Source organism: Numenius arquata, chromosome 13 (genome assembly GCF_964106895.1).
Source record: "Numenius arquata chromosome 13, bNumArq3.hap1.1, whole genome shotgun sequence".
In the NCBI taxonomy this organism is placed as follows: domain Eukaryota; kingdom Metazoa; phylum Chordata; class Aves; order Charadriiformes; family Scolopacidae; genus Numenius; species Numenius arquata.
Genome location: NC_133588.1, coordinates 14,633,944 through 14,886,030, shown reverse-complemented (window position 1 = coordinate 14,886,030; position 252,087 = coordinate 14,633,944). Strand labels below are relative to the sequence as shown.

The 252,087-nt window shown below is 42.7% G+C and overlaps 3 protein-coding genes across 5 annotated transcripts; all 3 read left to right on the top strand.

Annotated features, from left to right (window-relative positions):
• Nucleotides 1–8,788: 8,788 nt before the first annotated feature.
• Nucleotides 8,789–26,167, top strand: BCO1 (beta-carotene oxygenase 1). Of its 2 annotated transcripts, none has more exons than XM_074157919.1 (11): nucleotides 8,789–8,933; nucleotides 12,625–12,753; nucleotides 14,131–14,260; nucleotides 15,729–15,876; nucleotides 16,745–16,892; nucleotides 17,959–18,179; nucleotides 19,024–19,281; nucleotides 20,464–20,566; nucleotides 21,400–21,494; nucleotides 22,947–23,058; nucleotides 23,714–26,167. In XM_074157919.1, exons 1-11 carry the CDS (start codon nucleotides 8,870–8,872, stop codon nucleotides 23,884–23,886), a joined length of 1,581 nt encoding a protein of 526 aa, XP_074014020.1. In that variant the 5' UTR covers nucleotides 8,789–8,869; the 3' UTR covers nucleotides 23,887–26,167. The 2 variants fall into 2 exon arrangements, with proteins under 2 accessions (XP_074014020.1, XP_074014021.1); XM_074157920.1 differs by having other exon boundaries at nucleotides 8,793–8,926; nucleotides 23,714–26,147.
• Nucleotides 26,168–28,747: 2,580 nt separating this feature from the next.
• On the top strand, nucleotides 28,748–56,226 carry GAN (gigaxonin). Of its 2 annotated transcripts, none has more exons than XM_074158041.1 (11): nucleotides 28,748–28,940; nucleotides 42,512–42,626; nucleotides 43,500–43,850; nucleotides 44,439–44,656; nucleotides 45,596–45,717; nucleotides 46,205–46,317; nucleotides 47,313–47,462; nucleotides 47,764–47,900; nucleotides 48,418–48,546; nucleotides 54,821–54,930; nucleotides 55,696–56,226. In XM_074158041.1, the coding sequence occupies exons 1-11, from the start codon at nucleotides 28,774–28,776 to the stop codon at nucleotides 55,875–55,877; spliced, it is 1,794 nt and encodes a 597-aa protein (XP_074014142.1). In that variant the 5' UTR covers nucleotides 28,748–28,773; the 3' UTR covers nucleotides 55,878–56,226. The 2 variants fall into 2 exon arrangements, with proteins under 2 accessions (XP_074014142.1, XP_074014140.1); XM_074158039.1 differs by having other exon boundaries at nucleotides 28,774–28,940; nucleotides 42,485–42,626.
• A 36,565-nt stretch (nucleotides 56,227–92,791) lies between these two features.
• Nucleotides 92,792–231,059, top strand: CMIP (c-Maf inducing protein). The gene is made up of 21 exons (XM_074157917.1): nucleotides 92,792–93,091; nucleotides 164,391–164,516; nucleotides 175,119–175,169; nucleotides 192,619–192,780; nucleotides 195,780–195,821; nucleotides 198,744–198,806; nucleotides 200,241–200,321; nucleotides 203,705–203,808; nucleotides 204,404–204,508; nucleotides 205,710–206,063; nucleotides 215,133–215,198; nucleotides 216,321–216,347; nucleotides 216,836–216,884; nucleotides 218,385–218,492; nucleotides 221,063–221,179; nucleotides 222,635–222,775; nucleotides 223,730–223,777; nucleotides 224,543–224,689; nucleotides 226,210–226,315; nucleotides 227,473–227,543; nucleotides 230,033–231,059. Exons 1-21 carry the CDS (start codon nucleotides 92,792–92,794, stop codon nucleotides 230,084–230,086), a joined length of 2,322 nt encoding a protein of 773 aa, XP_074014018.1. The 3' UTR covers nucleotides 230,087–231,059.
• The last annotated feature ends 21,028 nt before the right edge of the window (nucleotides 231,060–252,087 follow it).

Sequence of the window (252,087 nt, the reverse complement as noted above, 5' to 3'; positions counted from 1 at the left end):
AGAACCCTTGGAGCAGATCCCACAATTATTTCTGATAGATTGATAGGGAGCAGCTGAGATGTGAATATTCAGACTGGGTTTCCCATCACTGGGGAAGGCCAATCCATATTGTAATTAGCTAATGGATCTGGCCCAGTCAGTGCCCAGTCATCCATCCCCTTCCTGGAAGAGACCATATAACTATGATTATCAGCTGGTTGGGGATGTCTGCAAATTAGGAGTCCCTTTTGGGTTGCATACAAAATTTCATGGCCTTCGGCCTGGGAACCCCCAACCCAACTGCTTGATATTCAAGCTATTGCAAAAGTCAGAGCTGAGGGCAGCTGCTGTTCAGTTAGTTGGCAGCTGTATATTTTCATGACATTTCCTTCAGAGTCCTTCTTCTTGGGCCGTGCTGACTTGCCAGGCTTTGCAGAAGCTGGCAGCCAGCCCTCTCCTTTTGTCCTTTTAGATATGAGAAACACAGCCTGTCTCTGAAAACATGGGTATGATGAAGGAGACTGTACTTCAATGTATCTGAGTCAGGGATACAGACTATGCATTTCCAGTAGGTGCCATTGATTCCCATCTGTGATGAATGAATTCTGTAGCACCATCCAGTTCTTTCTCTGCAACTGGAAGTTTGACTACATGCACATAGTGCTAAAAATGCCAGAGCTGGAGGTGCCACAGGCTATCCTCTGTGAATCTGCTCCAAAGCCATTGAAATTAATGGAAGTCTTGTCTCTGGCTTTGACAGATATTGAAACAGGCCCTAAAAAAGAACAAATAATGTTTGGAAATGTCTACAAATAAAGCCAAGCTCTCCAAGTGAGTCTACTGTTGGCAACTTCTACAGCAGTGTGAATTTTTTTCCTCATCTGTGGTTGCTATAAGTAACTCTTCAACTGCCTGCAGCAGATGGGGAATGGAAGAAAGTTTCCCTCTTTTGCAGTTTGTTGACTTCATATATTTTAGTGCCAGTAGAACAATCTGTCAGTTTATTCTGTTTGCCACAAGAGAAAGAGAAGCATTTACAGAAAAGAAAATACTGCTTTAAAAGCATCAAAATTAGCAACTAGGGTCCTCAGGAAGAAACAAAATTCCTGAAAGGCCTTTTCACTCATAACTGAAAAATGGCCTGATTTCAAATAAACAGTGCTCCTTGAATTTATCATTTTGTAGGAAACATGCTTTTTATATTTTTCCTCAACAGAAAGACATTTTTTAAAAATAGTTCTCTTATGGCAGAAGTCCACATGGAAGCTTCATGGTATAATGATTTACCAATTTTTTTTGCTATTTGCCTTTGTGTAGCTGGCTGAAATGAAATAGTTTATGAAGTTTCTTAAATACTCACAAATGTTAGTGTGGAAGAGACAAAATGGTGCACCTGGCTGTGTAATCTCATCTTGCATGTTTCAATAGGGAGTCGTAGAAAGGCTTAATTAAAGCCTCTCTCGTTGTCTCAAGGGGGTGTCTGGCAATTACAGTAAGTTCCCTGCTGACTGCCCATGGGAGTGTGACTGACCCCTAACAGTTATTGTAAAGCCACGCCAGGATCTGCAGGGAAGTGTCAAGCATAACATCAGATATATAAATTTTGGATACACCAAAGCCATTCACTTGCTGGGTTTTGTTTGCCTTTTGCATAACTCTGAAGAACTGGGGCAGACTCACAAAAGAAAAGACTGTACATAAGCATTGTTTTTAAGGAACTTTGAACCCTTTGCATATAGCCAAGACTTGTTAATCCTTACTCAGTTATAGCTGTGTGCTGGAAAGGCTGATCTAGCAAACACCCCTACAGCAAGTGTTACGGACCAGTGACTAAAACATATTCACCAGCTAAAATAAGGCTTGCAAAGCAATTGTGTTTTGCAAGCTCTGACTAGAAATTAGTGACAAAGCTTTCTCAATATTTTCACACTCTCACTCCAAGCTGCGATAAAGTTATGAATAACTCCTTTGTTTGTGAACCCTCTTGCATCTGTTGGAATAAGTCTTTCGTTTTTCTTAGAAATGTTTAAGGGGCCCTGCAGATCTTTTACAGAGTCCTAACTTGCCCTTATGAGTTACACCAGATGGTGGCCATCAAGAGAAATTTTCTTCGGAAAAACATTGTGCTATATAAAACATCACAAAAGACAATGATGAATGATGTATTCCTGGTTTTCAAATGGATTCTTCAAGGTTTATTAATTTGTTGTTGTTGATGTACATAGAAGCTGTTGAGGTGAAAGAAATCTGAAACATATTTTGTTTATGATGCTGAAAAAGTTAATAGGTGTTTAAAAAAATGATGGCCTACACTGAGATTCTGTAAGGGAACCTCCTAGGTGGTGTTCACCACTCCTAAAAATTGAACCCCTTAAAACCAGCTCAGTTTTGGTAGCCAAATCTCAAAGTACTGATAATTACTAATTAATTTTTTTAAATCCAAGCTTATATATGTAAATTATATGCCATTTGGAAAGTTTAGCTTTATATGCCTAAATTCTTACAGAATGGGCGATGAGCACTCAGTGCTTATCTAACATATATAGGTGTGGTAGCCTTGCCTTGGCACCTTTGCAAATTAGCTTTTCATGCCCCAAATTAGGCACCGAGCACTGGATTGCAATTTTTGAAAAATACAAGCCCACATTCTTGTTCAACATAATCAATAGCTCAATAGCTCAGGGCACCCTGAATCCAACTGCAAATTTCTCCATGACCAACTATTAGGAGAATATGCTCATTCACAAGACTTTTTTATTTCTGAATTTTATTGGCCCAGACTTGGGAAAAATCAGTTCCAGAACTTCACTGGGCTATGGAGAGCTTGGTGCGTAGACAAGGAGGAGAGGTATGGTGCCACCACTGACTTCAGGGTGGTCCTGATTTGTACCCTAACGCAGATGACAACTGCATCATGACAGCCTAAGAACATCCTGTGATTCAAAAGGCCATCGCAGCACAGCAGAATAGCTTGACAATCCTTAATAGAGGCCAGAAAGTACTAGATTTGAAGAGTTAAGGAAGTGAAGAGCTGCCAATGGGAAGGAATAAATCACACCCCTGTTCATTTTGGCTGTTGTTCACTTGCCTTGAGGAAGAGCAAGTAAATTTACTCTATAGGAGGATATTGCCATCTTTACATTCCTGAATATTACTGAATGTAATGTATAGATTTTTATCAGGAATAGAAATATATGTCTGTTCTATGAATTGAATAATCATATAAATGGAAAATTGATTTGTATTACTTTGGTTTTGAGGTAGAAAAAAGATGATTTTCGGGCATCATTAACTTGAGATAAATCATGAGTGGTCTATTTTAGTATGTCACGTGCACTTGCGCTGTGTGCAGAGCTGCCCCTTGAAAAGATCTGTTTCATTTTTACCTGAATAGGTAGGAAGTACTGAGTCCTGCGCAGACTGTCCGGAAAGGGAAGGAGGAAAGCCGCTAGGTACACCTACATCTTCCATCTCTCCGGCTGGCTTCCATCTCTCCATCTGCCAATTAGTTTAAGAAGGTGGGTCACAACCACATTTTCTTCCTTCCCGCTCTCCTGGGCTGCTTGTCCTGATAGTAAGACTCAGTTATTTGCTGACTCAAACCAGTTTGTTTTTACTGTTGCTCTACTGTCTAATTTTCCATGTGGCAACACAGCGAACTTACCAATGCCCAACCCTGCCAAGTTGCAATTTTGATGGTATCTTATTTAGAAAAACGGGAAAAACAATTCTTATCTTTATAGGGTGCAATACTTAATTAGACATTCATTCCTGGCATGATGGGGTCAGGATAAAGATAAATAGGACTACATTCAGGAGTTGCTGGGTTGGACATAATTTCTGTTTATAGGATGTGTATGGCTAACTTCTGGCACAAATGTCGCCTGGATAAGTCCCTGAGGATCTTCTCCTAGGAATTGTCCCTTTGGTAGCATTTAGTATTGCCTTTGGGCTGCCATATAGTTGATGCCTCAATACTTCCCTCTTTCCCAGCTATCTCCTATGGAATTTTTGCCTTCCACAGTAGAACTTTGACTATTGGCTTCCACGACATCTTTGACTATGATGACGATAAGTGTGCCCCGTAAGAACATTAATCAAGCTAGAGTTATTGATTGCTAAGGTTAGCCTTGAATTCACATAGAAAGTAGCAGAACTATCTGAAGCATCTGCTGACACCTCATGTGTTCTTATGATCATGACTGACTAAGTGGCACAATTTAGATGTGCCATTACCTTAATATCTTAATAAGAGAACTGTTCTAAGGATTAAAGGTGCCCTCTTTGGATAAAACATTAACTGGTAGATATAAATGGACTGAACTTTTCCTAGCACGCACACACACGCACAGAGGCAAAAAAAAAATATAATTGCTTGGATCTGAATCTACAGCCATCAGAACTCCACTGGTGTCTCTGCAGTCACTCCAGACTTCCATGAGAGTAAGACTGGCCCAATTTCTAAGGCAGTCCAGCCTCCACCTCATTTGTTTTTATTTAATTATTTCATTACAGATTTTTCTTCTGCTTATTATGAGCTATTTCTGAGCTTATAGGACATGAAAACAGAAAGAAAAAAAAATGTATTACAAGTTGTTTTCATTAATAACGTCTCTCATCAGTAGATATCCAACACCTTACGAAAGAGATCAGCTTCACCCTCCCCACAATGAGAAGACTGGAGGTCCAGCAGTCTCTCTGGTCAGGAACACTGCTCTTGTGTTAAGTGCTTTGCACTCAGATGCCACCTGACTAAAACCAGAAAGCAGTTCTTTTAAGCTTTTCTTTTATATTCTCCTAAAGATGTACAGCAGGCTGAAAGGTAGGACAGTGTGTAGCAGCAGTAACTTCTGTCACTGTAAGTGTCTGTAACTCCATTTCTACACCTTCACTCATGGAAGTGAACGCCAACCTTCCTGTTGTCATTCTGCCCACTTGAAAACACATCACTGAACTGTATAACATATTAAATATTAAAACATGTAAATAATCTTGGGACATTGAAAGGTGCAGATAAGGTTATAGAAGTGTTATGGTGAAGAAGTTTATGTGGGTACTGTAGCTGTTTACTTGTTTTAATGCCTAGGGTTTAAATGTTTGGGCATTTAAATGCTTGGGCATTATGACCACTTAGTCTGGCTAGATACTAGTATGGGTGGGCTAGCAGTTCTGTGCCTCAGCACTTGAAGAGTTTTAATACTAAGTTACATTATATGTTTATTTAAATGAATAAATCAGTATTTCTAGTGATATCTATTAAAATACAACTGTAGTAAAAGAAAACAGTATTTTTGTTCATTATAAAAATACTGAAATATCACAAAAATTAAAATCTCACAAAAATAGTTGATTTGATCCAAATACTGATCAAAACGGTATTTGATCAGAACTGTTTTGATCCAAACCAAACCTTGTCAGAATAATATGTGGAAACTATTGGTATTTAAATTTGAACAAACTGTACTAGTAGTTTGTATTTGCAATTATACTTGGACAGTGCAGGGAAATTATTCCTAGATAAGGCTGGTAGTATTTCTTTTGAAATGAAATTATGTCAATAAAACAGTATTTAACAAAGATTAGAGTTTATCTCTCTGGCACAGTGAGATAGCAATCAGTGTGATTTCAGCAAGAACGACTTTTAAGTTCATATCAGTTTTACTATTGGAGTCTTTATTTGGTAATAATAGATAACAGTTGATAGTTGAAAGTTCTTAGCACAGCTTAAAGTCATATTCAGGTAATTTGACCTTTTTTAGTGGGCTTTAATTAGAACTCAAATTTTATAAGAGGGAGGTTGAGATTAAAGTAAATTAAGTACTTATATATCAATATAGAGATAAGAAGTAATATTGGTCTCTCTCTGATTTATAAGGCAATGATTTACTTGTGTAAGTGAACCAAAAGTACAAAGGTAGACACATGGCAATGACATTATTGTTATACTAGAAATTTAGATAACTGGCTTCTCTTTCTTGGGAAATCTTGTTTTCATTGAGCACAGAGATCGCACCCTCATCGTCATCCTCTCAGCCTTGTATGGCCACAGCCAGACCGATGCTGGGCAGAGTAACGCTTTGCTCCAAAGATGTCTTCATGGTCCTTTTTAAGTGTGTGAGAGAAGCTCAAGACACTCAGGGACTGGAGGGAAGTGAAAGCAAAAAGAACCCAAGTGGAAACAGCTTGTAGCCTTCACCACAACTGTTTAAAGCAGAAAAAAAATACAGTGAAGAAAACCTGCCTGAGTTGGGGAGCTGGTAACAACAAAATGTTGTCATGAGGGGTGAACAGAGAGGAAACTGTGGAGGGAAATGCTGGATTTGGTTGGGGAAAGATTTGTATTTGAAGGATTCTGCAACTGGGTAGTGTTTGTAACTAAGGTCAAACATCAGGAGAGGCTATTCAAACCATGGGGCTGGATCATTTGCATTAGGGCTTATGTTTTCAGTATTCCCTACTGGGAAGAATAAGACAGCACAGTCTCCCTGAATTTATAATGTTTTGGTAAACATTATATACATGAGTGACAATCTGCCTGGTAAACCTAAGATCAAAGAGCCACAGGTATTCTCTCCAGAGATGTATTTCCTCTGTGTTCTTTAGAACATGGAGTTCTATAACCTTCTCCATTCTCTCCCATCAAATGTGTTTTTACAAAGGGAGAAGAAACATAGTGAAATAATAAAATTTGAAGAGCCACCTCATCCACAGCTACCTCTGCTGATAATTACACGTTATAATTATAAATCAATGTGTTGCTGTTTCTCCATTTAAATGTAAAATGGGGGAAATCACACAGTTAGAAAGAAAAAATCATCTCTCCATAGCTTACTAAATGCTTATCTGTCATTAGCATGATGAAAACAAAACAAAACAAGATGTTTTTTACTGCTAAATAAAGTATTTTTCACTGACAAGCAGGAAAAATGACCTTCGGAAGGCCTCCTTATTTAAGTTGTACAAAATATGGGACAAAACTTCCAGGCACAGACACCTGAAAGTAGCTACCAAAACACATTTGGGTTGATTTCAAAAGTTGCTGGATATCTGTAGCTCCTTGTTCTTCCATTCAAGTAACTTTTAACAAGGTTTCCAATGATCTCATCCTGGCTGAATCTTAAACTAGATGAACAGTCATGATGAGGAACAGCAAAACTGGTTCGAATTAATCTTTTTTGTTGCTTGCTTGCTCTATGGAAATCTCCTTAGTGCTGGTACAGATTAGACCACTCACGGGTCAGATAATTAAAACTGCATCATTAAGAGCTGTGGCCACGTAAATGGATGAGGATATGCTGGAGAGAACGTATTAAAGCAAAGTAGAACATCATGAACAGAGAAAATGTCCCCAAGGCTTAGTGGGGGTGGACTGAAATGGCTTTGCTTTTTTGCCAGATCCTTTTCAGTCTTTAACATTGCTGAAAAATCCCTTACGTGGTTTTGTGTATACAAGTAAGTCTACATCTCAATACACACACACGCACACACAGACTCTCTCTCACATATATGCATGTATACATACACATGCATATATAGTATGTGCATATATATCTCTGCATATGTGTATGTATGTAGACTTTGATAGTCTTCATCACCTACAGCCTTCTGGCTCAATCCGGCTGTTTCTGTATTAATACTATTGATTCCAACAAAGCCCATATATTTTCTTTTTCAATCTGGCTTCTTATTTTGTTTTCACTTGTTTCTGTCAGCGCTTTCCAAAACAGAGACAAAGACATGCTGTCCTGACCATCTCCCAAAGTGAAGACAGGCCAGACAACAGACAACAGGTTGGGAAGAGAGGAGCAATGTATGTGTATAACAAGTGTGTCAGAGCAGTCGTGTGTAGCGCAAATTGTGTTTTAAATAAAAGAAAAGAAATAAATATGTATATTTGTAAAAGATCAGTCAGCCTTAAGAAGTGATGTTAAAACATTTTGGGAACAACGGTGATTTAGCTGAAAAGATCGGATTTTATGGTAACCTCATATGAAATTGCATAATATATAATTGTGCAAAGAATCTTTTTATCCTTCATGTTCAATGGAGCCTATGGTTTGCTCTGCAATCACATGCTTTTTATTGAAATAATTCTTTTCCCAGAGGATTTTAAAATTAACAACACTGAACCTAGATAAGTACCTTATCTAGAAACAAAAGCATGAAGTTAAAAATCCATCTTATTTTCAATGATTCCTGCCATACTTTCACAGAGTGGATTCAGGTCACATATGGGAGGATACGTTATGGTGATTATTTGTGAAAAAATATTTAATTTAAAAATGTGCCAGACAGTTCATTCTGGAACAGCTTGTATATAAAGAAATACAGCACATGACTGTTGATGAAATTTTGTTAATTAATAGAATAGCCCAGTTTAAATTTCACAGAATGGAAAGAAAGGAATGACACCCTGCTCCTCCCAGAGCGCCTAATTCAGAATAGTGGGTAGAGATCTCTTTTCCTTTTCTCTCCCTACCTGCCAATGGGCCAAGCACCCTTGCACAGTGCCTAAAATTTTATTGGAAATGCTGCCAGTGATGTTTCGGATTCATTACACCTGACTCACCAGGTGTGCCTGGCCGCTTCCGATAACTTCATATGCTGCAAACAGGCGAGTTATGTTTTTCTTACTTCCCCTTTGAATGAGTGAAGGAGTTAATTTTAATAAGAATGTGTAAGAATTATAGTGTATGTGCTAGGGATTAAAGATCAGCTATTATAAATTGTCAGTCTATGAGCCACCAGCCACTAACTCGCATTGCACTTTGACCTTATCTTTATATGTAACAGGAAAGCGCTGTTCTTAGCCCAGACAGGAGGGGACCACTGCGGCTGCGGGAGCAGCTGAGTAGAGGACACAGAAAGTGTTTATTACAGATAAGCAGAGATGGATACGATATTTGGTAGAAATAAAGAAGAACATCCAGAGCCCATAAAAGCTGAGGTGAGAGGTAAGTGAAAGAAAATCTGTCCTAATACGTGTGGTTACTTTGGTGTTTTGGAATATGTAAACACCGAAACACTTGTTCACCCAAACTAGCACTGAAAAGGGAAACTGAGAAAGCGAGAAGCGTTAAGTGAATTCTGTTTAAAGGACTGAGCTCAGATAATATTTGTGCCCCCACTGTGGGATTTTTCTCACTTTATGGGCATTTCTGTGTACTTTTCCAAAACGTCAGTTTGAACAGGATTCACTAAAGTTGGCGGCGAGGGACAACATCCCGGGATTTAATCTGGTGACACCCCCTCCGCCATGGCTCTCCTCAGGCTTTCGGTTTCTCCTCTCTGTAACCCTTCCCTACCCTCCCTCTGTCTGCTCACACTCTTCCTTCCTGCTTCGACAAGGTCACTAAAATTGGAACTCTTCAATAATAGTGTTTCTAAATAGAAAAGTAGCAGTGATGGATGCCACCCTGTACCGTTAAAAAGAGGATTCAGAAGTTAATCCAGTAAAAACTGCGAGTATCCGTCAGAGAGAGAAAGTGGCTCTCTAGGAACGGGCAATTGATAAATCTATTATTTTTACAGCTTTTTTTACTTTACAGAAGAGTTTTCTGCTACAGCTACAGGAGAGTTTTGTTGCTGAGAACCCCTATTTAGAAAATACATGCTGCATTTTTTGTAACATATAGTCCAAGAAATGGTAAGCATCTAATACCAATTTTAAAATTACTTCCCAAGTATGACACTTAAAAAGATGACAATTAAAACTGTTGAGACTTTGTTGTTATTGTTCAGTTTGGTGGCTGAATTGGAAAAAATGTTGTTTCAAGTCAGACAAAGTCCTTTGTTATAATTTGCAGTGGGTTTATGTCTTTCAGTTTTCTTTTGCTCAAGATAAAAACTTATTATTGAAACGTGAAGTTGTTTGCAAACAAACCATTTATCAGATTTGATCTGCATATTTAAGTAAACAAAATTATGTTATATTCCTTCATTGATAATGATGATTCAGGATGTACCAATTACGAAAACTAAAGAGAACCTCGACCTCTTTAAATATTTTGCTGGCCCTGAGCTCTGCCAGTATTTTGGCTCCCTGTTACTCAATATGTACACTGTAAATATGACCCCATACTTCCAACGTCAACTGTAATTTAACCCATGCTCTCCTAAACACTGTACAGCCATGTGATTGTACAGTTGCTATGATAATAAACTTCCAAATATTTGGAGATTTTACTGTGTCACTATTGTGTCCTCACATGGTACAGAAAAGTGTCATTATTTCCACTTCAGATAAAAGTCTGAAGCAAAAAAGATGCAAGTTCCAGATTTTTAAAGCTATTTAAGCACATTAGGATGCTGATTGGTACCCAGTGTGATTTACAGAAATTCTTAATTCCCACTGAGATGAATTTTCACCTGAAAGCCTCACCAGATGATCATTTGCTCCATGATTTTCATATTGAAATTATGCCAGAAATGACACTGAATTACACCCGAAGTTTCAGAAGCTGCATCAAGTCCACAGTGCCTTAAAAAGAACAACTTTTTTCCCTTTTTATCTCTTCCAGTGAAATTATTTTATTGCCCTGTCCTGTATTTTTAATTTTTGAACAATAGTTTTTGAGCATTGTTAATCTGATATATAGGAATCATTTCTAAACAAAATTTTTAGCCCTAGGAGCTGCAAGATGTTCTCTGAATTGCAGAAATATCTGCTTTTCTTGAATGATGGGTCTCAAAGCAGTTTTACTGGGTCAAAAACCCACAAGACCTCATATGCAGAAGTATTACATTTTCACTGCAGGGAAAGAAGGACTGGCTGCAGCAGAACCACACACAGTCAGCCTCAGCTCACTGGTAGCAAAAGTTTTATTGGGGCATGACCAGCAGCTCATGCTCATTGCACAGGTTTACAATCGTAAATGGCGTTGGCAAGAGAGAAGGAGCACAAAAGGCTACACTTGGTACACTGCAGTTGCCCATAGTAGTCGAAAATAGCAGCAAATAGGAGAAAACTCTGGAAAGGGAAGTGGCAAGAAGAGGAACACTTGTATTTCAGGCATATGAGCAGACTAAACTTGTTCAGCAATTAATATGCAGTAGTCAGCCAAACAAAAATTAGGTATTTATTTTGAATATATACTTTCTTAAGATCAGAATCCTATTCTCTCTGAAGGATACTTTTCTTCTGCTAACTTGTGATTTCCTCACTGTCTTCTCACCAACTATTTTTAGTTACTCAACTTCTGTGCAATTATATGTATTAAAGATTAAACCTTGGTCAGCTTATACAAAAAAAGAACTATAATTATTGCATTGTAACTTCTTGTATTAGAAAGGCAAGTAAGGTTTGCTTTTCAAGGCTCTTCCAGAATATTATAATGATAATAATAATAATAATAATGCCACCATACATTGTGTCATCAATTTTTTATCTTCCTCATATATTCCAGGACTGTAACCCTAATGAAGCTGTGTGAGTATTGTGGCATACAATATTATTTGGTTGTCATGACTGAGAATACGTTTTAGGTAAAGCTGACATTTACCTTTGCATTTGGATGAGTTTTCCTTGTGTCCTTAATGTCATTTGTTTGAAGAAGTGGCAAACGTCCTTGTCTCCTTTACCTAAAAAAGTAAAAATTCAGGAAATATTTTCTTAGGAAGTGGCCAAAGTCCCTTTAGGATCTCAGAAGGTCCTACAGCAAAACAAATTGTTACCTTTGCAACTGACAAAATTGAATATTTCCATGGGAGGACATTTCTATCTGTTGTAAAGGGCGTATTAATAAGAAAGTGTGTCCACATATTCAACATGAGGTCACAAACTAAATGATAAGTAGAATTAAAAGTTCTCAAGTGCTTTTTATGCAGAGACAATCTTCAGTGCAGGAATTGTGTAGAAAAGTGGTATGTGATCTTAAATATTCCCTCAGGAGGCATACACACACAAAGAAGCAAGTGAAGTTTTTAATTTAATATCTGATATGCTTGTGTTCAGCTCTTTAACTCTAGTGACATTCTTTAATTGTTGTTATTCTGTGTGTCAAATGGCAGGTAATGTATTCCTTGCACAGATTTGATGAGGAACATTTAATATTCAAACCTCAATAGTATTTATATATTTTCGGTATAATATTCTTACTGTATTTGTGTTCAAAACACCAACATTCTGACTAGTGTCACAAAAGCATTCCCGAAATGACACTACATTATGTTGTGTAAGTTAATTAATGAAACTTTTACTGGAATTAATTTAGCCTGAAGTTTAAATTATGTACTCAAGGACAATTCAAGTCATATAACCCATAAAATATGTTTATTTCTGATAAGCTCTAGCTTTTCCTGGCATGAGTAAAAGGGTTTAAATGTATCACTTTAAAATGTGAGTGCAGGAAAGAAAGGTCCAACTTCATTTAATTCCTGATACTTAGCAAATTACATTCCACCAATCTCATCTTCTTATAGTAATCTCACATAGCAATAGTCATGCAGAATATTACTAGGGCCACATTTTTAAGCAGGTCATATTTTTATTAACCAAAAACTCTGACATAATTATACACTATTACAAATCTTGACATACACCCATACTCTGTCTGCCTGTATGAAGCCTATGCCCTAAGGAAAATTGTCCTGTAACGTGCCACTCTCCTGAGTGAATGGATCCTGGTATCTCCTTTTTGTTCACAGGTCAGTTGCCCACTTGGTTGCAAGGGATACTGCTCCGAAACGGCCCAGGGATGCACACCATAGGGGACACTAAGTACAACCACTGGTTTGATGGCTTGGCTCTGCTGCACAGCTTTACATTTAAAAATGGTAAGTTGTTGCACGTCAGATTTAAAAAAAAGCTTAACAACTCAAATCTTCATTGCTAATTCTGTTTCAAGATTGATTAGCGTTAGAACGTTGCAGGTTTTGTCTGCAAAGTGGCGTGTGTGGTGAGGTGGTAACTGCTTTGGGGAAAGTCTCTCCAAACATACACTCACACCTCACTCTCCAGAGCAGCAGCAGGAGGATCTCTGCAGGACTGTTAGCAGAGATAGATTTTGTTGTCCTTTTTTTTTTCTGGAGTGCCAAAGTTCAATATTCTCAGCACTGCAGGACAGCCTGCAACCAGCTCTCAGCAGGTCACTGCAGGACAGCTTTTGCCATCCACCCAGAGCAAGAAAACCTCTATTGTTTCAAACTGGATCAACCAAAAGTACTGCAATATCCGGAGGTTTTTCCGTTGTGGATGAACAACCCCATTTGAGGGAAGACTAACATTCCCCTTTTGGGATTTGGTTGCAGCTATAACAGCTGCCAGGAGAGAAACCGGGCCACTGTGCTACTTCATATATCAACCCTCGCTTACATATACTTGACACCCCAACAAGCAGTCCTCCTACTTGTCATCTGTATGGAGGGAAAACAGGCAGTTCCTCTATCCAAAGCAATTCCATTTTTTGTTTTCAGTTAAAGCATTGTTTATCAGTTCAGCTGTTTCACAGTGTGAGGCAGGATGTTTTACACCTAGATTCTTGCTGCAAAAAGTATGTATCTGTTAAAGAACTGGGTTTTACTTCTCTCATCCTCCATTCCTAGTGTTTACTTTGTACTTTCCATTTCTGTGATTCAACTGCAGGATCTCCGTGCCTGCCCTGCTCTACATCCTCAACAAAATAACCTATAAAGAAATGACCAGTGGTTTTTAAGCTGCCAGTGTATTTTACTCACCTAAAGCAAACAGAGCTTAGTTAGTTAGCTTAGTGGTCCATTAAATTGTTTAGGATAGACATTGATTCCTTCAAGCAATTTGTTACTCTCTCGTAATTAAATTTTGCCAGTTAAGGAGATTTATCACCACCCACACATTGATGTATAATTAATCATTTTTACAGAGCTTGTTTTGCTTTACTGGAATAATTTATCCAATTCCCTCCTTTCCTCTCCCCAGTTCTCCAGTATTGTCCAAATGTATTGGGAGTCAAGGAAGCGAGATGAATTGTAACCAATCTCAGCAGCCACAAGAACAGTCCCAGGTTCCTTAGAGAGCTGAAAAACCCTTCAAAAATAGGGATTTAGGGCATTGTGGATTTCATTGCAAGCTTTTCTTAGCTAAAGGACAGCTGCTTGAGAAACTCTTTACCTTACTTTACCTATTCTAAAGGATTCAGTATGAAATGTGATTGAAACCTGTTTGGCCTTCGTCAGGTGAAGTTTACTACAGGAGTAAGTATCTCCGAAGTGACACGTACAACTGCAATATAGAAGCAAACCGAATCGTGGTGTCTGAGTTTGGAACTATGGCTTATCCAGATCCATGCAAAAACATATTTGCCAAGTAAGCAATGCTTTTTCCAGTAAGATTCTTCTATCTCCTTCTCTCTCCAGCACAGGTGTCTTTCCATTTACCCTTGACAGATATTTACAAATAGGAATTTTTTTTTGTAAATTTACAATTTCCAAATACTGACAGGGCCAAGAGATACATCCGGCACCATACACTCTATGGGTTATTTTAAGGCAAATATTTAAAATTAATTTTATTAGCAATATTGGTTCTTTTATTCGCTATTGCAAGTAGATTTTGTTGTAATTTTGAAAAAACAAATATTTTTAAAGTGTTTTGCAGAAATTTATAAAAATTACACTCTGTAATGGGAGAAGCAGCAAGAAAGGAAAAGATTAAGAGATGGGGAATGTCTTTATGAAAAGTTCATTTAATAAAAAGAAGAAAACCATCAATAACTGAAAAAAAAACCAGAAAAACTTCTGGATTGAAGACTATTTTTACCAAAATCAGAAGAAAGCGATGAAAAATTGCAATTTTTTCTTGAGTCATGTGGAGTGCTTTGAAGGACTGCACCCACAGGCCTGAGCTAATCTTACGTTCAAAATCAGAATCACTTGGGATCATTGCAATGAATGCTGTCGTGCTGTTAGAGAGGATGATAAGCTGTATATGAGAGGCAAGGTGTAAGTCATCATATCGTCACCTGTCTTGTAAAATCGGCTGTGGATGTTCCCTGACAAACTTCAAGTAGCTTACTCATCTCTTCTTCCTGTCTGGACTACCTCTAAGGACCTTGAATTTGATGTCTGTAAGAGCACATGCATGGATAGTTATTGCAAAATAGTTGATATGTTGTAAGTTGTTACCCTGAGATAAGATGCTTTTCTTCCCTCTTCCAGCAGTAATTGGGTAACGCTGCCATTTTAAGCGCAAAAGGGATATAAGCAACTTTGTCTCGTTTTCAAGTGAATATGATAAAATTCTGATAAAGAAAACTGTCAAGCCCACATGTGAAGCTGGGTCTTCTTTGAAATCATAATTGTGATACAGGATAACACCGGGAACCAATATATATTCCATCAAGGAGTATATGAATGTATCTATTTTAAGAAGGCATACCCTGAAAAACCTATCAGCTTCTAGGTAGAAACTGTTAAACCAAATTCTCACAAGGTATGCACAGGAGAGAGTATAATTAGCCCCTCCTGATAAAGCAGGGCATACGTTACAGCTGACAGCAGGACTGGACCTGGATGTCCATTCGTGTATGGAAAAACAGTGGCATGCATGTCCTTAACCCTTGCCCAGGCGAAGGGCATTGCAAAAGTCCATCTCCTCTGCTTTTCCACCCGTTCCACCCAGGCAGTATGGGAGCTTCCAGAAGAGGGCACAGCCAGGAAGAGACAGAGCCAGCTCCGTGGCCTGTGCTGCTTGGGTGACTTCTGCTGTGCATGGGTAAAAGCTGGTACAGCTTCTGCTGCTCTAATTAGCCAATATGAAATTTCCCCCTGTACAGGGCATTCTCATATCTGTCTCACACCATTCCTGAGTTCACAGACAACTGCCTGATCAACATTATGAAAACTGGGGATGATTTTTATGCTACCAGTGAGACTAACTTCATCAGGAAAATTAATCCGCAGACTCTGGAGACATTAGAGAAGGTATAAACGACTGTCTGTCATTCTGGTTCCTCATCTGCTAATGAATAATAAAGTTTCAGGCTGACTCATAAGGATCCTTTGACACAAAACTGGAGAGATACTTTTCTACTTCTGCTATTCCCTCAATTTTGAAACCATGATAAAGTGAAGTTGTGAAGATACCAGGTCTTTAAGAACTCATGAGTTCAAAATTAAATTCCAGGTAGTTTGGGAAAAGCTGGGCTTTGGGCAATCTCACTTGTACATAATCTAGCAAGGTTGCAGTAATAATATCACATATGCTTATGATGTGATTGTTTTGGGTGATTTCCATTATTATGCATCTGTAGTTATCGAGTGATTTACATAATTAACAATTCAGTAGGTCAGTTATATGACTACTTTTCAAGTACCTTATGCAAGATATTACTTAATTATTAAAATGAAATCTTCACACATTGAAATTTGCAATGAGGTTTTTCTAGCATGCAGTACAGTTTGAGTACAATTTCCAAGGTTTATATAAAAAATCTTTTTGCCCCAGAAGATTGCTAGACTTGTAGCCCTGTTATTAAATAAACTGCTTTCAGGATGAAATGGGCATTTGCAGAGCAACGTCTTGAGCCAATCCTCCCATTGTGTTATGTGGCTGCAAGGGAGAGGTGAATGTAATTCAGATTCTGTAGCTTGTTTTAGCCTTGATTTAGGAAGTAATTTGGGTACCTACATAAGTCATTTGGCTTAATTGTTTAAATTTCAAGGCCTTTTGAAAATGGGGTACCAATAAAAGGCTGCTCGTGCTAAAAATCTGGTGGATTTGTGGTGTTAGATGAGATCAATTTTAATTCTCTTACATGTCTCTAAAATCTCCTATTGTATCATTTTCCAGGTTGACTACAGCAAATATGTAGCTGTAAATTTGGCAACTTCTCACCCGCACTATGACAGTGCTGGAAATGTTCTCAACATGGGTACTTCAATAGTTGATAAAGGGAAGACAAAATACATTCTATTTAAGATTCCTCCCTCTGTGCCAGGTAACGTATGTCTTTTATCAGTATTTTCTAGAAACTTGTTAGCAATTTGTTTTCTTCTGAGGTTAAGGGGTGGTGACAAAGCTCTTCTAGAAACCGATTGTGTTCATTTTCCTAATTTTAATTTGCTGTGAACTTAATGTTAACTGCTTAGCGTGTCTGGGCATGTGCTATTACAAAGGTTCATCTTGAATACTGTGTAAACAGGGTGTTTCAGTATGGAGAACATTGCTTTTAGAAGAATTGTACTTTGAATATTACTAGAGTGAACTTACTCTTTTAGAAGAATTTGCATTCCCTGTATTGTGATGTATAGCGGGAGGACGAACAGAAACAGTTTTATCTATAGGACAGTATATAAATTTGAAGGTGTAAATTTTAATTTTCTTCATAAATGAAAATGCTCTTAAAATGCTGATACTGTGATTATAGGGAAGCATAATACCAAATAATACCTAATATAGAGTTAATTCCTTTCTAAACTGGACTACACTAGGCCTTACTGAGGTACCGTCCTTTGTTCACAGACCAAATAACTTGCTCTTTTTCCTTCAAGACAATCCTTTTTGTGTGGTGTTCTTTAAAATCAGCTTCTAATGTGATGTCTGTACTCTTGGTAGAACAATCAAGAGGCCTTCCACAGCTGAAAGATAATTTGTAATTTCTAGCTGGGGCTCAAACAAAGTCAGTGTAGATCAAACAGGAACATCTCAGAAGCTCAAACACGTGGCGTCATTTGAACCCCCTTGTAAAACTGCCGATTTAATTGAACACCATTCTCCTCTATGCTGTGACTTCTGAAGACAGTAACTGGTGGAATCAAATACTAAGACGAGGGGGCTCTGTCTAAATGGATCCAGCATTGTGATATTACTGTGTTGCTTCACTCAGATGCAAACTTCCATGTTAATTCTGCAGGAGGAAATGAACCATTTTCTTAACAGGAAAATGCAAATAAAGCTGAGAGGAACCTGTTCTTTCCTACTTCGTACATGGGAGAAATCCAAGCACAAGACTGGATTGGAATTTGTTATAAATATAATTATATTTTTTTATCATTTATGTTCAGAAAAAGAGAAGAAGAAATCTTGTTTTAAAAATCTGGAAGTGGTGTGCTCCATCCCTTCTCGCTCCCTGCTCCACCCAAGCTACTACCATAGCTTTGGAATCACAGAAAATTACATTATCTTCATAGAGCAGCCATTCAAACTGGATATTCTCAAAATGGCAACTGCTTACATCCGAGGTGTGAACTGGGCTTCCTGCCTTGCCTATCATAAGGAAGATAAGGTATTTTTCCTAATGCTGAGTAACCTCTTCCACACTGTTCTGTTTGTCAACTGGTTCATTAATTTCAGTAAGCCCTCATTTTTCCTCAACCTCTGATTTTCATGTTGCACATTTGTTTTAGAAGTTGTATTTTTTTGAACACTGTCTCCCATACCCAGAAATTTCACAAAACAAATATCTGATGCTGAAATGCTTGAAAAAGAAGACAGTTTGGCATTGTTAGAAATATTGTGTGCCAGCAGAGAAATTCAAAACTGGAGTAGCATCCCAGACACATAGAGTTGCTCCTGATCGAAACAAAATACTGTATATTGTGGCTGAGATCTGCTCTAGATCCATTGCATCAGACAGGAGAGGCAGAGTGGTGGAAAAGCCTGCATCCAACAAAAGGAGAGTCTTTCACTGCGGCAACTGAGGAAAAAACCCTCTTTTCTGAGGACCTTATTTCCATGTGCTCTGGCCATCAATAAGTGGGACATGCTGGGGTAGAGGACACCAGCACAGAGCACTACAGAGACTTGGACTCAGGCAGGTTTATTTAACTTAAAAATACAGCAGGGGATTTTCAAGGTTTTACCGGAAAAGTTCAATTCTCAGCCTAGCCCAGATAGTAATTTGAAACAGTAAAGTGAATTTAAAGCACTTCCACACTTGTTTTACTCCTGCATTTTTGGTCTTCAGGTTGGAACCTCTTGTTCTCCTAGCGGTAAATCCTGAATTCTTAATATGCTTCAGTAGAAACAGACAATACATTAGAATGTTGATGGCTACAATTAGAAAACAGTTTCCTAAATAACTATTCGCTGATCATTAACACTTTTAAATAATGTTTCTTATCTTTCAGACTTGGTTTCACTTTGTAGACAAGAAGACTAAAAAAGAAGTATCCACCAAGTTCTATACTGATGCTATGGTGCTTTTTCACCATATAAATGCTTATGAAGAGGATGGCCACATTATTTTCGATATTATTGCTTACACAGACAACAGCTTATATGATATGTTCTATTTAAAAAACCTGACTAAAGACTTTGAAGAGAAAAACAAGCTTACCTCTGTACCAACCTGCAAGCGATTTGTTGTTCCTCTGCAGTATGACAAGGTAGAAAGAAAATGACCTTTTTGATCTTTTCTTTGATCAGTAATTTAAAATACGTCAGTGTGAATAATGAGCGAATTATTCGTTTCCAGCCCTTATGGGCAAATTTCTCATTCTTTAAAAATAACAGATACACAAAGTGGGCAGGATTTTTGTTTTGTATATGTATTGTGAGAAATAGCAATGAGCATGTGGACATACAGTTACATGGATCTAGGTTCTGATACCATCCTTTATGGAGAACAGGGCTGTTGAGCATACAGAATTTCTTTACCAGTGAGATTATTTGTAAGATGCTATCAAATACGAGCAGAAATGTGAACTTGGCTGTTGACTGGAAGGGCATGTATGAGGTTTTGCACAATCTATTTCTTCCATTTCACTGGAAGAGTATATATAATATACGCACGGTCCCAACTGTTGCAATGGTTTTATTAAAATTGGAATATTTCATTTAAGTGTGAGATTTAGCAGGAAGAGGAAAGATTTTATCTCCCAGTTTAATTTAAAACATCATTTTACATCATTGTTTGCAGGGAAGATTTTATACTGCCCAGCAGTATAAAAACTTGGGCAAGTTTGTGCCTGATACATTTGGAATGGGTAATACTTTTTCTTTCTACATCCTAGAATCTTGCTGCTTTGTTCATGTCTCAAAAACAGTTATGCAGCAATGACAAAGGATGTGTTGGAGCACACCATCTATCCAGACTACCCTGCAATCTTAAGAATTCAGCAATAGCCTATTAAAAACAAGAGTACATTACACCTATTTTTGCACCTGATTTATAGCAGGTGCAAAAACCCTAACCTTGGTGACTTTTAGTGGGAATTTGATACCTAATTCCTTGAAACCCATCTTCATTAATTAAATTTGCAAACTGTGTAATCCATTTATTGTGCTTCTGGAACATAGCCATGTCTATGTAAACCTTTCTAAAGGCTCAGTGTGATTCAAAATGATTACTCTCTGATATACTAAAATCCTCTGAGTATAACAAGATTTCTAATGAAAAGGTCAGAATCTAATGTTACAAAAAGGATGATAAAAAGGAATTTCTTCTTGATGCTGGATCATTTGTTTAATCCCCAAATTGTCTATATTAATATCAAACCTGATGAAAGATCTAAATTAGAAGCATGTTCTTAGAGACACATTACTTTTTCAGCGTATGTCTCTTTCAGGATGCTGAAGTAGGTTCTAATTTAGTCACACTTCCATCTACTGCAACTGCTGTAAAAGAGAAAGATGGCAGCATCTATTGCCAGCCTGAAATACTATGTGAAGGTGAGACATATCCATTACACAAATCTCAAATATGTTCTCTTAACACACAGAGGTGCATTCTAATAATGCCTAATAGTGTTCAGATATGTAAGATCTTTATAAAGCTAAGAGACTTTTAATGAATATGTTTAGTGTAGATACTGACAAAATTTTTCTCTTCTTTACTGCCCTCCTCTGGGTCTATCCAGTAATATATGACCCTGAATGTCTCAGATATATATTTATCAAGAGTGAAATACTTCAAATGTCTAAAGTTACATCAGTTTTGTATTCATATAGGATCCCAAGTCTCATCTTTCAACTACTAATATGTTTTGCAAATCTACTTACAGGAGTAACTTTAATTAAATAGGTCTATTATAACTTCAGTTATTGCTGTATTTTATAAAGATTGCCTTTGAAAGTGGACTTCTAACATTTTTTCAGGGCATAATGACAGGAATCTGTAAAGAGTATATATTTACCTAAAGGGAAAGTAATTTTCCAGAATGGTAGCTTCCAATTATATCTCAGATGTTCACATCTCATGTATTTATGAAGAAAAAAAAAACCAACAACAAAAACCTCCCCTAAACCCTCATAAGTTCCAGTATAATGAATCCCTAAAAATGAAAAATTGTCATTTTTGAATTAACAAAGCTGGCTTAATTATATTGTGTTAGTGTCCATCTTTAGCTTTTTAGAAATTAAGACATACAAAATCTTTGCAACACCTGTTTTAAAGACCATCAAGGCTTTTCACAGAGCAAAACTTCCTGAAGACTGGCATGAAAATGTACATTTTAGTTAATTTTCTTCTCTTGTTCCTAATTCTTGAACTTTATTTTACCCAGGGATAGAACTGCCTCGCATCAACTACGACTATAACAGCAAAAAATACAAGTACGTCTTTGCAACACAAGTGCAGTGGAGTCCAGTTCCTACAAAGGTATAATTAACATTTACAGAGTCAGGAACTGTATTTATAGGACACAAATCAAATTTAAGCAGTTGTTAAGTAGACCATATTTTTCTAGTTTGGCCCAAAATATAGCCTAATCTGCATTCATACATGGAAATTCAAAGTGCGTGGTCCTGAGCCCAGAAAGTGGATTATTTTTTTTCAACATCAAGTTAAAGCTTCTAAATGGCGACACTACAGTTGGGTACTATGTTCATAAATATCAGCATTTGAAAGTAGGGAGATGAAAAGTTGAACAGAGTTGGTAAGAGTTGGTAAAAGTTGGTAAGAGTATTGTACAGAGAAACTCGCTCTTTATAATTCTTGTTCTGTGACTATAAGGCAGATCAAATTGAATTCACTGTTGGTTCTTGTATTTAATTACCACAACTGATTACAAAATAAAGCTGGATTTCTGCATGATGCAAGAAACTTTATTGCAGCATATCTGACAGCAGCTCAAACAAATCTGCAAGTTTGTGATTTCCATTGTAGATAATCCTTGCTTGACTTAAATATAATAAAAAATGCTGATAAAAGATTTTTTGTTTCACACCAGTTGCTCTTTAACGAATGCAGGCACAACAGCAACCATATATAATCCTCAGGTAAAGTCTGTCAGCGAAATTGCTGTCATCTTGGTTAGAAGGGAGAATTTTTCCAAATTCTTGCTCCCGTAATCTGAATGCTTTCCTTTTTGTGTAAACATATTTTTTAACTAAAGGTGAAAAGGGAAAAGGATATAATTGTGTCTGTATGGGTAGAGAAAAGGCCTTAATAGAATTGAACTGAAAATGCCAGGCATCCTCACTGGCGATTGTTTTGGTCAGGCACTGGACCCATTAACGAGATGAAAATCTATACTCTCTTCCTTCAGTTAATATCGGTATCTGTGGAATTCTTGACCCATTGGTTTAATCTTTACACATCACTATTAATAGCCTTTGTTCTGGCGTATGTACCCCACTTAATAGTAGAAGACCTTGAGAAATATTGAGGTCACAATAAAAGGAAAATAATTCACAGGATTAGAAAATGGAAGGTTTAACTTGTGTTTCCTGTTTTACTACGGAATCACCCTGATCTGGCGCAAGTTTCTGGGCCTCGGACCCTTCCTCTATCTAATGAGGGCACTATTTATAGTGAGGGTTCTCTCATGATCTGTTAGTATTTGTAAAGTACTTAAAGACCGTAAATGAAAGACACAATTGCTTTCTAATGAAATGAAAGTAGAAGAACATTGTGTGATTATGCTGTCACTAAATGTGACTCCAGAGTTTAACGTTTTCCAGGTGTATCCTCCTTGTGATGACGTGTGACTTGCTGCTCCTTAACTCTTAGCATCTGTCCCCCATGCCAGCAGTCTGTTCTTGTTGTACCTTTGGAATAAGCCACTGTCTGGGTCACTGACATTCTTCTTTTCTGGTCACAACTATTTAGGTTGTAAAATTTAACGTCCAGACAAAGGAAATGCTCCACTGGGGAGAGGACCGCTGCTGGCCATCTGAGCCCATTTTCGTTCCCAGCCCTGATGCAAAAGAAGAGGATGATGGTAAAATAACAACAACAACATTCTGAAATCTGGGGTTACACGAGTTTTGCACTAAATCTTACAAGTTTCTTTGTTCTTAGTCAAGAATGCTGGGTTGATGTTTCTACTGTGAGATTAAAATTAGCACCAGCCATTTTACTTCTGCAGACAAAGAAACCAAAGCAACTATCGACAAAAATCAGCTTGTGTAATGTCCCAGTGTAGCCATAAACAATAAACCCAATGCTTAGGATTTTCCAGAGAGCCACTTGGAGCTGGATTTATCAATAGTCTGGAGCAGCTGAAGCTGTGGGAAGTCAGTGTTGTTACAGATGAGAAGAGGAAGTAGCACTGCAAGTATCCCTGTAATCTCGATCCAGTTCTGTTCTCAGGTGGCTCCTTGCAAAGGCAAATGGCAAATAGCTGAAAGGGTGAGTCCCAAAACTGCCAGGCACACAATTTAGTGTTGGTTTGCTTTTCTCCTTCCCAATGAACTGCAGGCAGATCAGAAAAAAGCACAGAAGAGAAGCATTCGGTAGTTCTTTAGCACTCTCAGTCAAACTTTCAGTTTGTGTCCTGAAATTCTTAGGAAACAAGAATTGTTTCCTGATAGTGTTATCTTTTCTGCTTGGTGTAACTAGCACGTGCTTCTAATTCTTCATTTTATATGTTACAGGCATTGTTTTGACCTGTGTTGTGATGTCTGATCCAAAGGAAGCACCCTTCCTACTGGTCTTGGATGCTAAAACATTCCAAGAATTGGGCCGAGCCATAGTAGATGTAGAAATGCATCTGGACCTGCATGGAATGTTTATACCAGAGAAAGATTTGAAGACTGAGACTGAGTAAAATGTTATTTATCCTATTACACAGACTGAGACAACCTTCTGCTGAATGTGGGATAATACCATTCAGCAACAACCTTATGTTATGACAAGAAATGACTGAATATAATCTCTTTGATAACAATATATAAACTCTTATGAGAGACAGCGATACCTTTTATTATAAATAATTACATGCACAACTGGTACATAACTACTCCAGAACAAGAATGATCAGTATTAAGTGCAAATGTCGTATACAACTTGTGGGGCAGGGAACAGGAGACAAAGGTAACAAGAAATGTTTTATTTGAGTAGAATATAGCTTTCTCAGCAAATAAAGTACTGTATTTATAGGGTGATGTATGGCATGAGTCACATACGTCTGCAGCTCATGTAACTTCCACGGACTGTTTAAAGACTGCAGCTCACAATTAAAGTTGTCTCCTGCCAGACAACCTCACGTTAAACTATTTGCTATGACAATAATAATTCATGGCAATACATTCTCTTGGTGCTTGATTTCTTAAACTCCACTATAACCAAAGTATTACATTGAGGTGCTACAACTTTCTAATTTAGAACCTAAAAAAACCCTGCTTTGCTAATAATTTCATGGTGTATTTTTCCCTTTTCTGTTGACAAACTCAAGTAACTTTAGAAATAGAGTATATGGTTTTATGTAGCATTCAATTATACTTTAGCACTATTCAATCTTAAGCACTTTGTATTTAAATCAGTTTTCCTTGAGGAGAATATCTGACATGACATTTCATGTAATTAGATAATTACATTGTGTAGAAGATAAACAGAAATGTAGTATTTATTAATATTGCTAATAGTCTCTGTCACTAGCAGTATGCATATGAATGAGGGCAGTATATTTCTAGCAGAGCGCAGATACACGTTCAACGAATTGTTTAGGTGACAGAGTGAAAGGCCAAATTTAGACCTTATCTGAACAGTAGCTGAAACTACGAGCTATTGTTGCTATAGCTAAGCATTTGCTTTATTGTCTGCTTAGGGGCATCCATGTCCTGACATGGGTTTGTCATTGCCTGTGACAGATGCTTCCTAGTGAAAGTACACAACTCTCATTTACAGTCACAATTAAAAAGCACGTTTCAACACAGTTCAAATGCCAAGTATACCATGACTGTTTTTTGTTATAGGAATGGCATTTTTTAATCCTGAGTGTATTTCTGTTTTCTGATTTGGGGCATTGATTTTCCTTTAAATAAGAGCTTTTCTTTCTTCTTTTTTTTTAAATGGTATTTTCCTATTGTATATATCTTTAATGTTGGAGACATCTTTACTGATGGGGAAAACTACACATCCATGCATTTTAGGTGTTCGTCTGGTCTGTATATACCACCACACTTCTCGGGTATCTCTCACTTTGATATACGCACTCTCACACTGTCTCTGCTGCTCATGGTGTTTTACAGGTAGCAAACAAAACAAAATAATTGTCATTTACTACCTCCCCATCATGTGAGAATCTGGGCTTTGGTGGCTTGTTCGTGGTTCCGTAAGATGTTTACAGCAGAGCAGGAACTGAACCAACAGCATCCACAGCTCGTTTGCTCTGTAGCAACTATACCTCCCTTTCTCTGCTTAAGTCTTTGTAGTTTGTAAGTATTAAGAGTAGCCAGACTATTTTTAATGTAAAAAAAAAAGTCACTGTGGTCAGATCTAGAGTTAAAATATACAGATTTGGGCATTCAAATGCTTATATATTCCATAAAATGGAAATAAACACTTCAGTAAGGCGTGTCTGCAGAAATAGTCACCTTTGGTGTTTTCAAGGCATATTACCACTACTATTTAAGAGAGCTTTATCTTCTAAAGAAGAAACTGAATTCCATTTTTGTAAGTCATATGGGAGCAGAACTGGAATGGAAGACTGACTTCTGATCTTGGAAAAGGACACCAGCTGTGGGATTGTTTCTTTTAATCTGAAAAAGTTTAGATTTAACAAGTTTCCACAAATATTTCTGGAATTATAAGGTAGTAACGAATCAAAACCCTAACCATTATTATAGATCTTTTTTTTTTAAGAGTTCATCTCCAGAGTTTCTTCTGTAGAATAGTGTTATGTTTTCAGATGATCATGAGTTTAGATACAGGAGTTACTTGACTTCTGAGGAGCTAATTCTCACTGGCAGAGATGACACAATAGGGGAATATCAATCATAAAAACAGATCAGTTTTGTTATCTGCAGTCTAAGAAAGCAAATGTGTTTTCTGTTTGTGTAGAAATACTGCAGAAAATAAATTATAAGAACTTGTATTTGGTATTTTTTAAACAAAGTCTGCTGTGTTCACTTGGTCAGCATTACACAGGATTTGACTAGCATCAAGTGCGTAGTCAACCTGAAGAGAAAAACAGTGATGTAAATCTGGATTTGCCAATCCCGGTATCCTCCTGTGGTGGAGACAATATGGATAAACCCATATGGCTCATCACAAATTTGTTCAAGGATGTTTTGAGCAGTTGCAATAGTAATCTGATGAAACATTTCCCTTGAACACGGTAACACACCGTATCATTGCTAGGCTTTGCCAAGTGGCTGCAAGGCTTGTGGGCTTCTTCTGTTGTGGTAACGCGGCACGCGGTAACGAGTCTGTCATTTGCTTCGCCTCTCTGACATCCTTCGCTATGAATGAAATCTTGAGGGTCAGAAAGGTTTGATTCTTCCTTTGCACCAATTTAAGTCATAAATTAACCCAGTAAAACTGGTGGCGTTATTGTAATGGCATAAAAAAGAATCTAAATTCAGTGACTGCAAACAAAAATAGTAAGGATAGATAGATCCACTAAAGGAAAAAATCCATAGTTGAGCAAGAGAATCAGGCCATGGGTATGCATACATATAATTACTTCAAAGATGTTACAAATGGCCCTCTGGTTGGTAGAGTGGTTTGGTGGTGTTTGTTGTTGGTTGTTTTTGTTTTTTTTATCAACAGGTTTCATTAAATGGAACAAATAACACAGCATAATAATTAATTTGTCCTCTGGCAGTGGATATTATCTGTTACGCCTTATCCCATTGCCCCACATACGCTGGAGGAGGAAGCAGAAATACTGTTTACCAGGACGAGTTAAAAACCAGAAATGCAACTATGTTTTCCTGCATAACAATCTACGCGGGAGGCACAGACACAAACCAGTGTTTTCAAATAACCAGGCCACTCAATGACAGCTTTCGCAATAATTTAAACCACTGTTCCCTTGGGTATGCAATTACCAAAGTATTAATAAGAAGCAAAATACATCTTTCACCAGCAGTGCAAGGTGCAGAGCGCTCTCTGCTTTCATTACCCTCAAAGAGAGCTGGGGACGTGTCCTCTGGATCGCTTCTGCTCTTCCTCATGCTACACTTGACATCCTGGATAATTATACCCACGCCAGAAGTGGCCTTCTAATATTTTTAAATGGGTATGTTATAACAATAAGTGATGCAACGTTGCTGGTGTTTCATGCAGATTAGTATGTTTTTAGGTCTTCCGTCATACCAGGACGTGAAACACATCCTTTGCTTCTTCTAAAGATCTTGTTCAAAGCTGCATCGCAAACGGTGCTCCTCTCTGTGACCCCTCTCCAGCCAGAAAGCTCCCGAGCGAGGGTTCGGCTGTAAATACTGGCTTAAATGGGGCCATTCACACGCTTCACAAGCGGCACTTGGTGCCATGTCTGGAGGCCGGGGTCTGCCTGTGCAGATGTCCCAGCTGAAATCTCCATCTGGAGGACAAACCAGCACTGTGTCCAGCTGGGAAAGGACAAGGCTGCCTTTGTAAAAGTCATTCATTTCTCTTTCCTATGGGGACATTTCCACATACCTTTATTCTTTTTTCCCAGTAGTAAAATGACTTGGAGACATCATCAAACTGGATTAGGATGGATTATAAAATAAAATTTTAAGTTGTCCGCATTTCAAAGAGATGTATTTTTGACATCACCCATTAAAAGAAATGCAAATAACAAAAGCCTGCGACCCACCACAGCTTTACTAGACCAGGCCCTCTGCAAATTCAATTCTCCCGAATGGAGGGGCAGAAAGTGTGATCTTTTGGGCGTTTCACAGCCTCAGAAACCCAAATCTGCTGTTGATGTTGACTCTCGGCGCAGGGACCGGCGAGGGGACCTGCCGTTTGCCCCCTCCTGAAATGACAGTTAAAAGCAGACGACAGTTTTGCAAACACTTCTGCTGGGTGCAAATAAGTTTCTCTCCTCGCATACCGGATGCTGTTAAAGACAGCAGGTGGAATCAACCCATCTCTTAATGTACAATTAAGCACGTTAAATATACGGCCTAAAAACCTTGTGAACAGTCCCGAAGAAAATCTTTTTTTTTTTTTTTTTTTTTTTTTTTTTTAATTTTTGCCTGAAAAGGGCGCATTTCCAGCCGGCAGCTGTGGAAAACAGCACTATGGAAATGAGTCTCGCTGCATTTAATTCTCGTTTCTTTACTTTTCCTCATGCTAATACCTATGATTTTCACCTCCGGGTGAAAGAGAAGGGAAAAAAACATAAAAGTTGCGAAATTACCTTTTTTTTCCCCCCTCCTTCTTGGCCTTAAAATGTGGCTACCGCCACATTTTAAGGCCAAGAAGGAGGGGGGAAAAAAAAGGTAATTTCGCAGGAGATGCTGAGTTGAGCCTCTCGGACCTCTCCTGCCCCGGCCGCCCGCCGTGCCCGGGCGAGGTCCGGCTCCAGCTCCGGCTCCGGGTCCGCCCCCGCTGCCGCCCCGCCGGGGGGAGGCCGTGGGGTGGGCGGACGGGCGGGCGGGGCGGCGCAGGGAGATGATGTCAACGGCGGGCGGGCAGCCATGGTGTGAGGGCAGTGATTGAGGCGGCCGGCCCGGCGCGGCGGGGCTGGGCTGGGCTGGGCTCGGCGGGGCCCGGCAGCATGTCGGGACCTAGCGCCGTGTCGGACCCTCAGCACCCGGCGCGGTTGCTGCGGGCCCTCAGCTCCTTCCGTGAGGAGAGCCGCTTCTGCGACGCGCACCTGGTGCTGGAAGGAGAGGAGATCCCGGTGCAGAAGAACATCCTGGCGGCCGCCAGTCCCTACATCAGGTACGGACGGGGCGGCGGCGCGGGAGGCCGCCGGGGCCGGGAGCGGGCCCGTAACCCACCCCCCACACCCCCCCCCCAGGGTGGCGGCCGGGCGGGAGGCGCGGGCCGTTAGGGTTACGTAAGGAGCGGGCTCGGCTTCTCCTCAGGACGAGAGTCCGGGCCGGGCCTGCCCGCCCCGGGGGGTGCCCGTCCGGCCCCGGGGAGACCCAGGGGAAATAAACTTCTCGGGGTGTGCGGGGAGGCCCTCGGGCCGCGGGCTGAGGCGGGGGCCGGCTGCGGGATCGGGGGGACCGGCTGCGGGATCGGGGGGACCGGCTGCCGGCTCGGGGGGCCGGGCTTTGCCGCCGCCGGCCGCACCGAGACAGCGCTTCAGGGTCATTTTCTGATTTTTCTGAACGTTTTTCAGCGAGCCAGGGCTCCAGGTGGTGGTTAGGGATCCTGAAGTACATCAGCTTTTAAATTGAAAATAATATCTGGTTTGTCTCCCCCGTCTCTTGTCCCTGAAAAATACCGGAGACGCTGCCGGGGTGTCAGGGCCCTGCGGTTGGGTGGTGAGAGCCGGGGAGGACAAGCTGCACTGCCGCTGTCACCGTCCCCGAGGTCCCCAGCGAACAGTGTGTCCTGGAGAGTGTCTCCAGCAAAACCCATTTCGTGGAAGGTCCTGCTGCAGCCGCTGACAGCAGTGTGTACTTGGAATCCATCATAGAATTGTCCAGGTTGGAAGGGACCTTTCAGATCATCGAGTCCAACCATCAACCCAACACTGACAAAACCAGCACTAACCCATGTCCCTCAGCACCACATCTGCCTGTCTTTTCAATGCCTCCAGGGATGGTGATTCCACCACTTCCCTGGGCAGCCTCTTCCAATGCTTGACAACCCTTTTCGTGTAGAAATTTTTCCTAATATCCAAATCTAAACCTCCCCTGGCGCAACTTGAGGCAGTTTCCTCTTGTCCTATTGCCTGTTACTTGGGAGGACAGACCAACCCCCACCTCTCTACACCCTTCTTTTGGGTTCTTTTCCGTCGCACTCAGTGGTGATGAGTCCAGTGACATCAAGTAGAAAGAATATACCCGTCATAGGATTTTTATGGTACAATATCTGCGTGTAAATGAAACGTACAAGTGGTTAATTCCGAAGGGTTTTTATTTTTAAGTCCTATCATTTGCGGGTAATAAGTTCATCTTAGTTCACAAAGTAGGTGCAGACCTTTTAGTATCACTTAAAGGCAGGATTATCCTAAATCTGAGGCAGACTTTTGTGAGGGGTGGGCATTACTTCCAGCTGTAAATTTCTGTGAAGGTGTCATAAGATGTGGGGATGGGGGGTCTGTATGCTGTTCTCCAAAAAAAAATGCAACCTGCTTCAGCGTCGTATTACCATCTGCTTGTAGGCAATATGGTATTGTGGGTGACCCTTGCAGTACAACTTTGACATTCTCAAGTACAAAAGTAAGGTAAACATAAATAGAACGTAAAGTTGGTGAGTAATTTCTAAATAGGTGTTGATGGTGGACAGGCTTAAAGAAACAGTCCTCTGCGTGGGCTGAACTAGAGCTGAGATGTAAAATGAAATAAAATTCACAGAGAAGGAAGATCAGCAAGAATTTGCAAAAAAGACATCCCGGAGCCTATGTACTAATAATTTTTTCACTGCTTGTCTTGAGAAACAGTTTTGGAAGACTGTGGAGAAAGGCAAATCAAGGAATGAAATTGAAACGAGCCATTGATCCGATACTCTTCAAAGTGACTGAATGCTTTTTAGGACGTTGGTCATCATATTTCAGATGACCGTATGCCATATCTGAAATTAAGGATTGCTCTAGGTGGAAAGAGGTCACATTGTTGGAAAAACGGCTGTTCTACTGTAACAGCAAGATGACTTTACAGGAAATGTGCGATTTTGTACTGTGAAAAAAGCTGCGTAATTAAAAAGATACTGTAAATTATTCTCTGGAGAAGTATCTTTTCACAGAATTCCATCTTTAAGTGTAGCACTTTGTTCATCTCTGAAAAATGTACCAGGGAAACGTGAGTTAAGCCCGTATGAGGAGTTAAGAGCGCCAGACATAACTACATTAGCAATAAAACTTGTAGGCATTAGAGTTGTGGTTTTTTTTAAACTCAAAATTGTTCAGGTTCAAATCCCATGAAGGAACTCATTAACTATGTGTGAAAGTAGGTTACATGCATTAATATATAAATATGATTAAGTTCTTTTTTTTGTTTGTTTTTAAGCTTACTCACCTTTTCTCCTCAGGCTTGCACAATGTGAAGAACCAAAAATACATGTACCTATTTCTTGTGGGGCACATTAAGAAACATGTTTGTATTCCGTACCTCTGCAGAGCCCAATTTTTACTTGCTGCCTGTCTCTCTTTTTGTCACTCCAGGATCTCTCTCTTAGTCCAGCTGCTCTTCACAGTGGGTAGAACTGGTCAGGTAGGTTGCCAATGTTGGAGCATTTCATTTCCAGCCAAAAGTAATGTTTCAGTGGCTCTTTCTGGAGATAAAATTGATCTCCAGCCTGTACCTACTCTGTGCAAGTCCCATTTCTTTTGAGTGCTGGATTTTCAAATAAAATGATGGGTTGTAGGTTTTGATGTAAAGAAATACTGTAGGAGAGTCAAGAATTTTATGTTCTTGTTATTCTAAGGGTAGACGATTCCAAAGCATGCTCTGGTATCAGAGGCTGTTACAGTCTCCAAATGCCAATTGATTTGGGTTGCTCTCATTTGAAAAATTCCAATACAAAGCTCAGAAAAATCCATTAACCAATTTCCCAAGTAAAACTTGGAAGAAAAACGAGTAGATATGTGAAACATACTCAGCAGTGAAGCAGTGGAAGTCGGAGTTGGTGTGGTGTTCTCTGTGTCATTATGTGTTGTGGCTGTGGGCATGTTGGTGGGCGAGTTCAGAAGCCAGGTAGGGTTTGCATGAGTGCTTAGTTCAGGGTGTGAGTAGGAAAATAAGTAGGCCTGGACTTTGAGGGGGTGGTTGGGTGTGAGCGGAGTCTGTGCCTGCTGAAGGATTTGTGCAGCCGCAGAGAGAGGAGCGTTACCTGTTTTTTAGTTTTGCATGGGAGCTGTTTGGCTGACTGGGTATGAGTAGGACACTTGTAAATCGCAGTGATGTGGCTTCCCTCTAGGTGTTTGGCAACTGGGTTATCCCTGCAGCTCAAAAGTGGCAGCTTCAGCGGGGAGAGGAGGAAAGATGTGAAGGGGATGCAGAAACGCACAGAAGTGTTACTGGTGTCATGGGTCCCATCTGCCTTTCTTGTCCATAGGCTAACTTCTGCAAGTACAGCAAACGCCCGTTTCATGAATAAATTTTCAGTCTGTGGGACCAGTAAGACTTTTAATTTTTGTGCTAGTTTGATTTTTTTTGAGATCTTGCCTCAGCTGCTCAGTGCCAAGTTGGTTGCGGCTCTCTGAGGGCAGTGAGGTCTGGGGGGGTTGTGTGAATTCCTACAGAATTGCCAGATGTGTACAGGTTTATCTGATCCCTCTGTGTGCCCCTGGAGCAAATCTTGTCATTTACAAACCCCAGAAGTCTTCCTGCATATCTCTAACATCTTGTGGTATGTTCCTGAGCCTGAGAAAAGGAGGATTCCTCGGGAAGAGACTGCCACAGGATAAAGTGTGGTTTGGCTCAAAGTGGTGTGCATCCCAGAGAAGTTAAATTCGAGCCAGGTTAGCTCTTGATTTTCACTTCTGTAACAAATCAGCCAGAAGGCTGCACTCTGATTTTAGGACATTCTGTCCTGGCAATTGCCCTAATGTAGGTACAGTTCTATTGCCCTGGTTTAATTTGTTTAGTTTGTGACCCTGGTGTAAATTATGGTGCCGTAGGAGTGCTTTTACCAGAATAAACCACGCTTGCACTGGTAAGTTAGGTGTAAGTTGTAGCATATATTCACAAACCTTTAATAGGATAGACTTGGTCCAAGTATTCCTGGTATCCTCAGCAGCAGATGTTCTCATCCGCATGGATCTGTCACTGCCTGGCATGAGTCGTTCCTGGCCAGCTGAAACTTGCAGCTCCTAATATTTTGCTGGCTTGCTGTCTGCTTGCCTGTGTCGCAGGGAGCATGTGAGAACTACTTTAACAAAGAGGGTACTTAAGCTCAAATTCTTAGATGATCTTAGTGGTGTTACGCAGGGATTGTGCTGCTGTAGTAGAAGTTAAATTAAGACCTTTCTGTTATCTCGGCAAGTTTTGGGTTTGGTTTTCACACATCTGTGTGAACAGATTACGGATGGGCGTATGTATTCTACATGTTCCCCAAGGCTTTTCTAACTCAGTAATGGACCATCTTTTTCCAGATGAGCATAATATAGCCAAACAAAAACAAAAATGTAGAATTAAGTTCACATTATTTTCCGTTTATATGTAAATAGCTGTACTTCTTGTAAATTGGTTTTGGTCGGAAATAACCTGCCAGCATTTCTATCTTCTCACTTGTGCCGTTCAACCTTCTGACATCCCTAAAACGTTGCAGGCCTTGTAGGACCCTTGCAGAGCCACAAAACCATAACCTCTCTGCCAGTGCCGACATAGACTTCTGTGGAGACGTGGTGGGATGTGTCCCCCGTCACTGAACTCCTGTCCTTTCCTCTGTCTCTGGCACTTGGAGCGTTTTGAGTTGTCGAGGAACGGTGAGAAGGAGGTCTGCTGAGACGCTGTCCGTGTGTAAGTGTGTCTGTGAGCATCCCCAGGTGCCAGTGTGAAAAGTGGGGCAGGACCTCTATTCTGCAGCGCACCGAGAAGGTGCGACTGGGCAGGTTTTGTTGCCCTTGTGAGACAATAAATAGTGTAGAGCAAGTGGAGGTAGAAGCCAATGCGTTTCAGTAGCTTCTGATGCTTATTTCCTAATCCTCGTTTGGTTTTTATTGACGTTCATAGACAGCTTTTATAGCGTTTTAAAACTTTTTCTATTTGTGACTGGTACTGAAATCACGAACACAAGCCACTGCTGAAGCTGGGAGGTGTTTGGTTGTCAGGACCCTGTGGTCTCCGATTCTGGTTGAGCCAAATCGCGCTGTGCTTGTGCCAGGTCTTGCTCCCTCTTCGCTGGGCGCGCAGGGCAGCGTCGTGGTAACTCCTCTGTCAAACAGACATCTAAAGCCATGTCATCTGCAAGGTTTTTTATGAGAAGTTTGTTTCTGGCAGTTTCCTGGGAACTTTACAGGCTGCCCTGGCAGTAGGAAGTCAGGAACAAACCAGGCCAGGATTTGTTTCCAGACTTTTAAAGCTGTTTTTGTGTTTGGATGTGTGTTATGTTTGGATAAGTAGTTGAGGGGCAACAGTGACACAGGTATGTTAAAAGCCGATGGCTTAAAAAGGGATTTAAAAATCGCTATACCAGGCTTGAGTGGGGAGTTGTTAATTATGTTCCTGCTCCAACAAGCCCCTAATGATGGCCTGAAGGGAGGAAGCAATAAGGCTCTTACCCAGCTCAAAATAGTAAGAAAATAAAGTTGGGCCGCTCCTACACGTCAGGCAAGGAGAGAAATGGAAATCAGAGCATCTTGTTTACGCAGGAGAACTTTAGTTGAAACTTCTTGGCCTTTCTTTGTATCTGGAGACGCGCGGTTCGTCTGCGTGCCTGGCGTAAGAGGCGAGTCGGGGTGGAAGGAGGTGTGGCAGGATGGAGCTGCTTGGGATGTCTGGGTAATGTATACTCTGTAGCTTGCCTTTACACCTGCATTAATTGCCTTGTTTGGCAAAACTTTTCTTATTAAAAGAAACCTTTTTTATTAATATTTTCTCTTGAACGCTTTAAAGGGTATTTTGTGGCTGGAACAGGGCTGTTCTGAAGGTGCTGGTGTGTCTGGAGAAAGATCTGGAGTTGATGAGTCTGGACTTCTTGATTTGTGTTTTGGTTTTTGTTTGTTTTTCTTTTTTCTTTGAACCTGCAATTACAAAAGGAACTTCCTCCTCGTGTGGAGTGGCAAATATGAAAAGTAACTCATGGTTTTAAAGAATTTGTTCCGTGACTCTGTTCAGACCTCTTACTTCATACATTGTGCAAAGCTTTCTCTCTGTCCTGGTACTGTGTACCAGCTTAGCGTTACCTATACATAGGGGAGTCTCCAGTCTCCTGTTTGTATCTGGTGTTATATCTATGCCACTGCTTCGTATTTCCAAGAAAACAAAAAGAAATCACTGTTACGGACAGCTCTGAAATTGCCTGTTGCCTATCAAGGAAATATGTTCTTAATACCATGTAGTTAGTGGCTGGTTTATGTCCTCAGGCGCGGTGGTTTACATCTCCTGAGCGACTTTAAGCTGCCTGGTACAGCTCTTGTTATTGTTCAGGGACACGGTTAGTGCTCTCAATTGCAGACTCTTGGCTCTTCCTTCTTGTGCTGGTGAAATCCACGCTCTTGGTTCCTTTTTCCTCCTGGCTGCATCATCACTTGTTGTGACAGTCCTGCAGGCCCCTTGTTTTCCAGTTCCTGGTGTGTCCGGAGTTCTGCTGCCTCCCTCGTTTGGATTCCCAAAGAAACGTAGTGCTTGTCACGTCTCCCAGCTGTCCCACGATAGTACTCATGCACTTGTAATTTTGTTCACCCGACTTCATACTTACCAGTGACTGTGAAAATCTTTCTCGGACTCTGATGCCTTTTTCTCCCATGTGCTATAAGGATAAGTGAGGTATAAAAACCTGATTAATCCAGGTTTTCTCAGCAGATTCACTAGTGTTTTCCAAATACAATTTCAGTAAGTCACAGGGATGTTTGGATTATTAGAGACGCACTACACAGCGTTGCATTTCTTAAATATATTTAATCTTAAGTTTAACAGCATAGGTATGGTACTGTACTTGCTCCTGCTAAAAAAGCATTTTAAACAAGTTTAAAAGCAGAGTTAATTTGAAAGAAGACATATTTTCAAGTAAGATACAATTCATTTCTTGGTTTAACACTGTATTCCAGAAATGTTTTCCTTTGCTTTTCCAAGGAAGTCCTAGTCTCAACTTGCTATCTAGTAGGTGTGACACTGCTGTTTAGTAGAAGGCTAAATTTCCAAATGATGTGGACTGGAAATCTCATGAATCGTCTATTTAGCGAGTGAACCTGGGTGTCATTTGCAGCACAAAAATGGCATAAATATGATACAGATTTAGTTACTTAAGGAAATGCTTTGAGCGTTCCATGCGAGCTAGCCTGCTGCCCACTGAGGAACAGGAATTAGATATTTTTTTCCCCACTTTTTAAAAACAAAGAGAGAAAAAACCCCAAACCCACCTTTCTAAGTCCAGTGGCAGCTATTTCTAATACAGAAAGGTACATAATAGATCTGTGTTCCACGTGAGAAGGGCTGAGCAGCCGCTGCCTGCTGAACCAGGGCTGCTCGCAGAGACGAGGCCGAGCGGAGCTTCGTGCTGCGTAGGAGGTGCACGGCACAAACCATGGGTGCCCAGCGGCCAGCTCTTCGGTGGCGCTTGTAATTTGACTCATCTGTAAGCTCAGTTGGGACAGTCGGTTGGTTGTTTTCCAGCTTGACTAAAATAAAACCAAAGTAAAATGAAATGGCAGGTACTTAACGGCTGCTGAGAAGGTCCCAGAGTCCATTCTCGAGGACTGTGTTCGTCAAGTGTGTGTTCTGTCTACTTAGGGCTAACTCGCATGTTTAGGCAGGACGTGCTGGTTGAGGGTAGATTTCCAATTTAGATTACAATCTAGCTCTGGATGAGCTCAATGTAGTCAGAGTAACTTCAGATTTTCAGGGTAAACAAGCCCTTCATTGAGCAAAGCCAATGAGCCCTGCACGTGTCCCCTGGGCTGCTGCTGAAGGATTGCTTTGCTCTCCTTATGGAGGAGGGAGGAAAACCTTATGGTTTTGCCTGACTTTAACTTTCCAACAGATGAAAAAACTAAGTTTTTCCTACTTGTTGTTTCCCTTAAACCAAGCAGAACAACTCGGGCAGTTTTTTGTGCTGAGCTGTTAGGTGGACTGCTTCGCCCGTAGACCTGAAGTTGCAGTTGCAGATAATCTGAAGAAGAGAGAGGTACGAGAGGCACAGCCAAAATCCTCTGAGAGCTGGCACCCTTCGCAGGGTGTGGTGAAGCCCGTCTTTTATGTGTGCTGCTAAAGGCCAGGGTGCGACCTGAAAGAAAACCTTCTGATTTGGTTGTAAAATATCTTTTTGGAGCATGGCAGTGGGTGGAGTGAACTGCTGCATCATGTTTTTTGTATATGACCTCTTTAATAATGTGATTATTAAGGTGGTTTTTTTTTCACGCAGAAAGACCAGCCTTCATGGGAGAAAATGTTGCAGGGATAAAGGCAGGCAAATGAAAAAACTTCACCGTTAAAACGTTCAATCCTAAGCAGGACTGAATTAGAGTTAACATGGAAAGGTTGTACTTGAAAGACTCAAACCTACACAAGGAAGTCCAGATCAGGAAGAGACTAAATTGGCCTTATGTTTGCATCAAAGGCAGAATTTTTAAGTTTTCTCCTTACTGATGCAAAATCTTAAAGTACTTGCTTGTCATTTTTGGGACTGAGTCATCCTTGTGAGCGTGTTTTAGGTTTGGTGCATGTCTTTGCTGGAAACGTTTGTTGGAGGTATAACTTCATTTTAAAATGCGAATGCTCTCTGGAGAAGGCCAAAACACTGGTGCAGGTAAAGGATATATCAGCTAAACCCGGTTTTATTACTGTTTGATTTGAAGGATGGCTTTGCTGCTCTAATGTTTGCTAGTGTGGCAATATTGGCAAAGCTTGTGTAGAGTAGCCCTTACGGTTGATCTGGGGTAAAATCATTAATTTGGAAAGACTGCTCCTTTCAAAAGACCAGTGTTTCCCTCTTGTCTCCTGTAGCCTTGTTCCTGACACCCTGCTACAGCTGTGTAACTAGGGCAGTGCTCTGAGCTGTTTGTCGTGCAAGGACGTGAGAACAGGTAAAAGTTTTTGTGTTGCAAAGCATCAAAACCAAAGCGTCTGTCTCTTGTTTCCCAGATTTTCCGATTGTTGTTCACAGTAAATATCACAAACCTGCTTGAGGTTAACGTGGTCTACAGCATTCTCATTTACAAAGGCACAGTCTTTGCAGAAAGGTGTTTTCTTTACCTGTTTAGGTACCAATACACCAGCACTCTGAGGATTAAAGGAGATTCCAGGAGTTAGACTGTTGTTCTCTTTGTGTCACTGCTGTAGAAATGCATGGGTTATCTTTTTTTTCATAACAGTTCACAAATAAGGCAGAGGTTTTAAAGATAAAAAATATTCCCACATAATTATGTCTGACTCAGGAAAGCAGGCTTTATATGTGGAGCCTGAATTATTTGTTTTGGGTTTCATTTTGTTTGTTGTTTTGCTTGGTTGGGTTTTCTTAGATTATTTTTCCCCTCTCCTGTAAACTGTCAATGGTAAAACACAGGAAAAACAAGTTTTCAGGCACATGGACCCTTTCCAATGTGCTTCTCGTGCATCTTAACTGTCCCACAACAGTCCTCTCGCAGGGACTTGGCTGTAAGGTTGGAAGTATGAGTATGTATTTTTCTTTGTTTTGTTCTTTGAAAATGAGAGGTAAGTTGGAAGAGCCATCTTAATTTTAACGAGGACTGTGGATAGTCTTAAATTTATCTGTTGGGTTGGGGTTTTTTTTTAATTATTTGAATCTGTTTTGTGCCATTAGCTGTGAACTGTGACTCCTACAATATCAACATTCGTTCTTAAGCCCTTGTTTTCATTTTAATGATTTACCTTGCTTAAATTGTTGCTTAGATATACAGAAGAGGTATTGGAATTTTTTTCTGTCATTCTTCCTTATGTAGTGTCATTTGAGATGACTCATTAGGATTGTATTCCTTAAGTGATGTGGAAGAGCAGATTCTAAATTTGTCACACAGACACACAACATCAAAACACAACATAAACCCGGTTGTTCTTATGCCACTTGCTCAAGGTGTAGTACGTGCCAAGCAGTTTCCCTGACCCGGTACAAGAGGTTGGGATGGATGTTGTGCGTTTATAGAACGTTTTATTCATGTTACCGGAAACAATTTCAACTTACAAGGATGATCTTAATGAAAAAAATGGAAATAACTGTTTTAAAACATATATGGAGTCAAGCTGCTCAAAATTAAATTACTTAAGAAAACAGGACAAAGGAGTTGCCTTGTTTTGTTTCCCCCAGCTCTGTATGCATCCCAGCTGTGCCCTGCTCACAGCTAATGGGTTTTCTGGTTGGCTGTGGGGGTTTTTATTTCCTTCTAAATCTTGATGTTCTGGTCTTTCAGCTGAACTAAGGAAGACTGAGGAAGCCTTCTCTGCTGTGGTTTGGCAGCTTCGAGTGCTTTTAAAGTAATTAGGAATGTTGTCCGGAGCAGGAAGCTCTCACACACGTGTGTTGGAAGCAGCCATGCTGCAGCTGGGCACGTCTCTGCACCTTGGATTGCTGATTGCCACTTCCAGCTTTCTGCCACACAAATCATAGGCTGAATAAATCACCACAAGGATGAGCATGGTGGAGAGAAAGCATCTCCTCCTTCCTGGGATATTGACAGATTGGAAAACCTCTGCTTAAGCATAGCTAGAAACAGGTTTTCTAAAGCGAAATTTGATAGAGGACCAGGGTTAAGTATTTCACCGGGTGTTGTCCGCTCTGTCTTTCTGAAGTGGGAACAAACGTGTTTTGAAACTCTCTCCTCCTGTCTGTTGGCCGTGTTACGACAAGGATGCCCAGACCTCCGTGTGCTGGCGAGGTGTGGGCGCAGGTAACAGCGGATGCTGGGTGAGGCAAGAGGAGCCATGGCTCCTTGCCCTCTGCTTACGTACCTCCTACTTCTTTCTCCTCCTTCAGCTTGCTTTCCACATTAGAATCACAATTTTCTGTCTTTAACTTTTCCAGCCCCAAACCTGGTTATAATATCTGCTAGCGTCAGTTTTTTCCCTCCCAACAGCCAGCAGCCGTCCTGCGGTACCTGACGTGAATGACAAGGAGTACGTCCAGCTGCCATTTGGGAATGGTTCTCGTGTCATGGCTCAGAAATATTTGTACCAAAATAAATACACTAGTAGTTTATTAGCTAACAAATTAAAGTTGCGTGACGAATGCAAGTACTGCTTCTCAGGAGGGATGATAGGAACAAAGCTTACTCTGAACAGGGATACATTTGCATAAGGTGAATATTTGCCCACATACAAATATTTATAACCAACCGATTTGTCCTCAAAGTTATTTTTCGCTTTGAGTGTGTGTTTTGGGTTTGCAGCAGTGGTTGGTTTGTTTCTTTCTGGGTTAGCAACTGTTGATGCCTGAAAAAGCACACGGTAATTAGAACATCTAGCCTGATAAGGCCCAAAAACTCTGAACAACACTTTCTTGTTAGCAGAAGGCGTCAGCCTAAAGTCCACGCAATGAGGTGATTTAGCTTGGGTGTGTACAGGTGATGCTAAGATGAAAGTTAGTGATAAATAGCGCTAGTCCTTTCCCTAATCTCCCCATTAGTGCTGCCTTGCAACATGTTTATTGTATTGCCCTGCATCTTTGTTAAACCCCACTGTGCATTGGATTTACCCAGTCTCTGTATAGATGCCATTTGACCGTACCAGCCACTCACAGGTACCTGATATGTATGAAAAACAGGTACTGTCTGACTGTCTTTTCCTTCTGGTGGAGGAAGCCAGGTGTTGCAAACCTTGACACGTTTTATGTTAAATTAACAGAAAACACAGTTTCAGCCTAGAAAACAAGATGCAGCTTTCACTACAAACCAGGAAACCCAAAACTTGAGTGTAGTCGGCGTAACTGAGATTGAGGTAGTTTGGACAGGCTTGACAATGTGTGTAAAGAAGCCTTGACACTGGGAATGAGTTGAAAACGTGTGCCACTGTGTATGTGCTCTTTCATTTGTTTGGAGTTGTAGGCATGAAAAATGCACGTTCCACATGGGCGAGGATGGCATGAGTTGAGGTGCGCGTTGTACGGGACGGTTTGAGCTAAATACTCGCTTCAAAAGTTTTCAGCAGACGTCGATTTGCGACTTGTCAGCTATTGCAGCACATGCTTTGTTGGACGTTACGTAGACTGTTTAGAGAACAGGCTTAATTTTTCTAATCTCCTACCAAGTGTTAGGAAATAAACAATTTCCTAATCCATGTTATATTGTTGTTTGGATTATAACTTGTGCGAGGTGCTGCACAAACCCAGGGTGAAGCAGCTCAGCTTCAGACCTCCGTACAGCCGTGCCTGTGCTCGGAGAAGCTTTGTCTCCCCGCGTGCTCTGCCCCCCCGGCAATGGGGCTCTTGCCACATAGAAAAGCGATGTGAAAACAAGACCATGAGTTTTGTTAACTTCAGGGCTAAAATTACCATCCTTATTCACACTTAAATATAGCCCCTTATAGACTAGGATTTTATTTGCTGTGAGTTATATCTTATTTTGTGAGAAACAGATTTATTTTGATATGAGTAAGTGAAATAGAATCTGCCCTTAGCTAAGTCCTATTTATGTATTTACTTAGTGTGAGTGTGAATAGCAGAGGACTGCAACACTTTCAGTTTAGCAAAGCCAGAGCTTTTCACATTCAGAAAATAATTCTAGCTAAGAATATATCCAAATGAATATAAAAATGTTTTTAAAGGCTCTTATTTAAATGTGCTGTGGCGTAGGTATCTATATATACACACAGAGAGAGGCAGTGAAACAAGTTTTCTGGTCTTTTGTATAATTTTTTGTTGGTTGCCTAAAGCATGGAAAAAAAGATCAAAATCCTCTTTTATTAGCCCTTGTGGTTGTTTTCACTGGACCGGTGGACGCTGCTCCCTTTTGAACACTTGTTGTCTTTCCTGGTAAAAGTGTTTGTCCTAACAAATCAAACCTGTCTGCTCTATTACGATTATTTCCTCATCTTTTCCCCCCAACCCCCCTCCATTCTTTTCAAGGGCACATGAATCTGTTCCTGGTATTTTTAAAGAAATTGCTCATAAGTGGAGCATCCACTGATGCAGATGAATATTTAAAGCTCTGCTGAGCACCGCATGGGCTGTTTCCTACAATTGTGAGCACACAGTTCCCTTACAGCCAGGCATAGCATTAGGCTGATAACATCGTAAACTACACAAAATGGTAATGCAATCCAAATATTTGTGCTGCCAGTGTATATTCTGATCACATCTGCTTGCTGTAATTATTTTTTTTTCCTCGGTAAAGTTTTTGTTTTGTTTTGGGGTTTTTTCCCACCTTTATCAAAGCAAATTGTTATGCTTCATCTGTCAGCAGAGGTGCTGTTCTGTTTGAAGTTCTGAGTGAAGTTTTTGAACGTTTGTGATGAATGAGCTGGGAAAAAATTACTTCGGCCCTTTGATGCCATGGGTAGTTTGCAAGGCTAACATATTTCTTCAGTTTGGAAATGTGATGAGCAATCCTAGAGACCATACATGTATCCTTTTCATGCTAATTCAAGAGAGAGAATTTTCACGTCGTATTGTTAGGGCTTAACATCTCTGTTACAGCTCAAGTGATCCATAGCCAGCATTTGTTTCTTCAGAAAACTGAGAGCAAGCAACGCCCAAGTTGTGAGCTTTTATTTTCTTCTTTTCTCTCCTAGGACAAAATTGAATTATAATCCCCCAAAGGATGATGGCTCAACGTACAAGATTGAACTTGAAGGGATATCTGTTGATATCATGAAAGAGATACTAGATTACATCTTCAGTGGGCAGGTATGGTATTAAAAAATAAACTAGATGGAAATTGAACTATTTGGCAAAATAACCTGGGTTTTAACACTGTCATCCTGAAAGATAAACCTATCGAGGTTTAAAGCTTTGTGATGAAACTCCCGCGAAGCGATGTCTGGCACTGGGGCTGTGCGCGTGAAGTGGAGGCAATTGGCTCTGCAGGAGTTGTCTCTGCTCTTCTCGTGCAGCCGGGGGGGACCCCGGGAGAGTCAATCTCAAATGCTCCTATTAAAATTTGTGGCTGCCTTCAGTAACCCGCTTTAAAACGCGGCATCTTTGACAGCTGTAAAAGAACTGGTTTGATGGCATAGAGGTTGAGACCCCATCACTGAACATTACTGTGCATCGGGCACCTTCCCTTACCGACCCTCGTGCCCACCTCTCCAGCCTTGTGTTGCTGACAGCGTGGCCCTTCAGACCCTGGGGCCAGTAGCCTTAGCAGGAACTAACGTTGGTGTCTCCGGTTTATCCGGAAGCAGATTGAGACTGCTGAACGAGTTTAACTTTCAGCACAAAAAGAAAAGGCAGATATGGCTTGAAATTCTTTTCTGGGCATGCATTTAAAAAAAACTATTTATTTATTGCAGAAAAATTCATTTTACGTTCCCAGATTACGAGTGATTTTATGGTTACTTCAGGCACAAAATTCTGCTCAACACCTTCTGTCAAGCATATGCCTTTCCATCCCTGTGTTAATTTATAAATGTGTAGTGGTCATATCAATTTCTTGTAATTTTCACACTGGCATTAATACTCCATTTTTCAGCCACTGAGAATAACTGTAATGAATGCGGACATGTCATAAAACAATTAAATGAGTGATAGTAGCTATAACTTGTAAATTAATTCTTGCAGATCAGGCTAAATGAAGAAACTATCCAAGATGTGGTACAGGCAGCTGATCTCCTGCTGCTTACAGACTTAAAAACTCTCTGCTGTGAGTTTTTAGAAGGTTGCATAGCTGCTGAGAACTGTATTGGTATTCGGGACTTTGCACTGCACTATTGTTTGCATCATGTTCACTACCTTGCCTCAGAGTATCTGGAAACTCACTTTCGAGATGTCAGCAGCACAGAGGAATTCTTGGAACTGACTCCTCAAAAACTGAAAGAAGTGCTGTCCATGGAAAAGCTCAATGTCGGAAACGAACGATACGTCTTTGAAGCGGTGATTAGGTGGATCTCTCATGATTCAGAATCGAGAAAGGTCAGGACATCCAAATGTTTATATTTTGAATGCGGTCCAAATCGGTGTGTTTATTCTAATCGGTGGGAACTTAAAATAGATACATTTCCTTCAGGCTAATCTTGCACTTACAGAATTAGTCGAATTTTGCCAAAAATGCAGACAGCGGGATTGCGGTAAAAGGGTGAAAGCTGTGTTGATGATGTATCATCTGCTGTCTTTATTATTTAAGAGGCATTAAATAAAAAAAGTACCTTTTTGGCATTTGGTGATACAGTCTTGTTTTTGTAGAGAGAAAGCAAGTAGCACATTTGTAGTGAAACTTTGAATGCTTGAAGCATTTTCTTAATAACGTTGTGTTGTAGACTTCGTTATTGGTTTCAAATATCATAGAACGGTTCGGGTTGGAAGGGACCTTAAAGATCATCTCGTTGCAACCCCCTGCCACGGGCAGGGACACCTCCCACTAGACCACATTGCTCAAAGCCCCATCCAGCCAAAAACAGTCTTTTAAGGTTTTGATAAATGTAGAAGCACCTGGATGTACGAGTGCCTTAATGCTGTTCTGTGAAGTTTGGGGGATTTTCTGGCATTTATCTCTTTCTGTAGGTTCACATGAAGGATGTCATGTCCGCAGTGTGGGTTTCGGGCTTAGACGCGGCGTATTTACGTGAGCAGATGATGAGCGAACCGCTGGTCCGGGAGATCGTCAAGGAATGCAACAATATCCCCCTCACGCCGCCCCAGCAGGGGGAGGCCATGCTGGCCTCCTTCAAGCCCCGGGGCTACTCAGAGTGTATTGTGACTGTCGGGGGAGAGGAGCGAGTGTAAGTATGAAGTGGCATCGTGGGTCGTCACAGCTGGTGAAAATACAAGCGTCTGGCATTCATGGCACGTCTGAAAACACAGCGTGGGGAGAGTATGTGCGCCTAATGGGCTTATTACTCTGTCGTTTGGGTTTGTTTTTAGGTTGGTCAGACGCACCATAAATGCCTTTGTGAATGATTCAGCAATAAATAGTTATTTTGTGATAACTTTCTGGCATTCAACGTGTACTTTAGACTTACAGTAGGACGTGTTGTTTGTTCAGTAAGTGTTGGCTGTTGTTTTTTAAACTGAATAGACTTTACTCAAAATAAGCACAGAACATTGGAGAAGCACTTTTCTAATGATCTGAAAAACATCTATAATAATTATTAAAAATAATGAACGTGTGCTTTAACTGTTTTGTTTGAAATAGTTGTGATTCCAAAAAAAAAAGTCATTATTGGTGCATCTGAGTTGCCAGGTGAAAATTCCTGTTCCACACAATAACCCCTTTCTTTTCTTGAGTACCCCTTGCAGTAGAGGGGAGGGTTTTGTCCTGTTTCAGTAAGTTTAGCGCTCAGACATTTGCTCTTTATAGAAATGTAATAAAATACTCAAATAACGTGTTGCACGTCAGTTTGTGGATGGCTTTCCTCAGACATTTTTAATATTCTCTATCAGTTCTTTTTAGTTTGTTCAAAGTTCCTTCATAAAAAATGTTACAGGCAGATCCAGTACAAATGGAGCCCATCTGCTTTTTATGTCTCAAGTCTGTACAAAAACAAATTTACACATATTTGGTTTGGGGGCCTTCTCCTTGTCAAGGAAATGCCACATTTTATGAATATATATTAAATTATGAACAAGCAAGTTTTGGACGCAAGGTATTAGCAGTGAACTCGTAAAACTCTTGTCTTGTCTTTCTGTTTTTGTTTGTTCCCTCCCCACCCTGCGTTCAGATCACGGAAACCAACCTCAGTGATGCGGTGTATGTGTCCTCTTTATGACCCCAATAGACAGCTCTGGATTGAACTTGCTCCTATGAGTATTCCAAGGATCAATCATGGAGTATTGTCAGCAGGTAAAGGGGAACTTTGTATTTGTAAAGTCAATATTATGAAAACTTACCAGTGCCTCAAAATCTGAGATACGGTTTATAATAATTTTTTTTTTTCTTAAAGATTGACTGCACTGGGGTTATTTCATGCTTCCCCTTTGTCTGCCCAAAACATTACTTTATTCTGTGAAAATCCCTGTCATCTGAGTGTCTTAAAATCACTATTCCTGCAATATTTTGTGGGAATCTGCTGCATCTGTCTCTCCAGGAGTATTTCATGTTTTAAGTAACTCTAGCTGCTGCATCACTGAATATGTTGAAGACGGTCTACAGTGGTAGACTTGAGTCCAGGTATAAATATGTGCTTTACCTTCTCCAGTCCCAGAGTTTGGCCTCTGACTGGTCTGAATCTTTTAATGAGTTCCAGGATACAGCTCACCGGTCACGGTGTCTTGCTCAGTGTCCAAGTGTGAATCCTCTTTTTAAGATCACGTTACGTTTTGTTTTACAGAAGGATTTTTATTTGTGCTTGGTGGTCAGGATGAAAACAAGGGAACGCTAAGCTCTGGAGAGAAATATGATCCAGATACCAATTCATGGAGTTCCTTACCACCAATGAATGAGGCAAGATCGCTATCTAACTGTTGGGATTTGATTTTTTTACTTTGGCAAAATGTTCCTTCTGTTCTGAATCTCCAGTCACTTGCATCTTAAACATTCAAAATCGTGCTACAGCCTCTCTTCTGTTTATATCCTCTTGTTTTACGTGTGGTCTGATAATGACTTCCGAACCTGGAAAAAAAATTAGTGAAGAGCTAGCTGTAAAGCCAAACTACAAAACTTTGGCAATTCCACATGGAATCATACAATATTACTTAATATTCTGAATATACTGGCCTTCTGAAAACATGTTGTACACAAGAAAATTATTATATGGACAAAGGTGTTGGACTGTGCAGAAAAGATGGACGGAGAACTTGCCAACCTACAGAACTTGGCTTGCAGAGAGATATTTATATTTGTTTGGTTTGAGTTAGTGTTTCCTTCTTCATATTTGCATTCCATCAAAAAGTAACAGTTTATTATTTGTAAACGTATACCCTTAAAACACCTGTGTTTTTATCTTCTTAAATCAACATAGGGTGTTTATTAAGAAATTGCTGTTTGCCACAGGATTAAAGTTTGTGGTTGGCAAAAGCCTGTAGTTTTGGCCACGTTTGCAGTTACAATGCATTAAGTTTCTTGCTTACTGTGAGTAAGACTGAGGGGAGCTGTGCTCCTACACACAAAGGAGAAGAGCTGCCTTTTCACAGATCATGGGCCCATCGAGGAGACCACCGCTGTGCAAACTGATATAGGGCCAAGCTCTCTTCTTAGGTTTCTGTGGGGTCTCTCTTGCTTTTGCCGCTCTCTTTTTTTGAATACCCTTTGTTTTGTTTAGTTGAAGAAATTAATAATATTATTCTGAAGTTTAAGACTTCACCATTCAAAAACAAAACAAAAGCCAGACGTAATACCAATATCACTTTGCAGACAGATATGTTGAAAACCAGATTGTATTGATTTGTTCACAATGGCAGCTCATGTTTTACAGTGTTGACTTTATTGATATTCCTTAGGCACGACATAATTTTGGTGTGGTAGAGATTGATGGAATTCTGTATATTCTGGGCGGTGAGGACGGTGAGAGGGAGCTAATCTCTATGGAGAGCTACGATATTTATAGCCGGACCTGGACCAAGCAGCCAGACTTGACCATGGTTAGAAAGGTAAGAACTACATCCTGTGTTACCGCATTACTTATTGTTTAATACTTAATGCTAATATTTTTTTTTTTCCAACCTCTTGCTTCAAGTAGAAGCTGTAACAAATAGTCTCAAAATGGAATGAGAGAGAGCAGCTCTTTATTTATATGCCAAAACAAAACTGTGGCCGAGAATTTTTATGCGTGGCGTGGTGCAGGCAGCCCAAATGCAATCGTGTGTACATGTGTATATAGTTACCTTTTGAGCTCTCGATACTGTGCATTTGTGTGTAATTTCAGACGTGCTTTTCCTTTTTTCCCACAAGATTGGCTGCTATGCAGCTATGAAGAAGAAAATCTATGCAATGGGTGGTGGCTCCTATGGAAAACTCTTTGAATCTGTGGAGTGTTATGACCCCAGGACTCAGCAGTGGACGGCAATCTGTCCTCTGAAAGAGCGGAGGTGAGTGAAAATGGAAGGGGGCAACTAGATTGCTGTGTGCACCTTTTTTTAACTCCCTGATGAGAGGAAGTTTTCCTTTCTGTGATGGCCATCTTCAGGGATTGTCAGAGGCCCTGTGGATTTCACTATGTCTTTCTGAATCTTGGTGGCCTCTGGTTAACATATGGCTGAGTAAAGATAAGCATCCTAGCAATAAATATTAATTTTGTAGAAATAGACTCCTGATGTTACAAGCAATTTTTCTCCGATGCAAAATGTAAACCAGAAGTTGTAGTTCAATTGGAACTTCCGAATTTTTTTGAGATAAATACTTTGCTGTTTTGTTCTTTTACATGGTCTGAATTAGGTGCTTACAGTTCATATTCATGACTTACCTCATCTTGTTGAGCATATAAGAGGGTGTGTGTGTATATATGAATTTTAAAAATGTAAACAAAATGGAGAAAGTTCAGAAGGATATGTGAAATGGTTTTGATATATTTTAATATTCTTTTTTTTTTCTCATTTGGATTCTCAGATTTGGGGCAGTGGCCTGTGGAGTTGCCTCTGAGCTTTATGTATTTGGCGGGGTCAGGAGTCGTGATGACAGTCAAGCCAGTGAGATGGTGACGTGCAAATCTGAATTCTATCACGATGAGTTTAAAAGGTAACCAGCTGCATCTGTAAATGTTGGGAATTAGTGCCTTACACACTCAACCTGTCTGTTCTCCCCTCCTTGCTCCAGCACTTCAAAGCATAATTATATCTGTGCCATGCATCTCTGTTGCTCATTTTACCTTTTATGATCCAGTATGGCTGTTACCAAAGGTCCATCTGCTTCAGTGCCTGTCCCTCTAAGATGCTAAGGCTAAAGCCTTGGCCACCACGTCAGTCTTTAGTGCCCCTGCGCAGGAGAAACACCTTGGTGACACAGGGAGTTTGCCTGGTTCCTCCCCTGCACCCTGCAATTGCCCGAGGTGCAGGGTACTGCTGCCCCTCACCCCTACCCATGTCCTCGGCTCCTTGTGAGTGCTTGTGGAGGAGTGTAGGTATGTACAGGGATACTTCTCCATCATCTAGTCCTAGTTCCCGGATTTGCAGCATCAGAAATTCCTAAGTTAGAAATAAGAAATTTCATGCGCTTTTTTTCCAGGCATTTATAGCTGATTGCTTTTTGAACCCCTGTAGGCTTTTGCCACAGGAAAGACACTATGGATGCTATACATTCCACAGCCACCTCAGCACACTGTGCATGGCTAATCTTCTGTTTGTTTTGAATCTGCTTCTGATGACTTCGTTTGTTATCTCTTGGCTCTGGTATTGGAATCCACCTTACTGCATGTGGTAACTATTCGAAATGTTAGGTTAGACAGAATTTTTGTGTATAGTCACCTTATTCTCCAGGTATAACCAACAATGGTTCCTCTGGTGTTTTTTTTCCTTGCATATAACTATAAATTGGATGAGTATCTTTTTTTTTTTTTTATAAACTAAATTGAAAGAAGTCACTGTGGTCAGATGTTTCAAGGCTTGTTGACAGTGGAGGAGATTAACACATCTGTATTACAAGATCAGGACTGATTTATGACAGTGGCCTGTAGAAAATCATGCAAAAATAGAATAATAGGTGGAAGTTCGTTATATAATTTTCTTGCAAGATGGGGATGTAAAGAGACTTTAGTTTCAGTACGAAGAGGTCTTCTGTGTTGTTCAAAGTGATGTCTAAACTAGCTAGAATCAAATGAAGCTGGAGAAGAAGCATTCTTTAAGGTGGTTATAGGAAGCAGACAGATACGAAGGGCTATTGCTGCTGATGCTCTCTAACGTTTTCTAGCTCTGTGGGGGTGTGGAGGCATGCTAAAAGCTCATTAACTTATTTCTCAAGAGGCCTTTGAAAGGGAAAGAATTCTGCAAAGAAGTGCTCCCTGATCTCCTACTTGCTATTTTTAGTTGATTTACCTGAAATATTTCTGGGCTGATCCTGTTCTTCAAAAGGTGGTATATAGCAGCTCATCATTCCCCACCAGCGACTGTAAACACGTTTCACTGGTTGATACAGGTTGAGCTTTCCTAAAGTGGAGTTTGAAAAAGCTGGGTGGTTCCAGCATGGGTGCTGCAGGTGAGACCTTGGTGCCACCTGCTGACTGCAGCACAGATGCCTGCCCGGCGATATTCCTAGTGTGTATATTTGTGTCTTCGCTTGGTGGCATCCCAGAGGCGTTTTATAGGTTTCAAGTAAAATGATAATAAAAGTCCAGTTGTTTCTGGTCCTGTTCTAGCCCCCCATATGTTGTGTGTGTGGCAGGAGGGCTCTGCTGGCCCAGAGGAAGATGAGGCAGCAGCCGCTAATCTGAATCTTGAATTGCTGGGGGAGGCACGTGTCGAGGGCCACTGAGATACTCAGACTTTGCCTCTCTGCTCTGCCACGGCACAGAATTTAAGCTTGGTAATTTAACTCTGCATAAACGTGTGCTTGCGCTGTGGGTGGTTCACAGGTTGTGTGTTTTCCTTTGGAGATGGAGGGCAGTGGAGTTGGGGACGATGGCCGCTGCCGCTTTGGCAGCGGGGGCTGCTGGCTGGGGTTTTGGGTCTCTGCTCCCTGGTGTCAGAAGCCCCGGATCCAGCCCCGGGAGGCAGACGGGGTGTTGTGGCCAGAAGAGGGTGCAGTGTCACTGTGTTATGTTCTGGCACTTCGGCCCATGGGGTCCAACAGTTACCCCTGGTTTCGGTACCCTCGGGGTGCTGTGCGGGATGGGTGCCTTTCGGGGGGGCTGTGGCAGTGACTGTGAGACCTGAGCGGTTGTACCCGTGTGGGAAAGGGATAAAATAGCCACAAAGGGACTTCAAAATGCAGTTGGCAAATATTTCTGCCTGCCAAATACTGAGACAAAATACTTTGTTGTCAGGTACTCACTTTGAAGTAAGATTGAATCTGGAAAATTATCATAATTTCATTGTACTATTGTTTCACAAATATCAGATGAATACTGAATGAAGGCGAGTTGACTCTCTGGAAAACCTGCAGGGGTTATTTCCTGGGCTGATTCAGAAATTGCAGAAAACGAATCTAAATCACTTTATTTTCACTGAAGGACAAAAGCTTAAATAATATGCTTCTCTTAAGTCTGTGAAAACCTTATGCTAAATACCGACATGTGTGTTTGATTAGCTAAGGAATTCCACTTGCAGTGGGTACCGTGCTCCGCTGTGCATCGTTACTCAAGAGTAAAGCATCAGTGATGCTACGGATTTTATCACAGGTGGACAATATCCCTCTTTCGGTTCCTTAGTGCATAGTTAATGTGATACATACAAAGATTGATTCTTCATCTTAAACATTGTGCCGTTGCTACAAGGCGATTCATTTATAATTGATAAGCCCGTTGATTTCCTCAGCAATAGTTTCTGAAACAAGTAAAGGTAATTAGTCCTTTTCAAACCAGCAGCTTCAAAAAGTCATCGTGAAGCATAGGATATAAGCACCTTCAGACTCCACAGCGCATATTCTTTTTGTAGTGACAGTGAAAGAATGGTGCCGGAACTGTCAAAGCTGAAATATCACATTGACAGTGTATGTGTATATTATTGACAGAAGTCCAAAAGTGTTGGGATAAGAGAGATCTGTAGGAAGGAGGAATATGTTAGCAAGATCGTTTAGCAGCAGTGGGTCAAAAGCACAGCATATAAATCCTAGCAGTCTCAAACCAAAGTTCATAGTGGTTTTTTTAATGGTTGCATATTGGTATTGCATAATTCCTTCTGAGCTACAGACTTCTCCAGCTGTTTTTAGGTAAGTGCAGAACTCCATCCTGTGCACTTTCTTTTTGAATGGAAAGAATTGTTTGTACTGTGAGTTCAGGCATCAGACATTGTTGGTTTACAGGTACGTGCAGCGATGCACACGTGTGTGACCTGCACAATTGTTCGTGTGCCTCAGCCCTCATTAGCTGGGAATGCGGGATCTACCATCATCCCTGGCATCCAGAGTCCAAGAGGATCCGAGTTACGGGCTTTGCTAAGTGTGTATGTCTAAGTATGTACTTACATCAGCGTATAAACATATTAATTCATATAAACCAGCATAATTTTGGCTTGAATTGGATTAAAGGACTGAAGTTTAACTTGTTTAATATTGCTTACTTTGACAGTAACTTACTCCAGGATAACTCACAGTGCACAGTCTTTCAAAACTGTTATTCTTAACCATGACGCAGACTTTTCTAAAGACCAGGAATATGCTGAGATCCTCACACTAGCCAAAAAATAAACATTGAGAGTCCTGTTAAGCTATACTGTATAAACAAGTAATAAAATAAATGAAGTGAGACAGAATAGTAGCATACACATTAAAGGTGGACAGGTTAATGTAGAAAATAATTCTCATATTTGAAGTACTTCTGTAACTGAGATTTTTTTCAATTGATGAATGTTTTGTCAGCCTGTCTAAATTTAGAGTCATGTACATGAGTAAATTTAAGTGAACCGGGGATAGAAAATACGTGCGTCAGACTGCAGTTTTTTTTCAGGATGTAGATTTTTTTTTTTCTCCCAAAGGCTATAGATTGAGCTTTGTGTGCATGGTATCCTGTTTTTCATAATATCGATCAAGCTAAAAATAGATCTAAAAAAATGTGAGAGTGATGGAGATGTAAGGATATCCTTCACTCAGCGATCGCTTGTTGGTCTACTCCATAAAAAGCAGGAAATCTTAACTACGTATTGAAGACCTTGATGGGTCAGTCCTTCCTTCTGCCAGAGTTTGTAATTTATAATACGCATCACGTAGGAGTGTGGAGAATGGGATGATGTCTGTACGCGCTGGGGTTTTCATTCCTTTTTATTGTGGATATTTGGAAATATTTATTGGAGCACGAATTGGCTTCAGGATACTTGGCAAGAGCTGCCGGTGGAGCTGTGTCCTTGAGTACACCCGCTGCCGCCTTTCCCTGGTGGTCTGTAGCTGGGGTAGGTTTTCCTCCTCCTCTTCACCAGCTCCCCATTCAAACACATTGTCACAATTTGCAGGTATTGAGGGGGACAAAAGTGGGAGATACTTGTTCAGAAGCAAGACTTGGTAAAAACTCCTTAAGAATATTCTTTTTGCTGCTGGAACATCGTAAAAAAAGGGAAATGCTTTCAGCAGCAGGTAAATAGCAAACTAAATGATCTTGTAACCGTGTGTGTGTGATTGGGAAGACTCTCCGTTCGGTGTGTGGGAATTTCATTAAAAGAAAGTGCTTATGCAAATGCAATGAGAAAACTGACTGGCTGACTGATAGCGCTGTCAGATGAGGGATGGGAGGGACACGGAGAAGGTTTTCTTTCAGTTGTAGGCTTCCTTTCACAGCTGGTGTGAGCTTGAGGTGATGCATCTGGAATATGTTGGTTCTGTATCTTGTCTCTGTTTGCCTCCCACTTGGAAATAAAACAGTTAACCATCCTGCTTGTTAATTACAGCAGTGTGGATGAACTTTTTTTTTGTTTATATCTCTTTAAGACTGAAAAAAATGGGGATCCCTTCCGCTTTTTTCAATTTGAGTGGCAACATTTCAGTTTCAGAGCAATTATTTCTATCTATGGTTATAGAGGTTCATGCCTTCTCCCCTGCTACTCGGGTTCGGTTTGAGTGGAGCCGTCCGGGGAAGTACGCAAGAGTTATGTTCCAATTCCTGAAGATTGTGAATTTTTTTTGTCGTGGTGTTTTTTCCATACTGCTCAAACAGCAGGCGCAGCCCACATTAAGCTGGAGCTTAGTCAAACTGTGATGAAACGTGACCCTCTGCCCTTCCTGTCTTTGTTCCTTCCTAGTTTTAACTGCTAAAGCTGCTCGCTGTAAGCGTTCCTGAAAAGTTGTGCTTGTTTTTTAAAGTATATGTGTTGAGAAAGGTTGAGAATGAATTTTTCACAAGCAACTCATAGATACTGTAATACTGTCCTTTCTTGATGTGCGGTAGGAAAATGCTTGGGTCACACGGTGTTGTGGGTTTTTTTGTTTTAAGCCCCCAAACCTTGAATATGTGGTGCAGACAAACCCCTGAAGTTCACGTGTTTTCCCAGCTCAAGACTGAACTCGCCAGACTTCGTTTTTTTCCCTTCTTCAACATGGTCCTGTATTCACTATAAAAAAATAAAAAAAAAAAAAAGAAAGAAATTGCAGTCTTCCTCCTGCATTTCTCTGCCATTTATTCAGTTTTCGTAATTGTAGGTAACTTGGTGCTAAAAAGCCGTGAAAACACTGACTGTGTCCTCTTCCCACAGTAAGGAGAGGAAGCTGATGAAGTACAGTGAAGGGGGTTTTGCTCTGTAACGCAGTTTCTGAATCAGTGTAGAGAACTTCTCCTTTTCTCTGTTCTCAGTTCATCCGTCCTCCTCTGTGACAGCTACAGGCCATTCCCTTCCTTTCTGCAGAATCTTAAGCCTCCACTGTATAGTGCAGACAAAATAACGGGCAGCTAATCCTTTCATTTGGCCTTTAAAAATTGATAATCTCTCTCTCTCCAAGATAATTGATACGTAGCAGCCTCTCCTTCAGTGCCAGAGGAGACGCTTTCTTCTGAATCATGAGTTAAGATAATGCAGAATTTTCAAAGGTCAGCGGTATCCGTGAGGATATTTCCCGACTTTTTTCCCTCAAATTGACCAGGTATGGTCATGAAAATACATGGGATGCTTTTCATCCCAAAAGGTTTTCCAAACTTTTCTGTTCTCTGTGAATTATTCAATAAGAGATCTGGGAGCAGTCACCTAAAACAGCATTGATTTGTATGTCTTCAGGGTCTATAAATAGCAACTGTGACAGCATCCGCTAAAGCGCGGCAGCGTTTTGTAGGAATTTGGTTCAGAACCAGAGAGGATGCTGACACAGATAAATGGGACCTGGAATTATTTAAATTTGCTCAATAAAAGTTGCATATCATGGGCTTTTATTATTATTTTTACAGGTGGATTTATCTAAATGACCAGAACCTATGTATCCCAACTAGTTCTTCCTTCGTGTACGGAGCTGTGCCCATTGGAGCCAGCATATATGTGATTGGGGATCTCGATACAGGTCAGAATCGGAACTAATAACCTCCTGTTGCTTGTCGTCTTCCAGTCTTTTATATATGTGGCACTAACGAGACCAGATTTTTTTTTAGAATAAAAGGCTGGCGCTATGTTCTGTTAAGTTACTGTTGTCTTCAGGGGTATTATTCTGCTTGGACATACAGAAATGTACGGGTTGGGTTTGTACGTCGGAGCTCTTCGGAAACAAATTCAATGCCATAAGCATTTGGTTGATGAGCAGTTTGAGGATCAGGAGAGATCAAGCCTAAGAGTATGTTACTGCATTTGTCTAAATATAAGAAAAAATGGTAGCGCCTGAGGTCGTTCCTCCCACCTTCGCAGCAATAAGCATTTTGGGGACACTGTCCGGTGGTTCCTATGGCTCTAAATCCCGACTGGATAAATGTGTACTAACAAACATATTCTTCAGCATCTGGCCACGTACTGTGAAAAACCCGTGGAAGTCTGCATGGTTTGATGGCCACGTACATCTGGGAGCGTGTAACAGGGCTGTCTACAAAATAGGGAAGAGCAGAATCCCCGATGTGGTGGGTTTCAGTAGATCAGAGACGTCGTAGTAGTTTCATCTTGACAATTTCAACCATACATCCAGAAATTGATCTGTGATTTCGGTGCACGCTCTTGTTCGCGTATTTGCCTTATTAGAGGTTAAATGTGGTGATAGCTACAGTATGTTTTAGGCAATTTATCTTCTCTTTTTCTTTTTTTTCTTTTTTTTTTTTTTTTCTTTGTGCGTGTGTGAATTCAGGTACCAATTACGACTATGTTAGAGAATTTAAAAGGAGCACGGGAACCTGGCAGCGCACCAAACCCCTGTTTCCATCGGACCTTCGCCGTACCGGCTGCGCGGCTTTGCGGATCGCAAACTGCAAGCTCTTTCGACTGCAGCTTCAACAAGGATTATTCCGCATTCGCGTACCTTCTCCGTGACCCGTGTGCTGACAGTGGAGGAGACTGGAAGAATTCTGCGCAGTCCACCATAATCTAGCTCTATATAAAGGAAAAGCTGAGAAATTACAGCTGAAACTTACACTGTATGCTGTGCTTTGGTATGGTAACTGTTTTTGTTTTAAACGCTTAAAAAGCTTGAGTCTCAGTTCTTGTTTCGGGAACAAATAACTTAAGTATACATTAAAAAGAAGAGAGGGGGGAAAATAAAAGGGGGGATCAAGGAAACACCTTCAGTCGTAACCATTTGGAGTTTAAACCCTGTTATCGAAGGAGGTTTTTTGTGTCTGAAAGTGGTGGGAATTGGTATTCCTTTGGCGAAGCTTATTGAAAAGCAAAAAAAAAAAAAAAAAAAAAGATTGAAGACGCGTTTCCCCTGAGGGGAGCTGATGCGAGTAACTGTGCTCTCTGGGACTGTCGTACCCAGAAGCCGTACGATAACCAACCTCCCCGGTGTACTGCAGAGACTGCTGTCGGGCCGCCATGCCGTAGGAGACGTTGGTTGTTGCACCTTTTATTTCTAGTCCTTCCTCAAAAGTTAAGGTCTGTGCCTAAAAAATGGTGGAGGTGTGTACATACGGTTTTTCATTCATTTGCAACGTTTTCATTCCTACAAATATTTTTTATTATATTTAAAATGGACTAACCTGAAACGGATGCAGTATACTCCAGAGAAGTAAACTGTTTTTTCTACGCTCTCATTTGAACCGCCTGACGAACTGGTGTACAGATGGGTGGCGTGTGTTTCTCTGTGGGCTTTGGTGGCTGTTTCCGTGAAGTAAAAAGGGAAACGGTGTTTGGAACGGTTAATGATGATTGCTGCTTTTTGGTAAAAGACAACAAAACTTGACAAATTAAAGAAAATAGGTTGTGTTCCTTTTTTACTTCAGATCGCTTGCAAACTAAGAATGGTTTTTAAGCCTGAGGTTTATAGAAAGGGTGTATTTTATCTCTGCTAGAACAAAGGTGATACGTGACAAGGATATATTTGTTTTGCAGAAAACATGATTTTTAGACTAAGAGTTAAGGAAAATTTGTACAGCGACTTTAAATTGGGATCAAAAGTTGGTTTACTAATGATTTCCGTGCTAAGATACAGTCTGGTTTACTGCTGTCTGACTTTGAAAGCTGGGTGTTACGGTGTGGTTATAGTGAAGAACTTGGTATCTTGCATTTTATTTCTTACTGAGTCTTGTTCACATCAGTAGTGATATTTAATTGACTTTATTTCGTGGTCAAGATCAGCTGGTAGAACACTTTTACCTCAATTTTTGATTTCATTATTGTAATGGGTGGGACGTAAGCTGTATTTATTTAAAAGGAATAAAATGAGAGAGATGGAAATAGAAATAAGACCTCCTGCCCTTCAGAAAAAGAGACTTTGCGTAACCAGTATTAGAACTACACACAACACTTTCCACTCCGCAACTCTCTGGACCTCAGACAAGCCGATCTCTGCCCTCAGTTTTGTCGTGTAAACCTGTGTCGTCGTTACTGAATCATCTTAGGTGTGCTGAAATACAATCCCAAACTAGTACTAAATAGTTATATTTCACTAAATATTCCTTGAAGAGACATCCTGAAACTTCTGCTCAGTCCTTCCATAGCGCTGATGTGTGGTTGGAATTACTCCGATTCTGAGCAAAGGGGTTGGGGGGGGGGGAAAAAGAGGGCAGCAGCCAATCCATTGACCATTATTTATTTATTTTTTTATTTTTTACAATGCTGAAGTGCTGCAAAACTTGAACTATATTCATCAATTTTCTGACCTATATTAGTTGGCATATTAAAAAGTTTATATATTTATGCATTGCAGTAAACTTGGTGTGTGTATATATATATGTCTTTAGATTTTAAATTTATATATAATGCATTACTACAGAAATGTGAACCACTTTTTCCATCCTTGGCTGTCTTGTGAAATAAATCAAGTGCTGTTAGTTTATCTGTAAAACTTCCCTATTTTGAAAATCTTACATTGTTTGATTTATTCTTTTTTTTTTTTAAAAACATTTTTTTTCTTAGACAAAGTGCCAAGATCCCATATTCAAAAGTGATGAATGTTCCTAAGTATCTATTTCACTTTTGAGCTCGGTTTTCTAAGTGGCTTAGAAAACTTCTGAAAATGTTACGCAGAATATTGCAGGCTGCTATCTCTCGAGTCCCTGTGGCTTCCCAGTTACACTTGAGGGCATTCAGCGTCCAGAAAACCTAAGTAGTAAATGCACATGATAAATCCAAATCACATATACTCTAGCAGTGTTTTGCAGTTAAAGTCATTGAACGAAATGTTTACACTTAAAGTAGGATTAACAGTAGGTATGCTTACTTTTTTTTTTTGTTTTAAACATAAAGAAAACAAATCTACTGGTAATTGGAGCGTGTTGCGGGTGCATTCGGTGAGATTCGAGCAAGAAGTTTAAGCCCCTTCACCTGAGACAGTTACAAACTTAGTTTGTTTGCAGGCGTCTTCTCCTGTCGCTTTCTGTGCGGTTGGTGTCCAGGGACCAAGTCTCTAGAGATGTCTCCTGGGCTCTTGGGTGCGGGCTCAAGCTGAAGGTTTAAGCGGTCCCGAGATCTCAAAACTGGCTTCCTTGGCCTTGCTTCAAGGGGGTGGGGGGTCATTCCCCATCTGTGTTGCCTGTGGGGCTGATCCAGGAGATGTTCTAGCCTCTGTGTGCGTGGAGGAGGGAAGGGGTGCGTCTTTCAGGGTCTGACTTGTCTGTCTGTCTGTCCATCCGGTTCTGAGCTGCGAGCCCGGTGACCGGCGCTTCTCTTAGGACGTGCAATAACCAGGGTCGGTTGCCCGGCTTGGGGCAAGGCTCGAAGCCAAGGCTCTCCTTTCTTTGGGGAGCCTGGTTGTACGGGTGGTGGTGTGTGGGAGGGGTAGCTGAGCTCTGACTTCTCCGGCAACAGAGATGGTCGACTTCAGTAGCTCAGGGAGGCTCTGATACCGGCGGTGCTGAGCGGAGGGAGCTCACCAGTTCCCCGAGCGTGCGAACAGCTGCAGATTGAGCTGGTGTCACCGGTACCTGCCACCACCCCAGCTGCCCCTGCTCTCCTGGCAGCCACGTACCCCCTGCGTACGATGGCTGAACCACATGGGAAGCAATTCCTGAATTTTCTGTTTGCAATCCAGGGGATTTAGGTGGTTTGGCGGTTCAGAAACCTGTGTAAGTTGTCCTTGCTTGGCACACTACCCGTAATTCCTTCCGGCTCGTGACTCGGCACTCAAATTCAGGCAGTACCCCGCAGGTGACTCTCTGAATGATTTTCTTAGCCAGTCTGCTGGTGTCCAAGCATCAGGTTTTTAGGCACCTTCCTTACTGATTTACCAACCGGGTGCCTCGCTGGGGTTCTGAGTTTTCTCAGCATTTCAATGCTGATGTTTTGAGACCAACATCTGTACCGCTGAAGAGCGCCGCCGACTTGGTGCCCAGCGCACCTCGGGTCAGGGCTGGGTCCTTGGGTGCAGGTCTCGGGTGGTGACATCTTGAGTGGAGCTCGGCAGGATCCCGAAGGAGGACTGGTTGGGCGATGGTGCAGGCTTGAGTGACTCGGGTTGGGCCTGGGCGTCCTCTCCTTCCCACCGCTGTAGAAGTGGGCAAACCCCAGTCGTTGTAATCAGAAAATGACTAAAATATGGGGTAGGGCTTGTGGAAGATGGGAATAGCCGTGGCTTTTCTCTCCCCTCACTCCACCTCTGACCATAATTCCCCTCCGAAAAAAGGTTTCCTCTTCCTTTTTTCCATATGCCACAGGTTATTTTTGGAAAAACTCTGGAATTGCTAATTTAAGGGTAAAATCTAAAGTTTGAGTGTACAAGTGGGGAAAAGAGAGATAATACCGTAAGCACACAACAGTGTCCTCTGCGCATCTTTTGTGCGTGTAGTCTTGTGGCTGCTCTGTGCAGCAGAATGAGTGGTTATAGAAGCAAAAGTGTAAAGTGCTGTTGCGCTCATAAAATAAATCTCTTGGGTTTCTTAGGGAGGCACACAGCAGGCCTGGGCTCCGTTCCTTACCTGGCCTTGTGAGACGCTCGTGTTCTTGAAGAGTCGGTGTTGGATTTCAAATTCTCATCCTTTCTGTTTTTAAAACCTGAAAAAGAGGCATCCTGAAGAGTCTTCGCAGCAAGGTCTGCCTGTCCTCAAAGATTTTATCAGCTTATTCCTTAAGCTTCGATTATAGTGAAAATGCTGTATCAACTCAGCTGTTCCTGGTGGAGGGACTTCCTGTAGCTTTGAGGGTACCTCATCCTTAAATTGAAGGCAAATTAATACGAGATTACACAAAAGGGTAGCGGTGAATCTGAAAACAAAGGCGAATTTACAAAATCAGCTCCCTGATAACTGCGGGCAGGCTGCGTCCCTTTTGCTTTTGACTGCGCAAAGCTTGCCCGTCTCGCAGCCTGCCTTCTCAAGCAGAGTTCTTGCTGAAAATAGGAGGTTTTTTCATCAAAGCTGCTGAAGCGCCTGACTTGCTTTAGAGGCTCCCCTTCCAGAAAACACCAGGCAGCTCGATTCCTTTTTTGCAGTATTTCTGGTGCCTGCATGACTTGGTAAATGCACAAGTACAGAAGTGAGGGGTTTTTAGGGAGCGTTTTTCCCTGGTTTAACTGCAGTTTCTGTGGTTGGTTCCATAAATGCTGTGGCCGTACAGCCTGCGTGGGTTTCGCAAAGTGCAGGATGCAATAACAAATGCAAGTTGTTACAAGTGCCAAACTTTTGGTTCCCTCTGAATATAACAGTAACTCATCTGTTCTATTAAAATACAGAGATGCTTAAAATTCACTGCGTTCCCAAAAAGAGCAGTGGTTCTTTTTTCTTTTTGGTTTTTGTTTTTTTTTTTTTTTTTTTTAAATGAATGCTATTTAAAACACTGTAAATCTTTACTTTTTTTTTTTAATACTGTTGTGTCAGTTTGTGCTACTCTTCACAGCTGCCTTGAGCCACCGCTTCGTGTGATGCACATGGACACTTTGCTCTTCATCAGAGCACTAGTGCCGTGCGAGCATATAATAAACGGCAGCTGACAACAGGTTTTAGTATTTAAAATTATAAATATTTAGGTAAAGTGCAATTTGTTTGAATTAATCTTATCTGCAGAAGGAAAGCTATGTCTCAGGAAGTGTGGCTGTACCCAGGGACACAGGCACATTGAAGATTGTAACTAAGGTGTGTTTTGGTGCCACTCACAGCGATGCTTTCCAAGGATTTATATTTAATTTTGGGGTATGGATCCTTTCTGCCTCTAACGTCAGCATCCAGGTTTTGGGGGTTGCGTTCTCTTAAATCTTTGGAGTACTTAAACAGCTTCTTAGGTGGGTGGGAGGGGTGTTAATTATATATGTGTTTATTTTGCAGTTAGAAGCTACTGTTTCCATCTTAACTTGGAGTATTTCCTTTTACCCTTAAGGAACGAGTGCAGGCCTGTCATTTCTGTCGTCAGTGCTGTAGCCTTTTGACATTTGCCTTTTTCTGTTGCTCTTCCGTGTTTGTTGTTGGAGTTGAGAGCTGCGTCAGTAGGATCCGTGCTTCCGTTGCATGCTGCTTGTGAAAGAGAAGTGAGGAGACGTGCCTGGTCACTGAGGGCTGGGAAGGTGAGCCAGTAAAAGCTGACTCGGAGATACCGCTGTAGAGCCAGCGAGATTTGGGTGAAGCACCACTCATTTTCGCATCCGTATGCTCTGAAGTTTATTGACAGGTTGGGCACCTGCTCTCCAGCATCCCGATGGATTTTGTTTGGGTTTGTTTTTTCCTGGGAAATTCCTCACTATAGGAAGGATTGCAGCCAGGCTTTGAGGTGATGTCTCTGATCAGCCGTGTCTCTAATCCAGCTGCCGTTGTACTCCAGTAATCAATTCTCTCAAAGGCTTGATTAACAACTAAGCTGAAAGAATAGACTATAACCATGCAATAAACACTAGATCAACACCTGCTAAAAATGGTTAAGGGTAGTAGGAGAATTAACTATAAACAGGTGATTATGGTGTAAATTTGTTGGTGATACAAAATCTGAAAGATATTTTTAAAAGCGGCTTATTCTAGGTAGCTGCTTATTAGTTATAAAAGTAATTAAAGTACGTAAAGGATTTGTTTAAAATAATATTTGAAGGTTATTTGAAATAGTCTAACGAAAATGTTAGAATGTTTCTGTTTTGAATGTTTCTATGTTTCTAATGTTTTGAAAAGTCGGCTGGAAGAGTGGAGCTTTTCAGTGCAAAAGGCTAAATCTTGTTGCCCAGTATTTTCGCAGGGTTTCGTGTGAATAACGAACACCTGCCGGAGCGCATCAGTAAACGAGCGCGCTCAATGCCATTGCCTACCTGTGCCCTTGAATTTTCATAATGAAATGAGACTATACCAAGTCCTTGTAAAAGCTGATGGATCTGATTACAGTAATAGGATAGAAAGAAGCATCCCCAGTGTAAGTAACATTGTTTTCTTCATAAAACATGAACATGTAATTATATTTTTTTTAAATACTAGGTGCTTTTGAATTGCTACCTAATGCCCTTGATTTTTTTTTTAATTTGCCTTTCCTCCTTCCTTTTCAGTTAATGCTAAAACATCCTCTGTTTTTGTCAAGGGCGAGTTTCTTTCATCTGTAGTTCTAAACCCAGCCAGAGCCTGGAAGATGCGGTTTAAGCAGGCTGTCCAGTGGGCTGCTTTGACAGCTATAATTTCTGGGCGTTCCGTTAGCGTGCTGCCACCTCTACTGATTGCAGAATCGAAAAAAAAAAAAAAAAACCTGTGGAAGAACATTGCACCTGATGAAAGCAAGAGCTGTTTTGGAAAGTCTAAATTTCGGTTTGCGCCAGGCAGCGTTTTACCAAGCCTTATCCCTGGCTGCTCTGGGGATTCTCACCTTGGCGATGGCACACGCTGAAGCTGCAGCTGGTTTATGAATTTACACATGATAGCAGGAAAGCATTCTCGTCCTTGTTGCTTCTTTTGCTATTTTTAGGTCTTAAAAAGCGAAGTCTGCTTAGTTATTAGAGTAAGTAAAGCCATACAGCGGGGTGTCTGGCAAGGTGCTCCAATTGAACGGAGCTAATGTTCTTTAAAGCTCTTGTTAAAGCTTCTTTCTGAAGGGAAAGCAAGGAGAACCTTCTTAAAAAATACTTGCAAACTGTTTCAGAACTAGTCTTAAACTAGTCCAAAGGACTCTTCTGGGTTGCTTGGAGAAACTGGGATCTGTTCTAGCTTTTGTTTGCTTTGGGAAACAGCTGCTAAGTCAATTTTAAGCCTTTTTTTTTTTTTTTTTTCTTCCCCCTGACTTCCAAAACCTAATGATTTGCTTCTCATAATCGAAACTTTTTTGTATTTGAGGGTTTGAGCCTGTATTTTGCAGTGTATGCTGCGTATTCTATCGCATCTTAGTTTAGACGCTGTAAGCAGCGAGCTGTGTTCTGGTGGACTCCTAGAAGGCAGCGTTACAGCGTTAAGGGGGGAGGAAAAGTATAGTAAAACAAGATTCTCCTTACACTGCACATGGCCTTGCTGTGTGTATCCGATGGGGCAAGAGGCTGTTGTTGGCACAGAGCTGGTGTAGCTGCCACCCCTTGCTGCCCTCGGTGGCTGGGAACGTGGCTGGGACGTTGCCCAGCTGCGGACACATCGAGTGCTGAGAATTGACCCTCAACGCCCTGTCAAACCAGCAGATGTGGGTTCCTGGGCGTACCCCACGCAAAATGCTGCTTTCTGTTCGCAGTTGTTTTGGTTTTTGCCCTTATTAATAGGATTTTGCTTTCGCTCTTGCCCCAGATTCCCTTCTGAATGCGTTGCTATTGCCGGTGATCACTAGGCAGAGCCCCTGTGGGTCGGAGGACGTCCACACAAACTCCATCTCCCTGTGCACAGCCTTTTTGCACATCTCTCCATCCTTTAACTCCACTCGGTGTACGTGGGGAGAGAGCCCTTAATACGCAATGAGATGGCTTTTCATCAAGCTTGTAAAACTAACGTCAACAGGTTAGAGATCACCAGAGCATCTGTAAGCAATCCTGTAGGTAGAACTTGTGTCTGCCTGTTACTCGTGGCTGGAAGTCCGCTGCCTTCTCCCTGGGGAAAAGCCCCCATTCCCAGCTACCTCATTTTATTTTTTTCTTTGCACTTTGTCAAATTTTTTTTTTTTGTTTTGTTTTAAATTGCATTTTGTCCTTCAATAAAATACTAAAAGCGGACAAGAAGCAGGGCAGAATGATGCCATTGTCCAAGGACAGTTTACTTTGATTTCACTTTAAATGCATGTTTCTGTACAAAAAGACCAAGGTTGACCCGCAGCTGCTGTAAAAAGTAAATAAAAATTATATTACTTGAAAGTAACTATTATACTTGTAAATGAGAGAAGCAATTGAAAGACTGTCCTGACAATTTTTAAATAGGAAAAAATCTGTTTAAAAAATAGAAGTCTCTGCTCTTTTTAAGGACAGATCAGATAGTTTTCTCTCTGCCTCTACTCTGCACTATTTTTCCTGTGAACTTGATCCATCGTCTCAATAGAGAGATTCACTGATTTTTCTGCAATCTCTAATCGGGATGATTTTTTTTTCCCATGGAGTTCCCCATTTACTCACCTACAAAGGAAAAACTGTCCAAATAAATACCCACCTTCTGTACCTGAGATTATGTATTTGCCTATTTCTTTGGGATCTTCAAGTACGCAGGGGTTTGCTCAGCTTGAAGAATTTAAAAAAAAAAAAAAAAAAAAAAAGAAAAAAGGTGTGAGGTTTTTTTCTGCTTCTAAAGGTGCTATTTTGACATATGTTTGAATTCCTTACACTGTGCTTGACTTCTTAAAGTACCAATGTAAGCTGATAATCAGCTCATTTGTTCTCTGGGGTTTGTTGGGTTTATTTTTTTGAATATTCAGTCTTTTTTTAAAAAAAAATCCCTTTTCGTAAAGGTAGCTTCCAAGCTGTCAAAGGCCTTAATAATGCAAAATGTAATGGGAAAATGCCGCCTTTTTTCTTTCTTTGTAACAGCGAACCCAAGAAATGCTTCACAGGGAATGTTTTCCTCTAAAATTTTAAGTAGCAGCTCATACTAACTTTGAATTAAATGTAGCAAATATTTTACTGACCATGCACACATAGTAGGGTAAAACAAGGAGCTATTCGTGTCTCTGCAGGCTGTACCAATTCGCCGCTAATTCCAGAGCCTTGTCTTGGCATCCTGGTGGCTATTCCATAAGTATTAATCTTCTTGGGCTCAGTCCCAGGAGGTGGCTGTGTGTGTCTGGGACACGCTGACCCATGTGGCTTTCGGAGCATCTGGATGTTGGACCAGGTATGGATTTGGCCTTGGACCTCGCCTGTCCCGCCCTTGTTTGAGGCACACACCGGGATGGCAAGGTCTAAACCCGGAGGGTTTGGCCACCCAGGGATCATCAGGAGATAGAGGGAGGGCAGCTACCGACTGCTGCCATCGCTAGAGTGACATCTCAGGAGAAGGCTCTGGTAGATGCAAGCCATGGAGTAGGGAGCTGAATTTTAGTCCCATGTAGGAACTTTGTCGTCATCCTTATTGTGCTGTCTTTATTTTTGTTTAATTCGTATCATCAGTTTGGTTTAGGGGGTTGGTAATTTACCATTGATAAAAGCTTTTCGTTCTGTGGAGGACATTACAAAATCTTACTCCGCCCTGTCTGAAGCAGCAGGAAGGAGCAGGGGGTTTGAACTGGTCCCATCTCCAGACATCAGGTTACTGCCTTTTCCTGGGCTTTCACAGTGGTGCAGCATTTCTCAGTCTTGTTAATCTGAGAGCGCTTCAGCCTTTTGAGAAGGGTCCAGAGACTGCCTTGTCGTTCTCCTGCTTCACACGTTGGGTGCTGCCTTCTGGACCATCCTCACTCATCCAGACTCTCGTTGTCCAGGAACCACAGGCTGGTGGCCTTTGTGAGGTGTATCTGTGTTACCTACAGCACTGTCTGTAAAACAGCCAATAAGTAAGGGACCACAGAGAACCCCTCTGAGCCTGCAAATCCTTGATCCTCTTATTTTAGGGAAGGCTGAGGAGCAGCACCATTTGTTGCCAGGCCCTTGTGTGCAGAGTCCAAGCCTTGCAGCTGCGCCCTGGCACCATGGGTAAGGCTGAGGCCACCCTGTCCCTCTCCTAAGGGTAAAATATAAAGGTTTATGGGCTGAGTGTTACAGGAGATCTTATATTTTGCATTTATTGTATTTAAATCTGAAAATATTGGAGGCTTCGCGGCTATTTCTGCAGGGTGGAACAGCAAGTATCGGCCTAAATAACTGGGGAACTCCAGGCCACCTGGTTTTCCCCTCCACTTTTTTTTTTGAGAAAACAGAAATGTGTAACTGCTTCCCAGTTTGTATGCTTGCTGTTTAATCATCTGAAGTGGGAGCCTGACAAGATGAGAATGTTTTAATTTTGCCTTCAAAAGGAAAAAGCGAAACTTCTTCGCATTAGATGCTCTACCTTCAGAGTTTTCCTTCTGTAAAGCATATTTATTGAACTTCGTAGGATTAGGCTAAAGAATTGAAATGCGTATTATATGAATGATGACTAATACACTTAGTCTGACTTTCGTACTGTACAAATATTCTATTTTAGCGTAAGAGAATGAACTAACAACTACACTGATTAATCCAATTATGATATCTGTATTCCATGAGCCAAGCAATAGGAGGGTGTTGAAACGTAATGCCACATTGCCGCCGCTCTCGCTCAGCGTTCTCTCAAATCAGAGATCTTGATAATTGCCAGGAGATCATCAAAATATGTATTGCCGCTTTTTCTACCAAAAAAAAAAAAAAAAAGTCAGTGCGGTGTGGTAGAAACACTCACCTGGTCCTGTTTACCCTGGCTGGCGTGCAGCTCGGCAGCGAGGCTTATTCCCATCATCCAGCTGTCGTGCTTTGACTTCTGTGTTACAGATGTGTTTACTGTTACAGGCTTTTTATTCCATACGTTGTCTGTGGGTCTTTCTGTGCTTTCTGTGGGAATGGAGTTTTTGCTTTTTATTTGTTTATCCCAAAAAATCTTCCTGTGTTGCTTTAGAAATGAGTCCATGAATCACTTGGGTCCAGGCTTTGGAATGCTCTGACCTGAGCGTGTTGAGTTCTGTTAAAAACAGGGAAAAATAAGACATAAGTGCTCTTTGGCCTCAATCAAACTATGCAATAGAGCGCGCCAGGGAGCTGAATTCCCTGTGATACAGAAGGCACACGGCTCTTGTGTCCTTCCAAATCCAGTCCTTGGTCCAAGGTTAGGAGAACTTGTACTCAATGGCTGCCCAAGAACCTTGCCTCCAAATCGACTCTTGTTAACTGGTTTTTCTCCTTCTACCCCACCTCCTCTGTCGGTTTTTTTAGGTGTTTTGACTCTGAATGACGTGCTGTCAAAGTGTGTCCCACCTGTCAGTCTCATGTGGTTGTCGACTGGAGCTTGTCTTGTAAACCCGCTGGTGTGGCGTTCCCACGGGAGTGAGTCAGGGGCCACTCCACGACGTTTGCATCCCTGGGCTCTAGACCACGTCAGGGACTTTGGGTTTGCTGTGCCCTCCCCCCAGGTAGATGTAGGTCTTGCTGTTACGTTTCTGTGTTGTTGGGTTGTGGGTCTGGTGCTTACAGTAACGAATACCTGTGACCTCTCAAATCCAGTCCAAGTAAGTTTTCATTTCCACTGCTTGTGCGCGTGTGTGTGAGTTTGGTTTTACTGCGTCCGTGGCAGTCCTGGGATAAATGCCCACGTGGTCAGGACTGCTGGAAAAGGTTCTTTGTTCTCCCGTTGCTTCGTTTTTCCAGTGAAGTTTGTTCCTTGTGTTCCTCTTCTCCCCCCTGTGAAACACTACTAAAACCGGTGCACTGTTTTCCCCTGGTTCTACATCCCGTGAGAAGCTCTTCTCTACCAGCGGATCGTGTCTTCTCTCCTTCACGTGTGTTCTTCTGAGCAGTTTGCCTTTATTTGTCATTTATTTAACCCACCTCGTACCTCATCCTGCTTCTCCCTCCGGACTCCGTTTACTATTTTGTCTTTCTTTAATGCAGGTTAACCTTGATTGATTTCTCTGATTTCAAAAGGGGGATTTCGGTGTATAATACGGGAGACCAGACGACAGTCTCCCTGCAGGTGTCTGTGGATATTCATTCCCTCCCCAGCTCACACGGCGCCAGGGGCTCAGCCTCTTCCATCCCCAACCCCAGGTTCTCCCCAGTGCGAGGCAGAACAAAGTCTGAAGGCGTTTCTCATGTCTTTTGGTAACTGAAAATACTGGGAGATTTTCTTCTTCGGAAGTAGCCGCTGCCGAGGAGCAGCTGGCGTGTGAGAGGGTTGTTATGCTTCCATATTCAGTATTTTTAATTGAGGAACAAATAATTTATTTTGGGGAAAAAAAAAATGTAAATTTTTTTGTATTTGTACGTCAAAGTGGCCTTTATAGGAAAAGCACATAAAATATTAAAATTGCTTAGTTGTGTAATTTTAGGGGGGATTTTTGTATTGACAGGGTTTCTATGCATTTTTCAAAATATACTTGCTGTTTTGTGTTAGAATTATTGGAAATATTTTTAAAAACGTGTATTACTGCAATTTCCATGGTTGATCCCTTTACTATCATTCCTTTTGAATACTACAAAGATTTTAATTAGCCCTGTAAATTAATTTTCCCCCACGAAGTATTTGCATTAAGTCAATACAATGAGTTATAGCACGGGTATGTAGCTTTAAGGGAATAAGCCTTGTAGTGTAGCTTAATTATGGAGAGATCTTTTTGGAGAAGGGCAGAACGCAGTGTTTCAATTGCACTAAAAGACTAAATTAGCAAATTAAGCTTTTGCTGTACCTCACCGGGATTTGTTTTAACTGTTTCCATCCTATATTGTTTACACTCGACCGTTATTTAAATGTGGATCATTTCTGCAGTATGCAGTTCTCCTTCATTCCGTTGGGGTAATACTAGTGTCAGCAGATAGGAAAAGCTTTGGGAAGTGGGTGGTATCCTCATGGGTATGACGTGAGTTTGGGATACGGAGGAGAGGAAAGTTAGATCCATTAGTGTATTTTTTTTTCCATTTAATTATGTACACATTTTCACATTAGCTGAGACTAAACTAACTGAACTTACAATTTAATTGGAAGTAAAATTAGTGGTTTAGAGAATGGGGGGGGGAACAAAGAAGGGGTTTCTGCGGGCAAAAATGCCCTTTGGTTGCACTGCAGTGCAGTTGCCCTGCCTGCCTATGCAAAGTAAAACCCGAGTTGGATACATCAAACCCTTCTGTTACTGCTCTGATCTTACTTTCTCTTCTCGAGGTGTTATTTTAAGGCTCGCTAAGTAGAACCTTCCTGGGAATGTTTGTCAACTGATGCTTCACCTTTATCATTTTATGTTTGTATTTTAATTTTTGTTCTTGTTTCTGTTTCGTAAGAGATCCCCACATTGTTCTTAAGTTAGTGTAAGTGTAAGCTTTTTAGGCGTAGTAACAAACGAACATTGCATGCGACCATGTATTCTCATAATTGAAGAAAAATGTGCAATTTTAATGGCACTTTGACCTATTGCTGAAACGCTGGGTTTTGCAATGGAACAAACTCTCAACAATTGAAAACGCTCTGTGTCTACATTAGATGTCTTGAAAGTGAAGAAAAAGGCAGTTGTACCCACAGATAATTTGGTATTGATTTTTTTAAAAATTAGTTTTATGATCTGTTATTAGGAGAACACGTGTTTCTTGGTCTACTTTTGTTGCCGTAAATTTGCCCAGTGCAGAGTCTGGTCCACCTCCATCCATTTATTTTCATGGATCAGTTGCACACAAAGTTGTAAGAGCGGAGCAGGAGAGCTGTTTGGTTACTCACCAGTAGCCTCCCTTGCGGAATTGCTTTGTGGCTCACACACGATACGAAAAGGGACACGAGGATTTTCCTGGATTAAGTAGCACTTGCTTCGTTTACGTGTTCAGTATAATGTTGAGTGACTAAAGGGAGGTTCCCTTTTTAAAGTATTTGACTTGTGCTTTGGGAACTTAGTTGCCACTGTGCAAATTGTGCTGTAATATTGTACCAAGGATCAGTGAAAGTGTTTTATCTTTTTTAATGTCGTTTGTATTTGACCGGGTTTTATAAATGTAAGAAAACAGAGTGTTGTATTTTGATCTGAAATTTGCGTATGGTAAAAGTAACTTTGCTTTATGTATTGGAGGTTTGTTCAGAACTTGAATTATTTTATAGAAGGGTACAGACCAAAATTAATTGTCTTAAAGGTGTTTAATAAACTAACCAAATAAAACATTGATGGTTTGAAAACTTGTTAACTGCTCCTTACGCGTTTTCTTTCTATTTTTAGAAGAAAGGAAGAACGTAGTTCAAGACTTTCTCTCAAGGTCTTACAAAAAATGAAGAAAAAAAAAAATAGTGGATTTTTATAAATATCATCTCCCATGAGTTATCTGTTTTATTATTAAACATTCCTACATGCCAGAAGTTTAATCAAAGGGGAAAACCCAAAGGAAATAAATGGAGGAGGAAAGGCTAAGGAAATGAGGGGAGGCGGGAGCAGTCCCTGTGTGCGGGCAGTGAATGCTTACGTTGGTGATGGCCGCTCCGGGATGAACGGGAGTGGGAAGGAGCTTCTGCTCACCTGTAAAATCTCTCACAGCGGCTGGAAGTTCTCCACTCTCCCCTGCAGTCACCTTCGCTCGTCCTCTTCACAAATACTGCTGCTTTCGTGTGACCTTTTAAAAACAGAAGAGAAAAATATGTGAAGCGTAACTGCTCCCCAGGGCGGGTACAAAGAGCTCATTCCAGGGCTGCCAGATATTTGGCGACCCTCAGTTGCGCCATGGCGTGCGTACGTAACCTCTTCAAGTTCACAGATCTGGACTTTTTTAAGATGCCAAGCAGCTGCAACTCCCGTTAAGCAACAGGCTTCCTTTGTTCTGCACTTATCCCCGTGCTGGCGTACCAGCCATTGCTCCTGCGGGCGCTGCTCCCCTGGGACAGAGGAGCCAGGGCAGGGGCTTTGGGCTGTGAATAGGAGCGAACCTTCGTCTGTGATTACAGGTGGGAGGGCGATGACAGCAATGGACTCAGCCACTGCAGTAGTCCTGGGTCTTTTGATCTTCAGGAAAAGACACGATTTCACCCAGAGCTCTGTCTACCTCTTCTTAAATAAAGGGACGTTGAGGCAAGGCCAAATGTGAGGCAGGAGTTGAGGAAGAGCTGGGGTTTGGGAGAGCTTGGGCAAGGGGAGCAAAGGGGGAAGCAGTGCCACAGCTTCAACTAAGTGCTGTAAACACATATTCTAAAAGAGACGGTGGGTATTGGGACAGAAAGGTGAATATTTGCTCAATAAAAACCTTATTTTGCTTACTTCCACAGCCCTTCCAAGAGAAGCACAGGTCCTGAACCGGCAGCGGGTTTGGAGCAGAGAGCCCGAGGCCTCCTGTGCAAACACGGGCTGACGATAGGGAATCTCGTGTTGATTTACCCTTGTTGCTGGTGTTCCCATGGTTATGGCTGCGCAGATGGGCTCTGCCGTATCTCCCCTGTCGTACTGAGTTTCAGAAACAAAGACAGGAGGGTGAACTTGGATTTAGCATGATTCCACAGCCTGGAATCCTAACAGAAAGGGAAGAGGGCTGCTGCCTGGTCTCCTTTACCTTTTATGCACAGAGGAGGTGTAACTTGAAGTTTCCATTTCTTCCTCTTTTTACTCCCTCAATATTTTCTTTTTTTCTAAAATACCACTGAAGAAATCCAGAAATGGTTCCTTAAACAGGATTTTCAGCTGAGGCTCTGAATGCCTGGGAGCAAGGCCTCCCTGTGCCTCCTGAATTGCAAGGTACTTGCCAAAAAGGCTACGTACTGAGTTTACACAGCAGGACTTGTGACTTTCCTGATGTCTGTGCCACGGGGAATCACAGTTGTCCACAAGCTTCTACCCCAGCCCGAGAGAAGAGTGTCCCACCAGGTTTCTCCTGGCAGGAAGGTGGTGACCCTGCAGGTCGGATCTGCTATGGAGGTGTCTCAGGGTGTGAGCAACCCTGGCTTTGCTGAGCCAGGCTCTTCCCAGGACCTCCTTGGTAAGAGGTGGCACCTGTGTCCGTCTCAAAGCAGGCTGTCACCAGTCTGAGTTTTCCAGCTGAAGAAGAGAAAGGAGGTGACGTGGGAAGGATGAGAAGCTTTGCAGAGCAGGTAAAGCTCCTCGGCCTCCAGAATCTCAAATCAAGCAGCTTTTCACTAAGTTCTGTGTTAATACATGAGCCCTTTGGCACAGTGATCACTGGAAACAAAATTAACTGAAGAATTAATCACTGTTCAGAATTCAGTGCAATTCTTTATTTTTTTCTCTGGAAGCTGCTGTAAAGTCAAAAATTAATGCAGAGTCCACAGGGTCCTGGAAAAGGTGCAGGTCATTTGAGAGGAATGTTGTTGCCACCCCAGAGGCTTTGGCTGCTGCTCCAGGTGAAGCCAATGGCAGCAGCATCAGACCTGTTATTTTTGCTTTTTCTCCAGTGTATTTGGACGCGCACAGGCCAAGCTCTGTCACGTGTGGCCTCTAAGGAATCGTGAACCCCAACACCGTGGGCTGGGCTGAAGGAGTTGGCTAATGGAGAATTTACGGTAAGAGCAAAATATATTTTTAACCACCAGGATATGCTTATCATCAGGAAAGGGCAAGCAGCGCTCCTATCTCTCCAGGGAAGGGGAAGTGTTGAGCGTGACTTTAGTTTTTTCCAACTCCTTTCCAAACTCTGAAAGGCTTTTTTTTTTTTTTTTTATTCTTGCTGGGACATGTAGTCGGATTAAATCTGGGAGTTAAGAAGACATCAATCCTGGGTCACAGGTGAAAAATATTAAATGCCAGGCGTGCAGTGTTTTTCCATTGCATGTGATGTACGTTCAGGAAAGACCTTTGGAAAGAGTGCTTTGAAACGGGTCTGGTTTGCTTTTTTAAATATACTAAGAGCCTGTCCAGAAGCTTTTAATTTTTCTGGGTAACTTTGATGTCTTGTGTTTTGAAGAGGAAAGCAGATTCCCCTCGCAGTCCTCTACCCCACCCTGCTGCCTCTGGAACAAGCAGCACATCAGGTTCCTGCAATCTCAGGCTGCTTTTTGGCTTGGGTGCTTCAATCAGGAAGGGGCTGGATCCCTCCCTTTGCTTTTGACAGTGCCATTTGAACCCCAGCACCCTGGGGGAGCGCCCAGGGATGACCGCCCTCGGCTCCCAAAGCCAGTGCAGGGTTCACCTTACCGGCAGCAGGGCCCTGACATTTTCCACAGCCTGCGCTGCTCTCCCGCTCATTAATCCAGCAAAGCCTTCAAATGAGACACACTGCAATTTGCAGGAGAGACAACAGCGATGTCTTTCGGGGCACCTGGGCAGGAGGTGTTTTGCTGATCCGGTAAATACCTGCTTGCCTGTTGCAGTCAGTGGTAGGAGTCAGAAAACAAAGGCTTTGAAATGCTAAAAGCTGCCTGAGCAAAGAGAACAGGCTGAGGGTGTTGCCGTTGGGCCTCAGACCATTCCCACCTGCAAGCAGCGCTGCTGCCCACCTCCCCAAAACCAGTCTCGCCTGCCTTCCCATGGGCATCCTCATCGGCTGCAAGACCTCCTTCCTGCCCTTCCCTAGTGCCCCTTTCTCTAAGGATGGTCAAGTCCTTCACGCTCCTGCTCAGGCTCTTTTTTGCAGTCTCTGATTTAAAAGCTGTAGCCCCATACACTGAAATAATTGCACCATGCTGGAGCGGCTGAGTGGGTTTGTCCTAGATTCCTTCTCCTTGATATGGTTGTGTCTGAGGCTGAGTCACCCTCTGCGGAGAGGGAGACGCTCCCCCCCCAGGACTCCTGGGTCTGAGATCGGAATCTCTCCTTGGGAAGGGCCTATCTGTTCCCATCAGCTGCCTGGGAAGCTGAGGGCAATGCTCTCCTCTGTGAAGGGCTTGGACATCAGGTGGGGTGCTTCTTTGTTTCTTGCTATCTGTGCTTCAGCAAGTTTCACTGATTTGCAATTAAATCTTCTTTCATGTTGGCTTTAATTGCCCTCTCAGTTCTCCATACTCCAGAGTAATGCCGAAGAATCCATTTTCAGCCTTTCAATTCATCTCCTCCTCATTTCAGCTGCGTCTGTGCTGTTCTCCTTGCCGTCCTAATGTGAAATATTCAGGGAGAAATGTGAAATTCCCTCATCTGAAAGTCACGTACCACATCTTAGAGCTTGCCATGAGGCACGGGAATGTTCCTGGCTCTACCTGCTTTGAAGAGCAAACAAAGGAAAGCTGCAAGCACCACGCTGTCTGGTCTTGGCAGATGCTTTGAAGACCAGCCCATTTTCATGGAAATTAGGTTGTTACTATTAGTTTATTTTTTGTCAGGACCTGAGCGATTCCTCAATCATTTTTCCATTTTCATAAAGCGGTTTGTGAATCACATGCACATAAAATGAAGAAGTTAGCAAATGCTGCTTCCCTTTGTTGTACGGTAATCTACCCTTCTCCTTTTTGTAACTACTCCCTGGAATTTTACATCTTATTAGGAAAATTTCAATGAAAGTTGGAAAAGAACCTCCCCTCCAATACCTTGTACTTGTTTAAAGAGAACAGGAAGGTTGTGCAAGCCAAAATGAAAACAAACCTGGTTTGCAGCTGAAGGATAGGATTGTGTAACCCACGTGTTAAGAAATGAGACGAGGAAAGGGCTGAGGAAGAACATTCTGAAACAAACACTTCAGGTGTGGGGCAGTGGCTGAGGTTAAATAGTCCCTGCTCAGAGAAATGGGCTGGGACTCACTACTTGGTACGGGAATAACATTATGCCATCATAATATTTTCCTAAGTAAGAAAAGTGGCTGTAAACACAGGCACGTTCCATCTGTCTCCACTCAGAGATGTAGTGTCAGCGTCAGAACCAAGTGTGCTGCTACTCAGTTCACTGTTTACAGCGCTGAGACTTTGTTCTCCACGCTGAATGGCATTTTATATCCTCCAGATATTAGTCTGGTGATTGACATAAACCAAAATCTAATAATTTCTTCCTACCTGTTATTAACTGCCCACTTCAGCTTTCTGGGCTCCTTTTTTTCCTTAACCTAACCTGTTCCTTGGAGCTGAGGTAATTAAAATGGCACCACCTTCAGACCCTGCTCTGATATGACAGATGGTCCTCGGGTTTGCTCTTTGTTGTACAAACACTTTGTTATAAAGGTCCTAAATATTAACTTTTTCTTGCCTAAATAGATGCCAAAAATAATTTAGGGGTAGCATAGCTCTTGCCTACTTTCTCCTGGAGTTTGGAAAGCAAGGTATAATATTATTCCAAATTTTTTTGTATCTGTAGAAGAGAATTTGAACTAGACATCTTTTGTGTTTCCATTCTTTCACTGTCACTGGCAGTGTGGTGAAAGAACACCTTCCTACAGGATTTCTCTGAGACGTTCAGTTCTGTGGATGTACATTTGATTTGTGGTGAAATAAATAGAGAAATAGAGTCCTCTCTTTTTTTATGATTGCATTTAACCATTTGGAAAAGACAGTTATCTGAGTTGGAGAAGACTAGAATAATGTAGTTTAATAGAGGAAACAACCACCGTCGCAGCCACAGGCATCTATACCCCTGTGCTGTTTTTAGAGAAATCTGGAAGGAAGGAAGGAATCTTCCAAAAAGCTTCTTGGGCTGAATCGACACCCTGTTTCCAACATGCTCTTGGGGTTGACCCTGAGTTATAAGCAGCATTAAGATCGCAAAGTAAGGCCTCAATCCAACAAATATTTAGAGCTATGCTTAGGTTTTTGCAAAACCTTTGACCTGCCTTTGGGAGGCCCCTGTGAAGGTAGCAGACTGCTAGATGGGGAGGTGTTGCTTGGACCTAGAGTGACAAATGGTTGAAAGCAAAACAGATCGGGAAATCTGAAAATTTGGAGGACCAAGGGAGTGTGTTCTCAGCAGAGCTTCTCTCAGATTCTTTCACCATTCCCCCTCTGTACCAGTTTAATAGAGAGACCTGAAAAAAAACTAGTTCTTGCCAGCCTGGGTGACTCCTATCACAGCTATGACAGGTTTATTCCATTTGCAAGTCAAAACAAGTTTTTCCTCTCTCTTGAAGGTACATAATTATCAAGATCATCCTCATTGCTACACCCGTTACCATTGCCTATAATCTTTGGGTATTTGCACTTTCCTGGCACAGTCCTGATTGGCAAAACAAAGCTTGCATGTGTGATAAGTTTAGCATAAGAGACTCTTCTCATTAGCGCTGGATGCCATGAATCAGAATGATTAAGTGATTTGTCCAAAGCACAAAGTAGGTTTACTGTTTCGGCACTGCAGTCCTGGTAAATCATGAGTGTCACCAAATTCACAAATATTACCTAAAAATATTAAATCCTAATCTCATAAATATGATCTGTTTCTATTTATACTGAGGACCTCAAACCTTAACCATTCATTTTCTTCCTATCAAAAAAAAGCTCCTAGAAGCTTGAAATTATGGTAGTTTAAATTTTCTCCATGCCAAAAAAATGTCACAAATATATTGTTTGGAGCCAGAAAAGCATCTAAGATTTTATCTGCTTCCCTCAGTTAATTGTTGTTCTTGCTTTGGCCAACTGCAAGTAACCTACTCTCTGATTATCAGCGAGTGAACTGCAGGTAGGAGTTAGGAGCGATAATCCCGGTGAGCTATTATGAGAAACTCTGCAAAGATGAAGACAAGTGGTCTAGCAATGATGACAGAGAATTGGTCCCTGGTGGCCTCAGTTCTGGTCCTTGCCCTTCTTTGCACCATCTGTGTGACTGGCAGGCTAAAGAGAGGCAGATCTTTGCATATGCCAGAAAGTCGATCAAGGTCATCCTCTGATCTCTCGACTTCAAAGTCAGCTCATACCTTGGAGCAGATGCTTCTGTCTTGTTCCTTGGTTTTAGGCAGGAGAAAACAGAACTGACTGGTCTGTGGTGCTAATCCATGATGACCGAGAGGCTCTCCCCGCTCCTTAACAGGGGCTGTTCAAGTAGCTGAAGTAGCTCCAGGAGTTATCTGGGGAGCAGAGCCACCACGACAGGATGTAGACTGGTGGAAGGGAGGAAGGGCTGCCCATACCGGTGGCTGATACCATCACTATTGGAAGGACTTTGCTTAGAGCTTCTGACACACAGAAAAGCCTGCTGTCAGCTGACGACTTCTGTGAGATAAGCGTAGTTTTTTGCACTACTCCTGCTCTGAAACTCTCCCACAGCTGTAGGGGCAGACGGATATCTCCTTTTGCCATAGGGCCCAGCAAGATGCAAAGAGATCTCACCTTTAATGCTCCAGTGCACAGCGATGCTGCTGGAAGGAGGAAGTATGAACAAGATGAAACTGCTCCAGCACCTTTAGCCCTCCCTGCTCACTCTCTTTGCTTTTCCGGTCATCTTAATCCTCTCCTGCTGCTCAGCAGAAATGTTATGCAATATTCTCCAGGGAGATGAACCCTTGAGTGAATGGCTCTGTGCTTCTGAGGGCTAGAAGGAAGGCTGAGTCCCTTCCCTTAGAAATTTAAACAAGCCTCTTCAGTAGGTTCGCACGTTTCAATTTGCTTTCACAAGGGTAGTTGGTGACAAGTGACACCATAACCTCCTCTGAGACTTTTATGCAAATTTTATGTAAACTTAGTCTCACCATGCCAGATAAATCATGCCTGAATACCATTTTTGTTGATGGATGTCCTGTGGCTCAAAGTGCCATGTCCTACCAGGGGTCCCCTGAGGTATGAACCAAACCTGGAGCATCCTCAAAGGGTGGAGAATTTCAGAGCGCTGGTAGCTCACAAAACTCCCTGGGCCCAAGCTTACGTTCTGAAAGCCCTCCTGCTGCAGCATCCAGCTCTCCCATGTGGCAGCAGCGTTGTTCTGCCACATCAGCATCATCATGGCTCCGTCCGGAAAAGAGCCGCCTTCACCCAGGCCACAGGGAAACCCACAGCAGCTGCTCAACTGGGAAAAATTGCGTATGTGGCCACTGTCATAGGCAGATGGTCTCGCCCCCAAAAGAGGGGACGGAGAGCTGCCTGGGTGGGCAGTGCAGGATGGCCCCACGCATCCTTTCTTGGTGGTGCTGGCCAAGCCCCAGCCTGCACGCCAGCGCTGACACAGACAGGGCCAGAGGTTCTTGGGGACGCCATGGTGTTGCAAACACATGTGGCCTTGGTCATGTACTACGGACCGAGCACATCCAGCTCCCCACCGCTTGCACTCGGTGCCAAATCCCACTTCCTCTGATGCTCTTTCAGTATTAGCACACCGGGCCACATGTCTGGTGGGTGCAGGGACAGGGAAGTCTGATCACAGCCTTTAGCTTTGTGTGTATCTGGCTGGGGTCTGCTCTCTTTCCGTTGCTCCTCCTGGGCCCTATTCTAGTCTTTTCTTCCTTTCTTTTTTTTTTTTTTTTTTTCTTCCTTAAAAAGGGCTCAGCAAAGCTGTACCTACAAATCACCATCAATAAGCACCCCCTGGGACTGCCTCTCTCTTTGCTCTTCCCCTAAGACCATCGCTGTTTGGGTTGCCATGCTGGAGAAGGAGACTACAGTGTCAGCCGGACTTGTGACTTCTGGGAATAAAGAGTGGTTAGTTGTGATTTTTAGCCTGAGCCCTACATAGTAGGACCTGAATCCATGCTTCATTGGTGCCAGTTCACAGCCTGGTGGCTTACACTGAGAGTTATGTGCAGGCTACCTTTGTCTTGCTTTTTTCTTCCCAAATTTGGTGTAGCTTTCTTGTCACTTCACATAATCATGCCAGCAGAGAAAGGCTGGAGGGCTTGAAGAGCTGAGGAAGGTTTGCTTCCCCAGTTCCTGTTACGGAGGCAGTAACTTCTGCACAGGAAACCTCTACAGTCACTGCTCAAGCCAAGGTGTCAGGCCATGGGCAGACGTAGGAAGCGGCTGTGCCAGCTCCCCAGCTATTGGGGACCTCTGCTCTCATACAGCCAGAAAAGCCACAGGCCATTCCCATCCACTGCTCTGAGAACAACTGGACTCCTTACACCACCTTTGTCTGGAGTGGATTCACATACCGCCCATTCAAACCTTGGTTTACTTTGTACTAACCTCTCTGTGCAGGCAATCCCTAAGTAACCATCTTGCCCAAAGTGACTTGCCCACTTGAATTTGGATAAGTACCTGCTTTCCCAGATGGTTCATTGCTCTGCTGCTAAATAGTGCTCAGTTATCCCAGTCAAGCCAAGCCTGATTTTCATCTGTGGATTCTGCAAGGCAAGCTGTGGAATGCAAATTATTCCAGTGTATTTGCAGGTCTGTGCTGAGGAGGAGATCCCTGGAGCTTGATCCTTCTGTTTCCCAATGACTCATTATTGTTATGTAGGTTGTATTGCCCCACCACTTCGAGATATGAAATACTGGGGTTTTGCGGGTCACTTTTCTTTTGTAAAAAGAACACAGGGTCACAGAATCCGTGTGTATGTGTCTAGCAGGAAACTGGCATTCCAGTGCTGATCACATGCTACTTGTATGCAAGCCTTTCTTCCAAAATCGCACCCAAAAATCTGTCTTTAGGCAAAGGCGGTGTCCCCTCAAGCCTTTACAGTGCTCAAGTGCTTAGAGAAGGAACTCTGACTGCAGACAGCAACTGTTAGCATAGCAAAGGCTAACGTCAGGCAGGCTGCTTTCTGCAGGCTCTTTTATCTCAGGTGAGCAGTATAATCCTTTGCTTTCACTTAATAAACCCAACAACCAAGCAGAGGTGGGGGAATCATTTGATAATTATGTGTTCATTTCATAGAATGCACGTAAATGACTGCAAGTGCTTGCAAATTTTAATAACTCTTGAAGTTACATTCCAGTTGCTCTGGTTAGATGTCCTTTCTGCTCTGCTGCTGAACAAACGAGGCAATTTTATCAGCTGCCTCAGTGAGAGAGATTTTGCAGCTTCTTCACACGGAACACAGCAAGAATAGGTTAAAAAAATCTCTCCCCCTCCCATGGTTGCTCCCTCCCAAAGAGCAGCTATCTCTGCAGTCAGGCTGGGTGGATTAGCTGCTGTGCCAGGAAAGAATGATGATCCTCCTGCAGCACCCACTCCTCTCGCCCCGTGGGGAGGGCTGACCCAGAAGGGAGCCATGAAGAGGGCAGGGAGCGCTCAGTGAGAGGAGGCGCTTTTGCCTTGTGAGGGAATTAAAGCGCGTTTGCTCACTGGATGGACCTAGGGCATCCCCACAAAGCTCAGCCTACATGTGAAGTCTGATGGATTAAACGAGCACCTGGATCCAGGGATCTGTGTGCTTATTGCTGCCTGGTCCTTGCTTTGAGTTTCCTCCTAGCTAACACACACAGCCACACTGACATCTAGGGCAGCTTTGCCACAGGCTTGGGTTTTTGCAAGGAAACTCACCTCCCAGCTTCCTCTGCTTGCCCATATTTCATCCCACCTAGCCTAGCCATAGCTGCTGCGGTGGAGACTGATGTCCAGGCTTGGCCATGGTGGGGTACAGAAAGACGCGTATGGTGCCACAGAGGGGGTGATCCGGCAGGACAAGGGACGCAGGATTTATGTTTGCTCCTAACAGTCCTATGTGCAGTGCGACAGGTTTTCAGACCGTTTTGGAGAGCTGAGCAAGACGGTTTGGGTGATTTCAGGAGAACGCAGACCGGGATTTGACTGTAGGTACCTTTCCTTGCATTCACAACTAGTTGAAAAAACACGCTGGCAATAAACAGCAAAATGTTGCTCCCTTTAGCAAATGCAAGATCCATTTTGAATACATGCTCTCTCTTCTATTTTCTCTATTTTTGTGCTCTATTTGACAGTGGTTTGACTGACTTCCAGCAAGGCAATAGTCAACCTGACTAGTATTTGTCACCTCCTATGAGCTAAATATAATTTGGATTTTATTTACCTCATAGTATTTCTTTAACAAGCTCTCTGATGTGAGTTCTTCCTGGAAAAAAGAATTCCCCACATTGCTGTCCTTACGCAAAATAAATAAAATCTTTCTGTCTTCTTGCCACATTTAGATCTATATATATCCCTGGTACACAGAGGAGATATCAGCTTGGGAATTGGCACACTGAGGGCAAATAAATGAATTTACAGTAAAGTCTGGTTATTGTTTTTAAAGACCTATTGAAAGGAGAAGACTGTTCTTAATTTTCTCTCGTAATCTCATTTCAAGATGTTTAGCTCGTAAAGGTCTGTCAGAACATGGGGCCTGGACTTTTATCTTTGCTCTCCAGTTGAAAACCTGGAGGACGTTCTGGTTTTTCACTCCTGGCTGTGGTCACGAGGAGAAGCCATAGCCAATGTGGGCCGGGATCCTGTGGGCCGCTGCCATACCCATTCCTTGTCCAGAAGTGAAAAGAGCTGTTAATCCTGCCTTGTTTGCTTTGCACACCACACCCCTGCTTATTGCCCACAATCTAAATTACAGAGGCGGCCAAACTTGCTTCCTGTTAAAAACAATAGCCCTGGCTGACACATCGCCTGGCAATGCAGGGAGCGAAGGGCTGGGGAACGGCCTGGTGGGTTTTAGGGGCAGATGGCCCCCTAAAAGATGGGCTGGGGCTGGAGGCGCTAGTGGTCCCTGCAGATGGGTCACCCCCTGTACCCCCAGACAGGCGGACGGCTGTGGGAAAATGTAGGGGCTGCAAATAATGTGCTGTGGAAAGAAATGACTTTATGGAGGGTGTTAATTAGGGGAAACGTACCTGGGAACATGAGGAAAACTTCCTGAAAAGAACAAGCGTGAACAGGATCATGAAAGGCTTATGAATTTAGTGGGAATTTTTATAGGGAAGTTTGTTTCTAAGTGTCCAGATGTCTCAAAATCTGAGTCATGTTTTTCTCTGCAAGAAGGAAGATATTATTTTGTTGCAGACAAAATTTTCATTAGGTAATTTTCATTTGAAGGATCATACGTGGGGATATAAGACCCAATTTCCTCAGTTTGTTTTACCTCTTCTAGGAAATGCATGCAACAATCAGAGCTGCTGTTATTTGTGTCTAATAGCACTATTGGGAAGAGTCGTGCTGCGTAGGACTCCCTCTGCAAACAGAGGATATAGAGAAATTTTCCCAGGTACTTCTCAGGAACTCTACTGTATGGCAGCCAAAATGTCATGAAGGATGTGGGTAACATACCCAGCACTTCCATGTGCAAATATATTTATGTTCACAGTGTGTGGCAAACAAAGGCCAGTACGAGCTTGGTGTGAGCAATTTGCTGTCCTTTGAACACCTGGCCACCACTGATGAAAATTTCTCAGTCTGGTTTCTTGAGACATGTCCACTGACTGTATCTGTGGTCTTGGGACGTGAACCAGCTTCAGAAACAGGAATTGCCTTTCTCTTGTTAGAAATGGAGAACGTCGCTGCCTTGTACACAGGGCCACGGCTGCTTCCCGGTATTTGCCATGGTGAGGTGCCACTGGGCTCAGTTGTTTACGCTGCTGTTGAACTGGCTGAAGAGTGGAGCGAAGGGACGGTGAGTCAGGCCCAGGATTGTTCAAGTGCAGGAAAACAGGCTGTGTGTGCGAAGTGATCTGGGCACCGGAGCTGGAAAATCCGTCCGAACGCTTTTGCTGTTGGTTTGAGGAGACTCGTGTTATGAAAGTGTTCCTGGGCCATTATTAAGGCTTATTTTTCAAGGGATGCTGGCATGTTGGGGAACTTTGCACCTATTTCAATTTTAATGTTCTTTTGTTCTGCATTCTGACTCAGAATAATACCTTTCCCTGTGAGCCAGAATTACAGCTGGAACCAGGTTACGGGTTCAAAATTAATCCTGTATCCCAGAGATATACCTCACCGACAGGGATTAGAAATCATTTCCCTATCTCTGCCTACAGTTTCTAAGAGAATCCTGGGTGTACCTTGGGAAGGTTCTCTCTCCCTGTTTTTATCCTTGCTTTGGAATCAGATGACATCTGGCTCCACCGCTTTGTCAGCCTCTAGGTAATTTACCGTTTCCATCTCTCTTCCAGCATGATCTATACAATACTCCCCTGAGACATTTTAATGTCTGCAATGAACTCCCCCATCTTCTCCAGTGAACACTGAGGCAGATGATTAACTGTAGCCAAATCTACCCCTTTTTCTCTGTAAATTATCCCTTACTGTCTCCTCCTTCCTTTCCTTGGTTTTAACTAACAACCTCATGAAACGTCTGACTCCTTGGTTTTTCTAGGGAAAAATTTTAAACAAAACCACATTCAGACACACAGACGTACACACACAAAACGGGAACAATGAACGCTCAGAGACAACCAACAGCACACTCACAGAGGCGTGCTTATATAGAGATACAATGACGTAAATCAACACCCAGAAGCATTTATTAAATTACCCAGATATATACACAGAGGGACAGGCAGATGTGTAAGGCTGTGTTTTTACTGGTGGATAAGTGAAAACATCACTTTAATGCCCACAGGAGAGTATTTTGGAAAAGCGGTGGCAGTAGCAGCACCAGATATTAAAGGTGATAATATCTCTTTATTCACTCTTTCGGACTAATTGGCTTATCCCAGGAAATGGCAACTGCTGCATAGCAAGTGTGAACCCATACACTTTCGTAATCGAAATCAGTGTGAAAACAGCATAGCAGTCTTTCCTGAAACCATCCCCTGTTCCCAGGCAAGGAATGATTCCTGGAACTTGCATCCCTAAACTCCTTCTTTTGATTGCTCTGGGCAGCCCCGTCTTTCTTTTTTCTTTCTAAAAGATAGGAAAGCAAACTGAATTCCCTACATACAATCACGGGAAGAATTATTCCCAGAACCCACCTACACAGCTCCTAATGTATTAAATGGACTTTTTCTTGAATGCCCATTGTCCTCAGAGCATGGGGATATTAGGAAATACTGTAGTCTATTAAAGGCTGGTACTTGGTTACCCCCACACCCATTTAAGGAGGTATTTTACCCACAGATACAAGTCAACTGAATCAGCTGCATGAAGTAAACTGGCTGAATGTCGTTCTTTCCTGGCCCACATGCAGGTTTTTCTCATTAAAAACTACTGCTAAGCTAACTGTAATCTCCTTAGGTGTCCTTGAACCATGGGATCCACCTGTATCTTCAATATGCTTATACTGGGTTATAAGTTGTACGGTATGAGGCCTCTAAACGTGTTAACCCAGCCCCATGGTCCCTGCTTGCACCTTTCTACCCAGAGCACCAGTCCTGCCAACTTCACCCAACGTTTTCTGTATTTCTTGTTTCACTGTTAAAATTTGGATGGTGTTTAGAACTGTTCTGTCTTCTTTGCAGGACAAACAAGAGGCCAAACCCCGGCTGTCTGTACTCACAAACAAGACCTGGTACACACAGAATGCCTTTATTCTGCTGCTGGTGATAATGAGAACCCAGCCCAACTCCAGGCGGCCCATGTTACATCCACTAACTCCTGGGGTTCCTCCCTTTGCTCCCATCACCTGTGTGGATGTGGTAAACAAATAGAAATTAAGATCTACACTGGTGCAATTTGCTGATGGAGTTAACCAATTCACAAGTTGTTTTTCACTACCAGCTATACCATCCCTAATACTCTCAAGGTCTTACTAAAGGCTTCAAGAGCTGGTGCTAGATAGATGGTTCTTTCCTATCATGTCTTGTATCTTAACGCTTCCCATAGCATCAAAGAAAAGCTCCATCAAGATGTACCCTTACCCTTTTTAGTTCTTTTTCATATTATGGTAAAATAGTCTTATATATTGAAAGCTAAATTTATATGGCAAAGAAAATGCCTCTATTTTGCAATATTGTGGTAGCTCAGAAACTCTGAATTCTGTGGTCAGCTGCAGCCTTGGGCACTGTCAAAGCTATACGCATGATTTTTTTCCTTTTTTTTTTTTTCCCTGGTTATGATGTGTGATGCATTTCTTCTAAGTATATGGTACAGTTTGTCCATGTGGGTGAAATCTACCATCACTGATCATCTGTTCTTTTCAGAGAATTCTCTTGGATTTGTCATCATCTTGCTCTGTTGCATGTCAGCCGGGGACTGTCCTAAGTGAGTTCCTGCCATTCTTTAACTTTCTGTTTCCCCTTGGTTTGTAAAAACCTCCAAGGACGTTATACTTTCAAGAAATCAGCTCTGCCCAGCTGATGGACAGGTAAAAATTACAAGGTGCATAACTACTAGAGCATACCCAAGCAGCTGATTTCTTTAGTTGTGTCTGGGAATCTATACATCATGAAAGATAACTATGTTAAAGCGATGCTTTTCTCTGTCCTTTGTATTTGTTTCCTTAGAATGCTTAGGCCGAGGACTGTGTTAGGTATCTTTCAAGGTGCTTAGCACAACAAAGCTGCAAGCACTGGATGACGGGCACTATCATCGGATAGGAATTTATACTTCTGATACAACTTCAGTTTATACCCTGCTGATACTAAGGTAAGGAAAGGACTGAGGACCAGTGGGAGAGTTTTAGCTGCCTTTTGTGTAATGCTGTTTTGAAATGATTGTAACACAAGGGTTTAATAATAAAAAACAATAATTAAGGATGTTATTTTATCTTCTCTTGCTTCCTCTATGACACTCCTTCACCATAGAATCTGTGGATACTAATCCCTCTAATACTTAATGCCTTTTCCCATTCTGCTTTTTTTTCTTCCCCTGGTCTTTCAAAAAATAATCCAAGTCTTGCAGCATTTCATCCACTTCTAATTTCACTTCCCCAGTGTGTTGGCTCAGTGAGTGAAGATACACTTCCCTAATCTGTGGACTACCTTTTTCTTTCTTACTTGTTCTTCCTCTGTTCTGGGGAAACTTCACCTTGCTATGACACACTGACAGCTCTGCATCACATTCCGTTTCCCTTTGACTTTTAATACTTATTTGTGTTATGGTGATGTTTTATACGTGTTATACGGGCTGACGAGCACTCACAGCTTGGAATGACTGGTAGGATGTGACCTATTGATGAAATAGGAAATATTAGCTGGGGGTGGGAACAATAATGCAGACAGTCTAACGGAAATGGTGACTTTTCACTACATCCTGCCAAATGACAGTTTTTTACATACATCTCGATGGCAGTAAGCACTAAAGGAAAAAGAGATGGCAGTCTGGTGAATTTTGTTGGGAGCTCTTCTTTTTCCCGGGCTTTTTCCATTCCTGGGTGTGTGGGTGGCCCTGGAAGAAGGTGGAGGCTCGTAGGGAAGAAGTTTACCACTTAGGGCTGCTGTCACTGAGAAGGATGAGTGCGGGGAAGGACAGATGATACTTTGGCTGCGCTATCTGATCGGGTGCAGCAAAGCAGAAAAGACATTTCAGGTTCTTCCCTCTCTTCTTTCTGTCTTCTGCTTATTTCCTTCCTATCTACTCGTTTGTTTATTTTAGTTGCCTCTTTGTTTCTGTTTGTCTAATTTGGATTTAGACCTGAGATTATAGACTTGAGACTTCCTCTTTCCACTGAAATACATTCCTTCACCGCAGCAAGCCTGTTAATGCTGCTTCTGTTCAGATATATTTTTACCTCCTTTGTGTAGTGCTCCATCCTACTAATACCCGATCAGGTAAAAGCCAGACTGGAGTGCTGTTCAGATCAGCAGATGGCAGACTCCTTCAAGCAATCAATGCCATCAGCTTCATCCTACATCCCCCTCCATTAGAACATCTGATGATGACAGGCAGAAAAAAGTATGATTTCTGCATCATGCACTCAAGTGTGCATTATGTCAGTGAGGAATCAAAGATATATTTGTCACCAGAGTCTGCGTGGCATGCAGCTAGCCCTGTAGTGTAATGTGCATCAGCTGGGAAAACAAGACCACAGAGACTGAGTAAACTGGAGAACGGCAGAAATCTGAATGTCAGAGATGTCAGAGAATTACAAGTTGACATCAGAGCCTGATTTCCCTCTTACTACTCCACCTGTGAGGTGCCCTCAAAAGTGGATGTTAGGCTCAGGAAGTGAGTGATGAGAAATTTGGGAAAAGAAAGAGATGCTTGCAAGTGCAATCTTAATATCGTGCATCTGTGCCCTAATCAAGCCCTTCCTTCCCTTAGGGGCAACTACAGAACTGCTCCTTGCAGGGTGGGTTTCTTTAATATTTATCTAGTTAGGTTTTAAGTGCCCATCACTCCTTTTGGGAAACAACTCTGTTTTCCAAAGCTTTATGACTTGCCAAATCCTCTTAACATCACCGTGCTGATTAATTTAAACAAACTTCAAATGCAGGACTCATAGCATTACTGATACAGCATCTCTTTTATGTTTTCTATGTTTGCTTGAATGTGTTGTATTCCCCAGTTTCACTAAAGAATGGTTTTAAAGTATTTTTTAACAATACAGCATTGTTATGAAAATGAGCTGACTAGTGAGTCTGATAGCAGGAATTTGCTCTGAGTCAACAGTGGCAATTTACAAGCATTGACTAATGAATTCCATAATCCACGCAGCACCTCTGTGAATAAGGGAAGAAAGCTCCATTATCTCTAATATGCATCGAGGATTCAAAGCTGAGAGGGACAGCTGCTGTGTAAGAGTCTAAACGGGTATTGAATACAAGTTGGGAATTCCTGGTGCTTGCTTCTCTGCTTGGAAAAACTGTATCTGGCATCTCTGCATGGACAACTCTCAGGGACATGTTGTCACGTCCCCTTCAAACTGGGACACACGTTGAGAAGACGAGAGCAGTGGATTTGTTTTTTTTTTTTTTTATGAAAAGCATGAATGTGGGAATCCTTTACAGCCTCTGACAGAAATTTTCAGCGAGAGACAATAAAAGGAGATTTTGTTTCTTCCTTCTTTGATCAACTGGGAAAAGTTTGCCAAAACATCTGTTAATACTGCAACAGATTCTGTAAAATAAATTAGGAATAATTCAAGGGCTTATTTTATTCCTTTTTCTTGTTTTCCCTTTGAAAGTGTACTACAAATCCAGCAAAGCCCCTTTGGGGACAGTGCTCTCTCCCCTGCTAGGAGCATCCCTTGTTGAGGCATCTCAACATTTACATCTGGCCCTTGCCACAGCTGCTTCGTTATTCTCTCATAGAGCTTTTCAGATAATGCCACTGCATGGATTTACTCTCAAGAAAGGTGCCTTTAGGCAGTATTTTTTTCCTGCATAGGTTTTGGCATCTCAAGTGTTTTCTCATGGGCTTTCCGAGCCCCCCACTGTTATGCAACCTGTGTTCTTGGCACTCAGCGCTACTCGCAAATTGCCATTTTCTTTGCCTTTAGAATATCACATTGTTTTTGTTTAAACACATGGTTATAAGTGGGTGTTACCAAGCTTAAGAAAGTATGTCAGGACAGCGCTTCTGTTTTGGCACCCAGGAATGACCTCTGCAGAACACCTGCTCGACTTGAGCAGGCAAGAGACTAAATGTTGGAAATGCATAAAAAGTGTTCTTTCTTAAGATTGGAGTCCCAGCTGGAATTTGCAAATGATCATTTTTATGGGCCTTCCTGGTTTAATGGACATATAACTGAGCAGATGAATATTCTGAATAAAGCAGATCACAACTGAATTAGTTTTGAGGAGGGGGAAAACAAAAGTCCAAACGTATTCCTCTGTTGCTAACCAAGAAGTCTATCCGTCTTAAACTGCGTGGTGGGGATACCTCAGTTTTCCAGGCTACAATGTCTTTCCGTTAAGTGATGCTTCGGCTTACAAAACCTACTATGAAACGGTGGTGAATAATAAAAAAGAGCAAGATACAAAGAAATGCAAACGAAAGGGCAGAGCTCAGGAGCTGGGCACAGGACCCGCAGGTGGATCTGAATTGTCCTCTTGCCACTGACCTCTCTTCTGGGGGAAACATCTTAACATCTATTTGCTTCCCTGCCAGACCCACTCTCGTTTTGGTCCAATTGCACTGATATTTCTGCAGAATAGGACAAGGCACTCTCTCTCTTTCACCCTTCAAATTTGACCTGTACCTACCGGCCCTGACTTAAAAGGGCTTCTACTTGGTAGTAATATCAATGATAATAAATAAAATACTCAGTTTTCATTTCCAAACCCTGCATTTCTGTTCTAGAGCAGAAATTAAGTATTTCACAGAAAGCCTCACAAATTCTTGAATTATTCAAAACTGGTAGCATGCCCATAAGCACCTTGTGAGTAGCTAGAGGTGCATTTTCGCTGCTGTGCTATTTATTATGAATTATTTGCTCAGTGTTTATTATGTGAATGAATGATTATGTCCCACTTCCACCATAAACTTCTGTTCAGATTTGCTCATAAAATTAGATTATAGAGAGAAAAACAAAACATACAGCAATCCCCAAACACCACCTTGAAATACTGCCAAGTATGTATACCTGAGATGTCTATTGGTCTGCGTGGAGCCAGAAGAGGAAGTCTGGAAAAACACAAAGCCGGGAATTCAATTCATCCAACTTCTGCTCGGTATAATTTATAAAGGAGATGAGAAGGGGTGTTAGTTTTAATGTGTTCAGCCTTGGCTCACATACCAGCCATTTACTGCAGGTTGGATGGCTAACGGGTGTTTCGGCAAGCTGTGCAGCAAGCAGTGTGTTTCAATTTCACTTGTCCAGACAGAGTTTTCGGTTGCCCCGTTCTGGCAGGCAATGTGAGATTTCATACCTTGATCTTATCATTCTGTGCTGAGTTTACTTCAGAGGGAACACCTGCAGCCTGAGAGCGTGGATTCTCAGTGGGAGCTGCAAATGCAGGGCACCTCTGAGGATTTGGAGCTCTGTCTTTGACAGGGGTTGCTAGCAGCGGTGCTGCCTGATGCGCTGTGCTTTTGCAATGTCTCAATGGATTTCAACACTTTGGAATGGTGGATTCCCAGTGGAGGCTTGGATCCTTTCTGGTAACTCGTGGGTTGACCACGATAGACCAGCCTTGCTTTTTTTGCTCTCTTCTGTGGAACACGAATGGAAAATATCTGCTCTGATTTGCCAGGAAATTCGCTAAGAACACCAGACTCTTTACACGTCGTCCTCCCATTGGCGAGCAGCTCCCGGAGATGACAATTACGGTAGATTTAAAGCAGTGGTTTGAGCAGGTGGCTACTTTGCACAAACTTTCACCAAAATAGTCATACTGGTTGCAGTTCTCGCTGAGTGAAGTGTTGGTGCAGGTGAGTGGATGCAAATAGTCCTACTATTGACACTGTTATTGTTTGTACCAGAACAGTGCCTCGGGTCAAACAAGAGCAGGTCTCCCTTGTACTAGGCACCTAGGAACTCCTAGAAACAGACAGTTCCTGCAGTGAGAAGCTTTCATCTAAACAAAGCTGTCCTTTCAAAATTTGATTTGCAAGTCTTTTTTTTTTAATTTTGTTATTATTTTTATTGTAGATCCACACATATTTACAGGTATGAGTAGATCTGGTTTTATGTCAGTGTAAACACGTGCGTCATTCGTCCTTAGCAATATATGGTGTACAAAGCTCTGTGGGAACTGCCTATAGTGTTTAGTGCACGATGACCAGTCAGTTTGTTTAAGTTCAGGAGGTAAGTAATTGCCAGGGCTATGTGAAACTGACAATTTCAAGCCCTATAAAAGAGGTTTTTGTCTTCATGTTGGTTGTATTATTCATGTCATTAAATGAGTGTCTGCCTTCTTACCTTTACCAAATTGCATAATTCTGTGCATTGTCCTATCAGCTGGTACTTAGGAGTACTCCAGAGACTTCCTAGCTTTTTATAAATAATTTTTGATGCTCACATGCAACAAAAGTATCCCTTGAATTTGCCAGTAATTGAGAGGTTACAAAAACCTCCCCTCCTGAAAGTGTTTAAACAGCAATTCCCCTGTCGAATGCAAGCCCATTTCAACACAACAGCTCTATAATAACACACGTGATGGACATGCTTGCAGTGACTGTGGTCCAGCCAGTCACGTATTGTCTTTGACAGTAGCTACTACAAAAGGCTTTATGGCAAAGGCTCCCAAACCCTTCCCGTTGCAGCTCACCTCTCCAACAGATAACCAGTGCGACTTGTGATGGGAAGGTATCAGTTGAGACAGTTTTCTCTTGGGCGTGCTGACGACTGCGCTCGTAACGTCCAGCACCTCCCTTGCCATCGTCACCTCTCATTGAGAACTGTTGCACCAGGAGATGCCGCCAGAAACCCAGCCGCAGGGACACGCGGCGAAATAACCAGCTCCTCACAAAGCACATGGTCATGTCTCCAACTGCGCTCAGTTAGAGACCAGTTTGAACTTTTAAGTATGAAGGTTTATGCTTTCTCCAAATATTTTGCTAGCATCAACTAAAGCAGCCCTCTAAATTCCTTCTAAATTCTGGACCTTGGCAATACCCACTACGATGAGTCCCACAGTTTAATGGTGTGTGCACACATTGTATGAAATGTCATTTTTTTGTTGTTGCTGTTGGTCCTATCCTGGTTGTTCAAGTGAGGAAACTGGAAACGAGATCTGAGATTTGTTGCTGCCTTTTAAATTGCTGAGGAGAAAAAGTAAGTACAAATGGTACCATTTCTCTTTGACACAGCATCCATATTGCACGCAGCATTACTGAGCTGTTAAGCGGTTTAGAGATCTTGGAAGGGAGGCTTCTTTTTTTTTGTTGTTGGTAAACAATTGTTCTGCTTCGTGGGCGATGGGAGGATGCTCAACAACCCTCTCGGCGTGGTATTAGCGAGGTGCCACTCTTCCTTGGCTTCCATTCCTGGGCTGGCCCAGTCCCCCATCCCTTCAACGAAGCGTGAAGAGGAAGGGAACACCAGTGGGACCCACCGGTGAGGTGACAGCGACCAGGTGTGGGGCTTCCCTCGCCGCTCTTCCCTGCTGGTTGCCCAAGACGTGAAGATGCTCAACGAGTTGTAAGCCCATCTCCTCAGGGGAGAGGCGGCCACCAGCGCGGGGGATGAAAGAAAGGGCCATTTACCGCGCTAACCCCTCATGGAATCGCAGGTATGCCCTTCTCGGGCAGCGCTGCCCCCGTCCCCCCTTCAGCCTCGTCCCTCGGCGGGCTCCCGAGGGACGAGGCTGGAGGGGGGACGGGGGCGAGGCGTCCCCCGTGAGGTGAAGGAGCGGGAAGAGGGGCCGGGGGCGCGACGGCCCCTCTGAGGCGAAGAGGCGGGAAGGGGAGGGGCGCAACGGCCGCACTGCCGCGCGCCTCCCGCCGCTGCCCTCAGCGGCTGGGCCGCCATTGACGTCAGCGGGGAGGGCGGCACATGACACTCCCCCTCCTCCCTCCTCCCTCCTCCCTCCTCCCCCCCCCCCCCCCCCCGGCTTCCCATCGGGGGCTCTCAACCAATCGGCCGCTGCGGCGAGAGCAGCGATCGCTCCTCTCGCGGCGGCGGCGGCGCGCGTGGACACACACGCAACGCTCACTTCCCCCCCACCCTCCTCTTTCCCCCTCGCTCGCACACACCCCACCCCCCCCCTTCCCTCCCCTTCCCCACGCACACCCACGGACGCGCACACGCACCCACCTACCTACATGCACGCGCGCGCGCCCGCCGCCGCCGCACGCTCTCGCGCACACGCCCCGGGGGGAAGGAAGGAGCCGCGGCCGGACGCCCCGCCGCCCTCAGGAGCCCCCGTTGCTGCTGCTGCTGCCGCCGCCGCTACCGCCGCCGGCTTTTGTCTGCCGCCCCCCCGCCGGCAGCTCAACCTCCTCCGCTCGGCCGGCCCGCCCGCCCGGCAGCATGGACCCGGTGCTCTGAGGGGGAACCCGCCGGGGGCGGATTTGGAAGTTTGAATAAGGATTTTGATCGCTTCCCTTCTCTCCCCCCCTTCCCCCCTTTCCCCCTTCCCCCTTCTCCCCCCGCCGGTGCCGTTCAGTCCCTTCCCCCATCTTCCCTGACAGGTTTTTTTTTTTTCCCCCCTCTTTCAGCGTTTTTTTTTGGTTTTTAAGGGGTTGGATTTATTTTTTTTTTTTTTTGAAATTACTGTCATTTTGTTTTATTTCATTTGGTCTACCCGTCTCTACCGCCCCTAGAGACCGGTCTCCCCGGGCGGCCAACCCCCGGGACCCGCGGGGCTGCCATGGATCGCACCGGCGGCTCCGGCGGGGGCAGCGACCGCCGGCAGACGGAGGAGAGCAAGCCGCTGCTGGGCGGCGAGATGTCCGCTCCCGAGGGGAATAAAATGGGTGCCGCGCCGTGCCGGAGAGCCCTGCTCCACTGCAACGGCATGAGGTACAAGCTGCTGCAGGAGGGGGACATCCAGGTGTGTGTCATCCGGCACCCCCGGACGTTTCTCAGCAAGATCCTCACCTCCAAGTTCCTGCGGCGCTGGGAGCCCCACCACTTGACCCTGGCGGACAACAGCCTCGCCTCGGCCACGGTAAGAGCCCGGCCGGGCCCGCCGGCACCGCCGCGGGGAGCCCCCGCCGCCTTTCTCCCCCCCCCCCCCGCCCCGCCGGGCATCTGCGGGGATGGAGCCGCCGCTGCGGGGATGCGGGGGACGGGGAGGGGGGGACACACGCGGGACCTGCGCCGCGCTGACGGCCCCAGCGGGGTCGGTACCCCTCGCACCGCCGAGGGGGTCGGTGAGGGAGCTCGGGGCGGGGGGGGGGGGGGCTCTCGTCTGGAGCGGGTCCCGGAATGCCTGCGGGGAATTTTTTTTCCCCGTCTTTGTAATCCTAGGGATATTTAATTTTGCAGTTTCGATGTTTTTTTTGAGTAAGCCTAGTTTTTTTCTATTATTACTATTATTCCTTTTTTTTTTTTCCTATTTTTTTGCCTTTTTTATTTTCTTTAATTCCTCCTATCTCAACACAACACCGACATGAAATCGCCACCCTGAGCCGTTTCTATCCGAAACCCAAGCCGGCAGATATCTGCTGGCACGTTGGCCAAGTTGGAGGTGAGGGAGGTAGAAGATGCTTTTAATGCGAGAGCGAAGGCTTGGGAAGGGGGGGGTTGCACCGTCTTTGCTCTGCTTTGTTTCAGGCCCGGTTTCGGGGCTCGGGTTTGGCGGTCACATCCCCTGCCCAGACACTGGTGATGTGATCGTAAAATATGGAGATTCCTCCAGGGTTTTTCTTCCTAATGGAAAACGATGCAAGAGAAAAATGTGAGGTGGTGATATCGGCAGGACAAACGTTGTACAACAGATGGATACAGTCTTTAAGAACATGATTTATATTTACACGTACAACTTAAAAATTTCATAGCCGGTGTTATTTGGGCAGTTGTATAGTATGTGATGTGACTACACCCAAATTTTGTCTAATAGCGAATAACACAGCTCACAAAACATGCTTTACACTGATTTTTAATCATTCGGTACTTTGATCCTGTCCTTTTTTGATTTATATGTAAACGTCTCATTTTTCTCAATGGCTTCATTCTGGCCTTCCTATAGGACACTCTGAGAGGAGAGAGTGGATTGGCTTTTGTGTAGATTTCTGTTAATGGTGTGTTTAACTGGGTTTCACCCAGGCTGTGCTGTGCTGGGAGGTTGGATTTTTTCACACTGGTACGCAGACTCATAGTGTGTGTGTGTGTGTAAATGTCTCTCCTGCATCACACTCCGCTGTGGAGTATTCAGAGCAGGTTTTCAGTGGGAGCTGCTTTAACCTTCAGGTAGGCCAGCTGCCCGTTCTCACGGAGCTCTCTTTCTGTGCCACAATGACATCTCTGCTCACCCTTTCCACCGGGCTGTTGAGGATGTTTCCAAGGGAATATTTGTCTTTTTTTGATAGAACTACCGTGTAAAGGGAGAAGGGAGACTGGGTCGATCCTTGCTGGAGAAAAGCCCCAAAAGACCCGAGCAGAAGGAGTTTTTTTTGCAGTTCTTCATTTCATTAAGATACCATCAGCATAGAAGGGGAAGTTGGATACCGGTGGACATGAGGCATTTTCCTGGCAGTATCCACCGCTGATTATTTCAGGGCAGAGGAGAAGGATGCCGGCAGAGAGGGGCAGGATCGTGCCTCAGACGTTAATCTCTGCAGTGTGGCAGTACTAGGCATGAAGTTGTATTTGTACAGGAGACGTCAAACTCTGCTCGCTGGCAAAGCGGTCGCCAAAGATAACCATCTCTGAAAAAAATTTCTGAAGTCCTGTGGGGTCGTGCTTTAATTAACGTTGAGGTGTTCTCATTCCTAATTATTTGATGTATATAAATAGCAAGAAGATACTAAAACGGCGTACGTACCATTGCAGGCTCCATTTTGTTAAGCAGGGCTCTTCGTGCTTGGTCTTGCGCCTTATCATTTTTTTCCAGCGCTAACTCACCAAGTAAATACCGTTGTTCGCAGAAATATCCGTGCTTTATTATTTCAAGTAGTGTCTTTGGTTTCCAGGGAGTAATTAGGGCACTGGGATAAGATCCACGTTCACTTGTTGCCTGAATGTACATTTAGCGGGTATCGTGCAGACATTGGTTCTATGATATCCAGATTTTACCCTTTTTCTTTTTTTTTTTTTTTTTTTTAGCTGAAAAGATGTAATTTAAGCAAAATATGTGGTAGTGCAGCCCCTACCCCCTATGGAAGTGGGTTACAGGCACGAGGCCAAAACCTCCTGAAACTGTAGGTAGATCTTTAAATGCGACTCATTTGTTTTTCAAGAGCCGTAGAAAAACGTCCGTAGCGTCCATTGAAAGTGAGCATTGGGAGCACTCAGCAACTTCGATAACAAGGTCATTTTTACACATAGGGCTTTCCACAGGCAGGGTGCTTTATGAGCAGCCACTAATTAATCTTCACATCATCCCTTTGCAAATCCTCTGGCGTGACGAGTTTTACTGCATTCTATGTAACGTGAATGAAATTGACCAGGAAAATAACATCACTTTATTTTGCATTTGAAAGCAAAAGTTGTAATGACAGCTAAATCCAGATCTGCCAAATTATATCCCTGAGTGCAGTGGGTAACTTGTTGATTCTAGGCACTTTCTATCTTTTTTATTGTCACTTGAGACTTATATTTGAATTAAAGTCTTCTCCCCACAAGCTCTTGCTTGTCAGTGCCTGGGCTGCATTATACGAGTTAGCGTTAGTTTGTGTAAGGATTATTCATCTGCAGTTTTTTCCACAGGTAGGCCCTGTACGTGCCCACATATAAGTCTGAATAATGAGACCCTACCTACAGGTTTTTTGCACGAAGTAACTACTTCCGTTGTTTAATTAGGCAGTTACGTGTTCTGCGCTGACAAGATAGCTTTCTGCTACAGAAAGCTATGCAAGAATGCAGTGGAACAAGTGTTTGGCCATCCGATTTTAACAAAACTTAGGGAGGAAAAAAGTAATGTTCTCTATAGAGGACTTTTTCTGACATTATCAGAAGTGACTGTTTCAATTAAAATAAGTGCATGTTCATAAAAAATAATAACAACAACAGTATTCTGAATTGGTGTATGCGCTCAGTTAACAAGTGAAAAGGTATTACCTTGCAGAGTGGAGAGACCCATAACTGTAGGTGTTGGGACTTTATTATCTGATTTATATGTTGTTTCCATTGTTTGCTTCACGTTTCTTATTTCTCAAAGAATGGGTTCCATGATGACACTTTCACTCGCATCTTGTCCAGGCTTTCATTCTAGTTAAGGCTTTTTTGGTGAAAGTAAATATGGATCTGTAACTTTTTTTTTCTTTTTTAAATGTAATTGTTAAAGTCCCAGTAGGAAGTTTTGATACTTACAAACTTTGTTTGCCAGACAACAGCTTGCCTGGGGATGAATCTGATTTTCTCCCCCATGAGAGGAATAATGTTTATTTTATAAACACCTACCAAACTCAAATGTAGCTCCCTGACTAACTTTTTTTTCCAGTGAGATCTGTCCTTGCACAGCTTGAAGGGCAGTGATAGTAAAAACAAAGACGGAAATAAAATCTAATTTAATATTCCTCGTGTGATTTTTTTTTTTTTTTTTTTTTTTTTTTGGTGTGTGTGTGAGAAGAGTAAACCTATGGCTATCTTCAGCAGAAATGTTAAAATTTAGTTTTCAGTAGTTTAAAGATAGCTGTCATAACAAAACTTCCATGTGTTTAGTATCCTTCTGTCTTGTCCCTTTCATGTCTCTGCCCTGCTTTTCTCTTTCGTTCTTTTTCTTGCAGCAGTTGGGAGTAGATGTTTATGACAGTGAATTTTAAAGCACTGGGTTGCAAGAAAGACTTGTGATACATACGTATGTGCAGCAGATGAGGAAGGAATAAATAAGTGATTCATTTTTTCTGGCTAGGGATGACCTCTCTAATTCCCATCTGGGAAGATAAGATATAATTGAAACCATGAAGTTACTCATTAATATCCCTCAAGGAGATGGAAACTTTGGCTTTTCATGCCCTTTTCACATTTCTTGGTTTTGCCTTGGCAGGTAAGTTGAGTGTAATGTAATGTTACATTCAAAGCTGGTGTTTTTTAAACTTTTTTCTGTACAAAGGTGAGGTATGAGGACAATAGTTTATTGACAAGCTAGCTAATCATAAATATATTTGAAATAAGAATGTAAGTGGATTAGGGAACTGCCTTTATATTTTCTTCTAGAGACAAGAACATACCAAATTAATATTAAATGAGGCACGGCAGGATGATCTGTTTCAAATAGAAGTGGAGTAGAAAATTGTCTTCTAATTGTTTTTTTAAATTCAACAATCCTGGTACTGCGTGTGTTTCAGCATGCTATTACATGTCTTTCCTTCCTTCTTTTGGTAAAGATAGAGCAAAAATTCCTATCAAGCCGGACTCGTTGTTTACGTTAGCACAGGTTCCCATTAGTTAGAAAAACACACTTTTAAAAATTAAATTTCCCTTGAAAAACAATTAGCTCAAGTGGGAAGTATTATACAGTGCTCAGAAGTTTCAAAACAATCTTATAAGAAGAATTTTTTGAAAGCTTTCCTGGAAAAGGAATATTATAGTATTATTCAGATTCCAAATGGAATGATTATGAATTAGCTATAATAATAAAAAGTAAAATAAACAGTCTGTTCAGTAAACCAAGTGCTCTCCTTAAGTCTTGTGCTGTTGATGGGGCTCTACAAATGTGACTTAAAACTAGCTTGATGGGCCTACCATCATTACCTGTACAAATAAGGGTGAATGCATAAATAACAAAGCAATTTAACATAATATCTTGGATCCGTTATAACAATGGAATGCTAAATTACTATTTAAAAATAATATTTCTCATTGTTTACTATTGCAAAGGGTTGTTTTCATTTGACAAAAAGTGGTACCTATGGGTTTTGGGTGTACATATTTTTGCTGATTCTGAGTTACTCTGTGGCTATCTATCAGGTATTTTCTTCAGGCACATTAGAAGGAGCATTGAATGTCATAATTTGCATACAACCCATGATAATTTAGAATTCTCTGCAAATGGAGAACAAATTGCTCCATGTTATCTATACTGTTGAAATTGAGATTCTGTTTCAGAAGTGAAGGCAGGCATGTTGCCTGCATTAACGAACCCCAAATTTTTCTGAAGACTGGATGATTTAATGGAATATTACCCTGTTGTGACAAACTTATTTTATTGCTATATTAGTTTGTAGCTCGGCATAGGAAAAACCTGAAATGGTATTTCTTTAAAGTTGTTTAATGCCTATCAAACATACCTTTGAATATATAGTTCCTGCAGTGGTTAAAAAGCATATTTATAACTCAGTAGTGTTAAGGTATGTGTTTATATGTCACAGAGTTTATATAAAATATGAAAACAGAAGCTATATTCATTGATAGAGTGAGAGCTCTTAAGGCTATTAGTGTTAACACCCAGCCAGTAAATTTTACGTGTTTAGGAGCATAAATAAGAAGGATACTCAGAAATACTTTCACCTCATTTTTCGTTTTGGCTGGGGACTAAAGATGTGGTGCTAGCCACTACCTGGTGGTAATAGTCCCCTGGAGGAAGCTTGTAAATTGCCTCTGGTCCTCAGCGGGGACCTGATCCTGCATCAGAGCAGGGACTGGAGGAGCTCAGCATCATCCCTCACGGGACTGAGCCTTTGTGGAGCTGTGAGATCATCCTTATTTTTTTGGTAGTGGAACATCCGAACTAGCGTAACTAGTGATGGGAAGAGTGCATGATCATTGAAGTTGGGGGGTTGTCCTTCTAGGAAAGGATGCGCTGCCCAGAGAAGTTGTGGATGCTCCATTATTGGAAGTGTTTGAGGTCAGGTTGGATGGGACTTTGGGCAACCTTACCTAGTGGAAGGTGGGTTGAACTAGATGATCCTTAAAGGTGCCTTCTGACCCAAACCAATTTACGATTCTGTGAAACACGAAAAGCATGCTTATTTTTTCAGTTATGAAGTGCTAGGTTGAGAGTCCCATCTGCATCGCCATTCCAGTTTGCAAGCTTAGGTTTGTGGTGTGGTGTGGGAGAACAGAGACTCAAGCCTTGGTCCCACCAAAATCATTGGCAGAGCTATGTACACTGAGGCACCTTTATGGAGGAAAATTGTGGTAGGTTAGTACATAGAGAAGAGTGATTTTTTTGTAACTGTTTAATTTATTGCAGATAATTTGTTCATACTTTTGAAGTTCCTAAATAACAGGTGAGTTTTAACGTGATACAATAAAATGGCCTCTCTTGTTTCCTTCTGTGTTAGTGAGCGTGGCTGGGCCAATAGGGTTTTGCTTATCTCCCCACATAGGGTTTATGAAAGAAGAGACCTACCTCAAATAGTTCAAGCCTTTTGGAATCTTTAGAAGTAATTAGATTGTGGGTTGCATGGGTAGATTGTGGCTTCTTTATTAGTGTTTTGAGCAGTGCTGGTTGCATCAGTTCTGTTTTGTGTCTGCACATGTTTATAGAAATGTAGCATTTAATTCCATAAACAATTGTGTGTTTGAAGATGATTGATACTTTAGCATGTATAACCCATATAGACCACCTGTGCATGTATGTGCTGTCAATAAAATCACTTTTTTTGCACAGTGTGATGGTGAGGTGTTACTGGCAGTAATGCTGTCTAAGGTAGTCCTGGCGGGTGCCATTCATTTCTGCATCTGTGCCATACCACGCCAATCTGGTTTTTGTACGTGCTTAACAGTTTGCAGGGTCAAGTTGAGAAAAATCTGCGTGAACTGGCTGGTGAACACAGTTTCTCTGTTTGAACCTTTTGCAGATTTCTTGTCTTTTAACTGGTTCAGGGAACAGATCTGTTTCAGCGTATAGTCCGCCAGGCTGTTGAGGAAGAAGAGAGAGGGAAACATGGTAGGCTGGAATTGCTGCCAAAAACAATGTATTATTAAATCATTGCGTAAAATTTTCCTGTTTTGCACAATATTTAAGAATACAGGGGCAATACCAGGAAAGGGAAAAGACAATTGAAAAGCATACATTATAACTGAACACGTCAATGGTGAGTGAAGTTTTAGCTCTTGTGGTTGTGGAGGAAAACATGAAGGAGTCAGAACCAGATGCTAAATTTAAAAGGCCTTCACTTCATAGGCTTGAAAATTAGGATAATTTAATAATACTCTCTAGGTTTTGGAGGGAGGGGGTCTTGTTTCAGGGTTTGTGGACATTTGATGTAACCAGTACTGGCACTTCAGTCCTTAAAGTGATTTCTTGACTTTGCCTCTTGGGCTGTCCCATGACTGATGGGACAGGGTCAATAGGGTGGGAAATACAAAAGCAGGTAATATGCCAGACTGTGGTGTCCAGGGCATGAGTTTATGGTGAAGGCTTTTTCCTTCTACTTTAATCTGAGTTTTCCGTAGGGTTTTAAGTAACCTGTGTTTTTCGGGATTTGAGCATGCTGGATGGGTGCCTGCTACTAATTGAGCCCGAGAAACTCGTTGCAGTGACTAAAATCTGAACTGGAAGTACACTCGGTCACGTACATTCTTGGTCTCGCTCTGTTGAAATCGGTAGGGTAATTTGAGGAGGGGGATTACCATTCATTGCTTGGAACGTGAATGGCAGGATGTGCTGTTCAGAAAGCCAGAAAGGTTCAGCGAAAGATCACCCTGCAGCTTTCAGGTTGGCTGCTGGTTGTGGGGGGAGATGGCCGACCCTACCGTTGGGCTTCTATAGCTCTCTACAAAATAGAACCCCGCTTGTTGTCTTGGATTGGCAGATCTTGAGATGTTGAGCGGGAGGAGTGGCTCTTTTATGGGTGAGAGGCTTGCTGGAAATGTCCCTGTTAGACAGAACCAGTGTAGAGGCTGTTGCTATTTCGCCCATTTTATGCCGGCATTTAGACAGCGCTGTCCTGGTGGAAAATTAGTTTGTGACGTTACTATCTTCTATGGGGAAAACCATAGAAGTACAGAGAAACTACAGAAACCAGCGAGGACTGCTAAGCACAGTCTGAAAGCCCTGGCAAGGACAGCAGTGAACATCTTCAAGATGTGACGGACCATGGAACCAAGTGCTTCTTCTGCACCTTCATGTCCTGCAAAGCTGGGGAAAATGCATGCGATCTGCTGCAGTGTATTAATGTTTAGTTATTCGGTAGAGTTGTGGTGAATGTGTGGGGTTTTGTTGTTTTTTTTCTGTTTGTTTGTTTGTTTTAAACAAATGTGAATTTTTAAATTCACATCCCCATGGCTGAAAAGTCAAGGTACCATGGGAGGAGAGCGAGCTGATGTCAGTGGTGCAGGGAAACACAATGTAGCTTGCTGAGCGGCCCTGGTTCAAGGCTGCACTGGGGTTGATGCTCTTCTCATTCAGGATTCCTGGAAAGGTCCTGCCAGCCACTGCCGCTCCTCCGTGGGGCATGCGCCAGCTCCCTCCTGCCTCTCTTCCCCAAACAATAGATGTTTATTAAGAAAAAAATGCCACTCACTGCAAATTGATCGCTTTCCCTCATTTGGTCTTGAAATTTGCTGGGATGCTGCTGTGGTGCCTGGTCCTGGCTGAAACTTGCAGGAGGGTGAATCCTCTACAGGGGCAGCTGCCCCCAGTTTCTTGGAGGCACAGGAAGACAGCGCTGCTGCTTCTGCTGTTGTCTTGCTTGGTATTTGCATCTGTAGCCATGTTTGCTTTGGAGGCAGTGGGGAAAGTATGAGGTTTAAAAAGGGATAAGCCTGAAGTGACTCTCTCCCTTGTCTGCTAGAATTACCACTTGTTTCGGGGGTAAGAGCTCTTGCACTTTTCAAAGTGTGCTGCAGTTTCCCTGAAGTTCTTGTTCCTGTGACCAAGAGATTGCATGATTTTCTCATTGGATGAAAAATTTAAAAGGACAAATCTCTTTCACTCTCATTGAGGAGAAGAGTCATAACCAGGGCTTCAAAAAAGATGAATAAAAAATGAACATCCAATGCTTCTCAAACTCCAGATTTCTAATTTAATGTTACTAAGAATGGGGATGTTGAATGCTTGGAACTATCACTAAATGGCTTTTGCTTCTTGGATTTCCATTGCTTAAAGAAGTGCTGAACAAAATAAAAACTTTTTCTCCTTTTGAAAAATTTATCTTAAAGTGCACACAGAAATGGATTGAGGCTTTGTAAGATTTTGTTTACAAAGATGCCACATGGGGTACAATAAATGTTGCCTGAAGAAAACTGAGATTAAGCTAAATCAGAGGGTTTTTTTGAAAGTACATAATTGTATTCCCAAATATAATTATTTTATATTTGATATAATATTTTTCTTAGGTCTAAGTGGTGTTTGCAAGTGATAATCAGAAATAATATTTTTTCTCTTATTTATAAGTTGTAAATATTTGTGTACAGAAGTCTATCCGTATTTTATGGGTGAGATTTCTGGTGGTGTTAACCCAAAGGTAAGGCAAGAATTTTGTAAACAAAAAAATCACCTCATTCTTTATTTGTGTATAGACATATTAACATCTAGCTGAGCAAAATTGGTAATTGCATGTGAAAGTAGACAGTTTGGATAAGTTTTAAAAGACAACTAATTTTTTCCCCTCTTAAACCTCCTGCAGATACCCATGGTGTGTTCCCAACAGTACGTATCAAATGGTACAGAGCAAATATTTCTCAACAATAAAGCTGTGATACTGCTGTTTTTTACATGGCAGTGGTCCCGTTCTCCCAGTCTTTGTCTGTTTTGACTATTTGAATATAAGCTTTTGGGATCGGCAGGTGTCTCTTAGCATGTCTGGTTCCTCTTGGGGTTCTGTTGTACCACAGAGTTTTGTGTTTGTTACTGTAATACAATTAGTGCGTATTGTGATCAGGCGATGGTTTTGCTTTATCTGTGCAAGCACCTAAAATAAGACTGAATGACTTTGTTATCCGTTTTCAGGGATGGGCATTATTAATAGTAAAGTAGGCACTGCTTTTTAAAAAAAGTTTCTGAAACTTACGAAGTGGAATCGAACTTTTAATCAAAATACTAAGGGTGTGTATGTTTTTTCCATAAATATGAATGTCTGACCTTCTGTGAATAAAAAAAAAAAAAAAAGAGGGATTATTTTTGGCCTTTGAAACAATCAGAAAAAAGGATTTTTGGATGACCATATGTATAATGACTTCATTCTACAAGTGCTTGGGTTTCAACTTCACTGTGCTTCAGCTGTCTCAGAGTGCTTTATGTTTTTATACATAGGGAAAACAAAGAGACGAGTAAGTGTAGGTCAGATATTTCAGACATGGCTGCTACTGTTGGTTTGTGCTTAATTTGCAGTTCCTTCTCAGCTGGTGTATGCATCTATGGTTCATTCTGGACCGTCTTAGGTTGGACACCAAGAATTAGTTGCATGTCCTGATAGTAATAACTGAAGTGCCTTGCCCTAATGTTCACGATAAATCACTGGTAGGAGTTGGAGCAGAAATGAATTCTCTTTGCTTTGGCCGCCAGGCTGCATCTTTCCTCCTGATTTTGATGGCTATTCGTTTTCTTAATGGGTGTAAGTCTCATTAAAAATCGGTGAAAGTGTGGGAGAGTGACTGACAGCAGAACGTGGCGCAGTGTGTTGTGCTCTTCTTATTACCCTTCAGTCTTCCTGCAAAGAAAGTATCTGTCGGGGAACCAGGTGCCAATCAGTTCAAGTCTCTTGCTTTCTGTGGCGTGTGTGGCTTTGTATGTTCTCCTAATAGTCCCTTCTGACAACCTACAACTTTGCTTTTGCTTTAGAGGCTGTTAAGATTGATTTCAGAAGTAGAGAGTAAGTTTGGGGAAACCTAGACTGCACTGAAATGTTCAGGATGAGAGTGATCTTGCAAAATTACTATAGAAGCAGGGGATTGCGATTTGTTTTTGAAAAAAGATCAGCAGTTCTCTCCCTTCTCATGCCTTGGATTTAACATACAACCTTTTTGATGTTGAGCTCTTAAACTTAGGAATAACTTGAGAAGAACATGATTGCAGAGGCACCTCAAAACGTCCCATTTCTCTCTAGTACAATGTAAGCTGGAAGAAGATAGGAAACTGAAAGTAGAAAGTTATGTGGACTCTTAAATAGTGGACTCTTAAATAGTGGAGCCATTGGTGTAAGCTGCTGCAGTTCTGCAGATATTTTTCTGGGATATGCAGTTATTCTAGTTGGGGATCTGAGTGCTGAGTTGTTCCTGGCAGCTGGAGAGGTAGCTGCACAACGAGCCATGTCTTTGCCCTGGCTGTTAGAATGCTAGGCAGGGCTCTGGATCTCAGCGATGAAGAGTTGTGAGAGTGTGCCTGCCTTGGATGCTCTGGCTCCACAATACTCTTGACTACCACTGTGGTGTCCTGTCATCTGAACAGTTCGCTTTGTATCTTGGATCTGAGGGAGAAGGTGGGAGGAGGGGACCAAAACTGTGAAAGGCCCAGAGCTTCTTTGAAGAACAGCATTTATTTACTTTTGCAGCAGAGATTTCCATCTACTTTGATGGACTGTGCTGAATAAGATCCATCTGTGTCCTTGTCTTACTGCTCAGTAGTGAAATGCCCATAGTTTGAGTACCTGCTGGTTCCTTGTGGAAGATGAATCATATTCGATGAAGCAATTGTGTTCCTTATCCAACAGTAACGTAGAACTGAGAGGTTTATGTGGATGTCTGGAGAAAGAGAAAACAACGTCACGTTATAGGTGTTGTTCAGGCATTGTTTAAATCGGAAGAAAATCTATATAATTGCTGTAAACTTCTACCTTTAGTAAATAGGTTATAGTAGCACAATTATGGAATTGGAAAAGGAGCTTCAGCTTATTCTTTCAGTGCAGGAATACTGATACTTCTTCACATATTCATTACAAAAGGAATAGCAACTCCAGCTGTATAGGAAGGGCTCAAAGTAGTATTCCCGATTGCATTGATGAAAGATGATGCAAGTGCAAATTATTAGTCATTACTTTGTTTAGTTTTTCTTTCAACTCTTCATGGTTCTTTCAGATCCTTTGGTGTTGGGTGGGTTGGTTTGTTTTTTTTTTTGTCACTGCTATTATGGTGACTTTTGGGGAAAGTTTTTAAATTTTTCACTAAAAAGTAGCCTGACATCCAGAGGCACAGAACAGGCTCTTTCTCCTCTCCCAGAGGAGCAAGCGGCTTGAGTGGAGTCCTGGCACTGAAAATCCCATCTACTTTGCAAGCAAATAATGTAGACACTGAAGAAAACATAAAACTTGTGCTGGCACAGAACTTTGCTGCTGAAGGTGAAAGTACGGACACGGTCAACATGTCTCGTCTGACTGAAAACACGTTTTCTAAGGTTAGATAATTCATCTTTTGTGATTGCTGTGAATGAAACAGGAAATAAAACTGGGAAAGCTTGAAATTGAATGAAATGTGCAGGACCAGACATGTACTTTGGTATTAAATATTGACATATCCCTTCTAGGTAACCACTTTGCCTTTGGAGCCCAGCATTTGCCTGAAGACTAATGTCTTCTTGCTCTTGTGTTTATGGTGAAAAAATTACTGCCATTGAGAAATATTGCTAATTGCTTTTCCCTTAACACTAACTTATGTTTCTTTTGGTGCTACGTCACTGCCTCCCTTGAAATTAGTCTTCTCTGATTTATTGTAAGTTATTTCAAATGTCCCCAGTGACTTGGATTGACTAATGTACTTTAAATCTGGTGAAATCAATCTGTCGTGGGAGTTGACCATGTATAAAGCTGCTCCCTCGTGGAGACAGACGACATGGGAAAGTCCTGAGCCCTCCTTGATGCTTGCCCAAATACAGGACCCGTCTTCTGTTGTGTTAAATCTGTGGACTGGTGTGTGGGTTGGTTGGTTTTAAACCTGGGGTGAATCGGGATTGAGGCAGCGCTGACTATATGCATTATCTGTAAGTTGTGCAGGCTGCATGCATTTATGGTACTATAGCATGGCCCGAAGGGGGAAGGGAAAGAAAGGAAGTGATGATATGAAAAAATTAAACAAAGCAGCTTCAAGTTAGAGGTTGGATCTGTGTGCTCCATCTGAAAAGGGAAGTCTCTGAGTTAGTGACTGCAGTGTGCTTGTGATGGGAGCTTTTTGACTCATTTTGAAGGGGTGTAGTCCACAATGCAGCTTCTTAATACGGGGTGAAGATGGCCTTCTGGGGCAGCCCACAGCACGCGAGACCTATGTCATTGTATCTTCCCTTTTGAATGCAGTTTAAAAATAATGGAAATGTTTAAATATGGTGGATTAGATGTTTCCTAATGCCTTTTCATTTATCATACCTGCTTCAACTGAGATAAAGATGCAGTGCTGTGTTACACTATCTAGCTTTAATGTCAAGGGTTTGGGAAGTTGTGTTTCTGTACTTGTCAGATTTTCTGAGCAGAAATAGGAGGAAAAAATCCCTACCCTGTGCATCTTCTTGCCTGTACAGTCTGTACCTGGAGATCTTTTGAGAGCTGCTGTCTTGAGACCCTTGTGTCTGATCCAAGACTCTTGCTGTGCTTGGATTTCGCATTACCCAATTTTTTTTTCCTTTTGCATTTGTAAGAAAAGCCTGTACAAACAATGCTCTGCTGTTTCCAAACACTGTGAAGTTTTCCCCTTTGCTTCCTGTTTTTGTAGCCTGTTTGTGAAAAGACCTTGTCTTCTTTGCACTGGAGTTAGTGTTAATGTAAATGCATTCAGCATTAGCTACTGTGTTTTCCAGCACATAGGGACCCGAGTTTCTCTTCGGCAAGGGTTATTCCTCTTTATTTACGGTAAGACTAGATTAAAAAAGACTTGTGCATGTAGAAGTGAAAGCACAGGCAGTGTTAAATTATGCAGTCGTGAGCTTGTCATTTCCCTTCCCCCAAGTATGTAAGCCAGTTTAGTAACCTAGTGATCTATACATGAGGCTTTAATTGGATATATGCCCAGAGTGCAGATTAATATGGAAAAACTATAAAGGCATGGGTTCACAAACTTTATTTGACCACACAAGGACCGTCTGCATGATCCCATGTGGAATGCGTGAGGGATTCTCAAAACAAAGAAATACCTTCATGTATTTGGGCAGATCTGCATGTAAACCACAGGATGCAGAGGTGATGTCTCTGTGTTAAAGTCAATAGGCTGTTGATTAAATAGGACTTCCTCAGCTTAGTGTTCACTTCATGTTTCTTAGGAATGCTTTAGGTGGGGCAGAGGTGCATCTGTGGCCTCTCTGTAATTTACCCGACTTCTTAAGTTTTAGTTTTGAAACTGTTGAAGTCTTTTTACGATTTGATATAATCTTGGCTGCCTTTGGGAGGTAAGGGGGGGGCGGCAAATCTCCCTGTAGTGAAATGAAAGCAAGCAGATGTCTTGACTGCAGCTGGCTAGAGATGAATCATTTTGTATAAACTTGCCTGGAGAAGATGATCTTATTCCTCTCTAAACCTATACTCCAGAGGGAAGGGAGAATCCCCATTAGTCAATGACACCCTCCTGGCCTAAAATTCCAGTGTTTCTAGTTTGCAAATCACATGAAGCACATACAGAGTGCTTGCTCTATTCAGCAAAGGCTTTCTCAAGTCTGTAAACACTTGAAACATAGATTTTTTTTTTTTTTTTTGGTCTCTTCTGGAATATTTTTTTCTAAATTAAAATTACAGTAATCCTAAATGTGTAAAAACAGCCAGTCACACCCCAATGTCCTTCAAATCAGTTTAATAGTGATAAAATCTCTTTTAAATTGGCATAGTATTGCAATAAAGAGTTTGGTGGCTTAGGAGAGCCCTGTTGCAGGCATAGCTGACCTTCCTGCCCCTTCATATGATGGAGAGCAGTAAGGCATGCCGCCTGTCTCAAAACTCTCTTCTTCCCCCTTCCGCTTCCCCATGACTTTCTGGAAAGGGCTGACTTCTTCAGAAATGAGTGGTGGCCCTGGATCTCACTGTGGAATGGTGCTGAGCTTGGTCATACATCTGGGCTCCACTGTGATCTACTGATGTTGGCTTCTTCAGCCTTTGCTGTCCTATTTCCTCTCACAACTTAGGGTCCTGTGCCGGCACAGCTTTGCAGTTGATTTGTAATATAGCTCAGCACTGAGGATGTGCTGCTTGCAAGCCTTCCGCAGTTCAGGCTGTCTTGGTACTGTGTCTTATTTTCTTTGCCATGCTCTGCATGGTTGTGTGACACACTCTTCGTTTGTTCCCTGAAGGTGGTGGGATGGAAATGTTATCTCGCATAGCATAAGTCCTAACCAACACGAAGAGTGGAGAGCTGATGGTGACTATGCTTGAATAGTTGCAGAAAATAAGGTAACCCTAATTGGAGTTTTGTGCAAGTAGTTTCAGCGTTTGATTCCAACCATTTGCCTGACTAACGAAGACAGGGAATAGTCCTTAGCTCTCTGCCTGCAGCAAGAATATGGGAATTGAAGTGACTCATTCTCAGGGACATGGCAGTGGGAATGAGGCACTGCTGTGGTTGCAGATAATTCCCTGGAAGTCTCCGTTGTGCAGAATGCATTAATTGAAGAGATTCATGAGCTGCTTAATGTCACATCACTTCATTTCCTCATCAGGGAACTGGAAGTTTCATCTGTATAGCAAATAACAGGAGCTTTCTGGTTTTGAGTAAATCTTAACCCTTGCAGAAAGAGGTTGTATGTGTTTCCCAGCATGTTGTCCTGTATTAAATCTGATGCCATATAGCTTGAATTTTTTTTTGCCATCCAAACAGCTATGGGGAAAGGGACAGCAGTGTAAAGATGTGCATTTCTGAGTGCACAGAAGTGAGCAGTGGAGGCGAGGAGGGAACTGTTTGCTGCCCGTTTCTTTGGTGGAGTGCAGCAGAAGGATGGATGCTTCCTGTTTGTAACTGATCACCATCTGCGATGACTGCATCGGTCTCAGAAGAAGTGGCATATCTTTATATTCGAGAGACAGGACGTGGCATAGGATACCCCTGCAGAGAGCTAGAAATACGACGTGATACTGTGTGGTCTTTGCCTGTTCCGGTGTGGATGGGAGCTTATGTGTCTCTGGGGAACATACTCCTGCAGAGAGTAGCATGTTCCTAGTAGGCAGATCTGATGCATTGTGTAGGCAGCAGAAAATAAACAGTGCAGCCCACCTTTTGCAGATTTAAACTGGAGAAGGGAATGTGCTGCACTTATGGAAATCAGCCTTGCTGTGTGTGATATCTCAGTTTTCAGAATCAGATGTACCCTAACTCTGGTTTTCCCCAAGTGCCTGTATTTCTGACTGCCTTGACTGCTGCAGATCCAGATGAGAGCTAGTACAGAATGAACCCTGGGGCACTTCCCATGGTTTATCACACGGGTTCTGAAGACAATGCTTTTTTAATCCCTGTATTAATTTTATGACATAGGAAACATTGCACAGAAAAAGACAGTTTAACACTTAAATAGCTACTTGTTTAAAAAAAAGAATGTGTGTGCACTTCTTTTTTTTTTTTTTGACTAGAATTTAGTCAAAATCAAGATTCCTGCATCTTGATTGAATTTCGAAGTGTAAAGTGTTTCTGAAGGAGATTGTATCTTAGAGCTTTTGATCTGATCCTTGCCCAAGGAGAGCTGGTCAGTGGGAGGAGATGCGCTTTCCTATGGCTTTATGTGCCACTGCTATCCTGAGTTTTGGGAGAATCAATGAGACTGTAGGGCTGGACTTGGACACCTTTTTTCTTTCTAGCATCTAATTCCACCAGGAGGTCACAGTTGTTTCAGTTGCATGACTCAAGCTCATATCTACCACGAACAGCCCTAATGCGCTAGCTACGCTCTTTGTCTGTGGCAAGCTGGTTAAGTAATAAGAAGTACCTTTTAGATCCACTAATAACTGAGTTTTCCTTCATCTATGCCTTTGGGAACATTTCAGTACTTTGCCTGGCAGTGTATCACTGCTCTGAATTGTGTGTGGAAAAATGTCTGAAGCAAATTAAACAAAATGACTTGTGAGTAAAAAGATCAAGTCAAAACACTGTCGAGATGAAAATCATTGAGTTGATGGGTGCAGTCTATATGTGACTGGGAAACCTTTAATGATGCCAGGAGCAAAAATTGACCATAGTAGACAAAGTTGCACTTGAGGTTTCTGTGACTTAAAAAAATAATCTCTTTATTCCTGTGATTTGTTATTTCTGTGGTCACATGGCACGAGCTGCTGCAAACACAAGGAGTCTTGGTGGAAGATCCAACAGGTTGCCTGTTACATCAGAGTTTGGCTTGAGACTAAATATCAAAAAATGAAGGTGGAAAGAGTGGGAGTGAAAAAAATAAAATTATTCTTCTGGTATTATATTTGTGGCTTGGCACGTCTAGATCCTGGGAGTCCATTCCATTGTTTTTACTCATAGCATCTTTCTCTCTTGTTGGGAATCACTAAGAGTGATTTGGCATCTGTACCATACTAGTAAAAACAATCTTAACTACTTATAATTAATGCATTGTGTAAGCTGGCAGTCACTGATTTGAGGGGATGGAATAACAAACATAAGGACAATGTGAATTCTGCATTGACTGGCAGCGTATGTCAGAGAAAGAGCTGCTTTATTTATCTGGTGCTGAATTGCTTGAGAGTGTGGGCTTTTAAATAAGCAGTGCTTTAAGAAAGCATGTCGGTTGCTTAAACTGAGGCCTATGTCTTGGCTGAAAAAAATGGCATGATTGTATATCATCGTGTGCATCGTGACATGAAATTCTTATGAAGAGAAAATTCTGTCATATTTTCTCTGTTGTATCTATCTGGTTTTACTAGGTGGGAAAATAAACCATTGACCTGAACTGGTCACACTGAAATAACCTTCCTGTGCCCTGTTGCCTCTTTTTTTTTTTTTTTTTTTTTTTTTTAATTAGGATGGCTTAGTGTAAAACTAAAAAAGCCAGATTGAGATCCAGCAAGTGAAAGAACAATGGTTTTCAAATGGTGACACTTGTTTTTGAGTTTTGTTCATTTCTTATTAAGAATTAATCCACAGCAAGATATTTAAACAAAACAAGCTACTTGGACTCATTTTTAAAGAGGGGATTTTTTTGGGAACGCTTTATTGGTTCAGACTTCTATGGTCCCTCTTTGGGCTGTTTCTTTAGATTGTATATGTATGTCTAATTCAGTTGAGAACCAGATAGCACAGTACTCCATTTGCTTTGATTCTTTTATTTTTTGAGCATTCCTTCCCACATTGAAATCTTACAAAATGCCTCTGTTTCCCTATGGAAAGAGGACCATTTTAGGGAGAGTTGATGTTCTGGGCAGTATATCTGAGATAACTATAGATGCTAGAGGAAGAGAAAGCAGCCTCAGGAACAATGGGGAGACTTTAAAAAGCTGTTTAATTTGTGCCAAGCTGCTACATTAATTTTTTTTTTTTTTGGTTGTCATAGAAATGTGCCAGTCCGTGTCTCTCACAGATGAGCTCACTAAATGAATGGCTGTGCAGGATGAGTCTGGTTTCAATGAATATGTTTATACTTGAAGAACACAGATGGACTTAAACCACAGCCCAGAATCTAAACACCCCTGAGCTCCTGGGGGAGGGGAGTGATAGGAAATGAAATCTGGATTTTATAGCTCAGGCCCGCATCTGTCCTCCTTGATTTGGCTTTCGGAGTTATTATGGGAAAGTAGGAAGGGAATATTATCTGCAGCAAAGAGGGTTTGTTTGTTGTTGGACTTTGCGGGGGAGGATGATTTTATATTTGGCCCAGCTCCATTGGGTTGGAAGAACTTTCCTGCCTAGATGTCTTTGCAGGACCATCACGGCTGAGGTTAATTGGTTGCAGAGATTTTATGCTAATGTGCAGTCTTTAGCAGGTAATTATTCTGTCATTTCTGTACTTCTGTTACTCTGTCTTTTGAAATAAAATATTTTGAGTGAGAGCTGACAACCTTATCTCCTGCGCTGCATGTAAAATGCTGTGATATAGGTTTGGTAGAAGTTTACACTTAAATTTTGCTGGTGCGAGTGACTGCAGATGGTAGAAGCAGCCTCAGGCCTATGAAATACTGAAGAATTTGCAGACGACACAACTAATAATCTTCAATGAGGTGTGTCATTGAGCATTGAACAAATGTAGTGCTGTCAACAAACACAGTGTGCTATGTTCAATGGGGTGGTGTTCGGTGCCGGCAAAAATGCCCTTTGCAGGATTTAGTCTCTGGATTGTTTGCTTAGGAGCATAATTATGTGAATTTTTTTTTACTTCCAAGAAGCCCATTAATTCCTTATTTTCATCTATGTTTGGCGCTGTCAGGATGCCTCAAAGGAGCTTAGGTGTAAAATGACAATAGCTACAGTATCTCCTGGGTTTTCAGGTATCCGAATGATTTGTTTATCTGGCTGTCTTGGTTTCCTTGGTTTTCTATTCCTGGAGCTGGACTGGCGGAAATGATGCATGTTGCTGAATGCAGAATAGTCCTTGCTGTGCCAAGGCATGTACTTGGAAGAATGCAATGCTCTGTCCTATTAATTGGTATAAATAATCAAGAATATGGAATAAATGGAATAGACTGGCTGGATTTGTGTTTGGTGGTTTGTTTTCAAATTGTTTTGTTTTATTTTTTATTACGTATTCCCAACAAGTGGAAGGATGGAAGGTAGCATCTTTTAAAATGAAATCCAGCCTTGCCAGAAGTTTTCACTGTTGGAGAATACTTTAAGGACTTTCCACTCAAACCTGTTTGAGTATGTTTGAGCCTCGACTTCGGCCATAACGTTGAATTCAGCTGTGCAGACTCTTCTCTTTATAGTCTGTTTTCGCATGTTATTCACTCTTAAGTGTCCTGCTTGAACTTGTATTGGTAGACAGGTTGGGCTAGAATTGCCTTGCCTTTTAATGAAAAATATTTATTTTAAGGTAAGATGGATTCTTCACATTCAACAAGCTCTGGGAAACTCAGTTTCTATGCAGAGAAATTCATCTTCTGCTAACCTGAGCTGTGTTTTGTGGAATCTTAAAAAGTCCCAGCGCTGTTAAAGACCTTGCTCCTTCAACTGACTGCTTCCTCAGAAGGGGAAGAGGGAGTCATTCGTTACAGTTAATCGAGGTGCAGTCTCAGGCAGGTGGGGACACTACCTGTGTGTGTGGTGGATCTCAGCACTTTCCTGTGGTGTGAAAGAAGTAAAAAGGCAGAGTTAGGGTGTCCGTTTCCTGCTTCTCACCAAGGGGATGGTCAGCTTGGCAGGGACTGGGACCAGGAGCTCCTGTGCTCCTCCAGCTCTGCCACTGACCAAGCCCTGCCTGCTTTCCCACTCCAGAGATGGCGTTAATTGGCTTTCTTACTTAAGTATTCATTTTAACGGTTAATCAATCAGGCATCATCAATTGGAATTTTTGAGACAAGTTCATTTCTAAATCTACCCGGTTTTTCTGCTAGAGGTCTCTGAATAATTTGTCCTGTATTTCTTCTAGTTTTGTAATACATAACAAAAATTGACAATAGCTTTTTCTTTTCCCAAATCCATCTCCTTCATTCATTTTTGTAAGGGCCTTACCGGAAAGGGAGCGCACAACTGATTACATTGTATTTAAGGAGCTATAAAGTGATCGGAGTGACTGCTGCCAAATGCGTGGAATTAAGATGGAAACAATTAAATGACCATTTTAAAATTTTTTTTTTTTTTTTTTTTCAGTTATATCCTAGAACCCAGGCCACGATATTTTAGACAGAAGGAAGTTTTTTTGGGTAATGCCACTGTTTTCAGTATGTCCTGGATAGGTTGTGACAGCGTGTCAAAGCAGGAATACTAAATGATCAGAGGGGCCATGTTTTTATAGGACACGTTTGCTGTCCTGCTTGTGTGAGAAGTTTGCAGTGATGCAATAATATTGAAATTACCACTTTCACTGTAGGAGCATTGATGCAGTGCTATTAGAAGTTACCACTTTCACTGTAGGAGTGTTCACTTTTCATCTGAGGTCATTGAAATCATCTTGTTTTTACTTTTGTAATTGGCGTAGGCTGCCCTTCTTGGGGGAGAGGAGGCTTTGGGTTTTTGTTGGTTTTGTTTTTTTTTTACTTTTAATTTGAAACACAGTTTTAACATTTGGGTTGTTTGAAACAAAAACAAGAGAAATCCCAACATGAGCAGAGAATATTTTTAAAGGACTTTATGGCTCTAAGTTCCTAACACAGTCCAGATGTCTCCTATCTCTGCTCCTTCTGTAGCATTTTCTGGCGCAGTGTCGTTGGATTTTGAACTTGGTCCAAGTTGTGTGCCAAGTCCTGAAATAAAGTAAATCAGTGAGTTGTTCTTGGACGTTTCTCCTTAATCCAAACCAACCCAAATCAAACTTTAGCTCTGACCTCAGGACTGCACATTCAAATATTTTCCTTTGCCTCCTCAGTTTCAAAGTAGCAAAAGCAGGAGATTACCACTTTGCAGTATTTAAACAGAGGCTTGTGCGACAGAGGCATGCAGCTGAAGCAACTGCGTTACTTGGGACTCGGTGCCTGTTAAAACACCAGCGATGTTTGACAGCGCGGTGATTCCTCATCGTGATTCCTATTGTTGGGACCACACTGGAAAAAGATTTATTTGGAGGCGTGCATCGTGTCAACGATTAGATAGCAACCAAAGGAAATATTCTGTAGTGCTCTTTTGCAAATGTTTCTGCCTAGACGTCTTCTAAATTATCGACAGAAAAAAACCAGTAACCCCCAAAACATCAGAACTAAGTTCTAGGATAAACTGACTGTACTTTATCTTTCCTTAAGCAAGCACTTGTCTCCATTGTATTTAAGCACTTCCTTCAAGATGGCCTAGCATGCAAATAAACTGTGACTGAGTGGGCCACCTTTTTTTGTTTAACATTCTAGTGACAGCACAGCAGCTAATGTGGGGAAAAAGTATTGGGAAGGTAGTGTTATTTTTAACAACAGTTTATTTGTTGGACCGAAGGAGACTTAACAGTGTGTGACACAAATCCTCCGCAGAATATCAGCAGGTTTGAGACCTAGTTTAATTCTTAGCTTTTATCTCCTGATTGACCAGCTTCACATAAGTTTAACTAAACCGTGTTTGTTGTCCAACCCTTTGTTAGACCCAGCTTCCACTGAAATTGGTGTGAAGCTTTCCTTTGGCTTAGTGGGCTTTGCACCGAGTCCTCAAATGTGTATGATCTACCGGGTGTTTTGGTGTAGCTGATCGTCCTTGGTAGAGATAGCGATCAAAACAGGTAGGATGCAGGAGTCTGGACGCATTTCCGACAGTGCTGTCCTGCAGTGGGGAACAAAAGTCTTCATCACGCTTTGTATTGACCTCAGTTCATGTTTTTGGGATTCCTACTACAATTGTGTATGCTTATTTGGCCGCTCAGGGTATATTAATATAAAGCTTTTCTGTAGAGTAAAAGAAAGCTCCTTTTTTAATAAAGGAGTAGCAATGACCCTATTTGGTAGAAACCCAGCTAGGAAGGTTTACTTGCCTGACTGTATTACGTATTAGCTGGACCAGTAGGATTACTTTAATTTTTATTAATCAGTTTTGTTCCCTCTGGTCTTCAAGCCAGCATGTGTCTTTCTGACTGGATTCTGTATAAACATGATATGGGTAACTAATAGATCCTGCCTTGGGGCCAGAGAGCACAAAATTTACCTTTCAGAAGCAACCAGAACAGACGTGTGCAAAAAAAAAAAAAAAAAAAAAAAGAAGGAAAACATTTTCATGGTGAATTCTCTAACTTGAGCTAAGTGTTCACCAGCGCGTTCTCATGCTACGTGGTAGCAGTTGGACATGCGATTATGAAGTCGTTACGCAACAATTAATACCAGGGACAGCAGTAACTGAGTCCTTTTACAGAGAAATGCTATAAAAAAGAAAGATTTCAGCCCTGGTGTGTCCTGTAATTCTTTCATCACTTAGCAGAGCTTTTGTATACGCATGAGTTTGTTTCCTGTGAGATGCCGTGTTTGGTGCTCATCTCCAGGTCACTCAGGACTGTTTTGCTTTCGATGTGGAACATCAGGAATGGACTGACCAGTCATCCTGAGCTTCCCTTGCTTCTGCACTCCACAGGGATTTTTCCCCCGAGCACGGACCTCATCTGAACTCTGTGTCAGAGCCTCTCTGCTCTGTCTGTTGGCTCCTTGCACAGGGGCTGGACCTGGTTGTTTTGAAGAGTGACCTTTCCATCAGGGCTGACCCGCTGAGCTTGCTGGCATGGGATCAGGAAACTGATTCCTGACTCAGTTGGGTCTTCTCCTGCTGGTAAGCTGTTGTAGCACCCTCAGCCTAAACACTGTGATCTGCATGATTTACCCCACATCAGAAATTACCCGGGTATGTGAAACTAGGTTCCTGTCTTTGTCACATCAGGAAGGATGTAAAGGTAAAGGTGGATTTTGTGCTGTGCCCTGGAGGAACTGGGAATCAGCCTGCCAGAGCAGGAGGTACATATTAGAGTCACAGCAGGTTTTCTGTCTGCTGCTTGGAGCTTCTGGCTGGAAACAACTTAGCAGAGATGCTGGGGGAAAGGCTGCAGCGGGCACAACCTTCATATGTGTGTTTGCAGAAAGATTAAAAACTGCTCAGGAGATCTTATGGCCTTCGAAAAAGGGATGGTTGGAGATAAAGCTGTGTCAGGGGACAATGATAAAAGAACTGAGGCTGAAAATGAAAGAGCTGCTGGGTGATAAGAGGAAGCTCCTGTGTTTTGAGAGCTGGACTTCAGCTAGATAAAAATCTTAAAAGCCCTGTGCAGATCAGCAGAATAATGGCCTTGCCTGGGTTTCGCTTAATTTTCCTTCTGCCACCCAGGCTGTAGGAAGCAGTTTTCATGCTTCCCTGGCAGCAAGATTTTTGAATGTGGGAAACCTGATAGTGTGTCTGCTTAACTACCAGACTTTGGCCTGGTGCCCTTTCTGGTTTCCTTATGGAGTAAGTGCAGTGATGGGAAGAATGTGCTTCTTACACATGTAGTCATCTTGGTGATAGTAAACTGTAACACTGATACCCTGTTTAGCCTACCTCTGCCTGCAGAGCCATTGCCACTGTACGAGGGGGTCACCGACAGGGTAACAACAAGTCTGCTTTAGGTTTTGAATGCAAAAGAGAAACTACAAGTGATATTAATTTCTTTTTTGGTCTGATTTTTTTTTTGAGAAACTGTAGATGTTTGTTTTAATCTGTCAACCTAGTAAACGTTAATCTAATTTACTCTGTTGAGACTTGCAGCGACTGTTAACGTGCAAACAGAAAGTCCTCACTATATGCTAGCAGCAGTTTTCACAAATCAGTCCATTTTAACTGCGCTTAATGTGGCCAGTTTGCCTACAAAATACAAAGAGGATTTGCTTGGGTGTTTAAAAAGCTCTGCTACAACCATTTGGATGACTTGCATTAGTTGTATTTGAAAAAAACCCCATGAATTTTGGAGGGTTCCCCTTGCAATTTTCACTTGTAAAATTGCTTTAGTATCATTTTGCATGATGTTCAGGTCAATGGAAGGGAATTTAAATAACGCAAGTAAAGATAGCTACTCACTAGGAAGCCCTGGTCTGTATATGCGACTGATGGCTTACTGGATTTAATCTGTAAAGCCTGCCAAACAAAAGCAAAATGTTTTGAGTTATAGAAATGTAAACTGAAAATATTAAGACAATGAGTTTGTAATGGAGACAAAATACTCTCTGCAATGAAGAGAGAATGTTTTTATTTTATTTGAATTTTAATGTTTGTATTGTATTTGTTTTCATTTGGGATATGTGTTTAGGAAATCAGCTTGCTGGACATGTGTGCTCAGCAGTCCCAAGTGGAAATGAAACTGTAGGTGTCAAGCACGCTAAAAATGATTTTAAGATCCTGAGGAATCAACAGCTAGGAGTCGTAGGTCTTGATACTGCAAAATACTGCGTACTCTGAAGTCCTGTTGGAAATGGAGTGCTCTGCAATGTGCAGAATTGGAGCCAAGAAGCTATCAAGCCAGGTAGATGTGCACTAGGAAGTGACTTGGCAAACATTTATTTCATCATGACAGAGCTATTTGTGATGGTAAATGCTCACAGGATCCTTATGCGTTGGTCCTGAGCTACCGCCACACACAACTGCAGTGTAGAAGCCTGATGCAAAACCTGATTAAATTGGGAGATGTTTGAATTGGCTACTCTGGCTTTTGGATTAGATCTTGAGACTTGAGTTCTGAAGAAGACTTTTACTTAGTGTGTAAGTAACATAGACACTAAAGAGCATGATTTCTAACAATTGTTATTATTGGAGAGTGCTTTTTTTTTTTCTGCTGGGAAGTGTAATTTACAAGGAAGACTATTTCTAAAATATTTTAGAAGTTTTGTATATAGCACATGTCAAGTGGCAAACTGCTTATTGGTGTGGTGTAATACAAAGGGGCATTCATTGGCACTCATTGTCTGGTGTAGTTCTGCCACTTCTTAAGATACCCATTGTGGACTGTTACCCCAGTGGATCTGATAAATCACGATGTGGTTTCTCATGATACACTTTATAATTGGGCAGTATTACCTGCCTTTTTTTTGGTGGGGAAGTGGAGCCATATACTCTTGTCCAAAAACAAATCCAAAGACTGTAGCAGAGCAAGAAGTGGAAGAAAAGCTTCAGAAGTCCGAGCTAAACAGTGGAACTGAATGAATATTGGGAAAAAAAAAAAAAGATTGTCATGTATACAGGCATTTCTAACCCTGAAACAACCTTCTCTTAACATAGCAAGCCACTTGCTGTTACAGACCCCTTTGATGATTAAGGTTTTTCAAGTCAAATTGTGTTCAAGTTGTACAAAGATAATAATTATTAAAAAAAAGCTGATGAGCTGTTCTTAAAAGAATATTCCCTTCTGGAAATGCTTAAGAAATTTTACAGAATTGTTCCAACCCACCCTCCTTCCACCCCCATTGTGAAGATTTTTTGAGAAATTATGTTTCTAATACTTGGTGACAGGTTTATATATTCAAATCCTTGTACAAATATGAAATAAAGCATTTAACTATGTGCTACCAGAAAATAAGGTTCAATGTTCAACAGTAGTGCCTCGTTCAGCCTTTTCTCTTTCCAGTTTCATTCATCAAAGAATTTCTAATAAAAGGATATTTCTTAGTCACGAGTGACTTGTTCTGTGGTGGTGAAGGTGTTTTCTGATCCTCTGTCTGTGTCTTATGTGGCATTATTAATGTGTTTTCCCAGTCATATGTATGAATATATAATAAAGGCCAGGAAAATAGGCCAGCATCAATCGGTATCTCTATCTCCAATACTGCTAAAACCCCTCACTTGTCAGTTCCTACATTTCATAACTTTCTTGTTGCAGCTTGTTCATTGTTTCTTTATCTCTGGAGGTCAAAGATGAATTTTAGAAAGCAGGTTTTCAGCTTGCCTGATGAATGTGTTATTATTAATTTCCATATGGTACCAGCCAAGCATTTCTTCCATTTCATTAGAACTGTTGCTGACTGTTTGCTAAAGAGTTGTACTGGTAAATCTGTTTCTGTCCCTCGGGGAATGAATTGGAAACCCCCTAGCAACAGCTAAGGGGAAATTAATGGTATACCTTCCCAAGGTTGAAGGGAGGGTAAGAAAGTGTTGCAGATTTACCTGAAATTGCCTAGTTAGGAGCGACAGCTGCAAGGAATGAAAACAGGGAGAGTAATTCTGGCTGGAAAAGTTGCTTTAACTCATAGGATGAACGTGATGTCAGGCGTGATGTTTTCTCCATTTCAGTGAGTCAGATTTTTGTTCTGTTTGTCTGGGTCTCAAACGGCAGCGGAGGAATGATAAACACTGAGACTGGAACCTTCTGAAAACTAAGCCATTTTTTCCCTTAGGAAGAGTTTTACTGCATGTGGAAACTTGCTCTGACCAGAATTGTGGACATTCAACAGCACTGTATCATTTAAAGAATTGAGGGCATTCATTCTCTTCCACCCTGAACAGGGTTTTGCTGTACTTGAGGTCATCCTGAGCAAATCCTTGTGTCTTTATTTGTGTGTTTTTGACTGCATTAGGCCAGTAGCATTCAATAAACAATGTTAACTTTATGTACTGTTAAATACACTGACCTTTAGTATCGGTTTGCACAAGCCATGCACAATGTGAGCACCACTGAAATACCATGGCTGATTTAAGCAAGTTGCTGTGCTGCAATCAAAATATGACATTTATTTCTATTACCGAACAGATGCTTCATCAGCGAGAGCAACACTATTTCCCAGAACTAGTTCTCTCTTTCTGTTTTTTTCTATGCTTTGGTGTGGTACCGTTTCTCTTTTGGTCTCGGTTTCCACACCTGAAAAATAGAAATAAAAAAAATCTGTGTCCTCAGGAATAAGCAGGTTAATATTTGCTGAGTGCTTTGAAGCTGTATGGTCCCATGATACGCTGTACGGGGTCAATGTGACTATTGCTAAATCACACTCTAGTCAGAATTACAGTCATTAATAGCTCTGAGTCTGGGGAAAGAGTCACTGCAAATACTGTAACAGCTACTTTAACTGTTTCCTTTTGAGCAAACAAAACCTCTTGACGTTTCTGCTGAGCAAGTTATAATGGCTTAACTTATTAAAATGCTGCAGAGTGTGTTGTTCCTTACTGGCCACAGTAGTCTTTTTTCTTTTTGTTGAACCAACTGATTAGTGAAATTCCACCAAAAATGATGGCAGTTCTTCAGCTCAGTGGATTTGGAGAATGATTTTCTTGCTGTTACTCAAGTTTGTGCCCTGAGAACACACAGGCTACAGTAATTCAGCAACAGGAGAAAAGGGGAACCTAGAATCAGTGACGCACATTCAGTAATTCTACTTCCCATTCCCAGTGTCTTGGCTTTGGGTTTTCAGCACATTAATCAGCTTTATGGAGGGGAATGCCCTCTTTTAACAAAAGTTAACTCTGTATTTCCCAGTGGGTTGATGCTACTGTCCCAGGTATCCTGGAGAGATCAGGAACAGGGAGAGACTGATTTCTGGTGGGATACATTCGAACAGCTTCATTTCACTATGAGAAATACTGTAGAAGAGGTATTTTTGACTTTAGGGCCTTCCTGTGCAATATACGTTGTTTCTCCTTGAGGTGAGTGAGACTGCATGTGCATTAACATTCTGCAGGGTGAATGGGAAAAACTGAAAAATTCTCATTTAGTTAAAATCTGTCTGAAAGTGTGGGATTATGTTCTCCTCCGTGGACAACTAAGAAAACAGGACTGGTTGCCAGTTGAACATATGTTTGTTTGGATAAGCGTATGCTTGCAAGTGAGAGATGTCAGGAGAGGAAGTGGGTAAGTCCTTTCATATAATTCTCATTTTTTTATGTCTCAGCTTTCTGCTTTGTGAACTGTTGTGAGAGATGTGCAAGGTGAAAGGTTTATTAGTCAAAAGATTCAGGAAGTAGATTCAAATTGAGAGACTAACTCTAACCTTACTCACAGCTGTCTCTTTTTTTCCAGACTTAAAAAAAAAAGAAAAAAAAAAAAATAACCCCAATAACCAAACGCCCTCCTTAGTCTTAGCTAGAATGAACTGCAGTTGGCTGCTTTATTTTGTTTTGCTTTTTCTCTCAACTGGAGCTCTGATGTTGCTCAGGTCTTTAATTAGGAGGACTCCTCCTCCCGGATTCACATTGGGACTATGATGAGCTTGGAGATAGAGGGGTGAATTTTACCTCATTTATTTGTTTCAGTAGCTGGTCATAACCAGGCCCAAATACATTGTTTCTAGGATCAGTGCTGCTTTTTTCTTCTTCAATCCTTTTCTATCTTAGTTTGTCCTGTTGTGATGATTCTGATTGAACAGGCAAATAGAAATAAGTGCTGAGCTGAACCTTTACAGCTAAGGCTCCTGTCGATGCTGGGTTTCTCTCACACATTGTCTGAGCTTGAGAACGATGAAAGTTCCGAAGGATGCTGTTTCATGGTTTGATTTAAGCCTGACTTAATCCGTACTGGAAACAACAGGTTTTATCTCCCCAGAACTGCTACCAGTCTCATCCCTTTTACACCTGTTCGACTTGTGCAGCTGCATAGTTAGATTAAGGGTCAACCTGTAGATTTTTTTATTACTTTATTTATTGTAGGGTTAATTTTTAGCCCTCAGTTCTCAGTTAAAACTGCAAAATTTATGTCTTTCAAATTCTTTTGTGAGTGGGTAGGAGTTGAGGGTACTCTGCCCTTACGGGAAGCCCTCAGTGTTTTGCAGGATTAGACCACAAAGTGCTGTGGTGATTTGCACAGTGTATATTTAGATCAGCCTGAGATATTTTGAGTAGAAGATTATTTGGGGAAAAGTGGGGGAGTTCCTGCTTTTCTGGTACAGAAAGAATTCAAGTAATTTCTCATAACTTCAGGCTGTGAAGGTTTTGTTTTAGCAGTTTGCATGTGATGGGCGTATCCTGTGAGGAAAGAAATGGTGTTTATCTAAGATGCCCAGCAATGAATGACAGGACAAAGGTTAGGTGTGTGTTGAAAAGGCTGGGCATTGATTTCCTAAAGGTGTTTTTTGAAAGCTATAGCTATCAGGGAGCGGAGACCTCCCTCTACTCGACTAGGCATGTTTTGATCAAAAGTCGCTGAAAAAGATATGTCAGTCTCACTCTTACTCTCTTGCTCAGAGATGATAATACTGTCAGCTTTACTGAAATAAAGTGTTAACGTTAAAGTCTGGCTCAGTGATTTTGCATGGACTTTACCCCATATTTAAGATAATCGCTGCAATACATTTCTGCCTGAGAATAAATTGATTTCTGAATGGCATAATTATTTCTTCCCTGCTTATCGAACTGGTCTCTCCAAGCAGTTTGTTTAAAGATCAGATCCTTTATGCTCATGGGGGCACTGTGGGAAGGTTTGTTGATGGATTGATAAACAATTAAAAAAGCCAAAATCAGAAAACACTAGGCTTCATGAAATAGAGCCTGATAGGTATTTATTTTGACTGCCAGGTTTCTGGCAATTTTTAAGAATAATGCATGGTCTTAAGTGGTAACTTAAGAGCATTTAACATACTTTCAGCAGTTCTGTCCTCGGCACCTGCATGAGTGAGTCACTACTCACTGTGGCAAAAACCTGATGCTTCGTTCCTGCTAAAAAGCCCCAGTGTATCCCTCTGCTTTCGTTCCTGGCTTACTGAGCTGCTTTGGATAAAAACAAAAGCAAGGGAGAAGCAAGAAGTGGATCTGTTGACAGTTATGACAGAGATCAAATTCCAAGCCAGGCCATGGGATTCCTGAGAAGGGGCTACTTAAACAGGACTCTCCTTTGATTAATTGGAGATAGGGTGACACCTTGGACGTCAGAACTGTATTTGAGCTTGGAATCAGATGGAGAGGGTCAAAGAGATGAGATGCTTAAGGGCTGAAATGTGATCGCTGCTGCTTCCCTCCCTCCTTCCCTTCTCCCCTTTCTGGCTGCTGTAGAGACCTGCAGGTCCTGCTCATGTGGCTTCATTTTACCTTCAGCACTAGCTCTGCTAATCATAACTTCAGAAACTTGCAGCAGAATTGGTTCCTTTTCTGCACTACCCGGTATTTTCTGGCATTGCCACCCTAGAAATCAAACTGCTTTACAGCCTTGCAGCCCCCGTGGTTCAGGCTTTGGAAACTTCCACCCATTGCCCAATTAGCCTTTGAAGACTTGCTTATTTTGCCCCAAGCAAGTTTCTCATCAAGGACAATGTTTTCTGAGTGGTTAATCACTTTTGCTTATCTTCCTTGATAGCAACTCTTGTACGTGTTTTGTTGGTTTTTTGTGGTTTTTTTGTTTTTTGTTTTTTTTTTCAAGTGCAAACTGCCAGTATTATAAAAAAGAAAGGGAGGTCTGTGGAAATTGAAGATTTACTACCTTCAGTGCCTGGTTAGCAAATGCTGTGGAGAAATGCAAGGAAATAGCCTACAGTGTAAATGTAAACTTAGTTTAAAAAGTAAAAATCTCTGTGTTTTCTTGGTGTCTCCGCTAGAAGAATATTTGGTCTCTTCTCCTTCCCTTCACTCTTTTCTTGGGCTGTGGACAGGTTTACTTTAGCCAGACCACTGACCCAAGATGAAAGACCCTGGATGGAATTCAGTTTACTTGGCTTTAACATTATAAAGCTTGTTGTAAAGGCGCCTAATTAAACCAGCCTGCAAAAATCCTTTTGTTGTCGGCTGAATTCAGTGGCTGCTGAGAGTAATTCATACTCCGCAGGTTTAATCATTTAGTGTCCAAAGGGCAGTCATGTAGTCGGGACTTAAGTCAGGTGTTCGTGGAGCATGGATACTCTCGGCAACGCAGGTCACAGCGAGACTACCTTTCTGTAGCCGTTGTGTAGGGTCTTGGTCATTGTCCTGAGTGTGTGTCACCTATAGATTTAGATACTACGGGGCTTTTTTAATTGGACCTGCATGTTGAGTTCTCTTTGTCCCCAGTGCAGGCACATCAGGTGTGTGGTTACAGGTTGGAAATCACTTGAGTGTCTATAAATATGGAGGGGCAGCAGGCAGCATCTTCAGCTGGTTTGCTCGGTGGTTGCTTGCATCCCACACTGAACTCCAAGCATCTCAGGGAAACCATCTGACAGAACTAAGGTTTTTAAGATATGCAGGGCCATTCTTTGTAAGGCAAGTATACTTTAAAAGTATTTAAAGAGGCAGTTTGAAACTGTATGAAAACCTCCAGAGATGAGGAAATCACTAATTAACAGCGCTTTTAAACTGTATCCCATTTTGAGTCTGGCCTACTTTGGTAGTGACCAGAAGCTTTCAGTATGTGAAGACTTTTCAGCTCTTGCCAACACTGTTGTTGGCAAGTGTTTTTTACGATTTTTGGTATTTTAATTATAGAGATGTCCTAAAAGTATTGCCTTTCACTGGGCATCTCAGCAGGCTGGTAGCTAGCCCGATGAATTTTCTCGTGGGCAGATCTAAGAAATATTAGCAGGGACACTGTGAGATGATGACAGTCCTTTGGCAGGTGTTTCTCCCCGTAAGCTGCTGGTTGGACTCCTTTTTGAGTGTTGTTTTTCTGAGTTCAAATTAATAACTAAAACATCCTATAGAATTTCTCTTAAGCAAACTCTTGAAGGCTAACTGTTGGGGGCATGATAAATTATTACGTGTTGCTGTTTTGGAGCAGTGTCTTGGGAGTCTTGGCTATGTTTTTGTTAACAGAATAATTATATATCCAGTTCTACTCTAAACTTAGTCAAAAGGTTGGGAGGTGATTTAGTATAGTGAATAGTGCTGCTCCCTTAACTTAGTGTCATTAAATGAGGGGGTGCTTCCAGTAAATTCGACTGACCTTGGCTTTAAAGAATACTTCTTAATTGAGGTGATCCTGCATTGAAAACTGTCACAGACAAAACACCTCTTTGGAAAAAATGAGGCAAGCAGTGTTTGTGTTACAGCCAGAAGGGCTCTCTGTGGTAGTGTAGTCTTTACAAAAGAAATAATTACGCAAAAACACATGCTAAGAACAACATGGTTGAGGAATTTGACTCATTACCTGAGCATAATGACCAAAGTTTGAACCCAACATGCAACCAAGAAGCTATTTAAAACAATTATGTATTTTAAATGGAGAGACATAAAAGAGCAGCAGAAGCGTAACTTTCCTTGTAGTTTACCTACGGCCAAAGGTGTTTTCACCTTTCTAAGTGCCATAAATGAGGTATCGTGGAGACTGTGCAGGGTTCTCCCAGTTGCTACCAATCTTTAAAAGCTCATTTTAAACCCCCAGAATTTATCAGGTGGTTTACAGCCTTCGTTAAGGGTAGGATTTGAATCTGACCAGCGAAGGGATGAGGTCCTGCCTGTTCTGTGAGATGACTCTGCTCTTCTTGGATGTATGGCAGATGACCAAGGACCTTGGCAGGAGGCTGTAGTTGTGTGTATTGACCACGGGAAGAGCTTATCAACTCCGTAAGCTTGTTTGTTCTGATTTGAAGGATCCTTGCAGTTTTCACTGATGCTGAACAATATAAAGTTGTCTGGTTCTGGATTTTTGTTTTCTTTCTTTTTTTCCTTTCTTTTCCTTCATGGCTTTTGAGACTGGCCCTAGAATAAGCCTCAAGTGGCTGCTCTTTTTGTGGCTGGATCATTATTTGTAAAAATGAGCAGTTCTGCAGAGTTACCATGGAAGCCATGCAAATGGGATTGCTGGAGCACAAGTTGCAATGACAGCAAGACAGGACTTTTTAAAATAAAAAGCTCTTTTTAGCTGCTCTTCCTTGTTTGTAAATGACACATTTTTGTTCACATAAATGATCTACATGTACAATCCATTTATGTGTGTTCTGTACATTGAGCAATCTGTTTTACAGTTAGATTTTTAACTTACTTATTAAATGTTTTTTTTTGGACTATAGGGAAGATCTCAAAACTGGAGTTGTTTCATAATCCCTCAGCCTCCCACAAAATTATTTTGCTAAAACTTTGGCTTTCTCTAATGTATGGTTTCCAGGTTTGGCAGCACAGTTAGTGCTTTTGTTGTTCAACTTGTACAACAATAGATTGATGCGAGGCAGACCTGCGTGGTAGAAATAACTAAGTTAGTTGTCTCTGGAACCTTTGAGATTTTCATATGCTTCTGAGATAGGGTCACTTGTCTCCAGTGTAAATTACAGTCTCTACTGTAAATGAGACTGTTCCATCAGTTTCTATCTGTATTCTCTATATCCCAGTGTGTCTGTGAGCCCCGGGCTTGGGGCTGGATGCTGATGGCATCTGCAGGGCAGAGGGACAGCCTCTGTCAGGAGCCTTGCGGTCAGAGGGGTAAGTGATACCTTGGTCACTTCAGGCCAAGGGTCACAGGGAGGTTTTTTGCCTAATCCCTTGTAGTGGATCAGTCTGATACAATGGCCTTATAGTAGTTTCACTGTTATTTTAGTCTTCTCCTTCTCACAACACTTTGTGACGCCACTGAATACAGCTTTTCTTCAGCTGCTCACACTCACTTCCAGGGTCTAGTCTGAATTCTCAGCATTTGTTTCAGGTGTTATATTTATGGTAAGACATGAAAATACCTCGAAGATGGTAGTGCTGTTGGAAGAATATGCTTGCCCTTTTCTTCCCTTCATCTTGGAACAGCAATAGACCTTGGGTAGGCGTCTTCCCATTTTTAGGTGAGGTATTGTGGTAATTACACAATTTAGGTGTATCCTAGATGAAAATAATGTCTTACCTAATATAGAACATTTCAGGAAACAGCATGATGCTGACATTGCATTTTTTCCACTTGTGTTTTGAGGTTGAATGTTTCCTTCTAGAAGAATACGTGTCCTTGGATAAGGTTGTTTGTGCCACATAAATAACCAAGCGTTTCAACTTTCTGGGTAATTCTCTGATCAGAACAGAAGATAGTCCAGATTATTCCTATTTTACTGGAAAAGCCACACTAACTTACATCACTGTAGGATGCAGTTATAGTTAGTAAACCAGCCTGTGAAATGAAAACAGTAATTTTTCTGCATGAGGAGTAAACACGATTGCCTAATCTTTTCAGGCATACCATATTCCTGTATTGTATTGATTACTAGCCAGCTTTTACCTGACGTCTCAGAATGTGATTCATAGATATTGACCTGCACGGGAACTTGGCAGGCAGTTGAAAAACAAACAAATAACATTTCCTGGGCCCCCACCCTCTATCCTCTCACATTTGTCCCTCCACCGTCCAAACCCTGATTTTTTGGGGCTGGTGCTCACTGAGCAGCATGGTCTCCTCTTAAATTGGCCTTCTGTACAAGCGATGCTCACACAGAGCAGAATTGGGTCCCAGAAAGCTCCAACCTTGGTGATTGCCTTTAACTCTAGCTCATACTCTTCAGGAGCTGAATGGTATATAACAGACGCACATGTTTGTTATTTCCTGTTTGATTTAACGTTAGATGAATCAGAAATGGGGTATGATTTCAATGAAAAACAAGGCCAGAGGGGTGAAGAAAGAGTTGTTGAGATGCATAATGAAAAACAATGTTATATCAAGTCCTCTATACATAAAAAGAATTAGTCATGGTTCCTTGAAAATAGGCAGTGACTCCTTTCACCTTTCTAATCAATCTATTTTAGGTTAATCAGTTATTAATTCTGCTTTAACATGAAACCTTTGAGTGGGTGTTTTCTTTTGGTCACTTGCAGTTGATCTCTTAGGACATAAGTAACATTTGCATATCTTAGCTGAACACACAAAGTTATTTATGAGTGATGCACTAGGAATTTTTGATTTGCAGCTGACCCCATATATAGTCTTCAGAATGGTATTTATTTTCTCTTTCCACCTTAGTTTCTTGCCCTGTAAAACAGTATTAATCTTTAACTCTTTGCACAATAATAGATTGTAAAAGTATTAATCATCCAATGTTCTTGCAGTGGGCTTGTCTTCGGTGCAACAGTCACTGAAATATGTACACTGATGTCGTAGCTCTGGGATGGAGAGAAGAGTGACTGCAGTGTGAGACATCGGGAGCCGTGCGAGGGAGCTGGCCCAGCAGAGAGGCTGGCTCAGCAGGAAGTGGTTGATGAGTTACTGGCATTACGGGGTGAAGATGAAACTTGAGTTGCAGTTTGAGCTTGTGAATGTGATAAAGAAAAGTCTTTACAGGTGGAACTGTAAAATTATTTATTTTTACTCCACAGAACTTGGCTTGTCCCTGTTTTCAAAACCAGAGTCCTAACCTGAAATGTGATTATGCAGTAAGCTCTTCCTAAGTCAATTTCAAGAAGGAAAAGGCAATTGAAGAAAAAAACAAACAAACAAAAAACCAAACAGCAATTAATAATAATTTGTATTAAAAACAGCTTCCCTGGTCAATGTTGACATATCCATTTGAAACCTGCCACTCCAAACAAGAAGCCCCATGCTGGGAGTAGAAATACAAAAGCAAACTGGTCACTTTCCATTTGCTGTCTAAACTCTTCCAATAGCTGTGGCCTGGTCCTTTGACTGCATGGTACACAACTTCCAGGCTGTCCCAGGGTTATTGTAGTTCTGTCCTTGAAGATGGTTTTACTGCGGGAGGAGGAATAAGGACCTTAAAACTGGAGAATGATAAAAGTCTCTTCAAACCTGAAAGCTTACTTTTTGGGGATCTTGATTTTTATTCCCTACTTTTTTTTTTTTTTAAATATTTTTATTTTAATGTAGTTTAAGGCATTTCATAGGAACTGCTCTATGTAGTGTTTCTTTTTCTCCAGAGGAGCCATGAGTTGCTGGAGGCTGGAAAAGTATTACAGGGGAAATCACTGTTTCCCTATTTTTAGATTCTCCAGTAGAGGTACATTGATGGACAGCGTTGGAGGAAGATGACAAGATGGATGTTTGAGTTCATCAGTAGGGCTTTCTGATGTTCCCTCTCTGCCAGAGAGTAAGGGGGGGCAATTCTAGCAGTGCATGCTGGGGAATATATAATCTGAAAAAGAGCATTTAATTTGGTCAGGGTATTCTCGTGGACTGAGGGAGACGGGTTTGGAGTCTCTGCTCTGAGAACATTTCTACGTAGATAAGTTATTGCAAGGTAAGCAGCAGTGAGAAAGTACAGTTAATTAGCTCCTCCTGCATGATCTCATTTATGCCCTAATAAGAACTTTATAAAAGGCAGGAAATTGGACAGAACAAAGCTCGTACCTGAATCTCCATGTTTTCACTTGAAAAGCCTGTCTTTACAGCTCAGTGGGGCTTGCCCCTGTTCTTTTTGTTAGTGTCTGAGAGAGGGAAACCTAGATTGCATGTTTGTTCGCTCTTCCTTTTATCTTATTTTATTTATATTTGTTGGGAACACAAAAAGGTTGCCACAGAGTAGTTTGCAAATGAAAAGTGGGATTGTTTGCGGTGAAAATAATACTGCTTGTACCTCTGAATGAAAATTTCTTGGGTGAATCAAAATTCTGCTGCAGGATAAGAAGAAGAAACAACAACAAAAAATCCTTAGATGAGCGCTGTGGTTCTACAGGGAGGAGAAAGGAGAATTACAGGGAGGTACTGGCTCCTAACTCAAAATTCAGTTTTAACTTGGAGATCGTTCTGCTAGTAGAACAGTCGCCAAACTTTTGATCCAGATGGAGTCCTGACAGTAATTGCTTGTACGTATGGTACAATCATTGCTACTACTCTCACAGCTATTCTTGAAGAGAGTTGGGTGGTTTTGTGTTAGATATCTATTACTGCTCCCTCTGCTTTCTAGGCATAGCATAACACTATTTTGTGGGAGTATTGATCTCTACTGGCATTGATTCTGCCTGTCTGGCTTCTACTGCATCTCAGGATCCAGCAAAGTTGGTTGTTATTTTTGACAACTGAATTACAGCTTTTGGATTTTTTTTCTTTTTATTTATACTCTCTCCGTGTAACTACCCAGAAGATGTTAAGGCATCAAGGGTGTAAGTGAATTAACTGATTTCACAGGAGAACTACTAGCATGTTCTTGCATCTGTGCATCTCAGGTGACATCTGATGCAGGTTTTGTTCTCTCTAGGAATACGTCTTCTGCACACAGGTGCCTTTTGGCAAGAGGTGACTGTGCTATGACCAGGCAATCAAGTCCTGGATTGGTGCTGTGTGCATTATGTGTCCCTTTGTGAATCTGTCCCCAAGTATTTGTGCCATCTGAAAATTCAAACAACTCATCAGATAACCGTGGCTCCACAGCAACTATCAATATTCTTGTTGGAGGACTTAGGTCAGAGGCCAAAGAGCAAACTAGCAATGGAGGTTCAAATATCACTGCTTCTTGGGTGCAAGACTCAGTCCAGACATGCCTGAAGGATGTGAGCGGGTATTGGTGTGTGTGTAGGGGCTGCTCTGTGGTGAAATGGGGTGGTGACCTCATCATGACGCCTTTCACCTGCTCGTATCTGTTGTTCAAGTTCACCTTTGAAACCAAGTCACTCGTCTAAATTCTGTTGTGACAACTGGAGTGCAAACAGGGTTTGTTAATCTGTCTTCAGTGGGGATGCTGGGATGGCTCTTTGATGTCCATAGTGACTGTTTAACAGCTTCTCTCTTACTTTTCCAAAGTGTGGCACAAGTCAAATGCAGCAGAGTTCATAGGTAGTTCAGCAGCTGAGGAGGCCGGAGGAAGAGCTTACGTGACAAGTGTTTTAGGTGCCATCCCTGTCCAGTGGTACTGTTGGAGTTTGTCCCATAGAGACAGTACTAACATTTTGCCTTGGACTGCATGGGTGACCAGTTGGGCCAAGAGCTGCTAATGCTCTGGGACTGTGTCTAGAAGATGGGGATGCAGTAGTGGAAGCCAAAGAAAGTGAATAAAAACAGTAGTTAGGAAAATAAATATCCCAGAAACTGAGACAAGAGCTCGTTCCTTTCCTCCCCCTTCCCTGCCCTTGCAGAAGAAGCGTTGAAGAAGGGGTTTATACAACTTCAGGGCAAAATAGTTGCATGAAAAGATAGTTTAAAAAACCCTGTCAGTAATTTTAAACTTATTTAATTAGATGCTGTGCTGAGTAATGCGCTAAAATTGAGACATTTTGAGCAGAAACACAGAATACCACAATCATACCTGGACCTCTAAAAAGCTGGTTGTGTTGTAGATATTCAGGTGCCGCCAGTCAGGTGGGGCAGTCTGTCACTTGTACCTGCCATTGAAATTGGTTGCAAAAGTTCTTTTAAATTTCATTGAACGTCCCAGGACATAAAGTTTTATGAGGATTGAGCTATCAGAACTGTTACACCCCATGCTGTTACCCATATTCTGCTTGTTAAGTTCCGCCTTCCGGTAGCTTACCCTGGCAGCTTGTGGGCTATAAGGTCTTTTACCACCTTCAACTGAAAACATTATATTTGAGCTAATTTTACAGCTTGGGCTAAAATACACAGAACTCTGCATCCACTGCCAGTTTATCTTGATGATCATAAACAGTAAAATGTGTGTTTGTGCGTCTAAGTGCTGCCACTGAGGTCAAGAAGAACATCTTTTTTAATAACTTGGGTCTTTATTTCTTCGGGTTGATTTGCCCAGCATGACCACTGGAAAGTTTTATTTTTTAGTTTCTTTATATTGTAGGCTTGCAGTGTATATCAGATTTCTGATATTTGAGTATCATTGTGGAGATATAGTTTTCTTCTATTACCACGTATTTAATCTTCTGTTGTTTGATATAAAAATGCAAAACTGATGATTGCAGTAGCAATTGATCTTATAGTTCAGATTTAAAATGACAGATCTTAAAATACTGCTAATCTCCCCTCCGCCCCCATTTATCTTTCTTTTGCAAAAATACTTCTTAGTATCTGATTTATGCAGTGGAGAGGTTACTTGTTTTAAATCCAAACACTAAAATGAGTTTATAGAGTTATGCGCCAGCAGAAATTGAAAGACTGATTTGCTGCTGGTGTGGTATTTGCAACTAATTGAATTGTGGATATTAAGAAATGAGTAGCTCAGCTTGAGTTCTTGGCACTGCAGAATTTTTACCCTGGTTAGTAATTTTGAAGACTTGCTTGCAAACAATGGTTCAATGGGCGCACTCACAAAATTGTGTGGGTAGTGATGTCAGAAAAATTTACCAGCTGTGTGTTACCCAGAAGCCTAAATCTTCTGCCTCAGAAATGTAAGGAGAATGGGAATGAGAACTGAAGTGATCTATGGGCTTTGTAAGAATGCCAGTTAGGAGAAACTGAAGGAGATACTGATTTGATTTTTTGTTAACAGAAAGCTAATGGTAGAAAATGGAGTGATCGGATGTATTTTTAATAGTTCTCTAAATCTTAACCAGTACATTATATTCTGTGAAGGGGACATTTGAAATGATTTGGCTTGCTGTTATGTTCTATAAATTTGAGTAAGTACACTAGCAGTTAGCTAACACAAATAAAATAGATAGTACAGGAGTATAGGCTAATAAAAGCATTGCCAAATTAAAAAAAGAAGAAAAAGGAAGAACTGGAAGTAAATATCTTTAAAGGGAGGTATTATCTTCAAACCTCATTAACTGCTTTCCTTTTCCCCCTGTTTAGAAGTGTCTTACCTCAAAGGTAATTTGTTTCATGCTCATCCAACATTTATGGTATTCATTTTTAATTAATTTAACAGTAGCATTGTCCATCTGTCAGTGCAAACCTAATCTGTTAAACAGATAAAATCAACATGTCTACAAGTTCATTGTGGGTCGGCAGGCAACAGTTGTGTATGTGCATTCAGGGTTCTCTATTAAATAATGCAGAGACTTTTATACAAATACACAAGTGCAGAGACTTTAGTAACCAAATGTGCCTCAATGTGCTGATACAGAAAGGCAGATGAAGTGTCCCAGCTCATGGTTTGAGCATACCTAAAGCTGGTAATGTCCTTGGCCAAAATCTGAAGTCAATTTCTTATACAAATGCCTGGTTTTTCAGTGGAGTGGAGCTCTTTCGAGATGCTGATGAGGAACACTACAGAATGCTCAGTATTTGTCAAATTTGGCCTCTACTTGAATATCCTTATTTGGAAGCCTCATCTCCTCCATGTGCCCCCCCGCCTCCCCCCCCCCCTCCCCCCAAGTTTGGATCACAAAAGGCATTTTGAATGGAAACAATTGCTGGATGTGCTTTGCTTTTGCACTTTAGAAAGTTGGCTGTGTCCTTGTGAATAGAGGAGCACGTATATGTATCTGCGAGAACATTCAGCTTTTAATTAAAACGTTACTTGTGCTATTAGAGGTTGGGAACTGCTCTCTGCTGAAATAGTTCGAAGTAGGACAAGTGTTTTAAAACTATTCCAGTTTCCTGTTTGGGTGCTGAAATGTGCTTTTGAGCAACAGTTAAATTTAACACTGTGTTTTTGGTTTGGACAGAGATAAGCATCGGCAGCATAAGGAGAGCAGTTTCCTTTGCTACACTTGGAACAGCATCTAAATGGGCATTATGAAATACCAGGTAGTGTGTCTGTTTTGTACACAGGTACCTGACTGGTGGGAGCCAGAGCAGCGCCGTCCCTCAACAGTGGGCAGATATGGGCTTAGATTCCTCAGGAAGTTTTACTTTTGCAATAATGTGCTCCAACAGCAGTTCAAAGCGGGCTCTTGCATCTCACCACAGTGCTCCAGGTTTGAACTGTGTTGACTAACCCAGTGGTACTTGGGTAGAGAGTTTACTTGTCTTTATCCCTTGAGTAGCACAGGTCCTGTGTTCTCAGCTGTTGTTGGGCTTGGAAAGGATAAAACACTGAAGTAGGTCATTGCTGCTTGAAATTCTTTGACAGTCAGGGCTGACTGTAGAGGAAAATAACTGCTTTTCCACATTTTGTATGGAGTCTGTGCTCTGTTTTCAGCTTTGACTTGCTTTTCGTCATTTACCTAAGGAAAGCTCCTCGCAGCTGTGAGAAGTAGCAGGCTCCCAGCGCTGAATGGCCTGGGACACCCTGATGCTAATTCCTGTCCCTGCTTCGGCGTGAAGCTGAGCTTGGCGTGTTTGCATTTCTTCCCAGTCTTTGAATTGAGATTCTTCAAAAAAGGCAAAATACGGTAGAATTGGGGAGTTATTAAATATTTTGAGTAGTGTGAATGTGAAGCTGAAATTACTCATTGACCTCACTGCATTGGATTGTTCAGTTTGGGTAAGCCGTGAAAAATTTTAGTTAACTTTCAGCCGGCTTTCAATGGAAGCTGTAAAATACGAATTTAGTTGTAATAAACGTTGCCCAAAATACTTGTTTTAATTTGTGTCTTATCAGAGTTGCTGAACAATTAGTGGAAACCATTGCATGCATCTATCTGAACTAGGTGGCTGCCTCTTCAGTAGGGTCTGCAATATTGCCAGTAGCATTGTTGCCATCGGGAGCTGGTACCCACTCAGCAGTTTCGATTATCTGGTCCTGCACATGTAGAAATCCAGCATATATGTATTTTACTGTTCATTCTTCTCTACATCTGTGCTCAGGGGAAAATACCCCTGGTCATTCTTATCACAGTGTAAGGATGGGTGCTGCAGGTCCCAGCCCTTTCTTGGCTAACCAGTTGGGTATGTCTTGTGAAGCCAAATCAAATGCTTAAAAATCAAGTGCTTTATAAAAGAATACTAGACTATAAATAGAAACAAATCCTCTATAGTATAAATCTGTGCAAAGAAATGAGATTGAGTTTAAAAGCAAAGCAGAATCAAGTGTTGGAAAAGGAAATGTGTGTATCTAGGGGGTCTCCTCGTCTCTAGAGGAGGGCACTGTGATAGGAATGAGGTGTGTTTGAGCTGGTGGAAAAGGCCATCGCTGCACTGACAAAAGCTGTCAGCTGAAAAGTTGTCTCTGGGTAAGTGCTGGCTGAAGCTCCTCAGGCCTCCTGTCCGGCCATTCCCGCCCCCACGCCATCCTTTGCTTGGGTGGTCCAGCTGTTTACAGGCAGCCTGGTGAGTGAGGTCAAGAAATTCATCAGCGCTGAAAAAAAGGAGGAGAGGGGGATTATTTTGGGCCTGGATCAGTTCCCTGGTCCCATTTACCTTCCAGGCCTGTAAATTGTTGAACTAGCCCAGCTGAGAGGGCAATGGTAAAGCAGAAATGAGATGCAGAAGGAGGGAAAGGGCTAGATCACGAGTCTGTCCGAGAGAAACAGTCCATTTTCATTGACTGTAGGTTAAATAAAGAACTTCAAGATTGGCTTCTCAGCCAGAGATTTATTTTATGTTGTGCTGGTTCATGTAAGCTGTGGAAGTGGCTCCATCACATTCATTTCCCAAGCACCAAATTCTCTTTGAAAATAAAACCAATTTGATCAGCCCAATGAATTTCAGTGCTAAGCTTTTAGGCAGGGGTAGGGCTTTGGCTACCTAGCATTGATTCAGTTCTGGCTGCGTTAGGACAAATTCAACCTTATGAACTTCAGTATAGGTATATGTTCTTGCCACGCTGTTCCTGTAAAGATTATAGATTAACCAGAGGTATGTGATAACTGCAGTTTTATTATTGGGAATTTTCAGAATTAAAACTTTGCTTGAATTCTCCCTTTAAAAAAAAAAACCAAACAAAAAAACCACAAGTCTAACCAGGGATGACTGAAGACTGAAGCAGGAGGTTTCTGCTCCTTGCTCTGTCACTTCTTCAGCCTTTTGCTATTGGGACCCAGGTAACGATGAAAGAGGTGGAACTGGCAAGGCACCTACCAGTCTGCTCCAGAAAGGCATGACTCTTCAATTGCATGCTGAAACACCAGGTAGATTAAAATGCATGTCTCCTCCCAGCACCATACTGCTGGGAAAGGTGTGGTGCAATCTGTGTGCGTGTGAGAAGGGCTTTTTTTTTTTTCTCTCTTCATCAGGTAATATATTAAATTTTGGAGGCAACGCTGCAATTAGAGAGGATTAGCTTGTTGATGTCAGATCAGCATTCAGGGTTGCTGTTCTGTCAAGCCTTGAGTTATGAAAGTAAAATGTAAAGGTGGGTCGATGACCTTGTATCCCAGGGAACATCTCCGTGAGCTCATGTCAGGCTAAGGATTCCTCTCCGGACTGCAGAGGAGCAAAGCAGATTCTACCGGCCTCTGTAGCTATAAATCGTAGTGTCAGTTGTAGATTCATCCTGAAATACCCTACACAATACCCGAGGCCAGCTGGCATGTTGTGCTAGCCTTTTAGCTAAAAAGCTAAAATTTTAATTTTAAAATCTTAGATTTTTCTTAACAAGGGCATTGCCAGACACTGCTAACTAGCTCTACTTCTTTTTCAAAAGAAGAATGTACTTCCAGTTTCTGGAGTGGTGCTATCTGTTCTAGAACTAACTTCATCGGGAGGAGTTGCTTTCCACCGTTCATTGTTTGGAAACGGATTGCTCGTTGTTGCAAACTCCACTGAGGTTACCTACACTGACACCAGCAAAGTTTCACTAGTATGCAGGTCTGACACAAAGACTATCATATTTGAGCTCAGTGACTTGCTAACATGGATGCTGTGTTGCCTTTCTAAGCCTGGTGCCATGTATCACACAACGGTTTGGAAGTTTTCACCATAAACAAGTAAATAGTTGGCCAATAACAGCACGTTGAGAAGGGAGTTTTTTCTTGTTGCCTTTCCCCAACTGGCTGTTCTGAGCCAGTTAGGAAGGATCTGCAGATATTTATGAGTTTGGGCCCCAAACTGACTGATTTTACTTACTTTTTAAAAGTGCTCTGCTAAGGTGAAGTGGTTTGCCTGGTGGCAGTAGACCTGTGGTGGGAAGAAACCTCACATGGGAACCTTCAGAGAAAGACAGCTCAATTTATCTGGCTTTACTCTCACCGTCTTTCGCTGAGCTGAGAAATTGGCATCTGTATTTTTTGCTTTCAGTGCCAGCACTGGCTGCCAGGAACTGCTGCCTTGCTGGGTAGGGCTCACTGATGAGTGGAAAACCAAAGGAGCACAGAAGAGCTGTTAATTACTGCAGATAGACAAATCGGCTTCTGAAGGACCACCCATGGCCTAAGCACGCTAGTAAAGATATGCTTGGGCAGGGACTATTTTACTGTGTCTTTGACCCTATCTAAGCACGTGAGCAAATTTTTCAGGCTTTTTTGACACACCAACACATATGTCTGATTCATCTCCTGGGAACTCTGGAGAACCTTTCTCTTGAAATATGAACGGAAAATTTGTTTTCCGTATTCCAGTATCTGCTGGACTATAGATGTGTTCACAATCTTTTCAGCACTATATGAAGCTTTCGGTTTTCAAGAGAGGCAAAGGGAACGGACTTGATGTGAATGCTGCAATGTGGCATGGCATTCTGACATTCTCATAAAATGGCTTTTGATAAAAGTCTGGGCTGATGAAGGTCACAACCTGCGTAATAGATCTCCCAGCAAACTCATGTACCGGGACTATTAAACTCCATCAGCTACGTTCAGAATATCACTGCATCGCTTTCAATCCCATCCCTTCCTCCTCCTCTGCTTTCTTCATGTCACCCACCGTTAACCAGTTGAGGGCAGGTGGAGATGAAGATGAATTCAGCCATTGCACTGTGGGTCTGTCCATGTTTGGGGAAGGTTCTTGGATTTGCACAAAGATTGCACAGGAGCAACAAGTTACACTTTTTTTCCAGGAACGGTACTTCTGTTTTAGCGTATGGAGTGTGTTCAACTCCAGCTAATATTAATGTGAACAATCTGCAAAGTACAAAGCGAAGAGTAGAGAAGATTGAAAGGCACGAACAGAAATGCATGATGTTCTCTGTGGTTGCCGAAGTCATCATTTGCTCAAGTTTGTCAGGAAATTTGGTGATTGTCATTTTTTGTTGGTCGTTAAAAGAAAGTGTTAGTGTTTCAGAAGTAGGAGTGTTTTCCAGCAAATACGAGAGTAAAGTACATTTACTGTGGGAGAAAAAAGTACATTTATGTTAGTTGGGAACATACTGAATTCAGTCCTTTGAAGTACAACAAATTGTCATGAGGTGTGTTTTACAAAATTGAACCTATTTAATATTTTATTTTCATATAACTGTCCAGTGGTGATTTTTTGTAAATTTTACTTCTGATTCAAAAGAACGTCCGTACCTTTAATCTGGTTCCAATAACTGGATGAAGTACATTAGAAATAAATTTGGGAAGAATTATCCACCATTTCACACACGCCTGGGGGTGTGTGGCCTTTATTATGATGTGTGTTACCAACACAGGAGTTGGGTGGAGACTATCATCATTTAATGTTTAGTGTATAAATACCAATTACAAATAGAACTTCAACATCTAGCAATTTCTAACAGTATTTGACGAAGGGTGCTTTCATGACTGTAGAGATACAAATTGGGCTGAAGATCCTCTCTTCTTCCGGAATCCTTTGGGCATACGTGTCTCTATATATGTGCATGAGTACTTGGCCTGTGTAAGTAGGAGAGAAAATTGCTTGCAGAGACCTAATCTTATATTCTTGGTGTAAATATTCTTGTACTCTGGCTTTCTTCATTGTTTTGCTAACAGCTGCCATCCTCTGAAAAGGGAGCACTGGAGCATGAAGGGAGATGGGAGGAGGGGGAATCTCCCATGCTGTGTGCAAATGTACCATAATTATCTACGTTCGTTTTTGGTTCGGTTGTGAGTGCAAATCTTGTAACTCTTCACATCTGTTTTGGGCATTTTCATCCAAGGATGTGACAAAACTTTAATGAATAGCTCCTTTTACAGTTAAGTTTTAATAGCCTGGTTTAATTGAGGGGAAACTGATAGGCTGGAAGATAAGCTCTGAAAGCGACTGGCTGGTTGGGTGACTCCGGTTCTGGGTGACGGGGTTAAGATACTTACGAGCCATTTTCAGAGGAGCTACATAAGCCTGATTGCGATGGGGATTTCAGGAGTCTGTTGGCTGAAATGAGCACAAATGTGTCTAGGCACCAAGAATTAATGGGAAATTCCAAAAATACTTGAATGTAAGGAACTTGGTCATATCTCAAGTGTTTGATAGATCAGAGAGTGGAACGCAGCTCTGTGCGTTAAATACAAATGAGTCTTTCTGCTTTCTGTTTGAGGTTTTCAATCTTTGTTTTAGAAGATTGAATGAATGAGGTAATCTATTTAACTAGCTGTTTACCCTAAGGTATTTACTTTATTCTTCGTATGCATACACGCTCTACTTCCCTTTTATCCCCCTTTTCTTCTTTTTATCCCCTTTTCTTCTTTTACAGGCTAACGGTATTATTTCTGACCAGAGTTAATTTAGGAGTTGTGATGAGGTTTTGGTTAATTGCAGGTCTAGAAATTTGATGTCCTGAGATGTCTAATCTGTCTGTCGCACTTGTTGCTTATTTGATTGTTCTCCGTCAATGCCTTGCAGTTCCTACTGGGATTTTTGACATGTGGAATTTGAACTCGTTTATCTTTTCACGCAGAAAACTTAGTTAACGTTTTGCTGGAGGCTGACAGCAAGGACAACAACAAAAATAATCTCCAATCAACAACTTTTACAAGGAGTTGGACAGGAAGAAACACTCACGCTGTCTGTTTACCGGCTAGCCCTTAGAGCAGGCATCCAGCCGCTTCCAATCACCCAGCAATCGATTTTTGTTAGAGGCAGCAGCTATGTACAGGTGGGAACCCTGGTATGTGTCTCTTCCTCTGTTTACTTATGGGCAGTGCTGACCTTCAGATAATTTCTGTCCTCTTGACGCTGACCTCTTAGGACGACAGCAATTTATAATACAAGCATCCCAAAAATGTACAGCTAGATGTACAAGCGTATCACCCATCTTTCAGGTGTGAATCTTTTCTGGGGGGAAGGGGTCATTTCTTAGGATGATCAGTGGGATTCGACTGTTGACCTCTGCTCTGTGCACACCGTGGTGCCCGTGTTTATAGATGAGGTGGTGAGGACTCCTCCTTGGCTAGTCTTTCTTTATGTTTCTGTGTATTTATTTAATGTATCTTCACTGTGGTGCTCCTGCCTGTGGGTACTTTGTACTTTTAAAAACCGAAGCAAACACATCGTGTTAGCTACAGTAGATAAAGCAACTGTGCAAATACACAGTGACCACACTTTTGAGGCCTTTTGTTGGAACAGCCGCGTTTATGAATGATTCCCGTGTTCCTCAGCAACCAGCCCAGGCGTGGGAGGGTCCTCCTTTCGGTTCTGCTTGCAGGCCCAGCTCTGCCTTTCTGGCTCAGGCTTCCTGGCCATGGGTAGAGGAGGAGAGGTCTCTGCCCTCTGGTTTTTTTAACTCCTCTCCTTTCTCAGATAAAAAGATTTCCCTGGGATACCCTATTGCTGGCTGATCTTTGTAGGTCAGAATTGGTGTGAACCATGGAATCTGCTAGTTCAGGTGTGCATGAAGATGGTCCGAGTTGGTTCCTCAGTGTAGCTGTAGGCTCGGATGCTGGGCCTTCCCAGTTTTGTAGTTTTGCTTTTCAGACTTGTCTTTCTGGCAGAGAAGTAAAAGGTCTAGCAGAGACAGGAGGCCTGGGTGTAGGCTCTGCTGTGAGGATTTGCATGAATGCAAGAAGCCATTTTTGATGTACCCTTTTCCTTCAATTAAAATCAATGTTCATGACATCAGGTAGCTTCCTTAAGTAATTAATCAGGGTGTGACCGCAATCTTCCTGCAAACTTCCCAGATGGTGTGCTGTGCCTCTGTCTGGGCCAGCCGGTCACTGGTGAAAATGGCAGCAGGTCAATGTGTCCCTTGCCTCATCCTGCCCTGAGTCAGGAGGAGACATTAAGAGCAAGCACTCCTTTGGCTGCCAAGGAAGCAGAACACCACCTCCATAGCCTGCTGACTCCTGGGACCAAGCCACAGCGGGCTGCACCGCAGGCTCCAGCACACAGAGGGCAGCTGCTGAGCTCCCGTGGGACAGTGGAGACTCCTTGATGTTTGAGCTCTTTGGAGCATCTGTTCTTGCGTGGTGCTTTCGGATTGCAGCGTGGTGCCTTTTCATCTCCTCTGCAAGGAATGTGTAAGTGTACCACAGTCACACACAGGATAATGTGTTGGTTACCCATGTTTGCAAGAGCTGCAAGTTTTTTGTTGTTGTTTCTTGTATAAATACTAGCAGATGTAACCAGTGGACTCCATGAAAGATCCATGAGGAAGGGAGCATTTGCATTTAAAACCTATCTAAATATATCAATACAAATAAACATTTTAACAAGAGGCAGGCCGTAAACAGTGTTGGGAGAATGCTCCATCCTTTAAAGACTCTGCTTTTTTATTTTCCCTATTTTGTTCTCTGACAGATGCCAAATGTACAAAAGGAGGATTTCAATGGTGGTTTGCGCAGCTGTTGTCTACAACTGCATCTCCAACAGGTTATTTTTCATTTCCCCAGTGCCAGCCCTTTGAGGAAAGTCTTGTTCTGTCACCTTCATTTTAGTTTAATGTTCTTTAGAGTTTAATGGTGTTGAAACAGGGAGGAGGAAAGAGGGAGTGCAGGCTTGCACAGTTATACAACTTCTTGTGGAACAGTAGTTACAAAGGATGTGATTCAGTTACCTGTACATAAGAGCCAGGGGCCATTTATATCCTTAAAGATATCTAGGGCATACACAGGCTGGCAGATGCGACAACCTGCAGTAGACCTGAGCCCTTCTGCAGAGGCAGCTGGATCCTGCTGTGTCCCAAATGGCACTAGACATCCGGGCTGTTGGGGAAAAAAGATTGAGGAAAAGTTCTTGGAGCATCTCGGGCACCTGTGGGCAAGGCATCCTTATGACTTCCTTATTCATTTGCTGTATAAGAAGAGACGACTGTTTTGAGCCTTAGTTTTCCTGTCAAAAAAGCAGGAGTGATACCATAACTCATCAGAGTTGCTACCAGGAAAGTTCATGAGGATCAGAAGTGAGACAGACCTTTTTCTGTTTGTTCTGGATTTATATACTCTCTGTCCTTCCAGTGAGGGGAAATTAGGTTTGCTCTGATTGTTTAAAGTGGTTGGCAGGATTTGCACCTCGTTGCAAATCATAAAATAAATTCCCTTGTGGTTATGTTGCTGCTTTTTACTTAAATGGTCTTCTGCTGCCATTTAACCAATAAATTCCGGTAACAGCTGACATATTTGAGATAGAGGAGAAAAAAACCCTTGACATTTAGGGCTTCAACAGAGACTTCTTTTCATTTTAAGTATATCATCTTGATGCCAATTGGAGATCATCCAGACTAGCTTTAACCCTTTGGGTAGTAGGAAAGATTAGGCAATTGTCTGTGTCCATTTTTCTATATTTTCACCATATTGCTAGCCTGTAAAATGTCCTTTAATATGGTTTTGTCTGTATAACACACAAGAAAAAGAGCTCTGGGTGAGCGCTGCTTCACAGTTTGGTGTGTCCCCCCCCTAAGTAAATTCAGCCCACTGAAACTAATAACCTTTGGGAGGATTCACTGGGATTTACTTTATTTCTTTGTGTTTTAAATTGTTGTCTAGAAACGTAGTTTGTACCATTCCTCCAGTGCTAAGGCCACCTTTAAAAAAAGAAAGATAGTAACATCAGTCTCTGCTCCAGTTTTTGTGCCTCGTCTTTCTGCCGTTTGGGGAGCTGGGGGAGGAAGAGATGGGGGTGACCATCTCTTCTGCAGAAGTGTGGGTGAAGCCACAGTTGCCTCTGCGAGCGGCTACCTTTCTTGGTCACCTCCTGAGCAGAAGCTGCCAGTCCTCATCCCACCTCCAGCGAGCAGCCAGAGCCCATTGTAAACACACCGGCTCCCTCCGCACAAAGGTATGCGGGCAGAGGAGACCCAGCAATGAGGGGAATGAGACATCAGTCCTGCCCGGTCACGCACTGCTTCCCTCGATCCTGTCCCCCCTTCCAGGAAACCAAGGCTGCCTCTGTTTATCCGCACCCTCCTCGCACAGTGAAAAAGCCCTGGGCTTCAGTTTCCACTTCAAAGGCGGTGTTGGCTGCCGCCTTGGAGATGGAGCCTGATAATTTTGGTTATGAGTGGCTGGTATGTTCCTACGGCTGGAATTCCTGCTGGTGGAGGCAGCCGTGCCAGGTGAGGTCATCTGCGTGTAGTGAGGGCAGAGGGCTGGGAAAAAAAAAAGCTTTCCTTGCAGAGCTCTGCCCTTGTGGCGAGACCACCTCTAAGAGATCCCGTGCCAGTCACTGCTGGGCTTCTCCACAGATGCTCTTTGAAAAGGTGCCAGCTGCTCCCAACTGCGATGGTGGTTTTTGCACTGTGTCTACTTGTAATGGAAATCAGGGAAACCTGTGGGATTTGGTTCTATAAGAAGAGAAAGGAAGAAATGTGTATGGTACATTATCGCTGCATGCCACTGTAAAGCCAATAGCTTGCATATGTCTTTCAAGAGAAACCATTTGGCCCAGTCTAACTGGAATGTGCAGCCATATTTTTAGATTTACGGTGAGGTAGCGCTGGAAGAAACCGACAACTCGGGATTTGGGTTTTGGGTGTTGTATGCAGCGGCTTGTGCAATAGTACAGCTACTCAGAGGATGGCTTGAAGTGTAACTGTGCTTGCTCATTCAGTGGTTAGAGTACAGGAAGTTTGTGTCGGTGTGTGTGGGGTGTATTTTTTTATTTTTTTTTAAAAGGTTTTGGTAAAGTAATAGATAGGTCATAGGAAATGATGCATCTGCTAGCTAATCCCTAGATTTGTCCTCTGCTTTCTTCTAAACTGCAGCATTTACTTAAAAAAGTTATTATGCAACTATACAAACCAAAGTGCAAATGTATGTCTTACATTCTGGAATCAAAACCACCCTGCCTTATTTTGAACCTTTGAGAAAAGTGATCTAGAGTTTTAATTACACTTTCCAGCCATGTAAATTGCAGAGATAATTGTATACATCAGCGTTGTCTGACCTAGTTCTGCTGCCTTGCCTTTCATCTGTGGATCTCCAAGTGCCTTACAAAGAAAATTCCTTCATATTAGAAGATGGGGAAACCTGGGGCACGGAGAAGCAAAGCAAATATCCAGCCTGACAGTGACTGAACCCCAAGGGGAAGCAAGGTCTTCTGAGTCCCAGAGGACTAAGTGGCACTTATCCTTTGCACAAGTGCCCGCTGTTACTGACTACTTACCCTCCCACAGCTCCACGCTGTGTAATTGCACACCCATCTTTTTCTAGATTTGTCTTGTGTTTCTTCTCCTAACTGAATGAAGGCCATATGTAATTTCATTCTAAGCCTCTCAGATTTTGCTGTACTTCATGGTTCTGGAGATCGCTGTTGCATGTAAGTTAGGTGTGTATTTTCTGTTGGGTTTTGTATCTCCTTTGATACCTCCCGTTTTCTTAAGAGCTGGCAGTAGGATAGTAGCGGAGCAAAGAGCCGTGTTGCATTTAATTTTCTGACGCCTTTTTTTCAGAAAGCAGTTGGTGAAATAGTGGTTTCACTGACATACAGATATGTGACGTAGGTAAATAATCCCACATATGGTTAGCCAAGGCTTTGCTTGTCTTAAGTGGAGAGTAGTTTTTAGCTGCAATGCTGTTTTACAGCATGTAGGCTGATCTTTTTGTGAAATTGAAATCAAAAGGGGAGACTTTCTGATAGGGATCAGTGGCAGTTGCACAGTGCTCTGAAATGTATCTGTTTTAGTCCTGATGAAAGATGTTTGTTTATCTGTTTCCAGAATCAAATCTTTCTGTTTATCTACAGAACTGGAGTATCAACAGTGCAGTCTCCCGCTACTACGCATGTACACGTCCCATCCCCTGCTCGCTGGGGACAGCCTTGCGAGGTCAGAGGTGCTTCAACACTTCTGACCCAGATTTTCCTTTGGCCCTTGCTTTGACTTTGCTTGTCACCGATGGTCCAAGCACGGTCGTGGTGGATAGTGGTTATTGCCAGTCTCTTTCCTACGGAGGCAAATGTGTGATGGTTTTGCGTTTGCTGTGTTCCAAGATTTTAGCACAAAGAAATTAAGTGGGATAGACAAAGAGATTTCGAGTCTGAATGACGTTGCCTTCCTTCTGTTCGTTGATAGCCAGCTGTCACTTTGCAAAGCCCCAGTGTTGTGTTCGTAACAGGAGCTTTCAGATCAAGAGCAGGAATGCAAATGCTGTCCCCTGTCCTAGGGAGTGTGTTTCTCCCTTAATTTCTCCACCACTTTATGTAATTCACAGTTAAACATCCTTCGTGCTCTTGGTGTGTGAAGCACCCACGGTCAGTACTGCTGTGCGCATGTTGGTGGTTGGGATGTGCATCTCCTAGGGTCCAAGGATGCAGGAGCCTGTGCTTCATCAAAAGCTGGCACCAGTGCAATTTATGGACTGATTGCTGTTGAATTAAATGAACTATTAACATTGTTTGAACTCATTTGCACTTAAGTCTATTGACTATTTGGTCAAAACAAGAGGTTCTGTTTGCTGGCATAAGGTTGTAAGCGACCTACAGGAGTATTAGTAGTGGCACATGTGTGGGGGATGAGTTGGGTGCCCTAAGTTCAGGATATTGCTGGTGTCTGAACTTTAATACCCTGACTGTGCTCTGACAGTGTGCCACTTTCTTATGGAGAGCTGATCCCAGCAGCCCTTGTGATTTTTTTAAGGAAATGTTCCCTTTGCTGTTGAGTGGACAATGTTAGTCGACGATCTTGGGTTTAGCTATGCCTGTAAGGACGTGGAACTTGCAGGCTGGACGGCTGTTTTGTAAAAATAGCACGTGGTGTAAGGTTGTACCATACCACGTTATGAGTGGTGCTGTCCTCACTTTTGCCAAGTTAATTTACACAGTTTAAGAAAACAAACGGAGTTCAGCTGTTGAGTGCTACTTTGTGATAAGGCATCTTATGTGCGAAACGGTTTTATTTTGACACATTCTTCAAGTTTGGGGCTATGCCTCTTTATTTTATACAAAAGAAAGACAAAAGTGGCTATCTCTCTGTGACAGCAAATGGGTTTGGGTAGTTAATTTTTTTGTATATTTGACATACTCTGTTTCCTTTGCCGAGAATACAAGTAACTCTGAAGAGAGAAGACAGATTCTGTGTCTGAGACATTTCAAAATGAGCTGAGCAAGAAAGTCTGCGGTAACTGGTGATACAGTCTAAGGCATGGCCTAAAGGAGGGCGTATGAAACCTAGAAACCCTCAAGAGCCCTAAAGGTCAAAGCAACCTGTTAAAATCAGCAGCATGGATTGCTGGAGGCCAAGGCAAAGCTGCCAGAAATGCAGTAACATGCTGGTCAAACTTAGCAGCCAGCCGGCTCCTCTCCCTCGTCGTGCAATTAAAAGGCTTCTGATTTTTCAGGTTTGGTTGTTTGAAAGGTCTACCTCTCCCCCCGGGACGTGTTTAGCTGCAGATGTTCGTGAGATTACAGCAGCAGCCTGGGTACATTCCCTGACATTGCGCTTGCTGGAGTAACCCTTGCCGAGCCCCGGTCAGGCAGCACGGCTTGCTGCAGGCAAGGTCAGCCTTTATCTTATTTGCGTGGCTGGCCAAAGATCATGCTGCTTTTAACACCAAACCTGAAATCGGGGGCTTGCTCTCAGCAGATTTTTCTCCGCTTTCTCAGGGAACGAGGAGCGGAGAGTCCAGTTGCTGACGTCTTTCAGCTTCTGCTGAAGCAATTAGGGAGTGCTCGCTGCAGGGTTCAGCTCTCCCTTCGCCGGTCCTGGAAGGCTGTGTGAGGGAGGGAGGAAGGGAGGGAGGAAGCTCTTGGGTTGGAAGTGGTTTCATAATCTTCGGTGGGAAGGCAGACCACGTCACTGCAGAGAAACGTCTTCAGAAGTCGCGCATCGCAACGCTGATACGGAGCAATAAAGTCTCCCTCCACCCTTGGCTGCTTTGGTGGTGGAGGAGCTGATACTGCTGGAATGTGGAGACTCGGTGGGTGTGTGAAACCTAGGGGACTTCTCCTTGGAGGAGGACTTGCCTCTGGAGCCAGGCACTGGATGGAGTCCTCTGCATGTCACCGAGGCTGGTGGTACCTGGTGGCTGGGGGCTCGCTGGCGCCTGAGCTTGCCAAGAAAGTCAAAAGCTGAATGCCCAGAGCCAGCTGCTGTTAACAACCCAAAGGAGGCACAAGGGGTCTCTTGGCCCAAACCAGATTGTCAACCATACAGACTTCATCTGACATTAAGTGGATAATGAAAAAAATCCCCCATGCCTTCAGGAGGAGATGGATTGCAGCCACACGTAGAAATTATCTGACTTCTTTTTTTTTTTTCCCCTCAACACAAGCATTTGTGAAAAAGTGGTTCTTTTTGTGTTACATATTCTTAACCTAAGCTTTTTTCTTTGCAGTTCAAAGTCTCAAAAACAAAATATATGTGTCATCAGAGCTTACTGTCTAAAAATCAACATTATGCTACCTGCTGTCATTGCTTTTGTGGAACAGAGCACAAAAAGTTGAGGAATAGCATGAATGAGAAGTAGTGAATCAAAGTGATGAAGACAAAATACTACTCCTGAGAATGATTGGTGTCAGTTGTAAAAGACACATTTTCCCCTCATGTTGAAAAAGAGAAATAGATGTCAGAATTCAGAAAAAAAGTGCTTTTATTTAACAAAAATAAAGCTACTGTTTAAGTGTTAGTTTTAAATGGGAAGCAAAGCATGAAACCACAGGCCGTTTGTGTGTGCGCGGTGTTGCAAGAGACACAACAGTGACTGCCAAGCACAGCAAACCCGAGCTTAAGAAGCGAGCATTCAGGAAGACCGTCCAAAAATGTACGCTGAAATCTAAAAAGCATGCTGTGCTCTCTTCCCCTATTCTTTTTCAGCATGTAGAGAGTGGACGTTAAACTCCGCTCGTGTATATTTAAGGTCACTCTCTGAAACTCACACCCTTGTGGATCGGCACATTTTGGTTAGAGGTGGAAGCGTTTACTGGAATACCTTCAGAGAGCCCAGATCCTGACCGGGTGTTGCTGAAATTTTCCTTGCTGATTTTTAAACAGTTGATCATCTTCACAAATTAGGTTCTGTAGTTACTTGTCTTTTGACATTGTAGACATCAAACTTCAAAGGCTTGCTTGACTGCCAGATAAAATATTGGCATCCTTTTATTTCTAATAGTCCCTAAAATGAAAGAGTGGTACAGGTTCTGAGCTGGAAGGGGTAAGTCTTGATCATGTTGGAATACAACTGGAATGAGATATCTCATTTGCTCTTTGAGAATAATTTATAAAGAAGTTGAGTGGAGCAGGAAAGATGACTCCGACTTTCTGTTTTGCAGTATTGAAATAATTAGCTCATAATTGAAAAGGGAGCCTGATTCTGCAGACACATAATTTGTTATTTAGCATAATACAAACACGGGAGTTTTAACAGAAGAGGATTAAAACATCTAGCAAGGGACTATTTTCAGTTCTGCTCCTTGTCACCATATGGTTTTACTCTTTAGTTTTCTCTGAATATGGGAGATGTGCGGGTATTGAAGTGTGCTGTTGTAAAACGAGAGCACAAAAGACCTGCCATTACGTTTGCCAGATCAGTGGTTTCAGTTTTTCAGTGTTCTTGCCCTGTTTGGGAATTTAAGGCTTATATTTGAACAGTGGCCGTAGAAAGTTGTCCTAGATTACCTTCTTCTGATAGAAGAGAAGGCATAATTTCTGATCAGTCCCACTGGATTTGCAAATCTACTGTTCCATTTGTTGGAGATGTATGTTGCTAGAAGAAAAGAACAACTTGGCAATTTTTTTACTTGATTGGGGTTTTTTCACTTTTTTCAGTCTCTGCTTTTACCGTTTCTGATGGCTGGTGCTAAACTCATCTCTAAATATTGTTTCAGATAAATGTAGTGAAAGAAGAGACTTGTAAAAGCTGACAAGTTCGCTTGGGAAGGTTTTGTATGTTGTGAACTGCAGAATCTTGGTTAGAGCAGCAGAGTGACTGCAGGTTGAAGGGTCTGAAAGGTCTGTGTGTCCTCAGCTGTGATTGCCGTTAGCTTTGGGTCTCCAGTGTGTTACACAGCATGAATTAATGTTAAAAAACAAACCAAAAGAAACACAAAAAAAAACCTCGTAAGAAAAAACCTGCAATATTTCATAGGGTATTTCTAAGAATTTTATAAAGTATAGACTTCTTTAGCATGGAGTTAATTTTGTCTCAAACATTCCAGTGACTCTGAGTTCTAGGGAGAGGGCAGGACTCCTGTTAATGCTGTGAGAGATGACGGCTTCTACTATTGCTGCTCTTTAGCAATTCTGTAAACCCCAGTTTAAATTCTGCTAAAACCATCAAAACTTTGCAATCCTACATTCTATAAGATTTTTCTGTTAGGATCAAAGCATGAGCACAGAGGAATTTGTCCCTGGGTAGCACTGGATGTCAGCAGGATGTGCACGAGCCTGGCCAGCTGAGCAAGTTAGATCAGAAGTGCAGCTTTTGCCACATGAATGTCTGTTTTCTGGGCAGTGATCTGGCTGGGCTTGGTTCTGGCGACACAGTGCAATGCCAGGACTGGAACACAGTACGGAAACCAGGGCACCTGATTCACTGAGGGCTGGATTTTCCTGGCCTTGGTTCGATTGCTCATGGGAATTGGGGAAACAAAGAGATGATTCGTGTCATCTTACTAAATTCTCAGGTTTCGTGTATGGTTTAAGTGATATCCCCAGAGCATTTTGGGGCCATTCAGGAGAAGAAGGAAGATGCAGGAGAGCGTACTTCTTATTTTCCATAATGCAGTTGCAGGTGGCTATAGTAGATTTACTTTTGTATTTACACAACTCGAAGTGATGTCTTTTAGCCTCTTGAATTCTGTCTGTGGTTTGAATTCACACCTTTGATGCTTTCCTTTGTGGAAAACATTAGACTCGGTTACAGCTCAAGACAAAAGTGTCAGCCTCTGATTAGTCACATAGAGCATCACCTGAGTCATTTCCATCCTCAGCCTGGTTCAGTCTCAGCCTTCTCAAACCTGTGCTAATGGTTGAAGTGCTGTTTTCTGTCTCCAATTAATGTAGGTGCATATTATCAAATGTCATTAATTGATTAAAATGGTTCACGAGACAACTAAGATCTCAAGTCCAAACTTCAAGTATAATGGCATAGAAACTGCTGATCATGTCTGTCTGACTTGGGTAGTGGCTGGAGTCATCTCTGGGAACGGTCTGGTAACTTGTGTTCAGGATTCCTGTAGAATTGCCATTTCAAAGGCATTTTAATTAGGTTTTGTGGAGAGCAATTGTGTGATGTAGATTATTAGGGGAAAACATTGCCATAAAGCTTCAGTCACTGTGGATTTTCTTTTTTCCCCCTAGACCTTCAGCAACTGGGAACTGCATCAGGAGACTCAGAACAGATTTGAACCAACAAAGTCAAGGGTAGCATTCATCCTGCAGAGACTAGTGAAATGTATGGGGTTTTTTGTGTGCGTATGCCATAAACACTGGGTTTTGGCAGTAAAAGTGTCATCTTCAGCTCTTCTCTTCCAACATTTTAATGGTCTGACATGGTTATTTATCCTTTTGTGTCCAGTAAGGCTGATGGACAGTTCTCATAACGTGCCTTGTCAATAGCTCTGTGTATTTGTCGTGGCAGTGCTGAGAGCCTGTGGTGCTTAGTTCTCAGGAAGGACAATGCAGTTGCCATTCTTCTTTGTTCTGGTATGATTTTTTCCTGCTAGGAAAACAGAATGGGCACAGCATTAGTCAAGCACCGTAGTTTTTAACGCCTGAGAAGAAACGTTGTGATTGTTGAGTCTGACGTCTTTAAAACCTCATCCAGTGAGTTTTGCATTGACTTGTAATTTGCAGTTCACTCACTTTTCATTCTGTTTATGAAAGTGTGAGGGAATGGATGACAAGTTTAGGGGCTGAATCTCGGTTCTTGACTCATGTGATGAAGGTTGTTGGAACCACTGGTTGCTTGTCTCAAAATGTATCTGCAGGATCTGGACTTCTAAACGAAGTGCACTGACAATTTTCCTAATGACTTGTGCAAGCTGTTCTTAGTTACTGAAGAAGAGAGTTATGTCTCGCTTTCTTCACATGAGTAAAGTTTAGTGCGGCCACTGAAATAACCGATTTGGTGCTTCGTGATGCAGCCTTTGTTCTTGAAAGCACCAAGGCTTGTCTTCATCCTCAAGACACTACTCTCTACACAATGTCGTTGAATCTTGTGCGTGTCTGCAGCTGTATATTTAGAGTCAGATATAATACTAATAAACTGCCAACAATATATTTAATCTAAGGCTAGATTACTACCAGGATTACACGTGCGGGCCGTGTTTTAAGAAGCGCTGTTAGAACTCAGTGACATCTACAAGTACATCTGCTGCCATCGAGGCATTACTGCTGCATCGCTGCCTCTCGGAGGGGCTGCAGCAGCAGGCTGCAACTCTGGGTTTCCAGCTCTGTGTAATAACCTCCTGAATGAATGATATACTGGAAAGTAACTGAAAATATTGATGAAAATATTAATAAAAATAAAAAAATAGAGGGGCTGATGACTTCCTTGTAACTGGGCATGTAGAGACAGTGTCTTAGATGAGATAAAAAAGAAAATGGGAGGCAAGGCAAGAATTTCAGAGGTGTGGTTTGTCTGGCACTGGTGTGTTTGGCTGAGCTCGTGATGCTCTGATATGCCCAAGATACACTTATAGGCAGTTGCACCTTTGAAAATATGACGCTCTTTCTTCATGCCTAATCCTTGCATCACAGGAATGGCTGTGAATGTACAGCAAAGCCTTTGATCTGCGCTTTGAGAGATTGGCAGAAAATTATTAAGATTGGCTGCGGAGGTGTTAGGATGTGGGTCTAACTGAAACTTTATATCGGTGCTTTGGATCTGAGTCTGACTTTTATTTTGCAAAGAACAGGATTTGAGGTTAAGGTTCTGAACTTAAATCTGAAGCAGAGAAACACATTCCTTGGTTGTTCTCTAGACTTTTGAGTTGGGTTTAGTGATCCAAAATCTTGCAATATGTTGGAATATTTGGAAATAATCTGCTGTAGTGCTTACAGCATTGAATTTGGTTTTGGTTTCTGTTTATTCATTTCCAGTAAGAGCTGGTAATTTGTTGCAAAGGTGCAAGAACAGAGCCTGACTTGGAATTCAAAGATACATATTTTTGAATTAGGTATTTTTCAGAAACAGTAAAAAGGTCTTTCTCAGCAGGATGCAGGCTAGAGAAAAAGGCAGAGGTTACTTTATTATGCAAGCTTTATATTTCCTTTCCAATAATAATACTTCCCTAAAATGCCTTGATAACGCCTAGTTGAAGCTTGCTGATCACTTGGGCCTTTTTCAGAGGTTAACATGGATGCTGTGCCTTATTTTAAGATGCATCATATTTAACCTGTTTCTTTGTCTCTTGGTAAAAGATAGATAAACAATCTCTATAATAAGCGTTCTTCTGTAAATGTTATCTGGGAGGATGTAGGTAGGAAAATGAAGCTGTTATATACTTGAAGCTCAATCCTTCCTACTAATTCTGTTCTGGTTGTTTTTCTGATAAGCCAGATTTTTCTCTGTAGTTCCGAACAGAACAGTGCCATGAGATTCTGTTAATGCCGTAGTAACACGTAGCCAAAGCAATTAGAAGGAAGAAAGCTGATATTAACAATAAGTTCATATATACCTTTTGTTCAGCCATGTTTAGGGACAGTTGAGTTTATCAAATAAAATGTGAGGAAACTCAAAAACGAGAAACAAATCCGTGCACAGGTCAGCACGAGTGGCTGGCTGTACTTCAGGGGTGGCCCGTTTTGTCACTTGTCCCCTGCTGTCAGGGGAGGCAGGATGGGGGTATGTGCAAGACAGAGCTGGAGGGAGCGGGACTGTTCCTCTGTCACCGTTACAACTGTGTGCTGTGCAGCAGGGGTGTCATACAGTGACGTGGTGGCATTTGTGGATTTTAATTACAGAGGAGGGCAGAAACGCTGATCCTTTCTTCCATTCCTGGCTTGGATAAAGCTGATGCAAGCAGAAGTGGGCAAAACCCATGGTGTTTGCTCAGGTATATAATTCAAACATACCTCTAATTTGGGAGCTTTTGTATTCTGCTAAAACCAAAATGCCATAGAGGGGAAGCGACTCACGTTTTCATCAGTGTTTGGAGTCCACATCGTAACACTCGGTGGTAGTTGTAAGTCCACGGTGGTTTGGATTCAGATTTACCATTAAATGTTAATGTACTTTGGTAGTATTGGCTTTCTGATAGCTTTCTGTTGGAAAATCTTTGGCTAGCTTAACTTTGGGCAAATAGTTCACTGAAGACCATTCAGATTTCCTTGGTAAAAATTTCTTGGATTAATAGTAATAACCATTTGGTTGTTGATGTCAAAGCTCTGAAATGGTATACTTCTCTTGCCCTTTCCTCCATGAGTGGAAAACTCAGTCTATAAAGCTGTGTTTGCAATACTTAAGGTTTATAGGAACAACCTATTTCCTTTAGAGATAGTAAATAAATTAATAAAATAATCTTGACAGAGGGCAAGGCTGTTGCTGCAGAATTTTGCACAGGAAAGCTGACTTGACAGTGTAATTGAGCTTGAAAACCAAAGCGTGGTTGCCAGGGGTGGGAGTGAAACCTGCAGCCGTTGTGCTGACACAACCTGAAGGTCCAGCTTGTCTAAAAGGCTGGAATTATTTTAAAGCAGGTTTTGATATGAAACTGATGGGGAACGGGGGAGCCAATGTAGTCTAGTATGCAAAGCTGCTTTGTTGGGAGGGAGGTTTTTCACTGAATGTATAACTCTCAAGTGATACTGTATAAGCCATCTTTATGTTGATAGGTAGCATGCTACATAAATTTCCCTTTGAGCAGTAGGATTTTGGCCATCTTTATGGTTTGAGAATATGAATAAGGCCAAGTAAATAGGCAAAGGAAATCTGTAAAGCTGTCTGATTTCTCCCACGGCCAGGGAAGCACTTTTATTGCTTCTCACCTTCAGATGTGCATCACTAGGTGCTGGCTGGGTAAGTAGCTGGGTTTTTTTCCCAAATTACATCACCTAGAGACACATCTGAATGGTCTGGTGTGTTGTGTTGTGGGAGCCTCTGCCTGGTCTCTTGAAATGATAGCAGAGAGGGCAGGTACTTCTGTTTCTTTGCCCATGTGTGAGCCCTGTACCAGAGGATACAGAGGAAATAACTGAGTGCGTCTTGTTGGGGCCTGAATCATCCACTTGGATCAGAAAATACTATTGGAGGACTAAGATAGTTTAGTTTTCAAAAAAGCAGTGTAAGAGAGAAGAGCAGTGGGTAATGTATTAGCGTCTGATAAACAAGGCTTCTCTGGAAATGCATCTCTTTGGAGCCGCATGCATCGCAATCCCTGGGGGGACTATTGCAGTTCCTTGGAATTCTTCTCCAGCCTTTCAGGAGCCGCCCAGATAAAAGGGTTTGCCAGTTTCACTGCACCTGATTGAAGAGTTGCTCTTTGTTCTGCTTTTCAAAGTGTGCCTGTTGAGAAGATGATAAGGACACCTTTCATAAGCAGGTGCCCATGCTTCACTTCAGGCACTCTTTATTTAGTTATCTTGAAAAATAACTTGCTAGGCTAATAAATGTTGTATTGAAACAAAAAGTTTGCTGGTTGTGTATGTCAGTTTCATACCACTTCATTCACCGTGAGCACGACGCCTTTATGATTTTAGCTATTTAATTTTTTTAAAACTGAAGAGAAAGCGTCATTTTAAATATCTCATTGTATCTTTTTGCATAGTAAGGGAGCTTATGAAGGTAATTTAGGTTCTGACTGGTGCTCTGCGTCCTCTCCATTATGCATTTACCAGTCAACTAGCACTTTTCTCAAATATTTACTCTGATATTTCACTGCAGTTGCCCTCTCCTGCTCCATTCCCTCACCATCTCTCTTCCATGGAGGTATGGCACATACTTTGGTTACCCTCTATTTAAATAGCAACACTCCCTTTCAGTACAAACACTCAGTCAGTTGTTAAACAATGAGGAAGACCAACAGTGGAGGAGGTTATGGGTGGGTCCAGGAGTGCGCAAGCACAATTTTGCAGAAGGCTTCCTGCTGAAGAGAAGAAAAAGAAGCTTTCTGTTAGTGTCAGGGTGTGATTCTGTAGGGCTGAGAGAGGCACAAAATGAACAGGAAATCACTGCTGCCCACACAAGAGCTGGGTCTCAGTTAAAATTGTGTAGAGCCGTCCAAATTATTGTTGAAGGTAAGACACGAGAAACAAAACACTGGCACTTTAAATGAGTTTTCCCACTTCCTCCTGTAGCAGAAGGTGATTCCAAGGGGCTGTGACTCATCCTCAGGAGGTCCCTGTTTTTTTCGCCTGACATCAGCAAGAGTTCAGTGAGACTGTCCTTAACAGAGTATCTGTAGCTTTTTTGAAGGCTCTGCTACATGTCCTTCTCTTATGTAATGTACAGCAGAGGGCTGTACTAATACTTGGCTGGGAACTCAAGACCTGATCATTTTTTCTCCAAAAAGATCAGAAAAGGACATTCCCCTGTTGGGAATTGAGAAGTGCAGTCCCTGTCCTGTACTTGTTCATCAGATTGAGATTGGATGTGACATCCTGGGAACTGGAGGGTTAAAAGTGCATTTTTATTTATTTTTTTTTTAAAAATTGTTAATGGAAACAATTTGACTACTACAGTGTCTAAATGTTTCATGGCTCTAAAGGTAAAAGGCATGGACATGATAAGCAGTGTTGGAGGATGCTTGTTTAAATGAAGAACAAGAACTTATATATTAGCATATTTATGCCATGTTTAGTTTTGCAACAATTTAATTTCTAATTCTTGTAAGTAAAATGTAATAAGAAATGAGCTGGGATGTGCATTAAGAAGTTGGTGAGAACTGTTAGGGTTGGGGAGTCCACGAGTCAAATTCTACGCTTCTGATGGGACATGGGATCCTGGATAGCTCAGCTTCTTACCCATTTGGTATTTTATACTTGGGTCAACTCTCAGTTAAACTTCACGCGTGCAGGTAATAGAGGGGAATGTATTTCTTCCCTTGCAGCTGCCTTCAGCCTTTTCAGTTTGTAAAACCCTAAAATTTTCCATGGGAGGTGCAGATCCTTGCACAGCGGATGTGACCCTACTGATAACAAATGCGGTTTCCTTCTTCACCTTTTGTTGACCTACTAGAGATAATGAACCACAGGGCTCTGGAGATCTGTAAACCAGAAGTAAAAACCACTGTTAAGTGCAAGGACAACGTGCAATAGAAACATGCTATTGCCATTACCTAAACCAGTTCTGAAAAACACAACTGAGCAGAGATCTAATGTGTGTAGTACATGTTAGTCTGTCCACATTTGTTTCCAGTTACTTAATAGACTGATTATTTTCCAGGTGCCAACTTTGTATTTGAAATCAGCTGATGATCTTTAATTTCCAGCTCTCAGGGCTGCCCCTGGTTAAAGCAGTCATAGAATCATGGAATGGTTTGGGTTGAAAGGGACCTTAAAGACCATCCAGTTCCAACCCCCCTGCCATGGGCAGGGACACCTCCCACTAGACCAGGTTGCTCAAAGCCCCATCCAGCCTGGCCCTGAACACCTCGAGGGATGTGACATCCACAACTTGCCAGGCAATTAACTTTCCTAGTCATTAAAGGGTGGCATTTTAGTTTAGCATACATTGCGTCTGGCTTGGTCAGAAATCTGTGCACCCAACCCTTCCTCCTCTCTCTGGTTTATCAGCATTTGATACATTTCATGGCATGTGACACAGCTGATTTATTGAAAGAAAATTGAAAATAGAGAGCAGCCTTGACTCAAGAACGGTTTGGGGATGCAGTTTTGTTTTGTGTCACACCATTGTTGCTATGGTGACTTAGCAAAGATCTGTTTAGCAGTCACTAGATGTTTCATATTCTGGGCAAAAGTTAGGGATTTTCCGATATACCTCCAACAGTTGTTTTACAGAAGTATGTGTGTGTATAGTCTTCTGCAACAAGTTGCTGCTACTCTTGCTGCTTCTGTTGAGAAGGTGTGTACCTGCTGTATTTTAGCTTGTGGTGTCCCTCCCTTCCTGAAGTAATTTCAAGGAAGGCGGTTAAACCATCTACCTGTCTCGTCAAGGCTATCAACTATTTCTTCCCCAGGAGGGATGTCATAGAGTGCAGTGATGAATGCAAAGGGATGGAGAACATGAACCCTGCTAGGGAATGGTCCTTCTTATGAATCAGTTATGCAGTTTTGGAGGAGGAGAAACATGTGTTTGGAGCTGATTCACGTGGTTGGAGTCAGTAAGTCTGAGATCTTTTCCCACATCTCTCAGGCTTCTCGTGTCACCAAAGGTGTGATCAAAAGCATGATGCAGCTACCACCTTAACTGAGATTTTCTTCTTTGAGGTTGGTAAGTGGGAGATGGTGATTCTTCTGTTCAGGTTCCTTGTGTTCATTGGGTGGGGTTGAAGGCTGCAGCGCAGGCTTGGAGAATTGCTGCTTCAAGCAGAGGTGCTTGTTCCACCCGGCAGGCGAGTTGGGCCAGCGTCTGTGAGTCTCGCTGCATCAAACACCGTTCCTTCCCTTTCCAGCCTCCCGTCTCTGGCAGGGGAGCAGCCTTCCTGCCCCTGGGCGGTGATCTGGTGTGGTCTGTCTCAAGCTTGGCAGTGGGGTGGGTAGGTGCACCTTGCAGCATGTTCTCATCCCTGTTAGCGGAGGTTTGAAATCAGGAGACAAGGTTTCTTATATAGACGTGACCTCAGAGAGTGCTTTTTGGACACCAGCACCACAACTGATTAAGCGTTCAGTGCTACTTGAAGTCCCAGTGGAGTTCTCTTTGCCATGCTATGGTAGCCAGAGAGAAAGGGTTGATTTCTTATGGGCTGTTTAGACAGGGTCACCTTGGTGATGGGCTTCTTCAGAAAGTCTTTTAGATATGTCTTATCTTACTCCCAGAAATTCAAATAGTTCTGTTGGTAAAATAAACTGAACACTCATAAGTGATCCTTCAGCTGGGTTTCACAGTAAAAGAGAAAGATCTAATTTAAAAATAAAATCTGTATGCTTTTCATCTGACATAATTAATACATTTTTCTTGCTTATTTGACTCTCCTGTCATGGTGCACATCACATACTATGACCTTATTTTCCCTTCTTGATAATGGACTCCTATTCTGTGCTTTAAACTTATATCAGATCTGAATTAATTTGGAGTTCTTCGCTGGTGTTTGCTGCACCGATTATGCAGATTTTGTAGCTCATATGTCTTAATGTTGAGACCAGCTTTTTCTTGCTGGCTCTTTGAACAGTCTTGGCCTGTCTGTTTCCTGTAGCTCCGCAGAAGTGATACCTCAGCCCTGCTGCAGGTCGGAAGGCTTTTTTTCCTGCACGGTCTGGGGTAATCTGTTTCTTACTGGCAGCTCTTATATTTTTATCAGTTTTATAAGGTTAATTAATGCAATAGCCCCCAGTCCCAGTTGTCTTAAATATTTAGAGGAGAGGAAGAGATTTATGCACTTTTTTTTTTTTTTTTTTTTTTTGCGGCAAAGCTAGTTTCAGTTGAATTTCTATTGAATTTCTGAATTAGATTCCCAGCTGGTGTAAATCCATGAAGTTCCACTGAAGTCTTTTGGATCAGCTCAACTGAGGATCTGGCCCTTTTAATTAAATCGTGTCGCTTACTGAAGTTGAGCTACTTTGCGCGGAGCATATGACAGTTAATGCTGAATTTTTGTGTAGACAAGTACGGGATAGCAGAAATATATCTCTTTGTGTAGCTGTAAAGACAGACAGGTGGGTGTGTGTACATTTATACACACACACACGAATGTTTATACACACAGTCACCCCCACACAAATAAATGTAGGAAAACCCTTCCCTTTTTTCCTATCGTTAATTATGCACTAATACACTCTAGGCTTCAGCTGATGTGGATGGGTAGAGCCTCGCTGAACATTTGGGCCACTGTGTCCGAATTTGTTTCCATGTACCCAAAACCAACCAACCAAAACACTACTGAGTATGCTACCAAACTTGGAGACCCTTGGAAACAAAGCAGCTCCAAGGAGAATTAATTTAGATTCTCCCCACTGAGAGGTCCCTTCCCCACAGGTCCCTGTATTAAACACCCTTTTCACCCGTGTGGTCCTTCTTCTATTGCACAGAGCAGGTGACATCTCTTCTTATGGCCCAGCACATGAAACCACCTACTTCCTGGGAAGAGTGTTAAGGGAATGGTGATGATGAGGACACTGGAGGTCTGGGAAGCGTGATGGATTAGATGAGAATGTTGTTCCAAGGATGCTCAGAAATTCCTTTGTGCAGCTTTGGGGCAGAGTTGGGTGTCTCCCCGCTGTTAGTCTTTCTGTCTGTTTTCTTATCACGTTAATCTCTGTCAGATTAACATTGACTTTAAACTCTTTCAAGTCGTTATGACAAGTGAGCATGGCAGTAAATTCTTCCATATCAAGAGTGAGACAAATTGTACTGCGCTGCATATTATGGCGTAGTACTACTAATTGCTTAACTTGATAAATGTCTTCTGATAGGTTATATACTTAATGAACAAAGATGTTAATTGCTCTTATCTGAAATAGCTACATTTGCAGGGGCGTTCTCTGGAGCCATGGATGTCTCCTAAGAGAGATTTATTTCAAATCATCCATTGTTTTCAGCAGTTTCAGAGTCCATTACCCTTCAGTGTGACGACTGAATAGTCTCCACCCCCATCAAAGTTTCGAGAGCAATCAACTCTTCCTACGTGTTATTCAGCAGCACCAAAACTTATTTGGGTATGGAAAACTTTATATATATTACAGTACGCTCATCATCCTGGGCTATGGCAACACGGCTTATTCTTAAGAGCAGCCAAGAGAGAAATATGCACCTGACAGTGGAAGAGCAAGGGTCTGGAATAGCCCCGTTTCTCCCCACCATCTGGAGTATTTAATTGGGAAAATCATTCTTCATTGTTGTTGTGTTGGTTGGAGTTGTCGATCTAAATATGTTTTAATGCAAATAACTGTCTCTATTTGTAGAATTCATCTTTTCTAGATGCTTTCTTTGGAAAATACACAGCTGAAGATTTAGTACATTGTTATATGAGTAAGTGCATACAAGCCTCATATTAACAATGGACGTCATGTTTATTCTCTGCCTTTTAGAATTTCCCATGGAAACAAGTGGGCAGATTTTTGCATTATTGAGTAGTCTGCTGCTGCCGACTTTTCCCAGAAACACTACATGAGCCTACATGTTCTTCCAGTTTTGGGAGCACCGGATTCCCCTAAGATTTGATTTGTAGTAGGTTTTGGTGTGTGGCTATTCTGGTACAAAGTTATTTCAAAGTTGTATGATTAATAAATCTTTATGGAACTGAAAAAAGACACAGTTCTCACTGAGGTTAAAACATACCTGATTTCCCAATGGAGAAATTGCATGTTTCATTAGGAGGCTAAAGGCTAACGTGAAGAGAAAGATGTTTCCTTGACTTAGGGTATTTGGTTTTTGTAATAGATTTAATTTTCATTTATGAGACTCTTACAGTTTTTCAGAGCATGTTCAACAGCAAACAGCCAGAAGTTAAAAATGTAACTGTAAATCTATAAGCTGACATATGTAGATTCTCTGGCCAAAGTTTCCTAAGTCAGGATTAATTTTGTAGAGCGAATGAGAAAAGTGCATTATCTTGCTTTGTTTGATAGATTTCAGACTTTGCCAAGAAATATAAATCTCCTTTCAAAAGCGACAGCTATAAAAATAAGAATTATTATTTCCTTAAATAAAGGCATTTTCAACTGAACTTGATCTATTGCTGCTCAAAGATGCTGTGGCTTTAGACTGCCTCATACCAATCGTTAGACTGAAATATTCAGGTCCTCACTGCTCATTCCCTTCCCCATGACATGCTGCCCCCTAAGTTATGTTAACGTACTGGTTTCTGTTTCATGTTGGAAGTGGGGCCGAAGGAGCTAAAAAGTAATCTGGCAAAAAGCTGGACAGGTTCCCTGACCTGCCTGGTGCCACAGCCGGGCAAATATTTGTATGGGCAGAGGCAAAGTGGGTGGGTGGAGGTGGGAATGCTCCTTAAGACTAGTACTGATGCCAGATGCTTCGTGGTGACCCACTGAGGATTGCTGCTGTTTTAGGTATTTTCAAATCTCTGAATCCACGTTTCTGGTCTTGCCTGTTGTTCTAATTTGAATTTCCCATGGAGTGACCTGGGGGTGAGGATGGAGCTTCTGGGGGGTGTGTGTGTGTGTACAAGCAGGACCAGCTGGAACATGAGAACGCGCAACGCTTGCACTGCTTATTTATCGACCACAATGATTCACCGTGATCGACGTTCGCATACCTGAATGTCAAAATAGCCTGTGTTTTAAGAGGAACCAGTGACTCAGGCTGTGGTTTTACCTCAGGCCATTTCCTGATAAACGGCTGAACTATGCTCGGTCTTGTGAAAACACAACCGGGGAACACCACTCTGTCCTCCCATCTGTGTGTGCGCAGGGATTAGGGAAAGGACACCTTTGTGTGGGGCTGACCTTCACCTCGTCAGTGCCGTGGTCTCTCTGTGAGGAGCACCGTAGCCTTCTGAGGTCCAGGAAGGCTCGGGTCTGAGAAGAGCCCTGTTTCAGTGCTTCTTCAGAGCATTTCTGCACAGCCCTTTTGTGGGAGTGTGGTCTTTGGTGTTTGACAGCATCTAGAAGCACAATTTCAGGGAGCTCTGCACAGCGATAAATCACTTTGCTTTAGACTCTTTCAATTGCAAAACAGAGGCGAAGCTGCCTATAGCTGGCATTTTCAGAACTGGAAATATTTCACTTCTACAACGTGGTGGTTTTAATGAAAAGAGAAACAATGCATATAATGTTGCTTATAGGGATCAAAGTAGATTTGGGCTATTTGTTTTTTGAGTAAGGTGGCGCTGTAATAAAGGTACAGTGTGAGAGTTATGGCTGGATAGAAGGTATGGAAGTGGGATCATATGAGTGCTATATAAAGTACTTCATTGGCATAATGCTTTCATTTGGAGAGATTAACCATCTGTGTAATTCCATGCTATGGTTTGGGTAGTCTTCCCACCCTTTGCAGACTGCAGAACTCTGTGTTCCTCTGTTCTCCTTAACGAAAAGAGAAGGAATTCTGTCCTATGAGAAGAAGTTATGCCTGAGATGAAATCACTTGTGTATGGCTGCAGAGCTGTGATTGAACTGCATCAGTTACCTTTAATGCTGTTTAAATGGGCAGTTTAAGGTATAGAAGAGGCTTCTCTTGGGAACAGATTCTGTGAGAATTCTTCAAATCCTCTTTGAAGTTAATGGAGGGTATTAAGGGCAGTCAGCACCTTCTTAAGAGAGAAATTTAAATTGCTTTGATTCATTTCATTTTATATTTGCGTCGACTGGTTCTGCATTTCTCCCTTCTCCCGTCTTTCAGAGCATGTTTTTGATAACTTTGCCTCCTGAGCATACTAGATTTTATGCTGGCTGTTTTCATATTTTTTCCCTGAGTGTTGTAATGCTGATTACCGAAGGATCTTGGGCCTTTGACTTCCTGTGAGAACGAGATAATTATTCTCCAGTAGGCAACGCATGACGTACAGTATCAGCGTTAAGCCACTGGGATTCCAGTCACTAGTGTAGAACAATATTGTGGGTAAATGAATAAGCAGAAGTTTATCATACTTCCTGCATAACAAGGTTTTCGTTAAAGAGACAGCGAAAATTGTTTTCGGCGAGGGCCAGTGTAAACTGAACGCTGCTGCAACAAAAGTTACTGAAAAAAATATTAAAGTTCAATTCCCTGACTTGCTGGGCTTTTCTTGCTGAAAAGGCAACCGAGTTTTTGTAGCAGCAAGGGTGGATGACAGGGCCGTCATTGCATTTTGGCAGATGACGTTTATGGCCTTATGAACATGTATGAAGTGTATAACTTCAAAGAACGATTTCCAGATGCACCACCTACTTAACTTATGGAAGAAAGTTGTACCAATAAGAAGTAGAGATGTTCCAAATGCAATTTGCTTATTTCACACTCGCCCCCAGGAATCCTGTGTTGTGATTTTAAGAGCTGGCCCCGTTTGACCCTGAAATAGATGTGGTTTCTCCCTTGCCTTCTTTATTTCAAGACTGTCAGTTAAAAATAACTTATGTATTGTCACAGTGGGAGTAAGTTTGAGAAGTTTAAGTTTTATGTAAACCAGCAATAGTGAGAAAATAATTCATAAATGTAATGAGCTCTATTCTCTTGCAAGACATGGCTAACCCAGGGGCTTACCCACACGGTGGGATTAATCAGCATTTTTGTATGAAAATAGTTTCTCTGCCACAGCAATACTGATCAGTTTGCTTATGCTATAGCGAAGCCAAATAAATGACATCTTTGAGGATCTGTTAAGTACTCAAATTACTTTAACAACATGAAGACTTGCATAAAATATGGTGTATGTACGTATACTTGATAGGTACACAGCTATATCTCTGTGTTTACTTACATTTAGCACATAATTTTATGTGTGCTTGCGTATATACCTTTATATTTCAGCTTGTCTCAGAGGTAATTGTACTTCTGTAATGCCTAAGAATTATGGGGACACTAATAAGGAGTTCCATGTTTTATGTTTGTTTCTTTGCTGCTATCAATTTATGTTGTACATGTAATTGCAAAGCACAGTTACTTATTTATGTTTTAATTGTGACTTTTACTTTAAACTGGGCATCAGCAGTCTGTGCAGGAAACCAGTACTTATGTATAGGCTGAGATGTGTAGGTTGGTTGCTCTGCTTTTGCTTGAGTCTAAAAACTGAGGGCTGAATCTTTGGATTCAGTAGCAGTCTAGATTCTGATGATGGGCTGATTCTGATGGTGGGCTTGATCAACCTTGCAGCCAGGGAGAAGAATGTGTGGAATAAAACTACCTTAATACAGTACATTGCTGTTCTGTCTGTGCGATTGAGATGCTTCTTTATACATTGACAGCATGTGCATTGCCAGACCCCTTGAGAGCTCAGTTCAACTTGAAATAAGGTTCCATTGATTTTGGGTCCAGAACAAATGTAGTTTGACATTTTTGTATTTAAGGCTCCTAGGTCTGGCCTGGTTTTGTTTTTATGTAAGTCATCTTAACATTGAACAAGTTGGATGAAGGGGCCGGATGGATCTTTCTGTTGAATGGCCTGTATAGGAATTTTGCTTTCCGGTTAGATATTTTGCAGGTATTTTCAACGCAAAGAGTAATATTGATAGTGCTGTTCTTACTTTGAAATTGTGAAACTTCTGATGACTAAGTAAACATTTTTTTTCCTCTCCTTTGTTTTCTTGCAGCCAACTGGGTACATGGAAAACTCCATTTCCTACAGTGCTATTGAAGACGTTCAACTGCTCTCCTGGGAGAATGCCCCTAAGTACTGTTTACAGCTCACAATCCCAGGGGGTACTGTCTTACTGCAGGTACAGTAAACACAGAAGTACAACTTTCTTTCTCTCTTACTATGAATCTCCTTTGACTTCTGTTTGCTATGCATGAAATCTTAATTAGACGGACTCAGAAGAGGCTGAGAACACAGTGCTGTCAAATTATCTAACCACCAGAAAATTTGCTCAGGGTGATAGCTCTGAAATTCTTCATGTTGTTGACAGTCAAAATGGAAATTTTGGGCCACAGTGATTAAATCTTTTTGCTGATTTTGTGCATCAAAATAGTGATCTGTGGAAAGGCGTATTGATGCAGGCCTGGCATAATTGTATTTTTAGATAGTCCTATTCCTGCATGAAACAAGTGAAAAATTTCACCCTTTAACTCAGATAAGAAACCCATAACTTGCACTGGATCTGAGATACACCTTTTTTTTTTTTTTAGAAGGTATTTGATCTTCACTGAAAAATTTCAATATATTTTTGTGGATATCTACATATGCTAGTTCTCTAAATGTTGTTTTCAAACAGGAGACACTGTGTTTATGTTATTCCGCATTTCTTCATCCACTTGTGACGCTTTGTAGGACTCCTGAGGTCATTCTAAGTTTTAGTGGCAGAAAAGCACTCCACAGCACTGAGCTTTGGAACTACTTTAGAAAAGCAGCTGAACACCCAGCTGCTTGGCCCCAAAAGAACTGTGAACAGTCATAACTTGAAAAAGACTGAATTGACTCCAACTTAACTCTTACCATAGTTCTCAGTATTGTTTCAAAGGCAATTTGTTACTTGTTACCTTTTGGGGATTAATTTTGTAGGTGAATATACAGCCATGACTATTGTGTATATGCATTTCATGCAGGTAGGACTGTAAACAGACTGAGTGAGCAATTTCTGCAGAAAATGTGAAGAAAAGATCAGTTTAAACTGTGGATAACTCATGAAAAATTAAGAGGGATATCTTGCCTTGAAAAAGTATGAACAACTAAAAAGAATTGATCACAACAGAGCTTGTGTGTTTGGGTGTACGCACACATACACTTCAACTGTACCGCTTTTGCACAAAATGTAGTCCAATAGATAAGAAGGTGGGAACATACTGAACAATACACTAATGACTGTGATGATGATGTCTGCTGGATCATTTGTCCATGAGAATCATGGTATGCAGTGCACTGATCCGTGGTGCACAGTTCAGTATTTAGAGTAGAATAGACTGTTTCAGTTGGAAGGGACCTGCAGTGATTACCTAGTCCAACCGCCTGACCCATTCAGGGCTGACCAAAAGTTAACGTGTGTTGTTAAAGGCATGTTAAAGGCATTGTCCAAATGCCTTTTAAACACAGACAGGCTTGGGGCATCGACCACCTCTCTAGGAAGCCTGTTCCAGTGTTTGACTACCCTCTCGGTAAAGAAATGCTTCCTAATGTCCAATCTAAACCCCTTCTGGTGCAGCTTTGAACCATTCCCAGGCATCCTGTCACTGGATACCAGGGAGAAGAGTTCAGCACCTCCCTCTCCACCTCCCCTCCTCAGGAAGCTGTAGAGAGCATTGAGGTCGCCCCCCAGCCGCCTTTTCTCCAAACTAGACAAACCCAAAGTCCCCAGCTGTTCCTCATGGTACGTTCCTTCCAGAAGGAATTTTGTTTTTTCTTGGCAGTGAATTGTTTGGTGAAGCCCCTGTAGTTCCACAAAGTATGTGTCGCCATCTATCCAGGGTGGGTTTAGTCAAAGCTCTTCTGAAACAGCTCTACCTGCAGATCATGAGAAAAATAACCCAGGTGCTACCCAAGGCTAGGTGCCGAGCTGGCCTATATTTTCCATACTATAGACTTCTGTAGAGATGTGGAACAGCAAAGTTGACTCTGAGTTGGGAAGCCAATATGACTAACACTGGTATTGCTAATATCTCCATCTTGGTCCAGCCCTCCTTTGCCTTCATTTCATACAGGCTGACGGGTCTGTCCGTGCGCAGAGTTGTTTACCAGCAGCCCAGAGAACACAGTACTTGACTTCAGCCCTTCGTGTGGTTCCTGTGCCTTGGGTTTGGGATGGTTTTGGAACGTCAAAAAAATATAATGAGCTTTTGATGATTTTCAGCATAGCAAATGCACTTTCACTCTGAAATGGGTAGAGGTGTATATGGAAACATTCATGGCCGCATCCTTTGTGGAGTTTATTTCTGGAGCTCCTTTCCATTTACTTCACTGGTGTAATTCTGGGGGTTTGCAGCTCTGTAAGAGGGGGCTGCAGCTGTTCCCCCGTTTTAATCTGAAAATGGTGCAGTTAAGGAAGTTTGGGATGACCTGAGAACATATAACTCTGTGGACTCTCCTGGTGCATGGGTGGCATTTATGTGTCTTTGAAACACAGGCCTGTGTCCCATGGCACATGGAGCAGACGTACGTGCTTGTGCTTGGTGCCTAGTGAATTTATGTGGCTCAAATTGACTTACTGATTTTAGGCGTTACCGGGGAGCGTAGGGAGTCTGAATTTCAGACAGGCTGCTGCAAGTCCACCTAAGTCCTCATTCTGTGGTTTGAAAAGCCTCTACTGTGCGTGACACTGAGGAAGGCAGGAGGATGAGCCATGGTATCCCAACAGCTAGATAAGGGTCCTCATTATTGATGAAATCTTCCTTGCCTAATCCATTAATTGAATTATTGAGAAAAAAGCTGATTTGTCAAGTTGGATGATTTTGATTTTTTTCTTGTGATAATTGTCATTGGCCTTTCTTCCATACATTTCCTTAGTAGTGCTAGCATTTATATCTGTTTCAAAAGCTAGAATAGTTGCATCTGCCTTTCCAAATTCTGTTTCTAAGTCTTTAGTCTATATTTTATGGTTGCTGCTGCTTAATAGGAAACAAGACAAAGTTTGAACCCACAGCTGCCTGCTGAGCTTAAAGGAAATTGGTGGGGTGTGCAGACTTTAATCTGGAGCAGCCTGCCATTTGTTTCTTTAAAAAAAAAAACCAACACACCAAACCAAACACACAAATAATTACGTTTGTGAGAAAGTAACACCTTAGTGTAGATGCTTTGGTATTTTCTTCAAAATGATTGGTGTCTTTATGTGTAACCTCATAGGAACTGATAAAGAAGTGGAGGGAGCTGGGCTTCTGTTATGTTTATTGCTGACTGGTTGAGCAGAGGGGATCAGATTACATTATAACTCTATGGGAATGTCAACATCATTGAAAATACAAACTTTAAAAATGTTTTTAGTATGACTTGGTCCTTGGTAGTGTCTCGATTCATCAAATGTGGCCAGATCAGAGGGAGTATAAAAATAGATTTCCCTTATACAGCTGTAATGTGTATTCACAAATCCAAAACAGTACTAAAAGCTGTTTAGTATATTTAAGAAAGCAAGATGAAAAACTGGATTTATCTAGTAGTCAAGTTCAGCAGAAATTCTCTGGTATACGTGACAAAGAGTCTAAGAATCCAAAAGACGTATTCACTGAGGTGCTGGGAAAGGGAGATGCTGAGAAATTAGCCCTTGCATACTTCAGTTATTTCCAGATTTCTGAGACACTTCAATACATTTATGGGAAATTGGGACTTAACAATCTTTTACAAAATCATTCTGTCCTGCTGGTCTGAGCAGCAGCATGCTCTGATGGAATGTCCAGCTCTATCAGGAAGCGTATGATAGTGGAACAAGTAAAACTAGTCCAAAACATGTTCCCAGTGCACTTTTGGTGAAATCTGGTTTTGTTTTTGTTTGTGTTTTTTTTTTTTTTTCCAAAGGCTTGATCTAACTGAAGTTTATATATAGAAAATTTTAAAAATGAACTGCTTTGACTACGCCCCTTATTTTACTTAATATATGATTAATTTCAATTTTATATTTTTATGTGTTTTTGCACACGCTGTATTGTATGTGATGCTATTGACGTGGTTTGATATAAAATGAAGCATTTTTGTAGTTGTCAATCACAAGCTTTCCTGATTTTTCATTTTGCAGAAATATTTTAGATTCCAATTTCTGCTTCACTGATTTGAAGCAGAAGCAAATTTTGGACAACTGGCACTTCCCTCAGATGGAAACTAATTTCCAGCAGTCCTTGTGGGAGGATGTCAGCATGGGGCGTTAGGGCGTCCTTCATGTATTTGTCTGTGTTAGGCATGACAAATGCCACAAGAGAATCCAAGTCCATGCACAAGTTCTCAGCCCCCCTGTCTGCTGTCACCAAGGTCTATTTCTGGCTTATTACTGCACGGTAATGAGTCAGAGAAGGAAGAGTGCCATTACCTTTCCTTACATCATCCTGATGTCCTCCCATAGCAATACTGACCCATCCCAACCTATTTTAACACATGAAATCTGACAAGCAGCGCCGGAGGTGATGCAGCTCCTCTTAGGAAACCGGATCAGGATAACAGGATGTGTCTACCTGGGTTTCAGAGAAGGATTTGGTTCTCAGGCAGCGAACGGCTTAATCTGGGCTGGGATCGTATCGAAGAGTCGTCTTCGTGCGTGTGCTTCCCACTCAGTGTTTGTTGTATAAGCACAACTGTCTGAGCACAGGCGTGTTTCCCCGCCCGGCGTTTGGGGATTCTCATCGTCCCTTCTGGGAGCCACAGGCAGTTGGCTTCCTAGACATGCTGGGGGCTTGTGTTTTCTTTCCACCTGCCAAATGATGTGGTCCCTCAGGTTTTTTTGGTTTTTTGTGTTGGGTTTTTTTTTTTCTTTTTTTTTTTTTTTTTCTTTCCTACAGTTGGGATAGCAGGTGTGAAAGAAGGTGTTGCTGAAGCAGGTTCATAGGTCACAAGCTCTTTAGGCCAGGAAATAGGGGCTAAATTTAGCCTTTGAAGAAGTGTGAGCTCTTTAGTGTCAGCAATAGCTGGGCGTCCTCGCGCTGGGCTAAGCTTCTGCTCTTCTGCTTTCCCCTTGTAAAGCACAATGTGCTATTATGGTATTGTCTGGATGATTATGAAGAGGATGCTGCTATTGATAGTGAAATAACTGGAATAACCTTCTGGAAGAGATTGAAAAAAAATTAATTTCACAAGCTGCTTAGCACCAAATGTAGGAAGAGTCCTGGGAAAAAGGCTTTGGTATTTCAGTCATGACGTTACGGCCTGCTTTCTTGTGGTGTCCTTTCTTTTGGATGGGTCCTAAATGCCTTAAAGCCGCCACTTCCATCCCTATCGCTAGTGGTGTTTTATTCATTTCTTGGCAATCAAGTGTAGTCAGAAGGAAAAACAAACAGAACAGGAAGCCTTGACAAGCACAAGAGTCACACGTTCAGCTTGGGGCTCGAGCACGCTGTTTGTGCCAGGGAGTCCCCACGGTAAATATTTCCACTGGTTTTTTTAGTAACATTTTCTTTTAGATTCCTTGGAGAACCTGGCTTTTGTTTTAGGTACGAATCCAGCCGATGTTGCTGGTGTGGAGAGGTCACACAAGGACCAGAATCCAGCAGAGACGGGGAATATTTTTGGGAGGAAAACGGCATTTCTAGCAATTACCAGCAACTCAGTACCTTGACTTGAGCCAGAAGAGTTGAGCCAGATTTCACTTGCAGGCCTGCCCGTGCCACGGAGGTGCGATGCTGGGATGTGCATCAGCAGTGTCAAGGCTTTGTACGGGCTGTGCGAGGCAGCAGGGTGCATGCGGTGGGGGTTCGGCTTCTGCAGCCCTGAGCTGCTCTGCTCCGCTGCTCCTGGGGCTGACGATAAATTGGTGCAGAGAAGCCCGCAATATCTTTCAAGTCCCAGTAATGAGGATCAGCTGGAGGAAAGCATAACAAAACCCCATCCTGCTGACCAGAGAGCAAGAAAGGGAGAGAAAGAGAAATGTAGAATAAAACCAGGAAAAGTTAAAAACCGAGTCTGGGTCGTCAAATTCCACTTATTGGCACGTTTTTGCAGACGGCAAAATCCCCTTAGCGGAGGGTATGTGTGAAGGACACTTGTAAGGAAAAATCTGGGAACTTTTTGCTGTGTGGACAAGCCTGTTCTTGTATTCTTCTGAGTAAGGCACATGCCAGTAAAAAGGGATGTCATAGTGCTAACTTACCGTTAAAGGCATGTGTGGTGTGGTGGAAATGACAAATTTTCTGCCGATGCTTGTTGCTGTAGACATATTGGTATCAGTGGAGCTGTGAGTCTTTATATTGGCCAAAGGTCTTCACCATCATTTCTGGAGTGGTCGGTTTCTGGCGGAGTTTCAGGTGTTCTGTTTCTCAGCAGCATGCAGGTTCCTATTTTGTCTCCTCCTTGCCTGGGTGGAAATGACTGCAGAGACTGTAACGCTGGCATGAAACAAGTGTTCAGTTTTCCTATTTTTGTGAGCAAAAAGAAAATCTGCTTTTAAAAAGTTCACTGCTTTTTAATGAAAAAGTGTATTCCTACTTGTTGACTAAGAAATGAAGTAGTTTGTGTGCAGACAAAAACAATTCCCTTTTTGAGCAAAGATGTAAATTTACCCATGTTGACCAAAGCTCTGTATGTGCAGGTTTTTAATCTCTTGTGCAGTTTTCCTCCTGTGAGCAGTCTTTTTGAAGCTGATGAAATTAATCCTGTGAGTAAATTTGGTACTGGAGTTGATCCCAGGTGGCTTTTCCTCTCTGATTGAACATTTGCACCCCCAAAATTAGAATATAAAATCCTTCAGAACACAGTTTCAGCATGAACTCATCTTAAAAAAAAAAGTACTACCTACAGTAGGCATTCTTAAAGTAGATATTCTTCCTCCTCATTGGAATAATAATAAATAAGCTGCAATTAATTTGAATCTTCTTGCACCTTTTAAGAGTTTTACTGCCACATTTTCTTGTTTTCTAAAGTACTTTTCTACTATGTTGTGGTTATTCAAAAACGACGGGAGGCCTTGATTGTGCAAGAAGCCCCAGTCAGTTGGACCATGTGCCACCCACAACCCTGCTAAAGCCATTGCATTTGAGAACAAATTCTTAGCATAACCGGGGCCTAAACATACCAGACACACAGGGGGGCCCAAACTATTGCTTAACACAGATAGGTTATAAAATCTTCATTATACTTCATTGACTATTTGTAACAATATGAGGCAAAACATTTCCAGGTTGAATCTTTTTTTTTTTTTTTTAAGCTGGAAAGAAGAACCAGGCCCATTGTGTGGGCAAAGGCTGAGAGTAAGACAAACTTTGGCTGTGAGGTCAGAGTGCCTAAGGAAAGCCTGTTTTAAAGTCTTTTGTGTCTCATTTTCTCCTCTTTATTGTACCCTGGAGCTGAATAAATATAGTAGGTTATGCCCCCAGCTGCAGCCAAAAAATGTAGGTGTCAATTCCCAGGAAGTGATGACTTCAGTGCAGAAGTGCTGGGCTCCAGGAATGCACATCAGATGAAACTGCAAATGTGTGTGTGCAGCCCCAGTAAGTGAATTGGAGTTCCCTCCACTGCTTTACGCTTTGGTGCTTATGGCTCCAAACTTCAGAAATTTTATGCGTGATAACCTGTATGCTTGAGTAAGTCAGTGTGTGCAGAGGTGGCCGTCGGCTGGAGAGCTGTCAGGATGAGCACCGACAAGAGCCTGATGGCTCTGCTCTCATCCTGGCATGCTATGAAGCTCACAGGTTTTTTTTTTTTGGTGAGAAAAGAAATATTGCCTGTAGTCCCTTTCTCGGTGTAAGCCTGAAAAAGAGAAGGGAGGAACAAGGGATGCTGTGCAAGAGCAAGCCCTTCGTTGTCCTCTTCGAAAGATCCAGCGTTTCCTGCATGTGGCTGTGGTTTTGCAGCTTGCTGGGGTCGGGCAGGCGGAAGGGTGCACTGGGAGGATTAGTCTCTGCTGTCTGGGAGAAGTGGGGAACGCTGGTGTCAGGCAGCTCCATCCAGATAACAGTGGTTGGGTTAAATGCGTTCGGTCTGTCAGTGCTGGACACTGTGGAAAGAGCGCTGGTGAAATGACTGTTGTCTTTCCAAGTTCCTCTTACTGCGGAGTCCTGATCATCAATAGAAGCGTGAGGAATCCCTAAAGGTTTGGTTTTCCACTTCTGCGTTCACTTTGTCTTCTTTGTCTTCAGTTTCCTTGGAAGTGGTCTTGAACGACAGCCCAAGCTCTGAGGGTTTCTAGTTTTAGGGTGGTTCTTACTCCTAACCTAGATCCAGATGCAAGTTTTCTTGGTCACTCCTCCTCTACAATAGCTAACACTGCTTGGTCCCACACTTGGAACCTGGTCACTGCTGATTTTACTTTTTAAATGCTTTTTGTATGTTGCTGCTGTCAAGTTAAACAAGTCTTTCCTCTGCTGGTTTTGGTTTTGCCTTTTATAGCATTCTTTCTTTGTTTTCTTCTCCGGAATTTGCAGTCCTTGTGTCTCTACCCCTGCCTGGTGCTGCTGCCCTCATTAGCAGGGTCTGTCACCCAGTTGCTGTAAGGCTCCAGTTGCACAGTCTATCTACACCTAGTATTTGCTAATTCTTTGTAGTGGTCTTACGATCTGTAGCTGCTGACACCCCAAAAGTGGGAGAATAATGAACAGTTCTCAACAGTCCCCATTTAGGGCTGTGGCATTTGCTCTTACTTCAGACTACAGTGCGTTTTTGGTTCAAGTCATGAGATGGTCAGACCAGGGTCTAAATCAGGTTGATGTTTTGCCTGTTTGAGAGTGGTACTTCATCTGCCTAGAATATTTTGGATTTTATCAATTTAAATAACAGTATCTTAGTTTGCATAGCTCCTATATACTTAATCTGCATATGTTTTGGGTTTTTTTTAAGGAAGTAATGGGTATGTAACTTGCAATATTATTGGTGCTACACGTGCTCAAGCCTACAAAAACTTTCAATTTTACTTATTCTTTAAAGGGCTTTGATGCTAGCATCTGAAATGAAGGGGACTTTTGTTCCCCTCCATGAAATAGTTTTTTTCCTTTAAAATAAAAGAAAAAAGGTTCAATTTGAAATTGAATCTTTCAAAGAAATCTGGCCAGTTTTTAAAGCATTTTGTCTGAACAACAAGAAATATCTTAAGTATATTTATTTAATGTCTTTTAAAATATGTTTAAAATGTTTTTCAGGCTTTTTGTGGCAAATTATTTTTGACCTTTTTATTATGTTCAAATTTAGTATAAAGTATACTGAAATGAAATTCAATTCTCTAACATATATAGTGAAAGGTCTATCTTATAATATGTTATAATGCACATGTATACATAAAATACTTTGTAAATAACAGAAAAAAGAAAAGGAAGTGATGCTTTTTGTTACCATTTGCAGCAAATTCATATTCTGATCTGTCAGCATTCTTCATGAAATGGCAAGTTTGAGAAACTCGGTGGTCAGCCAAAATTATTTATGATATTTTATTCTAGTTTATTGCCTAGAGATCTACTGGAGGAGTAGTTGATTCTCATTAATAGATAAATAATATGTAATACATATATGAAAGATGATTACTCCATTTAATTCAGAGAAATCGGTCCAAATTTGTGTCACTAAGACATCAGCATCTTGAGATTAAACATGGTTTTGGTAACCGTGCAACATTTTTACTTCTAGTATTCTCGCCATTATCAGTGAACTGAACCAATTTTAGGAAGTTAAATTCATTCTGTGGTGTAGGTTTTGAATACTTACCTGAAAAGGTGTCGGGGAGTGAAATTTGTTGAATGATGCTTTAATTTGCAAGAAGTACGTGGTTTTTAGCGGGTGAAGAACTTTGCCTTTTTTTTTTTTTTTTTTTTTTTTGTAACATGGATTTACAGGCTGTCCTGTAATTTTCACTAATTGTGTAAAACATTCTGAATCGTAAGTAAAAATTACCCACTGGCAGCGATGAGATAGAGCTGGAAAAGCCAAAGGGCATCTCTACCCTCTCAAATATTTCAATCTTATGTCACCTTGTTAAGGCATGCATATTTACGTCACTGTAGACGCTTTTATATTTTTTGATACCGAGCCTTTTGACCTTTGGGAGCGTTGAACTATTCCTCCATTGGCTACGAACCTGGCTTCGCACTGAGAATTTCTGGCAGCCGTGCTTAATACGGACAAAAACGGGTGATCACTGGGAGTGATTATTGCAACATTTACGCCGTTGCTGCAAACAGTCTGTGCAGGTATCTGCACGTCTGTGGGTGTTATGCTTTTCACTCTTTTTTAATATCGCTGAAAGAGCTAAGATGTTATTTGAATTGCTTTCGGGCCAGCTGAGGAACAGGACAAGAAGGGAAACTAGAGTATGGAAAAAAAATCCACCCCTCCTAGTAAAATGTCAACCCGTCTTCTTACTCTGCTCTCGATGATTAATAGCAAAGGCAAATGTCCTACAGACGTGAAATATCTGACCAAAACCTGGTTGAAATCAGGGAGATTTTTCACAGTCTTTGGGTTGGACACCGTTTCACATGAGGTTAATGTTCTGTAAGGTTTTGGCTCAGTCTTTCGCATTTGCAGCAAGGTCTTCGTGTCACTGCTTTCTGTGGAAATAAACTGGTTACAGTGTAAAGCTGCACTTTGAGCAAAGAGTTTCCCTCGCTCTGAGGCTGGGGGTGAAGTTAGCCAGGGTCATAAAGTTCAGAAGAATATAGTGAATGCCGCCTTACTGGTTTTAGGGCACACATGGGTGATTTGCTTAGTTTTGGCTGGGTGATCTGAAACAGTGGTAGAAACTAATGATTCTGTTTGTAACTTTTATTTATTGCAGGCTGCAAACAGTTACCTGAGGGATCAGTGGTTCCATTCTTTGCAGTGGAAGGTAAGTTCTGCACTTCACTGTCTTCCTTGTCTGCCTCTAAAAATACTTTTCAGCATTTCCTGTTCCTTCATTGTAAGAGCCCTGAATGGATAAAGTCCATCTCTTACAGAAACCCTAAATCAGAACATGTATGCAGTGTCAGCTTGTTCATGTCATGAATGAAGTGGTCAAATTAACTTGTTACATAGGCCAGTTCTATCAACATGTGTGATTGGCTTCAAAAGGTAGATAGCCAGTAAATTCACACTTAAACAGTATAGAGACTGGATGGTTTTGGTTTTGCACTATGAAGTGTAATAGGTTTCAGAATGACTAATCATAATTATGACTAATTACAGCCTAATCATATGCTCTGGACTCTTGGAATACTTGGGTTTTCTGTTTGTTTTTTTTCTTGTCCTGAGAAACTAGGGAGAAAAGGTGTCTTTTAGAACTGCTTATTGTAAGCAGCATCAGTCTGTTACACGTCAGTCTGTGTTCAGGCTTTAGGATGATTTGGATTTAAAGGCAGTTTCCATTTCAGAGGTCTCGAGCCCTTTCTCATTTTCGGTGGGAGCAATGGACTGATTGCCCCGAGTAGGGGAAGCCGATCACAGTGACAACATTGTCTCTCAAAAGCAGCACATTCCTCATTGAAAACTGTAACTGCTGACCTTTAGATGGAATCTGTACGGATATTTGGTGCAGCTGGAAACAAGTCTTTGCCAGATGCTGAACATGGTTGTCCTCTCTTGTCTTGCGGTGGGAAACACAAAGCGGTAGGTTTTCAGCTCAGGACTTGCCGTTCGGCAGGGTTTCAGTGAAGTCAGCCAGGTTGGCTGTGCAGCTTATCAAGATTTCAGCCTGCTGACAGCAACCACATGTGAAAACATAAGGAAGTCCCTCCCACCAAACTGGTTTTGTTGTAGGTGTGTTTGATAGTTACAGAACAGTTGTGTGGCAGAACTGCAGTGTTGGTGTGCTTTGTGTAGCCGTCAGCATCTGGCAGAATCATATTCTGAGCGGATCCAGGTTCTTATCAGTAAGAGCCAAAGTGTCGAGATCTCCTTTTCCAGACCACTGGCATATTCTCCAGCCTGTTACCCTGATTGCCTAAATAAGCGTGGGACAGTAGCTGATAGCAGAAGGCTGGGCTGTGGTGTGGCACTTTATTTTGGCCTCCTGACAGTATCATTAACACAATGCCTAGCCAGTCTTGCTTTCTTTGCAACTCCTGAGGATAACAGAGAGCTTAAAGCCTGCAGAGACAGTATCTCCATGTGGCCGTTATTTTCCCTCCTGCCAGGGATGATCAGAGAAAGCACGGACAGAAACGATGATGGAATTTCCTTTTCTTCCTCACCCCCAACCAGGATGGGATGGTACTAATGTGCTGGTTGTATATGCCCACTTTGCTCCTGCAGGGAGGGGAAAATCGGGGACAGAGATGCAACTCTGGAAAAAAAAGTAAGCAGTGGTAAAGATGCAACCTGGCCCCACCACTGCTCACCCCATCAATTAAATTATATATATAAAAAAAAAAAAAAAAAGCCTAGACAGAATGACCTGGCTTGCTCACATGCGTTTCGGTCACAGAGAGCGAGCTTTGCTCTGTGGGAGTTGTTTTTAAAGGAGTTATTTCTTAAACTTTCCAATGCTTCTGACCAAGCCTCTCATTTTGGGAAACTGAGTAATTTAACTTGTTGCACAGTAGAATTTATTTTTGCTTTCTTGCTTTCCTCCCCACCCCCAATAAGTTTGTCTCTGAAAAACAAGTGAAACATTATCTTGATTTGAAAGACCTTTACCAAGAATAGCAAGTAGCTTTTTTCCCATAAGAACGGTGACAGGGTTTAGTCACTGCCCAGGTACTTTACACTGACAAATTCCTCTTTGCTAAAATTGAGATAGTTTTGATGGGTTTTCCTGCTTAATTGTTCAGAGGAAGAACACCTGTTAACTTTCTGCTCTTTACTTTGGCCTGTTTAAGTGAGATGTCAACAGAACTAAGAGGCAAGACAAGTGATGTATCTAGAAGGAGAGTGCAGGAGGGCAGTTTATGTGGTCTACCTTGGTGAAGTTTATCACTTCACTAGCACCATAGCTGATGACTTTAAGAGCCAGGTGCCAAGATTCATCTCACTCCATAATTTGCATGGTTTGATGATTAAGCAGGTACTGAGGGAACCGACAAAAAAACAGGAAGCCTATTCTTCTGGAATGGGTCATTTACACAAAGCACCAGCTGGCAGCGAGATCGCCGCAGCTGTATTATAATTGGGTGGTTGTGCTGATGAATGATATATTTGTCCAGTGGTCTTACAAATAATAGGTCAAAACATTTCTGTGGGTATGTAGAACACAGATGCAAACTGGTGCAGATAGCTGAAGGAGTTATTTGGGGGAAAACATTCAACAGAGATGAGCTTCCTATTGTTCATACTTGTGTGGTGGAAGTGTTTAGGGGGATCCAGCTGAACCCAGAGCCCCACTGTACTAGGCACTACATGTAGGTGGAGCAGAAGACCTTCACTTCCCCTGCCCTGCCCCAACAAGGCTGGAGGAACCCCTTTTACAGATGGCAAACTGAGAGCTTCCAGCAGTGGGGATTGCCCTCTTTGATCATAAAACAGGAATACTTAAATTACAATTTCGGGAGCAGGTTCACATTCTGTCAGTGTCCTTCTGGCTCCTTTTCCTGTGCTTCAAGCCTTGGGAGTCAGATGCTGCATGTGGTCTGAGCTACCTGGAAAATGGCTGGGGCCAGTGAATAGCTGTAGTGTTAAATATTTAGGGAAGCTCTTTAGGATCAGGCATGTACTGGTTATTCTTTGGCCTTGTATGAGGGTGCTAAGGTCTGTGAGAGCTTTTATGTGGTGCAGTTTTAAGGATTAATACGCTGTGGGAATTCAATTTGCCAGCCAGCACCCTGGAAATAATTTTTGTTCTCGAGAAAAACATTGAAATAAAAATCAAGAATAATTTCTTTCTGCAGCCCAGAGAATAATAAAAGAGATGCTACAGATAAACAGAAATAAAAGAAAACCCAACACATAATTATCCATGTTTTAGATCCAGCTCCAAGAGGTTTTATGTGTCATCCAACTAACTAGCTGTCAAGATGCTTACACAGCTTTTTAGATGCAACTTTCTCCTTGAATACAGTGCTTATTGAAGAGGGCATGGATGTAGGGACAGACTGTTCCTAATGTAGTCATTTTCTCTTTGGGTTTTCCATTTCAAACCCTCCCACTAAGGGTTGGATGCTCTCCCACTAAGGTTGCTCATAATTCTTCATTTAATCTAGGTATCAGCGTATATCACAACTCCTAAAGGATTATTGGCCACCTCAGCCTATTTTTAGAAATCCTAATTTCCTTTGGGTTATAGCTAAGCCAAACTGTCTTTGTCCAGAGAATAAACAGAACATGTTAACAACTGTCCAGATCCTCAAACGTAAACAAATCATTAATCCATTGTGTAAGAAACGTTCCTTTCAACCAGGGAGGCTGGATTGAAACCATGATATGTAATCTTTGGTATTTGGAAGCTGATAAGTCTTAACAGTGTATCAATAAAGATAACAACACTTTCCGTGAATATACAAGAGAATAACACATGCAGTTCGTTGCCCTTTCTGAATCTAGGCTAGATACAGCGGTAACCAGCCCCTTCTGTAGGGGATGAACACAGCTAAGCCTGGCTTTGACTAGTCATTTTGGGACACACAAATAAGCAAATATGTACCCTTGGCATTTTCCCAGACAGTATCCATCTTCTGTGTTGCTTGTTTATATCTTGCCATCTTTGGGCTGAGGACTTTCTGTGTATTTTTGTAGTGCCTAGCACATAGAGGTACCATCCTCTGTAGGAACCCCACCGCACCACATGCTTAAAGTATTAGTCATTAAAAGACCTGCTCGACTAGTTCAGTACCATGTTGCACTTGAATTAAAAAAGACATAAATGAGGGCTTCTCTTGTGATGTGGAGTACAGGTATAGATTTACATTTGGTGGGGGGAGTACAGCTAAAGGTTGCACAGGGCATGTTGCATTTTTCACCGTGCTCGACAGTAAACTCTGAGCACCCTCCTCGTTGTGGGATGTGGGTTGCTCGTGTTTTCTAGTTAGCTGAATGATGCAGCAATGAAACATGTCAGTTGATGGCCTTTGGGGGAATGTCCTGAATTGACACAATACAGAAAGAACAGACCTAGGGCTGCAGTAAAGCGTGAGACACGACTCAGGCTGAGCTTTGTGCACCTCTGACCTGGATCTCCCAGAAAGGCTTCCCTGTACCTGGTCTTTCCTGCTGATGCTATTAACCAGCCCTCCACTGCCCCCTAAGGAGTAGTGCTGCTTGGTTAGGGGTCCTACCCATCTGTTAGCATGGACAGTGCATGGATGTGTTAATTGTGGAGTTGTTTAAGTTGGAAGGGACCTTTGAACATCATCTGGTCCTCTCCCCACCCACGCCGCCCTTTTGCTCACTCAATGCAGGCTGTACTTTGAAGTCGTGCGAGGCTGCTGAGAGGCTGTACGGCCGAGCTGTGAAGCCCCTAAACCAGGCAGAGTGTTCCCTTGTGGTCTCACAAGTGCTGAGCGGAGGGGAGCCGTCACCTTCCTCACCCTCCTGTCAGTGGTCGGGCAGCCCAGCCTCCGTACCCACCCCGACTTGGGATCGGCAATCCCCTTACCTTTGTTTTAAAATTCATTTTCTACGCAGGCACCATGTTTTGATTCCCATGAATTGGGAAACTGAAACAATGTTGTCATTTGGGATTTGAAAACATTTTGCATTAAATGCTAAAACAAGCAGTGTTGGCCTTCATTCAAAAACTTTAATTTTGGATTAATACTTCCCTGGTTCTCATAGGGAATATTGTATCGATGTCTTCAGGAAATAGATACTTCCATGCACAGGCAGCCCTATTAACTGCAAAGCGATTCACTGTCATATAATGTCGTACTTGATTTGAATGACAATCCCCTTTCTGGTCTTTACTGTGTCCGGGTTATGAATTGCTTATCCATTAGTACCAAATATTTTTTATACAATAGCTGTGGGTGAGTATCAGGTTTTGTATCTAATGCTGAAAGTTCAGAGGGAGTTATTTTTCTGTGCTTTAAAACTGCAAAAATTAAAGTTGAGAGAAACTGTTCTCAAAAGTATGGTAAAGCCTTCCTTGTGTAAAGCACCTTTACGGTTTTGTCACCATGGTAATGATTAAAAATAGTGCTGATACAGGAGTAGGGTTTTTAGAGAATTTAAATGATGATATTAAAGAAATATATAGCCTTAAATCCCAGTAAATCATGCCTTAAAACTGTGAGATCAGGAAAAAATCACATTGGTTGTGGTTAAAAAGCCCCGTGTCTGTCATTTGTATTTGGTCACCTGATTTATGATGTGAGAGAGGAAGCTTTGATACCCTGTGACAATTCAATAGTCCTGTGCTGTGCTGCATAGTGAAAATATTATTCAAAGACCTCAGCAGTTCTTTGGAGTGGTGGTTCCTGGATTTCAGACCCCGTCTTTGGTGCTTACACAGCATAGGCAACTGTAATCGTCTTGGCCGTTTCTTTGCTTTCTTTAGCTGAAAATCTGAGGTATTTTCGCAGAACACAAAAGTTCCCATTTTCTGTTATTTTTGGGTGAAACAATAAATAATGATCATACAATTAAGCCAGCAATGTGTTTTTTTGTTTTTTTTTTTTTTTGCATTTGTTCTTTTTCTTTTTGTGTCTGTCTACAAGTCAATAATACATCGATGGGGACCTAAGCTGTGGAATTAAGTTTTGCCTTTCAAAGCCCGAGGGCTTTGAAATCGTTTTGGGCTTTGATGACACACGAGTTTTGGAGGAGCAAGTTTCTTGCTTCCACAGATAAAAGGCAGGCAGGTTTTTGGCTGGTGGTTTTAGTCATCTTGTGGAATGCATGGGTACCAGTTGTGGGAGACAACGAACAGGTTTTTAAGACAGCCAGAGCTTTGCCCCTGCAGGACTCTGAGCAGCATCCCGATGGAGTTTCAGACTGGAGTTTATACTCCGTAGGTATATACTCCAAGCGGTGTGTTAATGGATTTGTGTTGCCAAGAAGAAAAGCTGGTACCAGTTTGAGCTTTCTGGTGAACATAGTGGGACTAAAAATATACGTTGGGGCATTTTTCAGATCCTGATGTCCCTTCTCATGGTTAGACTGGTGTTTACTGCCAAGATCTGTTCTTTTGTGTTTGAAAGGTTACCTGAAATGCAGTGGTGCCTGCGTGGGGCCCTGCAGGGACATCCCCTTGCTCTCCACGTGGTGATTGATAATACTGCCTGGTCTTTAGACCTCATTGCAAATTCAGGAGCTATATCATGGAAATCTTGTCATACTTACAGACTTCTATTTCAGTAATGTTTATTTTTTGTAGTTAAGTATTCTCCCCTGCAACCTTTTTTTTTTTTTCTTAAGACATGTTCATGAGCACGTGAAGTCCATTGCCTCCCTCATTTTCCCGTGCGAGTTTGGCAGTCTTAGGCCATCTGTTATCAGAAGTCACTTGAAAAATCTTGGCCTTGTTTTCTGTTTCTGAGATGTCATTTTGCTAGAGGTAACTGTGCTGTCACAGCAGAAAGGCACTGATCTCACTTTGGGAAGTGGAAATGAATAGATGAAAAACAGACAAGATGTTGACAGAACGGGATCTAGACAGAAAGTTTTTTTTCTTTTATTTTTTTATGAATCACTGGTGATGTTTTAAGAGGTTCCTCCCATAAGCTACATCTGCAATGGCTGGTCACTGCCTGTGCTCTGCGTTGGCTTAACGTGAATCAGTTTAAATCTGGGAGCTGCATGTCTGTGTCAGCACAGCACTTTGTCCAACCAAAAGAGGCTCTCGGCAACACGCTGAGATGCCAGCCTGCATCTGAGCTGCTGCTCTGCCTTCATCCAGCCATGCACACGCATGGTTTGTATACTCATAGTGCCTCCTGCATTGCCAAAACAGGCTTTTTTAAGGAGACAGAACTCAAGCCAATTAATGGCCTAGTGGTGAAATCTGAGTAGAAACTAGATAGTTATTTTCTATCTTGCTTTAGCTAAGTCAGGACCAGCTCTAAATTTTCCCCTCTAGACTTGGATGCTATCCTATTCAAACTAATATTAGGTCTGAAGATAGAGGGGTGTCAAAAACAGCTGAATAAACAGGTCAGCTTGTTATTGTGTACTTAGGTCTCGGCTCTGAAGAGGAGTAAATGTAATTGCTGGAATATGTTGCTTCTCAGGAATGCTGAGCTGCTGGCCAAGAGGAATCCTTGCTTTTTGTCCTGGTGAATTGCTTCTCCGCATTATTCCAGGGCTGACCTTATGAGTAATTCTTTGCAATTCAGGACTTCCAGGTCATGGTGGCCACTAGTTTCACCAAATTACAAGTTCTCCTCTATAGCTGTCATAATATAGACCTGCACCAAAATTAGTCTCTCATTCGGTTCCTAGCTGCAGAGAAAACTGTTTTTAGGAGATCTCTTACGAAGACAGGACAGGACTGATAGTCTTTCCCAGGACTGTAATTATCTTCCTCGCACGATGCGTTCGTTGGGTGTGAAAGCCTAACTCTAGGAGCTGACACATACTAAGTGCCTTGTTAAACTGCTATCTTGGGGCCCAATTCTGCGTTATGGATGTTACGGGGACCCTCTGTGTTGGGACTACCTACATGAGCCTGAAGGAGCAAAGGGGAATCTAGGTGGTATTTTAAATTTCTCTTTCCCTTCTTACACAGATTTGTCCTTATGTTTATTTCTTCCAATGTAATTAGTGTGTTGAGTGCATCATAGTATACATAATGTGTTAGAGGATTGTAAAACTGCTGCTAATATCCACAAAACCCCCCAAAACAATATGTTGCAAGAGTCACAGCTGGTATCATCTGCCCTAACTCTTGCTGTAAGTCACATGTTGAGCTTGTCTGTCACACCTCTGTCTTTTTTTTTTTTTTTCCAGAACAGTGATTATTTCAAAATTAGAAAAAAAGTATCAGAAAACAATGCTAGTAAAAGTATGCCCTTTGTTCCCCTGTCTTCATTCAGAAGCCATTGCATCACAGCTATCCTGGTCTCTGGTGCTCTTTACAGTAGTATTTAAGATGGGAATACTAGATAAGGCTGTGTGACCAGAGGCAAGAACCATCGAGGACAAGGGGGTGGTTGTGAGTGACTTATCTGTATCAGCCCATCTCTGAACGTGGGGCAGACAGTGGTTTTGGCAGCACCCTGGCGATCTCTGATCCTCGGCGAGGAAGCTAGCCTAGATCAGAAAACTGAACGCTGCGAGACTTGATTCAGTCTTGCACGTCACACAGCATTTGTACAAAGGAGAAAGAAAACAAGCACACGGCAGAGATTCAGTGGCATTTTGGTAAGCTAAAGAGTGGCAGGAGGTTTGGGGTTTTGTGCTGATGCGGCGCGATAAGATGCGATATAAAAACATGGAACAAAGCAAATGCTGCTCTGAAATCTGGCATCTTCCTGTGAGAAACCGGAAAATTCAGAGCGCCAGAGCCCAGTGATCTGAAGACAGAAATACCCTGCTTTTCTGAAGTCCTTTTTAAGGTGCTTGGAAGCATCACATCAGTATCCAGTGTCTGTGCTCTCCCTAAGGCTCTGCAGCAGCTTTCTGACACAAACATGTTCCTCGAGCCCTGCACATGTCTCTTGCTGACGACATTGATGATGCAGGTGCACAAGAGAGAGAAGCCAATTTCAAAGCCGTTTATGGTGTTGAAGTGCTAGAAACTCAGCAAAATAATACATTTTGCCAAGGAGGAGAAAGTGAAGCAGGTGGGTAAATGTCCATTTGGAAGGTTTTGCTGACTGGTGAGAGGGGAGGAGGGCAGGAAAAGCCGAGGATGCCCGCTGCTAGCGGTGTAGCGGTGGAGAGTAAAAAGGAAAAGGGATGACGTGGCTTTTTAATCCAGTTTGCATATCTGGGAAAAAATAATTGCTATGTGTGCTACTCGGTGCTACCTAAGCTTTCTGGCATTTCCCGGAAAATAGAAGGGAGATGGATTATCTTTCAGAGATTATGTTTTGTTAGCAGTTACTACAGTGTGTAGCATTACTAGCTGCTTAATCCCAATTGGAGGTGGTTTCTCAGGTGGCAAGTTCTTCCGATCAGAATTCTTACATGCCTGAAATTACTGGCATATGTTTTGCAGCCTTTCAGATGAGGCGGCATCCTGTTTTCCCGGTGATGTCCAGCTCTCTCGTGCCTGAGTGGAAACTAAAGGTTGTAGTGTCAGAGCTGGGGGGGTTTCTGCACAGCAGGTATGCTGCCTGGCTATTCTCCAGGGTGGCCTTGTGCACAGCTTTTTCTTTGGCAGACCTGGTCAAAGTGCAATGACGATAAGATTGTGCATGTTCGGGTTTTTTTGTGGTGTGGGTTTTTTTTTTTTTTTTTTTTTCCCTACACACTATCTCTTCTCTGCAGTGGCAAAGTCATTTATTCCCACTGCAGGCTGAGAGCTGGTGGGTGTGAAGGGCTAGGCTCCACAGCCACAGCCCTCATGCGTGGAATACAAAGCGCGTGAATGTAAAGGTATTAGGAATCTGGTTCAGTTCAGCTTGGTGTCATTCTGTAATGCAGTCAGTAATGGTAGGGCTCTGCACGGAGCAGCACACAGCAAGGACTGCACCTAGGTGACAGTTAATGTCACAGTGCTTTGTGTCTTCTGCTTTCTGTATGATGAACGCTAAATGCCACAGTCATACAGTGTCTGCTATAGCTTATTTATTTAATACTATTCCCCTCCTCGCCCCCCCATGCACTGCAATGCAGTTAGTCACTGAAGGTTTGGGAAAGCGTGGAGTGTATATGGTACACGTATTCCTGCTTTTCATCTTGGGGTCTGCTTTTTTTTTTAAATGGAATATGATTTTGCTGACTCCAGCTCATATGGCATAATCTCAAATACAGGAGCACATCAGACTTGCACCCCTCTGGAAACTGTGGGTTGTGCCAGAACACCGAGATCCTGATGTCCAGACAGTGTCTGTGTTGACCATTTGCTGCTCTGGAGAAGAGGGCCAAAACTGCTGCAGCAGGCAGCGGTGAGGTCCTGCAAAGGGAGGAGATAGTTGTGCCTAAACGTGTTCGAAACCTTCCCTCTGATGATGAGTCAGAGGCTGTTAAAGTGCTGTAGATCAAGCAGGGTGTCTGGCTCCTGCCCTAATTGTGTGAGTCCAGCAACCTCTACGTGAAGGTTTTTCTCACTCATTCTGTGTAAGAGGTGAAAACAACTCAGGAGGGTTTGTAACCCCCCAGCCTGCAGTTAGGGCAGATCTTTCCTGTACATTTGGGACAACTGTATTCAACTGTGTTGAAGTTGTTGAAGCTTTTCCTCCTGCCCAATATTGAGAGGGAAAGGTATTCTGTGACTTTTGCTTAAAAAAAAAAACAAAACAACAAAACAAAACACCCAAATGCCCGACAACATCTTTTAAAATCTTTCTTCTTCTGGGGAGATGTTACATGGGATTTGCAACCCAAGATCGCAGCTGTGTCTCTACCAATGCTTTTTGCAAGTAGGGAGTGGCTTGTGCTTCTGCTAGAAACGTATCTGCAGTCATAGTGAAATTCCGCATAGCCAAAGCAACATTAAAAACAAACCCCAGCTTGGCTCCCATACGAAAAATACGGAACAGCAGTTGCTGTGTGCAGGATCAAAGCTGACGTTTTGCCAACCTGAAGTGTAAAGCTGGTGCTGGAACCGGGGCCTGAAGAATGGGAGCGTTTGCCAAAAGGAAATGGAAGCAGGGATGGAGGGTTTCGGGGAATGTATCGAAGTCAGCCGTGCCAAAAAACGTCTCCCCTGTGGACAGGTCTGATTACGAGAGTAACCGCATCAGCCCATGCAAAGTGCAGCTGGAGCCACAGTTGGCCTTTTGCGTTTTCTGGCTGGGGAAACGGCATCTCGAATGCAGGGCTAAGGGAGAGCTGGGTTTGGATCAGCCAGCTGTGCTCCTGCATCTTCGTGACCTGGGCTGCGTGCAGGGATTTGAGAGACAAGACACCAATAAAAACAAAGCCCAGTTTCTCTGCTTGGCAGTGGGAAGGTCTACCAAAGACAACCTCTTCTCCACGCTTAGAGGGCTAGAAGAAAGCCACAATTTTTGAGTTGCTCTCAGTTTTTGGAGGCGCACGCACTGTGTTTGCATGCAGGTTTGTCTTCAGTGGAGCCCGTAAATTTAAGATCTGCTTGCCCACTGTTTTTAGTTTTCTTTTTTCCCTTGGGTAGACTATCCTTCCCTTCTCATCCTCTCATCCACCCTTGTTGCTGAAGGATATCTTTGCAGTAGTCTTGAGCACATAGAAGGGCAGAAGTCCAGAAGGATGGTCAGCTGTGGCAAAGGAGGTGGAGTTATGTATATATAGATACATAATATGCTTCAGGAGCAAGTTCTTCAGGGCATTAATGTCACAGCTGCCCGGTGTCATGCTGGGAGGTGAGTGAGGAGGCTGCCCTGAGAGGCCGCTGGTCCCGCTTCCACTCTACACTTCTCTTGACCCAAGCAGAAATGTATTTTGTCCGTGTTTCATCCTTCTAAAATTCTGTTTGTTTCAGCATTCTTTTACTTCGCAGTGGTACTGTCCCAATGGTATCTGAGCAAAGGACAAACTGCACTGGTGGGAAGTATCTGAGTAGTTGTTCCGGCTTGTGCATTAGTAACAGAAGAACCCACGTCACCGCTGCTGAACCCGTTGAACTCTCTCAGCTTTGAAAACAGCCTGATCTGGGTGTTTGGGGGTTCTTGCCCGGGATTAGCTGAGATCCGGAGCAAGATGGTAGATACCGGTGGGGAAAAAACATAGGTGAATGAATGTAGACTGAAATTAGGGGGTGGGAGAAGATGTTGCGTTGGGGAAGCACAGCAACAGGGTGTCAACTTTCAACTTGCTTGCCGTGGCCTCGGTGCATGTTGGTGGTGCTTTTACTTAGGGGTGCCATGATCTAGCAATTAGCCTGGAGGCCTGAGAATCGGAAGATCTCAGTTCTGCTGATATGACCTCAAGGAAATTACCTTGGTTTTCTTGCTGTGTTTCTCCTTCTTGCCTTTAATCATCAAGACCGTGAGATGCTCAGCACAGAAACTGCTGCTTGATATATTTATTCAGGGCATAGACTCATGGGTGCCAATCTCAGTGCAATAAATAATGGTGATTTCGTCAGGATCATTTTTATATGAATTGGCAAAAAATGAAGTGTTACTTAGACCTTAAATGAGTGAGAACTGGGAAGTGTCTAGCTTTTAACATTTCTCTCCAGTTCTTTGGCCTGTTGCAAGGAGCTTGGGGGCAAGCGAGCCTCGACCAAGGTGATTTCATTCAGAGGAGCAGAGAAGTTGATGCACTTCAGCATTTGGTACTCGGTAGAATGAAAAACGTAGAAAATACCTTAACCTGAGAACATAGTAGAGTCCAAAAGTTTGCTGGTGCTGTTTTGCAGCTATTTTAGAGAGCAGCACATTAGTCTTTTTGTGCAAAACCTTCAGAAGGTTGTGAAGAGTCTGATTACTCCAGCATGAGCAGTCTGAAGTCCTTGATTTGGAAAAGTTTCTATAATCTATTCCTTTGCCTGGAATAGGACTTTTCATAGACTTAGTCTCTTCGGGGAAGTTGCTTTTTTTTTCTTCATATTGGTGAACGTTGCAGGTAGGAACTTAGTTCAGAAGGCTTTCAGTGGATCCACCTGGTGATTTAAGCCTGTCTCTGGCTATCAGGGAAACTTCTATTAGCAACAAGTTATTCTTATGTATTTTTCAGAATGCTATGAAATAAGTGATGCCTACTAGTGTTAAAAGCACAACATGGATCCAGCTGAGTTCTGAGGATGCCATGCCATCCTCGTTTTCATGAAGGTAACGAGTTAATAGACAAAATGCCAGCAGATGGTGCTCAAGAATACATGGTACAGCTCCTGGGCTTTGGAGGACAAGCCAAACAAGTGTGTTGAACATCACAAGCAACTCTTCCTCTTTCTTGTTACCCAGTGTTTTAACAAAATGTTCTGCTGCAGCAGAGAAAACCATTCTGGTGTCTGCTCTCTCTGGGTTCCCCCCCCCCCCTCCCGGCTCTGTACATTTTCATCCAGCAAGAGGCACCCCCACTTTACACAAGTGCTGTCAACATTAAACTGAAACTCTAGCTTGGCTCAGCCATCCCCGCAATGAGCTGGGGAGGACCTCTGTGCGGGAGGTTGACCTTTTCCCTTTTGCTGGAACTGCCCTCGTTGCTCAGCGAGAAATAAACAATTGCTGGCACATGCAACCCTCAAAGTCAGCGTAGGTTCCTGCAGTAGCTCTACCTTCTCCGGTAGAGAAGCGAATAGTTGAGTGTTGTTGCGTGATAAAGGGCTGAAGAGCAGAGAGCTAAAATTTAACAGGCTATTCTGGATTAGGGTTGGCAATTAATTTTTTTCAGTGTAATGAAGATAGTATTTGCTGATGGAAAGACAGGTTCCCAAGAGTACAGAACGTTTCCTGGCCACCAGGAGCAAAGTTTGGTCATCAAGAAGGCGAACTTCATCGTGCCCTTTTTGGGTCAGGTGCACCAGCTGTTTTACGATGTTCCTAACATGAAAGATCTTGCTAGGGCTGGAAAAGGCAGTAGGTCCATGCCTTCAAATTTTGTCCTTTGTTCTTAGGTGTCAGCTACATCAGTGTTACCATTCTTGTCCAAGGAAGTGGAATATAAGCAAGGACTACAGGATGAGGCCATTATGGGATAGAAAAACATATGAAGTTGTTACTTAAAAAGCTGAAAGTTTCCTAGGCTCTCCTGAACTTTCTCTTTACAGCAGTGTTCAGGAGCTTTTGAGCACAGATGGCAAAAACCACTGCTTACAGGTTTTTTTCACATTTGCTTGCTTAATAACACTGGAAAAGCAATTTTTCACCTGTGGATTTCAATTCCTCCTCCTCTAAAAGAGGATTGAGACTTGGGTCTTTGGGTTTCTGCAAGACTTTAATTAATTAGAGTGATTTGAGAATGAAGGATGCCCTGTCAGTGTCACTTATTCCCCGTGCTGCTGCTTCTGGGTACTTATTAAATTCAGTGGTTTTGCTTTTAAAGTCAGCCTAGCAAGATTTTTGGAATGACACTAGCTGTGTGGTTCTGGCTGGTCAGTAACTAGGAGGGTCAAATTCCAAGTTGGCGTGTGTTACATGGCACTCACATAAATTGTCGTGGGAGCTGCTGTTTTTAGTGAAACCTCAGTGAAACTGGATTCCCACTCCAGTATTTTTCTTGTACGTGCTATTAATGCAGAATGTTGCGTGAGTATTTTCAGAAACCGAAGGCATCTTTTACACCTACATCCCAGGGGGAACGAACTCCTCGCACGTGTTGACGTACCTGTTCACCGATACAGGTCTTTACCAGGCAGCTTTGCTTTTTAAGCTTGTGAGTGATTGTTTCTCCTTGCTCCGGAGTCAGCGCAGGTAGAATAGAGCAGATGGCTCGGTGTTGGCTAAGTGCTTGCTGATACACAGCAAATTGCTTCTGTAACCGACTGATAGGTTTCAAGCTTTAATTGAGGCTTTCAGCAAGGCGCTCAATAGTGAAAAGCATTCTGCTGAGAAAAACAGCAGCGTAACCATGGGCAAAGGTTCAGGATAGCAGAGTTCAACCCTCTTGGGGATGGCTCCTCTAGTTATTTATTTATTTTCTGCTGCTTTCCCACCATCATTCAAGACCTGTAACGTCGCTTGCAGATTACAGCTCAGTCTGTCAGTGCGGCGCAACCTTTTGTGCTGAAAACGTGAAGCAGAGGCTGATAAGTTTGGATTTTCTGCTTTTGGGCGGGCTCAGCCTGTCTGCAAAGGTAACTGTCCCCTGATGCTCCCTTTGAGTCACTGTCTGCCTGGTCGGAGCAGCAGCTTTTGTAGGTTTCCCTTGCGCAGCAGGGAGTACAGCTCCTGCTGTCTGTTCTCTTATGTACGTCAGCACCATCAGAATTTTATTTTTTAATGGACATCTCTAAAAGGGGAAGGAAACCTCCCTTGCTCCTCCTTCCCCCCGAGCAAGAGTGGATTTGACAGCAGAAGAAAGACATTTGTGTTAGGGTTGTCTGAGCAGCGTCCTGTTGGGCAAGAGGGTTTCCTTCAGCAGCCCTTCCTTAGGCTGAAGGAGCTGCTCTCCAAAATCACGTCCTACCTCACCCAAGTGAGGGGCAGCCCAGAGGAGGCAGGGGTGCAGTAACCCCATGGTTTAGCTCTCATGCTCCCCCCACCCCTTGTTTTTATCCAGCTTTGAATTCTGCTTTGAATTTGATTTATTCGTAGTATAGTCCCAAGGAATAAATTTCGCCATGGAAAATGTATCTTTTGAGCTGAATTTGTTTAGTGTTTCCCCAATTAGTCAGAAAGGAGTTGCTTCATGTTACAAAGCTGCCTGGTTGGCTTTGAAGTTTAGATTTTATTTAGTGCTGGAGTGGGTCTAACAAAAAGACCCTAAAAAAAACCCAAAAACCTACACAAATAGGAGAAATTCAACTCTATGATTCAAGTTTCTTAAAGAGTCCAAGAAATCTGTGATGATGGTAGAAGTAGTGCTGGTAGCTTAAAAACGCTGGTGGATCCTCTCTGCCCCAAGGAGCTCAGAAGTACAAAGACTTTTGCTCACTTTTGAAATCCCAAACACATTTGATAGTGTCCGCAGCTTGTGGTTTTATGTTCCTTTAGCTTTTCAGTGGCTTAAAATGCACTGAAAGTGTCAACTGCTGCCAGCCTGCTTTTGTACTTGCATGAATTTAATTAAAAAGATAATTGGATTGCTTTATCAGCCTTTACACGTCAGCCCAGTGCCACTCTCTACTCCCCCCTCTAACAATGTTGACAAACACAAGGCATCTGAAATGTGTATTTTTTCTATATTGTTCTCTTCTCTGGTGTTTCGGAGCGGGTGCGGAGGTGACTGGGTTTTCTGTTGGGCGTTGGATCTGCTGCCACGGTGGGAAGGAAGCAGCTGATAGGCAGAGAGACGGCTTGTTCAGATGGTTCCCGCAGGGGCTGTCCTGTGCGAGTGGAGGGGGAAATGCCGTGTAGCGGCAAAGCTCCAAAACGAAACAAACTAAAGCAGACCGACCCTTTGCAAAGTCCTTTCCCTTTATTACACTGATGATCTATAGCCCCGAATGAGCAGCTGGATCTGCAAGCTGCGTGACATGGGCAGTTTTTTGTGATTTTCCTGGAAATGCTGCCAAGGGATGTAAGATCCATTTTTAGTGCAAAACACTGATGTTGTTCTCATGTAAACAGCGAAGTGCCCAGCCTGTGTCCTTTAATAAACCTGAGGACGTATCCAGATTTCTTGACATCCCGTTGACCAGAGGACCAGATTCGCACACAGAAAGGAGCAGAAGGGCATGTGAACAAAGCGAAACGCTGCGGTCCTGGTGGTTGCTCTCTGCCAGCCCAGCAGAGCTCCTTCCCTGCCAGCTCCGTGGCTGGGAGCTGCCTCCAGCCCTGCCCGCTTTGGCAAGCCTCTCCTGGTTCTCGTGTGCGCTTTGTGTCCTCGTCAGGAGTGGCGTTTAAACGCTCGTCATCGTTTTCTTGAACTTCCAGAGTTTCATCAAGCCACCTCTGGGAATTTGGGAGGGTGGGTCTTCTCTAAAGAACTCTATTTATAATACAAACCAGCTTCTGTACCAGTCATTTGTGGCAACATGACTGACGAGGAGGTAAGAGTTGTCTTTCACTTATCCGGCTGGTCTGTGGATGGGGCAGTCGGTGAAATAGCTTGGGCACAGCCAGAAGAAACGCAGGGGCATGCTGAGGGCTGGGGCAGATGGGAGCAGGCAGTCAGGAATGCCTTTCTTGAGAGTGGAAACGCTGTTTTGTGGAAGACTTGGAGACTTTACGAGTGAGTTTCTGGTACAACTGGAGGGTGACAGCATGACTTTGCAGGATCTTCAAGACAGAAAAAAAATAGCCTATGGGTCTACTGGAATTGATTTTAATTCATTCTGAATGTGAATTCACCAATTAGCAACGTAGAATAAAGTATTTGTAGAATGATGTTTTGATGGCCTCTCTCCCCCCTCCCCTTTCTTAATGACTAACTCCCTCTAAAAGAACCTACAGCTTTGGAAGCAGTGCGATAGCAGGTATCTGTTACTAGCCTGAGAAATAAGCTGTTTGCAAGAGGAGATGATGGAAAGAAAGATGCTATGTAGTTTAAAAATTTATCTTAAAATAAAAAAAAAAAGTCACAGTTTTTCTTTGCTTCCACAGAACAAATTGGTTTAGACATACGAGATTTTCTTTTCCATTTAAACGTTTTAACTACAGCTTTTCACTAAACAGAGAAGGCAAAACTCAAAATACAAAGCAGCCCACTTGATAGTTGCATGTAGGAAGCGCATATCCAGTCAATTTTTTCAAGGGGTTTGTGGTGGTGTCAGTGTGACCCTTTCATTTTTCTTGCAGAAAAAGATTTACAAGTACAAGAAGGTGCTCAGTAACCCCAGCCGCTGGGAGGTGGTGTTGAAGGAGATCAGGACGCTGGTGGACATGGCACTGACGTCTCCGCTTCAGGATGACTCTATTCACCAAGCACCACTGGAGATTGTCTCAAAACTGCTCTCAGAGGTATGACCTCAGCAGGTCTCCTGCAAGACACTGTCACATTTAGACAAGAGACAAACAGTTAAAAAGTCTGTTGGGTGGGTTTTAGTTTAACTTGGGCTGTCAAAATTCTGCCTTTGAGTCTGCTCGTGACTTCTGCTGACTTCAGTGGAATTTGTACTTGCTGGGGAGAAGGAGAATTTGACCTGTGTTGGGTAGATTTCTAGAAACAAAACAAAACACATTTCTCTTGAGGCTTTTTGTTGCAGGTGGTAGTTATTTATGGTAAATTTATTAGGAATTTGATTCATGTCTTATTTCAAGTCAGTGGTAAAACTCCCCTTGACTTCTGTTCCATTGGCTTTGTTTCCGTGACCGATAATTCTTGTAGCAATATGCATATACCAGTAAATTCATCGACCAACTATTTTATTTTTACCGGTTCTGTCAAAGAAAAATATTTTCCTTCTTCAGAGGTATCTGTCCTCCTTTTATAGCATCTATTTCAAATAGTTAACTTTTCATGGACAGGAAATGTAATGCCAAGCAGGTTTTTCATGTCTTAGTTCTGATGTGCAAAGATTTGTGGTAAGCAATAAAGTTGCCAGCTATTTTTCTTGCAGTAGGCAAAGATCTTGGCAACTCACAACTTTGTAACCTGTGAATGGATCATGGAATGGTTTGGGTTGAAAGGGACCTTAAAGATCATCTAGTTCCAGCACCCTGCCATGGGCAGGGACACCTCCCACTAGACCAAGTTGCTCCAAGCCCCATCCTACCTGGCCTTGAACACCTTGAGGGATGGGGCATCCACAGCTTCTCTGGGCAACCTGTTCCAGCGTTTCACCACCCTTAGAGTAAAGAATTTTTTCCTAATATCTAATCTGAATCTGCCCGCTTTCAGTTTAAAACCATTACCCCTTGTCCTGTCATTACACTCCCTGATAAAGAGTCCCTCCCTGTTTTTCCTGTAGGTCCCCTTTAAGACCTGGAAAGCTGCTACAGTTTCTCCCCCTGGAGCCTTCTCTTCTCCAGGCTGAACAACCCCAGCCTGTCTTCACAGGAGAGGTGCTCCAGCCCTCTGATCATCTTTCTGGCCTCCTCTGGACTTGTTCCAACAGGTCCACGTCCTTCTTATGCTGGGAGCCCCAGAGCTGGACGCAGTACTCCGGGTGGGGTCTCACAAGAGCGGAGCAGAGGAGCAGAATCACCTCCCTCAACCTGCTGGCCACGCTGCTTTTGATGCAGCTCAGGTTGGCTTTCTGGGCTGTGAGCCCACATTGCCAGGTCATGTTGAGCTTCTCATCAACAAACACACCCATGTCCCTCTCCTCAGGGCTACTCTCAATCCATTCTCTGCTCAGCCTGTATTTGTGCTTGGGATTGCCCTGAGTCAGGTGCAGGACCCTGCACTTGGCCTTGTTGAACTTCATGAGGTTTGCCTGGGCCCACTTCTCATGTCTGTCCAGGTCCCTCTGGACGGCATCCCTTCCCTCCAGTGCGTTGACCACTTCACACAGCTTGGTGTTGTAGGCAAACTTGCCAAGGGCATACTCAGACAGTTCCACTGTCCGTGTCGCCAACAAAGATGTTAAACAGCACCAGTCCCAATACTGACTTCTGAGGAAGAGTCAGAGCCATTGAGTGCAACCATCCAGGCAATTCCTTATCCCCTGAGTCGTCTATCCATCAAATCCCTGTCTCTCCACTGTCATGCAGGACAGTGTCAAAAGCTTTGCACAAGTCCAAGTAGTCAGTTGCTCTTCCCTTATCCACCAATGCTATAACCCCATTGTAGAAGGCCACCAAATTTATCAGATGCTATTTGCCTTTAGTGAAGCCATGTTGGCTGTCACCAATCACCTCCTTATTTTCCATGTGCCTTAGCATAGTTTCTAGGAGGATCTGCTCCATGATCTTGCTGGGCACAGAGGTGAGACTGACCAGCCGGTAGTTCCCTGGGTCTTCCTTTTTTCCTTTTTAAAAATGGGGGTTGTGTTTCCCCTTTTCCAGTTGGTGGGAAGTTCACCGGACTGCCACGACTTCTCAAATATGATGGATAGTGGCTTGGCAGCTTCATCCGCCAGTTCCCTCTGGACCCATGGATGTTTCTCATCAGGTCCCATGGATTTGTGCACCTTCAGGTTCCTCAGATGGTCTCAAACCTGATCTTCTCCTACAGCGGGTGGTTCTTCATTCTCCCAGTCCCTGCCTTTGCCTTCTGTGACTTGGGCGGCGTGGCTAGAGCACTTGCTGGTGAAGACCGAGGCAAAAAAGTTGTTGAGTACCTCAGCCTTCTCTGTATCCTGGGTAATCCTTCTGGAGAGGGCCCCCATTTTCCCTAGTCTTCCTTTTACCACTGATGTGCCTGTAGAAGCTTTTCTTGTTGCCCTTGACATCCCTGGCCAGATTTAACTATCTGGACATTAGCTTTCCTAGCCTTGATCCCTGACTGCTCGAAAAACCTGATCATGCTGCTGAGAAAGCCAAAGGCAAAGCCTGTGGTGGCATAGGTGACTTAAAATAGATTTATTGGCTTTTACTAGTTCCATGTTTGAAGAAGGAATTTCCGGAAAACTGCAGCAGATAGTTTACAACAATACAACACTATAACAACAAATGTTATACAACACCACAACAATCCTTTTACTAATTTTTGTAGAAAAATCTAGTCTGTCTTAAGAAACCATTTTTAAGAAATGTATCCCTAGCTCTAATTTTCCAACTGATTGAGACCTACTCTGACATCCTGGTGTTTGTGTGTTCAGCTTTTATGGCTGGGGTGGCTTGAATCTGAATGTGCTGAGGGAGAAATGGAAGCTTACACAACCCCTCATAGCAGATAGTCTACTACCTTATTTAAGAAAATGATTTTATTTTGGTGAATTTTATTCTGAAAATAAACAATTGCAGTTTTGAGCCTTTCTGCTTGTGTCTGGTGGTAGCCAAGAGGACTGTGTATGCTGATGTGCCAACTCAAGAGTACTCTTTGCTCATTCGTTTTTTCTATTCAACTCTTTCAGAACAACAACTTAACCACTCAAGACCATGAGAGCATTATTGTGGTGAGTACCTTTCTGGCAAAATCTGAGGACAAATCTGGGTTGTTTGGTAACACTTCTGTTAATGCTTGCCTCTGCCCCAGTGAAGTAGGGTAAATATGAGAGCATTTCCACCAGTGCTGGTGGACTTAAGTAGGACCAAACCCATTTGTTCTACTGGTTTTTGTGTGGTTTTGTCATTCCTCTTTTCTTGTTTCATAGATAAATAACAATTAAGTTTTCTCTTCAACTTACATGAAACAGCACAGCTTGTTGAGGGTTAATCATCTCCCAAAATGGTTTCCTTACTGGGCTGCACAGTGCAATGTTCATATCTATATATGTACTTTAAATAGTCAAACCCCATCATTTCCAGATGTGTCCTATAAAACCCTTAGGCTCAGTAGTTTCCTGAGGGGCTAATGCTACCATATACAGAATGTCTCCATTCCTGATGGTATGTGAGCAAGTGGTTGTTTTTGTAAGTGTGGATACGTGTATGTGTCACTGCAGTTTAACCCCCTGCTTACTTGATTTATAAAAATATCCTCTTCAACTTTTTTCTTTTCTGTAGTTGCATTTATTTAGACATAGAAATAAGTGAATCAAATGGCAGCTCTCTTCCTTGTGCAACAGAAAAGAAAATCTTAAGATCTCAACAATTTATCAGAGGTGGAACTTGGTTCCCCATCACTGTAATTTAATCTCAGTCACTAGCAATTTGCAGGAGATTTTCCCACTAATCTAATCTAGAACCTCACCACCACCTGATCGTATCACATCTCCATGACTCTTTCTGCAAAATGACAAGGTGGCGTGTAGCTGCCAGTAGGTGTGAATTGTGTTTAACTGCTGCTTAAGATACGATTTTAGCTGGAATCGGTCACTGAGATAAGTTTCTGAAGTGGCATTTGCTTTTCTTTGAGATCTGCTATAGCTTTCTTTTTACTCTAGTGCCAAGGGTAATTCAGGCCCCCAGTTGCAACTGTTTGTTTTGGGGAAGGGTTTTTCAATAAAAGATCATAGAATGGTTCAGGTTGGAAGGGACCTTACAGATCATCAAGTTCCAATCCAAAGATATAAGATGGCCCTGCTGTGAGCAGGCATATTGGACCATGTGCCTTCCAAAGGTCCTTTCAGCCTACATTATTCATTAATTCTGGGTGATCGCTTCTTCAGTCCAAGTCCTGCCCTTCTGTAGATTGTGCCTGAACCACTGAGGAGATGGCAGGTTTTCTGGGCACTCAGAGCTCACTGCCATTACACAGCTAACCTGTGCTATTCTTAGGAAGTATTGCCAATACTGTGTATTTACATAGTATCTTAAAAGCACACAGTGATTTGCTGTGCAAATGGAACCAGCTTTCCTTCTCTGGATGGTGCTGGGACAGATCAATACTACAGCTGATCCGTTCCTGGTAAGGAGGGGAAGCACATGGTGCCATAGCTGGGCAACGCGGGACAGCGAGTTTCTGCTTGTAACCACAGCGAACATAAGGAAAATACAGGGTGCTTTCATGTTGTCACTCTTCCACACCAAGCAAACAGGCGGAGCTGTGACCCGCTTGACCGTGTCTGTTGTGGTTATTCAGTAAGGACTGGGATGAAATAATAAAGCTAATTTTTCTTAGGCTGAGAACCAGCCGGTTACATCTCTGATGCAGTGGTCCTCTGACAGTTACCGGACAGGTATAAGCACTTGGTGATTTTGCAGTACATGGCTCCTGTGGTTTGGCAGGTCTTGTAGCAAACACTCCAAAAGATGGATTCAAGGAAGATCTTTAGCTCAGATGTTGGATGGAAAGTGAGGATAGTCTAGTCTTGCTGAATAGCGTCGTATTCTCCATCAGTCTGCTGTTGCTGGACCAGAGGAAGAGTGGGCAGTTGCAGGAGGATGGCACATGATAATGAACGGAAACTTCACAAATATTATGTGTAACCAAACCAGATCTTTGCAGATGTGCTTGGGTTTCCTTGTTGAAATTCACATTAATCTTGACCTGTTTGTGTGTGAAAGTGGCTATTGTGAAACACAGTCATTGCAAGCAGACTTGCCAGGGCTGAAATCCTTAAGGAGATGTGAGGGAGAGCAAAAACCAAAGCAGGCTGCCTTAGTAGAACTCCAGATACCACCCAGATAAAATATCTGGTGTTTAGTTGCTTCATACAAAATGTCCTCTCTGCTGTGTTTGGAGTCTTACTTTTAAATGGGTACTGGGAATCCCTTTAGCTCGAGACTGGAAAAGCCCGAAGGCACCATCATGTAGAAAGAATACATTGTTCTAGTGCCATTTTCTAATTTACAAAGGAAGTAACAACAACGTTAAGTTCATTACACCCCCTGTGGCAGGTGTGACCTCTAATGTGTTTACCCAGCACAAGCACATCGGTTTGCGCAGCAACAGAGAACGAATGGTTGATCTCAACTTTCACAAAGTTAGGTGCTTGGTTTTGATGAATGGGGTCCTCCAAGGTAAGAACAGTGCTATGTTGCTTTCGGTGAGTTATTTCTCACAAAAAGAGCTTGAACCCTTTTCATAAAGGATGTGTGTGTGTGTGTGGTGTTCCTCAGTTTTGTTTTAGGGGAGATGTTATACCTGGGTGAGCCAGATTCATCCTTGCTGTATTACATCCTAAAACAATTGGTCTGCTCCTGTTTTCATTTAAACCATTATAAAAATTGTACTCCTTTACTGTATTTTGTGTGTTTACACTGATGTAGTTGGAAGCAAAATTTTCCAGAGGATTCGTAGCAGAGCTTGAGCTTACGTATAAAATAAACATACAGCCCACCTCTAATTTATCTATTGATGCTTTTGTCCTTCTTTTTTAAAAGTGAGCTTTTTAGCTTTTTTTATTTTTTTTGAGAAAAATATTTCCCTGCAAAATCCTTACTCGAGTTGCAGCCCTCTAACTAAATTTTCTCTTTCTCTCTTTTTTTAAAAGGCAATTGCACCTTTGCTGGAAAACAACCATCCTCCTCCTGACCTCTGTGAATTCTTCTGCAAGGTATCAGACCGGCTTTGCTTTCTGAAATCTCGTAGTTGTATAGGAGTGTAGTTCTTTCAGGGGGTGGTTGGTTTTTGTTTTTTTTTTTCTTTAACTCCTTACCTCATGCCCAATTGATTGCAGTTTTTGGTTAACAACCAATGATATTGGAATAGTTAAGAGCGCCATTATGATAAATAGATCCGTATCCTTAGTACATCAGACCGCAGTCCTCTGTGAGAGTTAAAATCTTCAGACTCCCACACCTCAGTCTGGGTACAAGAGATGTCCTACTGCGTGTTCTATTTAGCTAATGCAGGAATCATTGGAGTCACTGTGTTCAGATGAGTTGGTAATGTGATGTATAGCTCAGCCCTAATGGTATTATGTCATTGGGTAATGGCAGTGGGAAGATGGTAAGGACCCATCCTCTTTTCTGGTAAATCCACGCTTGTGCTGCGTTTTGCATCTTTTCCACAAACTTCTGAGTACTTTGGATTGCAGAGCTGCTGGATTTGAAAATTCTACTTTTCCTCTAGGCCTGTTCGTGTTTCAGTTTCGAGTCCGCTTAAATTTGCTTATTGATGACTCGGTATACATTTGTCAAACATACTGAGTGCTGCTTATAATTTCCATCCAGAGTTATTCACCAGAACCTTCTTCCTACAGAAATTAAGTCAAGTTTCAGAAGCTCCTCTGACTGTTGCATTTTTATAAGCCAGTCTTAGGGTCATATCTAGCCTCAGACACGAGGAACTTTTATTCCCGGGGTTTTTTTTTGCTTTTGGTCTCCATCAGAGGTGGGCACCTCATTATCTTTAAATGTGTGGGATGGGTTGTGTATCATTGCAGGAGAGGAAATAGGTTGTGGACTTGTCCTCTTCAGAACTGAAATGGGCAAGGCTAATGAGAAGGCTGATGTATCTTCAAAATTGACCCTGCTGTGACCAGGTCCTTCCCAACCTGAATTACTCTGACTGATACATTATGGTTGTATGTTTTAGCCTGGGATGGGCGAGTGGCTTGTTGGTACCCTCCAAGATCCACCACAGGTTTTTAGCCTGCAAGGAAAGGAGGTTTGTGTCATTACACTGCCTGTGTCTACATATCTTTTTGTCCCCAGCCCCTTTACTTTTAAAACTGTTGGCAAATTTCAACCAACTTTGACAAAAGGGGTAAACATCCAAAAAATACTGCATTCTAGTGAGTTTTGTGAAGAACAGGCAGTAGGGAAAGGAACTTGTGTAGTTTATGAGCTCTCATGGTAATTTCCATTAGACGCCAGCTAATCCATAGGAGAGAGCAGTTTTATGAGTACCCTAATCCCAGGAAAGATTAATTTGGCCCTTGGATCTTGGATTAGTCTTGGAGTAATCCATGCATGGGCTGTGAAGCCAGAGGAGACTCATCTTCATAATTTCTGCAGCTCGCAAAGTGACTTGTTGCTCGTTACAGCACTGCCGAGAGCGTCCGCGGTCCATGGTTGTGATAGAAGTGTTCACACCGGTGGTACAGAGGATTCTCAAACACAACATGGTGAGTGCGCGTGTTACGGGGACTTGGTCAGTTTGGAGAAGCTTTACTGTGATACCTTTTGTAATTGGCAGCTGCCCTATTGTCTGTAATGAACAAAGCACAGTGATACCTAAATCTAACCCCTCAAAATTCTGAATGCTGCATGTAATCGTGTGTTGCTTTATAAATGCAGAACTAATAAGGGTTCAGTGGGACTTTCAAAAGTTTCTAAGCAAAGCCATGGTTTGAGGAACATTTCTTTTGGCAGCAGTGCCAGCATACTCAGCTCCAGCTCTCCTCCTACCTGGCTCTTGGCTCCTTACTTACTCCCCGCATGCCATCCTTGTAGCTATAATGGTTTAAAATCAATTAAATTAAATAACAAAATCAGAATCGAGACTTTGTTGATTTCGAGCTGAGGCCCTCAACATTTTTTCTTTTAAGACACCCCCAGCTCTCTGAGCTCTCTGGATTTCTGTTTTCTTTAGACTCATGACCAATGAGTTCTTACCTTTGTTTCCTGAATCTCCTTATGCTTTTCTGCTATTCTTCTTCCTTCTTGTTCCAGGAATCGGGTACTCTGACATTTTATGATTGTTTTCATCCAGGCTACTTTCTCTCTTCTCATTGCTGATCAATTCTTTGCTAGTGATTGAAATAAATGCTAGGAGACTGCCCTGTCAGCTTTGCTTTCTCCACTCCATATACCAGATTCCTCCCCCTCGCTCCCTGACTCTGAAGATACTCTTACACGATCCGTATTCCTTTCCTAAGAGACGTCTGGGTGTTTATGAGCCCTCCATCCTTTGTGGTATATTAAGTTTCCTGCCATGGTTTGTAAGTTACATAAAGAAATTTTACTTCATAACACTGTGGCAGAGTAACAAGTAAATAAAATAAAATATTTAAGACAATTGACTTGTCTGGGATCTCGTGGATGGGTCTCATACCTCTGTAACTACACAATCAACTTCTTTTCACTAACTGATATAATTTTAGAGACCATCCAGTGTCCTGCTGTGTACAGCATGAACCCGGTAGAAAACAGTTCATATTTCTTAATTTCACAACAGTATTATTATTTAACTCCTTGAGTTTACAGAACAAGGTAGAAAGCCCAAGATTGCAAAAAGGTCATATTCCTGGCTCTGTGCCTGCACTCTGCAGACATGTAAACATTTTTGAATATTCTGTAGTGTTCAGTGAAATATTCTGTAAATGTTATTCTTGGATTCTGGTCTGATTTTTTTAAAGCATCCAGAGCTCTTGAGGGGTCTCAAATAAAATCTAAATGCATAGTGTAGTGCTTGTATTTGGTTAGCTTCAGAGAATTGGGTATATTTACCATACTTAACATTTGCAGATTGAAAATCAACATGTCTGTACCGCAGTGTGTAGTCAGAGAATTTACGGTGTCATATATTAATTGGAGTGGATTTGGGCACTTTACTGCTCTCCAGGGACTTCTGTACTGAATAGTCTTTTAGAGAATGTGTGTGTGTGCATGTAAATAAAGTTATCCTTTAGGGGGACAGTGGTGTTGGCAGTAAAATTGATAAACTTAGGAGGCCCCATGCAATTCAGTGTGCTTCGAGCAGGAGACCCAGCTGTCTGTTCCCACCTTTTGGTCCCACCATTCCCTCTGTGTTCTTTGATATGTTCATGACAAGCTTTGTTCCAGTTTTCCACCTATAAAATGGGGAAAGAGTGCTTCATTTATCTGTCATGTTGAAATTTCCAAAGGGCAAGGATAGCTTTTTGTCTTGCTGATGCTACCAGTTATGTGCAGGACCAGAGACTGTTGTGTGCTGAGTTGTCTGGGGAGCGCTCAGCAACCTCTCAGTACCTTTGGATTTCAGCTGTTTGTAGGCTCAGCCCAAATGTTTGAATACAAGCACTGTTGTTTGGGGTTTTTCAGGAGCGAACAATATTGATTGTGTGTATTGTTCTGTGCCTCATATGGTGACAGGGCATCATATTATGTTTAGAGAGATACTTTATTTTAGAGCAGTCAGCAATGACATCCTCTGTCTGATCTCTTGGACTTTCATTCTAGTTTCGGTTAGGACATCTACACAGGTAGAAAAAAGTTAATAAACAAATTGCAACTGCAAAAATTATCTTTCAAGGAGTGTTTATGAAATTAAATGTCACCAAACGATGTATGAAGCATTCGTGGTCTCGTGCCCTTGAACCCAAGTGTATTTGCACCTGCCAGAAGAAGTTGGTATAAGTTTAATGATTTTAATTGTAGTACCAACTGTGGAATTGCCCACAGTCCCTTTGCTGGGTGAAGTTATTGGGTAGCCATTCAGTACTAGGAAATAGTGACACTTAGACTTGAAGGAGGCATTGTTCTGCCTAGGCGTGTATTCATATTTTTGGTGATTTTCTCTAGCTGTAAAATCTATGAGATGTTAATATAGGTTGTGCTATAGAAGTGCCTGAAACCAATATAAATAACAGAAGGTTTCAGTGCTTTGGGAGTGTGTTTTCCCTTTTACAGATTACCAGTTCCTTACCACTTGCGGCAGGCTGGATGGGGCTTTGAGCAACCTGGTCTAGTGGGAGGTGTCCCTGCCCATGGCAGGGGGTTGGAACTGGATGGTCTTTAAGGTCCCTTCCAACCCGAACCATTCTACGATTCTATGATTTCTTTAAAACTTCAGCTGCCATTTACTTTTTCAGGATGACTCTTCTTCCACAGCCAGCTGCTCGGGGCATAACTGGGAGGGCTTGTTTGTCCTCAGAGGGCCCTGTTCACCGCTTGGAAATTGAGCTTTGTAGTTCTGCAACACCTGTGTAATAAGGTTACACCTGCGTAAATGTGAAGAAATGTGCTGTGGAATAACACGCACCAGACAGCAGATTTTACTCCTTTCACATCTAAAAATAGCTGGTGATGTGAGGGGATGCAGGATTTCAGTTAGCAGGTGCCTTTCCGACTGCAGGATTCAAAGAAAGGGACTGTTGAGCTCACCTGTCAAATTCACATCGTAGCCAGAGTAAAATCCCTGGAGAAAGAACTGATCTCTGGTTTTATACTGTATCACTTATTGATCGCATGTCAAAAAGATTTTCTCTAAAACCAGAATAGATATGACGTCTAACATGGAAGTAAAAAAAGAAATGTAAGTGTAAGTAGGATTTTTTTTTTTTCATTAAACACATCTTTTGTTTCAAGGTGGGTGTGGGGGGAAAAAAACAAAAATTGGAAAGCTTGTCATTATTAGCAGGAAGAACGTTACTTCAACATGCAGTGATACTGTGCCCTTGAAGCTGTCAGCGTAATAACAAAGTGAATTTAGTTGGTGTTTGAGTTGATTTCTTTTCAAAACCCACAGTTTTGACATATGTTGCAGGCATGTTTCACCATCTTCACCGAGTCTCTCCTTTTTGGACAGGATTTTGGGAAGTGCCCTCGGTTGCGGCTGTTTACTCAGGAGTATATTCTGGCTTTGAATGAGCTGAATGCTGGAATGGAGGTGGTGAAGAAGTTTATTCATAGGTTAGTTGCATTTAATTTATGGCACGTTTCCAGTCCTGTGTACATGCTTTGCTGTGTTACTTCTCCCAGCCCTGCTCGTCTCTTCACTGCCTGTTAAGAGGAGCTGGTGCTTTTAGGTACTGGCAAATGGCAAATAAATTAGAAGAGTCCATAAGACAATGTTGCTGAAGTCTTCCCCTGCCTTTTTTTTTTCTTATTTTTTTAAAACTAATTCTTAATTGTGGCTGGGGTTTTCTGTCTAGTTACACACCGGAAGCAAATGGACTTTGCTTTGTGTATGTTCTTTCTATACATTTAGACTCAGAATCTCTGCAGAGAGATTCTCATTAACTTTAGACCACATAATACTCAGTCATATAGGAGATTTTGGGGGGGCTGTAGAGATGCCACATCAAATCAACTGACAGCGCAGCTTAGCCTTGTTCATAATTAGGGCCGTTGGGTGGGATTTACAGGGTTAAAGTAACTCTCTGTTACGGCTTTTCTGAAGATTCCCCAAGGCTGTCTATCCAGTTCTGGCACCCCGTTGTCTCTGACTGCTTTTGCCCACGGAAATCTTCCTCACAATGATGTCATCTTGGTGTTTGTTTTTCAGCATGCATGGTCCAACTGGACAATGCCCCCATCCCAGGGTCCTGCCAAATCTTGTAGCTGTCTGCTTAGCAGCCATTTATTCGTGTTACGAGGAATTTATCAACAGGTCAGTATGAATTCCCCGCTGACCCCATGTTACATGGCATCTGTAGACAAGATGGGGGTGGGTATGCGAGAGCGTGTCTTCGTTCTCACTCTGCTCATCGCCAGTGTTACACGTGGGAGTTCTGGTCAATCACATGCATGTTTCTGTGGATATGTGATTATATTTATTACGCTCCGTGTGCTTGAGAACCTGAAAGACACTGAACCTTCATTCACTTCCACTCACTGTGGCATGTTTTGGGGCAGTGAGCTTGGCCATCTCTTATTGCACATCTCTGGTTCCCGTGCCTGAAAATGGGGCAGTGCGAGGAGCTGGGCAATTCCCAGTACAGAAGTACTGCAAGCTGCAGTAACTTCCAGGATGAAGCTCAACAGCCAGCTGCACGCTGATCTTGGACACTGTTGAGATATTCCTCTAAGGCAGACTGCAGCTGTAACCAGCCTTTTTAGGCCAGCGGAAGATGAGTGCTCCACAATGGGAATTAAGCACTACCCAGAGTAGTGTTGGGTTTGCTCCCTGTCTGGCACATGAAGTGTGCGTTACACCAAGAGCAAAGAGCAGGGTGAGATCTTGAAGAAGGGGTTGTGTGTAAATCCCTGTGTATCTACAGCTTTGAACCTGAGCTGGTTTCACAATGCTGTTTCCATTATTGTGGAAAATTTGATTCCTGACTTACCGTAAAATAGATGCCGCGGCTCTGGACAGCCGAGCCGGTTTCCAGTAGACACTGAGGGTTCCCCTCTGCTATGTTTCCTGTTTGTTTATGCCTATCTGCCTTTCCTCATGGTAGAGCACGGACAGGAGCTGCTTAGTGTCCAACAAAAATTCCAGACGCGAGGGCTGCAGACAAATGTCTGGGCATGTACTGTAGCCAGATACATACTTGGGCATGGATTCTGTTACAGCTTTGCACAACTTGGATGGGAAAGTTCACCTTTCTACTAAACTGGCACGTCAATTAGAGTAATGAAAAGCTCGAATCTTTGTAGAGTAGGGGCTGCAGAACAGTGCTATTGGAGCCTTTTAATGTTTTTAATTGATTTCAGTAATCCGATTACACAGAAAAAAGCAATCCGGTGGGCTGGGGTGAAATGCTGTGGGAAATTGCAAAAGATCTTGGCTTCTCAGTATTGCACTCTGTCTCCTGCTCTCTGCTGTTATGTCGGTCTATTGAATTTATTTGTTTATTTTTAAAATTCAGTCGAGACAATTCACCCAGCCTGAAGGAAATTCGGAATGGCTGCCAGCAGCAGTGTGACCGAAAGCCTAATCTACCCCTCCGCCTTCTTCACACGAGCCCTGACCTGGTCTCTCAAGAGGCCACCTTGACTGAATCCCGTCTCAAACCGGTTATTGTCACTTCGAATGAGATCCATGTCGAAGTGGAGCGCAACAACACAGCTAATCAGAAGATGACAGCCAACGTGGGCAATGACAGCGAGCCCAACCTGATTGACTGCTTGATGGTCAGTCCTACCTGCAGCACCATGAGCATTGAGCTGAGCGCCCAGGCAGACAGGATCCTTGGCTGTTACGTTGAAATACTCAAGATGCTGTGAGTAACTATTTTAAACAGCTTTTTGAACAGTGTCATCTGAACAATGGGGGGGCTTTTCCCACAGGCCTGTCATCTTCAACATCTGTGGCCAGCAAGCACATGGTTATAAATCTAACCCCAGCTCTAGAGAGTCCAGCCTTTGAAAGAGACATCTGGCACTGCCAATATGTTCTAAAAATAGCACTAGGAAGATGAAAACGGAAAGCTTATTTGTACAGTGAGCCTCAGGCATATTACAGAAGATGGGATGTTGTTGCCAGTGGTTTCTGTTTTGTTCTTGCCCACTAAAAAAAAAAAAAGAGAAAAGCCATTTGTCTCCTCCAGGGCTCTCAGGATTGCCCAAGACAGAGCTAGAAAAGACAGGTCTGTGCTAGGCTCAGTGTCTGTGCAGGGACAGGCAGCGCTGCTCCCCTGGCTTCGGCGGGAGTTGGATGAGGTCATTGTCTTTCACTTAGGTGTTCTCCCTTCATGTGTTTTATGACTTGTCCAGATTTACTTGTATTAGACTGGAGCCTCCATTTATCAACCAGTTGGTTTGGTACAGTGGACCTGTATTCGTGAACGAACGCTCAAATAGCATTTACCAAATGATGGCTCTGTGGTTTCCTAGGAGGCAAATCCTTTGAATATCTTCAAGAGAAATATAAAATAAAAGGTTCTTCAGCAAAAGCTTGTTTTTCTCCTGGATAAATAAATGGAGTTAACACAAAAGGTGGACTGCAGAATGGAAGCTTGTAATAGACAACTTTGTTAGCTTTGACAGCCAGCTCTGCTACTGAGCTGCTGTATGTTTTTGGGCAAATTGTTATACTTCTATATTAATTATTTTTAAACAATGTAAGGCTAAATGAAGTAGTAGTTGAGTTTTTTAGAATACAAGACATGGTGGGTGGAATTCGGACTCCGCTGTAAACCGTGGGCATGTGGCTACACTGAAGTCAAGTGCAAATCTAGGTGTACACTCTCAAGGGATTAAATGAAGTCCAACTGCTGTTGATAGAGGATTTTGTGAAAGTTTTGTCCCACATCTTTATCTTTTTGAAAATACTTAGTACCGATTGTCAACGTAATTCTTTCACTCACTGCAGAGCTGGCTTGCAAATACATACGTAAGCACATGCTCAGAACTAGAGGCAGGACAGGTGAATCCAAGATACTGTTCCCATTGGATTCTTGAGCAGGAAGTTGCTGAAGGCTAATTTTATTTCCCTCCCGGTTTAGCCTCTTCTGCCTTTAAAAACATTTTCATTGAAAAGCACAGCATCTGACTTTGCTTCATCTGGTGGCTTCTAAGTGTTCACGCACACAGGAGCTACACTAGACACATAGTGTATTTATTCCTGTCCCCTTGACTCTAGATGTTTTCCATAAACACTATGAACTCTCTCAGTCCTGATGCTGCCTTGGATGCTGACTCACTAAGCATTGACGGTTTTGGTTTCATCATGCAGCTGAGACACATGTATAAACAGATTCACGAACGGACACGTTCTTCCTTACAGTCTATCCGCATTTGAAACATTTGATATGCCAGGTCTCAATTCCCATATAATTTCCTACACAAAGAGCTCTGATTTCATTCCATACCTTAAAATAATGCCTTTTTTGGATGTGTTTGCTGTCTTTTTAAAAATCATGCTCTTCAGTAGCAACAGTGAAAATGGCAGCCTGTTACTATTATCGCCTATTGTTAGCGATTGCCTGTTGTTAACCTATTGTACAGGTTACAGGTGTGGAGTGGGTTTGTGCCCTTTTTCAGCTTGTACAATGGTGATTCTGAAGGGTGAAATCCTCAGGATGCGTGCGGTCAAGGACCAGCGATACTACAGAATTGGTGCGACTCTCCTCAGATTGTCTTGCCAGCGTCCACACTCTGCTTGAGAAATTGCAACCTATGACAATATAGAACGATTTCTAAGGCAGAGCCATGGCTGGTATATATTGTAGCTCCACCAGTTTAGGTTCCCGTCCATTCCTGTTCATCCCTTGATTTTTTTTCAGAGCTGAAAGCATTAATGCAGAAGTTAGTTCTGCTCCTGATTCTGCCACTGGCTTACTAGGAGGTTTTAGATAAGTCGCTTCTTTTTCTGCCTCAGTTTCCTCATCCATAAAATATAAGTAAAGATTTTGAATGTGTTTTTTTTTAAACTCTGAAACTACTGATGGGAAATCATTGTAAAAAGGCTATTAGTTATTAACAAAAATGCAAGATGATGCTGTTGCGATGCTGATTCCTTGCATGCTCAAATTCTTCTTGAACACAGGCTTTCTGATAAACTAAATACTATTACTGTACTTTGAAAAACCGAGAATGTGAAGAAAGATAGTTGAAGAACATGCCAGTAGGAAGAAAACATTAATTATAAAACAACTGCTATCCAGGAGCTGAGCTCTCAGCGGGCAGTCACTAAAATAATGTTCTTATTAATAACAGTGGTAAGCCAAACATAAATAAATTGCTTAGCAGTGAATTTAATTGTTCTTTTAGGTGTCTGACTCAATATCATCATCAAAACAAGAGAGTCACCAACAAATGATGTCTTTTTTACATAATTAACTTAGGGCAGCAGGGAGTAATTTATTTAGGCAGATTTTAATTAATGAAAGTCTAGCAAATAAGAATTCTTAACTGTATTTTCAGCAGAGGATATTTTATTGTTCACCTAACTCCTACACAATACTTACTTTTTTCGGGGAAAAAAGCACTTATAATATATATTACAAAATTATATATATAATATATACACATATATATATAATATAAAAATGTAGCAGCAATTATTTAATAATCACTGTAATACCTTCCTTTTTGTACAGAAGGTTAAATGTGCAGATTAGAAAGGTCATCCGTGTGGCTGTTATCATATCACCAGGAATGTCTTTTACCCTTTTTTCTAATGTCGCTGAGTAACAGAACACAATTATTGCATACTGAAGGAAAACAGAAAATCATAGTTTTAGAGATGTTGGCAGGTGATCCAAAGTTTGGGCAGATTTTGAAGGAGATGCAGTCTCTAGTGGAACATGGTATTTTTGTCCTGCACTCAGAAGTGGATCAGACTTCTGTGTCAATATTCTCTAATGCATTCTGGACTCTGATAGTGTTATTGATGCCAGTCAGAGCCTCCTGAATGCTGTGTCTTAAACTGGTGCGTAGAAAATGCACTAAATTAGTTGAAATCTTTCTGTTCATCGTATTAAATTGCAGGCTCCGAGAGCCGCTTAGCGTTCTCCAGCTCCTACTTGCATGTTAATGTTTCCATGCATTAGGGAATTTCTTGTACAGCCAAACTTGTGCTTGAGCAGCACCGCTGCGGCTGGAGAAATGTGCTGTAAAAGGGGCTGTGTGTCCTCTTCCTTGGACTGGATAACTTCAAAGTCTGTGTGTCACCTGAAGGACCCCACTGCTTCCCCTGGCAGCACCCGGCATACGGGGGGAGCACTTAAAGCGTGTCTGTAGTGAAATCCAGATCGACAAATAGCAAACTAAACTGGCTGCGAGAACAGACGCCTAGTAGGGAGGCTGTGGCTGTGATGATGGTGTATCGTAAGCTGTCACCCTTTGTCTGTGTTATTTTTTGTTTCCATAGCTGCCTGTAGTGGCAAGGGTCCTTCCAGATGCCCAGACACTTGTACCCCTCGCTGGGGGCCGTGTGACCAGGGCAAACTGGCATTGCTGTTGCCTGATGCTACCGTGCCAAGTGTGAGCAGTGGAGGGGAGGCCTTTTTCTGCTCTCAGCAGCCAGAGCAGGACCTTTCTGGGGCCTTTCAGTGGTGCTAAATTTTCTTCTTTTGAAAAAACAAACAATCCCAGCTCAAAAGAAGGCTGAACGTGAAAAGACACCTCGTTGTTTTGCAGATAACAGGTTTGTGCCGTATGTGACAGGGGGTCTGACGGGGCTTTTTCTCAGCCTGCCGTGGAGCCCTGAGCTAAACCTTGTGTCATACAATTTAGAGGAGTTGGACCTAGATCCAGGGAAAGAAGGGATAGGGTATGCGTCTGGGGGGCTTGGTCATCTTATCTGATAACAGGGGGGTTACTTAAAAGATTTTTTGATCTTGTCAAGCTCCTCAGTTTGGAGAAACAAGTTGCTTCCAAGTAGTTGCTCCTTGTCTCTCCATTATCCTCTAAAAACAGAGGACTCAGGGCTTGCTGTCTCTCGGGATAAGACCGACAGCTTTCCAAATGCAAGCACCCACTGGAGCTTCCCCTGCCTTCTCTGCATTCCCCAATAGGTCAGTGGCATGCTCTGAATATCCCCAGTGGATTCTCTTATGTCATGTTTATCAGGGTTGCCCTGGGCTGCTAATATGTTTTGGATTGTTTGTGCCGCACATGACATATGGGCAGGTTTTCATTTTGGTGAAAGGTGATCCCAGGGAAGGAAAACGTATTATGCTGGCAGGCCAATAGCGCGATGGCCCAGAGGCAAAGTCACTGCAGTCGGAGATTATTTAATTATTATGGTTGGCCAATGTTCTGGCCAGTCCCCGAAACAAGGTTTCTGGGTAAGTAAAGCTGTGTGCAGTGGCAGGTGACTGCTGTGGCACCCTGACCTCCAGCCCGGCACCCTGACCTCCAGCCCGGCACCCTGACCTCCAGCCCGGCACCCTGACCTCCAGCCTAGCATGTGTTTCCCAGGAACCCAGAGATGGGGCTGCAGGTTGACTGCTGCGCTACTCACCTAAAATTGCAAATCCTGCAAAAACCAGCGCCAGGGAGTACATCAAGGAGCCGTTCTCCCCCTCTGCTTTTATAAGGCCAGTCCTGGGATTTGAGCTGTGTGGTGAGCGTTGAGCGTTCAGCCCAGCACCCTTTGAAGAGCTCCAAAGGGAATTTGTCACAGGCGCTCTCCTGAGTTCTCCCTGTAGCTCTGTGCTCCCTCCTCCTCCTGGCACGGCCTCTTTGTCTGGCTCATCGCGGTGGTTGTTAACTGCAGCCAGAGCTAATCTATCTCCCTTTCTTTCCCTGCTTCAAACACTTCTGTCTTGTGTAAGAGCTTTGAATGGACCAAAAAAAAAAAAAGAAAAAAAGGCAACTGTCTGAAATGAAAGAAGAGCGCAGATGAGATGAGCGCAGACAGAAAGAAAATGTTTTTGAAAAGGGAATAGGTGGGAGGAGGAGAAACACCGTAGGCTTTTAATAAGTAGTTTAGTTTTATTCTTGTGCTATGTTTGTTTCATGTTTCCTAGCTCAGATTGAAGGGATTACAGGTCCCATTCACGTGACCAAACTCTATATATTTCATAGGAGATGCTTTTCTTTCTTTCTTTCTTTCTTTCTTTCTTCTCCTCTCAGGAAAACAGGCTGTGGTTTATTTTCACTCCCCTCTCACAGAGCTGCTCTGCAAATGGATGCCATGCCTAACTCCCAGCTTCAAGAAAAGTCAGAGTAATACTGTCCAATTCTGTCTGCAGTGTTTCACTCAGTCTTAGCCTATTACAAAGCAGCTTTTTTCTTCCTCTTGCAATTTCCCTTGAAGATCAGCCATGAAAAATTGATTGGTTCACATTATTACTAATCTCAACTCTCCCGATTGCTCGAGGAAGAATTTTAGTGGTGTAACACATAACCTGAGATGTCGCGGAAACTAAGCCTCCAAGTGGGTCTCAGCCTTTTAAGCTTCTGTTAGTAAAGATTTGTAGGTGCTGTATCTCATGTGATGTGAAACACCTTTAGCACCTTTGAATTTTCTAACTCAGCCTTTTGGCTTTCGAGTCTCTTCTGCTCAGAAATCTGCTCTTACAGTTGGTTGCATCTACCAATAAAAATGTGCCTTTTTTAAGAGTAAAATCAGCTACTGGTTTAGGAGGAATTTCCAAGGGGTATGTATATTTTAAAAAAAAAAAAAAAAGACTGCTCATTAGACTTGTCAGTTCTTTGAGGACCCAAGCACTGGCGCTGAGGTCCATGCGTGAGCTCTCCAGGGCCAGGATTCAGGATGCGCCCAGAGGTCGCTGGCGAGAAGTGGGGCTGTGATGTGGAGGATGAGTTGAGGCTTGGGCAGAGCAGTGATCCCAAGAGGACAGCACTGCAGGACTGCCTGCTTCTGGGGATGTAAAAAGTAACAGGAGGAGCACACAACATCCTGAGTACAGAGATGGATGTTTGAGTGGAAGTATGGTGCCGGCTCAAAGTCAGACTACTTCTTGTGGTCTCGACTATGTTCTCACACCTAACAAACATAGTGAAACCCAGGTTGTATGGATTAGACACCTCTGGCACTTCTCATGCCTGCAGCTATAGATACGTTGCATCATCTGTCTCCTGCAGACACCCAGTAGGTAAACTAGAGACTTCCAGACGAATCTGAACACAGGTCAGAGTTCTGTGTCACTGATCCATTCAGTTTGTCTATAGGTCAGAAACCCAGAGATCTCATCTTAGAGGTGCTATGCCAGAGATCTCCTTGACTTATTTCAGTTTATATGACAAACCCCATCCTCAGGTGCTTCATGATATTCACTTTACACAAACCAAGTGTAAAAGCAACCCCTTGTAATGAAGTAACGAAGTTCTGCTTCATGTCTTGGTGTTCTGGGGCACTAAGCAAAGTTTGTCATCTTCCTTATTTGTTTAGGGTCTAAGCACATAAGGGTTGTGGGGTTTCTTTTGTCTCTGGAAAGAACCTTGTGAATGGGTGATATCAAAGTGCTGTGTCTGCGATGGATTCTTGCTTGCTTTAGGTTAGTGTAACACTCCTTATCTCAAAGTTGCTCCTAATTTAGACCAGAGAACAGAATTCTTGATGGAGAAGAAAATTAGGCTCAATGGCTTCTAGCGCAACATGGGGTTTTTGTTGGTTTTCTTTCATTCCTGTAGCTTCGCATGCGCTATCCTTCATGCCTCAAGTGCTAAAGATGACTAGAGGAAAATAAACAAGTTGTATGTATTAGCAAACATAACCAAGACTCTCAAATGTTATTTGTTTGGTGTTTTGAAGAGGACCAGCACTGAGATTTTTGCCTGGCAGTGCCACCCCAGTTGCTGAACTGCCTGCCTTTAAGTCCCAGCCTTGTACCAAAGTGCTCTTATAGTTGTTTAACAACTGCAGGTGGGGGAGGAGGCATCTCCCTGAACTCAACACGATGTTGTGATTCTTGGCCTCTTGGTAGAGGGATTTCAGGAAATGATTGGGTTATCTGGTAATGCACCCATGAAAAGGTCAGGACTGCTTGCTGAAGTTGCCTACCAAAATGATAGGCATTTAGTTTTGTGCTAGGTTGCACCTACCATGGGAAAGAAAAGTGTATGTATTGAACTTGGGACTTTCGTAGTATGGAAGAAGAGCTACTAACCCATCCCACAGTGGTTTTGTACGGCATTCATCTGCTTCTTTAACATGTTAAGCTACTATCAGATCATAGTTGTTCTTGTGGACTGGTTACTTGCATCAGGTGTTATATATTTTTGGTAACCTGAACTCGTACTGCTCTTGGGCAAGTGATAACTGTCTCCCTGGTTGAATTTTACATCATGGTCATCCCTTCAATTAAAATTTCTCTGCATGTTGCTTCTTAAGAATACTGCTCAGGCACATAAGTTTTCTTTGTGTCTGTGAACGTACCTTTGTGGACTGTGCAGCGTCATCTGTATTATTAGTTACAGAAATCACTGTTTTATGTGTTCAAAAAATGGATGAGACTTTTGGAAATGCATCCATCTTCAATTTTTCTGGGCTAGAGCCTTCTCTTTGCAAAAATTGCATTATTTTGGAACGCTTCCCTGTGCATATGTTGTCTGTTTCTGATGCTATCAGTAGATACTGTCCATTTGAGAACATTACACTTCGTTCCTTCCTAAAGAAACACCATACTTTTGTGCCAAGTTTGCAGTAAGCTGCAGCCAATAATCTGACTTTTAAAACTGAAATCCAAAGGGTAACAGCAGTAAGAGGAGACGGTAGATCTTCTACATTGTCTCCTACATCCATCCCAAGGTGTTTCATCCCATATGAGGTTTACAACGCTTAGTTCTGCATGTACTCATTGGTGTTAATTGGAGTAAGAGTGGCCTAGCAGGCAGTGGCTGGTGTGTTCTGTGCCCCGTTTTGGTGCTGACTTGCCAAATTCTCTTTATCTTCTGTGTTCTTCACTTCATCCATCTTACAATGATTGTACCCTTTGTGCAGTGCGTTGGTATGGCAGTTGATTAGTGCTACCTGGTCCCTAAATGTTTGAGATCATTTGAAGGAGAGGGGAGGCAGTGTGTGAAGCGCCATTCCTACATGAGAAGCCCTACCTGCTTCACCACATGCGCTCCAGCAGCTGGCGTTTTGCAGGTGGATTGAGATGATATGTTGCAGGTTAGACCAGCACGTGCTGTAAAGGAAAACGGTCTCTTCGTCCAGTTCACATGAGCATCCCCTTATGAATGGCTCCTTGTAGAAGGACAGTTTTGTGTATTGACAGCAGAGATGAAAACAAAGTGCATCAGCTGGGATCTGTGGTGCTAACACAACAGAGAGGAGACACTTCTTACAGGGTCCACTGGCCTGAGCTCTCAGCTGTGATTATCCTCATCTGTCCTCTTTCACTCTTAATAATTTTGACAGCGCTTCCTTCTCTAGTCTCTTCCTTCATAAGCTAAGAGCTTCGTACTGTTCAAACCGACCCATTCCTTTGTGCCAAGGTCAAAACTGGAGGGGGGAGGGGCGTGTGTTGTGTCGGTTTTTACAAATGGGCATCTGTCCTATAGAAAAAAAAAAATTCCAATTAAATGCAGAGCAGAGCTGTAAATAGCAACGGCCTGGTAATTGCTGTACCAACTTAGATGAAAGTATTACTTAGTGATTAAATGTCAACAGGTTTCATAAACAGCAAATGTCTTTAAGTTGACATAAAGAAGGCCTGGCCTCTCCGGAGGTCATTGTAAATACCAGATTTATTGTGCCTCAGTGGAGAACGTGCTGAAAATGGAAAGAAATGTCACTGTAGATCTTTAAAGTGTCTCAGTAGAACAGAAAGGTTGTTGGTGCCTGCAAGAAAAAGCTTTTGACTCGAACTAATGGTTGGCAAACCAAATACAATATGTGGTACCTTATTAATCAAGTGTTCATTTTTCAGGTCAGACTATGATGACTGGAGACCAGCACTGGCCAGCTTGCTTCAACCTATCCCGTTTCCCAAGGAGTAAGTTTGCACTCTCTTAGCATTTACTGGGTTATTCTTGTTACTGTTGTTCTATGAGGAAATACGGTGTCAGCTACAACCCCGTGGTAATAGGAGCTTTGCGCATCTCGTATTGATTTAGAATCTAGAGTTGATTCTGGCTGATGCAGAGGGACGCAAAGACTTCCCCGTCTTCATCTTCCTTCCCCATTTCATAAGGTGATCCTGAAGAGAAGAATGGTTAACTAGAGACAGGCAGATAAGAAAGGAAAGCTGGTGAGGAGGAGAGTAAAGTAAGAGATTTAGTGGAGGAGGATGCTTTACTTGGCGTCACAGGGACTCATATCGTTTGTATTTTGCATTAAATGAAGAAGCTACCTTACACATCAGCCAAGCTCCCTCAGAAACCTATTAATGAACAGTAGTGTTTATAAAATGCAGACCTCCACGGACAAACATTACAACCTATAATTGTACAATTTGCTAGCTTATCACATCCCCTAATGACCTGATGTCTTGAATCAGAGAGGTCTAATCCTCCGTGCCAGGTTACCTGGGCTACAGCGAGAGCTTGGAGGTAGGCAACAGAGACATCATTTACCCAAGTCAAATGTGAGTCCTGGGGGAGGTGTAAACCATACCATGATGCAAGGAGCTTCACAGAGTGACCATTAATTGCTTTACTGATGTATGATGTTAATTAGTTGTGACCATACCTTAATTGCACTGCAATTAAAGAATTCACCTGGCTCTTGGAGGTAGCCAAAAATCTGTTTTTAATTATACAGCTGTATTGTAAGTCTTTTACTTACTTTCTTCTGACCCACAGCTCCCACTGACATTAGTCAGAGCCTTGTCTAGGACAGGACTGAGGAAGAGCTACAATATTTGTTCCAAGTGATTTCCCTGCCTCCCCCTCTTCATTTTTTCCCCCCTAGATTAAGGAAGGAGGCTTTACCTGATCTTTGTTGGAAAGATTACTCTTTTTGTCTTGTGTGCTGCAGTTGCTTAGCAAATCCTTTTATTAGCTGGAAAAAACTGAAAAGTGGTTGTTTGGTTTTTGTGGTTTGTTTTTGTTTTTTTTTTCCCCATCTCCCTTCTCTCAAATCCTCATATTCTTCTGTTTTCTGTTTTAAATTTCAGAGCTCTTGCACATGAGAAATTCACAAAGTAAGTTGGGTACAGGGGTTGTGTCGTAACAGGGGCCTTGTTTGTTTTATTAAAGGGGGTAATTACTTAAAATACTTGTACTAGTCAATAATAGCAATGATGCATTATTCAATATTGTGCCTCTAATGTTTTTTATCTGTGAGAGGCTGTGAGCATGTTCTGTTAGCAATAAAAAGATGTAGTTTTCTTTGTAATTTACTGTGACGGCAGGAGCCCAAGGACTAAAGACTCTGGGTGCTGATTGAATTTACAAACCAGTTTGTCACTGCACATCTCTAAAGCTTTTCTAGACTATTGTGCATATACGCTGTCCTTGGCAATCACTTTTAGACCTCCTATTTCCCTCCTGTGGAAGCAGTTCAACTTGTTTCTCTCTAAAGTGCATGAATATATGTGGTGTAAAGTGTAATTCAAGAGAAATGTGACACTTGTGAGAATACTGCAACCAGCAACTGCTTATTCTTGTCCTTTTAACTTTTTTTTTTCAGGGAGCTGAAATACGTGATTCAGAGATTTGCAGAAGACCCGAGGCAAGAAGTGAGTTTATTGCCAGTTTACACAGAATATTAATTGGAGGGATTGCAAGTATACTTGTTCAGAAGGTCTCTCCTTAAGTAGTTTGTTTCACAGCATGGTGTGGTTTTGCTGTGCTTAAGTCTCTAAGGGGCAATAGCCAGTCAGGGCACACGATCTTAGTATGAAAGGTTTATTGCCTTATCTATAAACATGTGTTGTCACCCCGTTGTCTGGCATCAGTTGCTGTCCTTGCTCCGCAGTAAACTGCAACCAGCAAGATTTTCCCACTCCATTGATTCTCTCAGAGCTTTTCATCTTCTGTACGAAAAAAAGGGAAGCAAAATCCATGGATTCATACCGCTTACAAAATAACAGGTTTTATTTAGCTGCGTTTTGGTCACATTGTGTGCAAATGACCGTAATTCTCATGAATTAGCAGGAGAAAGGGGGTGGGAGGTGTGTTACTGGAACAAGTGCGTAGCTGTAGCCTCATGGTGGCTGAATGCTTCAGAGATGCACATGTGGCTTCTTTCAACATCATCAGCTTGGGCTGAGTCAGAGGGAACCTCTCATCCACATTGATTTTTGGTACTGGCATAAAGGGAAGAAAGCTCCCCCAAACTGTGGGTGAGGAGACTGTGTCGTCATCATCATTGCCCAGAACTCCTGGTTTTCACGGTTTTAGCCTTTGTGAGCAGTAGTCATCCTTGTCAGATAAGAGAGATCTTCTCGTCTTAAAATGGCACCAGGATTTCAGCTGTCACTAGTATTGCATGCCCAAAGGAAAGAGCGTGGACGTTACCTATGCCCCACACGCATCAAAAATTGAAATAGAACATCTGTCTCTTGAAAGAAAAAAAAAAAGGCTTAATTATGACTCTTCCGTTAAACTGTGGGACTAGATGTAGTCATCTCTGCAGTGGGCCAAATTTTGGATTAATGGTTGCTCACTGGTGCCAGTTCACCTGTGCAACTTCTGTCTTATGTATCCCTGTTGAATCTTCCTTGTGGACTTCCTTCACCCTGACTCTGGTCAGGTTTTATTACAGCAGCAATAATAAGAATTTTTAATGATTGGAATGAGCAAGCCATGAGCCACTGCGTTTGGTATGCAGATCACATCAGAAGTATAGATCACATCAGACACACATGCTGGGAGGATGGGGGGAAAATGGCAGAAGCTCAGAAATTGGAGTCTCTCTTTTTGGTTTTTTGGTGGTTGGGTTTTTTTTTCCCCAAGTGAAAGGAGCTGTTGTAGATTAGAGACATTTTGTGTTTGATATGCGTAAAGGGAATGAAAAAGGCCATGCAATTAGCGATGATACAGCTTCCCTCCTTGTTTATACTGAAAAAATGGACTCTGTGAGTGGACATTTGCCTGCAGCTCTGTAAATTGGAATATTAACCATGAAATTTCCAGTAGCCCCTGGTTTTGCAGTTACTTCTTTTGGCCTGGTGTGGGAGACACTGTTGATTATTGGCAGGAACTGTAATCTTCCTAATGTCTTCACTTTTTGGCAGGTTCACTCATGTTTGCTGAGTGTGCGGGCTGGCAAAGACGGCTGGTTCCAGCTCTACAGCCCTGGAGGAGTGGCGTGTGATGATGATGGAGAGCTGTTTGCCAGTATGGTACGTGTTTGCAATAACGTGAGTTTTATAACTTCTTTGCAGTAAAGTAGCTAATGCCTAGTTGGCAATGACAAGATTTACTTGTTTTTGTCAAAAAAATTACCAAAACCACGGTGCTGCAAACCACAAGTATTCACCAGGAAATCTAAATCTTTATATTACCAAATCCATTGAACTTCCTTGCAGTCACAATTTGGTTAACATGTTAGCTTTCTCTTTTTGAACTTTGGCGTGCTTTTTCACTGGTAATGTAATGCACAAAACCATGCATGTGTATATGTGTGTGCATATGTATGTATGTATTTTTGTATTTATAAATATGTGTTGGTGTGTCTGTATAAAAAAATTCAGAGAATATGGATATATTGTCAGACAGGGGAGACAGACTGTTCTGCACATCCACACCTATAGTTTTCATTTATAGGCTACCCTGGAATTTAAAAACAACAGTAACATTGAATTAATGAAAGGATGGATGGATGGATGGATGGATGGAGAGATATAAAAATGTTTTAGCAGTTTCTCTGCCCATTTACATTGTTGTGGGGAGGTATAATTAGAAACCAGCATTCCATTTCCCGCAGTTATTTCTTTTGTAACTCTTAGAAGGGCTAGACAGAAAATAACAGGTTTTAATTGCTGATGTTGGCACTGTCTTCCTGTGCAACCTGGGTCAAGTCACGTAGGTCTCACTGTGTATTAGTTCTCCATATAGCAAGATGGAAATTATATTACTTCCTTTCCCCCTGGTAAGGGGAAAAACACTCGTTGAAGTTGGCTGTTGGGTACAGAGTGAAATGACTTTCAGGAGGATCTACACTTTGTGCATCTACCACATACTGAACATTTTGGGACATAAAGAATGTGCATGTCTGTCTATATTCTTAACAAATTCAGATGGATCAGATGCCTTTGAAACAGGTAATAGAGAAGGATTGTTCACAAAAGTTTTCATCCCTCTTCACTGTGCCTTTTCTGTTTGAAAAGAAAATTTCCTCAGAACTATATCATTAGTCCTAAGAGCTTTTGTGGTCCAAGATATTTACGAGCATCAGGAGATGGTGTGTATGAGGAAGCACAATGCTAACACGCATTAATATGCAGTACTCTGTGCCCTTTGCAAGGATGTTGATAAATACTTAAAGAGCTGCTAACGACTAACCGTAAAGTTTGAAAAACATCCTGTTCTGAGATGGACCGTACATTAGTGTTAGCGTCAGTATTTTCCAATGCTTAAGAAAACCTCCAAAAAAGCTTAATGAAAAGTGCATGAAATGAAATCCCTTCTGGCTTGAAGCTTACTGTTTTTAAAGGCCACCTAGCTGATGGATACTTAAAGAAAAAAAGATTTTGTGTTTTTCTAAAGGCCTTGCTGGTACTGAAGCCACAAGGAAGAAGAATTGCATGGTAGCACATGTTCTGCACATAATGATCCCATCATGGTGTGGTTGCGTATTTTAAGCAGTATTGAACATAGCCCAGACAATACCGTGAAGCAGGGGGATCACAGAACATGTTTACATGTTTATTGTAGAGCAGTACTGATGTTGAGTCTACATAATGGAACTCTTACTGCTCCAAGTCATTGGAAACTACAGATTCTCACATAGTGCTTTGCCAGCAAGCTGGTGAATCAACTGTCCGGCCATAAAGTAAGACTTTCAGCTGGGAACCTGAAATCCTCTGCAGCTAATCTCCAGGGCTTTTAAATGGGAAAGAATATTGCTAAGCCCTTTTGTGAGAAGGGACTCCTATATTTGATTTGTACAAGTGGCTTTGCATTTCTGCCATGGGTGTTACTGTGTAATATCATCTGATGCTTTCTGGAGCCTGCAGAGAGCCTGCAGGACCCTTTTGTCAGCTAGTGGACTCGAAGGAGTCTTACTCAGGCAGTGTTCTCAGCATCTCTTTCCTTTTGGGGAAAACTGAGCAAAAGGGAAAGCAAGATAACGACCCAAAAGCATAAAAGCATATGAAGTCATCTCTGACTTAGGGCTCAGGACTGCTGGATTTTCTTAAGGCACTCCTTCCTTTCCCAGTCAGCTCCTGTATTCGGTCTGTACAGGTGATTTTTGTTTGTCACCACCCCTTAACTGAGGCTGGTGTTGAGATTGCCAGCCTTTTACCTAGACATCCAGCCCACGCAGCCCTTGCTCACCAGCTGGCATTTCCAGAGAAACATAGAACTGCAAACAGATGCCAAAGCAAAATCCCCTGTGGTTCCCCTGGGGCTGGGTTCATCGTGTTACTAGGGATGGGGGCAATTGCACAGCTGCTCTGATATTTCCTGGGAAGCCTATATCGGGCCTCTGGGCTGTCAACTGAGCTCCTCTGTGGAGGAAATCTACCCGCTCCCTCAGATCTCACTAGGCAGCACCTTTTTCAAAAAATCACTTCCAATCAGCAATAAAGCTGTTGAGAGACTGCAACCATAATCCTAATGAGGGCCTCCTTTTCTTAGGTTTGTTGCAAATACTTAACACTTCTTTGACTACATAACAAGGTCTCTTCCAGAGGTACATGTGTTTCTTAAGCTTACACCTCTAATTTTAACTCTGTTTCTCAAATAGGTTCATATTTTAATGGGATCCTGCTATAAAACAAAGAAGTTCCTGCTTTCACTGGCCGAAAATAAATTAGGACCTTGCATGCTACTGGCTTTGAGGGGTAACCAGACGATGGTAGAGGTAAGCCCTAAGCATACGTAGTCATATAGGTTTACGAGCGGTGTTCAGATTCGGTTTCACACCACCTTTCCCAGAATTAGATCTAGCGCAACTAGAGAAGCCGAGTTCAGGTTTGTGTTGTATCAAACGCCAGCAGTGGGCAGCTGGGTTTCTCTTAAGTGGAACGGAATATTGTTGTTCAGCAGATGTGAGTGTGAATTACATAAAAGGTGGGCGCAAGAATTTTTGGAGAGAGAAATCATTTGCTGTAATTCAGTTGGAGAGGCTAAGATGGGAAATAAATGGCCATGACAGTACAGGCTGTGGTGAGGGGTCAGAATTCAGAACCACAAGTTTTTTTCCGTGATTAAAAGCTCCATTCTTGTCTTGCCACCTGCAAAATGAGCAGTGCACAAGTGCATTTACAAAACTTTATTTACTTCCATTAATACACATTTTTTTGTGCTTATGATTGGTTATTTTTGTTGCACTAATAGTTTATACATATTTTTTCTGGGTTTCTTTAGAGAAGTTTTGATAAATGTCACCATATATTTTAAATGGAAATGGAGGGTGGTTAAATAAGTGGCAGGAGTTAAAATTTTTCATTGACTTAGACCTTAGACTAATTTAATCCAGTAAATAAAAGAGCGTGCTGCATGAATTTGAATATAATGTTGCTTGATTTTTTTCATTAAAAATAATTAAAATTATGGAGGGAATAAAAACTTTGCATTTTAATTGCAATGGCATGATGTGTAGCTGAAAAGGAAAGGCAGCATGGAGGGGGGGTGGCTTGTGTCCTAAGCCCCTGTGACCCACTGGAAGCATCCCCTGGTGTCTGCCTTGCTCCTGGCAGGTCCTTGCCCAGGGGCGAGTCAGGCGTGTTCCCTGTGAGATGGACAGTGTCCCAGCCACAGCTCCCAGCATCGTCTTCTCTCAGAGCCTCTCTGGCCTTTCCCCATCTTGCCCCATAGGCTGGAGACACCTCACACACATTCTGCGTGTGCACAGAAACCCCAGCGCTTAGGGATGGAAAATCCAGCACTGAGGGAACTGCTTGGCTCTGCTGCCCATGTGTAATGTCCCAGGGCTGCCAGTCTGCAGTCTAGCCGGTGTACCTGGGAAATACTGGATCGATTGTACCTGTTCTGAAGAGGGCTTATGGCACAAAGCCATCTTCAGGACTGATGCGAAGTAATTGCACCTCTCAGCCAGAAGGAATGAGCACTAATGGAGAATAGGATAGATAGACTGACTTTTGGAGATTAGAGTTCATTCTATACGTATAAAAAATTGGTTTCTTGTGTTGGAAGGGCAGTAAATGTTGCTAAGATCCTCTAATCTAGCCTGCATAATGCATGTTCTAAAAACCAACCCAGTAATTTAAACTAGCATGCCCAGTGCAATTAGGATATTTGGAAGAAATTGAATGTAAGCACTGCAGTGACCACTCTTCTTTCATTCTGCTGCTAGATTTTGTGTTTGATGCTGGAATACAACATCATCGATAATAACGACACCCAGCTCCAGATCATCTCTACCCTGGAAAGCACAGACGTGGGAAAGAGAATGTATGAACAGCTGTGTGACAGGCAGAGGGAGTTGAAGGAGCTGGTATGTCGCCCTGCATGCGGTATCGCCATAGCACATTGTGCTCTGTACCCTCCAGAAATGGAGGTACAAAAGAAAGACAAGCAGGGTGTGAAATTCCCAGTTAACAACAGGATGGGAGCAGTATTTGAAGGATTTTACTGTGAATATATATACTGTGTGATATTTAATGATGTGTCTAATCCCATACTATGTTTATGAATGATATTCAATAACCTGCTTAGAATCGGTGTGAAAGAATAAAGGTGAAGTCCTGCTGTCTTAAGATCTTACAAGTCAGCTTGTCAAATTCTGCCACCTTTTGACATATGAGTAGCAAATGGCTCTAGTGCTGGCCAGCATTTCCTAATGCTTTGATATTCACAACATTTCACCGAGATGGTCTTTAGGTTTAGTTCTTGGAGCTAGGGCCTATGAGAAAAAGATTTGTTTCCTGATTTTAAAGGGAGGATCTACAGACTGAAGATAGATCTTCTCTCATTAGCACTTCTTCACCTGTGCAAACGTACCCACGATCTTCCTCTTCCCTTTTTCACGTTTATATTTGTCTTCCTTAACCCCTGCTCCCAGCCTGAAAAGTATATGCTTTTTTTGAAGTCAAACAAATGATTTTATCGGCTGTGCAGTCTCACCCCCCCCTTCGCTATCTTAGTCCAGCATTTTAAGGCTGTTTCCTTTAAAGTGAAAGTAACCAAATAATGACAGGCTGAATCAGACTAAATGCTGACCCGTGGCACGAAGACCACTAGCTGTGGTTAGTGGATGTCCCCTGGGTAGCATCTAGCACGCTCAAAAAAAAATCTGTCAGCGCAGAAAAAGCAGGGAAGAGGTGGAAGGTCTGGCAGGGAGCTTTGAAATCGGAGCAGGGTTTGCTTCAGTGAAGAGCTCGCTGTACTTCAGTTGGTCTGAAATGTGGAATGGCAACTTGTTTGACCAAAATATCTTCTCTCTTAACAGCAAAGAAAAGGCGGTCCCACAAGGTTAACACTGCCATCCAAATCCACAGTAAGTAAATCGTGTCAACAGAAAAACAAGCTTTATCTTTCCATATTTAAACACTTGATTTATATTTGCCATGTGGCACAGTGGTTTTGGTCAGCGGACGGGGGAGCCATTCCCCTTGCTCTGTCAACACAACTGGAGTTTACACAAGTAAAGGCATGTTTCTGCTCTTGGGTCTCTGCAGCAGTTTCCAACACCAGTACATGCATCTGATTGTCAGATTTATACTGGTGCACAGGTTTGGAACTGACAGTAGGATGTCATGGTAGATTGGGGACAGAATTTTGCATTAAAGAAGCAGACTTTAGTGTCCAGTTCTGGATCTTAGACATGAAGGTCTGAAAGAGACCCATTGCTGTTGCAATTAAGCCTGGTGTAAACCCAGACTAACTTCACTGGGGCCAGGTGATGGTCCTGTACACAGTTTGGATCTAGAACTTGCAGTGAAATCTTCATTAAGTTGAAAGACCCATCTTGGACATTTGTGCTGACACTGAAGCCTTTGTGTCTCATAAGGATACACACGCAAAGAAGATTTTTGTCCTAGTGTCTGGATACATTTTTCCCAGGGTGTGTGAAGCAAGGCTGCCACAAGAGCCCAGCCGCTTGCCAAACAAACAGAAACTTCTCTCTGGGGTTCTCTGTTACTGTAAACAAGTGGTGTAATTGTGCAACTCTTGCTGGTTAACAGTATCAGTGACACCGCTGCAGATGATTGCAGGCTGAGGAGTCCGTAATCTCCCTTATCAATCTGTTGTTTGCTTTCAGGACGCGGACCTGGCCCGCTTGCTAAGCTCGGGATCTTTTGGAAATTTGGAAAACCTCAGCCTGGCCTTTACCAATGTGACGAGTGCTTGTGCTGAGCACCTCATCAAACTGCCTTCACTCAAGCAGCTGAACCTGTGGTCAACTCAGGTAAGTGCTTTGCAGACTGAAACTCGGAGCAGGAACCAATGCTGACTAATTTTGAGATTTCACATTACGTCAGCATGAGAAGAGTGTGTGAAGAGGCCTGCTTAGAATGACTTTGTCCTCATGCTATTTTTACAGAGCCTTTCTATGGTCTAGCTCATCTTGGAGGCTGATTTTTCTTTTTTTTTTTTTCTTTCTTTAATTTTTTAAATTTTATTCTTTTTAATTTTAAAAGGGTTGCTGCCATCTTAGATTGACTGTTCCAGTTAGGCATTGTTGATACTGTGTACTTTACAATACATATGCTGCTGTTCATCTGAGAAATGCTTATGCTTTCACCCATTTAGGATGAAAGAAATGATGCTGTGCAGCTCATATGGCCAAGCGAAACACAGAGTCTATGCAGTGTAGGCAGTGAATTGCCCTGAATGCAGATCAACCAGAATTTCTTTAAAAACAATAGCAATAGCAAGAAACTCAAATAATGAAAAAAATAGAAGAAAACTATAATGAGAATGTGGTTACTTTGTTAGCAAAAAGAGGCCAAGTTAACCGAGTAAATTATTCAGCTGTTAATTGAAAGAGCTTTTAAAATTAAATTTTTCTTCTACATATCCCTGCTGGTTTTGGTCTCTGAGGTTTTCCACTAAGTAGGTTTTCCCTATTTTCTGTTAGCACCTATTTGTAGTGCTTGCTGAAAATGTGATTATTCTCAGTACAGCCACGAAAAGCAGCATTTTTTTCCACTCAAATGTCGTGTAAATATCTTGTTTTGTTTTCCTAACTACTTTTTTATCCCAGAAATTTCCTTTTTGTGTGGGGAATATGAAGGAGAATCTGATTGCTTGCTTGTTTTAAGACTGTCTTTTATCTCCTCCAGATTTGTCCTAACAATGTTAACTTTTGGATTTGAAAACTTTGATGCTTCTTGCTCAAAATGAATTTGATTTCACAGGACAGAGAACCTGCTTTTTGTATATATTTTTAATTATTAAAAAGAAAAAAAGAGAAAAGTTCAGATTCTATTTATTTTGCGATATCCTGGTTTCCATTAATCTGGAATTTATAAACAGCAGAAACGAAGTGGGTCAATAGAACAATTACCAATCAATAGTACATTGTTCTCGAGACCAAAATAGCTAATTAATACCACTTGCATTATGCTTTTTTTTTTTTTTTTTTTTGTGATGTGGTTGGGAACTGGCTGGGACTGCCATAACCATCTTGTATAGCCTGGGCGGGAGCTCTCTCCTACAAAGTCCAGACTTCAAAGACACCATTCTAATGAAACCATGGCCTGTGGTTAAGCGCGCACAAGTCACTTAATTTTTCTGTTCCCCGTCTGCAAAACGGGGATAAAAGTATTTGCTTTCTCTCCTATCGTTTGAGCTTGCGGTAAACAATCTGAGTGTGGCTTTGAGGGCTCGTCTGCAAACCTCGTTTTACCGTGCCTTGTTTGCACCGAAGTGCTTGCCCATGGGGTTCGTGCAGTGTTTGAAAACAACTTTGCTTGCGTCCCACAGTTCGGAGACGCAGGGCTGCGGCTCCTTTCCGAACACCTCACGATGCTGCAAGTGCTCAACCTGTGCGAGACTCCCGTCACGGATGCTGGGCTGCTGGCACTTAGTTGTAAGTGACCAAAATGAGCTACGGGGAAAAATTATGTGGGTTCGGAGGAATTCACGAGGGTTCAGGCAGAAGATTGATTTCTTGGCCGCCACAGCGCTGCTTCCGCAGGGATTTAGGAGGGGCCGTGGTTGTGTTTGGGTTCATGCTTCCCTCCTCCCTGCCCACTCAGGCGGCTGTTCAGCTGCAGGACACTGATCTGAGCCTGACAACACTCGGTGGCCTCGTGTGGGCTTTGTTGTCCCAGACGATACTCTGCCTCTTGCCTCTGACTTTACTGGTGGCACTTGCCTCCATCACGTGTGGTGACCCGTGGCCCTGGGACTTCCCGGCTTTTTCCACGCGCCCTCCTGTGGGTGTCCCCTCTGGGTGGGAGTCTGGCCCCGTGGTGCAGGAGGGGAAGATTGCAAAGCCTTACTGCTCAGTTTAGCAACCCTGCACAGCAGCTTTTGTACCCTCCCTGGCATTTTTCTTTCCTTCTCTTTTGGGGAGGTTTGGGTTCATGCTTCCCTCCGAGAGTTTGGGGAAACTCTCGCTATTCTTAATTTAAACGGGGCAAGACAGAGTGGGGCCACCTAAGCAGCGTTCAGCGTTCCCCTGTGCACTGAGAGCTGCTCGACGTGCCAAAACGAGACCCCTTCCTACATCCAACAGTGTATTATAAACCTCTTTTAAAGGTTTAAAGGGCTCCTTTAATAGGCTTGATCCTACACAGACGTGCCAGACAGGCCAGTAGTGATGGCTCATCTTAGGAAACTATTCTGCTAAGTACTGCAGCCTAAAATGGAAAAGGAGGGGGGAGGGAGGGCAGAGGGAGGGCTGCTGGATCAGCATGGCCCCTGCGTGCACTATCAGAGCGCTGAGAACGGGCACTGTTCGGAATAATGTGCAGGAAACTGATTATGAGAAGTTGTCTGAACTCCTTTGAAGTCAGCGGACTTCAGCATATGCTTAATGGCCCTTCCTAAATAGGGACTTTTTCCTGGATGAGGGCCCAAACAGCTGTTTATCCGTTTGTACTTCTATATTTTACACTATTCAGCTTTTTTCCTGAGAGTGCTGCACATAGTCATGCCTTGTTTATGCTTTGGCCTACTGTAAGCCTGATATTTTAAGAAAATGCAGCGTGATCATAAATATCTGTGTGTTTTCTCTTTCAGCCATGAAGAGCCTGTGTAGTTTAAATATGAACAGCACCAAACTTTCAGCAGATACCTACGAAGATCTCAAGGTATTTCTGAATTGCATCCACTAAAGATGAGAAGTAGCTGGCCCAGGAGGGTTTAGCAAGTACATGGTGGTAGAGCCCAGTGCAGGGAGAACTGGCCCCAGGGAGTGGGTAGCATGAAAGTCATCTGAAGAAGGTAAAGTGGATTGTTTTGGAGAGAAAATGACTGAAAACAGCATTCTGAGGTTGCTGGCTTTGATGGACTCATTTGGGAAACATTTATTATGCTGAATGGACAAGTATGAGATGGGATCAGAAGCTGAATCTTTCTGCCAGTGCTATCAATGGTAAAGGTTTAATAAATAGGAGCAGATTGGTTATTTCCAATGAGGATACATGGATGGGTAAAATGTAGTGCACACCTCCAAAGCCAGGACCAAAAGTAACATGGGTGAGCAGAATTAAGGATCTTTGACTCAGAATGCAAAGGGAGAATCAAAAGCATTGAGGAAGGTGCAAGTTTGTCTTGACACCTCTTGGACTGGAACTGGGCTTTAACCAGCAGTTTGACATGTAAGGTGTCTGGTGTCACCATTTGTACTGTGAATTTACAACCACTTAGCCAAAATGGTGTAAAGAGCTAGAATGTAGCTGTGGGAGGGGAACGGCCCCAGGTGGTTTCAGAGGAAGACTGCCTGAGATGCCTCGGCTTTCATGACTTCACGTGGACTTTGTCTTCACTCTGGTGTTGAGTGAGTCGCATCTCCCAAAGTCTTACCTTATAAACCCAAGCCCTCAAGATGAAACTCCACATTATGGTTTCTTGTTTATTGAAACCTTAGATTGTGCCAGGTTTATTCAAAAAGGTCACAACCTTGGGTTGTTTCGAACTTGAGGCAAGTTCTGAAACTGCTCTGCTTTCAAAATTCACTGAAAACACGTATCTTTGGTTCTGGCTGTGGAGCCAGGGCTCCCCCAGGGACCCAGTTGCAGTGCTGCTCGCATGGATTTTTCAAGATCAGGTTTTCAAAACTTGTGTCACAATTGTATATGCAAAAAAGTCAAAGTTGGAATTACCAGCTGGCTTGCAGATGGGTTCACACAATGGCGCTTGTATTTACAGACAATCAGGGTCAATGCTGTATTTGGCCCAGGGCTCTGAAATTGAGTCTATTGAAAGGCTTCTCCAGTCCTACCCCTGCTTCTGAGCCCCTTTGCCACCAACTTCAGACCGAAACTCAGATTTTCCTATCGCGTTCCCTCTGCTCTGCCGTTGCATGAGCAGTCCTCAGCAGCAACACAAGAAAGTGACTCGCCAGGGCAAACAGCAGAAGGGGCTGCGAGCAAAGTCCCGATGATTGCAGAGAATTAAAAAAGCTGAGAAAACAGGCATGCGTCACTTTTTCCCCTCTCACCTCTTTCATTGAGATTTATCTTAGTGGCCATTTTTTTAGCGCTCTGTGTGTGTTCAAAGGGAGGGTAATAGTTTCTTTCCCTGGGGCACATGGTTGTAGGTCTGTTGAGAACAGCTCAGGCTTCAAAGAATGTATTTTTTGATACAAATCTTTCCTTCTTCTCCCCTTGGTGTGTGAGAGCGTTTTGGGGCACAAGCCAGTGATGACATTTCCTCTCCGCTCCATCCCCCACCCCACTAAACACGCTTGCACACACACAGACACCCACATATGTACCAGGCAGGCTGAACCAGACAATAAATAAACACCCACTACTGAAGTCATTATTGCCTAACTGAAAAATTATTTGCTGGCAGTGTCTGTAGGATTATGACTAGCTCTTATCAAAATATGCATGCATATAAATCAAGGAGTGAGGTAATAATGACTCCTAGAAACTTCCAACTCCTCAATTATGCCCTTGCCTAATTAAACGTGTTTATTTGTTTTGAGAGAATTAGCCATACAATTATGGTCAGAGAGCATGGAAACGGGATCGGCAAGTAGGAGCAGTGCAAACAGCCAATTCCCGTCTGCCTCGTGCAGGGTAATTCAGGAACAATATGTCCAAATGCAGGGGAGTTACGGAAAGGAGACCACAGAGACACCAAAACTTGCTAACACTCTCCAAATTTTTTTAATACATGGAGGGAAAAGTCGAGCAATGGCTTAGTGAGGAGGATGAGGAAGGTACGTGTGGCTGCTGCTGTTGGAGTCGGCTGCCTTCATGGCTGGAGTCTGACAAACAAATTTTGCCAAGCTTTTGTATAAAAACCAAAGGTCGGGGTCTGGTCTAGCCCTGGTCGCTGGTGTGTGGGTTTCACTGGAGCCTCTCGGTTTTGCTGCAGGTGTGACTTGGTCCTGGGTGTCTGTGAAGGCTCAGCATCCTGTTCCCTCAGCAACACCTGTAATGCTTCAGCTCACTGCTGACCACCGCTCGTTATCTGCAGGGTCGAGTCGTAGCCCATCTTCCCGCAGTTTGTGGCCGATAGATCAATCCTCCTGGTTCACCGATGGTACAGATTTTGACAGGAATGTTTTTCCCGAGAACTGAATGTGTGTCGCTAATTCTGGCCTTTTTCCTGTCCCCCTGCACAGGCTAAACTGCCCAATCTGAAAGAAGTGGATGTCCGCTACACCGAAGCCTGGTGAACTCTCCCTGCCTCCCGCTCTTCTCTTTTGCTTCTCACCAGAAGGAAAAGATTTTTAAAACAAACAGAGAAAAAAAAACAAAACAACCAACAAACCGGAAAAAAACCCTTTTGGCTAATACCTGTAGAGCAGTGAGTGCTGGGACTTGGTGGTAGGAGTCGTGGTTGTGGGGTGGAGGAGTGGCGTTGTGTGTGTCGGGGGGGCGGGGGGGGGACACGGGGCAAGCCTGGACCCAGCCGGATTCTTTCAGCTTTGTGATTTCAGAATCAACATAATTTAAATTGAAAAGGAGAAAAAAAAAAAAAAAAAAAAAAGAAGACTTTGTAGCAGCAAGAGGATTATAAAGAGAGGAAAAAAAAATACCTTTGTGGATTTTATTTGCCTTTGTGTTTTATGCCGTGTGGAGAAAAAAAAACCAACAAAACATACTCGTCATTATTTACCTGGGTTTCCTTGGCTGGCATCCATCCAGTCAGAACTCCTCTTTCACCAGTTTTGCTCCAGAAAAATCAAACTTTCAAAAATCTCAAGAGAAGAAAACCAAAACCGATATGATTTTCACCTCCCTCCCCGTGTCCTTGCAGTTGTTATGCAAAGTAATTTTGTTGTACATAAGATTTACATAATGCACCTATTTAAGAAAATGGTTCACAAATAACAGGTCTGGGACCTGTCTTTTATTTATGAATTGTTAATTCTTTTACCCTTTTTTTGCGTATAGTACTGTATAAACTAGTTTGCTGTCTTGTTATTATTATTTTTTTTTAAAGGAAATGCCCTCCTTGAAGAATTGCCTTTTAGTAACGCGTATACTGTATTATACTCCCTCTCTGTCACAACATTCATCGCGTTGTCTTTTTGATTTCAAAATGCCTCAAACGTTATCAAATAGGAAGGAAAATATCTATCAAGGGGAGGGGGGAAGGTTGTTGGGGAAGGGGCTGCAGGGATTAATAAAAATCACATTTCCTTCCAAAGTCTGAAAACTTTCTTTAGTCTTTTAAACCATGTCAGGTTTAAACGTGGGAGATGGGGAAAAGGCATCGTTTATTTTGCCAATGGGGTATTCGCAAAATTCTGTAGATTTTACAAATTGCCTCGGTTGTTTTCTGTTTACGTCCGATATTTCAAAAAGAGGAAAAAAAGCTCTCCCTCCATTTTGTGCATCAGCTTTTTCTGTGTGTGTTTTTTTTTTTTTTTCCTTCCCCTCCTCTTCTCCGCCCTCCCCTCCCTCCCCCTACCTGTTCTGTGCACGCATCGTTCTGCATGTTCCTCTGGGGAGACTGAAAAAATAGCGTTGTTGCTGACCCGATAGCTCTGACCTGTCTGTAAATGTGACTGCTACATTTTTCAAATTCCACAATTGCTTAGAAGATGATTTTTTAAAAATTGTGGTTTCTTTTATAACTATGCTGTTGACTTTTTTTTTCATAATGAGCCTTCATTGTACAGAGCTGCTTATTTAAAAAGAAACAAACAAAAAAACAAAAAGAAGTTTTTCCTCTGTTTAACACCTTTATTTTATTCTTCAGCACCTCAAGGTTTCACATACAGCCAATGTAATTTTTTATATATAAATATATATATATTTAATCTTATTCAATGGAAGCCAAGCTTTTGTTTTTGTTTTTTTGGGGTTTTGTTTTTTTAAACTTTGTTGCTACGTAGACAACCCTTACCCAAATCACGTTCTTTTTTTCTCTTTTTTTTTTTTTTTTTTAAATGAAACAGAAATTGAGTCTTAACTCACGTAGTGTGCCAGGTTTTTCTTCCCCCGTCAAATCCCAAACTGTATGTGGATGCAGTATGGGAAGAAAGAAAAAAAAAAAAAAAAAAAGGAAGAAAAAATTATGCCAACATTTTCCTTAGCACTGTTGCTTTTACCAATGGTTTACTACTACTGTTCTGTAGCTGTGTACAAAGAGATGTGAAATAATTTCAGGCAAAAATAAACTGTAAGTGAATATCTTTTAGCTGCGTGCTTTGTGTTTTCTGTGAAGGAAGCTCTCGGTGACGGGGGGATGCTGTGGGAGGTGCAGGGGCGCCAGCAGAGCCGGAGGACGCCGGCGTTCCCAGGAGGGTCTCTCCAAGAGCCGGGCTCTCACAGCTCAGCTCGCTCTGCGCTCCCCCTTTCCTCCCCTTCCAAAGCGGGGGGACCAGCATCGCCGGCGTTTTCCACCAGGTTTCGAGGCACCGTCACCTGGAAGGGAGGAGGAGAAAGGAGGAAGAGGAAGACAGCCGACTCTCTGCGCATCCAGTTCTTGCATCCCTCCCCGAGACCATTTCTCTCTGCACCGTTCCCAGACGTTCGCAGGCTCAAGGAGTTCTTGCAGGGGCCGTCAACAGAGTTGCGTTGGTGGGGTTGTTTTTGCACTGGTCGCCTGGAGCAGGCAGTACTGGAAACGCTGGGGCATTTCCAGGCTGGAGAGGGGTTTCTGTGTATTAAGGTGCGTTTCAGGGCAGCATCCAAATGGAAGGATCTGCTGCGTTTGCGTTCTGCTCGCTGTCCTTGATAAAGCACGCCGGCTTGTGGGCTGGACGCCAGCAGAAAATCCAGCTGGAACTTCACAACTCGGCTTCGATCGAACTCTGCTGCTGCTTCTCACTTCTTTAGCTTTTAAACAAATTGGCCTCACTTGAAACCAATTACTGCAGATGTTCCGAGAGCCACCTTCATCACCTTTGTTACCTGGTTCCTGAACTCTCATTTTTACCTGTATTTTTGTCCTATTCCACAAAACAGGCTTTAGGACACGCAGAAACACGTGCGCTTGTACTGACTCCAGCCAAGGTAAGAAGTGTTCGCAGGGTGGCCCTCGATAAAGAGAGTAAACTGTCCCTTCACGTTGTTCCCCACTGGAACAAGACACCTTGAGCTGGGGCTGTCAAGGCTTTTGGAGCCTTTCCCCCTTGAGCAGTCACTGCGGCGTATGGGCTGTCCTCCCCTGGAAATGGCATGGGCTTCACAAAGCCTTCCTGGACCCTGGATGGCCAGAAATATTCCCCTGATGTTGCATGAGGGGCTGAGAAATTACCTGAGGAAGGAGGCAGACATTGGGCACCGCTTCTCTTCCTCCTGTGGGCAGTGACCCCCTCCCCGGCTGCTCCCCGGGATCTGCCTTGGGGGGAATTGGTGACAGCAGTTGGGTTCTGCAGCCAACAACCGCCCGCTGAGAGCTCCTCTGTCCTTCCTTCCCTCTCCCAGCGCATACTCCTTGTCCCTGCGATGGCAGCAGGATAATAAAATCAGAGTGAGCTCAAAGATGGTCAGTGTGGCGCTAAATAACGGTTCCTGAGTCTGTCCCACCTTCGGGAGTCTCTGGGCCAGGGCAGGTGCCTTTGGCCTCCAGCCCACGGTGATTTCAGAGCGGCCTTCTTAGAAATTTCCAAGGATCGTGTCCGGCTGGGGATTCTTGGTTACAAAAGGGGAGGATTGGACACGGGGTAGGAAGAGACGCTGTATCTCGGCTTGCACTCGGAAAGGCTCTTCTGAGTTTTCTCTACTCCAGGGCTTGTAGAGGGCCCCGGCGGTTTCACCTGGATAACGATGCCTTCCTGCCTGCCTTTCAGCTGCCGCTTGCTGATAATGGGAGCCATTAAAGAGCTGCCTGATTTCATCTGGGAGGTTACTGCAGCCCATCTTCCCGGGGACCGTGAATACCAGGGGTTTGTCTAACCTGCAGCTTTTGGCTTTCAACCTGAACTAGTGCGAGAGCTTTGATGCAAGTCCAAAGAGCACAAAGCTGCAGCACTACCGTGCTTCAGTGGCAATTTTCTCACGTCCTCATTAAAACCCCGCGGTTGTCCTACCTCCCTATTACTTCCACTGCTCACAGCTACGTTTTGAGTTTCAGAAGACCAAACGCAGAGATGAATCTCACAAAGTACCAGTTGCCTCCAGTTTCGCACCTGGTTGGGTACAGCTTGTTCATTGCTCGGAGAGTCAAATATATGCCTAAAACTCTGACAATTAAGCATGGATTTGCTTGGAGGGGAGTGCTGGAACAGCTGCTGGCCTGAAGGGTTGTCTGGTCGTGTTTTTACCAGGTAAGAGCTTGGTATGTCATGTTCATATGGTCCTTTCACACAAGGTGGAGCCTGGAGTTACCTACAGGTCCCGTCTGTGAGGACCTGAGGCTATCTGCTGGTTGTGGGACCTCATGGGGAGATGTGGTAGATGATCGCACCAGGGTGGGTGTGGAGCATCTGGGCTGTCCTCAGGGCAGATCTGCAGGTTGCTCTGTGCCCTCTTGAGGTCTGTGGTTATCCTGATCTCCAGAGAGTTGGCTGCATGTCCCCAAAGCAGGCAAACCGTGTCAACAGGCTTTGAGCGGGCCTTGTCCCCATGTCAGGGCCACCCCTGCCGAGCCTCAGCACTGACCACAAGAAGTGTCTGTGATATTCTTCCCTCCTCATCCTTCCCAAAGAGTGTCAAGCCTCTGTTCAGGTAAAGTTCTCCTGGAAATAGAGCAGGAAAGTCTTTGGAACAAGCAGAGAGACCTTGCTGGTAGATCGGTGTAGGACCTGGACTCTTGACTATCAATCCCTAAATGCAGTAAAGGTATGAAATATTAATGATGGGCTCAAAGGCAAAGCATGGATGCCAAGTCTGCCCGAGACTGCTGTCTTCTGGACAACAGCAGGAGCTGGGGCTGTTCCCATCCCTTGCGTGTCCACTCCCCTGATGGCTGGGAGCAGGAGTAACCTCCTGTCTCACACGTACAAGGATTTCTAATCTGGAAAAGAGCTCCTTTCCACTTTCTACCCATCTATGAGCAATAAGACCGTGGCGCTACCATCGTTCTCACGCTGAAGGCAATGCTGACCTCTCCCAGCCTCTGCAAAGCCAACCAGCTGTACCTATTAGAACACATCAGTCAACTATATTGCTGTGTCTTGAATTTTTAATGATTTTTTCCAACTAAATGGAGTACATGCATCAAAATATTTGTTTTAAGTGGGTGTTATCATCCAGTTTTTTTCCATTTTCTTTTCTATTGACTGGAGGACATCTTAAGTAAATATTTGAGATAAGCCATTTTTATTAATCACAGATCTTGGAATATCCTTTTTGCCAGTCATATTAAACCTGCAGGTATTTTTCCTGCTAGCCTAGTACCTGCTTTTTTTTATTATTATTTTTTTAGGCAATCTCACTTGCATGCTTTTCACCAAACAGACCGAACAAATCCTGCAATATATTTGTATTTTCAAAATAGGTTCTATCAGATTTTAAAAAATATACATACAAAAATCTCACAGTGACCCCAACAGTCATGCAAGAACCTCGTCGATATAGCGCTGCCAATGTAAATATGTGTCCTTTTCCTACCGATCTCTACAAAGCTCAAACCAAAGCTCTGTATATCAGAATATAGCTCACATACCCTGTTCAGTTCATTACTAGCATTGAATTGGTCTCAGCACCTGAATTAAACAGTTTGCTTTGCAGATCTGGCAGTTGATATAGTAACCAGTTTCTTCTTCATTTTTATTCCAGCTAGGATATAATATCAAAACATTTATCCTTTCATTTTAATGCAGCATACATTTGAAGTTCAATTGTTCACAGCTGAGATACTTTTAAATCTTAGCAGAGTCTCTCCCACCCAGAATCTCCCATTCTTACATATGCCTTTGCTATAAAATCGATGCCTTTGTATTAAATTACATTAAGTTCTTTTAAGAAAGAAAAGTTTGCTTTGAATACGGGGTCGGAAACTTGCTGACTGTCTCAAATAAAAGTGTTGCTAGTGTCTTTGGTATCCAGTATATCTCATTGTATTTAAAATACAGAAACCTTGACTTACGGATACTTTTCTTTCCATATTTTACCAATTATGATGACATTAAGGATAATTAATGTTACTGACTCATTTGCCAGGTGCTCTGAGATCTTGGGGCTAGGTTTTGTTATTTATTGCTGCACTGGGAGGCAGAGTCGTGAACCTTGAAGGCTGCAGAAACACGTTTATCAGGAACGCTTTGGATTTCAGTTTAATCATCGTAGTGTTAGAAAGATGCAAGTTTGGGTTGATTGTTGTTATGTACACAGAGGGAAAAAATATTGTAAAACTAGGATTTATGTTGTTCTCTGACCCTATTTTACCAGCCATCTCCCTTCCACATGGCGCTTTCTCCAGCCCCTATGGGGTGAGCGGCGTCGGGGCTGGGTGAGCATCCCCACGACCATGTGCCCGGAGCAGAGTGGATGAGGCTCATCAAGACCTCCTTCCCGGTAAGGAAAAGAGCAGATCCTGCTCTGTCTGCAGAGGAGCCAGTGCAGAAGCTGGATTTGTCTGGTAACAAAAAAAAAAAAAATCAATCAAACCTTTATAAGAATCTCAGCCACAGCTAAAACAAGGATTCCCCATGACCGGGGAGAAGGGCCACGTGTGAGGGGGGCAGCCGGGAGAGCCAGGCTCAGCTGCAACATTCCTCCTGCCCTGTCCATTCGGTGAAATGCTTATTTTAATGTTGTAATGAACTGGGAACACGTGGAATATTTTTGGCTGGAACAGCCTGACCCAGACTTCAGCGATGGTCCACTGTTAGCGGCAGTAGCCCTGATACGTGGAAGTTAAAGGAGGCTCCAGGGGAATCAAGGACGTGTCTAACAGGATAACATCCACCCCAGGAATGGGGCCGGAAGAGATCTGTGCCTCTGTCCTCCAGCCTGGTGAAGAAGCCAGGTCCCGCTCCCTTGCGAGTTTTCTTCAAAAGACATGCCGGCTGTTGTTTGAACGGGGATTTTTGGTTTAGTGCTGGGGTGACACCATGCTGGCATGCGGCCATCGGATGTTCACATCGGGCGTTGTGTCCCCCACAAGGATGTGGGGTTTCTGCCTCGGTAGGCTTCATCTGACTCCTCCTGACGGGAAATCGAGTGGTGGTGGCTCTGCCGTAACGTGGTGTGACAGCGAACCTGTTGTGTTTCTGCATGGTGAGAGCCTCAAGCGCCATCCGAAGCAGGTCTGACGGCGTGAAGCATCTCCTCGGGAGCAAAGCCTCTCCCTGGTCACCTCCTTTACCTTTCAGGAGCTTCCAAACCATCTTCCTTGGAAATACCGTTGGTTTATGAGGACAGGGGACATGGGTCGGCATGTGCGGGGCAGAGCGTGGTCCTGATGGCTTGGTTTGCGAAATACAGCCCCATCCCATCACTACCAGGGATGGGGCTCCCTGCCACCCCCAAAGGACGGGAGGAGGGGGCTGGGGCTGGTGGACATCCATGGATGCTGCTGCAGGCCCCGGTGGCGGGTTCACCTCCTGAGAGAAATAAACAAAGAAATAAACAAAAACCTCAAACCAAGGAGAGGGAGGGGAGGGGGAGGAAAAAAAAGTTGCACTTGAGGTTAACGCTGCTCTCTGCCGCAGAGCCGATGACATCAATGTTGCCATGGTGACAAAATCTTCACTTAGGTATGGTGAGCGCCCTGAGCTTGTGGCTGCCAAGGAAACCCGCCTGAGCTCCGGCACACAGCCATCGTGATGGCCCTGGGGCCTTCCTCCTCCTCCTCCTCCTTGTCCTCTTTGTCCTGCCCTGCTGCCGAGGTGCTCTGGGCTGTACCCTGCTCCCCAGCCTTCTGCCAGCACCCTTGTCCCTCATGGAAATTAGTTAGTGAAATCTTCCATTTTTTGTCCCAGCAGGTTCGGCGCGTCCCGAGGATGCTGAGGGATAACTGCTGTCAGCACAGACACGGGGACATGGTGGCTCTGCGCCCAACCATCGCCGGCACTACAAGTCACCAGTTCGTTGATGGACTCCAATGTCTTCATGGAGGCTTAAACAAAGCTGTTGGCTGATGAGTGAAGTTACTTTGGGTTTTGGGGCCCGGTTTGGACTGACGCCGGGCTCAGGGGGCATAGGGAGCCCTTCCTTTCCCAGGTGAGCTCCAGCCACGAGGTCGGTGTGGCTTGGCCCCATCCCCGGGGCAGCAAGCGGCTGGAGGGGTGACCCATGGAGGGGCAGGGGGGTAGGACACTCTGTGTTCCCCCGTGGCCTGAGGCACAGCACAAAGCAAAACCACCTGAGGCCATTCCTTTGCCGTGAGGCTGTGCCAGCACAGCACGGGCTGGTTCTGCGTCATTTTTTCCCCCTGTGATTCAGGTAAAAAGCCTGTGAGTGCCCTCGGCATCAGGGACCAACCCCCAAGGAGTATCAGGGGAATTCATAAGATGAAGCAACAGCGTTTCTCTCACACACTTTTCCCCCTCTGTTCATCAGCACAAATGAGAGACTCCTCCTGTTTGGTTATTCCCTCGTAATCCGCTGACTTCAGACGAGAGTCATTAGTCACCAGGATGAACCCGTGGGCTAACGAGCAGTGACTGAATGAGGAAAAATATTTGGCAAGAGGTTTTGGTCTGAACAAAGCCCAGGTTTCAGCGCTGTGCTCAGCTGAAGCTGTGCCGTAGCCTGGCCAAGTGTGAGCATCCTGACCAGTGCTCCCCCAGCAGCTCTGCCAGCCCCAAAGGACCCCAGGTCTCTCCGGCATCACGGAAGGTTGTCCAGCGGCTGCTGGCTGAGGGGTTCTGCCCTGCTGGGAATTCACCTCCAGCCAAATAGTATAATGCAAAGCCCACTGAAGCTGATGGAAAAGGTTCTTTTTTTAACGTATTTTTAAAGCAGGCTGAGTGGTTATTAAGCAGTCTGGGGACTTTGGTTTGGTTTTGTTTTTTAAGTGGATATTGACTACAGACTTCGTTTCAAGTTCCAGTGATTTATCATCGCAAATGGTGCCACTGCGATCCTTCAAACGGGGCAGCGGCAGGGTGACCCCAGTGGAGACCCTCTGGTTGCTTATCTGCACACTGAGGGTACTGCTCTGGCTTTTATTTTAAAAGTTGGAGGTTTGGATCTTGGTTAAGCTGTTGTTATTTCAGAAAAAGAAAAAAGAAAAAAAAGAAAAAAAAAAAAACAAACGTAAGAAAGGAGAATCAATCCATCCAAAAGAGAAACATCTCCTGGCACGCGAGACACTGCTGGCTTTCAGGCTTCGGGGTCTGTGATTAATCAGGCTCCGAGTCACGCCGCTGCCGAGAGTGTGGCCGAGCCGGTTGCTGGAAAGGGAAGGGAAGGAAAAGCTCGGCAGCAGAACGGCACGGCAGAGCTGCCAAATCCCAGATGGAACGCGGGAGCCGGCCTGCGGCAGGGGGGAACCCCGACCAAGGGCTCCCTGCGGCGGCTGCCGAGCGGGTCCCCAAGGGTGAGCATCACCTCATGTGCATTTTACTTTGGGGGGAAAAAGACAAGATTTACCTCGAGGGAGGACTATGGTTCAAGGAAAGCCTGACCTGCTGCTTGAACTCTAAAAGATGCTTTAAAAAAATCCAACAGTTCTGCAGTAAAGTTATTCAGCTTTATTAGGCAGCTGTGGTAGGAGCAAAGGCAATTAACTAATAGAAAATCTCTGGAGAAAATGAAGGACTTTTTTAGGCCTGAATTTTTGAGACTAATTATCGAATTATTGATATCCTTTCAAAATAATTATGAATTTTACACAGTGCCAGATCTCCAATACCCCATTTCTGGTCACAGGAGAGGAGTGTAGTCAAGGGGAAGTGACTCACAGCTGCCTGTGGTTGAAATTAATGAGATATTTATCTGGAAATATTAGTGGCTTTTCTTTGAAGTCCAAGTTGGGACAATAGCATGGAAACCATCATTGCGGACAGTGGTGCCCTCGCTGTGATGGTTGCAGGGAGTGGAGGATCAGCTCTGGGGAGTGCAGAGACAGCTGAGTGATGGGTTTTAAGGCCCAAAAACCCCCATTCTGAATGTTCAGGTGGGCTTGCTGCAGAACGCCAGCAGTTTTGCTCCCCAGTTCCTGTGATAACCCCACAGCAGTATTTACCAGGGAGAGGATTGAGAAAGGAGGTGATGAGGGAAAAAAATCAGCTGTGGGACTTTGAGATAGAACTTTTTTTTTTTTTTTTAAAATACTTTTTTTGCTTATGCCACAGAAAGCACTTTCACATCCCACATTATCTTTTCCGTAAGCAAGAGCTCTGACGGGAGAGCCCGGCTTTAAATATACGTGGAAGAGAAATCCTTTCCCTGCCTGCGCCTGGAGTTACCCAGCCTGTCACCTTCTCGGAGAGAAACAGCAGCGACCGTGCAAGCAGAAATCTGTGTTTTCTGGACTGCTTCAAAGCCCTGCCCTGCCAGCCAGATTATCGATCAAGAGGAAACGTCGGCGTTTCAGAAGCTTCCCCAAAAAGGCACGGAGGCTGCTCGGCTCCCGTGCGTCACTGGGGCTGTTTTTATCCGTGGATTTTCCGGCGCGTTTAGCAGAGCCGGGTCGCCCAGGAGGGACCCTGGCAGAATCTCCCTGCTGAGTGACTCACGCTCGCACATCATGGGAATTCGGGCTGGCTTCAGCATACTGCACTTTTCAACTCTGATTCATGCCACCCCGCGAGAGTAAATAAGGCAACTCCACACACATCGCGGCCCTGACGAGTTGTCTTCCCACTGAAGAGGTGTCGGGGCAAATGACACTGCCAGTGAATAGTGTCACCTATAACTTCGCCAGCGATTTCATAACTAGGGCAAAACCTCTCTTTGCATGTATGCCGGGAGTCTCGTCGCAGCCTGGGATACCTGCCGTCTTGCATGTTGCAGGAGACCTTTACTAAACCGAAGATGCTGGGCATATTTCAGTGAGCTTTGTAGCAGCTTTGCTAAGGCCTGGGGACATTTATTAGCAATCTGAGGTCATCACTTTTCAGGCACATAATTTCTCCGCAGATCACTTCAGAAGAGTGATTCAAAAAAGTAAAAAGCTTCATTTGCCTGGATGATTCCCAAAAGCAGGGTAACCCAGGTCAGTGTTGCAGAAGGCGTTACTGGATATTGATGTGTTTAGCACCATAGAGACAAAAATCAGGAGCAGACTTTTTTTTTCTCAACAGGATCTAAACGAATTGCATATCTGAAATCAGTTGTTTGGGGAAAAACTCCAGCTGTCATTACTGGTAGCTGAACAGTGGTGAGTCACCAAATTACATCCTTGGCGGGGGGAAATGGGTAGCTGGATAACTTGATGTCCAGTTGCCTGTTAAGCCGGTGAAGCAATTCAGCTAAAAAGCCTCGTGTACAGGTCAGATGGTTTCTTTGGTACATTTTCACTCCAATCCTGGCTTGCGGCTTTGGCCTAGAAAGCCCAAGGAAAGCAGCTGGACCCAAGGGAAACAGCTGGATGCTCTGTATGTCTCCTGCTCAGCCGACGACGGCAGCAGCAGCAGTGGCAGCCCCTGCCCTGGCTGAGCTCTCGCAGCTCCTGTTAGCACAGGACACTGGAAACCCGGGGGCTCAGCAGGAACATCTCTGCAGAAAGCATCAAAAAGAAGGAACCCTTCGACGTTTCCTGACAGCAGATTGTGAATTTGTGCTTTTTATTGAGCCTGATCTGTCATTAGGAAGACCATGTAGATATGGGTCTGTTCCTGGAGGAAGCTGGGTTACAGGTGATTTTTCTGATTGCAGGTTGCTGATGTGGGAGCGCTGAATGTGCTCTTGTGCAGGTTAGTGAAACGGGGGGGCAAAAGCTATTGAATAAGCATTAAATTAATTGAGTGTTTAGTTCCCAAAGAATGCCAGCTCCCCCAGTTCTTTGCTCCCTTGGGCTTCAAGAAAAATCTCGGTCTTATCCTCAAACCTGCAAGAGAGAAATACCCATGGCAGCATAATTAGTGCATGCTATGCTGCCTCTTAGATTGCTGTAATATTGTCTTTCTTTCAAAATAAATAAATAAATAAAGAAATCCCCCCCCCTCCTCATTTGATTACATGTTCTGTTCTTTCCTTTAGGCTTGTCAACATGAAGCACAGAGATTGCCTAATCTGTTCTTGTTATTTAATTACGTGACTATGGTACGCTGCTCTGGCTTCTGTCCATAACCCATCACGACTGGCACCGCATTCCTGCCCAGCCTCCAAGTGCTTCAAACACCGGTGGGTAAGGGAAGCGTGTCCTCGCATCTCTGCCTGTCGGGTGGTGCGGGCGGCTGGGGAACACCGGAGTAAGGACACGCGTCCGGCTGAGGGCTCGGAGAGCCAAGTGCTGGGTCCACAGCATGCAGGCCTGAGGTTCCAGAGGGACATCAGCCAAGCCCTTGAGGAGGAGGCAGGTGGAGGCATTGGGTGTCCACACCCTCCTTGGCATGCTCGTTCCCTGGGTGCACAAGCTGGGATTTGCATGCTGGCATCCTCGTTGTGCTCCCGGTAATCGTGCCGGCCCCAGGGTGCAGGACGAGCCAGGCTACATGGCGCGCTGGGGCTGGGGCTGTGAGGTGCTGGCAGCTCCTGGTGTCAGCTGAGCTCCAAACCTTGCACAAGTCCTCCTCTGACCAGCCAACGTCTGCTGCCGTCAGAGGAGAGCTGCAGCCTGCTCCTGTTTGGGGGCGGTGTCTTAATCCGGCCGCTTAAAAAAATAAAAAAGTCCTCCTGCTAAAACGCTGCTCAGAGAAGCCCAGCTGTATGGCTCAACGACACGGAGGAGAGCTGAGCTTCAGTGATGTTATATCAGATGAATTTATCCTCTCAGCCTTAGTCAAACTGTCTGCATACCTGGTCCCTAAATCATTGTCTTCACTGTCTTGTTATTTATTCTGTCTTCCTCACAGAGCTAATAAAGCCCTAGGCTTAAGAACATAAAATGTCTCTCCAAGACAGACTCCGTGCCCTCTGCTGTTGACCGTTTCCCACGTGTGGCCCTCAGCAGTGCAGCTGTGTGTGCCAGAGAAGGAAATAAGGAGGAGAACTGGCTTACGGCTTGAGAGACAAGGTGCTTTCCTTCCTCTGCCACTCACAAGGAAATGGATTGCCACCAAGACGGCAAGCTGCCTAAAACCAAGGTCTTCTGCATGAGGTTGGTGTAGCTCTTGGAAACGGCCCCTAGGAGTAGGATGAAGGTGTGACAAGGGGGCTCAGAAAGAGCCACTTGGATCAATAGCTTTGCACAAGGACTTCGGTCCTTTACGATGTCCATGAGGCAAACACCCACAGAGGCACAGAGTGATGTATTTCCCACTGATTCAGTCCCATTTGCTTCTATCTAAGTAGCTTTGCCTTGGGGGTAACGTGGGGCTCCTGCATTGCGGCTGACTTCTTCCAGTGTCAGGACCATAACACAAACATGGGAGAGCTTTGAAAAAGAAGGTAACTGGAATTTGGTGCTCGTGTTTCTTAGGCTTTGGGCATCCCCACCTAAATTCACGGGGTGGTGAAGGATGGTGGTGAAGGTGGTGAAGCCCGTTTTCCTCTGCTTTCATCTCATTTCCCTTGCTGCGTTTGGTCCCATCTGGTCCAACTCCCTGGTTCCTGGGCCCAGGCCCAGCACTCAGCAGCAGTAGCAGAGGAATCGATTGCAGCAGAAGCAGGCGATTCCCTAAATTATTAATGTTAATAGTGGACAAACCACAGGACACAAGCAAAAATATACAGAAGAAAAAGCTATAGAAAGCAAGAGGATGGCAGCCGGAACCATCAGGGTGATGAGAGACAGAACTGGGATAGAGAAAGATGTCCCAGGTGACTCGGACCGAGACAGGGCACAAGCAAAGAAGTTCTGGGGCAAATCCAAAAGCAAAGTGCACCCCCTGGAGATTTTCCCAAATGCTTTGTGTACACGTGATGTTACCTGTCAGGGTTTTATAACCCTGCTCACACACAGAAATTCCTACACGGTGAAAGACACGTGCCCCATGCCTGTATTAAAAACCTGCTAGGGGGGCAGGGGACATTATTGTGCCACCCCCATCCTCTGTGTGGAGGTGGCCCTCAAGGTTGCCCGGTCCGTATGGCGCGGGGTGGCTCGTTGGCAGCCTGCCTGGCGCGTCCTAGTTGTGTTTCTCAGAACCCCTCCGTGTTTTCAGCTGATTTGCTTTGACATCAGCAGCCGGCAAGAAGTTCTCGGTGTCGGGGTGCGTGGGAGTGCTATGTGACACCTTAATCATGCTAAACAGGAACATACATTCAGATTTCCTCAGCGTTTCAAAGAAATGTGATTTCCTTTGTGCTGCAAAGAAAGAGTTGACTTGATTGCGACTCTCTGTGGAGATCGGCTCCGGTGCTCGTGAATTAAGGTGCCAGGATCTCATTCTGGGAGAAAAAGGGAGGTAAAAACACATTGGGTTTTACAGCTGCAAGCATCAGGATCATGTTTCTTGCTGGTAACTGGGGGTCATTTTGATGAGAGCTGTTTAATTTAATTGGTTGATATATCAAGAAAACAGATTTTGTTGGAAAATAAAAATCTGCATAGAGTCAAAGTATCAGCAAATATCATACTAAATCCCAACTTCTGAAAGAGTTTTTAGCCATTTAGCATAGGCATTAGAAACCAATTCAAAGTCCAAAAGAGTGATGAACTTGTTAATTTACTTCTCCTCCCCATATGAGTGATGATGTTTAAAATCTCAGTGAAAACTCAACTAGTGATGGCTCAGTGTGGATTTAGCGGAGCATTCCCTGGCCCAGATGAGATGAATTGATGGCAGGGAAGAGTCGTGAGAGACCTGCTAGCCCAGGGCCAGGCAAGAGTGATACGTGATGTAGGGTGGGATTTTATAGCTGGTGTGATTTGTGATATGTGGCAAGGCTGTTGGAAAAGCTGGATTTGTGGATGTGCCCATCCTGCTGACAGCCTCACTGGCTCAGCCTCGCTCATCCAGCGGCACAGGACTGTTGGATGCTCAGCATGAAAGGGCCTTCATTTTTTTGTGATTTATGAGATAACATTAAAGACTCTACATTTGGTAAATTGCAAGAAAAACTCCTGTTGGATCTGATAAATGAATTTGAATGATTATGCTCAATTTAGAAAATGGCTGCGTTCCTGCTAGATGTGTACCAAAAACATAGGTCTGAAATGGGGAATCGTCCAGTAACTGCTGTCAGGGGGCAGTAAGGTTTTCCGTGTGGTCCATCAGATGTGTGATAATTGCTGCTGCCCAACAGTGTTAGTTTTCAGCACTGATTTAACTATTGCCAAATCCTATCCAGATAGCGTGCAAAAAAGTAGGTCACGCAAGGCAGCAGGTACTGCTTGGCTTGGAAATCCACTTCTGGGTATTCACAGTTCAGCAGCTCCTCTAGAGGAGGGATCACATCCATTGCCACCAGGCTCCTACTTGAGCTGCCTCTTCAAAAGGGCAGCAACCCGTGTTCTTCTCCCCATTGCAACATGAGAGTGCTTTTCCTTTCCTGAGTGGACCTCTTCGAGTCAGGGAATGTCCCCTTCCATCCTCAGTGTCAATGATCTTCCTGTTTTCATTGACAGCTAATGATAAGCTCACCTTGTTGTCTGAATTGGGGTCTGGACTTCCTTCTCCTTGCATACCTTTGTCGTCTATGATGTCTCAAAAGCCAGGTGCTGCCTGGGAGCAGCACAGGACCTGCTCCCTGGGGCTGCTGAGGGCCACCGGGGTGCAGGGACAACAGGATAGTCCCCATGGAGATGGCCCAGGAGCTGGTGCCGGTAGAGCAGCTCTGCCCTGGAAAGCCAGAGAATACAGACTGGCACAAGCAGGGTGAGCTTGTCCTCTGAGCCTCTTAAGAGAGGTTCAGCATTAGATTGACAACGTTGGATGTTTGTCCACGAGCTGCTCTTTCCCACGGTGCTCAGGCGTTCTCCTTTGCCTTGCTGAGGGGGATTAAGGCCGTTCACACGATCAGTTCTTGGCACCCAACCTACCAGCTCTGATATTTTGCTCTCTGAATCCTGTCTGCTGGGCTGGGGTCAACTGCCCTGGTCATCTGCGGGAAAGCAGAGCTGGGCAGGAGCTCTCCACAACTCCTCGCAGCTGCGTTGCCACCCAGTCCCATACTCAAACGCACCTTCTGTCTTCTCTTCTTGTCTTCTTCTGCTCTTGCCTTATTTAAGCTCTCCAAGCTGCGTGCCCGGCTGCTGGCCCGTGTGGCAGGAGGCAGACCCGTGATGGCACGTTTCTGTGCAACTGCAAACAGCGAAGTGTTTTTACTCCATCAGCTAAAATCCATCTTTATACGGATTGAAGAGCAGCGCTGGCATCAGGCCAGCGCCCATCACTGCTCTTTCTCGCTGGGTAGAGCAAGGTGCTCTCCCCGCTACACGTTTGTCAGAGCTGGGGGATGGATGTCGTTTTAGAGCTGTGGTTAAGCAGCCACACAGAAATTACCTGTGTAAAAATACAGTGCAGCGAATGTTAGCTGAGCTTCGCTTAGATCACTGCAGATGTGTTATTTTGGGAGAGCATTCATACTGTGCAGTCCTTATTCAGACAAAACTGCAATTGACGTAATTTTTTCCATAATGTTGCTCTTATTTCAAATCATATCTATACATCTTGTACAAATCCAACTAATAATAAGCATTTCCATGACAGACTCTACTTATGGATTAATTTTGGAATTTAGTTTATAGACATGATTTGACTTCAGTGGGATTTATGTCCCTAAAAGGACTGCAGTAACAGGGGACAAATGCTAGAAAGTGGCTTTTTGTCTATAATTCAACATATTTGTTTGTGGAACCCTGAACAATGTTCTAATCTTCCATCTGAAAACTGCCTTGTCACCTTTTGATTTACCGCATTTTCCTTTGCCTTTCCTCTCTGCGACTCAGTTGGTATTTCTTACAAGGCAGGTATTGTCAAATCTCTTTCTTCAAACATATAATAACCACCTTTTGTATTGAACAGGCATATAAATTACTCAGCTTATATGACAGAACAGAAAATAGAGAGTTGAGAATCTGGCAGAGATGCCAAAGAGTGATGTTATTATAACCTTACTGTGAAAGATTTGCCAACAGAGAGTTATATATCATAGAGGTAACCGATGACAATATTTCCTTTATTACACCAAATATTAGAGAACATTATTGTATGATGTATTTCCAGATAAATCGCACCTCCCTTATCGGAACGTTCGGTAGCCATCCTTGTGCACAACAGACGGGAGTTATAGCTTAAATAGACCCCAGGCATTGAAAGACATGCAGTCACTGGGTTTACGCCTGTCAGTATTGCAGCCTTATTATTCAGACCTTCTTGGGAATTTTTCCAAGAGGTTTGTTTTTATGTGGAAAATAGCGTTCCAGCAAAATTAAAATCTTCCAGATTTTTGATTTTCCTTCAAGAAAATTATACCAGGAACAGAACAGCTATTTCGAGGTGGAGTGGCCCAAATGAAACCAAATCACAGTGCTTGGCTTGGAGCGGTTTAAAAGATCCACCCGTCCTTGCCTGTGCTGCCGTCAAACCTATGGGATTTATGTTCAGACGCTTTGTCCCACCAGTTTCTGCGAACTGGCTTGGCTTCCCAAGGCACCTGCAGTCATCTCCTGGGTGGAGCAATGCAATCCACCCTGGCAGCCGTCAAACAGTGTTCCTTGGGCAGAGAGGCAACAGGGAGCACACTATAGCCCTGTAGGAAAAGCTGAAGATTTCAGTGTATAGAGGAAAAGAAGATTACAGGGTCGAGAGGCAGCTTAGAGAAAAGCACCTGTAGCTGCCTCTCCGTGTTGGGGTTTATCCACTCAAACTTGTACAGCCATCTTTAAGCCCCAGAATGAAGCGGCCTTTCCAAGGGTAATCAGGACAGCACGACACAGCCACTGAAACAGAAACCCAAAACATGATCTCATCAGCTCCTTTCTCGGGTGGCTGGCTGCATCCCGAGGCAACCCCGTTTCCTAGTGACTGGTGGGAATGGCTAACCCGCCCCTCAATATCACCTATGGCACCCGATCAATAACCAGCAGCATTATCATCAGTGCTTTCTGCTTGATTTATCGGTGCTAGTCAGCAATCAGCTGACCTTGGATGGAGGCTTAGGCTCAACCTGGCTGAAGAGCTAAAAAAAAAAGAGCTAAAAGCTCTTGGTAGCCTTTTACTGGAGTTTGAGCTTCGGTGCATGGCTCCACCTCATGGCAAGCACACAAACACCCAAGGAAAGAACTGGAGCTGCGGTTTGGCCTCATGGGGTGATGAATGGCACTGCTTCCTTCTTTCTAAAATAATCGCCGAGTGTCACCAAGTCAAACAGACTTAACCCAGCCTCTGGAAATCAGGGTCAGGCGCAGCCGAAATCTCAGTGTTGAGCTTTTTCTACTCAAGGCATGAAGGTCACATGCAGGTTTTGGCTGCTCTCTCCATCATTTCCCTTCTCTGCGTTATCAGTGGGGTGAGTACTGCTGCCCACTGAAAAGGCCACTCAATACTTCCTATTATCATATTCTGTTTTCACACATTTATAAATGTTTGTTTACAAAATTTTGGGGAGGCTGAAAACTTGCAGGCCCAGTGTCTGCTTTGGAGAAACTTGCTGCTACAGGAAACTGGTTCTTTGTGGACACAGGATGAGAGGCATGTGAATGTGAATGTCTATAAAATAGACTTTCAAACACTATTATTTTCCTTTTCAACCACTTTTGTGCTAACGTTTCAGTTCAGGAACGTGACGTTTGCCGGCTTGAGGCAGAGCTGCTCACAGAGCTGTTCTTGGTGTGTGCTTCTTGCTGTTCCCATCAGAACTAAATCAAAAAATTAAAAGTTTAAAATGTTGTGGCCTCAGTAAAGGCTTTAATGTCTGATTCTCCAGGCACCAGCTGCGGTTCCTCACGGTCTCCACACCCTGTGAGATGTCCAGCCCAGATGGCAGGAGTCCCTTCAGCTTGTGCCCATCAGCCCCAAAGGTAGGAGCTGGGGTGACCGGGGACACCCTCCCAGTCAGTGCCACCCCTGTCCCCGCTGCGCCCCGGCACAGCAGCACCCCGTTTCACAATCTCTGCTGCCCTCGCATGGCATCTCTAGGAAAGAAAATGAGCCTGGTTTGAGCAAATTCAAAGGCAGGGTTCGAATATGACATCTTTCTTTTGCAGTCACTAATCCAGGCTGGCAGGCAGGTTTGCAAGTGCGGGTGTAATCCTTTCTGCAGTAATAATACTGAAAATGGATTGTCGCTGGACTTCAGCACACGCAAAGCCATATTCAGTAATAAATCTAAGCTTCTCTAAGAGACATCTTGAAATAAATGCCCGACAAACCAACCTATCAATCTGAGCTTGTCCAGACAGGGAGTCCTTGTCTGCTCTTTCTGCTCTTTGGTAAGGATTTTTTTTTTCTTTATAATGTCATTTTGTTCTTCACTAATGCTCTCCATCCAAGGTTATCAGGCAACTAATCAGCTAGACTTCCTAAGAGCAAATCATTACCTAGGAAAATATTACTCATCCTGAAGACCAAACACTGCCTCCAGCCCTGCTTTGAATAGATACAAATGAAGTATGTTCCACCCTGATGGTAATTGTAAAATTTTTTTTTTTTTTTTTTTTTTGCATTAGGGTCTTCTTTCTGCTCTTACTAGTAAACATTGTATTTTATAAAAGTATCAAATTATAGATCTAACTACCAAGAAATTCTGAATTCAGTCTGCTTCTCAGCTATGAGTACTCTGAATGTGGTCAGTACAGTATCCTGCATCTATTTCCAGTTATAACTTAGTAGATCTTTGATTTCATTTTATTTAATCTTAATTTTAGTACAAGGTTGTTCTTACTGTTCACCTCCCTGTTTTTAAATCCCCAGATAATATTTGCAATATGATGCACAACTGTGTGTGCACTCTTGTAGCAATTACTACAACCAAAGCAAGCTCGTTGAACAAGGGCTAATAATGTATAGCATATAAAGGACTAAACCCACGTATCATGGGATATGTGCCATATGCAAATATAGGTCACACGTGCAAGAGCAGATTTGAGAAGATAAGCTGCTAAACTGGCCTATCTCTGGGAGAAAGTCAAGCTGGCAGACTAAACCAGCTGAGCTAATAGCTAAGTTGATCTTTAATCCATCTTTGTTGTAAACCACCTAGAAAGAGCTCACTAGGCACAAAGTACCCTGCATGGATGAATTAAATGATAAAACCTGACAAAAAATCACTGAGAAAGTCGAGATTTCGAAGCCTAAAAGCTACTGCAATGGCATAACTGTACAAAGTGCAAGGCAGAGAACAGGCAGCCCTCTTTTCTTGGTGCCAGGCAAATACAACATGGCTGGTGTTACTCTGGATTAGTTCCTTGATCTGGTTTACCATGTGTCCATGCAAATGCAGCACCTTGGGAGGAGCAGATGTTACCTGCTGAAGGTGGGATGAAAGCGTTTGGTCATGTTGTGCAATTTCATTCCTACAGATGGATGAAGGGCTGTGGCACAAGCAGAATGAGAGCGTCTTTCCTGGTTGTTGTAAGGTTTTATAGCTGCCAGAAGGCTGGAGTAGACCTTGTGCTGGTGGCTATTGGGGTGTCTGGAGGTGACTTCGCTGATGCAGTTAGATACAGATGCTCAAATATGTTTCCCCTTTGAAAGAGAGCGTCAAAAAGTTCCAGTGGGTGCACAGCATGAAGAAAGGCATTGAGGAGCCAAGCCAGAAGCTTGTACACTTCTGCAGAGCAAGAGCAAGTAGCAACATTTCTACTAAATGAATCCCGAGCAGAAAGTCTGCTAATACTGGATGTAGGCAGTGAGTGGCACCATGGTATCACAGAAGCAGCAGCAGACTAACTGAGATGATTAGAGACAGATGAGAGGCTGAGAAGGGGCTGTTCTCAGGATGGGGATCCTGCCTGTATTTCAGTGTCCTGTTTGTACGCCCGAGCATGACAAGCTGTATACACTGCAGTTTATGGAAATAAAGTCATTTGCCAGTGGAGCTTGCATTGCTCCTTCCCCTCTGCCCTGCAGCCCCCAGTGATAACAAAAGCAGTCGTGTCTCTCCTCTGCCCCGTGAACTGATGTGCCTTCTTCATGGCTTGTAGAAATGCACAGCATAAATAACAGATCTCGATGATGGAAACACCTGTTACGTTCAGACTCATTGAGCCATTACTAGTTTATCATTGAAAGGGAGAGTGTTATAGCTGGTACTAGAAGAAAGGGCATGAATTCCAGTACGTGTACCAAAACAAGTATTGGAGTGCTCACAAATAGCATGGATGATATTTTAACCTCCTGGGAGGGGAGAACTTTAGGGATCTGGGTAACACAAAGAGGCTCACTGGTGTTTCTGGATCACTGGTTTGAAATCACAGCACCAGCAGCTCCTGGGAGGCTTGCAGATTTGTCATAACTGAGCTCTGGGCAGGAGAAGTGGAACTAGAGCTGGAGCTAGAGCAAGTTTGCTGATTGAGGCTTACAGTCCACACACTGCAGCCTTCCAGCTTGAGGAAACGCAACAGAAGGGACATATAAATGTAATGTGACATATATGAATAGGAATATTACTTTAGCAGTCTCCTCCTGTGTTATATTCTCAGTGGCAGCGCCTATAAATCATCTGCTCTGTTCTATTATCTGTAAGTACATGATAGGGCCAGTACTGTTTTAAAATTCAATTTATCATGCTAATTCCAAACTTCAGTGCTGTAGTATTGACTTTCTTTTTATTACATAATCCTTTGTCTTCCAGAAACCAGTACAGAAGATGTTGAAGTTGCCATAAACAACTGATGTTTTTAAATATATTTCTTTTTTTGCCCACATGATTCTATCATACGTTGTCTGAGAAAACAAATTATAGATAAGTATAGTTGGCATATTGGCCTCAGAATTACAACTTGTTTTTTCAGTGCCCCACTCATGCAGATTTAGTTTCTAAACAGAGCAACGTAATTTTTGTAGCATAGATTCCGTTCCAGGAGTGAAATGATAGCAATATTAATTTTAATGGTAATGGTAGTGTTAGTGGTGTTGTCTTGCTGATAAACACTGTGTTCACAGGTAGTGCCTCTGTACTCCGAAGCAAGAAGGTCTCAGTGAAGAGAAGTATCCTCTGCTCCATTTTACAGGTGGAGAAACTGAGGCAGAGGGTGGCTTGCCCAAAGTCAACGAGGTGCCCCTGTAGAGTTGGGGAGAGAAGCTGCCGCCATCCCAGGAGGAAGCCTGCCCCGACACGCAAAACCCATGCTGTGCAGCCCATCTGCACCCTTGCAGGAGCTCTGGTGGGGGGACCG

Coding starts and splice junctions, on each gene's coding strand:
- GAN (XM_074158039.1), top strand. CDS start 28,774: ATGTCGGGACCTAGCGCCGTGTCGGACCCTCAGCACCCGGCGCGGTTG. Junction 47,463..47,763: donor ACTTGACCATGGTTAGAAAG/GTAAGAACTACA, acceptor TTTTCCCACAAG/ATTGGCTGCTATGCAGCTAT. Junction 54,931..55,695: donor GATTGGGGATCTCGATACAG/GTCAGAATCGGA, acceptor GTGTGAATTCAG/GTACCAATTACGACTATGTT.
- CMIP (XM_074157917.1), top strand. CDS start 92,792: ATGGATCGCACCGGCGGCTCCGGCGGGGGCAGCGACCGCCGGCAGACG. Junction 175,170..192,618: donor TCCATTCTTTGCAGTGGAAG/GTAAGTTCTGCA, acceptor TTTTTCTTGCAG/AAAAAGATTTACAAGTACAA. Junction 227,544..230,032: donor ATACCTACGAAGATCTCAAG/GTATTTCTGAAT, acceptor CCCCCTGCACAG/GCTAAACTGCCCAATCTGAA.
- BCO1 (XM_074157919.1), top strand. CDS start 8,870: ATGGATACGATATTTGGTAGAAATAAAGAAGAACATCCAGAGCCCATA. Junction 8,934..12,624: donor CATAAAAGCTGAGGTGAGAG/GTAAGTGAAAGA, acceptor TTTTGTTCACAG/GTCAGTTGCCCACTTGGTTG. Junction 16,893..17,958: donor GATTCCTCCCTCTGTGCCAG/GTAACGTATGTC, acceptor ATTTATGTTCAG/AAAAAGAGAAGAAGAAATCT.